This window comes from Callospermophilus lateralis, chromosome 5, assembly GCF_048772815.1.
Source record: "Callospermophilus lateralis isolate mCalLat2 chromosome 5, mCalLat2.hap1, whole genome shotgun sequence".
In the NCBI taxonomy this organism is placed as follows: domain Eukaryota; kingdom Metazoa; phylum Chordata; class Mammalia; order Rodentia; family Sciuridae; genus Callospermophilus; species Callospermophilus lateralis.
In genome coordinates, this window is record NC_135309.1 from 42,864,551 (window position 1) to 43,150,911 (window position 286,361).

At 42.7% G+C, this 286,361-nt stretch overlaps 8 protein-coding genes, 1 non-coding gene and 3 pseudogenes across 19 annotated transcripts in view; 6 read left to right on the forward strand and 6 right to left on the reverse strand.

Annotated features, from left to right (window-relative positions):
• Positions 1-1,876: 1,876 nt before the first annotated feature.
• On the forward strand, positions 1,877-13,610 carry Fgfr4 (fibroblast growth factor receptor 4). Its single transcript, XM_076855841.1, has 18 exons — positions 1,877-2,046; positions 4,678-4,821; positions 5,469-5,732; positions 5,822-5,902; positions 6,017-6,183; positions 6,691-6,814; positions 7,525-7,715; positions 7,820-7,958; positions 8,379-8,572; positions 8,657-8,802; positions 8,883-9,004; positions 10,261-10,371; positions 10,636-10,826; positions 11,231-11,353; positions 11,446-11,516; positions 12,803-12,940; positions 13,200-13,305; positions 13,432-13,610. The coding sequence occupies exons 2-18, from the start codon at positions 4,731-4,733 to the stop codon at positions 13,576-13,578; spliced, it is 2,406 nt and encodes an 801-aa protein (XP_076711956.1). The 5' UTR covers positions 1,877-2,046; positions 4,678-4,730; the 3' UTR covers positions 13,579-13,610.
• Positions 13,611-29,049: 15,439 nt separating this feature from the next.
• LOC143400525 (U6 spliceosomal RNA) lies at positions 29,050-29,151 on the reverse strand. The gene has a single exon (XR_013091453.1). It is a non-coding gene; the product is annotated as a U6 spliceosomal RNA (small nuclear RNA).
• Positions 29,152-42,397: 13,246 nt separating this feature from the next.
• Positions 42,398-183,122, forward strand: Nsd1 (nuclear receptor binding SET domain protein 1). Of its 8 annotated transcripts, XM_076856598.2 has the most exons (24): positions 43,167-43,306; positions 44,446-45,383; positions 87,489-87,624; positions 98,340-98,512; positions 101,016-103,581; positions 119,230-119,351; positions 121,826-122,096; positions 124,187-124,296; positions 132,012-132,087; positions 134,715-134,833; positions 135,829-135,972; positions 139,709-139,832; positions 149,784-149,984; positions 150,721-150,900; positions 157,426-157,582; positions 159,392-159,597; positions 162,354-162,466; positions 166,400-166,669; positions 168,817-168,933; positions 170,053-170,194; positions 177,297-177,403; positions 179,228-179,432; positions 181,023-181,060; positions 181,199-181,241. In XM_076856598.2, exons 2-23 carry the CDS (start codon positions 44,463-44,465, stop codon positions 181,052-181,054), a joined length of 6,492 nt encoding a protein of 2,163 aa, XP_076712713.2. In that variant the 5' UTR covers positions 43,167-43,306; positions 44,446-44,462; the 3' UTR covers positions 181,055-181,060; positions 181,199-181,241. The 8 variants fall into 8 exon arrangements, with proteins under 8 accessions (XP_076712706.2, XP_076712708.2, XP_076712709.2 ...); XM_076856591.2 differs by lacking the exons at positions 43,167-43,306; positions 181,023-181,060 and adding an exon at positions 42,398-42,477 and having other exon boundaries at positions 181,199-183,122; XM_076856593.2 differs by lacking the exons at positions 43,167-43,306; positions 181,023-181,060 and adding an exon at positions 42,881-42,956 and having other exon boundaries at positions 181,199-183,122.
• On the reverse strand, positions 84,369-84,466 carry LOC143400531 (U6 spliceosomal RNA; annotated as a pseudogene).
• Positions 170,335-171,955, forward strand: LOC143399973 (NADH-ubiquinone oxidoreductase chain 2 pseudogene; annotated as a pseudogene).
• Positions 183,123-188,905: 5,783 nt separating the features above from the next.
• Positions 188,906-191,130, reverse strand: Rab24 (RAB24, member RAS oncogene family). 2 transcript variants are annotated; one of them, XM_076856602.1, is made up of 8 exons: positions 190,650-191,130; positions 190,498-190,566; positions 190,193-190,271; positions 190,022-190,089; positions 189,841-189,940; positions 189,575-189,621; positions 189,374-189,436; positions 188,906-189,260 (listed from the first exon to the last, which is right to left on the reverse strand). In XM_076856602.1, the coding sequence occupies exons 1-7, from the start codon at positions 190,764-190,766 to the stop codon at positions 189,380-189,382; spliced, it is 537 nt and encodes a 178-aa protein (XP_076712717.1). In that variant the 5' UTR covers positions 190,767-191,130; the 3' UTR covers positions 188,906-189,260; positions 189,374-189,379. The 2 variants fall into 2 exon arrangements, with proteins under 2 accessions (XP_076712717.1, XP_076712715.1); XM_076856600.1 differs by having other exon boundaries at positions 189,571-189,621.
• Positions 191,131-191,178: 48 nt separating this feature from the next.
• On the forward strand, positions 191,179-194,762 carry Prelid1 (PRELI domain containing 1). The gene is made up of 5 exons (XM_076856599.1): positions 191,179-191,469; positions 191,997-192,222; positions 193,675-193,788; positions 193,894-193,972; positions 194,224-194,762. The coding sequence occupies exons 1-5, from the start codon at positions 191,378-191,380 to the stop codon at positions 194,373-194,375; spliced, it is 663 nt and encodes a 220-aa protein (XP_076712714.1). The 5' UTR covers positions 191,179-191,377; the 3' UTR covers positions 194,376-194,762.
• A 199-nt stretch (positions 194,763-194,961) lies between these two features.
• Positions 194,962-199,338, reverse strand: Mxd3 (MAX dimerization protein 3). 3 transcript variants are annotated; one of them, XM_076856605.1, is made up of 6 exons: positions 199,193-199,338; positions 198,832-198,937; positions 198,144-198,173; positions 197,901-198,015; positions 195,577-195,749; positions 194,962-195,004 (listed from the first exon to the last, which is right to left on the reverse strand). In XM_076856605.1, exons 1-6 carry the CDS (start codon positions 199,260-199,262, stop codon positions 194,962-194,964), a joined length of 537 nt encoding a protein of 178 aa, XP_076712720.1. In that variant the 5' UTR covers positions 199,263-199,338. The 3 variants fall into 3 exon arrangements, with proteins under 3 accessions (XP_076712720.1, XP_076712718.1, XP_076712719.1); XM_076856603.2 differs by lacking the exon at positions 194,962-195,004 and adding an exon at positions 195,102-195,498 and having other exon boundaries at positions 195,575-195,749; XM_076856604.2 differs by lacking the exons at positions 194,962-195,004; positions 198,144-198,173 and adding an exon at positions 195,102-195,498 and having other exon boundaries at positions 195,575-195,749.
• A 20,432-nt stretch (positions 199,339-219,770) lies between these two features.
• Positions 219,771-240,831, reverse strand: Lman2 (lectin, mannose binding 2). The gene is made up of 8 exons (XM_076856622.2): positions 240,446-240,831; positions 240,156-240,274; positions 230,533-230,650; positions 229,749-229,828; positions 229,405-229,566; positions 229,180-229,294; positions 225,570-225,689; positions 219,771-223,526 (listed from the first exon to the last, which is right to left on the reverse strand). The coding sequence occupies exons 1-8, from the start codon at positions 240,639-240,641 to the stop codon at positions 223,366-223,368; spliced, it is 1,071 nt and encodes a 356-aa protein (XP_076712737.1). The 5' UTR covers positions 240,642-240,831; the 3' UTR covers positions 219,771-223,365.
• Positions 240,832-245,912: 5,081 nt separating this feature from the next.
• Rgs14 (regulator of G protein signaling 14) lies at positions 245,913-261,028 on the forward strand. The gene is made up of 15 exons (XM_076855842.2): positions 245,913-246,009; positions 253,831-253,852; positions 254,041-254,219; positions 254,583-254,675; positions 254,768-254,911; positions 255,333-255,476; positions 255,607-255,718; positions 256,112-256,224; positions 256,683-256,886; positions 259,120-259,196; positions 259,435-259,561; positions 259,649-259,730; positions 259,838-259,884; positions 259,965-260,079; positions 260,352-261,028. The coding sequence occupies exons 1-15, from the start codon at positions 245,965-245,967 to the stop codon at positions 260,552-260,554; spliced, it is 1,707 nt and encodes a 568-aa protein (XP_076711957.1). The 5' UTR covers positions 245,913-245,964; the 3' UTR covers positions 260,555-261,028.
• On the reverse strand, positions 250,962-251,477 carry LOC143399974 (transmembrane protein 126A pseudogene; annotated as a pseudogene).
• Positions 261,029-274,991: 13,963 nt separating the features above from the next.
• Slc34a1 (solute carrier family 34 member 1) overlaps positions 274,992-286,361 on the forward strand; it is a 12,008-nt gene continuing 638 nt past the window's right edge. Inside the window, exons 1-11 of the mRNA XM_076855843.1 lie at positions 274,992-275,100; positions 275,234-275,383; positions 275,470-275,598; positions 275,672-275,815; positions 277,069-277,180; positions 277,339-277,534; positions 277,615-277,710; positions 282,793-282,862; positions 283,102-283,269; positions 285,270-285,386; positions 285,486-285,610. Coding sequence (XP_076711958.1) covers positions 274,992-275,100; positions 275,234-275,383; positions 275,470-275,598; positions 275,672-275,815; positions 277,069-277,180; positions 277,339-277,534; positions 277,615-277,710; positions 282,793-282,862; positions 283,102-283,269; positions 285,270-285,386; positions 285,486-285,610 — 1,416 coding nt within the window. The remainder of the gene's footprint in view (positions 275,101-275,233; positions 275,384-275,469; positions 275,599-275,671; positions 275,816-277,068; positions 277,181-277,338; positions 277,535-277,614; positions 277,711-282,792; positions 282,863-283,101; positions 283,270-285,269; positions 285,387-285,485; positions 285,611-286,361) is intronic.

Sequence of the window (286,361 nt, forward strand, 5' to 3'; positions counted from 1 at the left end):
AAAGTTAACCAGTGATTTTCTGATTTATCTCCAGGTGGAAACCATTCTTTTGTTTGGAAAGAAAAGGAAAAAAAAAGTTATTGTTGTTGTTTTTAAATCGGCCTTTTAGTTATGCAAAGAAATGCCACCACCCTTTTAAGTGTGAGAGTGCAGAGATACCTCTGCATAACAAAGGGAGAGAAGGGTCTAAAGGTGTAGCTCAGTGGTAGATCACTTGTCTAGCATGCGCAAGGCCCTGGGTTTGAGCCCCAGCACTGCAAACACACACACACACACACACACACACACACACACACACACACACACCGGAAAGGAAGGTGTTTCATAGGCAGGGTCTCCACCCACCAAAGACCATAACCAGGAGCAGAGCCTGAGAGGCCATAATCAGGAACTGAGCCTGGGATTGATCCATGCTGAGAGCTTTTTTCCCAAGGAGACTTTGGAAGAACAGAGGACTCAGGTAAGGAGTTGAAGGGGTGAGAGTTGGGCAGAGGCTTAACCCTAATCTAGGTGCTCAAGAGAGAAGAGTTTGCAGGTGAGGCAGGCCTGAGCTAGGTGGGGGTGAAACTATCAGGAGGGCACCTACTGTGTGCCAGGCACTTGAGATATTAGGGTTAGGTCTGCCGGCACAGTTCCTGCCTTTCAGGAACTTTAACATTTCCCAACTGTTCACATAATTAGCTTTCCAGTTACAATTCTGGCAAGTGTGATGAAGAAATAATGAGCTGGGAGCAGTGGCCCACACCTGGAATCCCAGCGGCTCTGAAGGCTGACACAGGAGGATCGATCGGGAGTTCAGAGCCAGCCTCAGCAAAAAGTGAGGCGCTAAGCAACTCAGTGAGACTCTGTCTCTAAATAAAATTCAAAATAGGGCTGGGGATGTGTCTGAGTGGTTGAGTGCCCCTGAGTTCAAACCCCAGTGTGGAAAAGAAAGGGAGGGAGGGAGGGAGGGAGGGAGGGAAGGAAGGAAGGAAGGAAGGAAAAGAAAGAATCGTTTCCAAATAATCATAGCTCACATACTAACATATGAACTCTACTTTTTGCAACAACCTCTTGGACACAGTACTATCATGTATGCATTTTACTGAGGAAAAAAATGAGGACACAGATGGAGTAAGCTGCCTTGTGTGATGGTGCTAAGATTTGAACCATGAGGGGACCCCTGCAATCTGCACCAGGAGCCACTTCACACTCTGTTTTTCTATTTTCATAAGAAAAAAAAAAAAAAAAGCATGGAAAAGGAGACCTGGCAAGTCCAGGGGACTTCAGGGAAGAAATCAGCTGAGACCTAAAAATGAGATAGAATTAAGCAGACCAAGAGGGGAAAGGGCATTCCAGGAAACGGAAATGTCATGAGCAAAAGCCAAGAGATAGGATGAGAGTAAGGGAATGAAGATTCCAGCTGTAGATGTGGACAGGGACCAAGTCATGTCGAAATCAACATAAAGAGCTATGAGAAATTATTAAGAAATTCAAGGGGTTAATACAGGCCGATTTGTATTTGGATATCACTCTGAAGGTTGTTTAGAGAACTAATGAAGTGAATTGATGATGGTGATTACACAGAGGAATCAGCTGGGTCAAGGTCTCCTTCCCTGAATGGTGAAGAGTAGGGAATAGAGCAGGTAGCGCACTAGATCTCAGAAGCCTGGCCAGGAACCTTAAAGGCGCAAATGAGGTGGAATCTGAGGAGGTGCTTGGTAGGCTGGAGGGGTCCCAAGATTGGGTGACCTTGTCCTTCTAGGATTCGGGGGCGGGGCTCCAGATGGGCGGGATCTGGGCCGTCCGGGACCCCGCCTCTGAGGATAGAGCTGGTCCAGGCAGGGCGGGGCTCGGGGCGGGCTGGCCAGGAGGTAGGCACCCGCGGCCACGCCGCGCTAGCGGGTACATTCCTGGCTCTCCCGCCTGGGGCGGAGGAGCTCGCGCGCTGAGTCTTCGGACCCCGCCAGGCGCGGGGGTCGTGGACGGCCCGAGCTGGGAGCAGGAAGGCGAAGGAGTCAAGTGAACCGGGACCCTGTGCCGGGAACTGAGCCACACAGTATCTAGGTGAGCTGAGCTCCCGGGCTGCGCTCCCAGCCGCCAGGGGGCGAGACGCGGCGGGGCTCGGGCGACTGCCCCCTCCCAGCACAGGGGACCTGGGAGTCCACTCGGCTGGGGTGGGTGGTGGACGGGGCGGTAAATCAGTAACCCGCAGGGCACACAGGGCCTTTTGTCCGTTTCCGTCCAAAGAGCACCCTGGCCGCGGAGCTGGTTACTTATTGCTCACCGGGGCGGGGGCGGGCCAGCTGTCTCCACTGCTGCAGATGGGGACCCGCTGACTTGCACCTCCCCCCGAGGCTGACCAGGTGTGGGAGGGCGGGGGTGAGAGCGCGCTCGTCCTTGAGCCTCTGACCGTCTGCGCACTGGGCGGAGAGATGAGGAAACCAACGCTCCTAGAGGTGCAGTTATTTACCCAGGCGCCTCCAGCGCCGGAGTGCGAGGCTGAGGGAAAACCCAGAACCGCCTTCCTGCCAGAGTCCTGTCACCCAGCTGCACGTGCCGGGCAATGGGTCAGAGGCCCGCAACCCCGGTGACCCGGCTAAGGACTCTGAGGTTGTAAGGTCAGAGCAGTCTTGAGAGTGGGAATAAAGCCCAAGGAGCAACCCTACCCGACTCCGAGCCGTAGCTTGGGACCGGGACAACTACTTTGCCTGGTTATCAGAGTGTGGTGGCGCAGGGTGTACAGAGGAGGGAGAAACTGAACTTGGGGGTGGGCTGGGCTCCTCGCATCTGAGACAGTTGGCCAAGAAGAATCAGAGGCATAAAGATATAAGCAAGACAGCAAATGTCTCCAGTTCTGAAAGCACCTGAAGGGGCTGAAGGGATAGATAGTGGAACAAAAAGGTGGACAAGGACAGAGAAGGAGGCCTAGGATGCTGGGTGAACAGTGTGGACTGGATCTGCTGGACACAGGTAGCTCCTTAAGAGCTTATAAGCTTCAGAGATGACATGATTGATTTGTATTTGTTTAAATCCCTGCTTGAGGGTGAAGGCTGAAGAACCCAGGAAGAATATTTGTGAAGTCCGGAAGCTACAAACACCATGACCAGCTGTGGATAGGGAGTAAGGGACTTGGGATAGACTGGAGAGGGATTGCAAAGGCAGAATGGACTAGAAGTATAGTAGCAGTGGTTAAGGAGAAGCCAGTGTGATGGGCTTCCTGGACAGGTTCCCAGTTGAGAACAGTGTGGAAGGCATCTAAGAATCATGCTCAGGCCAGGAACAGTGAGACGCATCTGTGTCCCAGCTCCTCCAGAGGCTAAAGCAGAAGGATTCAAGTTTGAGGTCAGCCTTGGCAACTTAGTGAGACCATCTCAAAATAAAAAAGCTGGTGATGTCACTCAGGGTAGAGCACTTGCCTATCAAGTCTGAGTTCCTCAGTTCAATCTCCAGCACCACAAAAATGTAAAAAAAAAAAATAAATAAATAGAATTATGCTCTGCTACAGAAACCCTAGTGCCACCTGGGTGTTATCCATCCCCAGGAAGCAGCCAATAAATAGGTCCCTGAAACTACACTGGTCACCACATCCCCCGATCAAGCTGAGACTCAGTTCTGAGTCTTATTTTTGGTAGATAGAGATGTCTTCTGTAGCATTTGGAAGAGGTTAACAAGATGGGGTGAATGTGTATATCACACCTGACAGGAGGAGTTTCAGAACCAGACAAGACTGGCTGAGGCAGACCTACAGTGATGGATGAACATTCCTAGGGAGAGGAATGGGGAGAACATTGCATGCACATTCTGTGTGCCCGATCCCTACATACATTATCTCTTTTATCTTCAGACCAGGCCTGTGAGGATTGTGGCTCAGAGAGGGACAAAGACAGGGACTTACAAATTGGCAAAAATCAGGATTACAGCTTGGCATTGTCTGACACCTAAAGTCTACCTTCTTTACAAAACCAGGCTGGAGATGTAGCTCAGTGGTAAAATACTTGTTTAGCATTCACGAGGCCCTGGGTTCCATCCCCAGCACAACCACCACCACCACCACAACAACAAAAAAACTATGTTGCCTCAGATAGAGTTGTGGGGCCCAAAAGCAGAAGTATCCCTAAAATGCATTTCTGGTTCAGCATGAGCAAGAATGTCCTGCTTGACCTGGAATGTGCTGCCTTGTTAGTTATGAGCGCCCAGCCATTGGAGGGTTCCAAAGCTGGATGTGGCTCTGTCAATCATGCTATTAGGAGTAAGTCAGATTAGATAGCATCCACATGCTGAAGTTTGCCCTTGTGTTATATTTTACTTCCCCCCACTTTGGCTTTTCAGCAATAAATTCCTTTATTCAGCAAAAAAGAAAAAATAGATAATGGATGCTGAGAGCAAGCATAAGATATGTCTCCATCTCTGCTTCCCTCCAAGCAAAGAATTCCCAAACTGTTCTTTCTGTGAATTTATGCCAGCGTCTCAGCAGGACCCAAGGAGAGCAGGAAGCCCAGCTCTGCCCCCCTGCAGAACTTCTTGGACTCTGGCAATGACAGAACTTTTCCCCCTCTCTGCCCTGCTCCCCAAGCCTGACTGGGGACTTGAATGAGTCTGTGGACCATTTTCTGTCTCAGTTTCCTCATCTGCAAAATAAGGGAATTGTGCCAACAAAGTCTGATGGAGTAACAGCTCTTTTTCCTCCTGTTTTAGGAAGACAGTTGGTGGAAAGTCTAGCCTAGGTCCCTGAGAGCAGCAGGAAGGAGATGCAGCTGCTGTTGGCCCTGTTTGGAGTCCTGCTGGGGGCACCCAGGGCTCCAGCCTTGTCCCTAGAGGCCTCTGAGGAAACGGAGCTGGGTATGACCTCTAAAGTGGGTGAGGGTGGCAGGATGCGTGGGCAATAGGAGGGGACTGCTGACTGAGTAAAGCTGGAGAGGATCCTGGCCCTGGCCCTGAAAAGGTGGTGCAGGGCAGGGCTCAACTACTGAGACTCAGAGTCTGGCTCCCAGCAAGCATCCATCTATCTCTGTCTCCAAGAGAGGACTGGCCTTGCTGGGCTACAGAGCCAGTGGTGAGCCCCTTGGCTGTGTGTGTGTATGTGTGTTTTCTGTGTACTTGGGTATGGCTTGGAACATACAGTCAGCATGTGTGCTGTATGCTCTGAGTGTGATATGCTCCAGAAGTGTGATGTGTGTGTGCCCTGTATATGGCACCTATAGCATGTGCCCAGTGTGTGTGTGTCTTGTACAGTGGCATATGTAGCATGTGTGCCAAGTACTTTGTATATGACATGCCCTAGAAATGTGGCATTTACTCTGTGCATAGCATCTGTAGCATGTGGTCGTGTGTGTGTGTGTGTGTGTGTGTGTGTGTGTGTAGAGGCAGCAGCTTGACCAGCATGTATCCAAGGTGCTTTTGTCCCGGGTGTGCAGCGTGTTCTTCATATGCAGGGGCTGCCTAGGGTGGCACTGTGGGGCTCACTGGCTTTTACCCTCTGCCTTTAGAGCCCTGCTTGGCCCCCAGCCTGGAGCAGAAAGAGCAGGAGCTGACGGTGGCACTTGGGCACCCTCTGAGGCTGTGCTGTGGGAGGGCCGAGCGTGGTGGCCACTGGTATAAGGAGGGTAGTCGCCTGGCACCTGCTGGCCGAGTACGGGGCTGGAGGGGCCGCCTGGAGATTGCCAGCTTTCTACCAGAGGATGCTGGCCACTACCTCTGCCTAGCACGTGGCTCTATGACTGTCCTGCACAATCTCACCTTGGTTGCGGATGGTAAGAGGGTCTGGCAGGGGTTATAAGGTACATGGGGACTAAAACCTCCCTTCTTGGATCTCAGAAGACTTCCTCTGTCCATGATATAGACTCCTTGACCTCCAGCAATGATGACAAGGACCCCACGGCCCACAGGGACTCCTCGAATGTGCACATTTACCACCAGCAAGGTTGGTATGAGTCCTTAAGGATTCATGTCCCCACTGTGGCCCATTCCTTACTGTGTGGGCGCTAGTGATCATCACAGGGGCACAAACTACTACCTCCCTCCCTTTCTCCTCCAGCACCCTACTGGACACACCCCCAACGCATGGAGAAGAAACTGCATGCAGTGCCTGCTGGGAACACAGTCAAGTTCCGCTGTCCAGCTGCAGGCAACCCCATGCCCACCATCCGCTGGCTCAAGGATGGACAGGACTTCCATGGGGAAAATCGCATAGGAGGCATTCGAGTGAGTCTTCTGGCTTCCAAGGCCATCTGCTCCCCCATTTTCATCATCCCTCATGTATAAATAAATCTCACAGGGAAGTTCAAGTTCCTACTCTGCTATTGTCTGCCAAGTGATTTGACCTTTTAGCCTTAGCAACTCCATCTGTAAAGTGGGAAGACTCGTTGACCAGTAGGTATCAATAAGCCTTAGCATCTCAATCTCAGGATGAGACCATCCAGAGTCACCTCTGTGCTCTGATAGGAAGCTGAGACTCCCATCAGGCAAAGACTGGCACCGGGTAGGAGAGGTTGAGAAAGGTAGAGCTAAAAACTCAAAAAGATTAAAACCCAGGGCTCCGATACTTCTCAGACTCTCTTTCTTCCAAGGGTCCCTGACCTTGGCTTGACTCTCTTCAGGGCCTAGGTAGCTCAAGAACAGCCCTGTGGACAGGATTAGCTTTCTCCTGCCCTGGCCCTCCAAGGTAGATATTGTTTAACCGTCCCATATGAGTATTTCCTTTGCCCTCAGCTGCGCCACCAGCACTGGAGCCTGGTGATGGAAAGTGTGGTGCCCTCAGACCGTGGCACATACACTTGCCTCGTAGAGAACTCTCTGGGCAGCATCCGCTACAGCTATTTGCTGGATGTGCTGGGTGAGTGACTGGGCTGGGAAGGTGTGTGTTGAGAAGGGGTATTGACTGCCTTAGGTTCAGTCCTGTCCTTGGGGAAACCCAGGCTAGCAGACAAATTGGCTCAGTCTTAGATGAGTCAAGTAGCTCAAAGTGACTGATGGGACAGAGAGAAGCACAAGGGTTATGCAGGCCTGACTTGCCTAGAGGAAAAGTGAGAAAGACATTCAGGGAGAGGGCATGTGCTGAGGGGTGCAGTGGTGCATGCCTATAATCTCGGCAGTCTGAGAGGATGAGACAGGAGGATCACAGAGTTCAAAGCCAGCCTCAGCAATGGCAAGGTGCTAAGCAACTCAGTGAGACCCTGTCTCTAAATAAAATACAAAATAGGGCTGGGGATATGTGGCTTAGTAGTTGAGTGCCCCTGAGTTCAGTCCCCAGTACCCTAAAAAAAAAAGGGCCTGAGTGCCAACAAGGCAGTGCCTTGTGGGGAAGTCTATCTCTGGGGTATAGTATTGCATAGGGAGGCAGATTAGAAGGTTCTCAAAGTTAGGCTGAGAAGTTATCCTGGACCCAAAGGAAAAAGGAAACCATGGAAGGTTTCAGGAGATAGACCAGGTCTAAGCTGCATGTCAGGAAGGTTGTCCTCTTAAGCTCTGGGAAGGATTGAGGAAGATAAACAGGGTGATTCTAGGTGCCACTGGTCAGGGTTGACGTCCCGGCCTGGCCCCCAGAGCGGTCCCCGCACCGGCCCATCCTGCAGGCGGGGCTCCCAGCCAACACCACAGCTGTGGCGGGCAGTGACGTGGAGCTGTTGTGCAAGGTGTACAGCGATGCCCAGCCCCACATCCAGTGGCTGAAGCACATCGTCATCAATGGCAGCAGCTTCGGAGCTGACGGCTTCCCCTATGTGCAAGTCCTCAAGGTGCAATTCCTACCAGTATCTGGACCCTGTCCTCCTAGTTGCCCTTTCAGTTACAGTGTGGGCCCAGGCCTGCTGTGACCCCTGATTGTGTCTCCTGACCCCAGACAGCAGACATTAACAGCTCAGAGGTGGAGGTCCTTTACCTCCGGAATGTGTCAGCTGAGGACGCAGGCGAGTACACCTGCTTGGCAGGCAACTCCATTGGCCTCTCCTACCAGTCAGCCTGGCTCACAGTGCTGCCAGGTAAGCTCCTGAGGGAGCTGGGAGTTCCTGCAGAATCCCACTGTGATCCCAGAGTGGGCTCTGGACTTTTGGGTGGGCTGTCTGTCTTGGTTTGTGGGGTCTGGGCTTGGGATGCGGTGTGCGGATTTCTGTTTGCTTGCAGTGTTGGGGATGGACCCCAGAGCCTTGTATATGCTAGGCAGGCGCTCTACCACTAAGCCACACCCAGAGCCAAGATTTGTGTGTTTAATTTTACTGCATATGACTATGTGGCCCTCGGGGGTTTGGGTCACATATACCTACACCTGATGTAACTGCAGCTTTCTCAGTATATCCCTATATGTATTGGCAGCCATGAGGACCTGAGTTGGGATCAGGGTTTGGTCAGTCTGACTACTGACCAGTCATTTTCTCTCTGTGTTTGTCCATCTGCGAGGGTAGAAGAGGACCTCACGTGGACAGCAACAGTGCCAGAGGCCAGGTATACAGACATCATCCTGTATGCATCAGGCTCCCTGGCTTTAGCTGTGCTCCTGCTGCTGGCCGGGCTGTATCGCGGGCAGGCACTCCACAGCCAGCACTCCCGCCAGCCTGCCACCGTGCAAAAGCTGTCCCGTTTCCCTTTGGGCCGACAGGTACCATTGCCCGTCCCCCATTCCCATTCTCCTAAGGCTCTCAGCCTGACCCCAGGAAACAGGGCCAAGTCTCCCACTTTGCAGTTCTCCCTGGAGTCGGGCTCCTCAGGCAAATCAAGCTCATCCCTGGTGCGAGGCGTCCGGCTCTCCTCCAGCGGCCCTCCCTTGCTCGCTGGCCTCGTGAATCTAGACCTTCCTCTTGATCCACTGTGGGAGTTCCCCCGGGACAGGTACATAAGTAGAGTGAGGATGGGGGTGTAAGCTCCAGAGTGACACCCAGGGTCTGAGGCTGGGCTTTCTTGATCTCTAGGCTGGTGCTCGGGAAGCCCCTAGGTGAGGGCTGCTTCGGGCAGGTGGTGCGCGCAGAAGCCTTCGGCATGGACCCTGCCCAGCCTGACCAAACCAGCACTGTGGCTGTCAAGATGCTCAAAGGTACACGTGCGTGGCAGCCTGTCGGGGGGAGGCACTATGGTGCTGGGACTAACAGAAGGAGCTCACAGTGCTGCCTGTGAGTACTGGGGCCCCTGGGATCCTGGTATCCAAGTGACTCTGGCAAGTCATTTCCCCCTAGTGTTACATTGGGTTACATGATAGTTCCTACCCTTAGGTTCATGGAAAAGTGCCTGCAACACAGTCAGGTCTCAGTAAATCTTAACCACTGGAGTGAGAGAGGCTTGATATCCCCCTTGAGCTCTGACCTGTGTCAGTCATCCTTGACCTCATATCTCATTTCCCATGGGTCCCCTAAAAATACCCTTAGTACCCCCAGACTATTTCTAGGTCTGTCTCCTTTAGGACAGGAGAATAGCTTCTCTGCTTAAAAGTCCCGGACCTCAAGTAGGAGCCTTAGATGTTTTGCAGGGCCCACTTGGAACTTGCCCACTCAGGCCTTTTCCTGCTGTCTCCTAATTCCCTCTGCAAGAATGACCCAAATCACTCACTGCTGCTCTCTCCTCCTCTCTGCACAGCTGGGGCCACCTGGTACTTTCTGGGAGGCAGAGATTGAGAAATATGTCTTATGATATTGTTGTGTATGTTGTTGGAAGGAGTGTCATGTCATTGTCGCAGGGCCACAGGTCAGCCTGGGGCTCAGGCCCTGGTCCTCAGCCTCCTTAAGAAAAGCTGGAACAGCCTTCTTCCCAGCTTTCCCTAGCTGCATCCTGCCAGCAGTTCCCTGAATTCCCAGACCAGATGAACACTAGGTCCTGGTCAGACAGACCTCAGGGCGCCAGCCTGCTTCCCACCCCCAGGAGCTCTCACCCTGTTTAGGGATCAGTGCCAACCCCTCCAGACACAGCTTCCTTCCTGTTTGGCGCTTTCCCCACTCTCTCCCATTTCCTGGGTCTGCTCACTAGAAAGCCTGCCTCTTTCAAATCCTTGATCTTGCATCCTCGAAACTACTGTGAGAGGTGGGGTGTGATCTATTCTTCTGTTTCATACAAGACAAACCTGACATTCAGAGTGGTTCTTGGGATTGAACCCAGGCCATGCACATGCTAGGCAAGTGCTCAATGAATGTGTTACGTCCCCAACCTGGGAGACTTGGTCAAGGCCATGCAGCCTAGTGGGGATTCAGGCCCAGATCCCACCTGAGCTCTGGTCCACTGCTCCTTGACCTGTCCCCAGCCCAGTAGCCTCACTTGCATAGTGGCAGGGTACCTGCCTCACCCCAACTGTTGCCCTTGCAGACAATGCCTCCGACAAGGACTTGGCGGACCTGGTCTCTGAGATGGAAGTGATGAAGCTGATCGGCCGACACAAGAACATCATAAATCTGCTGGGTGTCTGCACCCAGGAAGGTGGGGCAGGGGCCAGGCAAGTTCGAGACCAGCCTGGGCAATTAGTGAGACCCTGTCCCAAAATACAAAATAAAATGGACTGGAGACATAGCTCAGTGGTAGAGTACTTTGCATAGCACATGTGAGGCCCTGGGTTCCATCCCCAGTTCTGCAGGGAAAAAACCAACCTGCCGGAGTCTGTGCCCAGGAGGGTGGGGCATTTGGGAAACGCAGCCATAGCCTTTGCAGCCCTTCTGTCCCCTTACCATTTGCCTTTCCTCGCAGGTCCCCTATATGTGATCGTAGAGTGTGCTGCCAAAGGAAACCTTCGGGAGTTCCTCCGGGCCCGCCGCCCCCCAGGCCCTGACCTCAGCCCTGATGGGCCCCGGAGCAGTGAGGGGCCTCTCTCCTTCCCAGCTCTGGTCTCCTGCGCCTATCAGGTGGCCCGAGGCATGCAGTATTTGGAGTCTCGGAAGGTGCGAGCTACAATCAGAGCCCTGGACCCCTCTAACTTCACCCCCACTCTCTCATGCTGCTGACATTAAATGTCCCCAACTTCCAACTACTTCCTCCTTCTCATGACCCTGTCTAAATGACTGCAAGTCCTTCACAACCTTCCCCCTTCATATACAGTTGCCCTGCAGGCCCACATTCATTCCTCCCTCACCTGTTCCCTATCCTACAGGTGAGGGAGGGAAGCAGTGATGCAGAGAGAAGGTGTGGCCCTGAGTTGGATGCTTTAGGTTCCCTTCCTTGAATTTTGACTTCTTTCTCTATAAAATGGGTGGGCAAGCCCAGCCCCAGGTTTACTGTAAGATGGCACATGCACAGTTTCCAGCCGTTCATCCTGATAAAGCTAAGTCCCCTGTCCTGTCCCCAGTGCATCCACCGGGACCTAGCTGCCCGTAATGTTCTGGTAACTGAGGACAATGTGATGAAGATCGCCGACTTTGGGCTAGCCCGTGGTGTGCACCACATTGACTACTATAAGAAAACCAGCAACGTAAGGAAGGCTGGGGTGGGAGGGGCTTGAGCCTGGTGGCAAGCATAGGGACCCATGGTACTTACACCATACTTTCCTCCTTTCCCCTCCAGGGCCGCCTGCCAGTAAAGTGGATGGCACCAGAGGCCTTATTTGACCGAGTATACACGCACCAGAGTGATGTGTGAGTTCTAGAAGCTGGGTGGGTCCCAGATATCTAACAGTGATCTCTGTCCTACCCCATAATCAGGGCAAGGTTCCAGGCGTGGTAGCACATGCCTATAATCCCAGCAACTTCACAAGACCCTCTCTCAAAAAATAAAAGGAGGGCCAGGTGCCTGTAATCCCAGCAGCTCGGGAGGCCAAGACAGGAGAATCGTGAGTTCGAAGCCAGCCTCAGCAACAGCAAAGTGCTTAGCAGCTCAGTGAGACTCTTGTCTCTAAATAAAATACAAAATGGGGCTGGGGATGTGGCTCAGTAGCCAAGTTCCCCATAGTTCAATCCCAGAACAAAAAAAGGAGGGGGGCTGGAGTTGTGGCTCAGAGGTAGAGCACTTGCCTCACACATGAGAGACCCTAGGTTCAGTCCTCAGCACCACACATCAAAAAAATAAAGTTATTATGTCCAACTAAAAATTTTTTAATACTTATTTTATAGTTGGACACAATACCTTTATTTCACTCATTTATTTTTTACATGGTGCTGAGAATCGAGCTCAGGGTCCCACACGTGAGAGACTAGCGCTCTACCGCTGAGCCACAACCCTAGCCCCTAAAAATTTTTAAAAATAAATAAACAGAAAAAATAAAAGGGACTGGGGATATAGCTCAGTGGTAGTGTGCTTCTCTAGTACACATGAGTTGTTGGGTTCCATCCCCAGCACTATATACACACACATATACACACAAATGGATAAGGCACTTGTCAAAGTCGGTCAGAAGACCTTGGATGTCCTATACTCAAGAATTTCTTCTGATCGGACCTGGGAACTGAGTGGGACCAGACTCCAAAAGAAGCCTACTCCAGGGCTGGGGATGTGGCTCAAGCGGTAGCGCGCTCGCCTGGCATGCGTGCGGCCCAGGTTCGATCCTCAGCACCACATACAAAGATGTTGTGTACGCCGATAACTAAAAAATAAATATTAAACAAAAAAAAAAAAAGAAGAAGAAGCCTACTCCAACTGGGCACAGTGACACATATCTATAATCCCAGTAACTCAGGAGGCTAAGGCAGAAGGATCATAAGTTTGATGCCAATATTGGCTATTTTATGAGACCCTCTCTCCAAATAAAAAATAAAAAGGGCTGTGGGTGTAGCTCATTGGTAGAGCACCCCTGGATTCAATCCTCAGCACAAAAATAATAAAGCCCAGAATCCAATTCCCACCCTGAGTGGTGCGTCATTCCCAACCCAGTTTCCATGAACAGTAAGGAAAGCTGTGCCCCACTGAGCCCTGGTCCTTCCTCCAGGTGGTCATTTGGGATCCTTCTGTGGGAGATCTTCACACTTGGAGGCTCCCCATATCCTGGTATCCCTGTGGAAGAATTGTTCTCGTTGCTACGGGAAGGACATCGAATGGACCGGCCCCCAAACTGCCCCCCAGAGCTGTGAGACCTGGCACTGCCCTTCCCCACTTTGCAGTCCTCATCCTCCCTGACCCTGGCCAAGAGGGCAGCATGGACTCTTATGGCTGCTGTTGCCTCCTCTCCCTCCCTGACTCCTTAGCCTGATTGGGACCCCGGGCCTGGATTCTGTACCCTCCCACTGAATAGCTCTACCTACCCTGCATTCACCCCAGGAGCCCTATAGTTCTCCCCTCCCTGGGATGTGGGCTTCTCTGACCCTCTCTGTACCCACCTCTTCCAGGTATGGACTGATGCGTGAGTGCTGGCACGCAGCACCTTCTCAGAGGCCCACTTTCAAGCAGCTGGTGGAAGCACTGGATAAGGTCCTGCTGGCCGTCTCTGAGGAGGTACCGCTCCTATCCTGTCTTGTCTTGTGATCTCCCTCTGCACGCTCCCCTCTGGGCCTCACCCACATGAATACATGGGCGGGTGTTCCCAGTGGCTATGGGACTGACTAGCTCTGTTCCCCACAGTACCTAGACCTTCGTCTGACCTTTGGACCCTACTCCCCCTCCAGTGCGGACACCAGCAGCACCTGCTCCTCCAATGACTCTGTTTTCAGCCACGAACCCCTGCCACTGGAGCCCAGCCCCTTCTCCTTCCCTGGAGTGCAGACATGAACAATGGCCCAGGACCCCCTGGCTTAGCCACAATCAGACACAGCTTTTGACTTTGGCTATCCCAGTCCCCTTACTTTAGGGTGATGTCCCAGATCTCTAGTTCCATTTTGGGAAGGTCCATCTGGTCCTGGGGTTCCTGTTTAAGGCTTTCTGCTCTGCCTTGGTCTCCCAGTCCAGAGTTCAACCCTAGTCTCAGGTCCTGTCCTTGCCCTTAGAGTATGACGCCACTATCCTAATGGCCTGAGTGTCAGGATTCTGCTGAGCCTCCTGGGCCTTGGCACTCAGTTCCTGTCTCTAGGTTGGCTGTGCCTGGCTACAAAGCTGTTGTCACACCTCCCTCCTCCCCGGCAACAACTGAGAGATTAGATGCCTCTGAACCCCATTTCCCCAAGTACCCCCACCCCCTGCTGCTTGTCCCAGCATCTTGGTGGAAGTATTGGCTTCAGTGCCCCCGAGAGACTGAGAGCCTGCCAAAAACAGGAGCAAATGTCCTTTTATAAATTATTTTTTGAAATAAACCTCTGTGTGCCTGATGTCTCCCCTGAGGGTATGAACAGGGAATAGGGTGGAGGGGGTCCCCCAAGCTGGGAGTTCTGCCTAAGGGAAGCAGACTGAGAGCTCTGTGCCAGGGCTTGGATTTGCATCCACTTCTGCCCCGGGAGCCCAGGTGTGCCTCTGTCTTTGGGTGTCCTCTGAGCACCATCTTGTGTATACAATGGTGTGAACAAGCATTCATGAGCAAAGGAGCCTGACTGCCTCATCCATAGGGCGGGTCCCTTGTACCCTCTGCACACACACATATGCCTGCATGCATCATGGCTATCCCCCAGGAAGCTGGCATGCTCCCTCCCATTTGCTCCCCTCCCTCATCTGCTCCCCTCCCTCATCTGCTCAACATTAACCAAGCTGACCGTTAACACAGCATGAAAACCTGAAACCAAGCTCCAGCCGCTGCCTGCTCCCACGCTTTTCTGGCTCAGGCTTAGGGCTTGCGGGGGCTGTGCCCACCCCACCTCACCCTGGCCAGTCTCAGGGGAAGCAGCTGGTTGCTGCCCGACTGGATTGCAGCTGTCCCTGCCTGCATCATCCTTCATAAGGAAGGCTGTCATAACCCTGCTCTCAGACCCCCTTCTCAGAGGGATCGACTTACCAGACCTCTAAGCCTAGAATCTTCCTTGGCTTCACTCTGACAGTTACTGTTGCTCCCCAGCCCCTGAAGCTCAAGGAGGGCTATGGGGAGGCCAGAGACAGTGCCTGATGGAGTGGGTGGTGCTCTCCTGCCCTGTTCCTGCAGGCTCAGGCCTGGGACAATACTGCCCAACTAAGACACCCTTTATGGAGCCTGCCTGGATTGCTCCCGGGGTTCTCAGGAAATGTAGCTGAAAATACACTTAGTTTCTTTCTTTTTTTTTTTTTTTTTTAAGAGAGAGAGAGAATTTTTTTTATTTTTTTTTTTTAAGAGAGAGTGAGAGAGGGAGAGAGAGAGAGAGAGAGAGAGAATTTTAATATTTATTTTTTAGTATTTGGCGGACACAACATCTCTGTTTGTATGTGGTGCTGAGGATCGAACCCGGGCCGCACGCATGGCAGGCGAGCGCGCTACCGCTTGAGCCACATCCCCAGCCCAACACTTAGTTTCTAAGGAATTGAATATACGATTTTGGGGCTGCCCTGGAAGACTGAGCAACAGTTCATGAAGGGAGCAGCTTTTCTTGCTGTTCGGGATTTCCCCCCTACCCTCTCTGGCTCACCATGTCCCAAACTGCACTACCCATCTTCCCCTGAAAACTCTTTTCTCCTCCAGGGTACCCCATCTCACAGATGACACCAGCCCAGAAAACAGGAAGTCACCTTAACCACCTTCCTTCCTCCAGGAATTGTATTCCCTAACAGGATGTAAAGACACTGGACTTGGAGCCAGGATGATGAAATCCTGCCACTTCAAGCACCCACTTGTGGTATTTAGGCCAGCACTGTTACTCATCTGATGGCCACTTTTTTTATCCAGAATAGTGGGCAGCTCCTGTCCTGCCTATCTCTAGGGATTGGGTTTCAGATGAAACATGGATGGATATACTTATGCTTGGGGACAGTCCCCATAGGTATTTCATTGGAAACTGGCTTTATGTCCCTGAGCATCCCTCTCCCTAAATGAAGGTCTCCGGGATTCCTTTTGTTCACCATTTCCCTGCTGGTGGCCCCAGGGGCAGCATCCCAAAGCAGCACTTGGTTTATGCTCCTCCCTGCACTGGCTCCCTGGACCTCCCACACTTTCTGACTGAGCCCTACTCCCAGACTTTGAATCTCTCTTTGGAGGCTCTTGGTCAGTATCTATGTCCTTCACTAACCCAGCCCCTCCCAGTGCAGGAGAAGCTCGTTCCTCGGACTTGCCTGGGGAAGGAAAGGGTGGGGAGGTTAGAATGGGACAAGAGGATGTGGATAGAGTGGCCCATTATTCATTGCACTGTCAGACTCAGCTACACCCTGTTCTCCCTAACCACAGCCCCGTCAGATAAAGATTATTCTTCCAATTAATGGTGGTGGCATTGAAGGATATGCCTGCTGTGGTGGCACACCTCTGGTCCTGGCTACTCAAGAGGCTGAGGAAGGAGAATTGCTTAAGCTCAGGAGTCAGAGTGAGACCCCCTTACAACAAAACAAACAAACAAAAACAACAAAAAAACAAACTTTGGGGTTGGGGTCATAACTCAGTGATAGAACACCCGAATAGCATGTACACGCACAAAGCCCTCATTGCAATCCTCAACACTGAAGAACAACAACAACAAAAAGAATAGGTCTCGATAAAGAAGCTGGGCCAACACCTTTGGTTCCCAGCAGGCTCTGTGTACATTGGAGACCAGACCAGGTCACTCAGAGTGACAGGGGCAGCTGCTGCCTGGTAGTTCCTAGAGGCCAGGAGGGACCCAGCTGCCTACTCTGTGCCCCCTCCCTGCCAGCCTCCCTGGCAGGCACACACTCTGGGACTCTTCCACATTCCTGACATCCCATGTCAGGAGACAGATGCTGCTAATTCCCTGGTGCAAGCTTTGCTCCTCCATCTCGCCTGCCCTCCCCAGCCTCTCTGGGCAGCATGGCTACAGCTGGGGCCTGGCCCCCTTGGTCTGCCTGAGTTCTGAGTGGCTTCCAAGCCAGTGAAAAGCACTGGGCCTCCTTCCAGATTCTGATACTTGCTGGCTGCTTGTATCTGTCAGGGCTCTGAGGAGAACAAGAGAGAGACAGTCACCCTTATGTGGATAGCCCCTGCCAAGGGACAGGAGACAGCTGGCTGGTGAATGGGCACCTGGGAGGAAGGGTCAGATTGTGCATGGGGTGAGAGGAATGATACTGTGACAGAAGTTACCCTCCCTGAGCCTCCATTTTCCTACCCAAAACACAGGAGTGAATAACGACACCCGCTCGGAGTGCTTGTAAGTGCTTAGTAAACAACAGCTGTTATTGCACGGAGATTAGGAGGGAATGGCCTCTAGGACCCTGCGGCTGGCTGTGCAGAGCTGGTGATCTCATTCCCTTCTCATGGCAGCCCTTCCAGAAAGGCATGGTTGTTCCCATTTCCCAGATGAGGACACTGAGGCTTAAAAGGAGGAAGTAACTAGCTGAAGGACACATAGCAAGGGGAGTAGGAGGATTGGTGCTCAGGGCCAGGGGCTTTCTTCCACTGCAAAGCTCATTCCAACACCCTGGGTAGGTACAAAACAGGGGAGGTCTATTTGCAGGATGTCCACACAGGGGGTACATGGACAGTCCAAATGCTCAAGCACATATGTGCCTAGCCCTATGACCTTCAGCCCCTGTCATCTCAGAGCCCTCACAAAGGCTTTTTTTTTTTTTTCCCCTGGGGACACTTTTCCTCTTAACACCAAGCCTACTCTTTCCAGAGCTCATTCAAACCTCAGTCCTCAGGGCAGCCTCCTCGGGTCTTCCCCCCATTCCAGATCAGCTTCTAGACTGAGTCTCCCTCACTCAGGGGCTCTTATCAGTGTAATGAAAGCATCACCCAAGGGGCTGGGGTTGTGGCTCAGTGGTATAGCACTAGCCTAGCACATGTGAGGCCCTGGGTTCGATCCTGAGCACCACATAAGAATAAATAAAATAAAGGTATTGTCTAACTACAACTAAAAAATAAATATTAAAAAAAGAAAAGGATTCCCCAAATTGCACCTACCAGGAAGCAAGCACTGTTCAGACAGAGGATGTGCGTTTTTTGTGTGGTGCTAAGAAACCCTGGGCCTCACACATGCTTATCTTCTGCTCTACTACAGACCTAAAGCCCAGCCACTAGATAGTGCTGTTGTTCTTTTTTTTTTTAATATTTATTCTTAAGTTTTAGGTGAACACAATATCTTTATTTTACATTTATGTGGTGCTGAGGATGGAATCCAGTGCCTCGTGCATGCTAGGCAAGCACTGTATCATGAGCCACAACCCCAGCCTGGTGATTTTTTTTTTTTTTTTTCAAGCATTCATTCTGAAACTGTAGCATATATCTTAATGACCCAGAGAGCCCCACCTCACAAGTTTATATATAGTACCTCTGGAGAGAAGTTTAGGAATTTGTACTTCTAACCAGTTCCTGAGAGATAGAGATGTTACTGGAGACATGGGGGCTTTGCACTTTGGAAACAAGTTGGATTTCAAGCACCAAAATTAATTAATTAATTAAAAATTTTAAAGTAAGTCGGGTGCAGTGGTGTACACCTGTAATCCCAGCAACTTGGAGAACTGAGGCAGGAGGATTGCAAGTTCAAAGCCAGCCTCAACAACTTAGCAAGGCCCTGATCAACTTAACAAAAAAAGGACTGAGACTGTGCTCAGGGGTTATGTGCCCCTGGGTTCAATCCCCAGTGCAAAAAAAAAAAAGAAGAAGAAGAAGAGTTTTGAAGTAAAAATAAAAAAGAATTCATTGTCCAAAAATGTTTTCAATGAAGAGCAGGATGCAGTTCAGTGGGTAGAGCACTTGCCTGGCATGCATGAAGGCCCTGGGTTTGATCCCCAGCACTAGGAAAATAAAAATGTTCTCAATGAAAATAAACCCAAACCCTTGCTCCTCCTCTCTTCCTTCCCCAAGAGAAACTCTCTCCATTTTCTCAGTCTTCCTGCCAGGTTCCTCCTCTAAACCTCAGTGTCCTCATCTGGAAATGGGGGACAAAAATGCCTTCCTATAAGGACAGCCATGAGAAGAACATGAAATCTCATCCAGTTTAGTTGTCACTGTCCTTGCCCACCCACCCCCAGACCCTCATCCAGGTATGTGGTAGCACACACCTGTAATCCCAGTGACTTGGGAGGCTGAGGCAGGAGGATCACAAACTCTAGACCAGCCTCAGCAACTTAGCAAGACCCTCTACCACTGAGCTATAAAAAAAATAAAAAGGGTTGGGGATGGTGCTTCTTTGGTTTAGTGCCCTGAATTCAATCCCCAGTACCCAAAAAAGAGTGTCTGTTGACAAAAGGGATGAAGGTGACCTATTCCCAGGTCCAGGCACAGTTAGAAGCCTATACATACTTGGCCTGGGGTTGTAACTCAGTGGTAGAGCCTTGCCTAGCATGTGTGAGGCATTGGGTTTAATCTTCTGCACCACATAAAAATAAATAAATAAAACATACAAATAAACAAAGGTACTGTGTCCATCTACCAAAAAAAAAAAGACTATACATACTCGACCCCCAATTGCCCACTGCTTCCCACACTCCCAGGACCCTAACCGGGAGGCTCTCCCACCCCTCCACCTGCTGTAGGATTTGGCCTAATCCTGGAGTATGTGTGGGAGGCAACTGCAGCTCTCTCAGGGGGAGAGGGCTCTCCCCTCCAGAGGAAATCTCCTTTTTATTCCCTTGCTACCGAAATCTGACCTTCATCAGCACCTGGGCCCCCCGCCCAGGGCCTGGCCTCAAGAAATGACTGAGGAGAGGGCATGAAATTGCCAGCAGCTGAACTCTTCCAACCCTCCCCACATCCTCTCCAGCTCCATCTCTGTTCACATTCCACAGCACAATTCTTATTGGGTCCCCTGTGCCAGGCTCCCGCTGGTACTCTTGACAGCCTGGCTTGGCTTTCCTGACCTCACCACTCGGCCCTAAGTGGGATGGCTGTGGGTCTCTTGCAGGACTCAGCTCAGTTGTCCCTTCTCCAAGAAGCCCACCCTATCTAACCTCACAGCTCAATGTAGGCATTACACTTCTATGCACCCATTATTGTCTCTGTCCCACCTAGGGTAGGGGTCTCAGGGGACCCACCTCTTGAGAACTCAGCTCAGGGCAGAGTGGGCCACCTTGAGACCTGTCAAATGACCAAATGATTTGGCCAGGGGGATGATGAGGCTCCTGCCAGGGAAGTACTTTGGGGAGGCTCTGCCCTTAATAGCTGAGACTTCCAGGAAATCGGGGGTCCCAGTCCTCCTTCCTGAGGGGAAGAGGAGAAGGGCTGGCTGGCAGAAAGATAAAAAGATTTTTTTTTCCTAAGAAGAGAAAAGCTGGGTGTGGTGGAGCACTCTTGTAATCCCAGCTGAGGCAGGAGGATCAAGAGTTCAAAGCCAGCCTCAGCAACAGCGAGGCACTAAGCAACTCAGTGAGATGAGACCTTGTCTCTAGTAAAATACAAAATAGGTCTGGGGATGTGGCTCAGTGTTCAAGTGGCCCTGAGTTCAATCCCTGGCATAAATATATACATGGAGAGAGAGAGAGAGAGAGAGAGAGAGAGAGAGAGAGAGAGAGAGAGAGAGAGAGAAGAAGAAGAAGAAGAAGAAGAAGAAGAAGAAGAAGAAGAAGAAGAAGAAGAAGAAGAAGAAGAAGAAGAAGAAGAAGAGAGGAGGAGGAGGAGGAATAATTAGGGAAAACAAATAGCTCCTCTGGGTCTACAACAAAACTCTCCAGCCTAAACCTTAGAGCACCCCAAGTTTCAGAAACTTCAGGACACAGTACCCTACAAAGCAGCCACATGCTGAGGCTAAACTGTCCTCCTGTCTACTTCACACACCAACCAGCATGAACCTGCTCCTACTGGCTGCAGCCTGACCAGGCCCCTAACCACTAACCAACACTCTGCTTGCCTTTCACCCATCTAGTCTCCAGCCCCTGTGACCTTCTTTCTGTTTTTTCATCACCCCAAACTCACTTCTACCTCAGGGCCTTTACACTTGTGGGTCCCTTGGACGATAATGCTGTGCAGATTCTTCTGGCTGGCTCTCAGAACAAAGGTCACCTCCTAAGGGTGGCCTCTCCTGATCACCCTGGCTAAAGTTCTGCCTCTGTATTCCGTATTTTATCCCCTTGTTTGTTTTCTGGGCCAATTGCCTTATTTGTTCACTCTTTATTGGCTGACACCTCACTAGAAGGTGACTTCTGAGAAGCCAAGGACTTGTCCACAGGTGTACCTTAAGTGTCCACAACCAGAGTAGTAGTTTGGTGATAATGCCTGTGCTTAGCAAGATCCAGAGTTCAATCCTTGGCACAAAAGGGGGAGGAAGTGTTTATAAGTGGGCTCTGGTATATAGTAAGTACTCATAGATGTTCATGGAATTAATAGATGTTGAATGAATTTCCCAAATTCAAAATTCAAATCTCAGGCTGGAGAGCTGATCTCCAAGAGGCTCCAAAAACCTTTGAGAGCTTAAATAGGCCTCCTGAAATATACATATTATGTGCTAGAGGACCACAATGATAAGCCTTGGACTCCCAACCCCCTGCCCATCTTCTGACCCTGGGTCCCCACTGTAATATGGGGCTGGGGACCCTGAGATGGCTCAGCCTTTGAAGGAACCTCTAGGTTGAAGGCTTCTGCTTGTAGACCAGGATTTCTTCAATCTGTGTTGAGGCTGGTATAAGGGATAAGGGACCAATATCTAAGGTACTCTTGAAAAGTCCCAAGGAAAAGATACCTCAAAATGATACAAACGCAGGGTAGAAACAGACAACTGACTGATGAGGAAACCCAGAGGCTAACAAGTACATGAGAAGATCCTGAAACTTCACAATACTCAGATGCTCTCGTTTGTACCTATTAAACCAGCAAAAATCAGAAAGCTGGAGAATGACAGTTGCCTTCAGAAGGCTATGAGGGTCTTCCTGGGCTATGCCTAAACTATTCCAGAGCTGTCTACAAACACTCAGCTAAAACACACACACACACACACACACACACACACACACACACACACACCCTAGTATTTGGCAATTTGGCCCAGAACTTAGAACCCCTCCCCCACCCCAAAATATTCTCACACATGACCTTCCAGGGAAGATGGGGAAAAGGTTAGAGGCAATCTGAAGTCCCTTACTTGGAGGTTTATCAATAAAATATGCAGAGGGGCTGGGGATGTGGCTCAGTGGTAGAGCACATGCCTATCATGCACAGGGCCCTGGGTTTCATTCCCAGCACCACACACTTACACACACACACACACACACACACACACACACACACAAAGTGAAAAGGATCCAACAGTATGCACAGCCACATGGAGGGACCTCAGCAATCTAGTGCTGACTGGAATAGGTAAGAAACAGAATGATGACTGGAGGTGTATGTCAGTGGTAGAGAACTTGCACAAGGCCCTCCTGGGTTCCATCCATACCATAGGGGAAAAAAAACTTGTAGATGGAAAAGGATAAAGGTGAACAGGTAGACAGAGTCCACATTAGTGTTCCAGGGGCCTGAGGATGCAGTGCAGAACAAATAATGGTGAAAATGGGAGTCAAACTCAAACACGATGTTGCTTGATCCTAAGGAAAAATAACAGGGAACCAAAACCATCCAAATTCCCCAAGCATCCCCAGTCCTGTCAGGTCTATCCCCTGGCCCCTTCCTCTCCTTTCCTCACCCACCTTTTTCCTCTCTGGCCTCTATCCCTTGAGGGTTCTCCCAGCACAGAGTTCATGGAGACACACTGTGGTGTTGGTGCCACCTCCTGGCATCCATGGGAAGTGCAGCACTCCACTTCGACCTGGTGTGGAGTGGAGGTTTTAAGTTGGGGACCCAGTGAAGTGACATCTTCCCCTGTGCTGGTGCCTACAGGTCACTTTCCTTTCTTTCTTTTTTTTTTTTAATGTATTTTTAAAATTTTATTTTTAATTGTAGTTGGACACAATACCTTTATTTCATTTATTTATTTTTATGTGGTGCTAAGGATGGAACCCAGGGTCTCGCATGTGGGAGGAGAGCACTCTACAGCTGAGCCACAATCCCTATTTTTGTATCAGGGCCTAAACCCAGGGGTGCTTAGCCACTGAACTGCATCCCCAGAACTTTTTTATATTTTCTTTAGAGACAGGGTCTTGCTGAGTTGCTTAGGGCCTCACTCATTTGCTGAGGCTGGCCTTGAACTTGTGATCCTCCTACCTCAGCCTCCCAAGTCATTGGAATTATAGCCATGTGCCACTATTTTCAGCTTCCTACAGGTCATTCTTGGAGGACTGTTCAGTTCTGGGTGCTATACTTTTCAGAATGGTGCTGATAAGCCACTCTCTACCTTACTTGGAGAAACACTAAAGGGCAAAACTGTTATTATGCCTGCTCATAGTTTCCACTGACCTCAGGATTGTATCCAAGTTCCTTAACACAGAAGGCCTTCAGGACTCTGCTTCCTTCTCATTCATTTCAGTCTCCCTTCTGGGCCCGCTCTACTGCATGGGCACTTCCTCCCATCAGTTGTTTCCTCTTTCGCAATACTATCTCCCTCCCTATTGATTCTCCAATCTCTCTCTCTCTCTCTCTCTCTCTCTCTGGTATTGGAGATTGAACTCAGGAGCACTCAAACAGTGAGCCACATCTCCAGCCCTATTTTTGTATTTAGAGTCAGGGTCTCACTGAGTAGCTTAGCACCTCACTGTTGCTAAGGCTGGCTTTGTACTCACAATACTCCTCCTCAGTCTCCCCAGCTGCTGGGATTACAGGCGTACGCCACTGTGCCCAGTGTATTCTCCAAACTCTTATTCCTCCTTCAGGTCTCAATTTCCTCACTCCCAGGAGAACTTCCAGTACCACTGCATTAACCAACAGAAGGAAAGAATGTCTCAGACAATGGGAACAGCATGTGCAAAGGCTCAATGTGCCTTCAAGGAGATAAAAGAAGGCCAAAGACCAGAGGTGGGTGTTGGAGCAGGCGGGTTGCTGCAACAGATTTCATGGGCCCTGGCTGGTGTTCAATCTCTGGTGAACAGAGGAAGGTCAAGGTTTTCAGCAGCAAAGGACTCAATCAGATGTGTGTTTGAAAGGCTCACATAAGTTGTCAAGTGATGAATTTCAGGGTAGGTTTGGACTACCTCACCTCTGGCCCAGAGCAATGGAGTTGGCCTTCTGTGGACTGAGACCTCTAAAACCATGAGTACCAAATATATTTTCCTCCTCTTAAAAAAAAAAATAGTGGGTTAGAAAGAATAGGCAAGGGGCTGCTTAGGAGAGCAACAATGAGGTTTGGTCACTTCAGCCCCTACTTCATGCTGGTCAGATGCTAAATTGGGTTCCCAGTCCTTGACCCTATCTTTCTGAACAGGGGACAGACCTATAGGATGCCAGACCAATGCTTCTGCCTGACCTCACTGAGGGGGTCCTAGCTTACCCTAGTGTGCCCTCACTAGCTCTGGCTAATTTCTGTGACACCCTCCCTCTGTGTTAGGCCCCCAAATACCACCTGCCCCTCCCAGTCAGTACCTCTGGCCTATGGGAGCTGCCATCCCATTTCACATAAGAGGAAGCTTGGGCTCAAAGTTGAAAAGTAAATTGTGGCTGGGGATGTGGCTCAAGCGGTAGCGTGCTCGCCTGGCATGCATGCAGCCCGGGTTCGATCCTCAGCACCACATACAAACAAAGATGTTGTGTCCGCCAAAAACTAAAAAATAAATATTAAAAAAAATTATCTCTCTCCTGTCTCTCTCTCTTTCTTTCAAAAAAAAAAAGAAAGAAAAAGAAAAGTAAATTGTGATCCAGCTGCAGTGGTGCCTGTAATCCCAGGAACTCAGGATGCTGGGGCAAGAGGATCTCAAGTTTGAGGCCAGCCTGAGCAAATCTGTAAGACCCTATCTCAAAATTTAACATTTTTTAAAAGACTGAGAATATAACTCTGGGTAAATAGCCCCTGGATTCAATCCCCAGGAAAGGGGAAAATAAAAAAAGAAAGTCAGTTGTGAGCAACACAGATAGGATTTGAATGGGAGTCTGTCTGCCTTTCTCATCATACTAGGTAGCCCACCTGTTAGGGGGCCTAACACGGAGAGGGGTGTTACTGCGATGACTGCTTGATTTTGGGTGGGCAGTTTTATCTTTCTCTGACTCAGTGTACTTTTCTGCAAAATGGGGGCAATCATAATAACCTGCCTAAGAGAGACTGTGAAGAGCATGTGGAATGAATGTCCTTAAAGACCCTGCATAGCACACAGCAAACGCTCAAAAAAATGGTTGCCATTTCCATCACTACAGGAACTTAACATGCTCACTAGGGAAATGTGTTTTGGGCCCCTAAATTAGGGGAAGAAGGAGCTTCAGGAAAGCCAAGAAATAAGGAGAGAGCAGAGTGAACTGCATGGCAGCTCTGGAGCGAAGTCATGCTGAGTTCCAAGCACAGAGCAGGTATTAAGGGCACCCACTATAAATCAGAAATCACCAAAGGCTCTAGAGTCTTAGATAGTACAGCCAGTGCCCTGTGACCAGAAGTGGAATGGCTTCCCCCAAATATGACAGACAGTACTGGGTTTAGAGACTTGAGGGACTCTAGTGGAGAAGGGCACTAGCATCAGGCAGCCCATTTGCAGTTGTCCAGCTAACTTTCTGAGCAACAACCCCACTATGTAATTCCTCTGCCAATCACACAGTGGCGTTAGTACACCATGAAAGCTCTGCCTTCCTGTCTTTTGCAGCCAAAAGTACCAGTCACTTCTAAGATATTTGAGCAGAATCTTTACAACATCCTTAATGAGGTAGAGTCCATTCATATCCCCAAATTACAGGTGGAAATAATAGTTCAGAGATGTCAAATAGTAGCCCAACATCACCCAATCAGAATTTGAATTTGTTGTTGTTGTTGATGATTGAACCTGGGGCCTTGCACATGTTTGGAAAGCACTCTACCAACTACACTACATCCCCAGCCCACACAACCAAGATTTGAACCCTGGTCAGTATATACATCCCAGCCTGGCTGCAGCAGCTGCCAGTTCTAGGCTAATGTCCTGATGCAGCCTCCTGCCCCCATCTGGGGGCTGTCTTGGCTGAGTTGATGGATCTGAGGTTTGCCCTGGCATAAGAATGTTAGAAAAAACTAAGAACATTTTTACTTTTGCATTCTCTCCCTCTCTCTCCAAAGCTTTTAGGTCACTGATGTAGCTTTTGCAATGGGGATGAGGTGATTGGACAGTTCCTAACTCTGGGATAGAGTGGCTGGTCTAAGGGATAAGGCCTCCCTCCCTCCCCACCCCCCATACCAGCCTAGGCTCCAGAGACTGAATTCCCAGGCCCTCTTAGCTTCCAAAGAGGAAGGGAGCTAAATTTGATTGAGCACTTCCTCTGTACCAGGCACTATGCCAGACATTCCTTATATATGCATTTAACACCCTTTTGGTGCTGGTCATGAGAGGAACAGTATTTCAAGTGCTTGGCAATATCAATAAATAAATATTGATATATTGATATAAAAATATACATTAGGCTGTAATCCCAGCGGCTCAGGAGGCTAAGGCAGGAATTCAAAAATATACGTTAGGGGCTGGAGATATAGTGCACGGGCATGCACAAGGCCCCAGGTTCAATCACCAGTACGAAAACAAACAAACAAACAAACAAACCTGCACCAAAATGAATGAATGAATAAATAAATAAATAAATAAATGGAAAGAAAGAAAATATATATACTTTAAAGCTAGCTGTGGTGATTCAAGCCTATGAGCCCAGCTATTCAGGAAGCAAAGGCAAGTTAAAGGTCAGTCTTAGCATTTTAGCAACTCTGTCTAAAAATTTTAAAAAGTGCCCCCCATTTTTTTTTTAAGTAAAGAAGTCTGGGAATATAGCTCAGTGGCAAATTGCCCCTGGAGTCAATCCCCAGTATGTGGCAGAAGGGGGATATATTTCTCTCCAAACCTACTCTTGCCCTTCCCACTTATACATACATACATGTTTTAAATATAATTTAATTATAAATAAGCACACAGTTTAATGCTTCCCTGCTCCCCCTCTCCCCCAGTGCTGGGGATGGAACCCAAGGCCGACAGGATACTAGGCTAGCACTCTGCCTCTTGAGTTCCACTCCCAACTCCCATACATATTTACTGAATAAAGGACTATGATAAGCTTGTGGTATCTATGAGGTAGTGAACTTGGAGCTCTGGAACAAATCTGGGTTAGAGACTGAGGTTCAGGTATTGCTGGCATTCAGGGGATGTAGGCCATGAGTAGATCAGATCCCTCAGGGAGATGGCTTAAATGATAAGCAAACTGTACCTGGATGGGGCACTGGGACAGCTGTTTGCTGGGCCAGAGAAGGAAAGGCATGTCCGTGACGTGGAAGCATAAAGAATAGCTTGTCACAAAGCTTAGGAGGGGACCAGGAAATATGAGGATACCCTGGAAACACTGCTGGTTTCAAAGAGATAAATAGGCAAATGCTGCCAGAATTGAAGCAGAAAAGATTGTGAAATGCCAACAGACTTGCTATAGAGGCGCTGTTAGGGATCTGAAGCCAGACTGCAGTGGGATGAGGGAAATGAGGGCAGCAGAGGTTCGGAGATGCAGTCAAGCGGGAGAGAAACTTGAGACTTCTCTTAAAAAAGGAGAGAGACTGATGCTACCCACTTTTTTGGGCTTCCGGGAAGGAGTAAGAAGACAGTGAAAGGTTGAAGTTTTGGAGGAAGAAGAGGAAAAAGAGGCACAAAATCCCGAAGAAGCATCACGGTGGCACTTAGAGCCCCGAGGGAGATTGGAGAACCAGCTCAGTCCTCCTCATCTATTTCTCGGTGGCAAATTCAGTTAAATGGGCACCAAGCGCCAGCTGGACTTGGTGCACGCTAGCTGTTAATAGGATCTGGCGACACTGTCCCGGCGTGGCCCAGGGCACAAAGAACTCCTGTCAGAGAGTCCACCACTCCGGAGCAGATCCCAGGGCTCACGTCACGGGCCGCCGCTAATTGGCCCGTGGAGGCCACCTGACCTAACTAGCCAATCAGAGGCTGTCTCCTTGGAATGCTGGCCCCTGTGTGGCCCAGAGCGGAAACCCGCCGGCCCAGAGGCGCTTCAGGCCACGTGCGCCTGCTTGTTAAGGCCAGCGCTGGAGCTGGAAGCTGAGGCTCTGTCTCCCACGGCCCTCTTCTGCTGGCTAGAGGAGGATGACCCAGCCCACGCCGAGAGCCCACACACCGTGTCCTCTTGCAAAATCATTGTTTTCTCTCTGTTTTCTGTGGCTGTGTCCCCATCCTTCTCTCTTCCCTGATCCAAAATAGTATTTTATTTATTTTTTTTTACAATGCTGGGGACTGAATCCAGGTGCCTCACGTTCTGCAAGCGCTCTACTATTAGGTTATATCCTCAGCCCAGTCAAAGGAGTTTTGTAGAAGATTCAAAGGTGAAAAACCAACTTGAAGTCACTCGCTAGGGCAGTTACTAGCTTTGTGTGTGTGTGTGTGTGTGTGTGTGTGTGTGTGTGTGTTTTGTACCAAGGATTTCAACACGGGAGCTAGAACCACAGAGCCACATCCCCAGCCCTTTTTTATTTTTTACTTTTAGACAAACTCTCACTAAGTTCCTCAGAGCCACGCTGAATTGCCAAGAGTGACCTCAAATTTGTGATCCTCCTGCCTCTGGGATTACAGGCAGGAGCCATTGTGCCGAGCATGAATTAACTTTCCAGAAGTGAACTAAGGCCAGGCAGGGTGGCATACTGGGTTCAATCCCCAGTTTCAAACAGGGAAAAAGAGAGAAAGACATGAACTCAGCCAGGTGCAATGGGGCTCACCTGTAATTCCAGCCATGAAGTAGGAGGGTGAGAGTTTCGGGCCAGCCTGGACCACTTAGGGGAGACTCTTGTCTCAAAATAAAAAATAATTTTTAATAAGGGTTTGGGGGTGTAATTCAGTGGTAAACCACCCCTGAGCTTAATCCAGGTACAGCCAAAAAAAGCGGGGGTGGGGGGGGTGTTTGGATTTATAGCTAGGGGTAGAGCTTGACCATGTACCAGCCGTGTGGTGGAATGCCTAGTTCCACCCCCTCCCCCCAAAAAAAGAGAGAGAGAGAGAGGGAGAGAACTCCTGAGCTAAATCGATCATCTTCATATCAGCCTCCAGATGCTCAGCTTCAATTCCTTGCCTAAAATATATTACACTTTGCTTTGTAGTGGAGCTGATTCTTCATACCTTCATTTAAAATGTCTCTAGTCTGGACTCAAACAAACCATCTAGATAGAAATATGTAAACAGCAGTTTTAAAAAAAGATAAAACTGGTCCAGACAAGTTGGAGTCCATTTCAACTTCTGAAAAATATGGAATACTTCATAAATTTTCATGTCATCTTTGTGAAGGGATCATACTAATCTCTGTATTGTTCCAGTTTTAGTAATGTGCTGATGAAGTGAGCACTTATTTTATATATATAGTATTTATACATAAAATGTTAATTTTATATTTAAATATATAAGTATTTAACATTTAAATGTTTTATATAAAATAATGCATATGGTATGTAAACAATAAATATTATATATAAATAATATGTAAATATGTATAAAATAAAATAATATATTCAATTCATGGTTCAATCCCTAGTACCCAAAACAAATATACATATAGATATATATTAAACTATTAAACCCAGGGTCACTTTATTGCTAAACCTCATTCCCCCCCACCAGACTTTTTTTTTTTTTTTTTTTAGTTGTAGATGGACACAATACCTTTATTTTGTTTATTTATTTTTATTTGGTGCTGAGGCTGGAACCCAGTGCCTTACATGTGCTAGGCAATCCCAGCCACCCTCCCAGGCCCTTTTTATTTTATATTTTGACATAGGGTCTTGCTAAACTGCTGAGGCTAACCTTGAATTTGAGATCCTCCTGCCTCCCAAGACTCTTGAGATTACAGATGATCAGATGATCACCACCTAGCTCAGTTTGGAATTTTTTTTTTTTTCCCTACAGGGATTGAACCCAGGGGCACTTAACCACTGAACCACATCTCCACTTCTTTTTATTTTTTGTAGCTCAGTGGTAGAGGGTCTTGCTAAATTACTTAGGCCCTTGCTAAATTGCTGAGGTTGGCCTTGAACTTGCAGCACTCCTGTCTCAGCCACCCAGTCATTGGGATTACAGGTGTGTACCACCATATCCAGCGCTTGGAAATAAATCTTGTTAGAAGGCAGCCATGTGAGTAGCGCGCTCGCCTGGCATGCGTGTGGCCTGGGTTCCTGGGTTCGATCCTCAGCACCACATACAAACAAAGATGTTGTGTCAGCTGAAAAACTAAAAAAAAAAATAAATATTAAAAAAAAAAAAAAGAAGAAGAAGAAGGCAGCCATGTACCAGCTCTGTGAGCTCAGACAGATCTTGACCTCCTTGACTCTTACTAATAACCACAACTACAACCATTGTAGGGTTTACCAGGCACTATGCTAAACTCATATCACCTCTCAGCAACTCCACATTACAGAGAAAGCACAGAGGTACCAAGAGGTTCTATTGCTTGCCTGATATTACACAGCGTGTGTGTGTGTGTGTGTGTGTGTGTGTGTGTGTGTTGGTGGAGATTGAACTCATGGCCTTGTGTATGCAAGGCAAGCATTCTACCAACTGAGCTATATCTCCAGCCTCCCCAGCTCTTAAGTGGAAGAAACTAAGGGTTCAATTTAGGTTTTCTGGGTCAGATTAAGTGATCAGAACCTCACCATGCGGTGTCTCTCTAACACTGGCATAGGTAATCAGCACACTGAAGACCCATCACTCAGAACTCAGGAGAAGGCCAGGCTAACAAATTTTTGTGACCCTGGACCAAAGGAGGCCAGTGTGGCTGGAGGGTGGAGAGTGAGAGGGTACTTGATAGGGGTTGAGCCTGATTGTATAGGTAGGAACAGATGCTCCAGGTCTCCTAGGCCACAATGAGGCAATGGGGATGGATTCATGCACCTGGGTATTCCAGGAGCTATCATAGTCCTAAACTCCCTGACTGACTTTTGAACTCTCTCCCTGGGGCAGGGCTAAAAAGTCATCACCCCAATACCTGGTCTCATCCTTTGCCTCAGGTTTATTAACACAAGTAATTAGACAAGACCCTGTCTCAAAATTTAAAATAAATAAATAAATTATATATATATATATATATATATATATATATATATATATATATTCCATTTCCTGTACTTTCAGTTTTGATTTTGGAGATGTCCTGTTATTTAAGGTCTGCACCAAGGTGCTTGTTATGAACTGTAGATACACCAACTGATTATTCAAGTTGGGGGCCCTGGATTCTTCAAGGGAGGGAAAAGAAAGCAGGGCTTTGCTGCAGTCTGGCTGGGAACAAATCACGAGCCCACTCAAGCAGGAACAAACTTTATTTCCGAACTCACTCGAACGCGGGCCTTCCAGGAACTCCACACCAACTGGAACTCTCTCCACCAGAACTTTTCCAACCAACGGGAACTCTCCAGGAATCTCCGCAAGAGCTCAATGGAAACTCAAGGGGAACTCCGGGAGAACTCAAAAGTAGTGGGCGCCTGAGGCAGCAGGAGCCGCCCTATAGCCGGGCAGCAGGGGTCTAATACAATTGAATACACAGCCTGTTTCAATCCAGCATCATCCAGTCATAGCAATTATACACAGCTTAACTTAATTATCATCATCTTAATGGCTCCCAGGAGTCACCTCTCAACCACTCCTTTTGGCAGAATGCTAGGCGCCATCCCGACTAGGCTGTGGCTCTCAACAGGGCTTTTTGTAGGCTTCTGAGGGCTCAGGTGGTCATGTGGATGTCCAACCACTGACCCATCTGGAAATGCCCATCACCTGAGTTTTTATCATCTTTCCTCTGCAAAGGCTTCAGGTCCCTTCTCCTCTATGACACTTGTGGGACTCTTTCTCCCATGGTTCTTTTTCCAGATTTTTATTTTTTTATTTTGCAGGGCCTTCCATATGGTAGGCAAGTGCTCTATCTCTGAACTACATTCTTTTTCCGGATTTTCAAATCACATGTATGTTCAACCACTAGTATGTCTGTCCTGAATTTTCCTCAAGGCCTCTCCAAGCCTAACATGCAGAATACAATCACCTGCCTTGCATAAGAAGCATCTTTCCAAAAACTTTCATCCAAATCTAATGAAGCCCCTAATCTAATGTCCATTTTACAGGAAAAGCAGGGCAGAAGGAGAGGTTAAATGACAGCACAAGGAAGCATCAGCTGGCTATAGTACATGGGACATTCTCAGGATAACTGACCTAATCACTTTAGAAGTCAAAAGGTGCTGGGTGTGGTGACACATGCCTATAATTCCAGGGAGTCAGGAGACTGAGGCAGGAGGAACACAGATTTGAGGCCAGCATCAACAATTAGTGAGGCCTAAACAACTTAGCATGACCCTGTCTCAAAATTTAAAATAAATAAATAAACAAAATAAATAAATAAACTAGGGATGTAGCTCAGGAGTAAAGCATCCATGGATTTATCTCTTATTTATTTATTTATTTTAAAGAGAGAGAGGGGGAATTTTTTAATATTTATTTATTAGTTTTCGGCAGACACAACATCTTTGTTTTGTATGTGGTGCTGGGGATCGAACCCAAGCCGCACGCATACCAGGCGAGCGCGCTACCGCTTGAGCCACATCCCCAGCCCCGCATCCATGGATTTAATCCCCAGTACCAAAAAATAAATAAAAGCTTTGTGTGTGTGTGTGTGTGTGTGTGTGTGTGTGGTGTCGGGGATCATATCCAGGACCTGGATGTTAGGTAAATGCTGTACCACTGAGCTAAAGACATAGCTAAAACTTTCATATTTCAAGTGACACTATTAAAATAGTGAAAAGGTAGCACACAGAATAGGAGAAAACACTTGTAAATTTAGTTCTTTTATTAGGTAATAGGGACTGAATCCAAGGGAAATTTACCACTGAGCAACATTATTAGGGATTAAGCTCAGGGGCACTTTACCACTGAGTTCCATCCTCAGCTTTTTATTTTTATTTTACTTTTGAGTTTTTAGTTTTGAGGCAGGTTCTTGCTAAGTTGCCCAGGCTGGCCTCAAATTTGTGATTCTCCTGCTCCAGCCTCCAAAGTTTTTGTGATTACAGGCATGTGCCACCATGGCTGGTAAGAGAACACATTAAATACAGAGTTACAATATGACCCAGCAGTTCTTCTCCTGGGTATATGGCTAAGAGAATGGGAAACCTGTCCAGATTAAAAATTTGTACATGAATGGTCATAGCATCATTGGTTATAATAGCCCCAAATGAAGCAGCTCAAATATCCACAAACTGATGTGTGAATAGATCAAATGTGTTATATCCATACACATACACATCACAATATTATTCAGCCATTAAAAAAATGAAGTACTGTGGGGCATGGTAGCACCTGCCTGCAATCTCAGCAACACTGGAGGCTGAGATAGGTGTTAGGTCGGTGGCAGCGACCTGGTGGTGACTTAGTGACAACTTAGAACAAAGCAGTCCGGGCTGCTTTGAACATCAATCAGATGCCGGCAGAAACGCCTGTCAATCAGCCAGATCTCCTGACTAACGCCTATCAATCAACAGGACCCCCTGGCCAATTCTGGAGTTCAGCCAACTCCCCTGACCAACTCCAAGGGGGCAAGGGACCCTAGAGACACCTTTTCCTATCCCAAGCCCTTCCCTTCCTGCTGTAAGCCCCATAAAAGTCCAGTCCGGTCGAGCTTCCACTCGGTCTCTCCTCAGACCCTTCCCCTGTCCCCTCTGTGGGTCTGATCGAGTTCCGCCCGGGAGTGATATCTCAATAAAGCCTGTTCAGCGGCCCTTTTAAATCTGCCAACTTTGGTTGCTGCCTGCCCAGCCTGATCTGACAGAAAGAAGTAGAGAGTGATTCCTAGAAAAGAAATAGAGAGTGTGGGGTTTCCTATTTGTTCTTCTAGCACCAGACATTGAACCCAGTGGCACCTTCTCACTGAGCTATATCCTCATCCCCTTTTATTTTGAGACAGGTCTCAAGGCTACCATATGTGCAGTTTCTTTTCCAGGTGATGTGATTATACTAAAACCCCCTGGAGCCAGGCATGGTAGTACACACCTATAATACCAGCTACTCCCTAGGCTGAGGCAGGAGGAACAGCAGTTAATTCCAGCCTGAGTAATTTAGTGAGACCCTGTCTTAAAAAATAAACTAAAAGGGGCTGGGGTGTAGCTCAGTGTTAGAGTGCTTTCCTAGCATGTACCAAGACTCTGGGTTTAACCCCACTACCTGAAACAAAACACCCAAACCCCAAACAACAACAACCTCCACACAAAACAACAACAACAACAAAACCCTACTGGATTATACACTTTAGAAGGGTGAATTTTATGATAGGTGAATTATAGATCACTAGGAAGTTTTGTTTTGTTTTGGTACTGGGGATTGAACTCAGGGGCACTTGGCCACTGAACCACATCCCCAGCCTTATTTTGTATTTTATTTAGAGACAGGGTCTCTCTGAGTTGCTTAGCACCAAGCTTTTGCTGAGGCTGGCTTTAAACCCACAATCCTCCTGTCTCAGCCTCCTGAGCCACCTAGCACCCTCACTAAGAAGATATTAAATAGGGGGGGCTGGGAGTATATCTCAGTGGTAGGATGCTTACTTAGCATGAACAAGGTCCTGAGTTCAATCTCCAGTACCACACACACACACACACACACAAAATAGTAATAATAAAAGTAGGAAAATAAACAGATAATTTCAGAGAGTGGTAAGAATTATAAGGCAATATTTAAGGAAGATGTGACAGTGATCCAGGTTGGAATAGGGACCTGAAAAGTGAAGGAGGGGCAGGCCTCCCTGCCCAGTATCCTGGAGCTGATTGACAAGCTTACCCAGGCCCAGGCACAGGGGCCACATACCTATAATCCCAGCTACTTGGAGTGTAAAGATGGAGGATGCCAAGTTTGAGGCCAGCCTGGGCCACAAAGCAAGATCCTATTTCAAGGTAGTATAAAATAAAAAGGGCTGAGTATGTAGATAGGGGTAGAGAACTAGCCCAGCTTGCTTGAGGCCCTACATTCAATACCTGCCACTCCCAGCAAAAGAAAGAATGGGGAGGAATCCTCAGAGATCTGGTGGGTACAGCGGACACATGCCCTGAGGCGAAACTATTTGCATAACACTGAGCCTCTTCTGTCTTTAAAAATGCCTTCTCTCAGCCTAGCAGGTGGTGTTGGAGAAGCTGAGGCTGGGTCTTTCAAGTTCAAGGCCAGCTTTAGCAATTTAACAAGACCTTGACTCAAAAAAAAAAAAAAAAAAGAGAGAGAGAGAGAGAGGACTATAGATGTTGTGTAGTGGCAGGACATTGCCTAGTGAGGCCCTGGGTTCAAACCCCAATACTATACACACACAAGCCCTTCTAGGTCATTAGCCCCTTCTTGGGGGACTCCTGTCTTTGTTGTGCACAGCCATCTTTCTCAATTCTTGTTTTTGCCATGCAGATTTTCCAGATATTTCTGAGCATGACTGGTGTTAAGAGACCAAATTCCCAGACAGACACCTGGCACATGACTGTAATCCCAGGGATTTGGGGGGATGAGACAGGAAGATCGAAAGTTTGAGGTCAGCCTCAACAACTAGGGAGAAATTGTCTCAAAATAAAAAGATAAAAAGGACTGGGGATATAGTTCATTGGTTGCCAGTGCCCCTGGTTTCAATCCCCAGTACAAAAGAGAGAGAGAAACAAGTTCAGAGACCTTCAACTTTCATATGACCTCCTTGGGTCAGGCAGGAGGATCTGAGTTCAATTCCCAGTACTGCCAAAAAAGATGCTTCTCCTGGGATCCTCTTTCTGGTGACTTCCTATTCAGATAAACTAGCTGGGTGTGGTGGTGCATGCTTGTAATGCCAGTGACTCAGAAGACTGAGGCTTGAGGATCCCAAGTATGAGGCCAACCTCAACAACAGGAGACCCTGCCTTGAAATAAAATTAAAACAGGACTGGGGGTTTGGCTTAGTGGTAAGCCTCTGGTAAAGGCCTCTGAAAAAGCTGGAGTGTGGTGGTATATACCTGTAATCCCCATGAGGCAGGAGGATCACAAATTCAAAGCCAGCTTCGAAATTTAGAGAGGCCTTAGGTCACCATCAATTTAGTGAGACCCTGTCACAAAATAACATATAAGAGGAGCTGGGGAAGTGACTAGTGGTTACGTGCCCCTGGGATTCAATCCCTGGAACCAAAAAAAGAAAAATAGAAAGTGTGAGAGTGAGAAAGAAGGAGGGTGGTGGGAGGGAAGGAGAGAGATGATAAAGAAATGATAGAGGGATGATAGAAAAGCTACAGTTAGGGGGCTGGGGATGTGGCTCCAGCGGTAGCACGCTCGCCTGGCATGCGTGCGACCCAGGTTCAATCCTCAGCACCACATACAAACAAATATGTTATGTCCGCCGAGAACTAAAAAATAAATATTAAAAAAATTCTCTCTCTCTCTCTTTAAAAAAAAAAAAAAGAAAGAAAGAAAAGCTACAGTTTGCCCAAATGAAACTCCCTAGAATGGGGGAGGGGTACCTCAGGAGGGAGGGTTCTAGAAGACCCAGGTGTTATCTCAGCAAACTCATGGAAGGCTCTGGCCTTGTCTTTCTATGTCAGAGTTAGAATCTGGCAGAGGAATGGTCATCATGGGAATGTATATTAACATATTAATATGCTGGGTTTGTTAATTTTTTTTCCAAATTTTTAGTTGTAGATGGACACAGTACTTTTATTTTATTTACCTATGTGTTGCTGAGGATCGAACCCAGTGCTCCACACATGAAAGGCAAGGACGCTACCACTGAGCCACAACCCCAGCCTTTGCTGTTAATTTTTGTAGTGTCCTGCAAAAAAAAAAAAAAAAAAAAAAAAAAAAGCAAAAACCTAGGACCTCAAACATATTAGTCAAGTGTTCTATCATTGAGCCCCACTCCCAGTCCTCTTTATTCTTCACCTTGGTTTTTTTTTTTGTTTTTGTTTTTTTACTTTCATCCACTATAGCCTAAAACAGCAATGTCTAGCAATCCACCAAACTCTACCCAGAGTCATATAGCATTTATTGAATAACTACTGAGTATAAACTACCATTCCACCATTTTCTAGAGCAGGACTTTCCACAAGCTGCTTCTCAGCCTGTTTTCATCTGTCAAACAGGATTGTATCCTCCCTTGTAAGGAAGACAATGGATGGGTGTGTTGTAAAATGGCAATCCTATGCTGATGGAAAGGACAGTCACTTTCTTGACTGCTGGCTGCAGACTCCTTTCTCTGACCTGATCCTTTCCCCACTGCCAGAGCCCAGCATTTGCCCACTTTCCCCTCCTCTCCTTGAAAACCTATGTCAGAAGATAGGACACTAGGGGTGCATCCAACAAAATAAGATGTCCAGAGAAGGAGCAGATTGGGGGAAAAGAAGGGATAATAGATACGTTGGTTTGAACAGCCTGGTGACAATCCTGAAGGAGGTGTCCAGAGGGAAGCTGCTCTGCGTTGAACCCATAGCCAGGCTGTGCCTACTTCTTTTTCTTTTTTTGTACCAGTGATTGAACCAAGGAGTGCTTAATTCCTGAGCCACATCCCCAGCCCCTTTTATTTTTTATTTTGAGACAGGGTCTTGCTAAATTGCTTAGGGCCTAAGTTGCTGAGGGTGGCTTTGAACTTATGATCCTCCTGCCTCAAACTTCCAAGTGGATGATGGGATTACAGGCATGTGCCACCATGCCCCACTTTCTCCACATTTTTAAAAAATTTTTTTAGTTGTAGTTGGACACAATAGGAGGTTTTAAGTTTTGCACAACTCATTTGGCCCATAAATGGAACCACAATTTTTTTGATTTGTGGAGATACAGACTTGGAGAGGACAAGAAGGGATAGATCCCATATTAGGAGCATTTCCTAGTTCTAGATCACTCACTTAATTTGTGAAGGTCAGATAAGTGAGTGTATGCCCTAGGCCTTGCTATAAGGAGGCTATTCAATTGGCTGGGACCAATGGTTATTATAGAGGTTGACTATGTGTGTGGGAGTGGGTTGGGATTAGGGAAGACTTCCAAGAGGATGAAAAAGAGTCTGGCTGATAGAAAGGAAAAAGCACAGGGACTACTGCATACAGCTTGGACAGACTATGACCTGTCCTAGAACTGGACAACTGGGAGAAGTGATAAGGGAAGACAGACAAAAATTAGTGGCCTTAACACAGGGGTTTTGGAAAGAGAGTGTTTGAGAAGAAAACATGAAGGTGGGGGCTTAAGTCCTTGAAGTTAGAAATGGGACTGAGACTCAGGTTAATAGACAGAAGCCTGGTAGTTGGGGGCAGGAAGGAAGCTTTGCTGGAGGCCTGTCTGGCCTCAGATGTGGTCAGGCCTTCCTTGATCTTAAACTAAAGTCTGATTCAGTTCTGGGGGAATCCCTGGGTGAGAGAGGAAGGAAGTAACTCCTAGGTTCATGAGAAGGGACTGTTATGGTGTTCACCAACTACATTTGGGATTAATTACCAAAGGCCTCAATGCCTTCCCCAAGCCTTGACTGTTGAATCAGAAAGCAGATAAGCAGATGCTGTTCTGTCCAGAGGCAACAGGCAGCTTGAAAAGGGAGTTGGGGGTTGGGACTTGGCTCTGGGCAAATCAGGCTTCCTCTCTAGAACATGGGAATAACAACAGTATCCATCTCAGAGGGAGCATTCTGGAGAGTAGCTGGCACAGAGGAGGATAAGCCCCATCTATTATTGGAACAAAACTATGCTGGCACATTCCAGAAGCAGGGTGCTCAATAGGGTTGTGTTTCTAGGGGAGGAACTAATTTCTTTTGGACACTACTGGCAGGGTGCATGTTCTACTGCACAGATGCGATCAAGTCTGTGCAATCAAGTTCTTATCCTATTCCTTGACCGTCTGTCGATCCCTACTACCTTCCAGTTAAAGCCTAAATTCTTTCTCTTTTTAAATATGTTTTAGTTGTAGATGGACACAATATCTTTATTTATTTATCTTTATGTGGTGCTGGGGATCAAACCCAGTGCCTCACCCATGCTAGGTGTGTGCTCTACCACTGAGCCACAACCCCAGCCCAAAAGCCTAAATTCTTTAACTTGATCAACAAGGCCCTACATAATTAGGCCTCTGTGGTCTTTCCTATCTTTTTTCTTTTCTTTTTGGTACCAGGGATTAAACCCAGGTGTGCTTTACTCCTGAGCCAAGTCCCCAGCCCTTTCTATTTTTTTATTTTGAGACAAGATCTCACCAAGTTGCTTAGAGCCTAAGTTGCTGCGGCTGGCTTTGAACTTGCAATCCTCCTGCCTCAGCCTCCTGTATCACTGGGATTACAGGTGTGAGCCACTGTGCCCAGCTTGAGCCTGTTATTGCACTTACCACCTCCTCTGGACCTACTTCCTCTGGACATAACTTTCTCAAGGACTACCCTCTAAGCTGGCTGTAGGGGCCTTCCCAATTCTTCCAGCACTTTCAGCTTCTCTCTTACCACTAGGTTCTGTATCTTGTTGCCGTTCCCGCAAGGCTCTGAAAGGGAGCTCAGTATTTATGGAATTAATGAATATAAGGGGAGCAGTTCTAATAAAAAAGGAGGTCATTGTACATTGGCTAAATATCCCAAAAGGTATTTATTTTAGCAGAGTAGGAATGATCAGGGACCATGATTTTCACAGTTTTATAGCAAAGGAATGGAGGTCAGTCACACCAGATGGGAACCTAGAGACTCAGACCTTGCATGAAAGGCTTAACTTTTGGACCTCAATTCTTCATAAGGCTGGTGAAGGTTAAAGGAACAAATGTGTGTCAAGTGCCCAGCACAGTGTCCAGTACGCAACATAGACTTAGCAAATATGTATTGATTCTTATCTCTGTCTTAAGATGGAGGCACATGCCCAGAAAAGTTCCCTGAGTTGAGACAACAGACCAGAGAAGAGCTGGGTCTATACTCCAGGGCCCCACCTTACAGAGACACAGCCCTATTCCTTCTTCTCCCACTTTGGAAGTCAGTGTCCTTGGGTGAATATATTGCCCTGTGGAAATCCTCACCTCTGCACACACAGAATGCTTGGCCTGGGTCTGGTGAATGGGAAGCTGTATGGGCTACATGGCTGCCGTGGTTGAAAACTCTGTATCCAAGTTCCACTATAAGACGCAGGTAGGAAATTTAGATGACATTCAGGCATCTGAGAAATTTTCCCTGGGATTCTAGTCTTCTCCCCCAAACCTGTCAGTAACCAGTTCATCTTCAGCTGTCAATCCCTTTTAGCCTCTACTCTTTTTCCAGGGAGGCTAGGAAAGGGTTTCTGCAGGGCAATGATGTGCAAAGTTTAGCTAACCTCTCTTCACACCTTAACACCTTTATTTAACTGCCTTTTCCTGAGGCCAGGGGTTTTCTGACACAAGCATCTCATCCTTTGCTTTCCTGGTGACCAGCATACTACTTAGAATGCAGAAAATGGTAGTTGAAGGAAGCAATGAATTAACATTTCTGCCTTTCTCAAGTGCTTAGTCTGTAACTAAGTGTAAGCGTAGACGGCTAGCACTTACTTTACCTTATAGGATCACTGCTGCTCTGTGCTTTGGAAACCATAGATGAGGACACTGAAGCTTGGCGCTGTTAAGGGACCAGTTCAAAGTCATACAGTGGCCTTGTGTGGCTAAGCACTGGAAGGGACCCTGATGAATTGGGGTAATAGGCAGAGGAGGTAACTTTCAGTCAGAAATGATTGATTTAAACAAATTATTAGGTGTGAAGTAATGTTAGAGCTTCCTTGCTCAATTGTCTAGATGGGGTTTCCAGGAATGGCTTCCCAACTGAACTAAAGGCTGGTGGTCCCTGTGGAGCAGAACCCTGAGGGTGCAGTCCCAACTCTTCTCTGGCTGTTTCTAGTACACAGAAAACTGTCTGACTTGACTTTATACCTGGGAATCTTCAGATACTCCAGTCTCTTCAACAGGAGTCCCTCTTCTCGGGCACTCAGATCAGAGGGTGCTCAGTCACTGTGGTCCCAGGGACTGCTTTCCCTTGAACAAAGTTGGCTTGTTTTCTTGGCAGGGCTGGCATCCCAGCACTCGAGGAGAGGAGTGCTAACGGACTGCTTATCTCTGAGCCTCCATTATTGGATTGTGGGTCTTGAACAGCAAAAGGTTGGGTGCCCCAGACTACTTGAGAGCTGTGGCTGGTCACTGGGTGAAGGCCAGGTAAGGATGGAATTTAGCTAACCCAACACTAACACCACTCAGGGCAATCCCAAAAGTGGCCTTTCTCCCTGACGGATTCTCATTCAGAGAGGGCCCAGGGTAACCACTCCACTGGGGCAATAACTATGCACACTTACTAAGCCCTAAGGAAGAATGGTAGTCACGTGGCCCTTGAGGGCGGTGCCTTCAGCTTTGAGATGGCATGAATTGTAAATCTAATCATAGAAGACTTTCTGGAGGAGGCGGAAAATTTGATGGCGGTCCATGTGACTTTCTCTGAAGAGCAAGGATGAACTTCATGCTCTAGAGACCAAGTTGCTCTTGAGGTGAGCTTCGTGCTGGGCTAGGGGAGCCCGGGAGATGATGGGGTCCCGGGACCGGAAGAGCCTGTTTGGGTTGGAGTTGCGGGATCAGGCCCTGCTTGGGTTCCCCCAACCTGCCTTTGATCTGTCTTTAAAGAATGGGTGTGCTACGACTGTGCTAGGTCGGTGCTGCGGGGTCCCAGTGCTGGGCGCAGGCCTGGAGGGGGGGTTGTCTGAGCGCGGGGGGCGGGGCAGAGTGTTGGTGGCCGGGGTTGCGGCTGAAGGCTTGGCGGGGCCAGTCAGCCTGTCTTCCCTCGCGGTGCAGTTCCGCTGGGGTCCTGATGCCTGGCCCGCAGGGGCGAGGCGCGCGCTCCTCGGGGAGCCCGGCTGCGGTGGCACGAGAGGGCCATCTGCCTGGGTGCAGAGAACTGCAGCGTCTGTGGTGCGAGGCGAGGCCCCTCCCGGCCCCCAGGCCCGCGCACACGCACCTACTCACGCCCGCCAGCACCCGCGGCCCGAGCCCCTGTGCCAGGCCCAGACCCAGACAAGGCGCGGGAGGCGGTGCAGGGATTAGTGGACCCCTCCCCCAGCGCTCCCCTCGCCCCGCCCGAGGCAGTGAGGACCCCTGGGCCCGAGGGTGGCAAGGGAGCTTCGTCCTGGCGGTGCCCAGGCTGGGGACTCGGCCTCACTGGGCGGGGGCCGCACCGCTGCAGGCCGAGGTGCGGGCGTCCTGTCAGGCTGCAGCCCGGCCCTGGTGCGGGGGGTGGGCTTAGCTTTGGGGTCGCACGGCCTCATCTCTCCGCTGAGGCCACGGCCGAGCGGGCAGTGCCCGAGCGGGTAACCCGACCCGGCTCCCCGGAGCCGCTCACCCCGCACGGCCGGGCAGGGGGAGGGAGAGACTAGGGGGGAGGGGAAAGAGAAAGGGTGGTGGGTGAGGGGCTGTGTAGACCGCAGGGCCGAGTTCCCGGGCCATCTGCACTGCTCTAGGGCGGCTGTCCGCGGCGCCTCGGAAGACACAGCCCTCTGCCTCGCGGGCGTCGAGCCTGCAGCAGGAGTGAGCCCTGGGGCTGCAAAGGCTTGGCTCAGGGAGGCAGACCCGAGCTGCTGCCTCCATTTTGTTTCCTGCTCAGCTTGGTCTGTGGTGGTGGTGGTGGTGTGGGTTTGGGGTGCGGCCGAGCAGGGGGTTCACCTGCGGCCGCGCCTGCTCGGGGCCTGAGGCCTCGAAGACCCCAGCCCAAACCCCCAGGTGAGCCCTGCGTCAGGAGGGGGGGTTCCTTGGCCTTGGGCCGAAAGGAGGCGGCTGAGGGCAGGTGCCCAGTGGATGGGGAGCCCGGGCTGTAACCTAAGATGGAGGCCGGGACTAACGCGGGCCCGAGCCGGGCTGCCTGGGCTGTTGGACAGGCCTCAGCCGGGCCAGGTGCCGCCGGGATTGGGGTTCGAGACGGGTAGGTACTGTAGCCGTGTGCAGCCCCGTGCCGGCGCAGCGCCCTGAGGTAGGTGAGGGGATCGGAATGCCACCCACGACGCCCGCAGGCCCCGACACTCCCGGGAGGCGCGCGAGGCCCCTAGAGAGCCTGCCTCAGGCCCCGCCCGGGCTGCGGGGCCGGCCCGTAGGCCCGGGCGGCGAGCGGGAGCGCAGGGGGAGGGGAGGGGGCGGCAGCGGCAGCTCTGCTGATTGGGCAGCGCACTCGCGAGCCCGACTTCACCCGCCCTGAACCCCGAAGAGTGAGGCGTGGGAGCGCGCGCGGTGGGGGAAGGGGTGCGCGCGCACCTGGGGCCTCAGTCGCACGCGGGCCGGCGCGAGGCGCTCGGTGGCGCGAGGCGCTCGGTGGCACGAGCCGCCGCGGGGGCGCGCGTGGTGGGGGTGTGAGGAGGAGGAGGAGGAGGAGGCGGCGGCGGCGGCGGCGGCGGCGGAATAGGCCGGGGCAGGTCGCGCTCGCTGCCTTCCCTGAAGAGACGCGGGGGGAGGGGGGTGCGGCGAGCGGCTCCTCTCTCTCCCCACCGCTCCGCTCGCGCCCAGTGTAATGAGGGTCACCCCCTCCCCCCAGCTGGCCCGGGAGGGGGCGCGGGGCACGGTAACTAGTGCGCTGGGGTGGGCGGCGGGCGGGCGGGCGCGAGGAGGGAGGAGACGACCGGGCGGGGAAGATGGTGGTGGCCGTGAGGTGAGGGGCTCTGGGGAGGGCCGGGTGCGGCGCGGGGTTGGTGGCCGACGGCTCTGCAGCTGCGGGCCCCCTCCCCCGCCTCCATCACTACCAGCCGGGCTCTGGCCTAGCTGGCCCGGCTGCCGCGAACTTCCTCCCCGCGCGGCCCATGTCCCGCCGGCCGCCCGGCCGCCCGCGCGCACCTCGGCCTACGCCTCCCACAGGTAGCCGGCTGGGGGGCGCGGGGGCGGCTGCCCTCCGGCAGCAAACTTTGCTTGCTGCTGAATATTGATGAGTATGGTCGGCGCTGTTGGGAGGTGCTGCCGCAGCTGCGGGAAGGAGCGCGGCCCGGGCAGGCGGTGTCGGCGTCGGCAGCAGCCATGTTTGTCAAGCTATAGCAGCTGCTGCTACCCTGACTTGGCTTCACCGGCCGCCTCGGTTTCTCTTTTTGCCGCGTCCTGGCCTATGGGCCCTGCAGATGTGGACAGGGCAGGCCTGCAGTCAGGAAGGCGAACTCCGGGGTGCACCCGCCTCGGCCGACTCGCCCGCGGCCTGTGCACTGCCGCTGCAAAGGCTCGGGCGCCGGCTAGGCGCAGGGTGCAGCGCTATTGTGACCGCTGCACCCGAGCGAGCCAGGAAGGAGGAGGGGTACCTTTTTGTGCAGGGTCCTGAAGCCCCTCTGGAATCCCGTAGCCCCCTCCCTTCAAGAGATCCGGCCGCTGGACCCCGGGCGGGGGAGGACGAGGACAATTCCTGTTTTGAGATTTTTAGCAATTTTGATCGCCAACGGGATTTTAATTTTAGTTTAATCCAAGTGTCCACCAGTCTGCAGTGCAGGAAAAAGGGACGGGCTGTTTCCATGTGGCAGGAGTTGCCCAGCTTCTAAAAGATGGAGTTTGCTGAGGCTCACTGAGGCCATTTTTCCACCTTCAGCCAGGAGAACTTTTTACACCCTTGGAAGTACAGCAGAAAAGCATAGAGGCCACTAGGCCTTGAGAAATGGCTGCCATTTTGAAGAGAAGAGTCAGATGGCCTTATTAACTCAGATTAATTACTGTGTTTTTGGATTCCAGGTTGATGCTGGCCCAGGATGGATCAGACCTGTGAACTATCTAGAAGAAATTGTCTGCTGCCCTTTTCCAATCCAGTGAATTTAGATGCCCCTGCAGACAAGGACAGCCCTTTCGGTAATGGTCAATCCAATTTTTCTGAGCCACTTAATGGGTGTACTATGCAGTTATCGGCTGCCAGTGGAACATCCCAAAATGCTTATGGACAAGATTCTCCATCTTGTTACATTCCACTGCGGAGACTACAGGATTTGGCCTCCATGATCAATGTAGAATATTTAAATGGGTCTGCTGATGGATCAGAATCCTTTCAAGACCCTGAGAAAAGTGATTCAAGAGCTCAGTCGCCAATTGTTTGCACTTCCTTGAGTCCTGGTGGTCCAACAGCACTTGCTATGAAACAGGAACCCTCTTGTAATAACTCCCCTGAACTCCAGTTAAAAGTAACAAAGACGATCAAGAATGGCTTTCTGCACTTTGAGAATTTTACTTGTGTGGACGATGTAGATTCTGAAATGGACCCAGAACAGCCAGTCACAGAGGATGAGAGTATAGAGGAGATCTTTGAGGAAACTCAGACCAATGCCACCTGCAATTATGAGCCTAAATCAGAGAATGGTGTAGAAATGGCCATGGGAAGTGAACAAGACAGCACAACAGAGAGTAGACACGGTGTAGTCAAATCGCCATTCTTGCCATTAGCTCCTCAAACTGAAACGCAGAAAAATAAGCAAAGAAGTGAAGTGGACGGCAGCAATGAAAAAACAGCCCTTCTCCCAGCCCCCTTTTCACTAGGAGATACAAACGTTACCATAGAAGAGCAATTAAACTCAATAAATTTATCTTTTCAGGATGATCCAGACTCCAGCACCAGTACATTAGGAAACATGCTAGAATTACCTGGAACTTCATCATCATCTACTTCACAGGAATTGCCATTTGTAAGCAGTTTTTGGTACAACTTAAATATATACATGAATGTATATACACAGGCCACTTAAAGGGAAGCTTAAAACTAATTTGTTTTTGGTTATCAGTTCACAGCTGAAAGCTAATGATAAGCTTTAATGGGGGAACTTTTACTTTGATTTTAAAATTTATCTGTCTTATGAGTGGTTCCTTTTAGCTTTTCCTAATAAATCTCCATTGAGGATTGGCTAAATGTTAAATTTATAAGGGCATTTGATTGAGTTCAAATTTAAGTTTTCAAGATGTAGGTATACTTTTTATTATCTCTTAGAAAAAACAAAAACTTGGTATTGCTAGTATCATGAATATAGGTGAACCAGTTCCTTACTTCAGAGTCCTGTTTCCGCATAAGGCATGGCTTGTTTTTTTCAGTTAGTGGGTGATTTGCTGTAGGTTGAAGTACATTTTGAGTACAGATTGAAAATGGCTAAGATGAAAAAGGTTTCCTGGATATCAGTCAATTTAAATGAGGTTAATTTTTCTGAACTACTTGTGAAGGTCTAGAATGTCTTAGGCTTTTGATGGTTGCCACCATTAGGTTAGACTCTTTAATCTTTCATAATTTTAAAATTTGAAGCATATTTATATGTGTGTGTATGTGTAAGGAAATGGAGAAGAACTCACTTGAGGTTTTTTCAGTATTTTAATACTGTTAAAGGGTGGTAAATGATAAGGTTATTATTTATTAGAACTTTATGTAAAATTTCTTGACCTCTTTATTTAACTAAGTGATCAGTTGACTTCTCTTAGCCTTGGTTTCATCACTTCTAAAATCCAAAAGTACTTTGATTTCTAAGATTCCTGCTTCTTTCAGCTTTAAATATGATTTAGTTTCTCTCTAAATATCACATTGTCGTGGTCAGAGGTAGTGTCACCAAGAAGATATTTTTTCTTAATTTTTTTTTTTTTTTGGCTAACAAATCCCTCATACTATGAAGATTTTATAAGAAGGATTTTAATAATATGTAATAATTGTTTTGAGTGCCTTAAACATTCACTGTAGCATACATCCCTGCTGTTCTTCATAGTTTCAGAGGGAGAATGTGGGTATGTTGAGTTTGTTTCCGTTGATTCATATCTTAAACTTATTTAAATATACTTTAATAATCTGGTTTTTTAAGTTTGGCAGTTGCAGAATTAAAAAATATTGCTGTGGTGGTTATCATGAGTTTGTATTGTTCCAGACACATTGAGGTGGATAGGCTGTTTTGAAAACCTTCCAGTGGGGGTTGATGGTGGTGGCAGCACAGGCCTGTAATCCCAGCAGCCCAGGAGGCTGAGGCAGGAGGATCTCAAGTTTGAAAACACTCTGAGCAACTCAGCAAGGCCCTGTCTCAACAATAGAAAAAGTTGGGGAAAAAAGCCCAGTGGAAAAATAGCCCTGGGTTCAATCCCCGATATAAACAAACAAACAAAACAAAACAAAACAAAACTCTGACAGATGATGAGACAGATTTTTTTTTTTTGTTTTGTTACCAAGGATTGAACTCAGGGATGCTTAACCACTGAGCCACATCCCCAGCTTATTTTATTTTTATTTTAAATTTTATTTGAACTTGTGATCCTCCTGCCTCAGCCTCTAGAGTGGCTGGGATTACAGGCCTGTACCACCATTTCTGGAGAGACAAATCTTTTTCTTGGGTTCATGTTGAAATTTATTGTAGGCTGGGCACAGTGGCACATGCCTGTAATCCCAGTTATTTGGTAGACCGAGGCAAGAGGATTGAAAGCTGAGCCACAACCCCAGCCATTTTTGTTTTGAGACAGAGTTTCACTAAGTTTCTTAGATCCTCGCTAAGTTACTGAAGCTGGCTTTGTTGTGATCCTCCTGCCTCAGCCTCCAAGTTACTGGGGTTATGCCCAATTGTCACCATATGCTACTGACATTTGTATTCACATTTTTTTTTTTTTTTTTTTTTTTTGTTGTCTGGGGATTGAACCCATGGATTTATGTATTCAAGTTAAGTACTCTACCAACTCAGCTATATTCCCAGCCCCCTGTACTGTTCACATTTGAAGTTCATTCAGGTATGGAGCCTATGCTCAGGGATAGGAATTTTGAAAATCCTTAGCAATATTGTCTTTTATTCTGTTTGTAATATTATAAGATTCTTTCTCTAGACAGTGGGAAGGAGTAGTTATTATGGTTGTAAACCCAGTCTACAATTAGAAAAAGATACATAAATCAAGAAAATCTGTAAGGATGCTGTTTGCATCCTGTCACAAAGGAGCAGCCTCTTCACTTTACTCTCTGGTGTTGTTCAAGTTTTGTTTGGTGGTGCTAGGGATTAGACCCAAGGTCTTGTGCATGTCAGGCAGACTCTCTATCACTGCATTATATGCCTCCTGATCCTCTTCATTTATTTTCTGTGTACAGTGATATAAAATGATTATCATTCCAATTTATTTTATTTTGGGGTACCAGGGATTGAACTCAGGGGTACTCGACCACTGAGCCACATCCTCAGCCTCATTTTGTACTTTATTTAGAGACAGTTTCTCATTGAGTTGCTTAGTGCCTCGCTTTCCTGAGGCTGGCTTTGAATTTGTGTTTCTCCTGCCTTAGCCTCCTGAGCTGCTGGGATTATAGGCGCGTGCCACTGTATCTGGCTGTCATTACAGTTTATAATCCTGACCTTGTTCTTATATTTAATCTTCTAATTCCTCCCAGTGTACAAAGGCTTTGTACATAGTATGTGTAGATAATATATTGAAGAAGAATTGACCCCAGAGCTACAGCTTCTTGTTTATTAACTACTGTGGTCTATATTGTTTCATTGGGTCTTTATAATCTTGTGTGTGTCATAAGGTAGGCAGAATGGTGCACACCTGCAATCCCAGCAGTGCAGGAGGCTGAGGTAGGAGGATGGCAAGTTTTTATTTTTTTTTGGTATCTATGATTGAACTCAGGGTTACTTAACCACTGAGCCACATCCCCAGCCCTTTTTTTTTTTTTTGTATTTTATTTAGAGATAGGGTCTTGCTAAGTTATTTGGGGACAGCTTGGAAGGCCTTGCTAAATTGAGGATGGCTTTGAACTTTCAGTCCTCCTGCCTGAGCCTCTCAAGTCTCTGGGATTACAGGTGTGCGCCATGCCAACCCCATCTTTCTTTTCTGAGAAGAAAATTGATCTCTCTGTTGATCTGCTTTCTGACACTTTTTTTAAAAAAATTTGTTTTATAATTACTCTTTTCCTCTAGGATCTATGTTCTCAGTCTCTCCATTATGTTACCGTTTCCTGGGAAAACAAGGAACATTTAAAGGAATCTTACCCTGTCTTATAACTCCTGAAGTTATTGTGCCCATTTATAGGTGATGTTCTCAAAACAGGCATCTATTTTATTTCTCCCTAATGTTCTAGTTTTGCTTTTGTATCCACTTTGCTGAAACTGTTTTTAATAAATTACAAATGACATCATTCTCATATTTGCTGTACTAGATTTGCAGCAGTTTGACTACTTCTTTTCTTTTTCTTCCTCTTTCTCTGTAGTCTTACCTACTTTGATTCATTTACTTTGCTGTTACTCTTTTATTTATTTATTTATTTTGGTACCAGGAATTGAACCCAGGAGCACTGAAGCACTGAGCTATGTCCCCAACCCCCACCTTTTTTTTTTTTAAAGAGAGAGGGAGAGAGAGAGAGCGGTAGAGAGAGAATTTTTATTTTTATTTATTTTTATTTTTTTATTTTTTTATTTTTTTTAGTTTTTTGCAGACACAACATCTTTCTTTGTATGTGGTGCTGAGGATCGAACCCGGGCCGCATGCATGCCAGGCGAGCGCGCTACCGCTTGAGCCACCTCGCCAGCCCCCCAACCCTTTTTTATATTTTATTTAGAGACAAGGTCTTGCTAAGTTTCTGAGGCTGGCTTTGAACTTGTGATCCTCTTGCCTCCAGCCTCTTGAGTCACTGGGATTACAGGAATGAGCCACCACACCCAGCTGTGAAATTTTTTCTTGTCTTTGAAGCTTCAGATCAAGAAATTCTTTTTTTTTTTTTTAATTTTATTTATTTATCGGTATGTGGTGCTGAGAATCGAACCCAGTGCCTCACACATGCTAGGCAAGTGCTCTACCACTGAGCCACAACCCCAGTCCCAGATCAAGAAATTCTAACCCTTCTCTTCAATCTTACGTCATATTCACTTAAAATGTAATATTAACAATTTGAACCCATCTGTTGTTGCCAAACCTGTGTTTCCTTTGTGTTAATAATTATATAATTTTCTGTTCATCTTCGGACTGGAAACCTTAGAGTCATTTATTTACATATGATTAAAACATATTTGAGGGCTGGTATTGTAGCTCAGTGGTAGAGCACTTGCCTAGCATGTGTGTGAAGTGCAGGCTTCAATTCTCAGAACTGCACATAAATAAATATTCATTGACAACTTAAACACATTTGAGCTAGGTGTGGCATGATGGTGCATGCCTGTAATTCCAGTGACTTGGAAGGCTGAGGCAGGAGGTTTGCAAGTTCAAGGCCAGCCTCAGGAACTGTTGAGACCATGTCTCAAAATTAAAAATGGTCTAGGGATATAACTCAGTGGTAAAGCGCCTCTGAATTTGATCCCTAGTAACAAATAAATAAATAAATAAATAAATGAACACAAACATACAAATAAAACATTTGAGTGCCTCCTTTTTGCCAGAAACTGCCAGCATCATAAAACAAAACAAAAACAAAAATAAACAAACAAAAAACACCAAAAGAGTATGTTTTTAAGTAATTTCTCTGTGATGAAGATAAATATAAAAAATGTCACTAAACATTGCTAAGTGATCTGGTAGGTATTATATAGATAGTACTTTGCAAGTATGGAGGAAGGCATGCCTGGAGTAATCAGTGAGAACTCCATAGAATAGTTATTTATCATTTGAGCAGATCCATGCCAGTAAGAGAGTAGACTATGGATATTGAACATTGTTTGATAGGTTTCTGGTAGGAATTGGGTCGTCAGAGATAAAGGTATAAAGATAAACCTCATGGCATACTACAAAATTGAATTCTTATGCTTTTTTGCTAAATATTATAAATCCCCTTAATCTTTCTTTATGCCCATTGTAGTGTCAGGTCTTTATTGCTGATCATCATTTAGTCATATTCATCAGTCTATATTATAGAAAATTATTTCCTGTCTCAAAAAAAAAGAAAGACTATCTTTAGACTCTTCATGTTTACAGCTGTGCCTTTACCTTCAGCACTGGTGGTGTACCACCACTGGTAGGGTAGAGTGCTTCTCTACCATGTGGGAGGGTCTTGGTTCCCTCCCTAGCACTGGGGGAGGGGGGAAAAAAGAGAGAGCTGTATCTTCTAATGTTTCACTCCTTTATCCTTTTTCCTAACAAAGCCCAAATTCAGTGCCCCACCTTTCTTTTTTGATACTGGGAATTGAATCCAGAATGCATGACTACAAAATACATTCCTAATCCTTTTTATTTTGAGACAGAGTCTCTTTAAGTTGCTCATGGCCTGACTGAGTTGTTGAGGCTGGCCTTGAACTTGCTATTCTGCAACCTCAACCTCCCAAGTTTCTGGGATTATAGGCATGAGCCACTGCACCTGGCCCATTTTTACTCTGCCCCCCCCCCTTTTTTTTGATACTGGCGATTGAATCCAGGGGTTCTTAAGCACTGAGCCACATCCCCAGCATTTTTTGTATTTTATTTAGCAACAGGGCCTTGCTAAGTTGCTTAGGGATTCGATAAATTGCTGAGGCTGGCTCTGAATTCAAAATTGTGCCTCAGCTTCCTGAGCTGCTGGCATTACAGGTATGAGCCACCACACCCAGCACATTTTTTACTCTTGATATTCTATTAGAAATGTTCTGGACTGGAGGTGAACCTTAGGGTAGACTACTTGCTTAACATGCAGGAGGTCCTGGATTCAGTTTCCAGTGCACCACATGCACAAAAGTTATGTAAGTGGAATTTAAAAAAAAGTTATATAAACCAGACACAGTGGTTCATTGTTGAAATCTCAGTGACTCAGGAGGATGAGGCAGGAGGATCACAAGTTGGAGGTGAACCTCAGTGATTTGGTGAGACTTGTCTCAAAAAAAAAAAAAATGTTGGGAAAGTAGTTCAGTGATAGAGTGGTGTGTGTGATACTCAGTACCAGAAAAAAAAAAATGCTGTGGCTAGGGATGTGGCTCAAGCGGTAGCGCGCTCGCCTGGCATGCGTGCAGCCCAGGTTCGATCCTCAGCACCACATACAAACAAAGATGTGTCTTCCGAGAACTAAAAAAAAAAAAAAAAAAAAAAAATTAAAAAATTCTCTCTTTTTCTCTCTCTCACTCTCTCTTTAAAAAAAAAAGCTATGAATATTAGTGTACAAGTTTTTGGGTGAACATAAGATTTTTTTTTAAAATACTGAGTATCCCCCACCCATATTACTGATATATTTAGGTGCTGGGAATTGAGCCCAGGGATGTGCTGTACCATGGAACCACATCCTCATCCTTTTTTATTTGGAAATAGGGTCTTGATAAATTGCTTAGGGCCTTGGTAATTTGCTCAGACTGGCTTTGACCTTGTGATCCTCCTGCCTTAGCCTCCCAAGCCACTGGGATTATAGGCATGTGTTGCTATAGCTAGCTCTACATTCTTTTTCTTCTTTTTTTTTAATAGTTTTATTAGTTGTTGATGGACCTTTATCTTATTTATAGGTGGTGCTGAGATTCGAACCCAGTGCCGTACATGTCCTAGGCAAGTGCTCTACCACTGAGCCACAACCCCAGCCCCTCTACATTCTTTTTTTTAAAAAATTTTTACTTTTTAGTTGTAGTTGGAATTAATTAATTAATTTATTTTTATGTGGTACTGAGGATCCAACCCAGGGCCTTGGCCATGTTAGGCAAGCGCTCTACCACTGAGACAATCCCAGCCCCCTACATTCTTTTTCATGGCTATATGTAAACTGTATTTTCAAATAATATTTTCATTTTTAGAAAATTTGTTAGAGGGGCTGGGGATGTGGCTCAAGCGGTAGCGCGCTCGCCTGGCATGCGTGAGGCCCGGGTTCGATCCTCAGCACCACATACAAACAAAGATGTTGTGTCCGACGAAAACTAGAAAATAAATATTAAAAAATTCTCTCTCTCTCTCTCTCTCTCTCTCTCTCAAAAAAAAAAAAAAAAAAGAAAATTTGTTCGAGCACCAGTAAAATAATACATATTGACTTACCCTCAAAAAATTGGAACAGATTTTAGTGTTTGTTGCTGTTATTAGGTGAAATTATTTTATTAAGGCCTCTAAAGTTCTTTTTATATCTCCAGTGACATTATATAAGATATTATAATACTCTTAAAGATGGCTAGAAGGATAAAATCTAATTTGGAGGGTGAACAATTATACTAACAAATTAGATTAAATTAAAAATAATTACTGGTTATGTGATATCCCCTCATATACCATGAAGAGTCTAACAGAAGTCTTTCTTTATAAATTATGAGGATGTATTCCCCTTGTCATCTATAATTTCTCTTGATGCTGTAATTGGAGCTGTTAGGGCTCCCTGGTGAAAGTAGGTGGTGTGAATGTTATGTCTGTACCCAGTGAAATTAATAGATATTAATACCACACTAATTATCATTGGAATTTTATATCCAAAAGCATTTCTTTTTTTTTTTTTTTTCCTTGCTGTATTGAGGTTTGAACCCAGGTCCTGGCACATAACTTGGCCAGCCCACTCCTGAACTCCATCCCTGGACATCTTTAAAAAAAAAAAAAAAAAAAAAAAATTACTGTAAATTGACAACAGATAGTTTTATATACTGAAGGCCTGCCTGCCTTTCATTCATTCATTCATTCTTTTCTTTCTTTTTTTTTTTTCGTATTGGGGATTGAACCCAGGGGAGCTTTATCACTGTGCCAAATCCTTAGCTCTTTTTATTTTTTATTTTGTACAGTGAGTGTCTCGCAAATCACTGAGGCTGGCCTTGAACTTGATATCCTTCTGCCTCAGCTTCCTGAATCAGTGGGATTACAGTTGTGTGCTACCATGCCTGGCAAGACCCAGTATCTTTTTTTTGGTGATGGGGATGGAACCCAGGACCTTGTGCATGCCATGCAGACATTCTACCACAGAGCCAGATCTCTTGCCTCAGTATTTTTTTTATGACACTTTCTCTTTGTAAAGCAGATGAAGGAGAATGCATAGTGCATATATACCATGATGCCTGTATCATTTGGGGCAATCTAGGATGCTGGTTACCACCTCCATTTCTAAACTTTTTAATTTATTTTTTTGGTACTGGTGATTGAACCCAGGCATGCTTAACCACTGAGCCACATCCACAGTCCTACTAACTTATTTTTAATTAAATGAGAAAGATTGATCAAAAGGTATTAAGTTGCAGTTAGGAATGTGAAGTTCTGATGTGCTATTGTATAGCAGGGTAACTATAGTTTACCAATAAAATGACCTTTGTACCGTGCCTGGTCAGAAAATACCTCCATTCTTTTTTTGTTGTTTGGGATTGAAGCCAGGGGTTCTTAATCCTTTTATTTTTTCAGACAGGGTCTTACTAAGTTGCTGAGGCTGGCCTCAAAGTTGGGATCCTACTGCTTCAGCTTCCTGAGTTGCTGGATTATAGGTATATGCCACTATATCCAACCAAAACCTCCATTTCTTATGCCTAATGCTTAACACTTTTTCAATGGCAAATTTTTGATACTGGGGATTGAACCCAGAGCTTCTTTCATGCTGGGCAGTTCCTCTACCACTGACTGAGCTATAACTCTTGCCCTAAAATGTTTCCATTTTAGAACATAGCTTTCTCATTCCTTTTTTTTTTTTTTTAATATTTATTTTTTAGTTGTAGTTGGACACAATATCTTTATTTATTTTTACAGGGTGCTGAGGATCAAACCCAGGGCCTCGCAAGTGCTAGGCAAACACTCTATTGCTAAGCCATAAGCCCAGCCCTCATTCCTTTTTTATACCTGTATAGTAGATAGCACTGTAGTATGTGAATGTACAAGTTTTCAGTGTACATGATCAATTTGAAACCAGGGATGCTCTACTATTGAGTTATATCCTAGCCTTTAAAAAAATTTTTTTTATGAGGTAGTCCCACTAAGTTACTGAGGCTGGCTTTGAACTTGGATCCTCCTGCCTCAGTCTCCTGATTGTCTGGGATCAGAAGCATATACCACTTCATATGGCAACAGTTTACCTTAATTTTTTTGTGTGCATGCTTGTGTTGGATTTTTTTTTTTTTTTTTTTTTTTTGGTGCCAGGAATTTTTAAACCCAGGGACACTTTACCACTGAGTCACATCCCAGCCCTTTTTATTTATTTATTTTTTTAATTTTTGAGGTAAGGTTTCACTAAATTGCCCTGGGCCTTGCTAAATTGCTGAGGTTTGCCCCAAACTTTTTTTTTTAAATAGGTAGAAATTCAATGTTTCATTCTTTTTTTTTTTTTTTAAGAGAGAGAGAGGGGGAGAGGGGGAATTTTATTATTTATTTTTTAGTTTTCGGCGGACACAACATCTTTGTTTGTATGTGGTGCTGAGGATCGAACCTGGGCCGCACGCATGCCCGGCAAGCGTGCTACCACTTGAGCCACATCCCCAGCCCCTGCCCCAAACTTTTGATCCTCCTCCCTCAGCCTCCTGAGTCACTGGGATTACAGGTGTACACCAGCACACCTGGCTTGTTTTTTTTTTTTTTTTTTTTACATTTTTTAAATGTACAAGATAGATCATCTTTGAATTAATCTTTAAACTGGTTTTACTTTTTCCTTTCTAATTCTCATGCCTTCAGATTTTTTTTTTAATATGCTGGAGATTGAACCCCCTGTATGCGTTTTATTTTGTCTTATCTAATTGACCTATTCAAAACTTTCAGGGTGATGTTGAATAGACCTAATGAGAATGGATATGCTTGTATTGTTTAGGGGAAAAGCATTGTTTTTCATCATTAAATATGAATTTATATGTGTTATGACTTTTATCAGGTTGAGAGAGTGTCTTTCTCAACTAAAATGTTGAGTATTTGAATATGAAGGAATGTTAAATTTTGTCACTTTTTTTTTTTTTTTTTTACCACGGAGTTGAGCTTAGGGTTTGTATTTCTTTTGTAGTGTTGAGGATTGATCCCATGGCCTTGCCCATGCTAGTCAATCGTCCTATCACTGGGCTGTGATTGTAGCTCATTGGTAGAGTACTTGCCTAGTATGTGTGAGACATTGGGTTTGATCCTCAATTTCACATTAAAAAAATTAAAATAAATATAAAAAAAACAAGGATAAATAAAATTAAATCTTTCTTTAAAAAAAGGCTCTACTGATGAGCTACATTCCACACTTAAAACCTCAGTTTGTTTCTTTGGTCTTTTCTTCCTTTCATTCTGGGGATTGAACTCAGGGCTTTCTACAGTCTTAACAACTATCTACTACAATTGAGGTATATCCCCAGCACTTTTTCCTTTGAGACCTGATGTCCTTATGTTGACCAGGCTGTCCTTGAACTTTCATTTGTCTTCCATCAGACTCTTCCATAGGTGGGATTAAAGACACTTAGCTCTCAGTACCCCCCTATCCCAGAGATGTGTATTGAGCTAAGTGTCTCCTGCATGCTAGGCAAATGCTCTGATGTACATCTCTAATCCAACTTCAGTTTTTTTTTTTTTTTGGTATCAGGGATTGAACTCTGGGACACTCTGCCACGGAGCCACATCTCCAGCCCTATTTTGTATTTTACTTGGAGACAGGGTTTCACTGAGTTGCTAAGCACTTGCCATTGCTGAGTCTGGCTCTGAACTGCTATCTTCTTGCCTCAGTCTCCCAAACTTCTGGGATTACAGGCACAGGCCACTGTGCCTAGAAGCTTCTTAAGAATACTCTACCACTGAGTTATAACCCCAGCTCTTTTCTATTTTAATTTTGAGACAGGGCCTAAATTGCACAAGCTAGACTCAAACTGCTACTGCCTCAGTCTCTTGAGTAGTTGGGATTACAGGTGTATGCCATTGCATCTTTACAAAGCCTGCTATTATGAGGATTTATTTGTGTGACCTCTAGCTGAGTTCTTTCTTTTTTTTTTTTTTTTAAAGAGAGTGAGACAGGGGGAGAGAGAGAGAGAGAGAGAGAGAATTTTAATATTTATTTATTTATTTATTTTTAGTTATCGGTGGACACAACATCTTTGTTTGTATGTGGTGCTGAGGATCAAACCTGGGCCGCACGCATGCCAGGCGAGCGCACTACTGCTTGAGCCACATCCCCAGCCCGAGTTATTTCTTTTTTATTTAAAAAAATTTTTTTTAGTTGTCAATAAACCTTTATTTTATTTATTGATACGTGGTGCTGAGAATTGAACCTGGTGCCCCATACGTGCTAGGCAGGCACTCTGCCACTGAGCCACAGCCCCACCCCTAGCCCTCTAGCTGAGTAATTAATAATCACAGCATTAAGTATATCTATGAAATAATGAAATGTTCTTTCATTTGCTTATGCAAATGAAAATTAATTAAAAAGTAATTACTTTGGGGATTAGACATTGTTTTAGAAATTGACATAGAAATTTAAGTAACTTAAAATTGACAATTCTAGACTTAAGTTTTTTTTTTTTAAATTGCTTTAGTACCAGGGGTTAAACCCTGGGGCACTTAACCACTGAGTCACATATCCCAGCTTTTTTTTTTTCTTTAGTTGTAGATGGGCACAATACCTTTATTTTATTTTTATTTTAATTATTTATTTTTATGTGGTGCTGAGGATTGAACCTAGTGTCTCACACGTGCTAGGCAAGCACTCTATCACTGAGCTACAATCCCAGCCCTCCCCAGCCTTTTAAAATATTTTATTTACAACAACTTGCTAATATGAAAACTTATGTTTTCATATTAATATGATCAGGAAGTTTCAGGGCCTACAGGGCCTAGCTAAGTTGCTGAGGCTGGCTTTGAATTTGTGATCCTCCTGCCTCAGCCTCCCAAAGGATGGGAATTCTAGCTTTTAAATTCTACGATTTGGTGGCATTTCTTATGTATACAGTGTTGTGTCACCATTAACACTAATTTCAGAAATTTTCGTCATTGGAGGAAAGAAGCTGGTATACATTGAGTCACTTCCTAAATGTTTTTTTTTTTTTTTGGTACTGGGTGTTGAACCCAGAGGCATATTGTCTCTAAGCTACATCCCAGCTCTTTTTTTTTTTTTTTTTAATATTTTTTTAGTTGTCAATGGACCTTTATTTATTTATATGCAATGCTGAGATTTGAACCCAGTGCCTCATACATGCTAGGCAAGTGCTCTAGCACTGAGCTACAGCCCCAGCCCCATAGATACTTTTTTTTTTAAAGAGAGAGAATATTTTAATATTTGCTTTCTAGTTTTCATCGGACACAACATCTTTGTTTGTATGTGGTGCTGAGGATCGAAACTGGGCATGCCAGGCGAGCGCGCTACCGCTTGAGCCACATCCCCAGCCCCTTTCCCAGCTCTTTTTATTTTTCATTTTGAATCAGGTTCTCAGTATGGTGCTGAGCCTGGCCTCAAATTTGAAATCCTCCCGTCCAGCCTCTCAAGTTGTTGGGGTTACAGGTATTTGACACTATTGCCTGGCTCCCTAACCTATAATACCTCTTTGTGAATAATCCTATTGTAGCTATTTCATACAGATGGAATCACTTACCACATTTTTAGGTTCATCCATGTTGGTGACCATAATTGTTTCATTATTATTAATTTTTTTTGGTATTAGGGATTGAACCCAGGGATGCTTAACACTGAGCCACATCCCCAGCCCTCTTTTATATTTTATTTTGAGATAGGGTCTCATTAAGATGCTTAGGGCTTCTTCGATAAGTTGCTGAGGTTGGCTTTGAAGTCATGGTACTTCTGCCTCAGCCTCTGGAGGAGCTGGCGTCCAGCGGTAAGTTTCATTAGGTTTTATGACTGAGTAATATACTTAATGATGAGATATACCATATTTTGTTTGTCCATTCATTAGTTGGTGGACATTATGTTTTCTTATTAATATGATCAGGAAGATTATGTCCAAGATTTTTTGTGGATGCATTTTTTTACTGCTGAGTATACACCTACTTTTAATCTACATTTAGTATTAGTTTTTAAAATAAATAGATAGGGCTGGGATTGTGGCTCAGCGGTAGAGTGCTCGCCTAGCACATGCGAGGCCCCTGGGGTCGATCTTCAGCACCACATAAAAAAATAAAGGTGGGGCTGGGTTGTGGCTCAGTGGCAGAGCACTTGCCTAGCATGTGTGAGGGACCTGGTTGGATCCTCAGCACCACATATCAATAAATAAAAAATAAAGATACATCAATAACTAAAAATAAAAGGTATTGATAACTACAACTAAAAAGTAAATATTAAAAAAATAATTAGATAATCACAACTGAAAAATATTTTTTGTAATATTTAATCAGTTCTATTGTATTATCCTCATAGTCTCTCTTGATAAAATGAGCTAAGCCAGGTATGCTGGCACATATCTCAAATCCCAGTGACTTGGGAGGCTGAGGTAAGAGGATGGGAAGTCTGGAGCCAACCTCAGCAATTTAGCAGGATCTTGTCTCAAAATAAAAAAATAAAAAGGGCTAGGGATGTATAGAATCTCATTGGGTTCAAAAAATCAAGATGAAATTCATGTAATAATAAATTAACCATTTTAAAGTATTGTTAATGCCATTTATATAGCCTGTAACAAGTTCCAAAGCATTTTATTACCTTAGATGAAAACTCTATACTCATAACAGTTGTTTCCTATACCTTCCTCTCTAGCTCCTGGTGGTGGTCATTCAACACTGTGTATTTTTCTATTTTGGATTTTTATAGAATGAAAGATAATTTTGTTTTTTTGTGTCTGACTTCTTAGCATGATGTTTTAAAGGTTCATCCAAATATCCTATATATTAGAGATTCTTTCCTCTTTATGATAATTAAATATATATACAAATATAAAAAAAAATTTTTTTGGATCCTGGGGATTGAACTCAGGGACACTTAATCTCTGAGCCACATCCTGTCTCAAAATAAAAAATAAAAAGAACTAGGATGTAGCTCAGAGTACCAGTACTACCTACCTCCTGCCCAGAAAAACAAGGAAAAGAAAAAGAAGAGTGGGGATTGGTAGTTCAGTCGTGTTGTGGTGTCCTTGCCTAGCATGTACAAAACCCTGGGTTCAATCCCAGGACCGCAAAAACAACAACAACAACAAAACAAAAACCAAAACCAATAATGAGTTTGAGGCCAGCTTGGATAATTAAGTGAGATTATATCTCAAAATTAAAAATAATGGGGCTGATATAATTCAATGGTGGAATGCCCTTAAGTTCAGGCCCTATTACTCTTTTTTTTTTTTGCAGTGGGCAGTGTTGGGGATTGAACCCAGGGCTTTGTGCATATGAGGCAAGCACTCTACCAACTGAACTATATCCCTAGCCTCACTCCCTATTGCTTTAAAAAAAAAAAAAAAATCTGAAGAAATAAATGCAAGTAGATAACAAAAAACTTATTTTTTTGGTACTAGGAATTCAACCCAGAGGCACTTGACCACTGAACTACATTCCCAGCCTTTTTTTATTTTGAGACGGGGTTTTGCTAATTTGCTTAGGACTTAAATTACTGAAGCTGGCTTTGAACTTGCAGTTCTCCTGAGCTGCTGAGATTATAGGTATTTGCTACCCTGCCCAGGCACTTGAATGGTTTCTTAAGGATGATAATGATCCATAGAAATTGTGTGGTTGTCAACACATTTCATAAGGACATCTAATAATTTTAACTTCTAATGAATGGAAGCAGTGATTGGTCGCAGTGGTGCTGGCCTATAATCCCAGCAACTCTGGAACCCGAGGCAAGGGAATTGTAAATTCAAGACCACCCACAGCATTTTAGTGACAACTTGCCTGAAAATTGAAAAATAAAAATGGACTGGGAATATAGCTCAGTGGTAAAACAACCCTGGGCTCAATGTCCAGTACCTAAATAAATAAATACTAATAAATTTCCAGAGAGACTTTTTTGGGTAATGGCAGGGAAGGTCTTTTTTTTTTTTTTTTTTTTTTTAAATATTTATTTTTTAGTTGTAGTTGGACACAATACCTTTATTTATTTATTTTTATGTGGTGCTGAGGATGAAACCCAGGGCCTTGCATGTGGTAGGCGAGCACTGTACCGCTGAGCCACAGTCCCAGGCCCAGGGAAGTTTTTTGTAATCTATTTTAATTTTTTTTTTTTTTTTTTTGGTACTGGGAATTGAACTTGGGGTTACGCAACCACATCCCCAGCCCTTTTTTGTATTTAGAGACAAGGTCTCACTGAGTTGCTTAGTGCTTCGCCATAGCTGAGGCTGGCTTTGAACTTGCAATCCTGTTGCCTCAGCCTTCCAAATTGCTGGGATTACAGGTGTGGGCCACCAGGCTGGTTCTTTCTGTACTCTATTTACAGTGTTATTTTGGTTAGCATTTCTTACTCTTTTTTTTTTTTTTTTTTTTTTTTAGTACTGGGGTTTGAATTCAGGGGTACTCAACCACTGAGCCAAATCCCCAGCCATATTTTGTTTTTTATTAAAGACAGGGTTCTCAGGGCTGGGGTTGTGGCTCAGTGGTAGTATGCTTGCCTAGCATGTGTTAGGCACTGGGTTCGATTCTCAGCACCACATACAAATAAATAAAATAAAGGTTCATCAAAAACTAATTAAAAAAAAAAGAAAGGGATCTCACTGGGTTCCTAAGGGTCTCACTGGGTTGCTAAGCACCCCACTTTTGCTGAGACTGGCTTTGAACTTTGAATCCTCCTGCCTCAGCCTCCTGAGCCACTGGGATTACAGGCTTGCGCCACTGTGCCAGGATCATTTCATACTCTTTTAACACTCTTCCTTGGCTTTCAGAAAAGAGTAAAAATTTCTTCATTGCTCCCATATCTATATAGTATTGTTGTTTAGCATATTTTGTAGTTTTGTATGATTATTTTTGTCTCTTGTATTCCTCACAAAGCTTACAACTTTGGGATTTTCTATTTTGTATCATTGGGGCCTAGAAGAGTTCCTGGTAAGTAGGTAAGCCATAAATATTTGCAGGAGGAATGAATGAATTCTGTGAAATAAGCAGACACCTGAGTCATTTTTCATTTGTTAGTTTTCCTTTAGAGACGGAAGTTTGATTTATATTTAAAAAAGTAAATTGTATTGTCATGACATGACATTTTGTGGCACATGATTGTAATTGCAGTTAAACTGAGGACTAGAAAGATATATAGGGAATTTGAGCATGCTTCCTAGGGAGACCTGATCTGATTTGGTGGTTAGGGAGGCCTCTGAAAGAAAATGAAATGGAGCTGGCATCCAAAGGTTGATAAAGAGTTAATGTGGGTATAAAGGTCTGGAAGGATGGCAGTGGTGGTGGGGGAGACAAATTGGAAGGGCATTTTTGGCAGAGGGACCACCCTGTGTAAGGGCCATAGGGAGATAGCATTGTTTTATTAACTTTGAGAATGTTGTGAACTTGTGGTTGAATCCTGGGAACCTGAGGTTTCAGGTTTCTCTCATTTACAATTCACCATTAGATTTTGTGTTTCCAGGGGGCCTAGGTTGTGGCTCTGTGGTAGACAGCTTGCCTAGCATGTGTGAGGCACTGGATTTGATCTTCAGCGCCACATAAAATAAGTAAAGGTATTGTGTACATCTACAACTAAAAATATATTTAAAAAAATAAAAAGATTATTTGTTTCCACCTGGGTGGGTAAGAAGAAATTCTTCACACCAACTAATGCCCAAATTCTCCTCTCTGCTCTGATTAGTCTGTCTCTCTAGATGCCTTTTTTATTTTTAGGGTATGCTAGAGGTCAAACACAGTCTTCCCCATGCACCAGCCATTTTTAAATTTTGAGATAGAGTCTGGTTGAATGATACAGGCCTCCTTCAGACTTGTGATTTTCCTGCCTTAGCCTCCCAGGTAATTGCAGGCACATGCTGCCAGAAGATTTTTTTGAGCATCTAGTAGGTGCTAGAGTTTAAAAAGTGAATAAGACAGCAGGGTGTGGTCGCACATGCCCAGTGCCATGTCTAGCACCTCCCAATAATTTGGGAGGCAGAGGAATGAGGGTTGCAAGTTTGAGGTCAGCTTCAGCAGCTTAGCCAGGCCCTAAACAACTATGTGAGACCCTGTGTCAAAATAAAAAAGGACTTGGATTTAGGACAGTAATAAAGTGCCTCTGAATTCAATCACCAGTATACACACACGCGCGTGTGCGCGCGCGCGCGCGCGCGCGCACACACACACACACACACACACACACACACAAAGAATAAAAAGTAAGGTTGTCTATTCAGTTCTGATATTAATGTCAATGTAATGTGTCAAGAGCAGTAACAAGGGTTTATGGTGAGTAATACAGAGAATTAAATAGAGGGAAGATAGACTCGCGGAGAGGCTTCTTGGAGCTGGATCTTTTTTTTTTTCTCCACATTTTTTTATTGATGCATTGAAGTTGTACATTCTGATGGGATTTGTTGTTACATGCAAACATACAACAATATAATTTGGCCAATATCACTCACTCTTTAGTACTTTCTCCCTCCCTTTCCACCTCCCACCCTCGGTCCCTTTCCTCTACTGATCTCTCTTGATTTTCATGAGCTATGCCTCCACCTTTATTTTCCTTTTTTCCTCTCTAGTTTCCACATATGAGAAAAAACATACCAGGCTCAACCACGTAACCTGCATTTGACTTAATTTTCTTAGCATGATGGTCTTTAGTTCCATCTGGTTTTTATTTGTGGCTGAATAAAACTCCATTTTTATTCAGCCACAAATTTCCTTTTTCCATTCATTAATTATGAACACCTAGGCTAGTTCCATAGTTTGGGTGTTGTGAATTGTGCTGCTATAAACTTGGGTATGCATGTATTACTGTGGTGTGATAACTTCAATTCTGGATAAATATGGAGGAGTGGTATAGCTGGGTCATGTGATGGTTCTATGCCTAGTCTTTTTTCTTTTTTTTTTTAGTTGTAGATGAACACAATACCTTCAATTATTTATTTTTATGTGGTGCTGAGTATCGAACCCAGTGCCTCACACATTCAAGGAAAGTACTCTACCACTGAGCCACAATCCACTGAGCCACAATCCCAGCCCCATGCCTAGTCTTTTAAGGAACCTCCATACTGATTTCTTTCTTTCTTTCTTTTTTTAAATTTATTTGTTTAATAATACCTTTATTTTATGAGGATTGAACCCAGTGCCCCACAGGTGCTAGGCAAGTGGTCTACCACTGAACCACAACCCCAGTCCCTCCATACTGATTTCCATAGTGGTGGTATTAATTTGCAATACCACCAACAGTGTAAAAGTAAGATATGCCTCCACCTTTATTTTTTTTCCCACATCCTCTTCTGCATTTATTATTATTTGTATTATTATTATTTTTTGGTACTGGGGATTGAACTCAGGCACTCAACCACTGAATCATATCCCAAGCCTTATTTTGTATTAGAGACAGGGTCTCACTGAGTTGCTTAGTGCCTTTGCAGTTGCTGAGGCTGGCTTTTGAACTCATCATTCTTCTGTCTCAGCTTCCCAAGTTGCTGGGATTACAGACGTGTGTCACTGAGCCCGGCTATTTGTATTCTGACTGGTGTGAGATGAAATATCAGTGTTTTTTTTTTTTGGGGGGGTGGGTGGGTGGGTACCAGGGATTGAACCCAGGGACACTTCATCACTGAGCCACATCCCAAGCCCTTTATAATTTTTATTTTGGAACAGGGTCTTGCTAAGTTGCTTAGGGTCTCACTAAATTGTTGAGGTAGGCCTCCAACTTGAAATCCTCATCCTGCCTCAGTTTCCTGAGTCACTTGGATTATAGCATGCACCACCATGCCTGGCTCAGTGTAGTTTGAATTGCATTTTCCTAATTACTAATGATATTGAACATTTTTTCATGTGTTTATTGGCTATCTGTATTTTTTTTTTGAGAATTGTCTGTTTAGTTTATTTGCCCATTTATTAATTGTATTGTTTGATTTATTATTATTTTTTCCTCTTTTTTTTATTTCTACTTAGTTGTACATGACAGCAAAATGCATTTCAATACATCATACACAAATGGAGCGCAACATTTCCATTCTCTAGTTGTACACAATGTAGAAATGCACCATTCATGCAATCATACATGTTATCTAGGGTAATAATAGATGCCATATCATTATCTAGGGTAATGATAGATATCTTTTTTTTTTTTTTTTTAGTATTTTTTAATATTTATTTTTTAGTTTTCGGCAGACACAACATCTTTGTTTTTTGTATATGGTGCTGAGGATCGAACCCGGGCCACACGTATCCCAGGCGAGCGCACTTCTGCTTGAGCCACATCCCCAGCCCCAATGATAGATATCTTAATGTTAGATACGTCTTTCCTACCCCCATGTGTTATTCGATTTTTTTTTTATGTGTGTGTGTGTGTAAAGTTTGAGTTATTCATATATTCTCTATTAATTTTCTGTCAGAAAAAGCTAGCAAAGATTGTGTCCCATTATGTAGGTTCTGTTTTCAGATTCCTAATTGTTTCCTTTACTGTGCAGAAGCTTTTTTTGTGGTACCAGAGATTGAACTCGGCGTCACTCCACTACTGAGCCACATTCCCAGCCCTATTTTGTATTGTATTTAGAGACAGGGTCTCACTGAGTTGCTTAGTGCCTCACTTTTGCTGAGGCTGGCTTTGAATTTTCCTATCTCAGCCTCTGGAGTTGCAGGGATTATAGGCGGGTGCAGCTTTTTTAATTTGATGCCATCCCACTTAAAAACTTTTGGCATTATTTCCTGAGCTTCTAGGGGTCCTTATTAAGAAAGTTGTTCCCTATGCCTAAAAGCTAAAGTATTGACCCTACATTTTCTTCTAAAATTGCAGTTTCTTGATCTTTGATCCATTTTTAGTTGATTTCTGTGCAGGTTGAGAGAGAAAGATCTAGTTTTTTTTCTTCTACATATGCATAACCAGGATAACTAGTTGTCAAGCACCATTTATTAAAAAGGTTATCTTTTCTCCAATGTATGGTTTTGTTTACTTCTTAATTTTTATTTTATATTTATATTATTTTTTTTTTTAGTACTGGGGTTAAGTAGCACTTAACCCACTCATCCATATCCATAGCCCTTTTTTATTATTTATTTTGCGATAGCAACTTGCTAAGTTAACCAAGTTTCTGAGCCTGGTTTTGAACTTAAGATCCTCCTGCCTCAGCCTCCCGAGTTGCTAGGATTACAGGTGTGCCCCACTGTGCCTGGCTAGATGTTTTGGTTTGTCTCTGTGTTTTCTATTCTGGGCTAGATGTTTTGGTTTGTCTCTGTCTTCTGTTCTGTAATATTGGTCTGTTTCTGTTTTTATGCCAGTACAATGCCATTTTTGTTACTCTAACTCTTTAGTATAATTTGAAGTCAAGTATTGTGATGGCTCCAGCATTCTTTTTTTAGCTTAGAATTGCTTTGGCTATTCTGGGTTTTTTATTCTTCCAAATGAACTCTAGGATTTTTTTTTTTTTTTTCCCTAGTTCTGTGAAGACTATCATTGGTATTTTATTGCATTGAATCTGTATATTGCTTTTGGTGTAGTATGGCCATTTTAACTATTAAATTCTGCCTACCCAAAAACATGGAAGGTCTTTCTTCTGAGATTTTCTTCAGTTTCTTTCTTCATTGTTGTATAGTTTTCATTGTAGAGGTCTTGCACTTCCTTCGTTAGATTTATTCCTAGATTTTATTTTATGTTTTAAAAATTCGTAATATATGTGTTTTTTTTTAATTGTAGATGGACACAATACTATTTATTTTTATGTGGTGCTGAGGATTGAACCCAGTGCCTCACAGATAATGCTAGGAAACTGCTGTAACACTGAGCTACAACCCCAGCCCCAGATTTTTTTTTTTTTAAAGAAGTTTTTCAAAGATAGTTTTTAATTGTTGGATCTTTATTTTATTTATTTGTATGTGGTGCTGAGAATCGAACCCAGTGCCGCACCCATACAAGGCAAGCACTTTTCCACTGAGCCATAACCCCAGCCCCAGATTTTTTTTTTTTTTTTTAGGGTACTGTGAATGGAATTGTTTTCCTGATTTCATTCTCAGAAAATTATTGTTATATAGGAAACTTGATTTTTGTATGTTGATTTGATAACCTCCTGCTTTGCTGGATTTGTTTTATTAGTTGTAGCAGTTTCCTGAGTTGTTGGGGTTACAGGCATTTGCTACCATGTATCACCATGCCTGCCTATGTTGTTATTTTTTTTTTTTTTCTCCTGGTGCTGGGAATTAAACCTAGGACCTTGTGCGGGCAAGGCAAGCACTCTACCAACTGAGCTGAATCCCCAGGACTATAGTATTTTTTTAAATAAGTTGTCAATGGACTTTTATTTTATTTATTGATACGTGGTGCTGAGATTTGAACCTGGTGCCTCACACATGCTAGGCAAGTGCTCTGCTACTGTGCCACAATCCCAGCCCTATAGTGTTATTCTTGATCATGCTTTTAACCAGAGATGTTATTATGAAGGATGTGGGTAATTGTGGTTTTTATAATATCTTTGGGTGATCAACATTGTAAGTTGTATTTTCAATCATAAGTTATATTGTTAATTGAGGGTAAACAGATTACTTCCATTTGAGGAAATGCTTTGGAATAGTTTTAACTCCTTAGAAAGCTTTATTCTAGCTACTTGGGAGACTGAGGCAGGAGGATCACAAGTTTGAGGCCAGTTTCAACCACTTAGCGATGCCCTAAGCAACTTAGTGAGACCCTGTCTCAAAATAAAAAATATAAAGGGCAGGGTATGTGGCTCAGCAGTTAAGTACCCTTGGGTTAAATCCATTGTACCAAAAAAAAAAAAAAAAAAAAAAAAAAAAATTGGTTTTATTCTGATATTTGCTTATAGCACTTCTGACACTATTTAACCAGGACCTAATAATGATAGCGGATTGGTATATCCATTTTATAAATAAACTCAAAGGGAATTAACTGTGATGGACACCCGCCCCCCCCCCCCTTTTTGTGGTACTGGGGATTTAACCTAGGTATCCTCTACCACATCTGTGGCCCTTTTATTTTTTATTAATTTTATTTTTGGTACTAGGGATTGAACCTAGGGGTGTTTAACCACAGAGCCACATCCCCAGTTCTTTTTTATTCTGAGGTAAGGTCTCACCAAGTTGCTTATGGCCTTGCTAAGTTGCTAAGGCTGACTTTGAACTTGTGGTCTTTCTGCCTCAGCCTCCCAAGTCATTGGCATTATAGGTGTTCGCCAATGTATCCAGCTTTATTTTTATTTTGAGATAGGGTTTCATTAAGTTAGGAATGCTGGCCTTGAACTTTCGATTCCCTTGACTCAGCCTCCCTAGTCTCTGGAATTATAGGCATGGGCCACCATGCCCTGTTGATCACATATTCTTTTTTTCCTTTTTTCTTTTTTTTTTTTTGAAGAGAGAGAGGGAGGGGAGAGAGAGAGAATTTTTTTTAGTTTTTGTGGGACACAACATCTTTGTTTGCATGTGGTGCTGAGGATCAAACCCGGTCCGCATGCATGCCAGGCGAGCGAGCTACCTCTTGAGCCACATCCCCAGCCCTGGACATTTATTTTTAATCCTCACATTATTTCCATTTTTCAAGTGAAGGATGGATTTGGAAGTTCGGAGAAGTTAAGTAACTTATCTGAATTTCCTATCACCAAGTACTAGAATTAGGGTAAGGATTAATTCATGTGTAATTCTGTACAAAATTACAGCATGCATTAAAATTCTTGCAACCCGAGCTCTTCCGTTGTATGAGAGTGTTGGGGGAATATAATATTAAGACAGGGGAGAGAGCATGGCTTCAGGAAAAGGCATTAACATAGAAGCACAGATTTTTTTTTTTCTTTTGTTTTGAAGAAATCACTTAGTTGTGTCAGTCTCATTTTTTAAAAAAGCCAGATTTGAAAGGTTAATATGAGGGCTGGCGCTGTGGCTCAGCGGTAGAGCACTTGCCTAGAGGCACTGGGTTTGAATCCTCAGCACCACATAAATAAATAGAATAAATATTATGTCCAACTACAACTATAAATAAATGGTTAATATGAGCAAAGGTTGCTGCTTTCTTTTTCTTTCCTTTTTATTTTTTGGTAGTACTGTAAATTGAACCCTGGGCCCTCTGCATGCTTTTTGAGTGCTCTGCTACTTAGTTACCCCCAGTCTTGTGTCTTTATTTTACGCATAAGCTAACTCTGGACTCCAGTTTAATATTATCCTTTGATTAAAAAAAGAAAAAAAGAAAACAAACAAGAATAATACATGAATACATCGATGACCTGCTTTTTTTTTTTTTTTTTTTTTTTGATACCAGGGCTTGAACTCGGGGACACTTGACCACTGAGCTACATCCCCAGCCCTATTTTGTATTGTATTTAGAGACAGGGTCTCACTGAATTGCTTTGTGCCTCACTTTTGCTGAGGCTGGCTTTGAACTCGCAATCCTCTGCCTCTGCATTCTGAGCTGCTGGGATTACAGGTGTGTGCCATCATGCCTGGCATGACCTGCCTTTTAACAACATTGTTCTCAGGTAAAGAAGTAGGGTGGGAACAGAAGCTTATGATGTGTTTATTTTGGAGGGACCAGGGATACCTGATGTTTTTTGATTAGTAGTGTAAAGGTGTTTCAACATTTGCCTGTTGAAAGTATGTAGGCAGAATTCCTTGTTTAATAAATATATTGTGTCAAAGTTAATTGATATTAGTGAAATTAAAGTTTGAAATAGACTGCTGTTTTTTTCTTTCTGTTTTATGATCTAGTGAAAAGCATAGGCATTAGTTGACCCAAGAGCCCTATTCAGCATTTAGCTGGCTCACTTCCTATTTCTTTTCTTTCTTTCTTTTTTTTTTTTTAATATTTTACCTTTATTTTGTTTAAATTTTTTTTATAATATAAAATATAATTTTTTTTATAATATAAGGTCTAAATTAGAACTTCTTTTTTTTGAGAGAGAGAGAGAGAAGAGAGAATTTTTTAATATTTATTTTTCAGTTTTCAGTGGACACAACATCTTTATTTTATGTGGTGCTGAGGATCAAACCCAGTGCTCTGTGCATGCCAGGTGAGCGCATTACTGCTTGAACCACATCCCCAATCCCTGTTTAAATTTTTTTTTTTTAATTGTGTTGCTGGGGATAACCCAGTGCCTCATGTGTGCTAGGCAAGCACTCTACCATTGCCACAATCCCAGCCCTCACTTCCCATTTCTCAGCATTAGATTCTGCATCTGTGACAATGGGATAGCAATTGTCCTTCATTGTCACAGGAAGCAGTTTTTTGAAGTTAGCTATCTAATAAATGCTTCCTTTTTTTTGTCCTGTGAGTTAAACAACTTTGAAATTATATATAGTAAGTTACCACTTGCTGTGTTGAGGATCCTGCCTCTTGTTAGATTGTCCCCTAAATATACAGTTCTTTACCCCAAATAAACCCAGTGCTGTAATTTCTTTTTCTTTTTTAAAATACGTTTGTACGTGGTGCTGAGCATCGAACCCAGTGCCTCCCACACTCAATGCCTCACATGTACGAGGAAAGCACTCTACCGTTGAGCTATAACCGCAGCCCCTAGTGCTGTAATTTATGTTTAACATTGACTGTTCTTTTTTTTTTTTTTGTGGTACTGGGAATTGATCTCGGGGCACTCAAACACTGAGCCACATCCCCAGTCCAATTTTGTATTTTATTTAGAGACAGGGTCTCACTGAGTTGCTTATCGCCTCTCTAAGTTGCTGAGGCTGACTTTGAACTTGGGATCATCCTGCCTTGCCTCCTGAACAACTGGGATTAAAAGCATGAGCCACCTCGCCCTGTCTTGACTGTTCTTATAGCGCATCCATGGAGCTTTTTAAACTTTACCTAATTTACAAACTATCCCTTTCCAGATGTAGTGACTCTGAATTTCCAGTTTGGTCGGTGGGGCAAGGGAGATAATTGGGCATCTATTAACATTTGTTATTTTATGAAATTTCTCAGATGATTCTGTTGTTTAGTCAGGGTTGAAAATCATTGATCTACTTTTTCTAGCACATAGAAACAAATTCATATAAGGCACAGAATAAATCAGAACTCAGGAAGAATATACCTGTGCTTTAGCTAGCAATTTCAGAACAGTGAAAGGTTATGTGAGAATTATTTGGAGCATAGAAGGTTCTCAGACTTTGAGGAAAAAAAATATGGGCAGGAAGGAAGAGTGTGCAGAATAAAAGTGATTTGTGTCAGAATTATTTCCTTTTTTTTTTTTTTTTGTACTTGTGATTGAACCAGATGTTTTACCACTGAGCTACATCCCCAGCCCTTTTCATTTTGAGAAGGGTCTCCCTGAGTTGCTGAGGCTGGACTCAAACTTGGGCACCTCCTGATAATTGGGATTGCATGTGTGTACCACTGTACTCAACTCATCAGGAATATTTGGTATTTAATTTTTTATTGTAGACAAAATGCCTGTGGTCAGTGTTAGGAAATGTCCCACAGATTAGAGTCTAAGGAGGTCCCTGAACTATCGTTTGAGTCATTCATTTTCAGTGTAACATAAAAGTACAATTGCATAACGCAATTTCTTTTATTGCCTCAAGCCCAGAAGAGAGAGTTCTTCCTATCTTTTAACTTTCCTGAGAGGTTATGGTATAGGTCTGTCCTCTGCACTGTTAACAAACCTATTTTATTTATGGAATGAGGATTTATAAGATGTAAGCCAGAGACCTGGACTAGCAGGAATGTCTTGGCTTGGATGTGCCTGTTCTGTCTCCGAGTATGTTGCCTAATCCATCATACTCTAGGCTGGGCCTCCTTCCCCCCATTTTTTAGGGCATTATAGTTATACATAATAGTTCATTTTGAAAAAATCATGCATGCATGGAATTTAATTTGCTCCATTTTATTTCCCATTTCCCTCCCCCAGCGTCATGTAGCCTGAGCCTTACCATGTGGTCCTAGCATCTTCTCTGTTCCCGATTTTCACTGGTTCACTTCCCTGCTTTTCTTTTGTCCTTCTCCAAGTCTGTTGTGATATCCTTTGATTTATTGTCCAGGCTTTCTCTTTGATCTGGTGTTCCTGGAATCTCACCAATAATCAAGGGGCATTTCTTATTCATCCAGTACCAATAAACTTTTACTCAATTATGTTTAGTCCTTACATTGCTGCGAGCTAAAATTGTAACAATCAGAGATCATCATGTATTTAACCACTCTTGCTAGAATTTGAGTAACTGGATTCCTAGGTCGTCCTTCTCTCTGTAAATGGTAATTGAACTTTATGCAGTTTAACAGGTAGACAGGGCTTGTGGGATTTAGCTCATTTCCTTTGTTATCTGGTTGGAATGGTAAATTAGAAGTTTAAATGCCTGCTTCTAATCTGTGCTTTTTGCTAAAGGGCCTCAAATCTCTGACAAGGTTATTCTCAACTGCTTTCCTCATCTGTGAAGATCCAATCAGGGCTGGGATCGAGGCCCAGTGGTAGAGTGCTCGCCTAGCCTGGGTGGGGCCCTTGTTAGATCCCCAGCACCACATAAAAATAAAGGCATTGTGTTGTGTTCATCTACACCTAAAAAATAAATATGAAAAAAAAAAAACAGATCAGAAAAAAATCTGTGTTGCCTACCTCACATGGTTGTTGTTTGTTCGTTGTTTTTATTGTTTTGTGGTACTGGGTATAGAATCTAGGTGCTCTCTACCACTAAGGTACATCCCCAGCCCTTTTTTAAGTTTTGAGACAGGGTTTTGCTGAGTTGTTCAGGCTGACCTCAAAGATTCTTCTGCCTCAGCCTCTCACATTGCTGGGATTATAGGCATGCATCACCACACTTAGGTTACCTGTTTTTTTTTTTTTTTGAGCTCCAGGTGATGTAATGACTGTTAAAGGAGCATTGACAATTAGAAACATATATAGCTAGGAATGGTGGCACATGCCTGAAATCCTAGCTACTCAGGAGGCTGAACCAGGAGAATTATATGTTCAAAGCTAGGGTGGGCAACTTGGCAAAACCCTGTCTCAAAGTAAAAATCTAAGATGACAGGGAATGTAGATCAGTGGTAAAGCACCTCTGGGTTTGAATCCCCAGTACCATAAATGAGAAAGAAGTAAGACATGTTTATTAGATTATGTGGTTATGAGCAAAATAGGAGAGTAATAAGTTTTTTTGTAGTAAGTAGTAGTTTTCTTTATTATATCTTAAATTTGAAAATTTCCTTTGCAATTTTGAGTTGAACTGAAATAACAATTCTTGTATAAGAATTATTGTAATTACCAGCTGAAAACACTACTTTTCATATTAGGTTATGAATAATCTTAGAGTATATTTACCATTTGTCAATACAGATTTTAATACAAAGCAATATTGTCCTGTTTTTACAGGTAAAGCACAATCTTAGGTGAAGTAACTTTTTCCAAAATTTCACAGATGCTTAAGGGCAGAGTAGGAATTTAACCTGTGAATTTTCTGTACATCACAGAGATTCTGTTCAAACTCATATAGAAAGTATGCTCTAGTATGTAGTTCCTCATTTAATTTAAGCAAATGTAATGGGACAAATTAAAAAAGGACTGATGATTTATAAATGTATGGTAGTAGGTAGATATTTATCTGATTGTCCCACTGACTTAGACAAGTTATTATCTTTGCCTCATATTCTTGAGAAGTTACCCTCAGGGATGAAATTTTTCTTTGATAAGTTATAATGTAAATCTTTTTGGGTTTAAGCTGCTCTTAAAAGGAAGCTGGGCGTGGTGTTGCACGCCTATGATCCTAGTGGCTTGGGAGGCTGAAGCAGGAGGATTGGGAGTTCAAAGCCATCCTCAGCAATGGTGAGGCAGTAAAGCAACTCAGTGAAACCTTGTCTCTAAATAAAAATACAAAATAGGGCTGGGACATGGCTCAGTGGTCGAGAGCCCCTGTGTTCATTCTTTCTCGCACCTCCCCAACCCCTCAAAAAGGAGATGATCTGCATCCATATTTTGGGCTTGATAATTTAATTTTTAATTAATTTAATTTTTAAATTAATTTATTTAGATACTGTGCATATCTTTTTTTTTTTTTTTAATACTAGGGTTTGAACTCTAGGGTGCTTAACCACTGCCCCACATCTCCAGTGTGTTTTTGTTCATTTACTTTTTGAGACAGAATCTTGCTAAGTTACTCAGGGCCTCACTGAGTTGCAGAGGCTGGCTTTGAACTTACTATCCTCTTGCCTCAGCCTTCTGAACTGCTGGGATAGTAGGCATGTGCCACCGTTCCTGGCTGTGCCTATTCTTAATATTTGTTGTAGTAGTTTCCTAAATAAAAATGATCTTTAATAGTAGGAGCAAGAGGTATCATCTCTGTTGTAGTAGTTTCCTAAATAAAAATGATATTTAATAGTAGGAACAAGAGGTATTTTCATTAACATGAAAAATAGCAAATCACTGTCAGAAGGGCAAGATGGCTATGGTTGAGATAGTTTGAAAAAGAAAGAGTCTGTTTAACCCATTTCTAGAAGGAAAGATGGAGAAATATTTAGACACGGTATGATGAATGCATAGGGTAAACAAGAGAAATGGAATATGAAAGGATATGCATTGTAAATTATACTCTGATCAGATTTTAATATGCATAAATGAAGTATGTGGGAAATTACCTGAGGGCCAGTTTATAAAGGGCCTTGAATGTTGCTTGTATAAGTGGTATATACTTGTTTCATTAGACAGTAGGATGGTATCTGAAACAGGAGAATTGCAAGTTTGAGACAAAGAGCTGCTTAGGTAGGATCCTCCTATGTTCAATCTCAGTAATGCAAAAATATACATATACATACATGCATAAATAAAAGGGATTAGGGATATATTTTAGTGGTAGTTTGCTTGAAGTGCTGGGTTTAATCCCTTGTACTATGAAAAAACTTTAAATGAAAGCAGTAGTATTGGAATTGTGATAATTTAGGATGAATTGAGACCTTAGAATGGATGTGTGTTTGGGGCTCTCACTAGGACTTAAATTATTTCAGAGTAAGAATAAGAGGTGAGTTGTTATTACTATTTTTGTGTAGTGCTAGAGATCAAACTTGTAGCCTCATGTATGCCAGGTGAGCACTATCCCACTAAAACATATCTCTAGATCTTGTAAATTTAAAAAATTTTGCTGTTGGAAATAGATGTGTTTTTGTTGGACCCATTGTTTGAACCCTTAACCACTGAGCCACATTCCTTTTCCTCTTTTTTTATTTTTTATTTTGAGACAGGTTCTCATGAAGTTATCTAGGGCCTCGCTAAGTTGTTGAAGCTGAACTCAGTCTTGTGATTGAGGTCCTCCTGCCACGGCCTTCTCAGTAGCTGGGATTACAGGTGTGTGCCCCCATGTCTGGCAGAAGTAGATGTTTGACAGTTGGTCCTGTGACTGTGATAACCATAAAGTAGATGGACAATGAAGTGTCCACTTGAATCACTTTATTTAAAAATTACTTTTAGTCAGGTGTGGTGGTGCAGGCCTGTTATCCCAGTTACACAGGAGGCTGAGGCAAGAGGATGGACTCAAGGCCTGCCTTAACAATGAAGTGAGGCTCTAAGCAATTTAGTGAGACCCTCTCTTGAAAAAAAATGGTCCAGCACTCCACTCTAAAAATTATTTTTAGGTTGATTACTTAGAATTTCAAGTATTTTTCTTTAAACAGTGATAAATGGTAGTTAAATGTTTATACTGTTGTGAAATGGTTTTTGTTGTGTGTTTTTTTGTTTTGTTTTTATAAGAGAATCTTGGGCTGAGATTGTAGTTCAGTGGTAGGGTGCTTGCCTACCATGTGTGAGGCACTGGAAATGTGTAATATATCAGTTCTCAGTACTGCATGTAAATAAAAAAATAAAGGTTAGTCAACAACCAAAAAAAATAGATTAAAAGAAAGAAAGAAAAAAAGAGAGAGTCTTGCTCTGTTGCCTATTCTGGTCTGGAATGCCGGGGCTCAAGCATTCCTCTTGTCTCAGCTTCCTGAATGGCTGAGATTACTGGTGTAAGCCGCCATCATCACTGGCTTCTTTTTTCCTCCTATCTTGTTCTTATTGTAATTGAAGTAATGTACAGTTGCCAACAAATATAGTGGACAATCATATTAGAGCAGCTGTTATTTTTGAGTTATTACTATGTGTCAGGCCTTTTTTTAACAGTTGTGAAGTGTGATTCCAGAGAGCCTATGCTTTTAACTTAAACAATATTGTACCACAAAATAGTGGCTTAATACTAATGGTTAAGATCAAAGTGAAATGGAACATTTGAATGTTGCTCCTTTGGGCTGAATAAGGCTTGAGTAGAGAGGAGGAAGAGAGATGCTTCTAATTTCAGGTTTTGAGTGAAATAGATGCAAGCTAACACTATGGTACTTAACACTTTACCAGCTATTGGCACTTTAAGTACTAAGGTGTTTGCGAATTAACTCATCAACACTTCCAATATCTGATTAACTCATCAGTACTTCCAATATCACTGAGAAGTAGGTCCTACTTCATTATCCTCATTTTATAGATGATATAAATGGATATAGAGACATTTTCAGATTTTTTGAAGATAATTTGGAGGATGATAGTGCTGATTTGTTTGCATTTTATGAACTATTTGTAGGAAATTTTGCCCTGTTGGATTTCTCTGCATACATTTTGGCCTTTGGAGCTAGTATGTGTTTAATTTACTTAGAAATCTTATGCAGTATTCATTTATGAAAAACTCCATTAATTCAGACACTTTAAATTGTTAAAAGGGTGAATTTTATGTTATGAATTTTTTGTCAGTATGAAAATGGACTTGAAACATAAGTGTGTTCAGTGTAGGAAAATTACAAAGTCTAGACAAGCCAAAAATTTATTTGATAAACCAGGCTTGCTTGCAGCATGTCTGTAATCCCAGATGGAGGCAGAAGAATCCAAAGTTCAAGTCTAGATTGGGCAACTTAGTGACACCCTGTTTACAAGTAAAATTTTAAAATAAAATGTTGGCCTAGTCTATACCAGGTCCTGGATTCAATATCAGTCAGTTCTGTACCGATTAAAAAAAGTTTTATGACAACATTCATAGATTCAGTTATTGTTGTGAATTTTATCCTTCTAGAGTTTTCTGTATGTAAATTCATATGTGAAAATGTATGTCTTGGGGCTGGGGTTGTGGCTCAGGGTTCACATAAAAATAAATGAATAAAATAAAGGTATTGTGTCCAACTACGACTAAAAAAAAAATTAAAAAAAAAAAGAAAATGTATGTCTTTATACAATTTGGGTTCATAGTATATATGTATATTTTTTTTGTACCAGGGAACTCGACCACTGAGCCACATCCCCAGCCCTATTTTGTATTGTTTAGAGACAGGGTCTCACTGAGTTGCTTAGTGCCTCACTAAGTTGCTGAGGCTGCTTTGAACTTGTCTCAATCTCCCAAGCAGCTGAGATTACAGGTGTGTGCCACTGCACCAGGCTACAGTATCTTTTTTGTAAACTTTTTTCTATTTTGTGTATATGTGTGTTGTATAAAATTTGAGTGTAAATTCGTACATCCTTATGTGTTGATATTATATAATTTATTTAGCCAAGTCCCTCTTCAACATCCAGATCATTTCCTGGCTTTTAAAAATGAGATGAAAGGTCTGAGAGTATAGTTCAATGTTTGTGAGACTCTGGGTTCCATTCCCAGCACTGCACCTCCCTCATGCCTGGCAAAAGTGGTGAGAAGTAGGCATACTTAAAAGTATTGCTTTTTTGAACTATGCCAGTTAGGTCATTGTTTCTGTTACTTCAGTCAGTGCCTTCCTCTTGGGCTCAAGAAAAGTTTGCTGGCAAACCAGCATTGTATTGACAACTCTAGAGAACAGCATTAGTGACTTCATGTGAATAGACTTTTTAAGCTTTAGTTAGTTCTTCTTCACAATGGGAATATTTGAATTTCCAATAAGTTTGGGGAGGTGGGAGTTAGTTTAAATATTGTAGAATTTTTTTTTGTAAAATAAAGATAGAATTCTTTTTATTTACTTATTCTGATTATTTATACATGACAATAGAATGCACTTCAATTCATAGTACACAAATGGAGCACAATTTTTCACTTCTGGTTGTATGCGAAATAGTCACATCATTTGTGCAATCATTTGTGCAACCTGGGGGTGATGATGCCTGTTTCATTTCACCATCTTTTCTAACCCCATGCCACCCACCCCCTTGCCCAATCTGAAGTTCCTCCATTCATGCTTCCCACCCCATTATGGATCAGCATCCACTTATTAGAGAAAACATTCAGCTTTAGGTTTTTTGGGATTGACTTACTTTGCTTAGAATGATATTCTCCAACTCTGTCCATTTACCTGCAAATGCCATAATTTTATTCTTTTTAAATGCTGAGTAATATTTCATCGTGTGTGTACACACACACCACAGTTTCTTTGAAGGACATCTAGATTGGTTCCATAGCTGTTGTGAATTGTGCTGCTGTAAACATTGATTGGGGTGTGTCACTGTAGTATTCTGTTTTTAAGTCTTTTGGGTATAGACCCAGGAGTGGGATAGCTGGGTCAAATGATGGTTCCATTCCAAGTTTTCTAAGGAATCTCCATACTGCTTTCCAGATTGTTTACACCAATTTGCAGTCCCATCAGCAATGTAAGAGTGTGTCTTTTCCCTCACAATCTCGCCAACACCTGCCATTTTAACTGGTATGAGATGAAATCTTAGAGTAGTTTTGATTTGCATTTCTCTAATTACTAGAGATGTTGAACATTTTTTCATATATTTGTTGATCGATCATATATCTTCTGCTAATAAGTGTCTGTTCAGTTCCTTAGTCCATTTATTGATTGGGTTATATATATATATATTTTTGATGTTAAGTTTTTTGAGTGCTTTATGTATCCTGGAGATTAGTGCTCTATCTGATGTGAGTGTGGTAAAAATTTGCTCCCATTCTGTAGGCTCTCTCTTCACCTCATTGATTTGTTTCTTTTGCTGAGAAGAAGCTTTTAGTTTGAATCCGTCCCATTTGTTGATTCTTGATTTTATTACTTGTGCTTTAGGAGTCTTTTTAAGGAAGTTGGGGCCTAATCTGATATGAAATTTTGGGCCCACTTTTTCTTCTATTAGACACAGGGTCTCTGGTCTAATTCCTATGTCCTTGATCTACTTTGAGTTGAGTTTTGTGCATGATGAGAAAAGGGGGTTAATTTCATTTTGCTGCATATGGATTTCTAATTTTAGAATTCTGGGGCTGGGATTTCTAATTTTAGAAAATTCTGGGGCTGGGATTGTAACTCAGTGGTGGAGTGCTGGCTTAGCATGTGTGTGAGGCACTGGGTTTGATTTTCAGCACCACACATAAATAAATAAGTAAAATAAAGGTCCATCAACAACTAAAAATAGATTTTTTTTTTTTTTTTTTTATTAAAGGAAACTCTAATTTAGCAGATCTGAAAGTGTATATTCTGGGAATTAGATTGGTACAACCGTGAAAAACATTTTTAGTAGAGTCTGGTTTGAACTGTGACTTTTGGTGTTTTGGTACTCTTATTGTGAATCAGAGGAGAGCAAATTAATTTTTGTCTTAATTTTCTTATCTACAGAATAGAAAAGATTGCCTTCCTAGCCCTATACTCAGAAACTGCTGTGAGGTCATATCTGCTTTTTATTGTGCCCAAATGTAGCTTGCTAAATCACTGTACTTAGTGTAGTTATTTTACTTAGCTCAATGTGTGATTTGATTGAGATGAACATTTTTGATTTTAGTGAAATATTGTATGTTGTTATTTTGTTTTTTTTTCTTTGTTTTTATGGAGAAATCTATGAGAGTTGAAGACTCTAGAATGATTTTAAAGCATTTAACACCTGCTTAATGAATGCTCATGTTAAAAATTGCTGGAAATGTCAACAGTCACAAACCATTAGAAGTGGGTTTGTTTTTATCTGTGCTTGGAAAGATTGAAATTAAAGCCAACAGAGGTTTAAGAGAGTTTTGTTTTTTGGTTTTTTGGTAGTGCTGGAGAATTGAGCCCATGGTTTCACGTGTGTGAAGCAAGTGCTCTGCCACTGACTGCATTCCCAGCTTGATTAGTGAGCTTTCTATAATGTAGGGTTACTTCCAACTTGATAGTATACTTGGGTGACTGAACTATATTTCCTGCCCCCATGATGAATAATTGTTTGGGAAAGAAACACTTTTATTGTACAGTAGTGACATATTTGTTTTGAATGGTGAGAGTTCTACCATCAGGGTGTCTAGGAGAATAATTCTTAATCTGAAGGATGCATAGTGAAGTGCAGTTAAATAGCCTTTGAGTTAAATTTTTTTTTTTTTTTTTTTTTTTTGCAGTCCTAAGGATTAAATTCAGGGGTACTGTACCACTGGACTATATCCCAGCTCTTTTTATTTTGAGACTGTGTCACTAAGTTGCCAAGTCTGACCACAAACTTGGGATCCTCCTATTTTAGCTTTAGTTGCTTGGATTTTAGACAGGTGCCACCACATCTGACTTGTGACTGAATTTTGATGTTCTGTCTCCATCTGTTAGCCATCTTAGAAGTCAAGACATTTATTGTGAATGTATTTAATGTCTCGTTTATCTTTTTAAAGACAAGAGTTTTGTGGACGAAAGTCCTTACACTTTTTGATAGATGTTTCAGTGGATATAGTAAGTCTTCTAATTCTCCTTTAGGAAATGATTCATTGTTGTTTATTTTGGTTCATTTAGGTGGTATTTTATTGGACACAATATTTTGTTTTAGAAAATGGTCCCATTTCTAAAAGCAATTGATACTTTGTCCTTGTAGTTTAGAGATTGGTGGAATAGATGAATAGATAATTCAGGGTAATGATGAGGTAAGAGGCATTGAGTAAGCCAGCTTGGTTGCACATGTTTTGATGCCACCAATTTGGGAGGCTGAGGCAGGAGGATTGCTAGCCAAGCAAGCTTAGAAAAACTCTCTTGGGGTTGGGGATATAGCTCAGTTGGTAGAGTGCTTGCATGCACAAGGCCTTGGTTCAATCCCTAGCACCACACACACTGCTCCCCCCCCCAAAAAAAAAAAAGTGTAGAGTATAGGGAAGAGGCAGTTATCAAAGAAATGATGAGAAGGCTTCTCTAAGGGCACCGGGGAGTAATAAAGGAATGCTAAGTGGAGAGGGTATGGAAAAATAAGAACTGCAACCTATAAGAGGGAGCTGTGGACAGTGTAGTATAAATCTTTTGTGGTAGAGAATGGTGAAATACAAGATTGAAAAGAGAAATAGTACCTAGGACTAGTCTCTTTCATTTTTTTTTTTTTGCAAAGCAGGCAAATAATTTTTTTCTCTATTTTTTCGGGGGTGGGTGGATGGGGCAGGTGGTACTGGGTAGGCAAGAGTTCTACCACTGATCTACATCTTCAGCCTTGTGGGCGGGGGGCAGGGCAGGGATGGTTCTCACCAAGTAGTCCAAGCTGGCCTTCAACTTTTCCTTCTTCTGCCTGAGCCTCCAGAGTAATTGGGATTACAGGTGAATGCCACTTTGCCTGATGCCTTTTTGTGGTGCTAGGAATTGAGCTTAAGGCCTCTTACATTCTAAGCATATGCTCTACTGCTGCGATGCATCTCAATCTGCTGAGCTTTGCTTGACTGTTATTATCTTTTAAAGACTGTCCTGAGAAATTCGTTACTAATGATAAAGCTAGTCGGTTTCCTTCCCCAAGAATCGTTCCACTTTCACCTTAGCAATTATAGTATCTTCTTTGTTTTTCTCTTCCATTAGTTCCTTGAGGACATGTTTGTTCCAGCCTCTGTTAGTTCTGTACCTCTCTGCATGTTTATAAAATGCTTTGAATATAAAGGAAAGCATTTTCCGTGAAAATAAATGCTTAGTATATATAAAAAATTAGTGCATTTTCTATAAATGTCCTCCGTAAGAATAATTATTGTTTTCCACCTAGCAAACAGCATATATTTGAGTGAAAGTGTGATCTGATTACTATTGTTAATCTAGTCAGCAAATTTTACCATAGCATATAGTGTATTACTACTATATGACACTCTAGGGTGGCATTGGTAAGATAATGGTCTCTACTGTCAATTGACAGTAAGGTTCTGTGGTATTGTTAATACATTGTACCCTAATCATGGTGACTTGGCAGGCTGGGCAGGAATATTGGAGGCCATCCTAGGCAACTTAGTGGGACTCTATTTCAAATGAAAAATATAAAAATGGATTGGAGGTGTAGCTCAGTGGTAGACCCCTCTGGGTTTAGTTCCTAGTGTGGAAAAATAAATCAAAAGAAAAAACATCACATCCTTAAGTTGACTAGAGGTGCAGCAGGCAAAATTTAAAAACCTGTTTGGCAAGTGTGTGTGTGTGTGTGTGTGTGTGTGTGTGTGTGTCTCTCTCTCTCTCTCTCTATTATCATGGTGCTTGGGGTGGAACCATGGTCTATTCATGGATAGGTAAACACTCTACCATAAAGAAAGTTTTGAAAGAAGGAAAAAAATCATGACCCCAACATTTTTTTTTTTTCCGAATGATACTGGGGATGGAACCTAGGACCTTGTACATACTAGGCATGTTCTGTGTCCCTGACCTACATACATTCTCAATCCTTATTACTTTATTTTGAGACAAGTTCTTACTAAGTTGCTTAGGCTGGCCCGGAACTTGTCATCCTCCTGCCTCAGTCTCCTGAGTTAAAGGTTTGGTTTTTTTTTTTTCCCCTTAATTTCTGGCTTCTCTTAATAGTTTTTTTTTTTTTTTTTTTTTCCCTTGCACTATTGGCTGGGGATTGAACCTAGATGCACTCTACCACTGAGTAATGTTGCCAGCCTTTTTATTTTGTGACAGGGTCTCCTTATTTGCAGAGGCTGACCTGAAACTTGGGATGCTCCTGCCTCAGCCTCTCCTAAGTTGCCCAGCTTCTCATCATAGTTTTTAATGACAATTGGTATATACCAGCATGTTGTTCTAACTTTATTTAGCCATATTTCTGTTATTTCAACTTTGTTGTTGTTGTTCTGGGGATTGAATCAGGGGCACTTTACTACTGAACCACATCCTCAGCCCTTTTTATTTTTTATGTTGAGATAGGGTTACATTAAGTGGCTTAGGATTTTGTCAAGTTGCTAAGGCTGGATTTGAATTTGTGATCCTCTTGCCTCGGCCACCCAAGCTGCTGGTATTACAGGTGTGGGCCACTGCACCTGGTGACAATTTTTTTTTTTTTTTTAAACTGGGGATGGAACTGAGGGGTGCTCTACCACCAAGCTATGTTTTTAGGATACAGGGTCTCATAAATTGCTAAGGCCAGCCTCCAACTTGTGATCCACTTGCCTCAGTCTCCCAAGTTGCTGAGGTTACAGCACAATCTACTGGACAATTTAGAATATCTTGGTCCTCCCTAAACATTTGTAGGTTTTACAATACTTTAGCCCATTTAACCCTTTCCAATGTGGAGCATGGTGATTTTTAATTCTTTCTTGTTATAAATTGTAATAGAACCTTATTAATTTTTTTTCGGGGGGTGGTAACCACAACTTTAACTCAGGGACTTTTAATCACTGAACCAAATCCCCAGACCTTTTTTTACATTTTATTTTTAGACAGAGTTTTGCTAAGTTGCTAAGGATGGCTTTGAACTTGAGGTCCTCCTGCCTCAGCGCCCCCAAGCCTCTGTGATTACAGGTGTGAACTACTGCACCTGATCTGAAGCACATCTTTTAGAAGTTTTCTTTATGATTGTCTCTTGGTGGATAGCTCCTAGTTTTGTTGTCTGAAACCATATTTAGCCCTGTTTCTTTGTATTTTTGCAGGGTAAAGAATTTTATGTTAGAATGTGTATTTAAAATCGATTCTACCTAATCTCTGCCTTTTATTTAAGTTGGGGATTGAATCCAGGGGCACTTTACCACTGAGGTACGTCCCCAGTCTTTTTTTTAATATATATATATTTTTTGGTTGTCAATGGACCTTTATTTATTTATATCCAGTGCTGAGAATCGAATCCATTGCCTCACATATCAGGCAAGTGTTCTGCCACTGAGCTAGAACCCCAGCCCCTGCCCCCAATCCTTTTTATTTTTTATTTTGAGGCAGGGTCTTCTGAGCTGCTGAGCGTCTCACTAAATTGCCAAGGCTGGCCTCAAACTCTGTGATCCTCCTGTATCATTTTCCTAAATTGCTGGGATTATAGGTGTTCCCTACTACACCCATCAAATCTGTATACATTTTGAATAACTAGTGTAGTGATAAGGTAGGATTGATGTCTCCCACTTTGCTGTGTTTAGTATATATTTTAGGGATTCTTTTTTTGTTTGAAGCTGAGAATTAAATCTGTCATGGTATATTCTGGGCAAGTGGTCTACAACCAAGCTACATCCCCAGACTCTGAAGTTATTCTTAGGTAGTTTCAACTAGTTTTTAAAATTATAGCTCAGTGGCACACACCTGTAATCCCAGGCATAACTTGGGACTCTGAGACTCTGAGCCAGGCGGCTTGCAAGTTCAAGGTTGGCCCTAAGCAATTTAGGGAGACGCTGTCGGGGGGCGAAAAAAAAAAAAAGGACTGGAAATTTGACACAGTGGTAAAATCTTTTTTCATTAAATCCCCCAGTACCCAAAACAACAGAAGCTGTCTAAAAGATATGTTTTTTTCTTTATTGCTTTTGTCTTTTTATGAGGACTTAATTTTATGGGTATTCTTAGTAACTTAAATGAGACTCTAGTCCATGTATTTGCAAGAAGTTCTAACTGTTAGCTAAGACTCTAGTGCTTCCCCCGACTCCCCAAGTCTTATATCACTATATATATTTAGAAGGGTTTTTCAAATGTTTCACATATTTATTACCAAGCCAACCAAAACTAGCACTACAATACCTTTTTGTAACTAAAGAAAGCTAATATTCCCAGTTAAATATTTTCAACTGTTCAGATAGTTGTGACATTTTCATCTTGATGCCACAAGATGATCACAACCTTGATACAGCATAAATGTGTGAAAAATATGGAGCTCTGCACAAATTGGTATGTCATCCTTTTGCAGGGGTCTTTTCTGTATAGTTCCAGTTTTAGTATATGTGCTGCTGAATTGAGCACAAGAAAGTTTTTTAAAAGACAGTGTATTGGGCTATGATCAGCTGTTTTTAAATATTGAGCTTTTAAGTAAGTTTCCATTATGTCCCATAGCAAGTTAGTACTCAAGAACTAACCACTCACTGTGTGTTAACATTCAATTAATATTAACATAGAAGCCAGTTAAATGGCTCAGGCTTGGAATTCCAGAGATCAGGAGGCTGAGGCAGGAGTATCATGAATTCAAAGCCAGCCTCAGCAATTTAGTGAGGCCTTGTCTCTAAATAAAATATAGGAAGGGCTGGGAATGTGGTTCAGTGGTTAAGCACCCTTGGGTTCAATCCCTGGTACCAGAAGAAAAAAAAAAAAAGAAAGATATTTCCACAGAGTTGATTCCTTTTGAGGAGTGATTGTGCATTTGTTTTGTACTTTTGCCTTCATGTCTTACTGTCTTAGTTAAGCTTCTTTGGCTTGTGTGCTGTACTCCCTTTATCTTTACCTCACCTTCGGGCTATGCTTGCCTGTCATTGTTTCAAAGTTTTCCTTGCTTATAAGGACACAGTTATATTGGATTAGAGTCTCCCTTAAGGATCTTTATCTTGATCATCCAGAAAGACTGAGTTTCCAAATAAGTTCCCATTCACAAGCATGGGAGTGGGGATCAAACATAGTGCTATTTCATTTGGTCATTGTGGTATTGTTAATGTGGAATGACAAAAAAAATCAGTATTTCAGGTTTGTGAAAATCTTTATCTATGGAATCACCAATTTAATGAAGCAGTATTTTGTTCCTGTTTCTCAATGGCTTTATTATTATAATTTTGGTACCAGGGATTGAACCCAGGAGTACCTAAACACTGAGCGACATCCCCAGCCAGTTTTTATTTTTTGAGACAGTGTCTCCCTAAGTTGCTTAGGGCCTTGCTAAACTGCTGAGGCTAGCCTTGAATTTAGGATTCTCCTGCTTACCCTCCCAAGTCACTGGGATAACTGGTATACAGCACTCTGCCTGTTTTTTCGATAATTATTATAGCTTCCATAGTAGTTTCTAAATATAGAGCCACATAAAAATATAAATTTTGTATGTAACTTTATATTACATTTTCAGTGTCATGAGTTCATCTGTACTTTACATATTGTAGTTTTCATATCAGACCACTTTAAGTATTTTTTTCAACTGTTCTTTTATTTTGAGTTAAAATACTAGGCGTTGAACTGTTATTTTCATTTCATGGTTCATGGTAGATGAAATTTCCCATTTTTATGGCATAGCAAACTGAAGCTGAATTAAACCGATTTATTTAAGGTGGCATAATTTGTGATGAAGTCAGAAGAAAACATTCATTGCTCCTTTGTCTGATTGTGTGATTTTGGCTACTGGCTTGACCAGATAACCACTCATAGTTTTTCTTCTCTATTGGACACATGTGTTTTATGGCTGTACTTCTAATTATATAGTGTAATACTTTGATAAGTAAGGCTTTGAGCTGTGGAATTGAACTGGCCAAAGTTGAATCCAGGGACTGCCACTAAATAAATGTTATAATAGGGAATATGGTTAATTGGGTAATAATATTCTTTACCTGTAAAGATGAACTGGGTGCTTGACACAATAAATATCAATAAGTTTTAGTTAACTTTAAGTCATTTAGGACTTGAGTAAACAAGTTCCATATTGTTCAGTAACTGAAAATTATATTTAACCACACATCAAATTATGTCAGAAATTCATAGGGACCTAGTCAGGTAGTAGGTTTTTTGTTTTTTTATTTTTTTAGTTGCATTTGGACACAGTACCTTTATTTTATTCATTTATTTTTATGTGTTGCTGAGAATTGAACCCAATGCTTTTGCACGTGGTAGGCTGAGCCACAACCCCAGCCCCCCCATAGTAGTTTTTATTATAGGCAAATAAAATATTTGTTTTCCCATTTAGTATCTCCCCCATTTATTCTTAATTTTAAGGTTTTAAGTCAATAAGTTTTTTTTTTGTTTTTTTTTTTTTTAGTTGTAGCTGGACAGAATACCTTTATTTTTACATGGTGTTTAAGGATTGAGCTTAGTCAGTGCCTCATGTGCTAGGCAGTCCTCTACCACTGAGCTACAACCCCAGCACCAAGTCAAGAAGTTTTGAAGTTATATTTTTCTGAACTGATAATGTTAACAAATGGACCTTTAATTTTTTCCCCCGTATTCCAGGTTGAACTTAAGCATGATTTATCACTGAGCTACATCCCCAGTTCTTTTTTATTTAATTTATAAGCCTCCTGCCTCAGCCTCCTGAGTTGTTGGGATTACAGGATCACGCCATTGCCCAGGGCTTCCTCAGAACTTTTTAAAAGAAAATGAGATGTAATTTCTGTGGGGCATAATGGGACATTCCTATATTTCCAGTGATTTGGGATACCATGGCAGGAGGATTCAAAGTTTGGGGCCAGCCTGGCAATTTAGAGACTGCCTCATAATAAAAGGGCTGGGGGTGTAACTCAGTGGTAAAATACCTTTGGTTTCAACAGCTAGTACTGCCAATAGAAAAAAAGTAGTTCCTATCAAGTTTTCTTGTACTTCTGTAGTACAGGCAGAACTAATCATAGTATTTCCAATGAGATTTAACTTCTATGAGTATTTAGAAGCATCCTAAAACATTCTATGCGATTTTGTAGAGTCTTAGCTTTTATTTATTTATTTAAGATACTGGGGATTGAACCCTGGGGCACTTAACCACTTAGTAAGACACATCCTCAGCCCTTCCCCTCCCTCCCCAAGCCACTGTGCCTGGCTATTTCAGTTTTTTGTTCCAAATCAAAACAGCTTACTTTTAAGTCTGTAAATAGAGTTGTTTAGTAAACCAAATATAAATTGAGAATTTGACTGTGAATAAATATGGCAAAGTAAGTTAGTTTTATTTTGTCATTGTTTCCTGGCCAAGGGGGTTTCGTCTGAATTTTTTTAGGTGTTGCCTATTTTGAAGGTTAATTGTAAGTTGATAATACTGTCTCAGAAGGTTTTGATTTTTACTGATGATCTATGTTTTGTCTATTTAAAGTGTCAACCCAAGAAAAAGTCTACACCACTGAAGTATGAAGTTGGAGATCTCATTTGGGCAAAATTCAAGAGACGCCCATGGTGGCCCTGCAGGATTTGTTCTGATCCATTGATTAACACACACTCAAAAATGAAAGGTAATAACGTAGTTGATCTATAGGGTAATATACATGATGGAATTATGAGTTGCAATTGCCTTTATTATAACCCAGTTTTTGTTATCTTTAGCAAGACTCCACTTATTCTTTTTGAGAATTTTATGAATTAATTGTTATTAATTTATTTTATCTTGTTAAAAGTTTGTTTTATTAAAAGTTTGTTTTTCAAGGCTGAATGTTCTCTCTGATATACAGATGCTAATACAGTAAGGGGCGAGATGGGAAGAATAGAAATTCCTTGGATTAGATGAAGGGAATGGGAAAAAATGGTAGAATGAATTGGATATAACTTTCCAATGTTCATATATGAATACATAACCAGAATAAATCCATATCATGTACATCCAAAAGAATGGGAAGTTATACTTTATATAATGTATAATATGTCAAAATACATTCTATTCTATTTTAGTTATACATGACAATGTATAAAAAGAACAAATTAAAACTAGAAAAAAATTGCTAAAGGGAAAACCTGAGTTTGTAAAGAATTTGAAAGTAAACATTTAAGTATAAAGAGGTAATTTTGAGATATACCATGTGGTGGGAGTTTTGGTGACATTTTTTTCTTTTTAATTTTTTGTACTATGAACATGTACTTAACAAAGTTTGTTAAACTAATCTAATAATTATTATACTTAAAGTGTGCCTTAAATATAGACTTCAATAAACCAGTTTGTTTTGCTGCAAGATTTAAAAATCCTCATTCTATCTATAGATACTAGTGAAATGCTAAGAGTATTTACCTACAATTTACATTGTCAAGAATAATTTTTCAGGGTTGGGGTTGTGGCTTAGGGGTAGAGTGCTCTCCTAGCATGTGCCGCCCTGGGTTCCATCCTTAGCCCCACATAAAAATAAATAAATAAGTAAATAAATAAAGATATTGTGTCCAACTACAAGTTAGAAAAATCATTCCTTTTTTTTTTAATGTTTCAATTTTGGTTTTCAATTTTGATAATTTCAAAGCTGAAACTATTATAAATAATGTTTATAAGATGTTGTAAAGTTTAAAAATTGGAGTAGTTCCTTTAATTACTGTACATTGTTTTATTTACTTGGCTCCTCTACTTGAATTTGAGGTACTTTAATCTTTAAATTGCTGTAAAGATCGGGGTTGAAACTTTGATTTTTTTTTTTTTTTTTTTTTTTTTTTGTGGGGTATACTGGGGATTTTTGGTGTACTTGGGGGCACTCAAACCATGAGCCACAGCCCTATCCAGATTTTGTATTTTATTTAGAGACTGGGTCTCATTTAATTGCTTAGTGCCTCACTTTTGCTGAGGCTGGGTTTTTGTTTATTTTAAAATTTTTTTTTTGTAGTTGTAAATGCCTCTATTTTTTTTTATTTGTTTATTTTTATGTTGTGCTAAGATTGAACCCAGTGCCTCACACGTGCTAGACAAGCACTCTGCCACTGGGCTACAGCCCTAGTCCCTGAGGCTGATTTTGAACTCATGATCCTCCTGCCTTAGCCTCCCGAACTGCTGGGATTATAAGAGTAGGTCACTGTGTCTGGCTATTGAAACTCAATCTTAAGGCCTTTTTTTTTCTGTTAAGATTATTTGTGATTTTATTTTATTTTTAAAATAATGTTATTATATTTTTCTATTCCTTTATTTATTTTTATGTGGTACTGAGGATCAAACCCAGTGCCTCACACATGCTAGGCAAATGTTCTACAAACCCAGCCCCGATTTTATTGTTTTTAATATATGAATTTAGGGATTGAGGTTGTAGCTCAGTGGTAGAGCTTTTGCCTAGCATGTGTGTGGCATTAGATTATCAGCACCACATTTAAATAAATAAAATAAAGGTCCATCAACAACTAAAAAATTTTAAAAATATGAACTTAAGGGGATGGAGTTGTAGCTCAGTGGTAGAGCACTTGCCTCACAAGTGTGAGGCTCTAGGTTCAATCCTAGCACTACATAAAAACAAATAAAGGCATTGAGTCCATATACAACTAAAGAAGTTTAAAAAAATGAACTTAGATTAATTAATTTTTTATTTTGATAACAGTGTCTTGCTATGTTGCTTGCTATCCTCAGTAAGTTGCTGAGGCTGGTTTTGAACATGTAATCCTCCTGCCTCAGACTCCCCAAGTCTTTGGGATTATAAGAGTGCATCACTGTGCCCACCTAAAATTCAGCTTTTGAATAGGTGTTATGTTAAAACAAAAGAAAACAAAACACAACTCATTTTCTCCTTTGCTGTGATGTACCCCATTCTTTCTTTGTATGGGTAACCAGTTACTAGTAGTCTACCTTTTCCCAGTTTGTGACTAATTCCCTCTTGATTATGTTCAGGTTATTTTTACAAATATAATTAAATGAAAGACTTTATATTGTTACAAAGACAATTCATATACACATGTATACACATTGTCCAAGGTAAGATTGCTGAATTTGGTTTTTAAGTTGAAAAAAATTTTTTTTGAATGCATTGAGGATCAAAACAAAGTCTTAAAAAAAAAAAAATCAAAGCCTTACACATGTTAAGCTATAATACAGTCACACTCCCCACTCTTATATTTTGAATACTGAATATTGAGTTTCCCCAGTTCAGTGTTTTAAAAACTGATCTTGGGGCTGGATCAGTAGAGTGCTTGCTTGCCTAGTATGTATGAGGTTGTGGGTTTGATCTGTGCCACTGCAAATAAACAAAATCTGATACCTTATTCTTTAGCCTGTTTGGACATTTCATTTCTACCAATAGAAAATTCTTTCAGTCCTCCTTTTCTTCTAACCTCCTTGTCGTTTCTTATTTATTGTGTTGTTCTTGTCTTCCCTCATTCCCAGTATACTTTATACATACTAGTTCAGTCCATGCTATTTATATGGTATTGGTTGAATGCTGTGTTAGGTGGTAGGATCCAGTAATTCGTGAAACACATCAATCCTGATTGCCCTCATGGGAAATTAGAGTCCATTATAAAAGGAACAAGGAACTAGATAATAATAAAATATATAATTACTTAACTGAGAATTGTGTCCAAGGAATAATTTTGGTGTGTAATCAATGATACAGCAGGGGCACTTAACCAGGACTCTTGGTCTGGAAGTATTCTAAGGTAGTTTTGCTAGTAACATCTTTTTTTGTGTGTCTTTTGGTGTCAAGATTGAATCTCATACCTTGCTTATGCTAGGCAAGCACAGTAATGATATCTTTGATCTGAGACTCAAACGAGTAAGATTTAACTAGTGTATAGAGGAGGAAAAGACTATACAGGAACAGAATATAATGAGTTCTGTGGCCCTTAGAGATCTGCAGCCCACAAAGTAATGAACCATGGCAATATATGAGGGTAGAAGCCCAACATGCAGTGCTTGTAGAGCTTTCAAACATTACATAATTTATTTTAAGAAGAATGGGATACCACACAGGGCTATGAGCATGGATTGACCTCTAATTTGTGCTTTTTAAAGTTCACTCTGACTGCAATGTGGAAAATGAATTGGAAGGGATATAAGTAAAGAGGGACAGTTGAAAGCATTAGTCATTACAATGATTATGGGAGGTGGGAAGTTTTGAATGGCAAAGGATTATTTAGGAGATAAAATTTATCTTTGTAATAGATTGAATAATGGGGAGTGAAGGAGCATGAAGTCTCAAGATTTCTAGTTCTCATGTTTCATGTTTCTATATTTCAGGATATTTTCCAAGTTTTTAACTTCAGCATTGAATGATAGAACATCTATAACTCAGAAGAATTGTTCCTATTGGTTGGAGCCATGGCAAAGCTTGGTTGAGATTGCCTTCATACAAAATATGCATTGACAAAAAGGGTGGCTTTGAGGCAGCTAACAGTTGAGGTCTATTATGGAGGAGACTGACCATGCAAAAGAAATGAAAAAGACTCAGGCTCAGTGCCATGGTGCACACCTGTAATCCCCATTCTTGGTACAGTTCAAGGCAGGAAGATTGCAAATTCAAGTTCAGCCTAGGCAATTTAGCAAGACACTGTCTCAAAGTAAAATAAAAAGGGCTGATGATGTTGCTAAGTCATAGAGTACCCTTGGGTTCAATCCCCAGTATCCCCATTATCCCCTCAAACATTAAAAAAAAAAAAAAAAGACTCACGTAGAACACCTGGAGAATGTGGTATATGGTGACTAGAATCATTTTAAGAAAGAAATTGTCCCATTTGTTGAACATTGCCTAGAAATAAAATGTCCAATTTTTATAAGGAGGTGGACATTGCAAACAAAACTTTTGGTGGTTCAGTTGTGACAGAAATCGAATCGAACTAGTTTGAGAAATGTAGATAGAGGTAGAGAAGAGATGATGTTACAACTAAAGAGCTATAGGAGATCCAGATGGAGTTTTTAAAATGGAATTCTTGGGCTGGGACTGTAGCTCAGTGGCAGAACACTTGCCTATCATGTGTGCGGCAGTGGGTTTGATCCTTAGCATCACATATAAACAAATAAAGGCATGCTGTTCATCTTCAACTACAAAAAAGATAAAAACAAATAAATAAAATGCAGATCCCTGGGTCCTTCCTCACTCAGACCTGCTGTCCAATTCTTAAAAAAAAAAAAAGGAATTCTTTGGGTCTGGCTATATAACTCAGCAGTAGAGTGCTTGCTAAATATGCAGAAGGCCTTGGGTTTATCTCCACTACTGTAAAGGAAAGAAAAGAAATAGTGTCTATTATGCAGTTAGTGCTGCGCTGCTGAGAAGTGCTAACTATTCTGGAAGTAGATTGAGACTGAACATATGGGATCATACCACAAGAATTCTGAGAAGGAATACAGAAGGGATATATATGGAAGTGAGGGTTTGGCCTCAGTGGGAGGAAGAGCACCCTTCTAATGTTAACATTAGGAGGTGACTGAGGGTGCTGATGATTGTAAGTCTAATATAGGATTTGAGTACTCCTATTTGGTCTGTTCCTGTAAGTAAAAGAATGTGTGGGCTGGGAATGTGGCTCAAGCGGTAGCGCGCTTGCCTGGCATGCGTGCGGCCCGGGTTCGATCCTCAGCACCACATACGAACAAAGATGTTGTGTCCGCCGAAAGCTAAAAAATAAATATTAAAAAATTCTCCCTCTCTCTCTCTCTCTCTCTCTCTCTCTTTTTTTTTTTTTTTTTAAAGAATGTGGTCACACCAAGAGCAAGTGCTATTGCTGGCAGGAAGATACCATTTTTGGGGATCTATAAAAGATTAAAATTATTTTTTAAAATTGAAAGAGCTTCCCAGAAGAGTTGACTTTAAATAGCTCCCTACTTGGGAAATAGTAAAACTTTTTTTTTAATGTTTGTTTTTTAATTGTAGGTGGACATAATACCTTTATTTTGTTTTTATGTAGCACTGAGGATCGAACCCAGTGCCTCAACTGTGCTAGGTGAGTGCTCTACCTCTGAGCCACAATTCCAGCCCTCTTTGTTTTTTAGATTAAAGAATTAATGTATCTCTTTATGGAATGGAGGGAACTAATATTTGAATATACTTAGTGTCCTAAAAACCCTACCCATAGCCAGGTGTGGTGGTTACACGTACATGTCTGTAATACCAGTGGCTTGGGAGGCTGGGACAGGAGGATCACGAGTTCAGAGCCTGCTTCAGCAACTTGAGGTGCTAAGCAACTCAGTGAGACCCTGCCTGTACATAAAAATACAAAATAGGGCTGGGGATGTGGCTCAGTGGTTGAGTGCCCCTGAGTTCAATCCCTGGTTAAAAACAGCAACAACAACAACCACCACCCCCAAAAGACCAAAGCAAAACAACATCCCTATTCATGACACTTTATTTTCCTTCACATGGAAAACTGTCATCCTTCATAACTGCTTATAGGAAACATTGATTTATACCACTTTTTTTTATTACCATTTGTTTCTGAACTCACTGAAGTCTATAGTCCTCTTCATTCTCTAAGCAGAGCCATTAGTGATGTGGTAATCCAGTGGATACTCATTCTTTTTTTTTCTTTTAAACTAAGTATTGTAAACTCTCTCCTCTTTCCTTTTAGTTAACTGTCTACCTCCTCCTTGTCTCATGTTATCTTTATAGTAGTCACCCCCTCATAACCTCCCTAATTAGGGGCTGAACCCACTGCCTTGAGCATGCTAGACAAGTGTTGTATCACTGAGTAATATCCTCACCCTTTTTATTTATTTTATTTTGAGCAGGTATCTCACTAAGTTTCTAAGGCTGACCTTGTACTTAGCATTGGTAGTCCTTCTGTTTCAGCCTCCCAAATTACAGAAATTACAGGCATGTATCATCATTGCAAATAGCCCTTACTTTAATCTTTATGTTGTCTTTTGCTTGATCCTTTTCTACTTACCTTTAAAAGTTTTTTTTTTTTTTTTTTCCCCTTCAAATGTTTGCCCTTGTTTCTGCTTAGTCTGCTATAACCAAATGCCTTAGACTGGGGGACTTAAACAGTTTATTTATTTTGGGGGGGCGGGCAGGGCGGTTCCTGGAGCTTGACCACTGAGCCACATCTCCGGCACTATTTTGTATTCTATTTAGATACAGGGTATCACTGAATTCCTTAGTGCCTTGCTTTTGCTTAGGCTGGCTTTGGATTTGTAGTCCTCCTGCCTCAGCTTCCTGCGCCTCTAGAATTACAGGCTGGTGTAACTGTGTCTGGAGTCTAAACTGTTTATTTCTTATAGCTCTAGAGTCTGGGAAGTCCAAGATCAAGTTTCCAGCTTGTTGTTCTCTCTCACAGGCTTTCTTCCTGGCTTATAGCCAGCCAGCTTCTTTCTGTGTGTGAACATGGCAGAGATATAGAGAATGGCAAGTACAGGCTTACTCAGGCATTTACATACATACTTAAATAAATAAATGCCTGAATAAGCTTGCATTTATTCGTTTAAGTATCTGGGCTGGGGTTGTGGCTCAGTGGTAGAGTGCTTGCCTAGCACATGTGAGGCCCTGGGTTCTATCTTCAGCACCACATAAAAACAAACAAATAAATAAAAGGTATTGTGACCAACTATTTCTAAAATATGTTAAAAAATATGTATGTGGGTATGTATTTATTCATACTGGGGATTGAACCCAGGAGCTTTCTACCACTGAGCTTTATCTCTTGCCTCCCCCACTCCCACATTTTTTGTTTGTTTTGAGACAGGGTCACAGCCTTGAACTTGAGATTCTCTTGCCTCTAGCCTCCCTAGTTACTGTGAGTTACAGTCAGGTGCCACCATTTCCCGGGCAGAGTTTCATTCTTTTAGTAGATTGGATAATTTTTCATTTTAGATCACATTTTGTTTAGCTATTTGCCCACCAATGAACATTTAGGTTGTTTTTACCTTTTAGCTATTGTGACAAGTGATTCTATAAAGGTTGTCTAAGTACCTATTTTATCTGATTTATTGAATATATGTCAAATGCTTTAAATTTTTTTTTTAAATATATATTTTTTTTAGTTTTCGGCGGACACAACATGTTTGTTTGTATGTGGTACTGAGGATCGAACACGGGCCACACGCATGCCAGGCGAGCGCACTACCGCTTGAGCCACATCCCCAGCCCCATAAATTTTAAAAAAATCCTTTGAATGGGGTTCTTTCCATTACCACTGCCCTAGATTAGATACTAGTATACTCATCTTTACTCTTTTTGGTGAGCTTTGGTCTACTGAGACTCCTGTTTCCCCTTAATGTGTTACATAGAGGTCAAAGAAGTTTATTTAAGATGTGAAACTGAGCCTGTTGTTCTTCAGTGTTTTTTTTTTTTTTTTTTAGAATTTTAATATTTATTTTTTAGTTATCGGCAGACACAACATCTTTGTTTGTATGTGGTGTTGAGGATCGAACCCGGGCTGCACGCATGCCAGGCGAGCGCGCTACTGCTTGAGCCACATCCCCAGCCCTGTTGTTCTTCAGTTTAAAAGAGACTTCGTATTGCCAACAGGATAATGACCAAACTTTTAACCTGCAATGCAAGTTCTTTTAGCTCTGCCTTGTGCCTAACCTTGCTTAGTTTCTTTCCTTTTACTTTATTATTTAGTGTTTTGAGAACTACTTGTGGGTTTTTGTTTTTTAGTACTAGAGATTTAACCCAGCTTAACCATTGAGCTACATTCCCAGCCCTTTTAATTTAATTTAATTTTGAGACTATAAGTCACTAAGTTGCTAAGGCTGGCTTTGAACTTGCAGTCCTCCTATTTTAGTCTCCCAAGTTGTTGAGGTTACAGGCATACATCGCCATCCTCAACTACTTGTGGTTTTAATTTTTTTTTTTTTCATTCATGTATGCTATTGACCTTATAGTGGTATGCTCTCCCTCACAATCTGTTTGCCTTCAAAAATTGTTCAGGCATGGCTGACTTTTGAACTTGGAATCTTCCTATCTCAGCCTCTGAGATTACAGGTATGTTCCACAATGTCTAGTATGTATATACTTTTGAAATTGGTATTTATGCCAGGTACTGTGGCACATGCCTGTAAACTCAGGGTCTCTACAAGCTGAGGCAAGACTTTTTAAGTTCAAGGCCACATTGGGGAAGTTAGTGAGACCATCTCAAAATAAAAAATAAAGGGCTGGAGACGTTTGTTGCTCAATGGTAGGGTACTTCTTGCTTCGATTCTCATTACTGCAGTGAATTAAATAGGTTAATGTAAAGCATCTTTAGTTCAATCCATAGTACTGAAAGATAGGAAGGAAGGAATTAGAAACAAAGAGAAAGAGAGAAAGAAAATAACTATTAAAAGACAGACTGCTGTTGAAATACCTTGATGTTTACTATTCTTTAGTTACTGCAAAAAATAGGCATTTTGAAATCTCTTTATACTTTTTCCATGTTCACTTTTAAATCTCTCTTTCTTTTTCTCTTTCATTCATTCTGAAGAAAGTTTCCCTAATGTTTTAGAGACATCTAGATTCTTTTTGTGTTTTTAACCGGATTATGACTGTATGTGGTTGCATATACTGTAATTCCATGCCGCAATAGTACTAGAGAGACTGAAGGAGGAGGCTTGAAGTTTGAGGCCAAGTTGGGCAATTTAGCAAGACCCAGTCTCAAAATAAAATAGTAAAAAGGACTGGGGATATAGCTTAGTAGTAGAACACCCCTGAATTTAATCTCTAGTGCTGCAAAAAAAAAAAAAAAAAAAAAAAAAAAAACAAAAAACCAAATAGGATATGGATTATAGTAAGGGAACTAGATTCAAGTTAAAGTTAATTTTTACATATAATGATTATCCATATAAGTTGTAGTTGGACACAGTACCTTTATTTTATTTATTTATTTTTTTAATATGGTGCTGAGGATCGAACCCAGTGCCTCACATGTTAGGCAAGTGCTCTACCACTAAGCCACAAACTCTGCTGTAACCTTTTTTTTTTTTTTTTAATTTTTTTTAATATTTATTTTTTAGGTGTAGTTGGATACAATATTTTTTATTTTTACGTGGTGCTGAAGATCAAACCCAGGGTCTCACACATGCTAGATGAGCACTCTACCACTGAGCCACAACCCTAGCCCTGTAACCTTTTTTTTTAAAAAAATAGAAAGATGCTAAAATGCTAAACTTGTGTGAGATATATACTAGATGAATTCAAATATCTTTTCTTAGCATACAGTTTTTAATTTATCTTGGTGATTGTACACATAGAACTTAGGAAATGAAGAAACTATGGACTCCCTGGATTTCATTTCTTTTCTTTTCTTTTTTGCTGTTTAGATTTCCAAAGCAGGTATTTGACTACAAGTTTGCTGTCTGAATAACTTTAAACTTAGTGTGTCTATATAATTGGGATCATACTACTTATTTCTAGGGAAAAAGGACCTCGTATAGTATCTGGCCCAGAAAACTACTACATTAATGTTAATGCATTATATCACGTTTCTTGCCTTACATATTTTACTGTAGTGTTTCTAGTGTTCTTAGTCATTTGTTCTTTTTTTGTTTGTTTGTATTGCTGCAACTTACTTTATGTGCGTTATTTTTTGACAATGAAGCTATAGTACCCCCCCACTCCTTTTTTTTTGGGTTTGGAACCAGGGATTGATCTCAGGAGTACTCAACCACTGAGCCTCATCCCCAGCCCTATTTTGTGTTTTATTTAGAGACAAGGTCTCACTGAGTTGTCTGGTGCCTAGCTGTTGCTGAGGCTTTCTTTGAACTTGTGATTCTCTTGTTTTAGCGTTCTGAGCCACCGGGACTACAGGCTTGCACCACTGTGTCTGGCGAGGCTGTCGAACATTATAAGCTGATGATGAATTTTGTTGACTACTCCCTTAGTTTGCTTTGCTATTAACTAATTAACCAGTTTGTTTGAGGTTTTGGTACTGGAAATTGAACCCAGGGGCACTCTATGATTGAACTGTGTCTCCTGTCCTTTGTATTTTGAGACAGAGTCTCAGTCTCACTAGGTTGGTGAGGCCACCTTGGACTAGAGATTTCTCCAGCATTAGTCTCCTGAGTAGCTGGGATTACAGGCATGTGCCTCCATGATCTAACTGATCCTTAACATAGACTAAACTATGGTCTAACTGATCCCTAACATATACTTAGACTAAACTACTGATATTTTCAAAAACTTTCATGCATTTTCTTGCCATATAAATTGAATATAATTTTTCTTCTATGTGATCTACTCCCAATTGTCTGGTTCTGTTGATATTTTATCATGTTTATTGATTTTCACTAGAGACTAAGCATCTTTGGCAGTAGGGGTAAGGCTATTCTCTAGATGATGAAGTAGTGACACTGATTTTTATCCTTATCTAGTTGCCAATCGGAGACCATATCGGGAATATTACGTGGAGGCTTTTGGAGACCCTTCTGAAAGAGCCTGGGTGGCTGGAAAAGCAATCGTCATGTTTGAAGGCAGGCATCAATTTGAAGAACTACCTGTTCTTAGGAAAAGAGGAAAGCAGAAAGAAAAAGGATATAGGCATAAGGTAAAAATAAAATCTCAATAAGGGGCTTCTTAAAAATTATCTACTTGTAGATTGGCAGAAAGGAGAAGCATTGTTCTTGAAATATAAGCCATTTTCTTTGTTAGTAGGGTATCTTTGAGAAAATAGCTAGTAAGCAGGTTTTTTGCAGGGATGAGGGTGAAGTAAGCTTTTGAAATACTTTACATTGTTTTTGAAGAAATGACTTTAGATACTTCTACCTTGTCTCTAAGAGAAGCCACAATACAATACCACCTGACCAGTCTTTTTTGATTATTTCTTAGGCAAGAGGAAAGTGATCATTAAAATGAAATATCCTACTTCTCATCCTCTGGACTAATTATTTCTCTTAAAAATCAGAATAATCAGCTTTTTAACATTTTTTTTTTTAATGTTTTATCAGTGTTGAATTCATTCTTTCAAAACCTGGATATATTTTAATCATGAACGTTTATTTCTTTTGCTTGATGTTAATGTTGGCTGAGAAAAATTTTCTTTTAATTTTTCCCTCCAATTTTGTTGTTAAAATACACATAGCATCAAATTAATCATTTTAACCATACTTTAGTTACAATTTATGATGTAAAATTATCTATGTAAAATATATATGTTGGTGGTATTGGGTATCAAACTCAGGGTTTCATGCATTGTAGGAAAACACTACCACTGAGCTATGTTCCTGGGTCTCTTAATTCTTTTCATTTGCTAAAACTGAAACTTTGTCTCCATTAAATAGTAACTTACTATTTCTTTTTTCCCCTAGCTCCTAACAATCACTATTCTTTCTCAGTATGATTTAATTTTTTTTATAGTCATTTCTTTTTTTTTAGAGAATTTTTTAATATTTATTTTTTAGTTTTTCGGCGGACACAACATCTTTGTATGTGGTGCTGAGGATCGAACCCGGGCCGCACGCATGCCAGGCGAGCACACTACCGCTTGAGCCACATCCCCAGCTCAATAGTCAATTCTTTTGCTTTTTTGTTTTGTTTTGGTATCAGGGATTGTACTCAGGGGCACTCTGAACCACATCCCCAGTCCTATTTTGTTTTTATTTAGAGACAAGGTCTCGCTGAATTGCTTAGCGCCTCACCGTTGCTGAGGCTGGCTTTGAACTCACGATCCTCCTGTCTTAGCCTTCCAAGCACTGGGATTACAAGCGTGCCCCTCCGTACTCAGCACCAGTTCTTTTATAGTCACTTTAAAAGAAGAAATAATTCTTAGTTTGCTTCTTATTTCACTGTGTATATATAATATGTATAAACAAGTACTTTTAGATTTTTTGAAAAAAATTATGATTAGGATAATTTTAAATTAGTATACAGGGTCTATCACTTTTATAAGTTCTTTTAGACTCATCTTTATCTCTAAAACTGTCTAATAACATACCTTGTAGAACTGTTCTGATTAGAAGTATGTATAAAATACCCTGTTATAAGTTTGATAATATGAAAACTATTAGTATATGTTGTTAGGACGAAGGAGTTTAACTTGCTATTATTTTGGATGGTTAGTGGTAGGAAGTTGTCAGAATTTTTATTTTATGCTTTTAGCTAGGTAGATTTATTACCCTTCTTTTCATAGGATTTATCTAGTACTTTCTTGTTCTGGAACATTGATTTACTTTAGTCAGAGACATGAGCATTAGTGGGTATATTTGCATATAAAAGAGACCACATAGTTTAGTGCCTCTTTAGTGACAGTTTTACATTCTTAGCAGAACATCTTTTTCACAAGTATTAAAATTAATTGTGAACACTTAGAGTTAACAATGTTAATACTTGACTAGTATCTATTATATGGAGCCAAGGAAGGAAAGAGCCTAGAAAATTAGATACGTTTCACAGAGCCTCAAATCTCCTCATGCTGTGAAGATCCTAGAAAAGAACACATGTATTTTGTTATACCCAAGTGTCTCTGTACTACATAATCATGCCTCAGAGATAAATAGGACATAATCCACTTTGTATGTACTTAGCTAGATGCCCTAGTGATAGGTAGAATTTAAAAATTCAGGTTTCCTAGAATTAGATCTGATCTCTTCATTCCTCCCTGCCTGTATTTTCATATTCATCCTTAAACTTTTTCTTTCTTTTGCATCTGAGCATGTGCATGCCCTTCATAAGTCAGGAAGAAAATAAATCCTTATTCTAAGTTATAGAGGAGTAAGTAAGGAAGGTCTGATTTAGAAATGTAATATTTTCAGTTGTAGTCTGAGTAATGGCTACTTCTTTTTGTTTATAAATCCAAGAAGGGCAGAGAATTTATGACACCAATTCTCCTCTAATGATGAGTCTTATTGACCGAAGTATTGTTGGGGAATCCCTTTTAGGTAAACTGAGGGTAAATCAACATGATAATTTCCTGACAAGTCTCATAATAAGACCTTGAAGAAGTGCAAAAAGTTTAGATAAGCTTCTGATTTGAAAGATGTTTATTCATTTTCTTCCAGTGTCGCCTCACATTTCTCTGATAAGTGTTGTGCTTTTTCTCGTTTACATTTAAGGTTCCTCAGAAAATTTTGAGTAAATGGGAAGCCAGTGTTGGTCTTGCTGAACAATATGATGTTCCTAAAGGGTCAAAGAACCGAAAATGTGTCACTGGTTCAGGCAAGTTGGACAGTGAGGAGGATATGCCATTTGAGGACTGTACAAATGATCCTGAATCAGAACATGATCTGTTGCTTAATGGCTGCTTGAAATCTCTGGCTTTTGATTCTGAGCATTCTGCAGATGAGAAGGAAAAGCCCTCTGCTAAGTCTCGAGCCAGAAAGAGCTCTGATAATCCAAAAAGGACTAGTGTGAAAAAAAGCGTCATGCAATTTGAAGCACATAAGGAAGAACGGAGGGGTAAGATTCCAGAGAACCTTGGCCTAAACTTTATCTCTGGGGATGTATCTGATAAGCAGGCCTCTAATGAACTTTCAAGGATAGCAAACAGCCTCACAGCGTCCAGCACTGCGCCTGGAAGTTTCCTGTTTTCTTCGTGTGGCAAAAACAGTGCAAAGAAAGAATTTGAGACTTCAAATTGTGATTCTTTATTGGGCTTGTCTGAGGGTGCCTTGATCTCTAAACATTCTGGGGAGAAAAAGAAACTTCAGCGAGGTCTGGTGTGTAGTTCAAAAGTACAGCTCTGTTATATTGGAGCTGGTGATGAGGAAAAGCGAAGTGATTCCATCAGTATCTGTACCACTTCTGATGATGGAAGTAGTGATCTGGATCCTGTAGAACACAGCTCAGAGTCTGATAACAGTGTCCTTGAAATTACAGATACATTTGATAGAAGAGAGAACATGTTATCCATGCAGAAAAATGAAAAGATGAAGTATTCTAGGTATCCTGCTACAAACACTAGGGTGAAAGCAAAACAGAAATCTCTCATTAACTCACATACAGACCACTTACTAGATTGTACAAAGACAGTAGATCCTGGAACTGAGACATCTCAGGTTAATCTCACTGATATTAAAGTGTCCACTCTCGTCCACAAAACCCAATCGGAGTTTAGAAATGATGGTCTCTCTCCAAAATTTAACACACCATCAAGCATTTCCAGTGAAAACACACTGATAAAGAGTGGTACTACAAATCAAGCTCTGTTACATTCGAAAAGCAAACAGCCCAAGTTCCGAAGTATAAAGTGTAAACATAAAGAAAATCCAGTTATAGTAGAACCCCAAGGTACAAATGAGGACTGTGGTTTGAAATGCTGCTCTTCTGATACCAAAGGCTCTCCTTTGGCCAGCATTTCTAAAACTGGAAAGGTGGATGGGCTAAAACTACTGAACAACATGCATGAGAAAACCAGGGATTCAAGTGACATAGAAACAGCAGTAGTTAAACATGTTCTATCTGAATTGAAGGAACTCTCTTACAGATCCTTAGGTGATGATGTCAGTGACTCTGGAACATCAAAGCCCTCAAAACCATTACTTTTTTCTTCTGCTTCTAGTCAGAATCATATACCTATTGAACCAGACTACAAATTTAGTACATTGCTAATGATGTTGAAAGATATGCATGATAGTAAGACCAAGGAGCAAAGGTTGATGACTGCTCAGAATCTGGTCTCTTATCGAAGTCCTGTTCGTGGCGACTGTTCTACTACCAGTAGTCCTGTGGCAGCATCTAAGGTTTTGGTTTCAGGAGGCTCCACCCACAATTCAGAAAAAAATGGAGAGGGCACTCAGGACTCAGCCCATCCTAACTCTAGTGGTGACTCTGTGCTCTCTGGGGAGTTGTCTGCCTCCTTGCCTGGCATAGTGTCTGACAGAGGAGACCTTCCTGCTTCTGGCAAAAGTCGTCCCAACTGTGTTACCAGGCGCAACTGTGCCCGATCAAAACCATCCTCCAAATTTAGAGATGTTTTTTCAGCCCAGGTGGCAAAGAATACAGTGAACCGGAAAGCCTTAAAGACAGAGCGCAAAAGAAAACTGAACCAGAACCGGCTTTCAGCTGTGACTCTGGAAACTGCACTGCAGGGAGACAAAGAGAGTGGATGCTCTGTGAATGGCCCATCCAAGGGTGGGGTAGAAGATCTTGGTAAAGAAGAAACTCTTCAATTAACAGGACATTTAAAAAGTGAAGATGCTCAGTTTTCCGTTGTACATTTTGATAAACAGTCTGAACCTGATAAAATTCTTGAAAAGGGTTCCCCCTTTGAGAACAGAAAAGGCCCAGAGCTGGACTCTGAAATGAATAGTGAGAATGATGAACTAAATGGGGTAAATCAAGTGGTGCCTAAAAAGCGGTGGCAGCGTTTAAACCAAAGGCGCACAAAACCTGGAAAGCGCACTAACAGGTTTAAGGAGAAAGAGAACTCTGAGGGTGCCTTTGGGGTCTTGCTTCCTAGTGACCCTGTTCAGAAGGGTCGGGATGATTTCCCAGAGAATAGAACTCCAACTTCTACAAACATACTAGAGGACTCACTGACAGATCCAAATCATGCTAGCCACTTAGATTCAGTTGGTCCACCCTTGAATGTTTGTGATAAATCCAGTGCAAGCGTGGAAGATATGGAAAAGGAGCCAGTAATTCCCAGTTTGACACCCCAGGCTGAGCTCCCTGAACCAGGTAAGGACTTCTGACTGTGGTGAAAGGGGTTGGAAAAAGTGCCTATGATGTTCCTCTTCTGAAGTTGATGTGTTTTAATGGAAAGTTCATTTGTAAACTGGGAAGGGAAGGATCATCTAAAAGAAAAGGCTTTATCTAGAAGATACGAAATTTTGAAAATCACATTTCTATATATATTTTCAGACATTTTTACCAAAACCTTTTCCTCACTTTTTCCTTTTAGTAAGTCTCAGCAATATTTTTGTTCTTGTTCCTTATTCCTACCTTTAAAAATCTATTAGCTTTGGGGACTCAATGTGTTATTGCAGGTAATTGAGAAACTTTGGGCTTGAAATTTAAATTCCTTTGTTCACAGCTTATGATAGATCTATCTATTCTGTAAGCAAAAGGAATATTCTGGGAGAAAAAAATGAAACTGTTCTGTAGTACTTATGGGAAGGTCTTAAGTGTATTAAATCCATTTTGGAAGATTTATAAGTAGATAAAAATACCAGGGGTATCTTACCTTAGCAGTATGAGGGAAACAGTAAAAATCTGTCAGGATATTAACGTACAGTGTAGTCACTGAGGATAAAATTAAGTATCCTTAAATGTGAGAGTCCTGAAATTACTTACCATAGTACATTTTCCCTTCTCAGCTTTATTGAAGTATAATTCACACATCATAAAATTTATAGTACAATTTGTGGTTTTTAGTATTTTTCACAGAGTATGCAAAAGTCCACATGATCAAATGTGGAACATTTGTTTACCCCAATCTATTGCCAGTCTTCCTTCAATTTTCCCCAATCTATTGCCAGTTCCATATAATTCTTAGAAATAGAATCAGATAATGTGTGACCCTGGCTTCTTTAACTTTGTATATTGTTTTCAAGATCCATCCGTGATGTAGGAACTCTTTCTTTTTCCACTTGTATTGATTGAACCCAGGCCCTGGCACATGGTGGGAAGGTGCTCTATCACTGAACTATATCCTCAGCTTTCCTTTTTTTTTTTTTTTTAAATCCCCTTCAATGTGGTGTTGGGTATCAGACCCAGGGCTTCTTGCATGCTAAGCAGCTAAGCACATGCTCTGCCATTGATCTGTACCACAGCACCCCCTCCTCATTTTGTCCCTGTTTTCTGAGATGCTGGGATTACAGGCATGCACTACTACAAATGGCACCCTTCTTTTTTTCCTTATTCATTTATTAGTCTGTGGACATTTAGGTTGCTTCCACATCTTGTCTTGTGAATAATAAATGCAGCAGTGAATGTGGATGTGCTCTTTGAGATCGATTTTCAGTTATTTTTTATATAAATCCAAAAGTGAAATTGCTAGGTTACATAGTAATTTTTAAATATATATATATATATATATATATATATATATTTAGTTATAGGTGGACACAACATCTTCATTTTATTGTTTTGTGGTGCTGGGGATCAAACCCAGTCCCCCATGCCTGGTAGGCGAGCTCTCTACTTCTGAGCCACAACCCCAATCCCACATAGTAATGTTTAATATTTATTTTTAAGTTGGACACAGTATTTTATTTACTTTTATGTGGTGCTGGGGATTGAACCCTGGGCCTCACATGTGCTAGGCAAGTACTCTACCACTGAGCCACAACCCCAGCCCTGTAATTTTTTATTTTATGTGGTTCTAGAATTGAACACAGTGCCTCACACATGCTAGGCTTTACAGCCCCAGCCCCTGTAATTTTAATAGGAATTTTACTTGTAAGTTTTTGAGGAACTTCCATATTCTCCATAGTTGATGCACCATTTTAAATTCCACTGATTGTGCAAAAGGGCTCTTAGCTCTTCCTATCCTTGTTAACAACTTATTTTCTGTTTCTTGTTAACAACTTATTTTCTGTTTCTCTGAGCATAGCCATACTAATGGGGGTGAGGTGATAGCCCATTATGGTTTTGATTTGCATTTCTCTGGTGTTGAACATCTTTTCAGGGGTTTATTGGCCATTTGTATATTTTCTTTGGAGAACAGTCTGTTCAAGTCCTTTGCCCATATTTTAACCTGGTTATTATTAGTTGTGACAGTTCTGTATGTATTGTAAATATTAACCACTGTATCTGATACATAATTTGTGGATATTTTCTCCTATTCCATAAGTTGTCTTTTCACTCTGTGGGTTTTTGACTGTCTTTCCACATTGTGAATAATATTGCCACCCTTGTTGAACTACTTGACTGGGTATGTGATGCTTTATTTATTTCAGAGCTCTCTATTCTGTTAGTCTTCATATCTATGTTTATGCTGGTACCATATTGTTTAATTGCTGTAGCTTTGGATATGTTTGGAAATTAGGGTAAGGACTCCAGCTTTTCCCTAAAGATTGTTTTGTTTAATTAGGGATTCTCTTGAAATCCCATATGAATTTTAAAGAGTTTTTCTCTATTTCTACAACATGTTCCATATTGGTGTTTTTGTTTTGTTTCTTTGTTTTTTGGAAACAGGGTCTTGTTGTACCCAGGCTAGCCGTGAACTTGAGATCAAGTAATCTTCCTGCTGATGCTACAGGTGCACACCATTGTGTCTGGCTGTTTTTGGAATTTTGATAGGAATTGCAGTGAATGTGAAGTTTGCTTTGGTAGTATGGATATCTTCTAGTGTTGTTTTTTTTTTTTGTACTGGGTCTTGAACTGAGGGGCACTCAACAACTGATCCACATCCCCAACCCTGTTTTGTTTTTTACTTAGAGATTGAGTCTCACTGAGTTGCTTAGCGCCTCACTGCTGCTGAGGCTAGCTTTGAACTTTGGTAGAGATTTTGCTCTCTCAGCCTCTATCTCAGGCTCCGAGCCATTGGGATTACAGGTGTGAGCTACTGCGCCCTGCTGGAAATGCAAGATTTTTTAGTGTTAATTTTGTCTTCTACAGCTTTGCTGAATTTGTTCTACCACATTTTTAATGTAATATTTAGGATTTTCTACATATAAGATTGTGTTTTTGCAGAAAATTTTGCTTCTTACTTTCCAGTTTGAATGCTTTTTCTTGTCCAGTTACTTTGTTTGAGCTTTCAGTACTGTTTTGAAGGCATCTGTAGAGTGGGTATATTTTCAGTTTTTCACCATTGAATTTAATGTTAGCTGGGATCTTTGCATATATCATCTTTATTGTGTTTATGGGATTTTCCTGGTTTGTTGACTTACTGAGTGGTGGTTGAATTTTGTCAGATGCTTTCTGTGCATCAATTGAAATGATCATATGATTTTGGGGGGTTTATTTATCCTGTTAATATGGTCTATTTAATAATTATTTTCTTTCTTTCTTTTTTTTTTTAACAACCATCCCAGAATTAAATCACTTTGGTCATGAGTGTGATTCCTAACAATTTACTGTTGAGTTTGGTTTGTTAGTATTTTGTGAAGAGTTTTGCATCAGTAGTAACAAGCATATTGGTCTATAACATTCTTGCAGTATCTTTTGTCTGGCTTTCCTTGTCAGAGTTAGTCCTTGGCTTCCAGTGATCCTGGATTTTTCTTTGTTGGAAGGTTGTCTGCTGGATTTTCTATTTCTTCATGAGTCATTTCATTTAGTCTTGATAGATTATATATTTCTAGGGATGTATCTGTTTCTCCTTGGTGATTCAAGTTATTTCTGATTTTAATTGATTCTCTTTCTCTCAAAGACTTTAAACTTACTTTTATTGATTGATTGATTGTTCTTTTCAAAAAAGCAACTGGAGTAGTCAAGTTTTTTCTTTTGGCATTACCATGGCTTTGCACACATCAGCCCTGCTTTTTTGTATTATTTTCTATTCTTTATTTATTTTTCCCCCTCCCCTCCCCTTTCTTTCTTTCAAGAGAATTTTTCAATATTTATTTTTTAGCTTTGGGCAGACACAACATCTTTATTTGTATGTGGTGTTGAGGATCCAACCCAGCGCCGCGCGCATGCCAGGCAAGCACGCTACTGCTTTAGCCACATCCCCAGCCCCCCCATAACTTATTAAGACTTATTTTGCGACAAAGTGATTTATTTTGGAGAATGTTCCCTGTGCACATATAGAAGAATATGTATTTTGTTACTGTCAAGTGGTTTTTTCTTTCTTTCTTCCTTTTTTTAACATTTATTTTTTAGGTATAGATGGACACAACACAATGCCTTTATTTTTATGAGGTTCGAACCCGGGTCCCACCAGTGCTAGGCGAGTGCTCTATTGCTGAGCCACAATCCCAGCCCCACAACTGGTGTTTTCTGTATATGTCTATTAAGTTCAGTTCATCTGTAGTGTTGTTGAATTCTTGTTTCCTTATTTATCTTCTGTATGGCTGCATTTGCCATTATTGTGAGTAGTGTAATAAAATCTCTTCATGGAATTATTTCTTCCTTTAATTCTGTCAATGTTTGCTTCATTTTTGGGTCTTCTGATATTATATATTCCAGGTGAATTGATTGTTTTTTTATAGTGACTTTTTAGTTGTAGTTGGACACAGTACCTTTATTTCACTTATTTATTTTTATGTGGTATTGAGTATAGCACGTGCGAGGCGAGCGCTCTACCTCTGAGAACAACCCCAGCCCTAACTTTTTTAAAAAATTATTTATTTATTTGTTTTTAGTTATAGGTGGACTTGATAACCTTTAATTTTTTTAAAATGTGGTACTGAGGATTGAACTCAGTGCCTCACACATGCTAGGCAAACGCTCTGAGCCACAACCTCAGCTCCTCCATCCTTTAACTTTCAACCTATATATGTCCTTAAATTTTAAGGTGAATCTTTTGTAGATAATGTATAATTACATCATATTTAATCTATTCAGCCATGCTATCTTTTTATTAGAACCTTTAAGCCATTTACATTTAAAATAAGGAAGGAGTTACTATTGCCAGTTTTTTTTTAATTGTTTTAGTTGTAGATGGATACGATACCATTATTTTTTTTCATTTATTTTTATGCGGTGCCGAGGAATCAAATCCAGCGCCTGACATGTACAAGGCAAGCGCTCTACCACTGAGCCCCAGCCCTATTATTGCCAGTTTTAAAATTATAGTTTGTGTGTCTTGTATCTGGTTGTTCCTTTTCCTACCTTGCTTCCTTTGTGTGTATTTTATATTGACATGCTTTTTTCCCTTTTCATTTCATTTTGTGTCTTCTATAGGCAATTTTATTTGGTTACCATCAGACATACATGAAACACGATAATCTTTACACTGTGAACAGCTTAAATTGTTCATAAAAAAACTTATCCCTTTTTGGGTGTGTGTGTGTGTGTGTGTGTGTGTGTTACTGAGCATTGAGCCTAGGGGCACTTTACCACTGACCTACATCTCCAGTCCTTTTTTTTCTTTATGGGTACTAGGAATTGAACTCAGGGACACTCAACCACTGAGCCATACCCCCAGCCCTATTTTTTTTTTTTTTTGTATTTTATTTAGAGACAGGGTCTCACTGAATTGCTTAATGCCTTGCCTTTGCTGAGGCTGACTTTGAACTTGTAATCCTCCTGTCTCAGCCTCCTGAGCTGCTGGGATTACAGGTGTGCACCACCATGCCCGGCTATCCCCAATCCTTTCTAATTTTTTTGTTCTGAGACAGGGTCTAAGTTGTTTAGGGCCTTGCTGATATGATGAGACTGGCTTCTTAACTTGTCATCTTTCTGCCTCACTCTTCCCAAGTTCCTGGGATTATAAGCATGTGGTTGGCAAAATACCACTGTTTTACATATTCCCATTTCCACTTTGTTTCTCCCCCACCCTTTGTCTTTTATATTGTAAGTTATATCTATCTATGTTGTGTATACATTAACAGTTTAATAGTTATAGTTATTTTTACGCTTTTGTTTGCTAAATTCTATACCTGATTTAGTTGTGTTTTATGCAACAGCATTACAGTATTTAGTATTTGTATACGCAGATTAGTCTTTACCGACAAGCTTTTAATTTTTTATTGTGGCTGTCTTTGTGCTCATCTATGGTATTGCAACCTCTTTTTTTTTTTTTTTTTTAACAGAGAGGGAGAGAGAGAGAGAGAATTTTAATATTTTTAGTATTTGGCTGTCACAACATCTTTGTATGTATGTGGTGCTGAGGATCGAACCCGGGCCGCACGCATGCCAGGCGAGCGCGCTACCGCTTGAGCCACATCCCCAGCCCCATATTGCAACCTCTTTTTTTTTTTTTTTTTAATATTTTATTTCTTAGTTTTTGGCAGACACAACATCTTTGTTTGTATGCGGTGCTGAGGATCAAACCTGGGCCGCACGCATGCCAGACGGGCACGCTACCGCTTGAGTCACATCCCCAGCCCATATCGCAACCTCTTAATAAAGGGTTTTCTACTATGTATTGTTGTTAAATCAACATCTCTCTGGGGAGACAAGACTTGTGACTTCCTCTTGCCATCTTGTTGATGTCCCTCTTATGTCTTTTTCATGCTGAATAATATTCCGTATGAACCATACTTTATTTGTCCATTCATCAGTTGGTTGATATTGAGGTTCTTTCCATTTTTTGCCTTTTACAAATGAAGGTATTTTGTATGTATTCAAGACATATGTCCATTAGATTTGCTGTATAAGTGTTGTCCTGTTTTTTGGTTGTCTCTTACTTTCTTGACCATATACTTTGAAGCACAAAATTTAAAAAAAATAATTTTTTTTTCCCCATTAAATTTGTTCGTTTTTTGGTGTCCCCTCAGAACCTTTGTGTAACCTTTGGTCTTGAAGATTTATATATTTTTTTTCTAGTGCCTTTGATCTGTTTTGTTTTTAATGGTGTCAGGGGTCCAACTATTTTTGTGAATGTTGGTATTGATTTTTCTCAGCACCATTGATTGGAAAAGAATATTTAGTCCTTATTGCATGGTTTGTCATTAGTGTTGAAAACAAATCAACTGTAAATATGTAAGGAATAAATGCTAAATTCTCAATTTTTTTCTGTTACTCTATAGGAAAGGGACAGTTCTCTGAATATCCAAAATATTAGATTCTTGATCTATTTTATTTACTTATCCTTTGAGAGAACATCTTGGTGTGTTGCTCATGCTTACCTTGAACTCATTTTTCTGTGGCCTTAGCCTCCAAAATTACTGTAATTATAGGCATGTGCCACCTCTTCCAGCTTTAGCTGTGGTTTTAGTAGGTTAACTTTTATGGTGAGAAACTTCCTTTTTAGTCCTACTTTTGTCATTTATATTTTTGTACCTATTGAGACTACCCCCAGATTATTGTATGAATATGATATAATTCACTGATTGATTTTTGTGTGTGTGTGTTTGTGCTGAGGATTGAACTCAGGGCCTGTGTATGCAAGGCAAGCACTCTACCAACTGAGCTATATCTTCAGTCCATTGATTTTTGTATTTTTAACTTGCAGCCTTATAGTGAATCCTATTTGGTCCATGGCATTTTTTACATTGCTGGATTTTGATTTGCTTGTAAGGAATGATTTTCTGCAGGGTTTTTTTTTTTTTTTTTTTTGGTGTGTGTGTGTGTATGTACACACACACATGTGTGATATCTTTTGTCTAATTTTAATTTTAAAATTTTGAGGAGTGCCAGGGATTGAACTAGGGGGCACTCAACCACTGAGCCATATCCCCATCCCTATTTTATATTTTATTTAGAGACAGGGTCTCACTGAGTTGCCTAATACCTACCCATTGCTGAGGCTGGCTTTGAACTTGCAATTCTCCTGTCTCAGCTTCCTGAGCTACTGGATTACAGATGAGTACCACCATTGTCTAGTTTTTGTATCAGGATACTAGTGGCCTGATAAGATGTATTGTGACATAGGGTAGGGATTTTCTTTGTCTTTTGTTTTTGTTGTGCTTGGAATGCAAACCTGGGAATCATGCATGCTGAGCATGTGCTGTACTGCTGAGCCACACCCTGGTTGATTCTTAAATTAATACTTTGCTATAACCCTGTTGTGGCCTTCCTAATTTATTTGTTTTTTTAGGAAAACTTTACCAATATCATTGTTCTGGGTTATTTAGTTGGCTTTTAGTTGAAATATTTAGTGTGTGTCAGACTGGGAAAAAATTCTTTGGTGTGAAGATGTGTCCTTGACTTTTCAGGTATGGAGGTTTTTTTTGCCCCTGATTTCTCATAGTTTAAGATTACGGAATTTATGTCCTTGTTTTTGCTGGAGATAGAGCCCATAGCCTCAGGCATGCTAGGCAAATGCTCTGTCATTCAACTGTACCCCCATCCCTGGTCTTGCTTTATTGTGGTTCTTGTTTTCCCAGTAGGCACCAAAATCCAGGCCAAATTATTCTTGGTTCAGGGTTATTATTGTTCAAAGTAGGGTGTCTCTAAAACTTTTACTGTTCTCCTTTAAGGGAAGGTAAGCTCAGACACTGAGACTAAAATATTTAGAACATTTTTAGCAGTTTAATTTTATGCCTTTTGGGTCTAGCAGTTAAAAATCAGGCACTTTTTGTTTTTCTGTTCTGTTTCATTTTTTTCCATTAATTCAAAAGGTGATTTGAAAACTCTTGGTTTCGGACATTGACTTCCCATTGTTGGCTATAGTTTTAGTTTCCCTTGGCAAGGGAAGATTTTTTTTTCTATGTGAAACCAGAATTATAACTCCCCCTCTTCCATTTTGATCTCTCATCCGCATGTGTGTGTGCGCGTGCGCTCATTTTTACTGAAAAGTGTTACGTGTGACAGAATTATTTAGTCCTGTTAAGAGAGTAGGATGATGAAACATAAAATGTTATGCTCTATGGGAGATATTTGAAAGTAGCTTCTAAAGAAGGTAGTGGTATAGATGAAGCAAGATTGGCCATGAATTTGTAATTGTTGACTCTAAATGATATGTACATGGGTTTGAAATTCTTTATTTAAAAAAAGAGCACGGAAAATGGTAAATATTTGGGTAACTGTAAATAATAATGACTGAAGAAAATAATGCTTTAAGGAATTAAATACATATATTATATATATATATTACCAGCACATGCTGGTAATCCAGCTACTCAGTAGGCTGAAGCAGGAGGATCACAAGTTTAAGTCCATCCTCTTCAGTCTCAAGAGAATCTGCCTAAAGTAAAAAGTAAAAAATAAAATGGGTTGTAGCTCTGTAATAGAACACTCCTGGGTTCCACTCCTAGTACACTATAAAAACAAAAAAGAATGTAAATACATATAAAACCGTGATATACAACAGTGTATATAATTCGGGATAGAGGCAGTGGAAGTTATTTCTGTTTACTCTCTGGGAGGATAACCACACTCATTACTTTGAGTTAGAAATTTGAATTTTTAAATTGACCCAAGGGGGTGCGATTGCGGCTCAATGGTGGAGGCCTAACCTAGTACATGCGAGTCCCTGGGTTCGATCCTCAGCACCACATTTAAAAAAAATAAATAAAGGTATTTTGTCCAACTACAACTAAAAAATAAATTTAAAAAACATTGACCCAAAACAGAAAGCAAAGTCCCTCTGTGGTGTTTTGTTGGAAGATTTGTCCCATAGACTTTTCCCATAGTCTACATTGTATGGTTTGTATCCGTGGTATATAGTTTAACATATTTCTCTGATTTCTGTATCAGTTTGAGATTTTGACTTGAATATATTAATGTTTGAGTTCTTCTTTATCCTCTGCCCTTTTATCAAGAGGCTTACATCTTCAGCTTACAAGTTCTCTGACACTAGCAGCCACTGGTAAATAAGGTTATAGTGCTGCTTTGGGGAAAACAAATAAGTTAAGCAGGATAGTCAATGCTGGAGTGTTTCAATTTTAAATACAGCGACCAGTCAAGGTAGACATGGCCATGGTGTGGATATTGGAGCAGAATTCAAAGAAGAACTCAAACATTGAGTTTAAACTTTTGCCCCTTTCACTTTAATAGGATTGCCCATAGCCCTCAGGCCAAATCAGTTTTAGTGGTCTATTTCTATGCGTTTTTACTTTCTCTTAGTTTTTGTTTTACATAGTTTTTTTTTTTTTTTTTAATTCTCGGTGCTTTGATTCCTTTAAGAGGATTTTAAAAACACATTATACATCATTTTTATTTGATGTCGTCAACAGATGTGAGATGCGCAATATAGCTTATTCATGATTAGGCTGTTCTTTGGGGGTTTGTTTGTTAAGAAAATAATGTTCTGTCTCTAAGGTTTCAGAGTTGATGAAGTAGAGGTGGCTATGAGAGGACTGATGTTGATAAGTAGTATTCTAGTCCTATGGGGAAGTTTGCCATTTTCATAAAAAGGAGAGACCTGCAATTTAGCTGTGATGAAAGGGACTTTATTGTTTTAAAATTAATTTTCTTCAAGGTAATTATTTATATAATAAAATTTGCATACACTATATGAACAATTAAATGATTTTTAAAGTAAATTTATTGAGTTATGCAGTCATTCCCATAAACCAGTTGTAGAACATTTCTGTCAGGGCCAAAAGAGCACCATTAGCTTGTGTGTAATATTCTTTCTTTTTTTAATTTTCTTTTTTTAATTTCAAGGAATTGAAACCAGGGTGCTTTACCGTTGAGCCACATCCCAAGCCTTTTTTAATTATTTTATTTAGATATAGGGTCTTGCTTTGTTTCTTAGGGCTTGTTAAATTGCTGAGGCCTGCTTTGAATTCGAGATCCTCTTGCCTCAAACTACACCACCAGGCCAGGCTATAGTTAATTCGTGTTTTTACCTTCAACACCGGATAACCACTAATCTGTTCTCTGTACTTTTAGAGGTGCTTTTTCTGGACATTGTATAGTGTGGTCTCTTGTGCTTTGCATTTTTCACTTGACTTAATGTTTTTGCAGTGTATCCATATCAAAGCCCTTTTCACTAGTTCTGTTTTATTATCACGAGATGTTCAGTATAGTGATATGCCACGTTTTATTCATCCATTCATTAGCTGATTAACATTAAGGTTATTTCACTTTTTTGGATATTTAATTAGCCCAATAAGATGTGTTTGTAAGAGTCTAAAAAGCTAGTGCTTGATTTGCTCAGTGTGAGCAATTTATTTACATTCTTATAATATTTCTTATTCTTAAATATCTCATATTTCTTTTCTTAAAATTTTGTAGTTTTAGAGTAGTCATGAGGTCGTGGCCCTGTGTTAGGAATTGGGGTATGTTTGCCCACAACCCCATGGTGAACAGTGCTTTGACTCCTGCTCTGTTGTGTGTTTACTGTATATTTCTTTTTTTTTTTTCTATTAAACTTAAAGGATTTAGTACTCTTCTCACTGGCTTATGTAATTTTTTGACTTTTAATTATTTCCCTTCAGTATTCAAAAGGTCATTCCTCTTTTGTTTCTAACTTATTCTTTAATTTAGCTTGCCATATCACTTCATTTTGGCCTCACTTTGCCCATTTATAGTAGGAGGAGTTGAATTAAGTGATTCCTCTAGTTTTCCAATTCACAAGTGCTAAATAAACTATTAGGAGAACATAAAGGGATGTTCTTTAAAGGATAATTTTGCAGTGAGTAATGTATGTGACTTTGTAGGGCCCTAAAAGGTGTGTCAGATATAATTAGACATTTTTTTCACTTTAATTTCCACTTTGGGGGTGTGTGTGCATTGTATTGGGCATTGAATTCAGAGGCACTCTACCTCTGTGCAAGTCCTTTTAGCTTTTATTTTCAGACAGGGTGTTGCTAAATTGCCTAGGCTGGTCTCGAACTTGCTATCCTCTGCCTTAACTTCTGGAGCAGCTGAGACTATAAGGGTGTGCTACAATCCCCAGCTTAATTTCCAGTCTTTTGTGCCCTTTGCTGGTTTCCTTGTTGTTTCTCTCTCTCTCCCTCCTTCCCTCCCTCCCCCCCCCCTTGAGCTCTCTCTCCCCCCTCCCCCTCCCCCTCTCCCCCTCTCCATCTCCCCCTACCCCTCTCTCCCCCCTCCCTCTCTCTCTCCCTCTCTCTCCTCTCTCTCCTCTCTGTCTCCCTCTCTCTTTCTGGTACTGAGGATTAAACCCAGGGCGCTCAACCACTGAGCCTCATCCCCAGCCCTTTTTTAAATGTTATTTAGAGACAGGGTCTTGCTGAGATGCTAAGTGCCTCAGTAAGTTACTGAGGCTGGCTTTGAACTCACAATCCTCCTGCCTCTGCCTCCTGAGCTGCTGGGATTACAGGCGTGCTCCATTGTTCCTGGCTCCTTGCTGTTTTCAAGGAAATAGAGAACTGGAGGACTGAAGCCTATACTAAGTAGTTATTTTTTATGAGGTATAAACCCCAAGCTAGAGTGAGACTGTTTGGGAATGAGATCCAATCTGTGTGATATAGGTGGTGTGGGAGATGCTGCTGCAATAGCATAGGGACTTGTTTAGGAAGAAGAACCCAAGGACTTTAGAATTTTGATAGATTTTGTTTGGAATCAAGGTCTTGCCACCTCAGTAATTGACTCCCCCTTTATTATGACTAACTTCATGTTTTTGTTTGTTTTTAAAATTGGCTTCCCTTTTTGAGCCCCATTATATTATTTATAAAGTTATGGGTATCATGTGGGTGTGGTCATGCACATATATGATCCCAGCTACTTGGGAGACTGAGGCAGGAGGATCCCAAGTCATTAATAAATAAGGAAGGAGAACAAGGAAGCAAACAAGCGAATGAGTGAGGAAGCAGGCAGATGGGAGATGTAGCTCACTGGTATATGGTTTGCCTGGATTCAATCCCTAGTACCACCAAAAAAATAAAAAATAAAATAAAATGGATATTGTTTTCTGAGTTGCAAATTGAAGTGATTATTGGAGATTCTTGGATGGCAGTTGGCTTAACTTACCTGGTACATAGTAACTCTCTTACTACCTCCTTTCATTTCTTTGGTCTTTTTTTTTCTATTAAAAATGTCACTGGTGTTTGAAAAACTTAGATGGATATATAATGGGAATTTATTGAAGCATAATCAACTTTCCTCTGAACATAAATTAATTGCCATTAACTCTCATAGGTATGAATGTGTGTATTCATTCCAAGATGTATTTTTTGCTTATTTCTTTTTTTAACCTAAATGGATTTTTCAAACATTTTTATTTGGGAGAAATAATTACTTGGCTTGTGGTTTTAATTTATTTTGAAATAATTGCTTGGGAAAAATCTCTCCACTTCAGGTCAATTAGAGATTTATTGCATACCATGGAAAAGTTAGGAAAATTCCAGTGATTTTCATGTTGTAACTAGCCCCATAATTTTATTAAGAGCAATGTAGGTATACAATTTTAATAACTATTTCAGCCTTTATTATTACTTTTAAATAAAGTAAAAGGTATGTTGCTAGTATTTACTGCTATGAAATTACAACACTTACTAGTAGTACAAAGCAACTATCTGAAGCATCTTGCCCTAATAAAAGGTTTTATGGGGGTTTATTTCCATAAGTGCTAAGGAGAGGGAGTTTTTTGTGATACTAGTGCTTGCCTTTGACCCTTTCTTTTTCCTTTTTTTTTTAACATTTATTTTTTAGTTATAGGTGGACATCATACCTTTATTTTATTTTTATGTGGTGTTGGGGATCGAACTCAGTGCCTCACACATGTTAGGCAAGTGCTCAACCACTGAGCCACAACCCCAGCCCCACCTATTTCTTCTTGATTTCAACTTTTGGGGTGTTTTGTTGCTTTGGACTCCTCCTGGGCTTATTGCTTTCCTTTCATTGTAAGGATCAGTAATGCCACATTCACCTGAGGGCAGGAAACAGCTTCCAGTGAGGTCATCATAACTTTATGAAATGCCTTTTGCCTCCTGGGTAGACTGTGCCTTCCATTATGCATTAGCTGTGTTCCCAAAAAGGTTACCTACAGTGTGGTAAAATGGTTATAGTATCTGAAGTATATTAAACCTGGGACAAAGTGTGCTGGGAATGTAGGTCAGTGGTAGAGCACTTTCATGGCCCTGAGTTCACAATTGTCAGTATTAACAAAACAAATATTGCCACCACCAACACACACATATTTACTGGGGCAAGATTTTTTTTTTTTTAAAGTTGTAAGGTGGATACAACATCTGTATTTTATTTATTTTTATATGGTGCTGAGGATTGAACCCAGTACCTCACACATGCGAGGCAAACGCTTTACTACTGAGCTACAGCCACAGCCCTGGGACAAGGTTTTATAGGGAAATTTTAATAGACATTTGTTTCCACCGTTAATTCAAAGAAATAATGTTATGAAGTTGTTCTTCTGTGCTTTTGTCCAACTGTGATGAATCTGGATTCATCCTACTGTTGATCCTGCAACTCAGAAAGCCAAAGAGGAGGATTGCATGTTCGAAGCCAGCCTTGGAAACATAGACCCTGTCTCAAAATATAAATGTTTGAGGGGGCTGGGATTGTGGCTCAGCGGTAGAGTGCTCGCCTAGCGCGTGTGAGGCCCTGGGTTTGATCCTCAGCACCACATAAAGATAAATAAAGGTATTGTGTCCAACTACAAATAAAAAAATATAAATAAATAAATAAATAAATGTTTGAGGGTACAGCTCAGTGGTAGAGTGCTCCTGAGTTCAAACCTTAGTACTTCGGGGAGAAAAATTGCAAAATAGAAATTGCATATCTACTGAACATGTTCAGTATTGTTAAGTTGATAACAATTAACTATTTATATAAAATATGGGTTATGTTGGATATTTTAAGTAATGTGTAAATGATTTGAAACATAGGAGAGGATATGCATAGGTAATATGCAAATGTGATATTATTGTATATTAGGGATTTGAGCACCCAGTGATTTTGTTATCTGTGGGGATTCCTAGAACCAACACCCCACAAATACTGAAGGATAACTGTTTTACTCTCCTATCTTTTGTGTGTGTGTGTGTGTACGTGTATGTGTGTGTATGGGGATACCAGGGATTGAACTCAGGGGCACATCCCCAGCCCTATTTTATATTTTATATAGAGACAGGGTCTCAGTGAGTTGCTGAGGCTTGCTTTGAACTTGCAATCCTCCTTCTTCAGCCTCCCAAGCCGCTTGGATTACAAGGTGTGGACCACGATGCCTGGTTTACTCTCCTATCTTTTGCATGTATTTTTATGACATTGTGATATTGAAATACATTGAGATATTTATGTATTTTTATTATTCATATTTCTAAAGTGAAACTCACTGCAATCCTGGTGGAAAGTGCTTTTGAAACTAATCTGGTATGCTGATTAGGCAAATCTATCTCAGTGTCTATCTAATATTCTGTATATTCCAGAGAGATTTCATTCGTTCTTTTATTTATTTATTCATTCTTTGCACTGAGGATTGATCCAAGATGTTGAGTTATATCCCTATCCCTTTTTATTTTTTAATTTTGAGACAGGGTTTTGTCAAGTTGCCCAGGCTGGCCTTGTACTTGCCGTCCTTCTGCCTCAGGCTCCTCAGTAGTTTGGGATTACAGGAGTATGTGCCAGTGCACCTGGTTTAGAGAGATATTAGTTAAAACAATCCATCTACATTTTAATGCTAGGTTTATTTGGACTGGCTTTGTCACTACAGGATATTAGTTTAAATTTTCAACCTTTTCCTTAAGATTGGGTGGCTGTGTGTATGTGTAGTGTGTATGTGTAGTAATCACACTTAATCACACTTGTGATAAATCGTAGCAAATTGTTTGTGCCTTTCATAGTGTAAGCCCAAATCTTTTTTATGTGGTTTCCCATCTTGTTACTTTTGGGAGTGTGAATATGGTTTCAGGAAATCAGTGAATTCTCCTGCAGCTTTTTAGTTAGTATTGAACTTATTTCCTCTTTTAGCTGTGCGGTCAGAGAAGAAACGCCTCAGGAAGCCCAGCAAGTGGCTTCTGGAATATACAGAAGAATATGATCAGATATTTGCTCCTAAGAAAAAAAAGAAGGTACAGGAACAGGTACACAAGGTATGTGACAGTGGTTCAACAAACTTGGGCTTCTTATTTTGCCTTCAGCATTGTATTTTATCTTCATGAGGCAGTAAGCTCCTGAACTGGGATCTTGATCTTTCTTTCTTTGTTTTTTGATTTTTAAATCTTTAGCATCTAGCACAGTACTTTGCATTTATTAATTATGTAAGAATTATATCACTAATTCTTCATGTTGTATATCTGTCTATATATGTCCCTCCCACCTGTTTTTTTTAGTACTGGGTATCAAAACCAAGGTAGCTGGGCAGGGTGGTGGCCCATGCCTATAATCCCAGTGGTTCGGGAATCAGCAAGAAGCAGGAGGATCACCAATTCAGATCACTCAGCAACTCAGTGAGGTCCTAAACAACTTAGCGAGTTTTTGGCTCTAAATAAAATAACAAAAGAGGGCTGGAGATGTGGCTCAGAGGTTAAGTGTGTCTCTGTTCAGTCCCTGGTACCCAAAAGAAAACAAAAGAAAACCAGGGGCATGTTAGGTAAGCATTCTTAACACTGAGAATGCCTATCTGCCTGCCTTCCTTTCCTTGCTTTTCAAGATTCCCTTTTTGGGATTAAACCCAGTGGTGGGGCAGCAGGCAGGCAAAGGTGGGGTGGGTGCACTCTGCCATTGAGCTACATACCCAGCCTTTTTATTTTTCATTTTGAGACAGGGTCTTGTATTTTGCCAATGCTGGTCTCCAACATGTGATCCTACTACCTCAGCCTTCTGAATCCTGACTGAGATTACAGGTGTGTGCCACCACACCCTGCTCTGTGTATATATGTGTTTTTCCCTTCTTAGCTATTGAAGACTGTTTAATGACTTAGGAATATTGTTATCATATGGTGTTGAGTAGACTTTAAACTGAATTATTTTATTTTATTTTTTTTTCGTTTTGCAGCATAACATTTATTTTTATTAAAACATTCTTAAAATTCTTCAATTTGTGTACTTACTTTTATTCTAATTTGTTTCTTTTAAATCTTTAATATTATTGCTGTTTTGTGTAGTTTAAAATTATTTTCAGAATAATTCTCATTTTCCATTTTTTTTCCTGTGAAGCAGTAACTCCTCAACTTTTGCTCTACATCCTGGGATGTCTCCACTCCATGCACAGATATTCTTTTTTTTTTTTTTTTTTTAAATGTGTTTTAATTAGTTACACATGACAGTACAATGACCTTGACGTATTATACATTTGAAATAGATGGGATATAGTACCTCATTTTTCTGATTAAACTGAATTATTTTAAAGTCATTGAATGTATTTTATATTTTGTTTTGATTTTATGCCTCTAGGAATCAATCCCACAGCACTGCACATTGTAACCCATGCCCTCTACTACTTAACTACATCCCCATCTAGAGAGGCATTTTGACAGTATATCCCTAAATACTTTAATATGCATCTCTGAAAAATAATTTTCCTTTATAATCATTTTAAGAGTTTTATGTCTTGTAAGATCAGCTTAGCTAATATTGGCCTATGGATGTCTCCTTTCTAGATTTATGACTGCTTCCTCACAACCTTCACTTTTTTGTTTCTCAATTACCTATAGTCCCTTTAAGGGGAAGGTAGAATATTTAATTCATTGGTTATATTTTATATATTGCATGGCATTAGAAGGTATAAACCATTAACTTGTCCATTTTGGTGACTCATTCCTTTAAATTTTATTTATCCCTTTTGATCAAGAAGCAGAATGTGTATAATTACTTTGGTTCCAAAGAAATGTCCTATTCCTCATTACCCATTTCTCTTATGTTAAAACATAAAAATAAAAAAAAGTTGAAGATCCTTGGCTTTGTCAGTAATTTTGTTAGGGTTCACACAATGAAAACTTTGAGATTTTATAATTTCTTCTGCTTTTAACTAGCCATCCCTTTTATTATCTGAATCACTATTGTGCTTCTTTCTTTCCTTGTAATTACTAGTTACGATTAAGGAACTTGTTAGTAGTTGTGTTAACTGGTGCATTAGCAGAACATTTTTTCTTTTCTTTTTGGATTATTGTCATGCACTTTGGAGTTTTTGTAGCTTCTGTGTATCTCATTGAACTCCATTTTTTTTTAAATTGTAAAATAGATATACCACATTAACTAACTTCAGTGTACAATTATGTGACATTAAGTGTGGTCACATTGTAATACAACCATCATTACAAGCAAAGCATTTTTATATTCTCAAAATGAAACTGAGTACCCAGTAACCAATAGTTTCCTTTCCCCCTCAACCCCTGCAATTAAATTCTGCTTTTTGTCCATGAATTTTATTTTTCTACATATCTCAGGTTAGTTAAATCATGGAACACTTGAAATTTTGTCTTTGGCTTATTTCCTTTAGTATATCCTCTAGGATCATCCATCTTGTATGTGTCAGAATTTTATTCCTTTTTGAGTGCATTATTCTATTTGGCAAATTATAGCAATTTTGACTTGGAAATTCTAGTGTTTCTTTTTTTCCTCTTAGGTAAGTTCCCGCTGTGAAGAGGAAAACCTTGTAGCCCGATGTCGAACTAGTGCTCAGAACAAGCAGGTGGATGAGAATTCTTTGATTTCAACCAAAGAAGAGCCTCCAGTTCTTGAAAGGGAGGCTCCATTTTTGGAGGGTCCCTTGGCTCAGTCAGAACTTGGAGGTGGACATGCTGAGTTGCCACAGCTAACCTTGTCTGTTCCTGTGGCTCCAGAAGTCTCCCTACGACCTGCCCTTGAGTCTGAGGAATTGCTTGTTAAAACACCAGGTAAGGTGGGGTTGGAGTCTCAGTATATAAGTGGATATGATTGGACACAACATATATATATACTTTTTTTTTTTACTGTGTTTTGATATAAAGCTGACATTTAAACTACCCATTTTTGTCCTGGGATACGCCTAAAATAGTGGTTATTTTGATGTAGTTTCTGACCCTGAACTAATTTATGGTATATCTTCAAGAAGACATATTTTTAGAAGTTCCTCGCTTTCCCATCATTGTTTTTCATGGTTATTGATCAGCCACCATTTGAATAAACAGGGAGAGATAGCCACCAGACATTAGTGGAATAAGTGCTTGAAATCTATGCTGTGTTTACCAGCTCCACCAATTGCTGTGTTGCGTAGGAAATCTCTGAACTTGTTTTCATATGTATAAAATGAAGGTCATAATGTAATAAAAATGTATAATGTTATCATATTATATTCCTGAATATATAACATAGTAAGAAGTTAACTTAATTACTAGTTGCTTATCTTTTTATCACCCTTTCATACTAGGAATTTAATCCAGGGGTGCTCTACCACTAAGCTACATCTGTAGCCCTTTTTATTTTTCATTTTGAGACAGGGTTTTGGTAAGTTGCCCAAGCTGGCCTTGAACTTGAAATTTTCTGGCTTGTAGCCTTCCTAATAACAGGGATTACAGATGTGTGCTATTCTGTCTGGCTCATTTTGTCATTGTTAACACATGTTACCTAGGGGAGAGTTAGATATAAATGTATTATCTCATTTACCTTTTCACTATTGAATGTTTTAGTCAGCTCAGATATGTGAAGAATTCTCTTGTTTGCTTTTAAATTTTGGATAAATACTTTTTACATTCCCAATAGTAGCTTGTAAGGTTTTCTCCTTCAAATAAAGGGGGCAAAAAGAATCCTTATTGTGCTTATAAGGCAGAATCAAAGGATTTCAGTTTAATTTAATTTACAATTTTTTTTTAAAGCCAGTTTTTTGTTTGATTGTGCTAAGACACTCAGGCTCTTTTTTTCTTTTTAATATTTATTTTTCAATTTTCGGTGGACACAACATCTTTATTTTTATGTGGTGCTAAGGATCAAACCCAGTGCCCCATGCATGCCAGGTGAGCGCGTTACCGCTTGAGCCACATCCCCAGCCTGACACTCAGGCTTTGATCATGTCCTTGTGCAGTGTTGTGCTGGGGTTTTGAACCCAGCGCCTTGCACATGCTAGGCAAGTGCTATACTACTGAAATACATCTGTAGCCCCAAAAGTTTTCTTTTCTTTTTTTTTTTTTTTTGGTAGTACCAGAGATTGAACCCAGAAGGACTCTGCCATTTAGTTATAACCCCAACCCTTTTTATTTCATTTTTAGACAGAATCCTGCTAAGTTTCTGAGGGTGGCTTTGAACTTGTGATCTTACTGTTTCAGCCTTCTAAATTATTGGGATTATAGGTGTACACCATCACTCCTGGCCCCAAAAAAGATTTTTAAAAGAATTGGAAAAGTCCTTAACCCTTTTTTTTTTGTGCTAAACCTTATTACTATGCTCTTGTATATAATTCTTAGGAACACTCTCTTATTTATTTAGGTGCAGAGCAAAAATTAAAATTGTGGTGCATTTTAACCCACCCACAATCCAGATTTTATTTTACTTTTTTTCTCTTTTGTTCTTACCATTAAATAATTGCTGTAAATGCAGTTCAAGTCTTTGACATCTCCCTTAGTTTTTCTATGACTTTAGGAAAAAAATATCCACACACAAGTACATCCTCAAATGAGTTTGTGTCTTCATTGAGAGCTATTTGCTTGTTTATTTATTTATATATATATTTTTGGACACAATACGTTTATTTTATTTTTTTATGTGGTGCTGAGGATCGAACCCAAGGCCTCATGCATGCTAGGCGAACACTTTACCACTGAGCCACAACCCCAGCCCTTGCTTGTTTATTTTAAGTAGAATTTTATTATAAATAAATTCCCATCCTGCCCCTCCCCATAAGATGCTGAGAAAAACATGAACAGTGTTGTGATTCTGTTGTATACAGATTCTTTTCAAAATTAGCTTGTGTCCAGTTTCTAAATCATTTAATGAGAAAGTATGTGTATTTTAGGAAATTATGAAAGTAAGCGTCAAAGAAAACCAACAAAGAAACTTCTTGAATCCAATGATTTAGACCCTGGATTTATGCCCAAGAAGGGAGACCTTGGCTTTTCTAAAAAGGTATGTTATTTTTGTTAATGCTAAAAAGGTTTAAATCCAGAAAGTGTGGAATTTTAAAAAACAATCTTTTATTACTGTTAACATTGATATACATAATACAATAGCACCTTTTATTTGTGGTTTCAATTTCCACAGTTTGAGGTGACTGTGGTCAACTGTGTTTTGAAATACCAAATTGAAAATTCTAGGAATATACAATTCCTAAGTTTTAAATTGTTCAGGATTTTGAATAGCAAGATAAAATCTCACACCATTCCACTCTGTCTTATTCTGTTTATGAATCATCCATTTGTCCAGCATATTCACACTGTGTACTTTTCACCTGTGGATCACCTAGTAGCCATGTTACCTGATCAGCTATCATGGTATTGTAGTGTTTGTATTCAAGTAACTTTTGTTGTACTTAATAATGGTCCCAACATATAAAAATTGTGATGGTTGGCAGTTCCAAAATGCTGAAGAGAAGCTGTAAAGTGTTTCCTTTTAAGTGAAATGGTGACAGTTCTAGATTTAACAAGGAAAGAAAAAAAGCTTAAGTTCACATTGCTGAGATCTGTGGTAAGAATGAGTCCTCTATCTGTCAAATTATGAAGAAGAAAGAAGAAATTTATGCTAGTTTTGCTGTTATATCACATATTGTAGAAGTTACAGCCACATTGCATAAGTGCTTAGTTAAGATAGAAAAAGCATTAATTTTATGGGTGGAAGATTTGAAGAAAACTTGTTCTGATTGATGGCCAAGTGTTGTGCCAGAAAGCATTGAACCTAAACAAAGACTTGTTCCCCTGATATAAGTGATACCATACCATTTACTACCAGTAAAGGATGGTTACACAGATTTAGAAATAGTTTTGAAGTGAAAAATCTAAAAGTTAATAAGAGAGGACATGTCTGTGGATGAAGCAGCTGCTGCCACATTTCCAGCACAGTTGAAGAATCTGAATAGGGGGAAGGATACCATCAAAAGCAAGTCTTCAATTGCAATGGAAACAGCCTCTTCTGGAAAGAAATGTCTAATAGAACTTCCCTACATTCATAAAAGTGCAAAGGAGACAACAGGGCATAGAACATGGAGGGACAGATTATCTTTGGTGAGTCCAGTATTATAAGATATTTTGAGAGAGAGAGAGAGAGAGAGAGACACACACACACACACACACACACACACACATTCATAAAACTTTATTACAAAATGCTGTTGAAATCGATCTGTTTAATTTTTGTTATTTTTTTTCCTTGGCTGTCTGTACTGGGGATTGAACCCAGGGCTCTGCACATGCTAGGTAAGCGCTTTACTATGGAAACAGCCACTTTCCTAGCTCTTTTTGAGACAGCCTCTCCCTAAGTTGTTCAGGCCAGCCCTGAACTTGGAATCCTCCTACCTCAGCCTCCTAAGTAGCTGTGGTTACATGGGTACAGTACCACAGCAAGTGAATTTTACACTTTTTTAAAAAAATAATTATTGTTAAATCTTTTTCTATGCATAATTTATATATCATCAAACCTTATTATTGATATGTATATGTAGGAAATATATATACATAGTGTTCAGTAGTCTATACTTTGAAGCATCTATTGGAGGTCTTGTAAAAGTATCCCTTGTGAATAAGAAAAGAATAATGTAACAAGGAAATTAGGCAGTGTCAATAAGCGTATATGATCTGTTTGAGAAATCATGTGGCCATATATGTGCACTGGCTTCAGGTTTTCATTTTCACAAATGGGAGTATATTTGAAAAGCTTCTACAATTGAATAAAATTTACAATAATTTACAATAATTCCTTTTTTCTTCTCCCTGGGCTGAAAACATCTTTCTTGTGTATCACTTTTCTCTCTCAAGCTTCTCGACTACTCTTTTATCCTGCCTGTGTAATACCTATCTCTGTTATAATCCTGGTAGAAATGTTTGTATTTAAGTTTCTGGATTTGCAGAGTTTTGTTTTGTTTTGTTTGGGGGCGGGGGTGGTCCTGGTAATTGGACCCATTCATTTTATTATTTTTTTATTTTGAGACAGGATCTCGTTAAGTTGCTGAGGCCTCACTAAATTTACTGAGGCTGGCCTCGAACTTTTGATCCTCATTCCTCATCCTCCTGAACCCCTGGGATTACAGGCATGAGCCAAGGTGCCTGGCTTCAGAGTTGATTTTTAGTAGTCAAGAAAGCATTAGAAAGTGAGATAGAAGTAGAAAGATAATTAATTTTACAATAGATAATGACTGAATACTGGTTCCTTGAAAAACTTCTACTATTCCTATAATCCTATTTTAGTTCCCCTGTTTTTGTTAGGTATTTACCTATTTGATTTGGTGTTATGAAGCTTATTTGTTTTATACCTTTTTTTTTTTTCTTTTTAAAAGCATTCTGTCTTTTATTCTTCTCAGTCTTTTGACTTGGTCTTTTTAATTATTGTTAGGTGTATCTCCTGCCCTCTGAATTTTCTCTGCAGTTTGTACAACCTTTAGTGACAATTTCATCTCTTCAGCTCACTGTACTCGTTGAACCATATAGTCTAATAAGCCTGTGATGAATTTACTCCATGAGAATCATATGAATGTTTTTGAGGATGAATGTGACATTTGCAGTGAGATGATGTATTTAGTAGTATTGTACAAGGTGAGTCATGAGAGGTTATTATATTATTGCTGGAGATGAGATAATAGCAGATTTCACAGAAAGTAGCAGTTCAAGTTAGTTAAGTGAATCAATTAAAGAAATAAGGTCAATTTTTTAGTGGTTTTGAAGGTAGGTTTCTTAAAATGTCATGTTCATTTGTGCAACCTTGTTCTGTCAAATTAGTTTCTTTTTTTTTTTTTTAAAGAAAGAGAGGGGGAGAGAGAGAGAATTTTTTAACATTTATATTTTTTTTAGTACTTGGTGGACACAACATCTTCGTTTGTACGTGGCGCTGAGGATCGAACCCGGGCCACACGCATGCCAGGCGAGTGCGCTACCACTTGAGCCACATCCCCAGCACTCAAATTAGTTTCTGATGTAGGGGCTGGGGCTGTGGTTCAGTGGTAGCGCACTTGCCTGGCATATGTGAGGCACTGGATTCGATTCTCAGCACCATGTACAAATAAGTAAAATAAAGGTCTATCTACAGCTGGAAAAAAAAATTTTTAACAAGTTAGTTTCTTGGTGGCTGGGGTTGTGACTCAAGTAGTAGCGCACTGGCCTGGCATGTGCGAGGTTCTGGGTTCGATTCTCAGCACCACATAAAAATAAATAAAGATGATATGTTCACCTAAAACAAAAAGATAAATATTTAAAAAAAAAAAAGAAAAATGAAATTAGTTTCTGATGTAAAATATGACCAGTCATGTTTGTGGGTTAATATTGTTAAGGACATAGAATTATGGTATGATTTTTTAATTTATAATAGGCAAATGTATCCTACACCTGTTCTTTTTTGAGTGTGTGTGTGTGTGTGTGTATAATCGATGGGCATAATATCTTTATTTTATTCATTTTTATGTGGTGCTAAGGATCAAACCCAGTGCCTCACATGCTAGGCAAGCACTCTACCACTGAGCTACAACCCCAGCCCTACACCTTTTCTTTTTAAAAATTGAAATATCTTTTGCACTGCTAAAAATGTGTAGGTTTTAATTGGTCTGTTGGATGGCTTAAATAATCCTATACACCATGCAACAACCAACAAAGTATATATAATCTTCATTCATTACCCTAGAAGTTCATCTTGCGTTTGGGTGTGTTTGTGTGTTTGGCCCTGGGGATTACACCTAGGGCCTCATGACCTTTTGAGACAGGTTCTCTCTAAAGGGCCCAAGCTGACTTGGATTTTTCTTCTTCCTGCATCAGTCTCTCCAAAAGCTAGTATTACTTAAGTATACCACCACACTGAACTCCTGTGCTTCTCTTATCAGTCACTTCCCCACTCTTTTTTTTTTTTTTTTTTAAAGAGAGAGAGAGAGAGAGAGAGAATTTTTTGATATTTTTTATTTTTTAGTTATTGGTGGACACAACATCTTCGTTTGTACGTGGTGCTGAGAATCGAACCCGGGCCGCATGCATGCCAGGCCGAGCGCCACCACTTGAGCCACATCCCCAGCCCCACTTCCCCACTCTTATCCAAGATCTTTCTCTTTCTTATTTCCTTCTCTAAGATCTCACTCTTTTTTTTCCTCACTCTTTTTTTTCTTTTTAGTTTTGCTTATTTGTGGTTATCAGTATTACTTTGTTTTATGCCAGCTTCTTTTGTTCAACCTGTATTTTTAAGCTGCTTCCACAATGACATAATGTATTGCTTATTATTATTAAGTAGACTATCATTATAAAATTTGCTTTTCTGTTCTGGTGATGCACATTTGGGTCTTTTTTTTTTTTAATGTTTGAGTTATAAGATTACTGTAAGTTTTCCAAGTCTTTTGATGGACATATAGTTTTATTTGTCTTGATATTAATATGTAAAAATGGAATTGCTGGAATTGCATTTTAAATTACTTAAGAAATTGCCAAACAGTTCTCTTTATTTGTTGTGCCACTTTACACTCTACAGGTAGTGTACCAGAGTTAAAGATGTTTTACAACTTTATTAACATTTGATTATTTTTGTCATTTTAAATATTGCCATTTTCTTTTTTTTTAATATTTATTATTTAGTTTTCGGCGGACACAACATCTTTGTTTGTATGTGGTGCTGAGGATCGAACCCAGGCTGCACGCATGCCAGGCGAGCGTGCTACTGCTTGAGCCACATCCCCAGCCCTAAATATTGCCATTTTCATGGGTGTTGTCTTCATTTATATCTCATTATAGTTTTTATAGGGGTGGGTTACCAGGAATTTTACTCAGGGCACTCAACCACTGAGCCACACCCCCAGCCCTATTTTGTATTTTATTTAGATAAAGGACTTCACTGAGTTGCTTAGTGCCTCACTTTTGTTGAGGCTTGCTTTGAACTCTTGATCCTCCTATTTCAGCCTCCTGAACTGCTGCAATGACAGGCTTGGCCGATGGTGCCCACCAATATCTTATAGTTTTAATTTGTATTTCACTAATAATTAGTGATATTGAGCCCCTTTCTGGTCATTCCTACGTCTTTGCGAAGTGACTATTAAAGTTTACTTATATTTGATTAGATATTTTATCTTGTGTGTGTTTTTTTTTTTTTTTGACTTTTTGTTTTTGTTTATTCAGTAAAGGGAGTGCTTTATCTACTTGAGATATGCAGTCTTTGTCAGATATGTATACTGTAAATATTTTCCCCATTCTAATGCTCTTAATTGTTTATCTCCCCCCTCCCCATTTATGTTTGATACTTTTGTTTGGGGCAGGGGGCACCAGGGATTAAACCAAGGGACACTTTATCACTGAGCCACATTCGTAGCTCTTTTTGTATTTTGTTTAGAGAAAGGGTCTCACCGAGTTGCTTAGGGCCTCAGCTTCCCGAGCCGCTGGGATTATAGTCATACACCACCCCTCCTAGCTATATTTACTACTTTTTATGTCCTGTTTGAGAAATCTTTGCCTATGCAGTGGACTCAAATATGTTGTCCTTGTGTTTTTTGTTAGAAGCTTTATGATTCTGGGTTTCACATACAAGTCTTTGTTCTAACTTGAATTCACGCGACAGAGTTTCAAAGTTAATTTTCCTCCTATATTGATGTCAAATTTGTCAAGAGAATTCTAGGTATACCACGCTTCACTCACTCCTTATTGCTTGCTCAATTTTACTACAACCCCCTCTTTCCTTGTGTATGTTATTAGGGATGCACTCTACCATTGAGCCACAACCTCAACCCTTTTCATTATTTATTTTGAGACAGAGTCTTGCTTAGTCACCCGGGTTGAGCTCAAACTTGAAATCCTCTTGCCTCAGCCTCCTGAGTTGTTATAATTTTAGGTGTGCACCTCTTGTGCCTGGCTCCTTTCTCTCTCTCTCTCTCTCTTTCTGTGTCTGTCTCTCTCTGTCTCTCTGACTCTCTCTCCCTGTCTCTGTCTCTGTCTCTCTCTGTTTTCTTTTTGTGATGTTAAAGATTGAACCCAGGGCTTTGTGCATGCAAGGCAAGCACTCTCCCAACTGAGCTATATTCCCAGCCCCCTCATTTCTGTTTAAACTCTCTGTCACTGTTGAATTTTAGTTTCTCTGGCATGAAGATGGGCATTAGATTTTGACGTTGAACAAGGGGGTAGAATAAAAATTTTTTTTTTCCCTATGAGTACGTGTTGCCTTCTGACCTAGTCAGTTTCATTATTGAGATACTATTTGCTTTCAGACACATTATGTCATAAGGTTAAAGTCATGATTTAGTTTCATTTTAATGGCCATTTAGTGTGGCCACTTTTTCTGTAGATGGACTAATCAGTTGGTTGGGGAGAGGGTTTAATATGCTGAAGTAATGCATGGCTTAACACATATTTGCCCTAGACTCAGTGTATAAGTAAATTACTGACATCTTCCTCATATCATCTAAGGCACTTAGAATATTCTTTTGTCTTTTTCATTCTAAGAATAGATTTTTATTCATACATTTGTTTTTGTGTGTGTGTTATGTGTGTGTGTGTGTGTGCGTGCGCGCGCTTGTTCACTATTATTTCTATTTTTATAAAATTAATGAAGTTGGAAATGAGAATATTTTTCTTGTTCTTTTGACTATAGTTTGGAAATATTTTCTTTATTTTATTTTTAAAAATAATGTTATTGTATTTTTATATATATATTTTTTAATTATTTATATTTATTTGGTGCTGAGGATTGAACTTAGTGCTTCACATATGCTAGGCAAGCACTCTACCACTGAGCTGTAACCCCAGCCCAAACATTATGTTTATTTTGGTGCACAGCTTTTGGGTGAATGTTAAATGATTAACTAGAAATTTGTTATATAAATAATATATGGATGCTGATTTTCTTTAAATTGTGCAGGTCTGTTCTGTGGATTTGTCTAGGAGTCTTTGGTTTTATTTAACTGGATAACTAATATTTCCCCTCTCATTTTATTTGACTTGGTCAGAATTTGGTGTACATTGAACATTAGGAAGTTTGTGTTGTTATGATTTGTTTATTTTAATAAGTGTTCAGAAATTCACAGCTTCATTTTATCTTGTTTTATTCTCAATCTCTGGAAACTTCATAGCAAGAATAATATTGTATTGACTTTTTTAAAAAGATATATACATTTTTTTAGTTGTTGGTATATTTTTATTTTACTTATTTATATGCGGTACTGAGAAACAAACCCAGTGTCTCACACGTACTGGGCCAAGTGTGCTACAGCTGAATAAAGTGTAAATTCTTGGTTTTGAGTTTTATTGTTAATATAAATTAATCTGAATATTCTTAAGTTGCAAAGATATTTTATGTTTTAAGGCTATTCAATACTCAGAGTCGCTCTAATGCCTATAAATACTATTTTAGGAACATGAATTTAAAATATGGGGTGGAATAAATGAGCTTGATGAGTCTCTGGATACATATTTCTTTTCTACCATTTCATTCAGCAGCATTCTGTATTTGCTTTATGTATGGAAAGGTTTATAACCTTTATTTTCTTATCTTTTTTTTTTTTGAAAAGCCTTTCCCTGTGATGTTTCCTGTGCAACTCTTTACTATTACTATGGTATTCTTTACCAAAAACAGCTAGGATATGATATCAAGGACATGGGACAATTCAGATTTGGGATATAATATAAAGTGTTTATTTTGCATTCCTTGGTAAATCATGTTTCTTTTTTTATACTTATTTATAGTGTTATGATGCTGGTCACTTCGAGAATGGCATTACTAATTCATGTGCTGCATCTCATTTAAAAGAGTTTGTTGGAGGTGAGTATTTTTGAGATTTAGAAAATGTGGAAGTAAGATTGAAGCACTTTGTTTATTAGGGGGAAAAAAAAGTTCCAAATTTAAGTTTTGAAACTCCTATGCCCAAAATGTGCTTCTTGAAATTTTGCATGTGGACTGGGGTTGTAGCTCAGTGGTAGAGTGCTTGCCTAGCATGTGTGAGGCCCTGGGTCTGATCCTCAGCATCAAATAAAGATAAATAAATTTAAAAAAATAAAGATGTTGTGTCCATTTACAAGTAAATATAATAAAAGTAAAAAAAGAAGAAACTTGCGTGAAACTGTAAGATTCTGTAGTCATTTTCAGGCTTTTCACTCTTAACAATTAAGTTATATTTTGAGCAAGGAAATATTTGGAACAATGGAGAAAAATTTTCTCACTTTTTGGGGGCAGGGGATACCAGGCTCAGATACTGAGCCTGATACTTCGCCCTGTTTTGTAATTTATTTAAAGACAGGGTCTCTCTGAATTGCTTTGTACCTTGCTGTTGCTGAGGGTGGCTTTGAACTCATCATCCTCCTGCCTCAGCCTCCTGAGCCACTGGGATTAAAGGTGTGCACCACTGCACCCGGCTCCTTCATTTTCTAATAATCTATCTACCTTGAGTCATTAATTCTTGTCTTGGAGTTTTTTTTTTTCTTTCTTTCTTTAGGCATTAGACCCAGGGATGTTTTAATACTGAGTTATATGTCTAGATTGTTTTACATTTTTAGACAGTGTCTCACTAAATTGCACAGGCTTTCCTTGAACTTGTGATTCTCCTGCCTCAGTCTCTCAAATTACTGGGAGTACAGGTTTGTCATGCTGTGCCCGGTATATGAATCAGCTCATATTTGTGTAAATGAGAAGTGGAATCCAAGTTAAGTAGGAGAACACAAATCATCTGGGACAGTCTTTCACAAACTGTGTTTGTATTTTTAATCACATCTTTGAGCCAATTCTGTTGTTTTCTTTTATGAGCTTTGGGGTCTTCAGACCCTTTCCAAATGATATTAGTAGCTATCTTTTGGAACTTGTATTTGGGTGATCATGATTGTTTACCCAAGCTCTTCATACAGATAGCATGTTTATAAATTGAGCATGTACTGTCTGAATACCTTTGGTTAGACTCTTAATTCTAATTCGTTTAAACTATTACGAAGAGGATATTTTCTATATCATTTTTGTTTTAGTGATGAAACATTAAGATTAATCAGGTTGCAGGATTGGGAAACTAAATCCTGATCAAATTCATTAGGACACTATTATCTTTTTGTGCATTCCCGATTTTGTCAGTTCTTTCTATCATTTTGATCATTTGTATGCCTAAGCATTTTATGATTAATGTCATTCTCAAAATGTTATCCCAGATTTGAACATATATACCTCATTTGATCTGCCAGTAGAGTACCGTGAGATGATTTTATTTCATGTGGTCTTTGATATATCTTTTAATGTATCCCTTCACCATTAAATTCTTAACAAAGGAATCTATTCATTTTAATCATGTGGGTAATTATAATCCCATTGGTTGGTCACTTTTTTTTTTTTTTTGCTTTGTCTTAAGTGCTTTCCAATTGATATCTGTTGTTTTTCTCTATATTTCAGTTTTTTGTACAATGTGTAATGTGAAGTTTATCTTTTGTAAATTTTATGTAGGTATTCTATCTTGTAAGAATTTTGAGCCTAGGCCTGGGGGATATATACCTTAGTGGTAGTGCTTTTGCCTAGTGTGTTTGAGGCCCTGGGTTCTAACCCTGGCACTGCAAGAAGAAAAAAACATAAAGGAGTAATTTTTAGGCTGCATCATATTAATTCTTCTTTTAGTCTTGGGTAATTTGGAGCTCTGATAACAGCTTTTCCATCTCAATCAGCCAGTCAAAATAGATGACACTGAGGCAGTCTTTGAACCAAAGTCTAGCATTTACATTGATACCTTGCATAAATATTCTGGAACATCTTTAAAATACTATAGATTTCTTTTGGTGTTACAATGACACGGGGTTGAAATGTGTCTATTAGAAAATGAGGGAGGGACTAGCATTTCTTGTTCTAAATTTATGCCAGATGATATTGTGCATTCATTTTAAACTTTTAGATATTAAAGGTTATCCTAACACTGAGTAAAATATCTTTAAGTCACTAAATCTATTGAGGGATCTTTCCCTACCCTCTAAGCCAAAGCATATATATGTTGATCTTAATTTACTTAAATCATGTGTTGATAAAGTTTGTTGATTCCAATATTTTAGTCCAGGAAATTAATTTATTTTCCTAACTAGTAAATAAATATCTTTTCCATCTATGGGATGTGAAAATCCTTAGAGGGAAGTAGAAAGAGTAATTTTAATCTTGTAAAATGAAATTCCTTTAATAACCTGTACATTTATTATTTAATCTATGTAAGTCAGTACTTACATGTAGTTATTTCCCCAGCTAGTTGTGTAGTTGTAGATAATTCCATTTTCTTCTTTTCCCATGTTTTTCTCACCTCTGAATCTAGATCATTAAATGAGTTTTAAAGTTGGTTTTTACTCTAACTTACCATAATTGTCCGAGGTCTCTTTAAGGATTGCTGTTCTTGAATGTGTTTGATTAGCCATTAGGTAACACTTCTTTTCCTGTCTTAGGCACTACCAAGATATTTGATAAGCCAAGGAAGCGAAAACGACAGAGGCATGTTACAACTAAAGTGCAGTGTAAAAAAGTGAAAAATGATGACTCATCAAAAGGAATTCCAAACTCAGAGGTATTACTCAGTTCCTGATCTTTCGACATTGTGAAGAGAACCTACTTTTCACAGTAGAGGCCACATCCCTCTCCCTCAAGTTTATTTAACAGTAGTATTTTATTGAAATGGCTAATAGGCATAAGGAATTCTAAAGTGGAATGAGAGCCTGATCCTAGTAAAGTAAATTAAGGAGATGACCTTTTAGAAATATCACATCCTATGTTGTAGACATCAGATGAAATATATATATATATTTTTTTATTAAGTAAATCATTCTAAAACCAGAGAGGACAATATCAAGTAACCATATGATATGAGTGAACTTAGATAATGCCCTTTACAAGTTGAGACTGCTGCTATTAGGGGCACAGTTACTTATTTCTTGGCCATCAGTTGCTCAATTTGGGGATAATATTTAATAAAATTGCCTTTCAAGAAACAAAGATAGAGCTGAGGATATAGCTCAGTGGTAGAGTGCTTGCCCAGCATGCATGACACCTTGACTTCCATCTGCAGCACTCCAAAGAGACAAACAGATTTAAAACCTTTTTCTTGCAGAGCCTCTGTGCTAACTGACTTTCCAACTTAAGTTTAAAGAGAATTAGAATCAGTCAGGTCAGCATCACATATTATGATGCAGAGTGTTTCTTTCCAGACAATTTGAATAGAATGCCCAAGGTGGGCATTATTTAGGAAACACTGATCTTGGAAGGACAAATAAGTAATCAAATAAACTTAAGAATGTTTTCTCTCCCTTAGTGAAACCTTTAAATGGAACAGCTCAAAAAGTTCCAGTGGAACAGCCTCAGAGCAGTTAGTGGCAGGGCATGAGGCGCCCACTACCCGCCCAATCACAGCAGGGTTAGAACTAACATTGCATGCAGTCCGCCCGCGTGATTGGCTGAACATCTGTAAGTGCTTAATGGCTAGACAAATAGCAGCCCAGAGGGAGGGGGTCAGATGGAGGAGACATCAATAATACAGGTGTGGCATATTATTTTTTTCTCTGCAAGGGAGAACTGATGACTCACAGGACTGATGCAAGCCCCAAGGAGACTGTTGAGGAGGGTATAGAACATGACTCTGGAATGTCTGCATCTAAAAAAATGCAGGGTGAACGAGGTGGAGGAGCTGCACTCAAGGAGAATGTTTGTCAGGTAGAGAATGTTTGCCCACTTACATTTTCTTTGCATGATTATCTTAAGAGAAGGCCTCCCTATTTCTGAATGCCCTTATTTTGGTTACAAAAAATGAGTTTGAATGATTCCAGTGGAGTTACTTTAAGGCTATAACTCTTTTTTATTTGACAAAAAAAGGAAGGAAGAGAAATAATTTCCTGTTCATCACCTTTCCCTGTGACCCATGAGTGTATGTTCTTTAGCAGGTCTGAGATGAAGAATGTGAATCTGCAATTAATTTGTGAAACATAATTTTCTTAAGGTGCAACCTGTTATAGCATGGGTATCTTAGGGTTTTTAAGGAATTGTTCCAGGCGCTATTTTAGCTTATTTTCTTAAGTAGTGACTTTGAAAATATCACTATATTTTCCCATTTATTTAATAAATACTTTTACATTATTGACTATGTATCAAGTCTTATTCTGAAAACTTTATAAATATTTTATCATTTAGTAATATGACATAGTAATCTCATAAGATTGAGTTCTGTTATTAGCCCCTTGTTGCAGATTAGGAAACAAAACTACAGAGAGCCTAAACAGCTTGCCTGTAGTCCCACACTGAAGCAATCTAGGCAATCTAAGTTTAGAGGTCTAATAATTGTGCTGTATTTCCTCTCTGAGATGTGTCTACCTTATTGTTTAAGAGCCTTTTCTGACTTTTGGATTAATCCATTAAACATATGCTTTAGGTGTGCTATTGTTTTATAGACTTAATGATCCATTGATGCATATTCTTAAAATGTCTTATAAAATCTTAATATGAGATTTATTTATTTTTTCCTTCCTATACTGGGGATTGAATCCAAAGGCCCTCTGTAACTGACACAACCTCAGCCCCTTTTATTTCATCTTGAGACAGAGTCAGTGGGATTATAGGTGACAGCAACCATGCACTGCTCAAATACATACATATATAATTTGAATTGAAACAACTCAAATATAAACCCAGATTCAGTATAAGTTATTGTAGCCATTACAATTTTATGCAAGGTTTTTTTTTTTTTTTTTTTTTTTTTTGGCCTATTCACTTTCCCTATTATATAAAGAATGCTTCATTGTATTTGGACCAGCTCCCAAACAGTGTTAATCCTCAAGGACAGTTATCTTCATTATTTATTGGAGTAAGACAAGTCAAAGTGTAAATATGTTTTACAAAGATTATCAGAAATTAAATAAGTATCCAGGTGCTGTGGCGCACACTTGTAATCCTAGCAGCTCAGAAGGCTGAGACAGGAGGATCATGAGTTCAAAGCCAGTTTCAGCAAAAGTGAAGTGCTAAGCAAATTAGAGAAAATACGAAATAGGGCTGGAGATGTGACTCAGTGGCGGAATGTTCCTGAGTTCAATCCCCAGTACCAGAAAGTAAACAATCAAACAAATAAAAGTAGTGTGCCTATGTGGTCCTGAACTGTTTGGATCAGTGTGTAAATTGATGTTGTGATTTGGTAATTTACTATTCATCCCCTTTCAGTCTCAAATATCCCAGTATAAAAAGAAAAACTACATGGGTTAGTTATAACATTTAGTTAATTTTTAAAATGTATTATTTGGTTTATACTGTAATTGAAAATTTCTTATTTAAGCCGTTTGTTTAGAGAAAAAATTGTCATTGGAATTTTGTGTATATAAAGCAGAATGTGGTTTTGAATTTATGTGTGTGAATGAATTGTGGATAATTGGAGAGTCAAACATGTGAGAACAACCCACGTTACAGGTTGGTTAAGGCCCTAGGGACCCCTTTCAATCTCAAACTGCCTCTGTAGCCTTGCTTCCCAAAGCTTTCCTGTTCATTTGTTCCTGCTTTGATGTCCTTAAGTGGCCAGAAACATTTTGTTTTTGTTTTCCCCCCATTGTACTGGGGATTGAACTCGGTGGCGGTGTACCACTAAGTTATATATCCAGCCCTATTCATTGTTTATTATGAGATAGTCTCGCTAAGTTGTGGAAGCCAGTCTTGAATTTGGAATCCTTCTGCCTCCGCCTCTCAAGTATCTGGGATTATAGGTGCATGCTACCATGCCTGGCATCTTTTATTTGCTTAGTTACTTTTCCTCTTTCTTACTAACATAATTATAGTCAGCCAGTGGATGGAAAATATTTGGGGAATAAAAAATGTTATAGTGCTCCTGATATATACTGTATAGTTCACCCCATAATTATTGGGTCTGTACTGAGCATATATAGAATTTTTTTCTTGTCATTATTGCCTTAACTATACAAAGGAATATTTATATAGATATTATATATAATGTAAAATTTCAATAAAATATATGGGAAGAATGTGCATAGGTTATGTGCAAATTCTATATGCCATTTTATAAGGGTTTTTTTTTTTTTTTTAAGCCCCAGCCCAGTTTTGTTTTGCACTAGGGATTGAACCCACTGACCTACACCCCAGCCCTTTTTTATTTTTTATTTTGAGTTTTATTTTAAGTTTCCCAGGCTGGCCCTGAACTTTTGATCTTCCTGCCGTAGCTTCCTCAGTTGCTGGGGTTATATGCATGTGCCACCACACCTGGCTGTGTAAGGGTCTTGATCATCCACAGATTTTGGTATCTGTGGGTAGTCCTGATTGATTGTGTAAAGCTTTCTTATGTATTTATTTATTTATTACTTATCACTATGGAGATGTAAATCAGGGTTTTAATATGTTGAAAGTACTGAATGCTGGGAATTTGCAGTCTTCATAAATCTAACATTGTATTTGTAGTGACAGATGTGGGTCCTCATTTCCCACACCATTTCTTTTAAGTGACGACCTGCCTTAAGTGAGTTCCTTTCAGAATGTGATCTCTCTGAGGTGGTTCTAGATGTGTCTTAACAGGTTGCTCAGATCTTGCTAGAATCTATCTCAGTATCTCTTTCTCTCCCTCTCCTACCTTTTGGTATTGGGGATCGAACCCAGAGGTTCACACATGCCAGACCAACACTCTACCACTGAGCCTCATCCCCAGACCGCTAGTATCTCTATTTGTACAATGCATGACTCATGTCTAGCTGACCAGTATTGTTCACTTGCTTAAACTACTGCATTAGCCTTCTGGTTTCTCTCTTTGTTCTTACCTTTTTACTCTCTTTAATTCATTGTTCACATAACAACCAGAGGGATGTTTTTAAAAAATGAACACTTGATTTCAGGCTTTTCTTTGGTAGAGTTCTGCAGTGGTACACGTTCACAATAAGAATAAACTCTAATAAATTAAACAGGTCCTTGTCTTTCTTGCACCTTACTTCTGCCACTTGTAACATTTTTTCACTTTTTATCACTGACAGTGGCTTTCTTTGTAATTCCCAATATACCATGTTTTTTCTCTGTGGACTTGTATATTTGCTGTGGTCCTGGACCTTGCGTCAGATCTTCACATGACTGACTTGTCATTCATAGGCCAGTAGGAGAGGTCATCCCTAATCGACCAAAATAGATATTGGAATTTTCTATATAATACTAATCATTATCTTATATATTTCCCGTTTGTTTAAATTATTTCCTTGTTACCTTCTGTCCCCATAATATAAGATGTATATGAGATAGTAATCTGTAGTGCCTGGCACATAAGAGGTAATTATTAAATGATGATCAAATTAATGGTGAAATTTCCTATTGTTGTTTTTTTCCCCAAACTATTTCTTAACCTTTGGCCTCATGAGGGCCTTCCTTTAGGGGTTTTCTCAAACCTTTTCGTATAGACAGATCTGTTTTCTTTCCTTAACAGAACTGTGAGAAACTTGGTGAGCTGCTCTTATGTGAGGCTCAGTGCTGTGGGGCTTTCCATCTGGAGTGCCTTGGCTTAACTGAGATGCCAAGAGGAAAATTTATCTGCAATGAATGTCGCACAGGTAAATCAGATATAGAAGAGTATTTTTCTGAAGAATTTTTTCGGGGGAAATAAAATGTATCGGAGACACCATTTGGTGGCACAGGGCTGGGCATTACACATATATAAATATGTGCTTTGTTGCTCCCCTCAGTAAAGCATACCAGGTGAGGGCTGCGGTTGTAGCTCAGTGGCAGAATACTAGCTTAGTATGTGTGAGGCTCTGGGTTTGATCCTCAGCACCATATAAAAATAAATAAATAAAATAAGGGTATTGTGTTCATCTACAACTAAAAAGAAAAGCATACCAGGTGAATAGTAAGTGAAGAGTTTCATGCCTTACGGAAAGGTTTATAATTGAAATGTGTTTTAAATATGTTATGAACAAAGATGAGCTAAATCTACAGAAGAAGATATATAAGTGTAGTTTGGAGAGAGAAAGATTGCTGGGACCTGTGGTGTATGCCCATAATCTCAGCAACTTGAGAGCCTGAGCCAGGAGGATCACAAGTTCAAGCTATCCTTACCAACTTTTGAGGCCATCAGCAACTAGCAAGACCCTGTCTCAAAAAATAAAAGGGTTGGGGATGTAACTCAGTGGTTAAGTACCCCTGGGTTCAATTCTCAATACCAAAAAAATTAAAAAATAAATAAAGAGAGAAGAGAGAGAGAGAGAGAGAGAGAGAGAGAGAGAGAGAGAGAGAGAATGAAATTGTAGGGGAAAACAAAGGCACAATGTCTAGTATTGAAAGTGCCTGAAGTACTTGGGGAATTGGTGTATATGCATGTGTTTCTAAAGGTTACGTAAAATATTTTAGTTCAGAGATATAGTTCACTAGGAGTGTTTCTAGGTTACTAAAGATGTTTTTTATTTCTTAATCTGGGAGTTGATTGTGTAAACATTCACTTCATGGCAGTTCATCAATAGTACACTTAAGATGTGTTGTATAATAATAGAAATGTTTGTCAATAAAAGAAAAAGATTATTTGGAATAGTTATGTTGGTTTAGAAAATGGGAAATCAGCCTGTAAAATACTTCATAAGCTATGCTAAGGAAAGTTCTCTTTATTCAGCATGATATTTAGATATAGCATTTAAGCAGTGAAGGAATGAATATAGATTTTATATTTACAAACCATTGAAATCTCTGAAAGTCTCTCTGAATGATGCTGTTTAAAGTGAAAGCATCTGTGGAATGGGATAAGAACCAAGGAGAATCCCTGAGGATATAGAGCTATATCTATACTCTATAGCTGTTGGGAGTGTGAAGAGGTGCTAATCAGTATCTGCTAAACCACCAGAGTGGGGTGTCATTAATAGGGGTAGATTTAACAAAGATACCCAGGAGGTTTTGGAGTAGAAAGACACTTTTGTGGGCTCGGGTTGTGGCTCATCAGTAGAGCATTCTCCCTAACAAGAGCGAGGCCCTGGGTTCGATCCTGAGTACCACATAAAAATAAAAAAAGGTATTATGTCCAGCTGCAACTTAAAAAAAAAAAAAAATTAGAAAAAAGAGAAGGGGCTGGGGCTGGGGTTCAGTGGTAGAGCGCCTGCCGTGTACATGTGAGGTCCTGGGTTTGATCCTCAGCACCACATAAAAAAGAAATAAAGATATTGTGTCCAACTAAACTAAAAAAATATTTTTAAAAAAAGAAGCTTTTGCATTTGGCAGTGAGAAAAGTACTTGGCTTTCAAAGAGGCTGCCATGCTACACCATGTTGAAAGATCAATGAGTGACAGTTTATATTACTTCTTAAATAAGCTTGACTTCAATAATGACTTCAGTTGAAAGGAATGTAGTACCTGAAGGAAGGATATCACAGGGTCAAGGGAAGGGCCATCTTGTGTGTAGGGTGAGGGATCTAATGTAGTGTAGAAAAAAACACACAGGAAAGGAAATAAGGGTGAAGTACAGCCACAGAGAAAGGAAGGTAACAACAAAATTCAATTATGTCATGGAGTTGTGGGGCTCCAGGAGGAAGCTAAAGAAGTTATTTCTTGGCTTGGGGAGAATGATGGGAATAATTATTGTTTCTGACTTGAATGGTAGAGAAACTTTATAGTAACCCCAATGGGACACAATCAGCAATTTCATGTCTTTGTGTAGATAAGCTATGTCAAATTGAGGAGCCAGTCAGTTTGGGGCAGCTATTTCATTTTCTCACAGTCACTTTGATCAATGTTGGAGAAAAAGTTGGAAGACTTTGGGGACTTTCATCATTATGGGAAATAGTGTCATCCAGACCTATTAATTAAATTTTAAAGAAATTATTTATTTATATGTTTGCATACTTATCCTAATCTTAGTAAAGTCTTCTTGCTCTTCGTGTCTTATTATCTTTATCAACGTGTAATAGTCTCTGAACAGGTTGATTTAACATAATCTTGTTTATCTCTATTGAATTTCATCAAAGTGAAATGAAATGCTATAGTCATATCTGACTTAGCATAATAATACCTTTGAGACTCCTCTATGTTGTTGAATATGTCATTAGTTCATTCTCTCTTAAAGCAGTTCTATTGAGGTATAATTGATGTACAAAAAGATCATGTATTCAAAGTGTATGATTTGATTAGCTGTGATATGTGTATATATTTGCATGTGCCCCCGAAACATAACTCAGCATTATTATTTCGAGATTCCATAATATTGTGTATCTTGATAATCCATTCCTTTTTATTGCTGATTAGGATTTCATTGTGTGTATTTACTACAGTTTGTTGATCCATTCATTTATTTGATGGATATTTGAGTTGTTTAATATTTGGGCTATTACAAACTAAGCTGCCATGAACATTCAAGTCTTCCTGTGGACACATTTTCTTTTGTCCTGTATCAATACCAAAGAGTAGAATGGCTGAATCATATGACAGTGGAAACCTCAAATTGTTTTCCTAAGGGTTGCAGCATTTTATATTCTCATTAGCAGTTTATTTTAGCATTCCGAAGTATGTTTATACACCTTTGAGATTTTAATTTGTGTTCTTCTAAAGAATGAGATTATAGCTTTTATATATATATACTTTTTGTTGTAGATGGACACAATATCTTTATTTTATTTGTTTTTATTTTTATGTGGTGCCAGGGATTGAACCCAGTGCCTCACGCATGCTAGGTGGCCACTCTACCACTGAGCCACAAACCCGGCCCCTGTTGTAGCTTTTTTAATGTGCTTATTTGACATCCAGTTCTTTGATGGGGTATGATAGAGTTTGCCAAGCACACAGCAGACCCTTGGTTTAATCCCCCAAATTTTCTGACCACCATACCCCCCAGTTCAAAGAAATGAAGGGTTTAGTCAGATTTTTGGGGGAAGTTTCCTACTCTTTTGATTTCTAAGGATTTTTTTTTTAATTCTGATATATTATGGATATAAATCCTGTATCAGATACATACTTTTCCAAATAGTCTCCCAATCTGTAGATTACTTTTTAAAAAAATTTTCTTGGCAGTACTAGTGATTGAACTCTGGGCCTATCACATGCCAGGCAAGCACTCTCCCTTTGAGGTATATCCCCAGCCATATATATAAGTGTGTGTGTGTGTGTGTGTGTAAAATGATCAAGTCAGGATAATTGGCATATCTATCACCTTATATAGTCATCATTTCTTTGTAATAATATCATTTGAAATTCCTTCTTCTGGTTTTGTTGTTTAAATAAACTTCACCTTATTGTGAACTGTGGTTGTCACCCTTCTCTGTAAGAAAACATCAGATTTATTCCCTCCTATCTAATTATAAGTTTCTGGTTTTTGTTTGTTGTTGTTTTGTTACTATCTGTTTACTGACCTTTCCTCATCCTCTCCCTTTTAGGATGTCCCCTGTGGCTCTATTCTCTACTTTTTTAAGGGCAGCTTGATTAGATTTAATAGGAGTTGGTTGGCAATATTTGTCAATCATTGTCTGGATTGTTTACTTGATACAATGTCTTCCACTTCCATTCATGTGTCATTTTTCATGATATATGTCCATTCATTTGTTGATGGACATATAAGTTGATTCCATATTTTGAATATTAGATACAGCATGGCAATAATGGCACAGTGGCATATTTTGAATATTATATATAGCATGGCAATAATGGCACAATAATCCAAACAATTCGAGAGGCCAAGGCAGGAAGATCCAAATTCAAGGCAAGAGCCTTTCTCAAGGCTAGAGATGTAGCTCAGTGGTAGAGCGCTCCTAGGTCAGTCCCCATTTCCAAAACATTAAAAAAAAAAGAAAAGAAAAAAAAATAGTGCTCCTGTAAACACAGGAGGGCTGGCACCTCTTCACATACTGATTTTATTTCCTTTGGATATCTTACAGTGGAATTCTGGAATCATATTATAGTTCTGTTTAATCTTTAAAAAAAATTTTTTTTAGTTGTAAATGAACACAATAATTTTATTTTTTCTTGGTGCTGAGGACTGAACCCAGTGCCTCTCACATACTAGTCGAATGCTCTACCATTGATCCACAGCCCCTATATTTAATCTTTTGAGAAGCCTCCATAGTGTTTTTCGTCATGTTCTAGTTTACATTCCCATCAACAGTGTTTAAAGATATTTTTTTCCCCCACATCCTTGTCAATACTTATCTTTTGTCCCTTTTTCACCTCCTGTGCTGGAGATTGAACTCGGGACTTCATGTATTTTAGGCAAGCACTCTACCACTGAGCTATAATCTCAGCCTTTCCTTTTGTCTTACATAATAGCCATTCTAGGATGTGAAAAGATTTGTCGTTGTGGCTTTGATTTATACTTTCCTAAGGCTTAGGTCTATTGCCCTTTATAAATTTTTAAAATTTATTTTTTAAAACATGCTCTTTTTTAATATATATTTTTTAGTTGTAGTTGGACACAATATTTTATTTATTTTTCTGTGGTGCTGAGGATCGAACCCAAGACCTTGCAGTTGCTAGGCGAGCGCTCTACTGCTGAGCCACAAACTCGGCCCTATTTCCCCTTTTTAAAATGATATTTTTGTCTTTTCTATTGAATTGTTTCAATTCATTATATATTCTGGATAGTGACACTGTTAGAAATATGATTTGCAAATATTTTCTTCCATTCATTAGGTTGTTTTTTCACTCTGTTGACCATTTCCTTTGCTGAGCAGAAGCCTTTTAGTTTAATATAGTCTGATTTTGTATTTGTAGTTACCTGTGCTGTTGGGGTTATATTCAAAACATCCTTGCTCAGTCAGTCCAATGTCCATTTTCTTCTATGGTTTTAGATTTAATATATAAATTTTTAGTCCCCTTTGAACTGACTTGTATATGGTGAGTAATAGGGGTCCAGTTTCAACTTTTGACATGTGGGATATCTAATTTTTCAGCACCATCTATCAAAGATACTCTCCTTGATATGTGTTATTTGTATGTTTGTCAATATCAATTTGCTATAAATATATCATTTTATTTCTGGAATTTCTATTCTGTTTCATTTTTATGTGAATCTGTTTTTATGCCAATGTATTGCTGTTTTAGTTACTATAGCTTTATTGTACCATTTGAAGTCTAATTATAGTCTGTCTCCAGCTTTGTTCTTTTTGCTCAAGATTGCTTTGGCTATTGAGGGTCTTTTGTAGTTCCAAACACATTTTAGGATTATTTTTGCCATTCTGTTAATACTTTTTGTGTGTGTGTGTTGTGCTGGGGGTTGAACCCAGGGCCTTGTGCATTGCATGCAAGGCAATCACTCTACCAACTGAGCTATATCACCTAGCCCATGTCATTTCTGTTAAGAATGACATTGAATTACTTTCAGTAATGTGGTCATTTAGCAGTATTTATTATTGTGTGTGAAAACGGGTTATATTTCAATTTATTTGTGTTTGCTTCAGTTTCACTCATCAGTGTTTTTAGTAGAGAGATCTTTCACTACTTTAGTTAAATGTAATCCTAGGTATCTTGTTTTCTTATAATAATTATAAATGGAATTGATTTCTTGATTACCTTTTTGGATAATTCTCTATTAACATGAGAATTAATGATTATTTTATGTTGATTTTTTTTTTATCTGCAACTTTACTGATTTTGTTCATTCTAACAATTTTAAGGTGGAAACTTTAGGCTTTTCTATATGTAAGATCATGTGGTTGATAAATTGGCAGCTTGCCTTGGTGATTTATTGGGATGCCTTTTATTACTTAGAGCAGAAATTTTTAATTTTGATAATGTCCAATTTATTAATTTACTCATTTTATGGCCTGTTCTTTGGTATTATATCTAAGAAATCTTGCTTAATCAGTATCATAGTTCCCTTCATAATAGGGATTTTTATGCCACCGGCAGGAATTGCATTCAGATAATTCTACTTCTGAAGCTTAGAGTCTTTTTTTTTTTTTTTTTTAATTTTTAGTTGTAGATGGATATGATACCTTTATTTTATGTGGTGCTGGGGATCTAACCCAATGCCTCACACATGCAAGGTGAGTGCTCTGCCACTAAGCCACAACCCTAGCACCCTGGAGTCTTTCTTTACATTGCATCTAACATTGCTATGTTCCAGAGAGATTCGAGTCCTTCAAAAAACAACAAAACCTGCCTTTTATTATAGAAATCTTTAGACGGTCACATAATAGTCCTGGAAATCTTAAAATTATTGTTATTATTTATTATTATTAAGATTTTTTGTTTTGTTTTCTTTTTTCCCCAGTACTGTCAATTGAACAGAAAGTCACTCTACTATTGATATATACCTCAGACCCTTTTTTAAATTTTATTTTGAGATAGGGTTTAAGTTACCCAGGCTTGCCTCTAACTTGAGGTTGTCCTTACCTCAGCCTCTTCATTATCTGGAGAATTATAGAGATGCCTAGTGCACCCAGCAAGAGGCTTTATTTTATTTTATTTTTTTGGTACAGGGGTTTGAACCTAGGGGTGCCTTAACATTGAAGAACATCCCCAACACTTTTAATGTGTTATTTTGAGACAGGATTTTGCTGATGTGCTGAGACCAACCTTGAACTTGTGATCCTCCTGCTTTATCCTCCCTGGTCATTGCGATTACAGACCTGTTCCACCATGCCCCACAAAAGGCTGTTTTTGAGAATTGGAAGTTTTGCTCATTTTAGTAAAAATAATAGAGTAAGAAGAGAAAGTCACTTCTTTTTTAAAAAATATCTATTTTTTAGTTATTATTGGACACAATATCTTTATTTTATTTATTTATTTTTATATGGTGCTGAGGATTGAACCCAGGGCCTTGCACATGCTTGGCAAGCGCTCTGCCACTGAGCCACAACCCCAGCCCAAGAAAGTAATTTCTTATTGCTTATGGTTTACCCTAGTTTTTCTGCAATAGGGCAACCACGCTGTTATTATATAGATTGCTCTAATTTGTTAATAGCTGACACCTCTTTAGTGTCAGGCAATGGTATACTTGTTACAAATACATATTTAAAATGTTTTCCTAAAATTTTAATTAGCTGGGTGATCTCAGTTGTTTGTATATGAGATAGGTGATTTGAATAATCTCCTATTTATACCAGAAAATGCCAGTGGCAGGATCTGCATTCAGATTGTTCTGCTTCTTAAGCCTGGAGTCTTTCTTTACATTGATTGCATCTAACAATGATATGTTCTGGAGAGAGAAAATCCTTCAAAAAACAACAAAATCAACTTTTTATTATAGAAATCACATAAATAGAAAGAACACTATAAGAAATCTGAATGTATTCATTATTTAGTTTCAATAATCATCATCTTTCTGCCTCATTTTCCCCATATATTTTAGAAGATTTCTACCATATAGAACTAGAACTACATTTTTGCGGGGTGGGGTGGAGAGTACCAGGGATTGAACTCAGGGGCATTCCACCACTGAGCTACTATTTTTTTATTTGTTCTAGTTAGTTATACATGACATTAGAATGCATATTGACACGTCATACATAAATGGAGTAAAACTTTTTATTCGTCTGGTTGTCCATGATGTAGAAATACCCAGGTCGTGTAATCATATGCACATAGGGTGATAATGTCTGAGTCACTCTACTCTTATTCCTACCCTAATGCTCTTCACTCCCCTCTAGTTCAAAATACCACTACCCCCCACTCCTCCCCTTATTGTGGATTAGCACCTGAATATGAGAAAATATTTGGCCTTTGGTTCTTTGGGGTTGGCTTATTTCACTTAGCATAATGTTCTCCAGTTCCATCCATTTACCATTAAATGCCATAATTCCATTCTTCTCTAAGACTAAGTAATATTCCATTGTGTATATATACCACAGTCTCTTTATCCTTTCATCTGTTAGGTTGGTTCCACAGTTTAGGTATTGTGAATTGAGGTATGTTCCCCAACCCTATTTCGTTTTGTTTTGGTATTGGGGGTGGAACTGGGACACTCATCTACTGAGCCACATCACACCCTCCCCCCCTTTTTTAATTTTGATAACGTCCAATTTATTAATTTACTACTTTTATGGTCTATTCTTTGGTATTGTATCTAAGAAATCTTGTTTAATCAGTATCATAGTTCCCTCCATAATAGGGGATTTTTATGCCATTGCATTTTATTTAGAGACAAGAGTTTCACTGAGTTGTCATGGCAAGGATCAAACCCAGCACTTTTCGTATTCCAAGCAATCATTGTATCACTGAGCCACACCCTCAGATTTAGGGGGTTGAATTTTTTAAAGCAATGTGTCATTAGAGGATGCAATAATTATTATGAGTCATCTATACAGGTGTCTTTAGGATTTTATCCATTTGTCTCAAAGATGTCTATTTTGTTTCTTAAAGATGTCTTTCGGGGGCTGGGGTTGTGGCTCAGTGGTAGAGCGCTCACCTAGCATGTGCAAGGCACTGGGTTCGATCCTCGGCACCACAAAAACAAAATAATGTGTCTACCTAAAACTAAAAAATAAATAAATAAATAAATATCTTTTTTAAAAAGATGTCTTTCTATAGTGTTCAGAATGAAGATCTAAATTAGGTCCCTGCTTTTTTTTTTTTTTTTTTTTTTTTTAATGTTTCTCTCAACCACACTGCCTGACTCACCCTATTTTATTAATGCTATTTATTCATTGAAGTGATGGCCCTTTTTCCTGTCAAACTCTGTTTTCTCTACTGTTTTTGTGCATCGGGAGTAGAAGTACTCTGGATAGAACCCTGGGACACTTTTCCAGTGAGCTATATCCCCAATCCTTTTCATTTTTTATATTGAAACAGGATTTTGCTAAGTTCTCAGTCTGGCCTCAAATTTATGGTTTTCCTGCCTTAATGCTTTTGTCATAGATGGACATGTTACCTTCCTTTATTTAATTAATTTATTTTTATGTGGTTCTGAGGATCAGACCCAGTACCCCATACATTAGGCAAGCTCTCTACCACTGAGGCACAACCACAGCCTGCGTTAGCTTCTTGAGTTGCTGGGATTACAGGCTTGCCCCACTGTGCCCCAGTACTGTATTATCTATGCTCTAGTTTCATTAATTGCAATCTAGTGTGCTGGCTAGGTACTATGTCCCAGTGACTTGGGAGGCTGAGGACGGAAAACCACAAGTTTGAGGCCAACCTGGGCACATAAGTGAGACCTTGTCTCAAAATAAAAATATGAAGAGTTAAGGATTTCACTCAGTGATAAAATTCCCCTTTGTTCAATCTTAAGTACTCCAAACAAAATAAACAAAACATAAAATTTGGTTGGTTGCATCCTCTAGGTATCCCTTTAACTTCTATCTTCCTTATTTTCTATAAGCTTACTGTTGGATCTGTTGGCTAGATGAGACTTTAGTTGTGTGGTTTTACTTTTCTATTTTTTTTAAAAGAATGCTCTTTCAACTATTATACAACTGATTGAATCATGTCTGTTAACATATGTTGTCATATTGTCAGTTTATATTGATTTTTCATTGTATTCAATATTGTCAGCCTAATGAGTCTATTATGAAGTTTCTTACTAACTTTTGATCCTAATGGTTCATTATTGGGGTAAATTGTTTAATTAGTATTAGTTTTCTTCTTTTGACATCCCAGGAATCCATACCTGTTTTGTATGTAAGCAAAGTGGGGAAGATGTTAAAAGGTGCCTTTTGCCTTTGTGTGGAAAATTTTATCATGAAGAATGTGTCCAGAAATACCCACCAACTGTCATGCAGAACAAGGGCTTTCGGTGCTCCCTCCACATCTGTATAACCTGCCATGCTGCTAATCCAGCCAGTGTTTCTGCATCTAAAGGTATGGGTTTTTTATGAGGACCAGTCTAATTGTAATATCGCAGTCTCATTGGCAATGGATATTTTCAATTGCAATCTGAAATCTATCTGATATCTCTTTGTCAGTTAGGCAGAGTTAGAGAGAATAGAAGAGGAATAGGTTAGTTTCTCATCATCAGGTTGCGTTCTGTAGCCTTTGGCATTATATGGTAGTTTTATCTATTTGCATTGAATAAGAGATATAGTTCCCGACTGCATTCACTAGTTACTGCATTCAGTTATGTTTAACTGTCTTCTTTTCATTTGTTTTAATTGTGTAGATTGCATTTATTGATAGGTTTTAGTGGTTAAAGTATGTTACTGGATGTATTTCATTTGGAAGAGTTGGAGAGGAGTGCGTTTACTTAGAAGATTAACCACAGAGTACCCATGTAATCATTGCTGTCCTATCACTCTATCCCATTTATTTAATCTAAGGCAGATTCCAGGATTTCTAGAATTCAGGCAGTGGTTGGGTAGAGCTTTCTTTGGTGAGGTAGACTTGTTTACAGTTATGGGATCTGACTTCCTTCGATACAGCATTGAGGGTCCATCATAGTTTTTTTCATGGCTGATTGCACATTTAGGATTTATTGTCTTAGTGGGTCTTAATTTGCTTTCTGACATTTTTTCAATGGTAGTAAATAGACAGAATAATTCCCATTGTTCTTAGTATTTCATCTGTTTTTCTTTTGTTCTTCCCTGGTTTTCTTGTTTAGGTCGTCTGATGCGCTGTGTCCGCTGCCCTGTGGCATACCATGCTAATGATTTTTGTCTGGCTGCTGGGTCAAAGATCCTTGCATCTAATAGTATCATCTGTCCTAATCACTTTACCCCTAGGCGGGGCTGTCGAAATCATGAGCATGTTAATGTCAGCTGGTGTTTTGTATGCTCAGAAGGTAAGATGTTATGAGTGCTCTAAAAGTACCGGTATTAATCCTGTGTTTTAATTGGAACAAAAATAATTTCCCTCACATTGCCACTGGAAGAAATATTAGAAGACAATGCCCCAAATTAATGATAATAGCAGAACTTTAAAATCTTTGTGGTGTTGCCTAATAGGGAGAGATTTATTTATTTTTGTTTATTTACTAATTTGTTTTTAGTACTAGGGACTGAACTCAGAGGGACTTTACCACTGAACTACATCCCTAATCCCCCCCACTTTTTTGATTTTTTTTTTTTTTAAGTTTTAATTTGACACAATATCTTTATTTTATTATTATGTGGTGCTGAGGATCGAACCCAGCGCCCTGCATGTGCCAGGCAAGCTGTGTACCATTGAACCATAACCCCAGCCCCTCCCTGGCCCTTTTTATTATTTATTAATTTATTTTAATTTTTTAAAAGTTGTCAACTGACATATAAATGGTGCTGAGGATCAAACCCACAGCCTCACACATTCAGCAGGTGCTCTACACTAAGGTACAACCACAGCCCCCATTTAATTTGTTATTTTGAGATAGGAACTTACAAAGTTGCTTGGGGCCTCGATAATTTTCTGAGATGGGTTTGAAGTAGTGATCCTCCTGCCTCAGCCTTCCATATTAATGGCATCACAAGCGTCACCACACCCACTTTTATTTTTGTGTCAAGTCTCCTTAAATTGCTGAGGTTGGCCTCGAATTTGTGATTGTCTTTTCTCAGCCTCCCAGCTGCTGGGATTACAGGTGTGCGTATCACTGTGCATGGCTTAAAAGTTTTAATTTTTTATTTTGAATATTGTATGTTTTTGTTAATATGATGAGGCAGTAAGAAAAGTAGGGGGTAATCACCCCAGATCCTAACATGCACGGGGGGAGACCAACGTTGCTTACTGTTGAGTGGTATTGCTTTAGACATTTATGTGCATCAGTAGAAAGAAGGATAGATATCTTCACAGAAACAATTCCAGTTAATGGTATCATATAATTATTTTTTAAGTCAATTTCACTTGAATGTAAAGAAAAAAAACAGTGAAGGAATTTATGGTTTTCTTAGGTAAATATATCTTTATATTCTTAAAAGATCTTGTAAGGTGTAGATAAAATAAATCTTATAATTTTGGAAAACCCCACTGCCCCACACCAATTTTTAAAGTAATTCTCTTTTAGAGAGTTTATAATAGTCCTCTCACAATTTCTTTCCTGTTTATTTCTTTTCCATCCTTTGTCACCTAATTTTTGCTATTTTTATATTTAAAAATTTTTAAATTTAATTTTGATATGTTAACTGGTTTTTATAGGTCTGCATTTCACATTTTGATTTTTGTCTTGGTTGCCTGAACTTCTAAGAGGAATTTTCAAGAACACAGTGGTCTGCTTGAGATATTATTTACTTGTATCCTAGAATGATTATCTTGGGTTATTATAGAACACAAGATTTGGATATATTTGTAAACATTGCTGTACTATCTCTGGTTGTGGAAAACTCATATCTAGTTTTTTTCATTCATTTTCAAGTTGGCTGAATTTTGTTGGTTAGTTTTTTTAAAACAATTTCTCTAACTTTACTTTTTTGAATATCTGCTTATTGACTGTGAAAACTTTGCTGCTTAGGAATGTTCAGAGAGACTGATTTTAAAATGGTTCAACAGAAGCAATAAAATAAACAGTATACTTGGAATCTAAAAACCAAAGTTTGAATTCTGACTTTTCTCCTGGGGTCATATTGCTTTATGAAGACTTGGAATGACTGGGATTCCTGTTTATAAAATATAGTCCCCATTCCTTAGGAAATGGTCATATTATAATAGTATAGATTAAATGAAAACGTGGTTGTATCCCTTGGACAATGAGAAAATAAGTTTAAATGATCCCTGGTCTTATTTTAATTTTTTGCCTTCATTTTGGACTGACTTCTTTCTCAGTCTGCCTTACTGTTTGATTTTCTCCTAAAAACTTTCTTCATTGCTACTTAACCTTCTTTTTCCCAGATGTATATGCCCTCTAACCAAAGAACTAGAATCTAATTTTTTATGGAATTTCAAAGAATTCTATTACATTCAATGGAGAAGACATTATTATATCCCTTTTAAGAAATTTAGATATACTAAAGAGTGTTAAGGTCCTCCTTACCCCAAATAATTATACAACTGCTTTATTCTACCTGTTTGGGCATTTTTCTTTTTTCCCCCTTCCTGATCTTCCTCCTTCCCTCTGTTTTCTGTCCTTGAAATTTATGTAACCCGGTAGATAATTTAAGGAAAAAGAAACCTACAGAAAGGAGTTTCATCATGATAGTCATTTGTAGCCTCATACTGTGGTTCTAATGTGGAACAAATAAAATAGTGTTCAGTACGGTTATATTTGTATGAAATAAAATTTTGGTATAGGGTTTTTTTTAATATTTTATTTTCAACTGACATAATAACTGTATATTTATGGGGTAAATTTGGTATTTTTGTACATACATATGTGTGTATTGTGGAAATACAGGAATGAATATATATATATATATAAAATATGAATCTCTTAACATAAAAAGACAGTTGCACTGATTTTTTTTTAAAGATGCATTAGATTTGTGATTGTTACACATAAATTTTATGATATACTACATCCTTTTTTGTTTGACTAACAACCTATTCCTTGTAAACATACTCCTTATGAAATTGTCTTTTGATAAATGATGAAGTCTGTGTCATTTTACCACCTGTATTTCCTGGACATAGGAAGATGAAAATTTCAGCCTTAGACTCTTTTTAAATTTTTTTTTTTAGTAGTGGTTGGACATAATACCTTTATTTTATTTGTTTATTTTCATGTGGTGCTGGGCATTGAACCCAGTGCCTTCAACAAGTCTCAAGTGTAGTCCACAACAATATCAAGATTGCTACTTGCCTTTTGTACTTCATTTTACATTTGCACAGATAGTATAAACCAATGGTGGGTGAAATTGCTGGCATGTTGATAAATTTTCAAGATTTCCTTGATCATTAAGAAAAATTTTAAAATTCTATTAAATTCTGAACGTAAAATGAACATTGTTTTAGTGTTCTATGTGGTGGGATAGGAAGTATACATTAAGCAGTTCTGTGGCATAATGATAGTTGTCTTGAGTTAAAGCAATCATGTATCTCAATTTCAAGCTTTATTATCTTTTTGTGGCAAGGGAGCAGGATATTGAACCTAGGGACACTTTGTCACTGAACTACATACATAACTCTTTTTCTTTTTTATTTTGAGACAGGATCAAAGTTACTTTGGCCTCAATAAATTGCTGAGGCTATCCTCACACTTGCCATCCTCCAACTTGCCATCCTCCTGCCTCAGCTCCCAGTTGCTGGGATTTCACAAGTGTGCCACCACATCCAGCTTAATTATGTTTATTACTTATGAAACATCATTTTTAGTTTTAAGAATTACTGACAAAATTATCATGGGGCTGGGGTTGTGGCTCAGCAGTAGAGTGCTCGTCTAACATGTGCGAGGTGCTGGGTTCGATCCTCAGCACCACATAAAAATAAGTAAAATAAAGGCTTTGTGTCCAACTAAAAAATATATTTTAAAAAATTATCATCTACATCCTTGAACATCCTAGTACTTACTGATGAGATCATAGTGATACTAAAAAAAATGGAATACTTTAGTAATATATATGAAATAGGTCAACATTTAGAAGACATATATGACTTAACTAGTATTTTTCATGTAACCAACCCATGTATTAGAAGGCATACATAAATAGAAAATTCTTTCAAATTGTAAGATAGATCGATGAATTTTAGTGTAATAGCAACAAGAGACATTCAGATTCCAAGTCACAACTACCAAAATGCCTATGGTGTTTTAGTGTATTATCAAAGTAGTATTATCCACAATTGGTTTTTTTTTTTTTTTTGAGAGAGAGAGATGAGAGAGAGAGAGAGAATTTTTTAATATTTATTTATTTTAGTTCTCGGCGGACACAACATCTTTGTTTGTATATGGTGCTGAGGATCGAACCCGGGCCACACGCATGCCGGGCGAGCGCGCTACCGCTTGAGCCACATCCCCACCCCTATTATCCACAATTGTTGAATGGAATTGTTTTGAATGGAATCTGTTTGGACAGTAAAATACTCTAATTCAACTATATATCTCCAAGAAACCAAATTTTCTTCATGTACATCAACCAAACAATATATCCAACACAGTGCAGTTAAATATATTTGCAAAAAAAGTAAAATAATATTTTTCTCAGTATTTTTAATTTCAGAAAAAATGTTTTTATTTAAATGTTTTTCATAATATAATGGATTTGTTTAAAATAAGTTAATATTTAAAATATTTCTTAGTTTTAATTTTTACTTGGCAAATATCTCAATATGTATGTGTGTCTGTGTGTATCATCTTCATTGTCTCTCTCATAAACAAAATATCATGGCCTTCTATATAATTCAAGGGTGTAAAATCTGAGGCCCAAAAGCCTGAGAAATGATGATGCTGATGTTACAAATTATAAAATGAATAGTTTCAACATTCCCCATCACCCCTACCCCTTGTGCAAAGGAGAGAGCTGAAGGTGAGATGGTTATTCAGGAGTGTAAGGATAATAAATCTAAAAGAAAACAGACCTTAGAATTCAGCAGTTATGTTTAAACTTCATTTTCTCTCTTGACCTCTTCCATTAAATATCACTTTTCCCATATTTTGTTTGCTTTTGATAGTTCATAAGGTTTTTCTTGTTCTTTCTGCTTGTCTCTCTCCTCCCTCCGTCCCTCCCTCCTGTTTATCTCTTTCACTCCCACCAGATATACTTTCCTGCTGAGCTCCAATCCATCTGTTCACACTCATCCTGTTGGTTTCCTCCTTCAGGTTCTCTCTCAGCTCATCCTATTTTGTCCTTTTGTTCAAAACTTATGTGCTTTCCAGCATTTTCCCACATCTCTTGTCTGTTGCCATTATTCACTATTTTTTTTCCTTCACTTCAGATTTCTTTTCATATTATTTCCTCATTGGAAGACCTGGGACAAATTCCATTTTGTACATGATCTATAACAGTGTGATCTAGATAATTTAAAGAAATGATAAAGTTACCATGGCAAGAAATTATGTAGGGAAAGTGCCACAAAATCAAGTTTTTAGGAAGATTTTAATGATATCAAATGGCACAGTTAGAATGAATAAACTTGGTATATTCCTTGGCAAAGGTTTACCCCTCACTAACCCTTTAGGCTAAGAGTTTTATCTGGCAGGTATTACAATTGTTGTATTCCTTAAATATGAATCTTCCTGGACTAAGTGTAAATGGTTCAGTAGTAGAGCATTCACCTACCATGCCTGAGGCCCTGAGTTCTATCCACAGCATCACCCCCATCCCAATAATCTCCCTTCCCTGAAATATCTAATTTGTAATTCTCAAGCATGTGGATTTCAGAATCAAATACATACATTATGGAACATTTTTAGTACATAATCTTTAAAGAAGTAAATGTTATTACTACTAATATATATGAATAATTAGCCTGGTTTCTGAGAATTTTGATGGAGGGGTAAACAAACTGAAATTGAGACAGTAAACCACAATAGTACCTATGGTTTATTGTTACCAGCGAAATTTAAAGATACTATAGTGGCAGATGTCTGCATTTACAGATTACAGTCCTTATTATTTCATGATCTTATTTACATATTACACAAAATGTGTGTGTGTGTGTGTGTGTAAGATAATTTGTTTGATAATTCCATTTAATATAATAGATCTCCCTTTTATATATTAAAATTTACACATCTGTCACATACTGCTAGGTGATTTATTACCTGGTTTAGTTCTCAAACACATATGGTTTTTGTTTATTTTAGAAAATACCATTAAGGAAATTACAGCTCAGTAAACAAAGTGAATTCCCTTTTGTGCTGGGGTTATGGCTTAGTGGTAGAGTACTTGCTTAGCACTGTGAGGCAGTGGGTTCTAATCCTCAGTGCCACATTAAAAAATAAATTAATTAAATAAAGATATTCTGTTCATCTGCAACTAAATGTGTGTGTGTGTGTGTGTGTGTGTGTGTGTGTTAAGTAAATTGTCCAAGGTCATGTGGTCTTAAAGCTGGAAGTCCAGCCCCATTAAACTAGTATTTTTTTTTTTTAACATGATCATTGTGTGTGGTAGTATTTCCTTTATTTGATGTGTTGTCTTCTAGAGAGGGGAAAGAAAATTTGTATATATATATATAGCTACATATGACATTCATGTTTACCTTTAACCTCATGGCCAATAAGATCTCATGTTAATCTATTAATCTAACAACTTTGTTGCAAGGGGAGCTTAGGAATATTAGAATGGAAATATTCTTATAGAAAAGTGTTTCTGGGTCATTTATTAAATTATTAAGCCCTTGACTAGGCTGGTAAATAATTGATTACGAGCCAAGCAAAAGTTGTTTGAGCTGGGTATTTGTATTCAGCCTTGAAGATAAGTGCACGTTTTGGTTTTGATTTTTTTTTTTTTTTTAATTTCTATAGGAGGCAGCCTTCTGTGCTGTGATTCTTGCCCTGCTGCTTTTCATCGTGAATGCCTGAACATTGATATCCCTGAAGGAAACTGGTATTGCAATGACTGTAAGGCAGGCAAAAAGCCACACTACAGGGAGATCGTGTGGGTAAAAGTTGGGCGATACAGGTGAGTAAGCATAAAGGATAATGTCACTCAGTGATTTGGTTTGTTTGTTTTTGTTTTGTTTTTACTAACCTGTTTCTTGGGACCTCTCAGATATTTAAAAAATTATTTTCCTAATAAGACAATTCCCCCCTAAATTAATTTTTCTTTCTAAAAATGTTAAGTTATGATATACAGTTATAGGACTATATGCACTCTGTAGAAAGTTCACTAATAAAAACAAACCTATTATCTCACAAATAGGAGTTAATGGTTTAATATATTTACTTGTAGACATCAATACACAGCAGTGCTTCTTCTCACCAAATAATTATCCTTATAATTTATGCCCAGGTTTCCATTTTGCTCAATCTTTCTTACTTATTTCCTGCCTGCCTGCCTGCCTGCCTGCCTGCCTGCCTTCCTCCCTGCCTGTCTGCCTGCCTGCCTGCCTGCCTTCTCTCCCTCCCTCCCTCCCTCCTTCCTTCCTTCCCTCCTTCCCCCTCTGAGGATTGAATCCAGGGCTTCACACATGCCTGGCAAGTGCTCTACCACTGAGTCACAACCCCCAGTCCCTTGCTTTTTCTTTTTAAAATTATTTTATGGAACTTGAAATGCACAGGATATAACATGAATGATTTTAAAATATAATGAATGGGGACAGTAGGGTGAGTACAGTTCTTGTATGTCAATAAAAATTTTTATTAATAATAAAAAATAACAACAGGAGCACTTATTCTTTCTAAACAGTAAAGAATTAGAATTTTTTATTTCTTTACCTTGTTGTATAGGTTTGATACATGTCAAATGTTTTGTTTTACATGTTGTAAACTTTTATATAAAGGATCTCCTTCCCAACCCTGCCAGTTCTGGGGATTGACCCTCGGGTATTCTACCACTCAGGTTACCCCCTATACACAGCCTTTTTATTTTATATTGGAATAGAGGCTGGCCTCAAGCTTGTGATCTTCCTGCCTCAAATCTCCTGAGTAGTAGGGATTACAGGCATTCACCACTGTGTTGGGTTAAAAGAATTATTGTTGATGTATTTACTCTTTCATTTTTAGATCCCTGAGATTTACTGCAATTATTATTATACTCCAGTTTCCTCATGGTTCACTGTTCTACTGTATTCATTTTAGTGCTATTTCTTGATTTCCATGCACTGGAGCTTCTTGGGGCTTCTGGATTAAGTAGCTTGGTTGAGGTTTATAGCTTTTAATAGCTAATGCCAAATTGTCCCTCTATATTGGTAGTATTCATGTAAGGCTCCTTCCCCCCATTTTTTAATGTAATTATTCAGTATCCTGTTAATTATTGAAAAGTTACCCTTGTAAAGGTCATTGTATTTGGTATTATTGTCATTCCCTTGACTACTGTTGTCAGTCCCTTAAGCATTCAAGTTTTTTTCCTGTTTTTCATTCAGTGAATATTATAATCATAGACATTTGTTTGTTTCTCTGTATTCTTTCTTTTTTGGGTGTGTGTGTGTGCTGGGGATTGAACCTAGGGCCTTGTGCATGCAAGGCAAGCATTCAACCAACTGAGCTATATCTCCAATCCCTTTGTTTTCTCTCATAAACTCCTTCAAATCAAATAACTTGGGTCTAAGGAAGTTTATGAATATGAGTTGTAAGCATTTGTGTTCAGGCTTCCAGCACATAATAGTTGTTTGTGTTCTAATGATCTTGAGAGATTTCCAGGTGCTTGGATTTTAATATTGTCAAGCAGATGTTGTTTTCTTACTCCTGTCTTAAGCAGGACCTTATTTATTTATTTAAATATTACTTGCAGCTTTTTAGAGGTTTCTCCCCTTGTTTTCACCTTTCCCAGGTGGTGGCCAGCTGAGATCTGCCATCCTCGAGCTGTTCCTTCCAATATTGATAAGATGAGACATGATGTGGGAGAGTTCCCTGTGCTCTTCTTTGGGTCCAATGACTATCTGTGGACTCATCAGGCCCGAGTCTTTCCTTACATGGAGGGAGATGTGAGCAGCAAGGATAAGATGGGCAAAGGAGTGGATGGAACATATAAAAAAGGTAACTATCCTTTGTATTTCTCAGGCCAACAGAGAACCCTGTTGCCTGAACATCTGCTGTCTTTTAAAATTCACAAAACTCTTCTTTTTGCCAGCTTTCTATTGACCTCTGGGGTTTTATGGGGTTGTCACTGTAGGATTTGACAGGGAAAGTGACCCACATAACTCATTTTAACTAAACTTGCCTTACTGTAGTCCCTCAAGAAAGATTGTTTTCTCAACATATCAAGAAATGAAGTTCAGGTATGTTTTATAGAACAAACATTGCAGTTTGATTTGCAAAAACTTGGATCTCTTGCAAATCCCCAAATGGTTTTGTTTTCATTTCTTTTTCTTTTTTAGCTTTTTGAGAGGAAATAATATTCAATAGAAAATGTAAAAGGAATTAAAATTATAGAGCCATTTGATTTTTGTAAAGTAGCCTAGTATTGATGGCAGTGGGGGCAGTTATGACTAAAAGAGGTTCCTTAGTATAAGCAGTAGTCATTTTACCACTTATAAGATGCTTAAAACAACTGTGAGCCTTGGCATTCTCTTATGATATGAAGCGAAAATGTTGCTCTGATTACTCAGTGGATGATAAAAGTAAACCTGTAGGGCACTTAGTTGGTAATCACATCAGTGGTAATTATATTCTTTCTATAGCTGTCCTTTGAAAAGCCATGTATCTTTTGCTGTTTGAATATTAAATTTGAAGATTTTATCTGCAAACTGAGATGAATATGGCTGCAAGTGAAACTTCCTGGTGGGATGCAACAAGATTCTAAGCAGATGATACTTCATGGATAGGGAATGGGTGTAATGTGTACAGGGAATAAGTGTAATCAAGGTTCTGTTTGCCTCATGTTATTTTCAGTTATTTTAGTAGTTCCTCACCTGTTTGCCATGTCATTTCTGTCCTGAGGCATGGGCTATCCATATTCATTACTAATACAGTAAAGTGTATCAGTACTAATACTAATAGGAGCTTGAGTCTAGAGTCTTCCTATCTCAGATCATCAGTAACTTGTGACCAACATCATGGCCTTCACAGTGGTAGTCCTCACCAAGGATATGGGAGAAGGTATAACGTAAAGAAGGCTATGAGTTTGAGCCTGCTGCAGTTTTGAGATGTTGCTGTTGCTTTGCGTACCAGAGTCTGGCTATGTTTCTTATCTTCTAGAAATGTATGTTTTGTGGGGGAATCTGACATCGATACTGGCACTCAAACTACCGTTCAGTGATGGCTGTAGTAGATATATGTCTGATTGGCTGAGCAAGATGAGGCATGGCTAAGCCGGGTACTGGAGTTTTGAAGCCATGGATGATGGCTACTGTCCTAAGTGCTACTTTGCTTTTGGTCCTATGGCAACCCTGCAAAATATATACTATCCAGATTTTTGCGTATTTTGGAAACTGAGGCACCTGAAAGTTATATTATTGGCTTAAGGTCCCAGTGTCAGTAAGTGGTAGAAAAAGGTTTTTAATGCTAGCAGATGGAATCCAGAATCTAAATTCTTAATTTCTGCACTGACTGTGAGGAACGAAATGTCCTTAAATGTTGTATGATAGACAGCATATGTGAAAGTACACATTTAATTTACCCTGTTGGGTTAAGTATTTGGTATAGTTTTAGTACAGGGTTCCGAGAGCACTGTACTGGCTGCCTGAAAGGAAAGTTAAGTTGAATGGTGAGAGAGTTTTAAAAACTTCAGACTCTGATACAGAGTATGAGATTGTTAAAAGGTAAGGGATAGAGCTGGGGCTGTAGCTCAGTGGCAGAGCCATTGCCTAGCACATGTGAGGCACTGGATTTGATCCTTAGCACTGCAAAAAATAAATAAAGGCATTCTATCTATCTACAACTCTAAATAAATAAATATAATGGTGGGTGATTACAGCTAGGAAGATGAGTGAGGGTACTGTTTCTAGGCAGAAAAGATGAGACCATAACGGAATTGTTCATAGGATAGAGTGGATGATGTGTAACTGGGCAAATATTGTTGTAGACAAAGCAGGACATACTGAATAACAAAATGTGGAAGGATGAATTTTAGTATAATTAACAGACATCATGTAATACAAACGTACTGCTAGATGGTGACAGGGAAGAAGATATGAGTCAAAGAATTGACAGGGAAAGAAAGCTACAGAGAAAAAGGTAGGAAGAGTTGTAATTGTTGGAACTTTTTATCTGTACAAGGAATAATTAATCAATAGTGGAGAAAAATGAGAATCTCTTTTGTTGAGGTTTTCAGATACTTTTAAACACAAGGACAGAACTTGAAATTGAATGTAGATAAGATGTGAAGATCTGTCTATCATTAGAGTTGTAATGGATATTTACAGAAAGAGTATTAGAAGAGTAGGATGGGGCTGGGTATGGTTTCATATGCTTGTAATCCCAGGTATTTGGGAGGCACAGTGTTGAGACCCTGGGTTCAGTCTGCAGTATCATAAAAGCAATACAGAGAAAAGTTGGACAGGTACTTAGAAGAGAAGAACTTTGAATTACTTTGTTTTGTCCTAATGCCATGTCTGAATACCTCAGGGACTGTATAACCTATTTGGAAATAGTTGTGAGATATATATATATATATATATATATATATATATATATATATATATATATATATATATATATATATATTCTAGGTTTTCTGTATACGTAGTGTTGGTTGCATTTCGTCTAAAGTATAGATTTCTTCAAATTAACTGGGAAGCAAAATAAATAGCACCCAGGTATTGTTAACTGACTTGTACTATGTGTTTTCTCAGCTCTTCAGGAAGCTGCAGCAAGGTTTGAAGAGTTAAAAGCCCAGAAAGAGCTAAGACAGCTGCAGGAAGATCGAAAGAATGACAAAAAACCACCGCCTTATAAACACATCAAGGTGAGAAAAAAATCCTAGGAGACTACCTCCAGAAGACCCACTGTATAGCTTGCTTTATTCTTTATTTCTGTCTCGTCATGCTAAGAATTGAAAGCATAAGTATAGTTGTTATGAAACAGAGGCAGATTAAAAGAAGGAACAAGTACCAGAGTAACGTTTCTAGTACAATGTATGCACTTTTTTAAAAAATCAACTGTTTATTGAAGCAATCTTTTTTTTTCTTGGAAATTCTCACATACAAGTGGGAATAGATTATATTCACATATTCATCTGTGTTCAGAGGACCCTCTGTATTATTTAATAGACAACAATAACTCTGAAGAAGAAATATATTAGAGAGTCAGGCTTAATGGTGCACACCTATAATCCCAGGGGCTTGGAGACTGAGGCAACAGGATCACAAATTCAAAGTCAGCCTCAGTAACTTAGCAAGGCCCTTAATAACTCAGCAAAACCCTGTCTCATAAATAAAAATGTTTCATGTAAATATTTTTAGAAAGGGTTGGGGATATAGTGCCCCTGGGTTCAATCCCTGATACCAAAAAAGAAAGAAGTTTATTAGAAATTTTAGTATTTATGCTGGGCACAATGGTGTACACCTGTAATCCCAGTAACTGAGACAGGAGGGTCACAAGTTCATGGCCAGCCTCAGCAGCTTTTCAAGGCTCTCAGCCACTTTGGGAGACCCTGACTCAAAAAATTTAGAGGGCTGAGGATATGGCTCGGTGTTAAAGGGCCTCTGTGTTCAATACCATAGTGCCAAAAAAATTGTTTTAGTATTTTCTAAAATACTGTTTACAAATCTTTTTTTTTTTTTTTTAATCAGATAAGGACTTTAAAATACTCACACATCATAATACATGAAAGAATACTTTTTAACCATATTATCAAAATGAGTTCACCACCCAGGATATTTATTTCTGGATAAGGAACCTGTTTCTTTTCCTTTCTATTTTTTTTTTCCTTAGTTACAGATGGACACAGTGTCTTTATTTTTATGTGGTACTGAGGATCGAACCCAGTGCCTCACACGTGTGACGCAGGTGCCCTACCACTGAGCTACAGCCCCAGCCCATAGAACCCTGTATCTTGTTTGTCCATAGAAAAGTATCATTTGCATGTCTTTTCTTTTTTTTTTTTTAACTTTTATTTTTTAAGTTTCCAAAGTATTGTAATCTCTTTATAGAGTCCAGTGTGTTTATGTATGTCCAAAATATTTTGTAGGACTTAAAGAACTATTTATTATTTATCAAAATTCAAATTTAACTTAATGTCCTGGATTTTTATTTGCTAAGTCTGGCAACCCTTTTTTAGTGGATTATAGAGATAGCACTTCTTTTTTTTTTTTTTTTTTTAATAGTTCTTGAAAGAAGATGTAGTAAAACGAGTATTTTCTTTCTGAACTTTGAAGAACCTATTTTAAGGAGTAAAAATCATAAAATGTCAATCCTGGCAAATAATTAAAACTACTTAAGAAACTTAAAACTTATAAATGTCTCATAATAGATCCTGGAAATACACCAAGAGTTCAGTGGAATCACTGTATGTGAAAAAATAACACAAGTGTGGTTAGGCCTCAGAAAAAGGAAAGTCATTGGTAATCCTGTTCACACAGTTCTAGGCATTTCAGAGTAGTACATGTATTATATTAAGCCTGGATATTGAGGAAGGAACTTTCTTTGAGTGATCTCACCCTAGAATTTAGAGACCAGTTCCTTCTTTCTGCTCTTTAAAATTTAAACAGACACATTTTCAGCAAAAAAGTATAGAGCAGGTGTTAGCAAATCCCTTGGTAGTTCAAATCTGATCTACTGCCTATGTATTATTTAATGCCAATGATCTAGCCAGAATTTTGAAATTTTTTAATGGTTGAAGGAAAAATAAATGTAATATTTCATGACACACAAGGATTATATTCAACTTTCAATGTTTATGAATTAAAGTTTTATTGTATCGCAGCTGTCTTTGTTCATTTCATGGCTGTTTTTGTACTACAGTGACAAAGAGTTGAGCTTTGTGTCAGAGACCTGTGGCCTACTCACAATACCTAAAATATATTTATATCAGTGTGTAAATCTTTGAAAGTGGTGATGGTGCGGCATCAGATAAAGATTACAAGTAAATGTTCATATACCCTATTTATGGACTTGTGGTTTGGTTGGCTGACCTTGGATATGGCAAAGATGTATGTCCTTTTTAATTTTCATACAGATAGTTTGAGGAGAATATATTTCTTGACAGACTTTAGTTTTTATAATAGTGTAAAGAATAAGAGATAAACTTGTGGAAGTGACAGCATTTTGGAATTTAGAGGACAGAAGTAGATTTTTAAGTAATAGAAACCATTTATTTGCTTACTCGATGATTGTTCGATTGATACTGGGGCATTTAACCATTGAGCTACTTCCCTAATACTATTTATTTATTTGTTTGTGTGCAAGAGAGGGAGGGGGGGAGAGGGAGAGAGAGAGAAAGAGAGAGAGAGAGAGAGAGAGAGAGAGTGTGTGTGTGTGTGTGTGTGTGTGTGTGTGTGTGAGAGAGAGAGAGAGAGACAGACAGACAGACAGAGACAAAGACAGGGTCTTATTTAGTTGCCTTGGTCTCACTAGGTTTCTGGGGCTGGCTTTGAACTTGTGATCTTCCTCCTCATTCTCCCTCGTTGCTGGGATTACAGGCATGAACCACTATGCCTGACTATAATAACTTTATTTTTAAAGATATTTATTTTTGGTGGTTCTAGGGAAATGCTCTACCACTGACATATGTCCTCAGCCCCAGTAATAATTTAGATTAACTGGAGTTAGTAATCTAGAATAATTGGTATTGCAGATATCATAAAAGACATCAAGAAGGAAGAGAATTATAATATTTGCCTTGTTTAAGAGGCTGCTGGGCTGTGTCCTGATCTTATTCTCAAAATAGTCTCATAGGCAAAGTAATTTATAAAACCATACAACTCCTGACTAGTCAAATTTTATGTATGGGCTCTCTTTGAAGACTCAATTTGATTATTCCCACTGAAGTAATAGCAACTAGGGGAGACTTCTAGTGCACAAATTCATCTCTTTTGAAATATCTGGTTTTTTCTCAGTATTGTTAATGCTGTTAACTATAAAAACTCATGAATGGCTTTGATATCACAGCAGCTCTTTGATCTTGATGTTTTTTCTCATCTTTAATGTAATTTTCAGTACTAGAACAAGTACTATACATGAAAAAATGAATAACAGTGCTGTTTTCCTTTTAAAAAATTTCAAATTACAATAGTAAATATTAAACTACTTCTTCATGTGTAAGAAACCAAATTACTCAAAAATGTTTTCATACCAAAAGTTTTACATTTAAGAATAGTGGGTATTTTTATGTAGTAGTTATATATGGTAGCCACATGCAGTAGCAGAAATTTGGTTTCCAATTCATTTGGCCTTTCAGCTTTGAAGTTGATTTTTATATAATTTTAAAAAAAATTTTTGTGAGAGTCACGTTTTATATATCAATTTTGACACTTTATATCAAACTGCTTAAATAAATCTTGATTGTTTAAAATGATGTAGCTGGGCTCATTGCGCACACCTGTCATCACAGTCCTAGCAGCTAGGTAGGCTGAATCGGGAAGATCACAAGTTCAAAGCCAGCCTCAGCAACTTAGCAAGGTTCTAAGCAACTTAGCAAGACCCTGTTTCAAGGTAAAAATCACAAAAACAGGCTGGAATAGTGCTCAGGATTAAGTGTCCCTGGTAACAAATAAAAAAAATCAGTAAAATTATGTAAAATGTGGTGCACAACTTCAAGAAGAAAAAATTTCCAGTGTTGCCATTATGTACAACCATAATGTACCAATAATAAATATGGGGGGAGTGGAAATTTACCTTAAACAGGTCTTCTGTTGTTTTATGTTCTCTTGCCTGATAATACTATGTGCTGCTTCTCCAGGTTAACCGTCCTATTGGCAGGGTACAGATCTTCACTGCAGACTTGTCGGAAATTCCCCGTTGCAACTGTAAAGCTACTGATGAGAACCCCTGTGGGATAGACTCTGAGTGCATCAACCGCATGCTACTTTATGAGTGTCACCCTACAGTATGTCCTGCTGGAGGGCGTTGTCAAAATCAGTGCTTCAGCAAGCGCCAGTATCCAGAGGTTGAAATTTTCCGCACATTACAGAGGGGCTGGGGACTTCGGACAAAAACAGATATTAAAAAGGTGCAGAAATCTCTCTCTCTCTCTTTTTTTTTTTTAATATTTATTTTTTAGTTAACGGCGGACACAACATCTTTGTTTTGTATGTGGTGCTGAGGATCGAACCCGGGCCGCACGCATGCCAGGCGAGCATACTACCGCTTAAGCCACATCCCCAGCCCAAGAAATCTCTTCTTAATGATCAGCTTTTTCTTTTCTTTTTTGTTGCTTGATTAAAATTCTCACATTCATATGATATTCTTATCATAGTAAAATAACATAGGTTATAGTTTGAGGATTAACTTTATTATTGCTAACTCCTAGAATTTAGAGGCTTGAAGATGGATAATATCCTCTAGTCTTCTGAAATTTTTTCCCCTCCCTTTTGGTTTTGGAAATTGGACCCCAGGGTGTATTTAACCATTCAACTATATCCCCAGCCTTTTTTTTTTTTTTTTTTGGCCTCAGTGTCTCACTATGTTGCTGAAACTAGTCTTGAACTGAGATCCTTCTTCATGAGCCTGCTGAGTTGCTGAGATTACTGGCATGTGCCACTGCGCCCTGCTTAAAGTCCTATGTTGATCATGTTCACTAAGTAGCAGAATGTGAGAAAAAAGAAGGAAATTCATAGGATCCTTAAGTGAAGGAAGGAGAATGAGCACATGATACAGAGATATTTAATCACCTTTTTTTGTTGTTGTTGATACTGGGGATTGAACCAAGAGTGTTTTACCTCTGAGCTATATCCTTAGCCCTTCTTCGTTTTTATATTGAGGCAGGGTCTCACTAATTTTATGAGGCTGGCCTTGAATTTATAATCTTTCTGCCCCCGTCTCCTGAGTTGCTAGGATTGCAGTCCTGTTCCACCACACCAGGCTAATCACCTTTTAATAAAATACAGTATTTTGTTGGAAGGCAGAATAGTAGCTTCATAAAACATGAAGCAGAATCCCAGCAGAGTGACACAGCCTATAATCCCAGCAGCTAAGGAGGCTGAGGCAGGAGGAGCACAAGTTCAAAGCCAACCTCAGCAACTCAGCAAGGCCCTAAGCAATTTAGTGAGACCTTACCTCTAAATAAAATATAAAAAAACGGGGCGATGGTTCAGTGCTAAAGCACCCCTGGATTCAATTCCTAGTACTAAAACAAGAATAACAACCAAAAAAACCATGAAGCAAAGGATTTGACCTTTTCTAAATGAAAAAGAGTAACATCTTCCACTTGAAGCTTGGAGGGATCTGCAAATTTCTTTTTTTGATGGTATTGGGATTGAACCCAGTGGAGTTCTACCATTGAGTTTTATCCCTAGCCCTTTTCATTTTTTTAATTTCAAGTTAGGGTCTTCCTAAATTGGCTGAGGCAGTTATTGAACTTGTCGTCCTCCTGTGTCACTGGGATTACAGGTATGCACATCTGTGCCTGGCAAGATCCACAATTTCCTAATGAACAGATAATATTTTATAGGCTTGCTATAAAATAAAATGTATATGACATTAGGAAAGTAAGCCTTTTTCTGGTTATAGTTTCTGAATAATTTTATTGATGTTTCTAAGAATGACAGTAAATATACATTGGTGTATTTCATCATTACTCATATCTACTGTTGTCAGATCCTTTTGTGATATGATAATAAATAGGGAAACATGGTCTGTTTAATATGAAAAACAGGATTCTAGAGACTTATAACAGAAGACATGAAACTAACTTGTCTCAGAAACTTGGAAGATGAGTAATTGTTGGTTAGCATTAAAGACCTGCAAGTAAGTTGACATCATGAGTGAAAACCAGTATGATTATAGTATAGGGAGGACAGTATTGTAAAGTATGGAGAGATAGTAGGCATTGTGAGCTCCAAGGAACAGGAACATAATTTAGGGAAACTGACTTTCAGGCTCTGGCATATAAAGGGATTTTTCCTTTCTTTCTTTCTTTTTTTTTTTTAACTGATAGATCTTTGATGTTCATTGTATCCTAATCCTACTGCTGGTAGCAGTAGTGGGAATGAGAATCAAATAGTTGAAAAATCACAAAGTAACTAATTATATGCATATAATATTATGCACAAAATCTGTATTGGATATTCTGGTACTTCCTTAATTTTTAAATGTTATGCCTTCATGTGAATACTGGCATACTTTTGCTGTTAAGTCAGAAACTGTTTCTTGTTGTAGGGTGAATTTGTGAATGAATATGTGGGTGAACTAATAGATGAAGAAGAGTGCAGAGCTCGAATACGTTATGCCCAAGAACATGATATCACTAATTTTTATATGCTTACCCTAGACAAAGTAAGTAGTAGAACAAAGTAAGTACTGATGAATGAAATTTGGGTTATCTTAACTCGTGTTTGTAGATACAATATGCATGTATGACATGGATCAATGTCAAGTGTTTCTCCACATGGGCTCTGCAGTAGATAAGATTGCAAATTTCTGGTGTACAGTTTCTTTTTGGTACCAGGGTTTGAGCCCAGGAGTACTTAACCACTGAATCATATTCTAGCCTTTTTTATTTTTTTTGTTTTTGAGACAGGGTCTCACTAGGTTGCTTACAGTCTCACTAAGTTCCTAAGGTTTTGCACTGCCATCCCCCTGTCTTAGCCTCTGGAGCTGCTGGGATTATAGATGTTTGCCACCATGCCCCAGCTAGTGTATATTTTTGACCAAAGGCAATGAAACTGGTTTTTGTTTGTTTGTTTGTTTGTTTATTTTGAATGATATGTTACTATAGGAGAAATATTTCAAGACAAAAATAATAATTTTTTACCTTTTATTTTACAAATTAAGTAATTTGTTAATATTTAGTTACCATATTGACAAGTTTCATTTTATTGGTATATGGAATTTTATTTTTTAATTTATTCCTAATTTTATTACCCTTGTATGTTTATTTTCTGTGTTTCTGCAGTTCCTCTTTGTAGCTGAATATTAGGTTTCACTAACTTTCTTTTCCCTCTCCCCGCTTTTATAACATCGTTTTCTGGTACTTATAAGTTTAGTTTGTGAGATCCTCACCTCCAGATATTCTGATTATACTTGAAGGTGTGCAGTTCACATATGTTTTAAATATCAGTAGGTGATTTGACATGTGCACATGGTTTGAAAACTTCATAATTAGGGAGTGGAAAACCTGCTTCTTGGGTAGTGGTCCTCAACTCTCAGTATATATCAATAATTCCCTGGTAGGCTTGTTATAGTACAGATAGTTGATCCCTCACTCCAGAGTCCAGATTATGATTTCTAATAACTCTCAGGTAGAGTTGGTGCTGCTGATCAATGGGCTGTACTTTCAGAACCACTGCTATAGGAGTTTCAGATTTCAAAAATAACAACAGATTATTTAGAATAATTTTAGATTATTGTAGAGGTCTCAGGAAGTCTGACAAGCAGCTTTTCTTGGAATTCTAGGACCGAATCATTGATGCTGGTCCCAAAGGAAACTATGCTCGCTTCATGAATCATTGCTGCCAGCCTAACTGTGAAACACAGAAGTGGTCTGTGAATGGTGATACCCGTGTTGGACTTTTTGCCCTGAGTGACATTAAAGCAGGTAAGGGTCATTTGGGGATTCTAGAGTTAAGTCCTAAATTTCAAGTTTTATCATCTAAAAATCTCACATCAGGAATTTCTAAATAAACTTTCCAAGTTTCTGAGGATAATAGCTGAAGACTTTCCTGATGGTACTTGGCCATGGTTGTGTTGTGCTTTGTTCACGAACCCTGGGCCTTGCGCATGCTAGGTAAATGGTCTACCAGTTAGCTACATTCCCCACATTCTTTATAGCTGAATACACCAACATCATCATAATAAACGCATTAACAGTAACCCTTTTCATGGGAGCACTACTCAACCCCGCTTTCCCTGAAACTTTTACACTAAACTTCACCCTAAAAACACTCATCTTAACTTCCGCTTTTTTATGAATCCGAGCATCCTACCCTCGATTCCATTATGACCAACTTACGCACCTTTTATGAAAAAACTTCCTACCCCTAACTCTAGCCCTGTGCATATAACATAACTCCCTTCCAATTATTACTGCATCTGTACCACCCCAAATCTAAGAAATATGTCTGATAAAAGAGTTACTTTGATACAGAGTAAATTATAGAGGTTTAAATCCTCTTATTTCTAGAACTATAGGACTTGAACCTAATCCTAAGAATTCAAAATTCTTCATGCTACCTTTTACACCACGTTCTAAATAGTAAGGTTGACTAAATAAGCTATCGGGCCCATACCCCGAAAATGTTGGTTTGTATCCTTCCCGTTAATTAACCCCCTAACTTCCTCCGCAATCTACTTCACTCTCTTTTCTGGAACTATAATTACACTTTTTAGTTCACGTTGACTTCTGACTTGTAGGTCTAGAAATAAGTATCCTAGCAATTACCCCTATCCTAATTGATAAAGGAAATCCTCGCTCCACAGAAGCTGCATGCAAATATTTTCTTATTCAAGCCACCGCATTAATGATCTTAATAATAGGCACAATAATTAATTTCATAGGCTGAGGTCAATGAACCCTATCCAACTCATATAATCAAATTTCATCATTTATATTTACAATTGCACTTTCAATAAAAATAGGACTTGCCCCATTTCATCTATGAGTACCAGAAGTTACCCAAGGAATCCCACTTAAATCAGGCCTTATCATGCTAACATGACAAAAAATTGCCCCAATCTCTATTGTATACCAAATTGCATCTTCCATAGACCCCACCCTCATATTATTTATAGGAACCCTATCAATCATATTAGGAGGCTGAGGAGGACTTAACCAAACCCAACTACGAAAGATCTTAGCATATTCATCAATCGCTCTTATAGGATGAATAATAGCAATTGTCACGTACAACCCAACCTTAACAATATTTAACCTAATCATTTATATTATACTTACCATTAATATATTTATACTTCTACACTACCATAAAAAAACTACTACCCTTTCCCTATCAAATTTATGAAATAAATTTCCCCTTCTAACACCTACAATTTTAATTGAACTAATGTCACTAGGAGGACTGCCCCCTTTAACAGGGTTCGCACTGAAATGAATTATTCTCAAAGAACTTATTTCAAACAATAACATTATTTTCTCTACACTAATAGCAATACTAGCACTAAATCTATATTTCTACACACAACTATTTACTCTACATCTCTAACCCTATTTCCATCATTTAATAATACCAAAATAAAGTGACAATTTGAAAATATAAAACTAATCCCCTTTCTATGAAATTTTATTATTATTTTCACTCTCTCCCTTCCATTAATACCCCTCCTTTTATACCTGAACTAGGAATTTAGGTTAATTAAGACCAAGGGCCTTCAAAGCCCTAAGCAAGTGCCCAACACTTAATTCCTGCACTAAGGACTGCAAGACTTTATCTTACATCAATTGAATGCAGACCAATCACTTTAATTAAGCTAAGCCCTTTCTTCCTAGACTAATGGGATTTAAACCCATAAAACTTTAGTTAACAGCTAAATGCCTTACTCAACTGGCTTCAATCTACTTCTCCTGCCATAAGTAAAAAAGGCGGGAGAAGCCCCTGACAGAGTTGAAGCTGCTCCTTTGAATTTGCAATTCAATATGACTATTCACCTCAGGGCTTGGTAAAAAGAGGATTCAACCTCTGTCTTTAGATATATAGTCTAATGCTTACTCAGCCATTTTACCACCTACCTATGTTCATCAACCTTTGATTCTTCTCAACTAATCATAAAGATATTGGTACACTTTACCTTCTATTTGGCGCTTGAGCTGGTATAGTAGGAACAGCGCTTAGCCTACTAATCCGGGCTGAATTAGGTCAACCTGGAGCTCTATTAGGTGATGATCAAATCTACAGTGTCAGTGTCATCGCACATGCATTTGTTATAATTTTCTTTATAGTTATGCCCATCATAATTGGCGAATTTGGAAACTGACTAGTACCCCTTATAATTGGAACCCCTGATATAGCATTTCCACGTATAAATAATATAAGCTTCTGACTTCTCCCCGCTTCCTTCCTCCTCTTGCTCACTTCTGTAGTTGAAGCAGGTGCAGGAACAGGTTGAACCGTACCCTCCACTAGCTGGAAATCTTACTCATGCAGGAGCCTCAGTAGACCTTACCATCTTCTCCCTTCTCTAAGCAGGGGTATCATCAATTCTGGAGGCAATTAATTTTATTACAACAATTATTAATATAAAACCACCTGCCATATCTCAATATCAAACCCCTCTGTTCGTGTGATCTGTGCTAATTACAGCAGTATTACTTCTCCTGTCTCTTCCAGTTCTTAATGTATTAAGTATACTCACATTCTCATACAACTATCACCACCATCCACTTTGAGAACTCTTTAGTCTTCCCCAACTGAAACACTTTTTCTGTTCTGTTCTCTCCCCACAACCCCTGGCAACCACCATTCTATCTCTGAATTGGACGTCTCTAGGAATTTCATGTAAATGAAACCACACAGTACTTGTCCTATTGTGACTCAGTGGTTTCACCTACCATGTCTTTAAGGGTGAGCCTGGATGGTTTTATTAAAGAAATAAATTCCCAGACTTTAACTTTGATGTGAACTCCCTGCAAATGAGTCTTGGAAACTCCAGCTCTCCAGGTCTTTTTTTAACCTTCTCTTCCACAGTTGCCATTTTCCCATGATTCAAACCAAATATTTACCTTTCATCCACCCGAATCTGTGAGTTATAAATAAATGTCTCCCCGCCTTCTTCCCCCTTTTTTTTTTTAAATTTTTATTTTTTATTGGTTATTCAAAACATTACAAAGATTGCAGAATCACATCGGTTACACATCCACATTTTTACATAAAACCATAATAGTAACTGTTGTATTCTGCTACCTTTCCTATCCTCTACTATCCTCCCTCCCCTCCCCTCCCATCTTCTCTCTCTACCCCATCTACTGTAAATCATTTCTCTCCTGATTTTTTTTTTTTTCTGGTGCTGGGGATGACAGAAGTGTCTCAAACATTGGAAAGCAAACACTCTACCACTGAGCTACATTTTTAGCCCCTGTCCCTAAGGTTTTTTAAAGCAGACTTATCAGGCTGCAATGGTGGTTCAGTGGCAGAGTGCCCGCCTAGTATGTGTGAGGCCCTGGGTTCAATCCTCAGCACCACATAAAAATAAATAAATAAAATAAAGGTATTGTGTCCATTTACAACTAAAAAATATTTTTAAAAACAGACCTGTCATGTTTGAATGCATAAGTGAGATAGTTATAATTGTGACAATTATGAATATATTTATTTGATTTTTTTTGTTGTTGTTGTTGTTTGGTTTTTGAGGTGCTGGGATTGAAACAGGGCCTTGTGCATGCGAGACAGGCACTCTACCAACTGAGATATATTCCCAGCCTTAACACCTTTATTTGAATTGAGAGTAAATCTGATAATAGCTAAATTGTTATATAAAAAAGTTATATTTTCCTTAAATTAGAAGAACCTAACCTATGCTTCAAGGTTTTGATGGTTTAAAAAATAAAGTGACCTATGCATATGATACCCTTCAAATTGGATAGTTTTTAAAATATTTGAACATAGTGTTTTGTGAATTTGTAATATATAAGATTTCATGCATTTTTTTTTCCAAATGAATTTTTCATAGGAATAGAAGTAAGATAGTTGAAGATCTCTGTCTTATACTCAAACTGAGATGGGACTCACCTAGGCATTTTATAATTGACAGTAGTATAGTCCAGCAGAAATCCCATGAGTATCATGGAGCAATAGTTGGGACTCCCTTTGCCAATTGTTAAAGACCTCAGTCAAGAAGCATTGATCAGGACTGGGGCTGTAGCTGATGGTAGAATGCTTGCCTAGCATATGTGAGGCACTGGGTTTGATATCCAGCACCATATAAATAAAAGCAAATGAAATATGTAAAAAATACAATAATATTACAAAAAAAGAGAAGCATTCATCAAGATAAAAGAATTAAAAAGCCATTTGATCAGCTCTTGTTCTGTGTTTTGAGGTTTTTGTATTTGTTCTTTTTAGATATATATGACAGTAGAATATATTTTGACATATATACATGGAGTATAAATAATTCTAATTAGGATTCCATTCTTTTGGTTGAATGTAGTGTGGAGTTACACTGTTCATTTAGGAAAATATGTTTTATTGATTTTTAAATCTTTTGGACTTCCCTTTTCTCACTCTTTACAGATAGAAACATGCATTCTTTCTTATACTTTTTAGAATTTGAATAGTTCTCACAGTTTTCAGATTTTATATATATATATATATATATATATATATATATACACACATATATATATATATATATATTTTTTTTTTTTTAGTTGTAGATGGACACCGTGTCTTTGAACCCAGTGTCTCATACTTGTAATGCAAGTGCTCTACCACTGAGCTACAGCTTCAACCCCCAGTTTTCAGATTTTAAGATTTGAGGGGTTTGCCTTGTAATTCAGTAGTGGAGTGCTTTCCTAGCACATGTGAGGCACTGGTTTCATCCTTAGCACCACCTAAAAATAAAGAAAATGAAGGGATAAGAAAGAAAATTTAGGGGCTGAGTCTCATTAAGTTTATTTTGACATTGCTTGTTATCCTCCCTTCTCAATCTCCTGAGTAGCTGAGATTTTACCCCAAAACTGTTATTACTGTGTTGTTTGCCAGTATGGTTTGTTCCCTCTAAAACTCATGTTTTAATTTAATACCCATTATGATGAAGTATTAGAGGGTAGATGACTTAATCCAAATATGATACCTTGGATGGTGTTTAGATTTAAATGTGTTTATCAGGGTGGAGCGGACATAATTGAATACTGGTGTCTTTTTATAAGAAGAAGGAAAGCACCAGAAGATTTATAGCTATTATCCCTGTCTCTTACTATGTGATATCCTGCAATGCCTCGGACTCTGCCAGTAAGTAAGGTTGTCATATGCTGAGCCTCAATCTTGCATCAGAACTCTGAACCCAAGTCAGCCTCCCTTCTGTATAACTTATAGTCTGCGGTATAGTTATTGGCACCAGAAAGCAGACTTAGATTCTTGGATATGATCCCTCTCCCCACAAATCCTTTTTCTTTCTCTTTTTGTCTACCCTATTCACTCTGTTCAAGGGGATGACCTTGTCTACTGTGTCTAGCTACAAATTTTTCCACGTTCTCTCTGCATAGATATATTGTTCCTATCCTCTTGGATCTAGTCTGCACAGATTAAATAGGGAAAATTAGACCTAATGTGATAGGTTTGAGGCTAAGGGTGTGTCAGAGCTGAGAACTGGGTAGACATAGTCAGGACTTCTCATCCAACTTTTCAGACCCTTCATGGATCTGTATTTTACTCTGTTTTTTCATGTATGCCATCTTTATTTCTCTCCCCTGGTACCCTTTGCCAGATCCTTCAAAGGTTATTCAATATTGGATTCCTTGCTATAGTTATATCAGTGTTTCCTTTGTGACTTTTGATACCTTCTGATTTAGTTTCTTTGATTTTGTGTGATTGGTTACACGGTGTATGTTCAGTGAGCTGCAAGTTGTGCCTAATATCCTGCTATCTTACACTTGTCTAAAAGGTGGAATTGCCTCATAAACACATCAGATCTGCAAAAGATCCATTATAGAATCTAGATGAGTGTGGCTTAGTGGTAGAGTGTTTGCCTAACATGCACGAGAACCTGGGTTTGATTCTCTAGCACTGCAAAAAAATTTTCTCCCTCTGATTAATTTTTCACTAGTAGTTTAAGTAAATCACCCAACATTTAGTCCAGTAAGTTCATAAGCAGACCTGAGATGGAAAACCATCCCTGTTGTGACTGTGATGATTAAGCCGTGACCCACACACAGATGATTGTATTATTTCTACTATATGGCCCCTAAATACGAGTCAAGTGGTTTATATTTTGCCCAACTCAATAAAGAAACAATTTGCCTGGTGTTATGGCACATGCTTATAATCCATCTAACCAGAGGCTAAGGCAGGAGGGATGAAAGTTCTATGTCACCCTGGGCAGTTTAGCAAGACCCTGCCTCAAGGGGAGAAAAATTCTTATTTTTTAGGCCTAATCCTAACTTGCTTTCATTAAGTGCTTAGACTGTATTTGAATGTTTTATTTGCCTTCTAATTCCTAGCATATCCAAAAAAGAGAGGGGTAGCTACTCGGGGTTCAGATGACCCAGCCTGGTTTTGGCATAACTGGAATGTACAGCCAGTCTTTACTGTGTACTAAAGTGCCTCGCCTGTGAGTTACAATTACCAGGGCACATACTAGCAGGCATTTTTTTTATACTTATAATCCCAGTGTCTGGCATATCAGTACAGAATTAAGTTGTTTTTCTTGTATTTGGTTTTGGTATTGAGTTAAAAATTTTGTTATCTGAGTAGTTGGCAAAACAAGAGAAAGAGAAAAACTTGAGATAATTAATACTTCTCTAGTAAAGGTGATTTTCAGTATTTGTTAAGCTACTAAAGTTTTCCCCTTCTATAATGTATTTACTAATAATGTTATATTATTAAAATGTATTAATGTAGTGAGTTAGTTAATTCTTTTTAAAATCCTGTTCATGATCTCTTGAAAGTTAATGTCTTTTGTAATTAATAAGAAATAATTAAAACCATAGATATTAATCATTAATATTTTAATGGTCTTCTATGCAGGCACTGAACTTACCTTCAATTACAACTTAGAATGTCTTGGGAACGGAAAGACTGTTTGCAAATGTGGAGCCCCAAACTGCAGTGGCTTCTTGGGTGTCAGACCAAAGGTACCACCTCCAGATTAAGTTATTACTTCAATTCTCTGGTATAACTCTCTCTCTTTCTTAGTAAAGACACCAAAGAATCTGTAGTGGAATTTTAAGATTATATTACAAAACAGTAGAATAGGTAAAAGTAGTAGACTTAACCTTGCCATTTTAACTAAGTATAAAAACATTATTGTGCTGTATGTAGATGATGCAACCTATAAGCCCAGCTGCTCAGGAGGCTGAGGCAGGAGGATCAAGAGTTAAAAGCCTGCCTCAGCAAAAACGATGCATTAAGCAATTCAGTGAGACCCTGTCTCTAAATAAAATACAAAATAGGGTTGGGGTATGGCTCGGTGGTTGAGTGCCCCTGAGTTCAACCCGCGCACCCCAGTTCCATCCTTAAAAAAAACATTCTTTTGTGGTCACTTCCTGTTTTGTTTTTTTTTTTTTTTTTTTTGGAAATTACAATTCTCTAACCATTAAGGATTATTTAAAAGTCTTTATCCTCTTTTCTTAAATGCTATTTTCAAATTTTCCTTTTTGTTACATAGTCTTCTTAATGATCATTTATAGTCATTAATTTTTTATATAATGGACTGATCATAATAGGTGAACATGTGGATGCTTCAGGATTTCTCTATCCTAAGTAACAATGTAGTGAAAATGATGTTTAATTTTGATGCAAAGCTGACTATATGGTTACTCCAATTGGGTAATTCCCATTATGTATTTTCTAGTTCTTATAAAGAAACCCATTATTAGGATGAAAAAATGTATATTAGCATAGAAAACAATAAGAATGTAAATCATTTTGATCAATTACAGGATAAGGAAGATCCGTGAATATTCTTTTTTTTTTAATATTTATTTTTTAGTTGGACACAATATCTTTATTTATTTATTTTTACGTGGTGCTGAGGATCAAACCCAGGGCCTCACATGTGCTAGGCGAGCACTCTACCGCTGAGCCACAACCCCAGCCCCAAATATTCTGTCTTATTAAATAAGGAAAATCATCTCTATATTGTATTGGGTTTCATTTTGGGTTTTGGTTAATTTGTTCCTTAGGTAGTACTGTTTTTAAAATGTCAGCTGTTTTGTGTCCCATAAATTAAGGTAGTAATTCATTTTATTTCACAGTAAACACTATCAAGTTTCTATATCTTCAAGGTCTCTGTAAGAGAGCATTTCAGTTGTAAACCAGTGAGAGACATGCCAGAGCACAAGATGAGAAATGGGAATCACTGTGGGCTATTTAATACATAGAATAGAGTGGACCTTGATTAAGCCTTGTTGATTGGTCCTGTATGTTTCTAGACTAAGATGAATTATGTGATGACAGCCCTGACTCCAGGGAACAAACAGGAAAACTGCTAGTTGTTGGGGAGTTGTAGGCATTAACCCAATTTGACTTAACCTTGATGAGGGCAAAGATCATAATTAGTTTTCTGTGCCTTCTTGACATAATGTTCAGTGATTTGTTAAATAAGTTTAGCAATGTGTATGAACTCACAGAGAGAAGTCTTTAGCTTTGAAATTAGACAAGCATAGAAATGACACATTAGACTGGGGTCTTATATGTTAACATAAAGAAGCACATTTTTCTCTTATTTCATTCAAGTGAAAAGAGTTGGTGATAACAAAAGTAGAAATTAATACTACCCAATATCTTGTATCTGATGTGCCAGTTGCCTTTCCTGCATTTTCTCTAATCTTTGAAACAGTTTTTGAGAACCATCTTCCCAGAGTAGAGACTGAGGCTCAGAGTATATAGTTAACCTATTCACGATGATATAACCAAGTTATTGACAGAATGCTGATTGTTCATTCTCTGATCTCTAGAATCAACCTATTGCTACAGAAGAAAAATCAAAGAAATTCAAGAAGAAGCAACAGGGGAAGCGCAGGAGCCAGGGTGAAATCACTAAGGAACGAGAAGATGAATGTTTCAGCTGTGGGGATGCTGGTCAGCTCGTCTCCTGCAAGAAACCAGGCTGTCCAAAAGTTTACCATGCAGACTGTCTTAATCTGACCAAGAGACCAGCAGGTTGGTACAAGAGTCCATTCGTAGTTTTGTTTGTTCTCTGCTAGAATTCTCAGAGTTTGATGCCAGTTGCTTTAATGTACAACAAAGTGCCATTTGGTTTGTTTGTGTAAAGTGCTTAGGTTTGTGGTCCATGTTCTCATTCTGGAAATATGTGACAACAAAGTCTTAGAATCCTAGGCTATAGAGAAGGGAACAGAATGTGGCTATGGGTCAAATACTTTACTTCCATTTACAGTTGGTTTTCTTCTCATAATGAGCATGATGAAACAGATTTACATTTGGTGAGATGACATGTTTCAAATAATGAAGGCGGGCTGGGAGTATGGTTCAATAGAAGAGCTCTTACCTAGCACATACAAGCCCCTGACTTGATCCCCAGCACCAACAAAGAAAAGAAAGTTAGGGATGAAGGAGCTGAGTGGAAAGGCAGGTTTTCTGACTTCAAAGCCACTAAGTCATATAATCTTTCCAGAAAAAGAAAGATTAAGACAAAGTAGAGCCTTTGTGTTGTTGCACTCAATGAGATGACATGACATCCTTTTAGCCAGTTTATGCCCCACTCACCCTTACTAGGGTCCTTCTTCCTTATGAAAAAGACTTTTTCCTTGAAAAAAATTTTGATTAACAGTTAATGTGATAAAGCTGCTCAGGCAAATGCCTTACCCAGGAATTTATGGTTGGAGAAGTTAATAACCTTTGGGCAGTGATTTGGTGTTTGAGAATTTAAGGGATTTAGACATGTTGACTATTTTAAAGGTCCAAAGAGAGAGACCAGTAGAGAGCCATTCTATGATGAAGCAGTTATACATGACTATTGGCTTGCTTCCAAGAAGTACGAGAAAAGTAGAGAACTTTGGGGTGGAAGCGAGAGGAGCAAACTCCTGAATTGGCTTTCCTTTAATATATATTTGCCAGGGGTAATAATAGAAACTGAGGTAGTATGCGGGCAAGGCCATAGCATTGACCTATTAGTGTTAGGACATGGAAATGGGGAATTGTTTCAGAGTCAGTTACTCACGGTGGTAACAGCACAGGCTGTGATAGAACTGATTTTGCCTGTGTGCTAACAGTGAAGTCTAGTAGCACAGTTTATTTGGGGGCTGGAACACTGTCCATAGTCAAGTCTCTCAGGTTTCATGAAATGGGGATAAGTATAGATGGAAGCTCAGGTTAGCTTTGAATCTTTTCTACTTGCCATTAAGACAACACAGACCTAAGTTTTGTGTTAGTTTCAAGACTTAGATTTAACAAAGGTAAGTGTACTTCCATTTTTTTTTTTTTTTTTTTGCATCTGTATATCTTTTTCCTATTTCTGTTAAATAAGCAGGAATATAAATAGCTGTGATGTTCCTCTTGGAGTTGAATATTTTTAAGCTGTTTAGACATGTGGATTTTGCAAAACAATGAAAGTAATATCTAAACACAATGTCTAAGAAGAGCTTTGGGGTTTGGTTGGGTTTTTTTATTTTTTCTTTTTCTCCTTGTTGGAAATAGTCTTAGAGATATGGATTTACTCCTGCTTGTATTTAGTTGCTGCTTAGTTGCTCAACCTTGATACATTGCTGTTATTTTATGTATTGTTTTGTGCAGAAGAGGAAGCTGAAATTCTGGGGAAGGAGTGATGGCAGGTGAGTGGCATGAATTCCCTGAAGAGCTGGCAGTTTGAAGGAGGCTTTGCAGTCACTCCTGTGTACCAGTCCCGGGGCCACAGCCCATCTCACATGCATCTCTTTTCCCTAAGCTTTTGTTCACTCCTGTGTTTTCAGGGAAGTGGGAGTGCCCTTGGCACCAATGTGACGTCTGTGGGAAAGAAGCAGCCTCCTTCTGTGAGATGTGCCCCAGCTCTTTTTGCAAGCAGCATCGGGAAGGGATGCTCTTCATTTCCAAACTTGATGGGCGTCTGTCTTGTACTGAACATGACCCCTGTGGGCCCAACCCTCTGGAACCTGGGGAGATCCGTGAGTATGTGCCTCCCCCAGTGCCGATGCCTCCAAGCCCCAGCTCACGCCTGGCAGAGCAATCATCAGAAATGGCTGCTCAGGGGCCCAAGATGTCAGATAAGCCACCTGCTGATGCCCATCAGACGCTGCCACTCTCCAAAAAAGCTTTGGCAGGGACTTGTCAGAGGCCAGTGCTATCTGAAAGACCTCTGGAGAGAACTGACTCCAGCTCCCAGCTTTTAGATAGGGTCAGAGACCTTGCTGGATCAGGGACCAAATCCCAGTCCTTGGTATCCAGCCAGAGACCACTGGACAGACCACCAGCAGTGGAAGGACCAAGATCTCTGCTATCTGACAAACCCTCTCCAGTGACCAGCCCAAGCTCCTCACCCTCAGTCAGGTCCCAACCTCTGGAAAGACCTCTGGGAACAGCTGACCCAAGGCTGGATAAATCCATAGGTGCTGCCAGCCCAAGGCCCCATTCACTGGAGAAAGCCCCAGCCCCAGCTGGCCTGAGACTTCCACCGACAGACAGACTGCTAGTCACCAGTAGTCCTAAACCCCCAACTTTCGACAGGCCCCCAGACAAATCCCATGCCTCTTTGTCCCAGAGACTTCCACCTCCTGAGAAAGTACTATCGGCTGTGGTGCAGACCCTGGTAGCTAAAGAAAAAGCACTGAGGCCTGTGGACCAGAATACTCAGTCAAAAAACAGAGCTGCTTTAGTGATGGATCTCATAGACTTAACTCCTCGCCAGAAGGAGCGGGCTACTTCTCCTCATGAGATCACACCACAGGCTGAGGAGAAGGTGCCTGCATTGGAGTCCAGCTCATGGTCTGCCAGCAAAGGTCTGGGGCATATGCCTCGAGCTCTGGATAAAGGCAGTGTGTCAGACCCTCTTCTCCAACCATCTGGGAAAACAGCACTCCCTTCAGAGCACCCCTGGCAAGCTGTTAAATCACTCACCCAGGCCAGACTTCTTTCTCAGCCTCCTGCCAAGGCTTTTTTATATGAGCCAGCAACTCAGGCCTCAGGAAGAGTTCCTGCAGGGGCTGAGCAGACCCCAGGGCCTCCCAGTCAAGCACCAGGCCTGGTGAAACAGATGGCCGGAGGTCAGCAACTACCTGGATTTGCTGCCAAGAGTGGGCAGTCCTTCAGGTCTCTTGGGAAGGCCCTAGCCTCCCTCCCCACTGAGGAGAAGAAGTTGGCAACCACAGAACAGAGTCCTTGGTCCCTGGGAAAAACTTCATCAGGGGCAGGGCTCTGGCCCATAGTGGCTGGACAGACGTTGGCGCAGTCTTGCTGGTCTGCTGGAAGCACACAGACATTGGCACAGACTTGCTGGTCCCTTGGAAGAGGGCAAGACCCCAAACCAGAGCAAAATACACTTCCAGCTCTTAATCAGGCTCCTTCCAATCACAAGTGTGCAGAGTCAGAACAGAAATAATACCAGTAAATGTTATATGACCTTACAAGCTGCCCCCAGGGTACCATTTGGAGAGGGGAATCTTTGTTTCTTCTTTTTGCCCCTTGAAAAACAGACCTACCCAACACTTTTCCACTGTTATTCTTTCCTTATATCCCAACACTCAGAACTCTTGTGACATTAGCCAGTGGGGGCTTATGGTTATGTGAACCATGTATGGAAATCCAGTTGGCTCCAGCCAAGGAGACAGACAGACTTGAGTCTCTTGGCCCCCAACTTTTACACATGGTCAACTTAAAATAAAAAGTCCACTTTGGAGTCAAGCATGGAATTCAATTCCGCTGGTCAAGTTGGAAAGTTTAATGGGCTCTTGGAGCTATTCCCCAGCCCAACAGAGCTCTGTGGAAGATACCCTTAGAACCCGTGGGAGGAACTGATGTTCATTCAAATCAGTGGCCACACCCTGAGCATTCATATGTGCTAGGCCAGGGCTAGTCACTGATGAGTGATACAGAGATACATAAGACTTGATCCATGAGAGCCTAACTTTGTCTGCCTGGGTTTCCAGGCTGCTTTCAAGAACTTTTGACCAGGAAACAGTAGGAAATACTGAGGGGCCCTGGGTTTCCATGCTCATTTTTAAATGTTCTTTGTGGCTATGGTGAGCAAGTATCTCCTGGTTGGGACATGCATGCATGTATGTACATGCATGTATCTTCAAAGCTCTCCTCTATAGGCAGAAGGTTACTGTATCAAGGCCAAAGAGGACTGTTGGCTGGCACATCTATGCTGCTTCTGTCTACATTGTGCAAAGTCTGAAGACTTGTACTTGGAGCAGCAGCTAGCTAGTAGAGGGAGCTTGACTATGAGAATGTAGCTTTCCAGCAGTGGAATTAGGCAATTGGCAAGCTTACCTTTCTTTCTACCAGTTTTTCTCCTTTTACATAAACCCACCCTATTCCCATTTCCTCAAACACTCAGGTGCTTTCAGATTTCAGTCTCGGGCAGTGGACATAGGGAATTTCTGGCAAGCTCTTGTCTAGACATACCAGCTTTAGGAAGGGTGCCAGATGCTGATGGAAAATTATTTCTCTCCTGGTCCTTTGCCCACCTAACTGAATTGAGGGAGCTAGTTCTTCACCTCCCTGAGAATTGCTGTGCTCTCTATTGAGATCACCTGCCTGCTGACTTAGCTCAAGGCAAGCCAGAATCCTTCCCTAAGACTGGAGAGATGTGTTGTGTGGAGCAATGTCCAGTCTAAGAGATGACTCCTCATAACTGCTGATTATCTGTTACTGCTGCCCTGAGCTGGGGCCCAAGGGCTGGGAAATCTGTTGGTGCTACCCTGCCCTATCATTCACCCAGCTCACTGACTGCCAACAGGAAATGCTGTTTGGCTAGTTTCCTCTCAATCACCCACCCCACCTTTGTCCCTAGACCAAACATGTTTACCTCTCTGCTTTGCCAACTCAGCCAGCAGCTTTAGCCAACAGGCCATCTTCTGGCCCAAATGTCTCCCAGCCTTTCTGTCTCAGTTAATGACTTTTACACTCTGAACAGGATTCTGTATTTTGTCCCAGTTTCCTTCTCCTAAGTTCTTACTGAATTCCCATCACTTCCAAGGGGAAGGAATAATAGTTATAGAAGCATTTGCGCTTTATATAAAGATTGAAAATAGAATCTACTTTTATTTCCCAAAGTCTGTCTCTGGGATTGAGACACTTGAACTCAGGCAGAGGGATGCGGCCGGGCAGGGCTGTCCCAAATTTAGGGGCCTATCCCTGCACTTCACTGAGACCTCAGAATCTCCTCTGAATTCCACCTGCCTAGTTCTCCCCTTTCATCCTCTCTTCCCACATCATCAAAGAGGAAAATCTTTGTTCAAAAGGAAGAGAAAACGTAAAGCATATTATTATTTTCTTTGAAATAATTTTAAACCATGAAAAAGATATTTTTAACAAAATTCACCCAGAACATTACAGTTCGCTATATTAAGTATTTATCATGTGTGAGAATAATAAATATATAACTGCAGCTAGTAGGCCCCTTTCCTAATCTCTTAGATTGTGTGAATAGGTTTGCTTGGTGCCAGTCCTGTGCCTGTTGCTCTCCTGTCATCTGTAGTTGTGATCAGAAAAAGATATCTGCACTGCACTGTCAAAAAAAATCCTTTCACTATGTTATGTGTTCAATTACCATAGCTCTCTGTTTCATGAAATAAACTGTGAATTTGGGCGGGTGGGGGGCTTGCAGGCTATGTAAAAAATTTAAGTGGAGAAGTTTGATCCCAAACTAGCTTCTCTGAAGTAGGCTTTGGTAGGTAATTGACTGACAGCTGTCTAGAAATGTCTCACATGACAGGAGGAAGTGAGAGATAAGGGGCTGTGCCACTTTTGGCTACTTTCTGGTTTTGTTTTGGTTCTTTCCATTCTCCACTATTCACTGGAGGCTTGGTTCTAGAGCTGCCTGGGAAAACAACTTGAGCTATGCACTTGGTTGGAGGGGACAGTTCTTGATGGATAGCCAGGCCTTTGCCCAGGGCTACTGAAAAGACTAAGGTTGTTGAATAGAAACTAGAAATTTGAGCCTTTGGGCCCACAGATAATGTATGTGATAGTGGAGAGTTGAAATCATGGAAGCACTCACTATCCAATAGAAGCAGAGTCAACAAAACTGCTCGAAAATGACTCATTATGAAGGTGGGAAAGGATGACCCTACACCCATTTTTGGCTTCAGGAAGTCTGCAATGAGACCTTTCTTCAAGGGAGTTTGAATTGGCAGTTAAAAGGAACTCTTTTATCTTAGAAACTTCTGATCCTTGTGCAGGATGGTATTTTGGTGTTTGTTATTTGGCTAAGTGCTTGGAAACTAGGAGCTCAAGAGAGTCTACCTGTGAGTAAGCTCCCCAGCCAGGAAGTATTTTCAAGGGGCAAGCCAAAGGTGGAAATGCTCCATAGGTAGCTAGAAAACTAATACCTCTCCTAGCCCTGTTACGTCAGGAAAAAAAAAAATTATGGAAACTGTTGAAATTTGCATTCAAAGCCTCATTTGCTCCGCATGTCGGAGCCAACCCCCCTTCTAAAAGAAAATAGGTATTATTGCTACAAAAGCATCCATATTTTTAGAAATATGCTTTCCTCTAAAGTTATTTAGTTCAACATTAACTTAAATCACTGTGTCAGTCCTCTGCTAAACCAAATCCACATTTCTGACATTAATGGTAAGATTTTATTCTTCACATCCTCCACCCCACACTATCGTCAGGGCATGAATTGTAGTAGCAACTCTCCCTGGCTGGGCACTGTCTGCTCACTGGAGCTGGACTCCTGGTTGTATTCTAACATTGCCTGGTGAAAGCAAAGGGCAGAAAGGAGGTTTGGTTCTGGCAGCGTCTCTGTGAAAAGCAATCGGAAAAACACTAAACTTGATGGGTTTTACCCATAGCTCCTATAAAAGTGGGTTTTCTCTTAAGGCTTTTCTTGGGATATTGTCATCCTTATGGGATTTGTCATCAGGTCAGGGGGCCCAGTGTCCTAACTTCTGAGATCACAGTAGGAAAGGAGCTGCCTCAAGCGCTTTTCCTGTTGAGTAACATTTGAGCTGTTTGTGTATGTTAGACATTCCAGGTCATTTAGAGCTAGGTATCTGCTACAGGAACTTTGGCTGTAGCCAGTTCGCTCTCAGCTGACTTCCTAGGCCAGTGCAGCAGGGCCAGAGATTGCTGTAGTGTAAATTGAAGTATGAATAGATAAATGCTTTGTACACAAAAATGTAATGATGGTGCTAATTTCATGGTATAAATAAGCACTGCCAAGGGTTGAAGGACTGGTAACTTGAGAAATCCAAACAGGTTCCTGTTTGAAAGAAAGAGATTTCACATAGCAAGATTTCTTGGAGGCCCTGTGAGGGGAGGGGAGAAGGCAGTGTCTCATTAAAGCCTGCACCCAGCCCTGGAGTGGTCCAGCACAATCCAGAGGTGGAAGAGATCCTGTATCCAGATGAAGGTGGCCATTGAGTTTCTCAGGGCTGGGGTCACCTTGTCCATAGCCTCCGTCCACACTGCCTGGAACACGTTGGTAGAGAGCTCTGGGTGTGGGGTCTCCCTCCATTACCTTCTGCCCCTCTACCTCTTCCACTCTTATGGGAACACCTCTATTGCTTATGAAGATTAAGGGTATTATTTCTTAAGGAAGTGGAAAGAGTTTATTTTAATTAGAAATCCACAACCTCAGAAGAAATGTTTCCTATCAACATAAGCAAAGCAACACATGTTAAACTCTTCTGTGCTCCTTTCCCTAGGGCTACCTTCCCAGGAGTTTCAGAACATTGGGCTACTGAGGGGCTCTAGGGATAGCACTTGGGATTTCAGCACAGCCTCATGGACAGGGGCAAAAACAGGGAGCAGAATAGAGTCCTGGTGTGTTAGGTTTCCATGGCGGGCAGAACAAGCAGTCTTAAGGACGAGGTGGTGCTGCCTGTGTGTGCATGTAGGTGAATGTGGAAGGTGGATGAATGCAGCACACAGAAGCTCATGGAAGAGCAGCTTTCTAGGTCTTGGCAAAGAAACAAGCTGACAAGAGATCTTTATATTTTTAAGAAGAGGGGGCAGGGGGTTCAGCCAAGGTCCATCTCTGTTTTCCCCACTCCCCCACAGATTGTCAGCTGGAAGTGAACTCCTAGTGAAAAAGAGGGGAGCCCTGTGCTAGGAGTCCCCATAAACATGTACTGTAATTCTTTGTATATAGAAAAAAAAAATACTGTAAAGTAAAGTTTAACTTTACTCTTATGGCCCTTGCCCTGTGTTTTGTTTTATTGTCCGTGGGGAGACACAGCCCGACAAAGGATTGGTTTTGGGTGAGAGCAGGAGCCAATCCCAGAGATGGTTCCCTGGTGGGAAGGGGCATGGCAGAGGGGAGCCCTTCCTCCTGGCACTTCATGGGAGTGGTCTGGATTTCCTCCCAGGTGCCACTGCTTGACTAAGCATCTTTCCCTTTTGTTGGGAGTGTCTGGTATTAGTTTCAGTCCCCTCAACAGGAAGTCTCCATCACTGAAGAAGGAAGGGTATTTTGAGGAATTGGTTTTAAAAAGAGAAGTGAAACTAAAGCACTTTCTGAGTATGAGTTTGAGCATGTTAATTATAAACTCTTCAGAGACAGGTATTGGGCACTGCAAGGTCTCAGCCAAGGCCTAAAGGCAGGAAAGCAAGGGCAAAGAATGAGCTGGAAGGCAAAGCCCCTACACTCTTCTCACCTCCAATACCTAATAGGCCACAGTACATGCCTCCTGTTTACACTAATACATGACACTTCAGAAATATTTGGACCTCCAAAACCCAATACTTTTGGGAACCTTTGGGAGTTTGCCTCTCCTTCCCTAGCCCTAAATTCTCTGTTCTTCCACTAAAACCTTCAGGGAAAAAATTGGGAAACATTCAGTACTAGAATACTCCTCACTTAGGATTGTCACACTGTTGAGGTAGCAGTCATTTCATTTTACAGATGAAAAACTCAAACTGAAGAATTAAGTTGCTTTTCTGCACTAGCAGCTGAATTGGATCTGAATCTGGATCCATAAAACCTTTCTGTCTTTCAGACCATTATTTTTCCTACCAGTAAATCTCACTGTAGGGTGTCATTGGGAAACCCAGGATCTGAGTCATAGGCCTAACCCACACACCCAGACGTGACAGATGCAGTAGAGGTAGCCTCTATCTTGAGGTAAGAGTGCCTGACCCTTCTCTCTCTGGACACAACTTAAGTGCTATCTTTGTTCCTCTTGGCACCCAGAAAGAACTGTGAGTTTGCATGACCCATCCCCTGCCTCTAACCTTGTTTGCCCCAACAAAAGGAAAGAGCAGGGGACACAGCTTATTGGTAGAGCCCTTGCCTACCATGCACAAAGCCCTGAGTTCAGTCCCCAGTACAAAAGAGGGTAAAGGGAGCTCCAATAGCTCAGTGAAAACCCTGGGCAAAAGTTACTTGGTTTCTCAAGGAAAATAAGAATTTGGAGGAGCCTTAACAGGAAGTGAGGCCAGCCAGGTGGCACCAGAAGGAACTAGGTGTCTTGACACCCAGTCCACACAGCAGGGAAAAGGGCTGAGTGTGATTCACAGTGCATTGATTTTATTTACAGATCAGAAGCCACTTAAAATATATCTGTAGACACAAGTGCTGTCCAGGGCAGAAGTCTGGGATCCAAATCAGCCCTTAGCCCTCTTATGCCCACAGTCAGCCCAATGCTGCCTCCATTCCATGGGCCAGCACAGGCAGGTGCCACCTCTGCTGCCGTGGGGACCAAGGGTAGCTAAGACATTGGACCACCCAAGCCCTTACAAGAGCTGGGTCTAGGGCCTCTAGGGAATTCCTTTTATTCCCCCAGGCCAGGTGAGTGGTGACTCAATGATGACAACAGCTGTAGAAGTAGGGATTTGCCTTCTGGCCCAGATCCACGCCCTTGTCCTCTGCCAAAGAGAGAGGTGGCATTTCAGCACCATTCTGGTGGGGGGATCCCGCAACTCAAGAAGAGGGATAGAGGCCTAGAGGAAGTCTCCATAAAGGCTGGGAAAGCACACACCTGTCATCACCTGGAAGGCTGCCACACTGACGTAATCCTCTGCCACTTTCTGGAAGAGCTCGTCTGGCAGGAAAATGATGATTGGTGAGGGCCTGATGCCAGCATCCCTGGGATCTCCCAGTGACCCAGCCCTCTGGGTTCTATTCTGCTTCCTCTGGTAAACCATCCTATTCTTGAGGCCCCAGGACAGCACTCACCCACACTCTGACCTGTCTTGCTGGATGTTTCAAAGAGCTGGGCTTTGATATCTGCAAAGAGAAATGACTAAGGGTTGGCACCTGAGAATTAGGTCAACATAAACAAGGAGAAGGCTAGCAGTTCATGGTGTCTCCTAGACTCCACAGGTTCGAGGAAGGCAAAAAGCCCTCCTACTGCACCTTGCTAAGGCAGACAAATCCCTGTTCCCTATAACCCACAAAAACAGCCCCCCACCCCCACCCCGATCCCAAGGGCTGAGGAGCAGCTACTGTCTGCATAGTCCTGGACATCATGGAAGTCCACACGGCGGCGGCGCCGGTCTTCCTCCAGCAGGTCACTCTTGGTGCCACACAGGTAGATTTGACAGCCCTGGAGCAGAAGACAAAACCAGGATCACTCCCACGGACAGAGTCTCAGCCCCTGGCCTTTTGCTGAGGTCTGGCCACATACCTCCTCTAGGCTGCGCAGCTCTTTCACCCAGAACTTTGCTCTTTCAAAACTGCTGCTGTCAGTGAGGTCTTGGTATGGAGCATGCAGGAAACACAAGCACGGATCAAGGGATGTTCTGAGGCCAGCTTGTCATCCAACCCTTGCATAAAGAAGAGCCCAGAACCCCCATACCGTAGCAGACGATGGCAGCCTTAGCCCCGCGATAGTAGATTCTGCTCATGGCCTCATAGCGCTCAGAGCCTGCTGTGTCCTGAAAGGCAGAGGAAGGCCCAGCCCTGGCCGGAGTTACTTAACTGGGCTACTTCACAAGATTGAAAACTAAGTCTGTGTCCTCCAGATCCCCATTTTCTTGGTGAGGAAATTGGGGTCTGAAGAAAAGAAATGGCCTCTATGAGGCCTCCAGCTAGCCAGATAGATCAGGACCCAGGCCGCCTCAGCAGTGGTTTTCCCCAATAGCAGATATCCACAGGACTTACCCAAATACCCAAAGTCACCGTCCGGTCTCCAACCGACATCACTTTGGCCACGAATGCAGCCCCGATAGTCTGCAATTAAGGGGAAGAGATCAGGGCCGCAGGTGCAGGCTGGCTGCCTCCTACTCGTGCCGGGCTGGGAGGGTTGCACTCACGTTCTGATAGGGCCCCACCAGGAAGCGGTCGTGCACGTATCGTTCCACCAAGCTTGTCTTGCCCACGTACTCCTTGCCCAACATCACCACCTTGACGTCCACGCGCTGCCCGCTCATGCTCCCCTGGCAGCCTCACCCACGTAAGGGTCCGCTCTGCCCAGCCTCAGACCCCGACCCCAAGCGCCTCGCACCTCGACAGCGCCCGTGAATGGCCCGGCCAAACCGGCCCCGGGCGCCGAGTGTTCCTCCAAGACACCCCAGAGCCGTGGCGGCCTGGGAGCGCGCGGGCAGCGCCCTCCACGGCGCCGCACGCCGTGGTGCAGCTCTCGCTCTTCACTCCTTAGCCCTCCTCGCTTGCTCGCTCGCCTGCCCGAGCGGCACTGCTGCCCAGGCTTCGATTCCGCCCAGATTCACAGCCGAACTTGGGGTCTCCCACAACCCTGTTCCAATCCGCAGCACCGCGTCTCCCGCGGGAGGGGCGGGAGGGGGCGGGGTCGCCAGGTCACGTGGCACGTACCGGAAGCAGCGAGACTGAGCAGCGGCGCCGGAAGTGGTGCGCGGCTGTACAATCCCTCATGGCGGCAGTAGCAGCGATTTGGGTGCGGCGCAGTGGTGACTGACTTGCGAGCCTGGCGGGCGTGCGCCGAGCCCCGGCCCGGCCTCCGCGTGCCCCCCGGGCTCTGCACCCCTGATGCTGCGCGGGTGCTGAGCCCGCCCCGGCCGGGACGATGGTGAAGTATTTCCTGGGCCAGAGCGTGCTCCGAAGTTCCTGGGACCAAGTGTTCGCTGCCTTCTGGCAGCGGTACCCGAATCCCTATAGGTACGTGAGCCAGGGAAAAGCAGACCTCCTTCTCGCCTTGCTATTTGGAGATCGAAGTGTGGGCAGCCCGAGTCTTGACATGAGGGATCTGCGGAACCGTGGCGGTCCTTAGGGTACGGAGGAGACCTTATCCGGGAAGCGGCCAGGCCGCGCCTGCAGATCCTGGAAGGAGGCTGGTTCTGGGTGATGATTTATTTGAGGCTGTAGTCTGAGGTTCTTTCTTAAGGTGCTAAGGCTAGGAACAGGCGGCGGCACAGTAGTTGGGAGAGAACTTGGGTTGGAAATCCGGGCATTTGCCAGACCTGAAGCCACCCCCATTGCAAGGCCCAGGAATTCACCTCAGGGAGGAGGCGGGAGTTGGAATTTGCCCTGGGATAGGTTCAAGGTACTTTTAGTTCTGAATTACAGCACAAATCACTCTGCAAGATTGCAGGAAGATAAGGAGAGAGGCTCCCAACAGGAACCCCAATAGATGGTCTGTTGGGAGGGGCAGTTTTCTAAGGGTTCCCGTTCACTGACACCTGCAGCAAACATGTCTTAACGGAAGACATAGTACACCGGGAGGTGACCCCTGACCAGAAGCTCCTGTCCCGGAGACTCCTTACCAAGACCAACAGGATGCCCCGCTGGGCAGAGCGACTGTTTCCTGCCAATGTTGCTCACTCGGTGTACATCCTGGAGGACTCTGTTGTGGACCCACAGAATCAGACCATGACCACCTTCACCTGGAACATCAACCATGCCCGGCTGATGGTGAGACTGCTCTTGATCCCCACAAAAGTAGACTGCTCCTCAGGTACATGGCTAGAGTCGTGAGAGACTGGGGGATGATTGGGTTACTGTGGAGCAATGGCAACAGGGTACAACCTCAGATTATCTCTTTATTTCAGCTGGTCAGCCTCTCTGGACCTGTCCTTTGACTCGTTCATGGGGGAGGGAAGTGCTCATTTTACAGAGTTGTTGTAGGTACTAAACACAAACATTTATGTCATGTGTGACACACTCCGGTTGGGCCCACAGAAGTGATGCTGAGGGAGGAAGGTAGCAGTTTTCACATAGGAGTCCATTAAGCCCAAAGGTGCCCTGGATGTGCTTCAGCAGTTTACATTCTAAGCCCTTTACCTCGCTTTGACTGGAGACATTCCACATTTATCTCTCATAAAGGGATCTCTGCCTGAGATTTGGGGCAGTGGAGTTCCACATACCTCTTTAAAAGCTTGAAAACCGGGGCTGGGACTGTAGCTCAGTGGCAGAGCGCTTGCCTAGCATACGTGAGGCACTGGATTCAAGCCTCAGCACCACATAAAAATTTATTATAAAATAAAGGCATTCTGTCCATACAATTACAAAAAATAAAATAAATAAATAAAAGCTTGAAAATCCATAGTTATGGTTAAAGGAACCATTCCACTGCACCTTTTCACATGTGAATACTCTGCAAACTTTCAGAAAATTATTCTTCTCAGCTTACTTTCATGATACCCTTGAGAGGTACATATTACTCATTTATGCCAAGATGAAAGGTTCAGAGAAGGGACGTGTCCTACAGTGTCACAAAGTGAGTGACTACCTTCCTCTGCCCAGTGCAAGTCATCTCACATGAGTGCATGAGGGTACTACTTGATAATGACCAAAACAGCAAAAACAGCAATCCATTCATGAAAAGTGTCATTAAGTATTATTCCGGAAGTAGCAATCCACTTTCTCCTTTCTGTTAATGAAAGCTGTGATGACTGTCAGACATCTATTTGTATTTGGTCTGTCAGAAAGCTCAAGAACTGCAGTGGGTGGAAATTTGAGTGAAAAACACCACATGTACCTAGATATAAAGGCCCCAAATAGTCCAGGGTCCCAGGATAGAAAGCCCTCTGCTGCTCCCAAGAGACCTCATGCCTTCTAGTGTTCTTAAGGGTCAGGAAAGGGGTTTACAGGGTAAAATGGTGTTGGGGATGCAATAACAGGAAGGAATGGATTTTCATTTCATGGCTTCTTTTTGTGAAAAGAGGCAGGGCTTCAGCTAAGTGTGGTGGCACATGCTTTTAGTTCCAGCTATTCAAGAGGCCAAAGTGGGAGGATCACTGGAGCCCAAGAGTTCAGGGCCGACCTGGGCAATAATATAACAAAGAAGTGGGGGATCAAGTCTGTGTGTAGGTTGGTAAAGCAAAAGATGTCCTTGCAATGTGAGTGGTCTACCTTTCCACACAGGTGGTGGAGGAACGATGTGTTTACCGTGTGAACTCTGACAACAGTGGCTGGACCGAAATCCGCCGGGAAGCCTGGGTCTCCTCTAGTTTATTTGGTGTCTCTAGAGCTGTCCAGGTAAGCAATGTTGTGGGGTTTTTTAGGGCCTGAGGCTGTTGGCATGGAGGCTGGGCAGAAGTTAGTGGGCAGTTACCAGTCCTTCCCACCTCAATCTTTTGCCAGGAATTTGGTCTCGCCCGGTTCAAAAGCAATGTGACCAAGACTATGAAGGGTTTTGAATACATCTTGGCCAAGTTGCAAGGTGAGAATTCTGGGTGCTGTTCGGGGGGCTCATCAGGAGAGGCTCGGTCAGATCCTAGCTCAGCCTGACTTTCATAGACCCTGGACCAGTCATTACCCTGCTCTGAGCCTGGGACTTAATCTATACAAGGTAGCAAATGTCACCTTTCCAAAGGGATCAGGCCTCTACTAGGCAACTGGCATGGCTGGGGAATGTAATTAGGTGGGGCCTCTCAGCACCATATGAAGCTAGCCTCCTGCCCTTTATTCTAGGTGAGGCCCCTTCCAAAACACTTGTTGAGACAGCCAAGGAAGCCAAGGAGAAGGCAAAGGAGACAGCACTGGCAGCTACAGAGAAAGCCAAGGACCTTGCCAGCAAGGCTGCCACCAAGCAGCAGCAGCAGCAGCAGCAGCAGTTTGTGTAGCCAGGCTGGGCCCCTGCCACTGCCACAGCCCACCAGCCGGCTGTGGGCTCCCTCCGCACCCTTTCATTGTACTTGATTATTAAAAATCAACTTCTAGCCCTCTCTGCTGTCTGGGTGGTGGGTTGGGGCGGGTGTCCTGTTCAGCATCTGCAGTACCAGGCACATATCCGAGCCCAGCCTGCTTATCTTCCCATTGGGCAGCTGATGACAGGCAGAGGTATGAGGGACTTGCTCAAGGTCATAGGCAGTATGCAGGAGGGTTGTTGATAAACAATAGACTGTAAGCTCCAAGAGGGCAGGGCTCTTTGTTTTGTTCTGATGTGTCCCAAATACCTGGAAAAATATCTAGCACATAATAGGCACTCAATAAATATATGTTGAATTCAATCAGCCCCAGCTCTGGAGTCAGAAAGCTTTAGTATGGATCTTGACTCCACTGTTTCCTGGCTTTGGAACTCAGGCAAGTCACACCACCAGGCCTCAGTCCTACCACCCTTAAAGCCCAGACAGGACAGCCTCCAGGTTGTGAGGATCAAGTGCACCACTCAGGATGGTGGTGGCAGCTGCTGATCTTATTTCCTCTTTTCTAGTTGTGGTTGTGACTTCCTCCATTTTTATCAGGCAAGACCATGGACGGGAAATTATGAAAGATACTTTTAATGAAAATACTGTACAGTATATGTAGGGCAAAGGCCAGAGGCCTTATTCAGGAATAAGAGGGTCCAAGAGGCTTCCTGCCCCTGCTGGAGCAGCAGAGCCAAGTGCTACAAAAACGCCTGGAAAGGCAGCCCAGGCCCAAGCTGCCTGCCCTGCAGAGCTCTGGGGTGGTCTGGGTGCCTCCTCCCAACCGGTGGGGACTGCCTGGCAGCCAGTAGCAGGTTACGGGGAGTACCTGTTCCCACACGAGGGTCCTTTTAGTCCATTCCAACTGATGCCTCTGAATAGCCATCTGGGGTGCCTGGTGGGCTCAGCCCAGTGTGAGTAGAAGGCATTCAGAGTAGTGAGCATCATAGCCAGTCACAGGTGCTGTGCGAGTAGCTGTGCTCCTGGCCTGTGCTGAAGCCCCGCAGCAGCTCGGCCTCACCCCCAAACACCAGGCTCTCCACATCCACCTCCAGCTCCTCTGCACAAGGAGGGTTCCAGTCAAAAGCCCTGGCCCACCCACACTGCCCAGGGCCCCTAGGCTTCAAGCCACTCACCTTGGTCGGAGTCCGAGCGCTCAGAAGAGAGGCCTGAAGAGTCCAGGCTATCCGCTCGCAACCTCTCACCTACTGGCAGCCCCCGGAGCTGCTCCAGCTGCCTCTGCAGGCTCCGCTGTTTGCTGCGCAGCTTCTCCTTGAGCCGCCGAGCCCTCAGCTCCTGTTCCTCTAGCTTCTGTAGAGATGGTAGGAGCAGGGGCTGGGGTCAGCATCCCAAAACGTGAACTTTGCCCATGTGCCACTTGGCAGTGGGCTACAGCCACATGTACCTCTCCCTACTCCAAACAGGCAGGCACATAAACCTGGGCCCCAGAGGGTTGTTGAATGTCCTCAGAAAGCAGCTCTCTCCTGTGTGTCACCCATCTGTGCTCTGGTCTAGATGGGCATGGCGTGGGAGACGCTAATCCCAAACACACTTGTGGGCTGGCAAGCGCACATTCACTCGAGGAGGCAGCCACCTCCAGGTTCCAGCCCATTGCTGCCACATGGCAACAGGCCCAGCACTGCCAGATCTCCCCATTTCTTTAAGAGAAGCTGGAAAGCCAGATTTTTCATGTCAAATGCCCTTTGAAATGTTGCCAACTAATTTAAATTGTGAGAAAACTTCAGACTAAACAAATGCTATCAGTTTGTAATTCCTGGTCAGGATCCTCCTGGGGCCCTAAGGCTCCAGCATTAACCTCCTCCCCTCATCCCTACATGAGTTTTGTCAGCCCTAATGTTCAGAATCTGGAAGTCCCAAGGGCCCAATCCTCAGTGGGCAGAGGACTGGATTTAGTCATTTAACAATAAGGGGAAATGGACTGGGGCTATGGCTCAGTGGTAGAGCACTTGCCTAGCATGTGTGAGGCCCTGGGTTCGATCCTCAGCACCACATATGAATAAACAAAGTGAAAAACCCATTGGCAACTAAAAAAAAAAAAAACAAAACAAAAAACCCAATAAGGGACAGGGTATAGAAGGATGAGTAGGAGCTACCCAAAGATGGGGGTAGGGAAACACCATGGCAGAGGAGCCTGGCAAGCATGGAAAGTGTGGCTTTTTCTTTGGGGGATTGGGGAGAGACCAGTCCAAAAAAGCAGTCATGATAAGGCTTGGGTTGGAGAGGGCCTTGAGAATCATAAGTAAGGAACTGAGGCTTTGTTTGTTGGGATCCATGTCAAGGTTTTCAGCTGGAGATGGGCCTGGCACATCTGTGTATGGCCAAGATCATTCTAAGGCAAAGAAAAAGACAGTCTGGTAGAGGCCATATAGGAAAGAGGGAGTGAAGAGGTTTGCATAAATTAGTCCAGAAGAGGGGTGATGAGGCTTCAAGGATGGAATGATTCCCAGGATCTGCCCATGGACATATCATCTACCAAGAAACTAGGCCAGGAAAGCACCATGTGGTAAACGGGGACTCATTAGCCAACCAGAGTATTACTCAGCCACAGTGAAGGTGATAAGAGGCACTTATGGGGCAGTGTGAATACTTCTTATATCTGGGATTTATTTGCTGGATGGCACTTGGATCTGTCTGCCAGAGTGTCCAGTGCCTACAATAGGGCCTGGAACAGCAGATGCTCAATAAATATCTGTTGAAGGAAAGAATGCAAATGAGGGGGCCTGGGCCTGGATCTGTCTTTCCTCAGCACATAACTTTGCTATGCCTCCTTCTCTTCACCTGTCAAAAGAGCTAGGACAGGAAAAATCCTCTATTGTTTCCAAGGCTGCTTCTAATATGGGCATCCCTGGGGCTGCTTGGGCCTTGGCACCTGCACACTAACTCCTGTCCACTAGGGGGCAGGCAGCTCAGCCCAGGCAGTAGCAAGGGCCCTGGGAAGCCCAATGATTAGCTCCCTTAATCCCTTCTCCCTTCTGAATTCTGGAGTAGATGCCTCACAGGATGGCATTTGGATAGATGATAGCCTAGAACAGCAGGTCTTGAAAGATAGGAACAGGGGAGAGTGGAAACCAACCCTCTGCAATCTAAGGGACCATTACATATGATTTATCATAGAAATTTTTTCAACAGCAATTCCCTCCCCATCAGAGGAGGAAGCAGAAGTCCAGACATAAGCCAAGTGACTCGCTCAAGGTCTCCATGCTGGGATCTAAGTAGTAATAGCTGTAACAACAATGAACATTTACAGGGTGAATTCACTGAAGCCTCAGAACAACCCTCTGAACTATTTTTTGCTTTCTTTCCCATTTAATAGATTAGAAAACTAAAAGCACAGAGAACTGTCCCCAGTCACATAGTTGGACTATGTTTGGCCCTTTTCCCTAGTTCCACTCAGGCCTCCCATGTCACACCTGGGGACACAGGGTGCCCCCCGCCACTTACCTGAATGTGCATCCTGGCTCTACGCAGCAGGTTCAATGTGGTGTATCGGGCACAGTCAGTCCCCAGGGGCATCTGCTGCTTCAGCTGCTCCAGGCATCGCTTCAGCTGGGCCCTCCTGTGGGGGAAGGGGTCTGGAGGGCAGTACCAGCCCCACCTCACCAGCCAGAAGGACAGCAGGGAAGGCAAGGCCAGACAGAGGTAGTTCCTGGGACCTGGTGCTGTCAGGGCTGGGGTGGGACTCACCTACGCTTCTCCAGCTCGTTGTGCACAGACCTGTCAATGCCAGGGAGGATGAGGTGAGGGGCTGTCAACTACAGCCCACTAGCCCAGGGCCCCCTGTGACTCAAAAATCTACTACAAATGTCTGCCTCAGTCAACCCTCTTGTGGGGACCTTGGTCTGGTCTTGGGCACCAGAGCCCCCAGGTAGGGGTGAGAGGAATCAGAGATACACAGACAAATGCTGTGAGAAGCCTGCCAGGTGGTTGTCCAAATGAGGCTGTCCTGCCAGCCTGGCAAGAAAGGTTTCCTAGACAGAGATGACAGGTGAACTGAGCACAAAACAGAGTTTCCCACACAGGGCAATGGAGGGAAAGGCATTCGAACCGGACGAAGCAGTGTATGCAGACTGTTGAAGTACAACAGTAAAGAAATAAGCCTGTGGAGAAGAGAGTGGTTTGATGTGTGAGTGGAAACAGGACCCAGAACTGTCTTGTTCACAGTTCCTGTCACATCAAAGGTCCTGAAGTAGTCCTTGAATTCACAAAAAGGTATATGGGGAGGGGACAGATGGCAGGAGAGCTTTGAATGCTTCCCGGATCGGGGTACCTAATCTATAAGATGCAAACGAGAAAATGAGCAGAGGAAAGACCAAAGAAGGACAGTGCCCATCCACCCTCCCTACACCACCCCCGACTCCTGCACCCTCCTTACCGCCCACTGTCCAGAGCTCCGGGAGCTTGCTGGTGTTGCTTCCTCCTCCTGTGGATGGGGCCCGGACTGCGATGCGGGCACAGGGACGCGTAGCCATGCTCTGCCTCTGCCAGAAAGAGGCAGAGCCCGCCCGTGTCAAGCTAGGACTGGAAGGGGCCCCTGGCACATCAGGGTCAAGGAAGGGCTTCTGGCGCCGAGACCATCTCCCCAACCCTTCCCTACCCGACCGCCCGCGAACTCCTCTGAGTTGAGGGTGGATTTTTGCCCTAATTGCCGTGCATCGTTCAAGTTGCATGCCAAGTCGTCCAGGCCCATGTCAGTGAGGTCTCCTTCAGGAGTCTGGCCCAGAGTTCTTCCTCACCTCTCTCACGGCGCTCCAGGAACTCAGCCGCCTGCAGCAGGACCTGGATGTTGCTAGCCACAGGTTCCATGTCGGCGACAGCTGATGGCGGGCGGGCCTAGGGTGCTGGCCAGAGCGGCGGCCCCACCACTTTTGTTACAATGTAACTGACACAGGGCAACAAACAGAGGCGCTCGGCCCCGCCCCCGGGATGCCCCGCCCTTGGGAACGCCCAGTCATTGGGACCGCCTCCTTGGAGAACTCCCACCCCTCTGCGAATCCGCCCGCCCACAAGTGGCCAGGGACGCTCGCAGGGCTGGAGTTAGCGCCGGCTCCAGTCCTGGTCCTTGGGTGGACTCCTGGGCCAGTGTCCTGCGTCTTGTTCTCTTATCTCAGCGACCCCGCGGATCCTTGGCGTTACCAGCCCCATGCAGGCAGAGAGCCTTCACACAGAATACGGTGCTGCAGGGCCAATCGCTCCCCAGGAGGCCCGGGCTCTGGCGCTGCACGTGGGCGCCGCGGGGGCTGGGCCAGCCAGCAACCGCTAGTCCATTCGCTGGTTTCTGGCCTAGGCTTGCTGTCGTCACCTTCTGAGACACGATTGGCTGTCGCGTGGCCCCGCCCTCTCCCGCTGCTGGTTTACACGATCGGGCGGGAAAAGAAGCAGGTTTCAAATTTGAAAACCCAGGCGATGGGGCGGGGTTGAGCAGCAACAAGGCGGCGATGCGCAGGCGCTGGCGGAGGCGGGGCGAACCCGGCTCCTGTGCTTGGTTAAGTGGTCCTACGCCTGCCTGTGGTCTGGCCCCCTGGTCCCGGTGGGGCCTCAGCTTCCTATCGTGTCGAATGGGAATAATCTCCCAGTTCCCCCACCTCGACTGCAGGGAAGCTATGTTGCCACGAAAAGTCTGGAGGATGAAAGCGTCCCAAGCCAGGCTATATCCTGGAAACATGCCGTCTGGCTTTTTAGGGAACCCTGAGTTCTGGAATCGGCGGGATAGGGCTCCTCTCCTGTCACTGCTGACTTAGTTGTGTGTGACACGAAGGCCCTGCAACAGAGGTTGTGGAGGATCAGAGCCAATGCCTATACAGTGCCAAGTATGAAGCAGCCACCGCTTTCTAAGACCACTTCTTCCTCTCTGGTTGCCTTTCTCAGAGTCAGTCCCCCACCCCTTTGGTGTGGTCTGGAAAGTGATAGGCAAGCCCTCTACCAGTCAACTATGTCCCCATCCATCGCCTGGATCTTGCTAAATTGCCAAGGCTGACCTCAAATTTGCCATTCTCCTGCCTCAGCCTCCTGAGTATCTGGGAATATAGGCTGAGAATATAGGCATATGCATCCTCAGGGCTTATGAACCCTTCTGGAAAGTGACTTTAACCTTCTGGAGTTTTTGCTATGCCTCTTAGGCCACTACCAGCTCGGGTGTAGCCATACCTATGGGACAGGAAGGTGAGAGCAGCTCTAAACAGGGTGGGGCATTACTGTCAAGCATGAGCAAACAGAAAAGGAGGAGGGTAATTACTCCAAAAAGACATATCCCTAGGTAAACACAGGCACCTGTGAGTCAAGCCTCAGTTTCTTGGAGGTTCTCTAGAGTCACTACCAGGAATCTCCAATTGCTCAAGTCAAGAACTGCTGCCTGGGACCATCCATCTACACATCCATGGTCCATTCACTCTCAAATATTTGCTGAGTAGTTAAATGACACCAGACACTGTCCTGGGGTGGCACAGTGGTTGGGCGAACACAACAGTGGGCTTTTGTAGAGTTCATAGGCTTGACAGGAAGAGAGACCAATTTACTCATAAAGGCAGGGTTCCAACTTAAACAGGTCTTCTCAGGAAAAGACAATGCTGGAGACATGCCTACGGAGCACTTTTTACCTAATCCAGGAGGTTAGAGAAGGTTTTCCTGGAGAAATGAAGGAATAGGTGTTATCTGTATACAGGAGAGATGAAAGAGAATACCAGACAGAAGAGCATGTGCAAAAGGCTGAAAAGAATGTGGCAGTTGGCAGACTGAGACAAGGCCTGTGTGGCTACACAGAGCAAAGAATGTGGCGCAGGCCAACACTTGGATAGGCTGATTGTGCCCAGAGAGGGTTGATGGGTTCCTTAAACCCGTGTCTGCAATCAGTCATATCTGAAGAAAGCAGTCACAAGGCTTGTGAATGAGTTACCAGTTTTATTTCACTAAAGAAACCATCCTGGGGCTGGGGCTGGGGCTCAGTGATAGAGCACTTGCCTGGCACGTGTGAGGCACTGGGTTTGATCCTTAGCATCACATAAAAGTTAATACATACAATAAAGGTGCTGTGTCCATCTACAACTAAAAATATAAAAACAAAAAAAAAATCATCTCCACGGTGCAGTTACAAAACTTCTAGTCAGACATCTGGCACCCAGGAGGCCCCACTTGGAGTCTGGGCAGAACTGGGGCAAGGAGGTTCTCAGAGGAAAGTTCCCAGCACACTCAGGGAAAGAAAAAGGCAAGGGAAGCAAGGCAGGGGCTGTAAAGGGACATGTTGAAGAGTTTCAGCTTTCATCCTAGAAGCCCTGGGGAAGAGTCAAGTTAGGGAACAGCATGCAAGCTGAGGTCAGCCTAGCCTCAGGCCTCCCATGAATATGGGTCTAGGGCACCCAGGAGCAATACCTTCCTGGGAGAATGACAGGGGCAGGGATGGGGCTTGGATCAACAGATCTCCTGCCGCAAGCCCTCCAATGCCCTTCTGGTCCACTTTGAGAAAATGCTAGAGAGCTAGTGCCTTCTGGACCCAGGACCAACAGAGGAGGCCTATGCTCCTGCCCCTCAGGAGTCCTAGAACCTCTGTCCTAGATCCCCAGCATCCTGTACTACCTCTGGCGCTCAGCAGTGCAGCAAGAACAGTGGGAAACTCAAGTCCCCTGCCCTGTGTCTTCCCACCCACAGCCTTGCCTGCCTGTCATAGTCAACACTACTGGATTGCCTGGAGGGAAGAAGGAGACCCCCCCCCCCCCCGCTCTTGGTCCAGTCAGTTCCCCCTGAAGAGGGCAGCCTGCTCCACCTTTACCATCCTCTCACACTCTTACCAACAGGATACAGAGACTTGTCCTGCTGTCCCTCCAGAGAGTAGCTTGGGAACAGGGAACTTGTGGGCCTGGCCTGCCCATTCTCCCTGAGCTGCCTAACCCCGTCTCTCCCACATTACTCATCCTCTCTTCTTCTCAAACAGCAATATTTCTTAGTCATGGAGTTACCCAGGCTAGGCCCCTGTTGAAAGCCTAGTAATGGCTTCCCATAACCCTCAGGACAAAGTTCAAGCTGGCGGAACTACTTCTCCTGCCATGCCATGGGACAGGCTATGCCCTTGCCCATCTCCCTGCCTCTGCCAACTGAGCTTAAAAGTCACTTCTAGAAAGTGCCAGGCCTTCCTATTTCTGTACATCCTCTTAAACAATAGTGATTGCTGGGCACGGTACCTCCCATCTACCCAGAGGCGGGGGCAGGAGCATCCTAAGTTCAAGGCTAGTCTGGGAGATTTAGAAGACCCTGTTTCAAAATACAAGAAAGGCTTGGGATGCAGCTCAGTGGTAGAGTGCGTGCCTAGCAGGTGTGAGGCTCTGGGTTTGATCCCCAGCATCACAAAAAATAAATAAAAATAAACAGAAGAGGCCCTAACGCAATTTCCCAGTACTTTGAATTATCAATATCAGAGTTATAACCTGCCAGTGTTATACCGTCTTGCAGTATGGCAGTAGATGTATCCTGAAAAATAAGAATCAAAAAGTGCTGGCACATTACAGGGTCCCCTCAGTCATTAAGTGAGTCCAATCCATCATCATATTGTCTAACTAAAATGTGTCCTGAAGTGAGGCCACTCTGGCTTGCAGGCCTCTGTTCATATGTTTCATGTCCCCAAAATAAGAGAGGTCTTACCAACACATGGATTCACTCAAGTATCTGGTCAGAGCTATGAGACAACATCATCTCTTGCTCTAAGCATCTTTCAAGGTATTATTGTAATACTGAATTTCCCTTATTGTATAATCCATTTCCTTTACCCTCAACATCTATTCCTCCTCTTCATTTGTACCCACACTTTTCCACCTTTGGAAGGGATACTAGTTCAGCCACTGTCTGGCCCAGGTTGCTAGTAGTAATGTTCATCTAGCAAGTACTTCCCTCTCAATCCATCCTGTTTGAATAGGGTAAAGTCTCCAGGGACATAGCTAGCAGGTTGCCTTCAGCACAAGGCAACCAACACATGCACTCACTATTGACCCAATTTTGGCAGATGGGGTGAAGGCCCAACTATCAGGCCCTCAGAGATTCTGACATAAAGGGTTAAAGGTGTGCACTCTTATACGTAGGGATCATCATTACTTCTGGCACCTGCGGTTGCAACACTGTTCCCCTGTCCCCTAAATCAGATAAGACAAAAGAAGGTGAGGCAATATGCCAGAAAAAGAAAAAGAAAAAAAAAAGTATCATCATGCCAGCATTATTCCCATTCCTTCTTTCCTAGATCCTCCAGAAAAGCTGAGGAATCCATCAGGGAGCCTCCAGAGCCCCTTCGTGTTGAGTGTGAGCACACATTCATGAAGCCACATAACCAGTCCTTCAGGGCTTCAGCTCCCCTTATTTGACTAAAATAGGTGTTTCCATCACCTATTCCAGTTCTTCATCAAACCGTTATTTTGAGGATACCTCTGCACCCATGGTTGGACATCATGGGCTGTAGAATATGTTCCTGGGTCTGAAGAAACTTGACCTGGCGGTTCAGTATCTTCCGTTCTGGGCCCTTAACACTGGCATCTTCCAGGGGTAAGCCAAGCCTGGTGCACAGGGACTGTCTATTCTTGCCAGAACCTCTGGGGCCAAGGCATTGGTCTGGCTTGCCAGCTGTGCGCAGGGTCTTCCCCCAGAGCCTGCCCACAGCCACCTGCAGTCTGCCTCTCTTGTTGCAGACACAGTTCCTACTGGCATGCTGTGCTTCGGAGAGTGTAAGAAGAACATCCTGGACACAGTCCCCGTCTGCATTGCTGTAGCACCCACACCGTGTCTGCTCCTTTAATGGGCCCTGTGTGAGTTCCGTGGAACATCCACTCCCTGGTTCTGAACACCTTCCAATCCTGGAATGTGGTTCTTCTGTGGCGTCTGCAAGACCTCCTTTGATGTACCCCCAGATTCCTATAGCGATTTCCATGGAGCCAGTGCTCCACTCAGGCATCCCCCAAATAGATCCTTTTCCCACTGCCCTGAGTTGGTGGAAACCCAAACATGAGGCAAGCAGCATGCAGTGATGCTTCCCAGGTCGGTTTATTTCTGCTTTCCTCAGTGAGAGTGGCAGCCTTCCAGAGAGAAAACTGTCCTCTCACCCTGAAACATCCATCCATGAGCCAAGAGGCTCCTTGTTATTCAATAAAAGTTGTTCATAGGGCACTTCCCAAGTGGGCCAAATGGCCACAGAATCCAGAAATTTCTCAGGTGATTCCAAAGGCAGCCTCAGGGAAAAAGACCTCAGGCCTGCCTCCTTGCTCTCCCTGGGCATCTTTCTGTGTAAACTGTTTCCATTTTATTATGGACTCATCCAGGCAGGCGCCACCTTCATCTGAGCATTTTCTAACATCATCTGAGACATAATGGGTCTTTCAGATTTCTTTAAGTCATAGTGGCAATCTCAAAATCACTTTGTCTCTAAAATCACTTTGTCTCTAAAATGACAATGTTTTAGTCTAAAAAAAATCCCACAAATTGCCACTAGGTGACACTCACAGGCTTTTACCTGTACTCCACACAGGGCTTTTTTTTTTCCTTTTCCCCATTTTGTACTGGAGATTTAACCCAGGGTGCTGTATCACTGAGCTACATCTCCAGCAGCACCACCACAACCCTTTTGTTTTAAATATATTTTTGGTTGTAGATGGATATAACACCTTTATTTATTTTAATATGGTGCTGAGGATCAAACCCAATACCTCCCAGGTGCTAGGCAAGTGCTCTACCACTGAGCTACAGCCCCAGCCCATCCCCCACCCTTTTAATATTTTATTTAGAGACAGGGTCTCACTAAGTTGCTTAGGGCCTGGCTAAGTTGCTGATGCTGGCCTCTAACTTGCAATCCTCCTGCCTCAACCTCCTGAGCCACTGGAATTAAGGTGTGCACCACTATGCCCAGCTTTTGTTTGTTTTTTTTTTGCAGTTCCTGGGGATTAAATCCAGGGTTTATTTCATGCCAGGCAGGCACTCTGCCACTGAGCTCATCTAATCGCCAGCCTCACACAGCGTTCTTGAAAAGCAAATTAATGACCTGCATGAGCTTGAGCAATCTTACTGACTCCCATCCAGTGTGTTCAAACAGTGTTGGCAGATAGGCAGATTTATATGCCTTTTATTTTACCAGGTTAGCTAGGGGAGATTTCCCCAGGCCAACCCACATCTGTCTCCAGAATACCTCCAGGTAAAAAACATGCAACCACTGTACATAGTCTGTCAGGCTTTCCAATTTCCATTCCATCAACTGCTGCATTCCTGGATTCTCTGATCTCTCACTCCCGTTAGGACTTCACAGATAGGTTATGGAATCACTGGGTATGGGAGTCCAATATAAGGAATCCCAGAAAAGTCTCTTCTGTAGTCCCTAATCATTTTATCTTCTCATGCCCATATGGCCTTGGGTCTCCAGAAGGGGTAGTCATTATTATTATTATTTTTAGTAATGGAATTGAATCCAGGGGCACTTAACCATTGAGCCACAGGCCCAGCCCTTTTTGTATTTTATTTAGAGACACGGCCATGCTAAATTGCTTAGGGCCTCCATAAGTCGCTGAGGCTGGCTTTGAACTCACAATCTTCCTGCCTCAGCCTCCCGAGCCGCTGGGGTGACAGGTATGCACCATCATGACAGGTGTGCACCACCATGCCCGGCAGTGGTCATTATCTTAATGACATTATGGGACCAGTGCTCCAGGAGACTTCAAGTCAACTTTTTCCGAGCATATAAAATTTTTAATTTGCCTCCAAGCTTTTTAATTCCTCCAAAACGGGGAGAACAAGGCAGACGTGTTTGGGGCCTTTAATCCTGCCTCCCGCCAGCCCCCCTATCTTCCAGGAGTGCTGGTGTTGAACCTCAGTTTTGAGCCCCTCAGCGTCTGCTCTGTACATCCCATTTCTTAAGAGCCACTGAAAGATGTCCACGCTGCTGGGTGGGCCTCATGAAGGTTGTATCATTTATAAAATCCATTACGAACTTCTGCCTCAGTGACTGAGGATGGCACAGCTACACTCCCCTGCCATGGGGAGGCCGTGGCTCTCCAGGAATCCGAGGTTCATCCTGTCCCAGCCTGTCGTCCAGTTCCTACAGGTAGGAAGTGACTCACCTGAGGGCCTGCCGTTCATATCCAAAGCAAGGAGTCCAAGGCCTGTAGTTCTAACCGTGGACTTTGTTGGGGCCCTTCCACTCTATTCCCTGCCCTGATCTCTCCAGGGCCAGAAACCAGAAAACTAGGGGACCCCCACCCCACACAGCCCACTGAAACTATTCAAACTAGGTAATCCTAAACCTGCCCACCCTGGCCCACCGGTTCCTTCCTGAGAAAACCACAGAAAAATCTCTCGCCCACCCTTTCCCCCTCCTGCCTTCTGGCCAATCCTGGTGCTGCTGCATGTTGGCCATGTTGTCACACCACAGTGAACCAAGTAAAAACTTCCTCCAGGAGGGCCATTTTTATGTCTGGTGTCCCAGCATGTCTGATGGAAACAAATCCGAGGGACCCTTAGAGCAACTGGCACTGTGAGCCAGTCAACCACTTGGATTGACTCCAGGTGGAGGTGACACAGCCTTAAGCTGCTCTTGGCCACCTGGGCTGTAAGGGACCCCGCAGGTCAGCAGCCATATCCTGGGAAGGCACCATTGACTGTTAGGGTCCCTGACCCTTAATGGCTGCTGTATTGTGTTGTTGTCACCAGGTGTTGCTATGGATTCCCAACATATAGATTACAGCTTGAAAATCTGAGCCACCCCCACCCAGAGCTGCTCTATAATGATCAGCGTTGAGTGTTTGGGACTCAGCACCTGGAGCCCTAGACATCTTCCTCCACATTGGTGGACAGGGGCCAGGACAGAGCACCTGGGAATGTATAGGTGATTGTCTACATCAGTTTCTTTTCTCTCTCTCTCTCTCTCTGGTACCAGGGGTTGAACCCAAGGATGTTTAACCACTGACCCACAACCCCAACCCTTTATTATATTTTATTTAGAGACAGGGTCTTGCTGAGTTGCTTGGGGCCTTGCTAAGTTGATGAGGCTCACCTTGAACTCACCATCCTCATCCCTCAGCCTCCCCTGCCATTGGGATTATAGGCATGTGCCACCATGCCCAGCTACATCAATTTCTTAAAAAGGTCCTTCTGAAAGGGACAAGGAGTGACTGCCCTCCTAGGAACATGGAGGAGTCTAACCTACTGATCAGGAGGCATCGACAAGTAGTGGGGCCAACTGAGTCATTTATATGAGAGTGTTCAGTGTCTGCGACATTAGAGCTCCTGGGGCACCTGATAAACCACTTCCCCTTTTTTTTCTGAATCTTGCTGAGTCAGAAATTTCAGCCTGCCTATAATCCCAGCCCCTCAAGAGGCTGAGGCAGGAAGACAGCAAGCTCAAGGTCAGCCTTAGCAATTTAGCAAGGCCCTAAGCAACTTAGTGAGACCCTGTCCCAAAATAAAGAAATAAAAAGAGCTGGGGATGTAGCTCAGTGGTAAAGGTTGAGTTAAATCCCCAGTCTAAAAAAAAAATTCAGCCTCTTCTGTGGAGTGTGGCAGTGCTCCACTCAGACACCTGCTTATGTGTCAAAGTCGGGATCAATGTGAGGGCATCCTTTTAAGGGGAAGCTGGCACTTGGTGAATGTAGTTGTTCAGGTTGCAAACTCCTTTGCTGATGTCTCTATACTGTTACTGAAATTTGTCCCCTGAACCAGTCAGGAGTAGGAGGCCCCACCTCTGAGACCAGGGGCTCAATGTTCAATAAAAAGGAGGAAAAGAGCCTTCTGTAGCCAGCACGCATGGCCTGAGTGGCTACAGGTTCTCTGCATCCACTGGGGACAGAGCAGTTGGGCTGGACTGCAGGGCAAGGGGCCTGCTGTACTGTAACTGAGCTTGTGCCAAAGAGCTCTTCCTGGACAGAATAGAGAAGATCAGAGCAAAGGTGAGCTTCATGAAGTCAGTCCACTTGTGAGACGCATGGAAAAGTTCTTCACTGAAAAGGGTCGACCTGGTTTTCTGTCATGGCCAACTCGCACTGTCTGTGTTGGCAATGGGGGACTGTAAAGTACATCTACTATCTTTGCACAGACTGAGGTTGCTGACTCTGACAACTTGGTAAAAGAAAAACATCGCAGCGCTCATCATAGAACGGGACTTTGGAGAGTTAGTTGTCCGAAACCTGAAGGTACGTTGGGCACTCGACACTTGGGAACTCTATTTGAAAATGCCAGCGCGTTGGAATGTTTCTCTCCTGGACGCTGTCAGACCTGCAGTGGGACGCATCCATCTGTCCCCCAGTGGAGGATCTCGGAAGATCTTCAAGGAAAAGACGGAATAGAAGGAGGGAGTCCCAGAGACTCTGCCCATGGGATAAAACCTCCCTTCCATTCTCTTCTTTTGGGAAATGAAAACCTAAAGTTTAATTAAATAATAACAAATAATGAAAACAGAAATTTGGGGGAAAAAAAGAGGAAAGGAAAGAAACATCTGGTCTCGTAGAGTCGCTTAGGGCCTTGCTAAGTAGCTGAGGCTGGCTTTGAACTCGCGGTCCTCCTGCCTCTGCCTCCCGAGCCCCTGGGATTTCAGGCATGCACCTGATTTCAGGCGTGCCTGGCTTCTTACTCTTATTTTTTAAATAATTTTTTTTTTTTAGTTGTTGATAGACCTTTATTTATTTATGGGTGGTGCTGAGAATCGATCCTAGTGCCTCACACATGCCAGGCAAGTGCGCTACTGCTGAGCCCAGTCCAGTCCTTTCTTCTTACTCTTTTTTAAAGAAAGAGTTTCTGACTTGATACTGGGCCTGGGTAGAATCAGAAGACCTACCCACTGGACCTCAGGTGACTATGCAGCTTGAATTTTCCATGACAAACTGGGTTTTGCTTTCCTCATCCATAAAGTCACATGCATTAGGGACCGGGCTCCTATGGATACAAGGAGGTGTCTCCGATTCTCTCCCTTCCAGCTCCTGTTGCAGTACTTTGTCTCCTGCAATCCACTCCTACATCCTGTTGAGAGTTGTGACTGAGAAAGAAAAAAATTTGAGCCTGGTTTACAGATGGGTCTGTGTGATGTGCTGTTTCCAACCCAGTGCCCAGCTGTGACACTATAACCTCAGTCAGGGTGACCCTGAAGACCAGTGGTGAAGAGAAATCCCATGAGCAGCACATTTGCTGAGACTGAGCAGTGCCAGAAGACTAGGTGTACACAGACCCAGGGCAAATGGGTTGGATTGTCAGGGGCTTAAAAGGAAAAAGATTGGGGGCTGGGGTTGTAGCTCAGTGGTAGAACATTTGCCTAACACATGTGAAGTCCCGGATTCAATCCTCAGCACATCATAAAAACAAATAAAATACAGGTATTGTGTCCATCTACAACTTAAAAAGGCATAAGATTGGATTGCTGGGTATGGTGTTACTATTACTACTCAGCTACTCGGGAGGCTAAGGCAGGAGGATCACAATTTCCAGGCCAATCTGGGCTCTTAGCAAGACCCAGTCTCAAAGTAAAATAAAATGAGGGGGGAAGATAGAAAAGACTGAAGGTTTTTATTTTGATTTTTAAATAAATAAAAAAATACAATACAATAAACCACGCACAGTGGCGCACACCTGTAATCCCAGCAGCTTGGGAGGCTGAGGAAGGAGGATTAAGAGTTCCAAGCCAGCCTCAGCAATGGCAAAGCACTAAACAACTCATTGAGATCCTGATTCTGAATAAAATACAAAAAAAGGGCTAGGAATATAGCTCAATGGGCAACATCCTCCAAGTTCAATCCCTGGTACCAAAGGAAAAAAAAAAAAAGAATAAAATACAAGGCTGGTGACGTAGCTCAGTGGTAGAGTGCTTCCTAACATGTGTGAGGCCCTGGTTCCATCCCCATCGGGTAACTCCTCCAAACTCCTGTTCTACCATGAGCGCTGCGATGTTTTTCTTTTGCCAACTTGTCAGAGTCAGCAACCTCAGTCTGTGAAAAGATAGTAGATGTACTTTACAGTCCCCCATTGCCGATACAGACAGTGCGAGTTGGCCATGACAGAAAACCAGGCCGACTCTTTTCAGTGAAGAACTTTTCCATGCGTCTCACAAATGGACTGATTTCATTTCAGGCGTCCCCAGTGCAATGTTGCAATGTTCTACCATTTTGGTCTGGAGTGGTCATGGCCTGGAACTTCCACTTACCCTTCCCTTCCAAAGGGGCCAGAGAATCTACGTGAGTGTTCTTCCCGTTGCTGAGTGTGTCTACTGTAATTATACATTCAAGGATTGAAGCACTGGAGATGTAGCTCCATGGTAGAGCACTCGCCTAACATGTGTGAGGCCCTGGGTTCAATTCCCAGCACCACCAAAAAAAAAAAAAAAAAAAAAAAAAAAAATGAAGAACTATCAGTTGATCTTTAACAGGGTTACCAAGAAAATTCAGTGGTAAAGGAATAGTCTTTCTGCTGGGTACAGTGGTATCATACCTGTGGTTTCAACTACTGAGGTGAAAGAATCTTTTGAGCCAGAAATTCAAGACCAGCCAGGGCAACATAGTGAGATTCCCCCCCATCTCAAAAACAAAAAAGGACAGTCTCTCCACAGTTGGATATACACATGCAAAAGAATGAAGGGAGGGCTGGGGACATAGCTCAGCTGGTAGAGTTCTTGCCTCCCATGCACAAGGTCCTGGGTTCAATCCCCAGCACCACCACCAAAAAAAAAAAAAAAGAAAAAATGAAGGGAGCCAGACACAAACCTATAATTCCAGTGACTCAAGGGGCTAAGACAAGAGGATTAGAAGTTCAGGGTCAGACTGGGCCACTTAGAACATTCTGCCTCAAAGAAAGGTAAAAATTAGATGTAGCTCATCTAATTGCTCATCATCATTGTGGATGTAGCTCATTGGTTAAGTGTCCCGGGCCCCTGGGTTCAATCCCCAGTATCAAAAAAAGGATCGAACCCAGTGCCTCACAAGTGCTAGGCGAGTGCTCTACCACTTGAGCCACAACCCCAGCCAGGCTATCTTTTCTTCAATATATGTTTATGGCAACTTTGTCTGAATGAGATATTTATGTGGATTTGTCTGTGTGTCTTAGATTCTGTTCCACTGGTCTTCATATCTGTTTTTGTGCCAATCAATACCATGCTGTTTTTGTTACTGTAGTATAATTTAATTGTATAATTTAAGGTCTGGTATTGTGATGCCTCCTGCTTCACTTTTCTCAGTAAGGATTGTGTTGTCTATTCTGCTCCTCTTATTTTTAAAAATAAATTTCCTAATTGTTTTTTCTATTTCTATGAAGAATGTCATTGGAATTTTAATAGGAATTGCATTAAATCTGTATAGCACTTTTGGTATTAAGACCATTCTGCCTATCTAAAAATGAGAGATATTTTTCCATCTTCTAAGGTCTTCTTCAGTTTCTTTCTTTAGTGTTCAGTAATTTTCCTTGTAGCGATCTTTCACCTCTTTTGTTAGATTGATGTCCAAGTTTTTTTGTTTGTTTGTTTTGTTTTGTACCAGGGATTGAACTCAAGGGCACTCAACCACTGACCCACATTCCCAGCCCTATTTTGTATTTCATTTAGAGACAGGGTCTCCCTGAGTTGATTAGCATCTCACTTTTGCTGAGACTGGTTTGAACTTGCGATCTTCCTGCCTCAGCCTCCCCAGCTACTGGAATTGCAAGCCTGCACCACCATGCCCGGCTGATTCCCAAGTATTTTTTTCTGAGGCTGTTGTGATGGGATAGTTTTCCTCATTTCTCTTTCAGCTGATTCATCATCAGTGTATAGGAATGCAATTGATTTATGGGTGTTAATTTTATATCCTGCTACTTTGCTGAATTCATTTTTACCCAGATCTTGGGAGCCATTATTTAGCCTACCACATACACAATCTAGTAAACACAGAAAGCTAGCAATTAGTCTCCAGGCACATGGTGCACACCTGTAGTTCCAGCTACTCCGGAGGCCCAGGCAGGAGGATAACTTGATCCCAGGAGTTCGAGGTCAGCCTGGGCAACACAGTGAGACTCTGTCTTAAAAAACAAACAAACAAACAACCACAAAAATTAAAACACTGTCCTAAAAAATTAATACAATGTATGTAGATTAGCCCCATTTATGTTTAAAATAAACCCCACTAAATATTGAATCTTAAGAGTCTTTCTATGTCCTAGGTCAAGTTTCTTGACAGATACCTCTTGTGAATATCATCTTGCAATCTAGCTTTTCAGATTCTCGTGTTTTTTTTTTTTTAATTTGTTTATTTGTTTTGTTTTTGGTACCATGAATTGAACCCAGGAATGTTTTTCCACTGACATATATCCTACATCCTCAGTTTTTAATTTTTTTTTTTAGTTGTTGTTGATCATATTCCTTTATTTTGTTTATTTTTATGTGGTGCTGAGGATCGAACCCAACACCTCGCACGTGCTAGGCAAACAGTCTACCACTGAGCCACAACCCCAGCCCCAGTTTTTTAAAATTTTATTTTGAGACAGAGTCTTACTAAGTTGCTGAGGCTGGTTTTGAACTTGCAATCCTCCTGTCTCAGCCTCCTGAGTTTGCTGGATGACAGTCCTGCACCACCACACCCTGTTGGCTTTTCACATTCTTAATCTGTTTGGAAAAGTGGAAGAGTAGAAGAATTCATTTGATGATGTCCAATTTGTCAATTTTTTAATAGCTGATGCTTTACGTCTCAAGAAATCATTGCCTTTCCCACAGTCACAAATATTTTTTTTCATATTCTTTCTTGAAGCTATAGTTTTAGCTTTGATGTTGAATAAATGCTCCATTTTAAGTTACTACTGTGTTTGAAGTGAGATAAGGATAGAGAACCATTTTATTTATTTACTTACTTAACCCAGGAGGATCACTTGAGTCCAAGTTCTTGGCCAGCCCAGGAAATATAGTGACCCTGCTATATATAAAAAACAACCGCCACCAAACAAATAAATATATGATGTTGCAAATTTGATATTAAGAAAAAGTGACACAGGCATATCATTTAGAAATACAAAAATAACTACTAGAAGAAAAGAAAGGAAAATTATTGCCCTGGAGAACAGACCTGGAGATCATTGTGAAGCTGCAATTTTGTTTTTATGGGTCTTTGATATATTTGATATTTCAATTATTATATATATTATTGATATATTTAAATAAAAGCACAGAATTGATATTACTTGTAAATTATTTCAATTAACCCTCAGACTTAATTGTTTTTAGCAAGGTTTTTTTTCTTTCCCTGGTGAAAAATTAAGTTCTTAATGTACTGATAAATTCCTACTTTGAGAGATTCTCATTCTCTTTCAGAGTCATAAACATTTATAAGGTATAATTCTCTCAGATCTGTTGGGAGAAAATACCTTCTTACTGAAATGGTGAGCTGGTGTATTTAAGGAAACTAACTGCTGTGCATACTCTGGGTGATATTAAATTCATTCTTAAGTGATATAAAGGTATAAACAGAAACCTAAGCAATTCAACTACTGGCTGAGTTCCTCTTATCTGAAATACTTGGAACCAGAAGTGTTTTGTTTTGTTTTGGTACCAGAAATTTAACCCAGGGGCGATTAACCACTGAACCACATCCCCAGCCCTTTTTAATATTTTATTTAAAGACAGGGTCTCGCTGAGTTGCTTAGGGCCTTGTTAAGTTGCTGAGGCTGGCTTTGAACTCGTGATCCTCCAGCCTCAGCCTTCTGTGCTGCTGGAGTTATAGTTGTGCCCCACCGTGCCTGGCACCAGAAGAGTTTTGGCTTCAGATTTCTTTAGATTTTGGGTTATTTTCACATGAATAATGAGATATCTTGTGAATGGGTTCCAAGTCTAAACACAGAATTCCTTCACACTTCACATACACGTTATACACATAGACGGGTGGCAATTTTATATAATATTTTAGTAATTTTGTGCATAAAGCAAAGTTTCATGATGTGGGATTTTCCACAGTATCATGTTGGCACTTAAAGCTTCAGATTCTGAGGCATTTTGGATTTCATTTCAGATTAGGGATGCTCTACCTGTAAAGAATTAGACTGCGTTCCAAAAATGCTTATTTTGGCATTCCAGGGTTAAGTTTCCCTCCTTCCCTCCCCTCCCCTCCCCTTTCCTTTTCAGTACTGGGGATTGTACCCAGGGCACTCTACCACTGAGCTATGTTCCCAGCTTTTTTAAATTTAATTTAATTTTATTATTTTGGGACACGGTCTTGCTAAATTGCTCAGGCTGGTCTTGAACTAGCGATCCTCCTACCTCAGCCTCCCAAGTAAATGGGATTCCAATTCAAGTTTAAATTTCTACAAGCAGATCTCCTGAATCAGATAGCTCAAGCTACTAAAAAAAAAAAAAAAAAAAAAAAAAAATATATATATATATATATATATATATATATATATATATATATATATATATATATATATATGGCTTTTAAAATTTAGCTCTGATCCACAACTCTGGAACTTTAAAACCTGCTAAAGAAAAATAGGTAGGCTAATTTTGGTTCTTATTTTAGAAACCAAAAGAACTTTGAGTCTGGGTATTGAAACAGAGTATGAGAATAGTTTTAGCTGGATTCTGTCCTGAGTCTGGGAATTTTCTGAAGACGGTTCTAATTTGACTTTGGTGTGTTATCAAGGATGAGCCACTAAAAAGCATTCTTTGGGGCTGATGTGACCTTGCTTCCTGGGCTAATCCTGAAATGGAGCTCTGCTCAAGAGCTGAATGTCTGGGGCTCTTGTTTCGTATCTGACCACTCCCAGGTGGACTTTGTGTTCAAGATGATGACCACCATCGCCCCTTAGATGCTCAAATCCCTTGTCAATGGTGTAGCATTTGTATAAAACATACACACACCACCCACATCCTTTCAATCATCTTTAGATGACTTATAATACCTAATACAATGTGAAAGTGATGTAAATAGTTGTATTGTTTAGGAAATAATGACCAGGAAAAAAATCTCCAAGTGTCTTGATGCAGATGCAACCATAGTAGGCCTAACTACCCAGAACATGATCTACGGTTGGTTGAATCCACAGAGGTTGAACCCAGGATACCAAGGGTCAACTGTATTGAAATCTCCCCAATTTCATTTCAGAACAGATAAGACAATATTTTCATTGAATCACTTTATTATTACTGTAGGTGTTCAAATATGAGCTGTAGTGGGTTTGTATGTGCCACTAGAGTGCTCTCCCACACACAGTGTCTGACCCAGCAGGCCTCCACCCTCAGCGCATGTACAGGAATTACTTCCTTAATGAGAAATGCAGATTTCATATTTCACACCCAGCAATTTTGCTTAGTTCACTTGGCAGCTCTCAGGCTCCACTATGAGAAATGTGGCCTGACTTGGTCCAGTCATCTGGAGGTTTGCATCCAACCTTCCCAAGACTGGAAAGGGGAACACTCAGGTTTCTCAAAGATGAGAATTTTGGCCAGGTATAATGGTGCATGTCTGTAATCCCAGCGGCTCAGGAGGCTGAGGCAAGAGGATCATGAGTTCAAAGCCAACCCTAGTGACTTAGCAAGGCCAGTCAGTGTCTCAGCAACCTTGTGAGACACTGACTCTAAATAAAATATTAAAAAGGGCTGGGGATGTGGCTCAGTGGTTAAGTGCCCCTGAGTTCAATCCTAGATACAAAAAAAAAAAAAAAAAACGGTTAGAATTTTGGCACCCAATGCCCTGAGGAGTTTCTCTGGTAATTACCTGCACATTGAGTTTGTTGTACATTCACAGAGAAGAGAACGATAAGTGCATTTATCCTGACTACGGCAAGTCTTTCATCCTGCCTTGTGCAGGGGCTGCCCTTCCCTGCCTGCTGGCACAGAAAGAGGTGGGAAGAGGTGAGTGGCTGTCATGTCATGAAGGATCAGTTAATAGAAGAGTTCCACAAGGTCTGAAAAAGACAGGCCCTCAATCAAAGGACATGACTCTTGACTGTAAAGTCAATATGAGGTGTTGGTGGAAGACTCACATGTGCAGGGTGAGATGCCTGATTTCGTGGCCTGGGCCATCTGTGGTTTTGATCTTAGGGTCACATGGTGGTTGGAAAACAGACTCCAACAGAAATATAGGGGAGAACCAGGAGATGGTGAAGAAGGGCAGGGATGTATATGGTTCCTTTGTCCACGGCTACACAAAGCTACCCAGAGGTCCACAGTGGAAAACAGTGATACTTTCCTTTTCATGCTCATGGATTCTGCATGTTGGGAATTTCAGGGACTTAGGTGGCACGGTGGGTGGTCTCCTCTGCCTGCTGCGTACTGCCGGGGGCTTCTACTGGAAGGCATTAATCGTGGATACGGGGACCAGATGGTTCCTTCCCTCACACATCTGGTGCCTAAGCCTAGATGGCTGGAAAACAGGGTCAGATGGACAAGTGCAGCCTTACCAGGGGCTCAAGGCCACGGGGGTTATGGAGGCTCAGAAGAAGTGCCTGGCCTTTATTACCCAGCGCTAAAAGCTGCAGAGTGTCACTTGTGCCACAGTCTACCAAGAAGCAATCACACCATCTGCCAACCGCGAGGACAGGGGGCACGAACTGACATCACCTCTCCGTGGAGAAGCATCAAAAAACTTGGGTGTAGGTCATCAAAAAAGGAAATAATAATAACAGAATAAAAACTGCCCTAGCTGAAACTGAAAGAGGGTTCCCAAATGGCAGGGAGGAAAAACAAGAAAAAAGAAAAAGATTTAAACCTGGATACATCTTGATGTTTCACATCACCAAAGATAACTAATCTCAAAATTTCCATAAATAAAAAGATTTACCCCAAAGAAACAACAATCAGATGACATCGGATTTTTAGTTAGCAATAGTAAACACATGTTATAAAAGCCAAATAACATATTTTCAGGTCAGGTGAGTTCAGAATAACTCCCGAGTTAGTCAACTTTTTATCACTGTGACAAGATCCCGAGGTAAGTAGGAAAAGTTGATTTTGGCTCATGGATTTCTCTCTGGTCAATTGGCCCGGCTGCTTTGGTACCTCATGGTGGGGAGTCCACAGTGGAGGAGGTGTGCTCACTTTAGGATGGCTGGAAAGCTGAGAGAGAGAAGGGATCACGGGTCCCAATAGTTCCTTCAAGGGCACATGCCCAGTGACCTAATTGCCCACTTTGCCCAACCTCTGATTGATAGGTCCCACCACTTCCGAGGCACCACGGGCTAGGAACCAAGTCTTCAACACATGGAACTTTGGGAGATGACTACCATAGTTTCCCTACTTTACAATGGTATGAAAATAATGTGCATTTGATAGAAACCAAATTTTGAATTTGAATCTGTCAGACTGGTTATATAGCTCAGTTAGTAGAATGCTTGCCTCACATGCATAAGGCCCTGGGTTCAATCCCCAGCACCACAAAAAAATAAAATAAAATAAGGAATTTGAATTTCTTCTTAGGCTCACAATAAGCGGTCCAACCCTCTCTCACAATGCTGGGTAGCAGCATAAACCCCAGCTCCCAGTCCTATGATCAGGAGGGGAAACAACCAGTACCACTCCGTGTTGCCTAAAATAGGATGTTTGGCAGCTAAGACACATTAAATGCATTTCTGATGTATATTTTCAGGTAGGTAGGTTTACTGGGACATAACTCCATCATAAGTCAGAGAACATCTATTTACCAAAAAATGCAGAAGGAAGACACTGGATACAAAAATCAGAGAAGAAAGAGACCAATGAAGCAAGTAACTGCTTTTTATTTTTTATTTTTGGCTCAGGGGATTGAATCCAGGGCCTTGTGCATGCAAAGTACACACTCTACCACTGAGCTAAACTCCCAGCCCCTATAACTGCATATTTTTAAAATTTCAGTAGAAATTTTAAAATTTCTAAACAATTTCTTCTGATTTACCATCCCACCCTGCAAGAGGATGGTGAGTGCAGGCTCCTTATAATGGTCCCCGTAAACTGAAGAGAATCCTGATTCAGGATTCCAGATTTCTGGGGTTTTCCACCCAGCAGTGCTGCCTAAGGAGTAGATCAGCTGAGAACATGAAGATGTGCCATGACATGGGCACATGATCCAAAGCCACCTGTTTGTGTCAGTCATCCTTATCTCCTAACTGCACACAACTGATTGTAGGGCTTACCTTGCTCTCTCCTAACGCAGCTCTCCGCGAAATCCAGTCCCTCTTAAAATTCTTTCTGACATTTCACCTCAATTTGCTAAACCATTTAATGTTTTTAAGCAATAGATTCTCCCTCTGATTCTGATTTCCCACTCGTATGAGTTGGGATTAGGTGAGTAAAAGAAAACACAAAACAATGCGCACACATCAACAGATTTCTCCCGTGTAAACATCTGCAGCAGCAGGCCAGGGACTATGGTGCTCCCTGCTGCAGGTGCCCATGTGCCCGGCAGCCTGAAGGTGCACGTGTGAGGCCCACAGATTACATGGCCACTGTCTCTGAGCCTAAACCCATCTTTTCACACTCTGGTGCTGGAAGATCTGGAACTCGGAGAACTACATTTTCCCGGCTCTTTAGACAGCTGCTTCCTCCTGGGTTCTCCCAATGGGAAGTGCTAGATGGAGATAGGAAGGACCTTACTTCCTTTTTACCCAAGAAGCAGGGGCAGCCAGATACCTACAGTACCTCCAGGTTCTGCACTCGCAGCAGCAGGAACCCCTGCCCCCTCACATGAACCCCTGACAGCTGAAGCACCAGCTGAACCAGCTCCCTCCTGACAGGCCAAGCCGCTGAGCCTCCTGGGCACTAGGCCTCCTTTGGAAGTCCAAGTCCCTGCCAGATAAACCTACCTACCTGAAAATATACATCAGAAATATATCCATGGGGCACACTCCAGGTTCTAGTCTACCCTTGCTTGCTCCCCTCTGCAACGTACCTGCTTCCTACGTTGCGTTTCTGTGCTATTTCTGTGGCCCTTTTTCCTTCCTACACCTCTGCAACCAATTTTCTAATGTGGTGCTGGGCTTGAACCCAGGCTTTTACACATGGCAGGCAAGCACTCTACGACAGTGTCTTACATTCAAACCCCTGTGTTTGGACTTAAGAGTGGTATGCTTTGTTCCAGACTGGGTCCTCCTACTGAGTTGGTAGTACTTGTTACCACATTCCCAAGACACAAATACAAGCATTCTCTAATATACTCTATATTTTGTTTATATCACCTGATTTTTTCAGTAGACTATAAGCTCCATGGGGGGAAAATTGTTTGTCCCTTTTGTTCTCTGTAGTATCCCCAGTGCCTAAAATAGTGAGTGGCACAGAACAGGCATGTGCTTTATCAGCCACAGTCCAGAGCAAACCCATGTGTCAGAAAACAACATATGCACAGGGAGACAGAAACAGGGCTGTTTTTAGTCACAAATAACAGAAAACACAACTCACAGTAGTTTGAACAAATAGGAATTTATTTTTTAAAAATTTTTTCACATAAAACCCCAGCAGTTGGCAGTCTAGGGCTGGGGCAGCATCTCAACCAAATCAAGAACCCACTTTCTACCAGCTCCACGAGCTTCACCTCTGCCCTCATGGTTATAGGCACCCTCAGGGGTCTCCTCCGCATTCCAGGCAAGATGAGTGGGACAAATGGCCACACCAGCTGCTTTTTTTTTTTTTTTTTTTTTTTGTACCAGGGATTGAACTCAGGGGCACTTGGCTACTGAGCCACTTCCCCAGCCCTTTTTTTTGTATTTGATTTAGAGACAAGGTCTCATTGAGTTGCTTAGCACCTCACCATTGCTGAGGCTGGCTTTGAACTCTTGATCCTCCTGTCTCAGCCTCCCAAGCTGCTGGGATTATGGCACAGACCACCATACCAAGCACACCAGTTTCTTCTTTTTTTCTTTTCTTTTTTTAAACAAAAGCAATCTGAGACTCTCCTCAGGAGACTTCCACCAGCTTGTCATTAGCCACAGCATTCACATGGCCACCACAGCTGGAAGTCAGCTGAATACTTAGCCTTCCAGCCACCAAACAAGAGGAGAGTGAGGGATGGTGTTAGAAGTGGGTGCTCTGGGAGCCAGCTGAGTGTCTGCCATAGGTGTTAGGGGAGGATTAGTGAATCAATAAATGCTGGGACAAGTGGCTGAAGACAGTGAGGAAAATGGAATCCCTGCCTCACACCATACACAAAAATGAATTCCAAGTAAACTGTTAAGTTTGAAAAGCAAAATTTAACTTTTGGGAAAAACAGTTTGGGGAGAAAGATTAGAAATCCTAGACAATCAAAAGCAGACTATACATCAAATGACATCATTAGAAAAGCAAAAACCAAGCATACCAGAAATGTATTTCTGCAAAGCCTATTACCAGAGAGAGGATCATAACCAGAGAATTCCTATGTATCAAAAGGGGTCAAAAAGAAAAAACGTGTCAAAATTAAAGCACCACACAGAAGAAATACACATGACCAAAAAGCCTCTACAAGACTGCCAAAAACTGAAAACTGACATCAAAAGCTAAGAGGTCAGCAGAGGGCATCTCAGCTGTCACCCATCTCAGCAGGAAGAGAAAGGACACAACCCATTTTGGAGAGCAATGTGGCCTGTCTAGTTAAATTGAAAATGTACAGGAACTACAACTAGCAATTCTTGTATACTTATGGAGGAGGAAACATTCAAGAACATTTGAAGCAACATTGTGTTTAAAAGCAAAAACCTGGAAACCACTTATGTTTATTGACTGCAGAAGGGAGAAACTGGATCCATCCATACCACACAGGACAGTGATGCAGCTGCATTTTGAGCTATGTGTGATCCAAAGGTTCACCAGCACCACTGAGTTTTAAAAGTTGAGGCATATATCCATTTGCCACTTAAAGAGTTTTTAAAAAATGCAAAACAATACAATGTATTTAAAGATACATTATCTTCATGGTAACATTTTTAGAAACAGTAGCAATCAGTTCTGCCAGGAGGAAACAAAGAGGGCTCCAAGTGTGCTGGCCCTCTATTCTCATATTGTACAGCAAATACATCGATGTTTACCTTGTGTATAATGAAATAATTTGATTTTTTAAAGCACATGGCATCACACTACTCTGTATGAAAATGCAGATGTGAGAACACATGTCAAACTTTCTAAGAACAAACTTTAGATATGAATTTTGCAACAATTAACTTCACAGATACAAACAAAGCTTTGCTCCAGTGGAAAAGTGTGCCCACCCAGCAGACCAGCACTACTTTCATATCTGCTCTCAAATCACCAAACACCTGCTGGTGGCTGAGACTAGACACTCTAGAACCACCCAAATGTGTTTTTAACCTTATCTCTGTCTCACTCCACAACTTTCTGAGCCAGAACTGGAGAATGAGCCAGGTTCCAGGTGGCTCTAAAAGCCACCATATAGTACCAATTTGCCTAAAATTTCAGGAATAGCAGAACCAAAAATTTAAAGTCAAGCACAATGAGGATGGTGCTAATGATGTAGTTGTAGCAGCTAGGAAGTTCCAGACCTCAGGTCTATATCATGGACATGTCCACCCGGATGCATCAGAGTGGACACACCCCCTGCCTGATCTGATGCATTCCCAGTGTCCACATAGTGTCGTGGAGTGAAATGAATTAATTAATAGACATCACCCACTTAGAAAAATGATATCTAGTAAGCACTCAATGTTTGCTACTTTTTCAAGTAAAGAAACTTGTTTGGAGAAAAGTGCTCAATAAAATATTTTAATACAGGGGATCATGACTACTATTCTTAATTAAGGCTTTGTGATGAGGCTCCTAAACCTGTGAAGGAAACAAAGTGGAATCTCCCAGTCACTGTGAGCCATCTCTGAACACCTACCCTGTGGAAATAGGAGTTTACCACTCAGGAAACGGCAAGGACATGGCTCTAGTCAATTCTCTGCTCTGGAGAATGGGTTCATTGGCTTCTTTACTATCTGTATTTTTTGTAATAAGAACCTACTTGACAATGTTAACTACGAAAAGCCAGACTGTGACAGGAAGACAGGGTTTTTGTTTTGTGAGATTGAAGACCCAAATGTTACAGAACTGTGTGGGAAGAGAGAGAACTGGCAAGGTCTCTCTGGGGTCAGATTTGGACTGGGCAGGGACGCACTGCAGCAGGCCGTGACCTGGGTGGAGATGACCTGAAAGCTGACACATGGTGATGCTCTCCCTTCAGCAGTTGGCTTCCTTCCTCTGTTATCATCTTTGTTCCCTTAAGGAAACCAAAGGAATATGACTGCTGTCCCCAACCTGTCCTCCTGACCCTCCAGGTCAACCCAACCCCCCTAGATTGTCACTGTACCCTCCTACCACTGTCTTGGCCTAGCCTTGAGCCTGGACTGAGGTCACACCCTCTGCATAGGACCCCAAGTCTTCCCTAATCCATTTTTTCATGGGGACCCTGGAGCACAGGGAGATGGCAAAGGCTGAAAGCTGCAATGCAGTAGCCAGTTGGAAGTTATCAGAAGAAAAAGAAAAGCAAGCCCCTGAGGGCGTCACACGGCTGAGGTTGGCTATTCCACTTTATTTAGCAAATAGTCACACTCTGGGCCCCACAGAGCAGCTCCTCCAGCATCACCTGAGTCTGCCTTGAGAAGCACAGGGAACAGGAAGGCTCATGTTCCCCACCTGGGCCTTGTCTGCCACCACACACAACACACACCTTAGGACAACACCACTGCTCTGGGTCCTCAGGAGCCACCCCAATGTGGTCTGGGGGGCCCTCCAGTGTTCAACGGCCACCCGTAGGGCCTCAGCTCCTCCCCAGGTACAGAAGCCCCTACTCCTGAGATGCCACCCCAGGGCAAGAGGCTCGTCTCCAGCTGTGGAGTTGCTACACCCCAATCCTGGGCCTGCCACCTGTCCCTGCTGGGCAAGAAGCAAAATGTACGAAAATACTTTTAATCATTTCTTTGAAACAGTTAAGAAATAAGGTTGTCTTATTTTCTTTTACAATCCGAGTAAAAAAAACAGTTCACATTAGCGCCTGGGCCAACATCAGCTTCTTCCCGCCACGCCAGGCGCTCAGTAGAAACGCTTGTTCCGCTCCTGGCGCTTCTGGAACACCACAGCACCCACCACGGCACAGACGATGATGCCCAGGAGCGCACACAGCAGCAGCAGGAACACCCTCCACCCTGTCAGGGGCCCGCTGCGGAAGTTCCCCGTAGGGTCGTCCACGTTATCTAAGGAAGAAGAGGGGGGGGGGTGAAGAGGCAAAGGGGCAGGGCTGCTGGCTGGGATCCAGGAAAGAGACTCACAGGACCACACAGCAGGCCCAGCATAGGGCCACCACACCCACCCTACCCAGGACCTCAGTGAAAACCAGAGACTCCTGGGCTCCCTCTGAAAAGGAGGTACGAGGAGAGGCCCAGGAATCTATATGACAAGCCCCAACTCCCCCATCTTGCAGTGAGAATCCCCCTCCCCACCGGGAGAAACGGCTCTGACCAAAGGCTGCCCCTACCTGCAGCTCTCAGCGACCTCCCTGGCTGGCTCACAGGTCCTGAGCTACCACCCACACGCTGCAACCCTCTCTAGCCACACCACTCTTCTGCCTGCCAACTGTCAACGGACCCTACTGGGTGCCACACCCTGTCACACGTGGGATCTCAGATTCTGACCACCCTGGAAGGTGGCACCTTTTCAAAACTGAGAGAAGATGAGGACTTGTCTGTGACTACGGGCCATGAGTGGAGGGACTGGGATCAGGATGAGCCTTATGTCTGCCGTTTGGCCTCCACACTGTGGCCCTCCACTTGACACTGGGGTCTGCACAGGCCTTTCTCAACCAGGACCGGGCTCAAGTCAGGCCTTTCTGCTGTGCTGTGTTTATGCTGCTCATTTGACAGAATGCCAGCTACGAGTCAACCTACAGCCTCCTTCCTGCACAGCCTAACCCTAGGCTGGCCTGCTGACCCCAGCCTCTTTGTCCCTGCACAGTGACAACAATGAACCGAACTAGGGGAGCCTGAGAGATGTTGCTTTCCTGACAAGCTCCTCAACCCCGGGGCTCCCAGTCCTCCCTGGTGCCTTCTCTGCCTCGGGTGCTAACTGAGCCCAGGGGCAGGGCCTGCTTGATACAGCTGGGCACAGAAGGAAGCTTTGAAACAGCTGCCAAAGGAACAAGTGCATCAACTTCTGAAAACAAGTTAATCCCTGCTTTGCTGGTCACTTGGGGAGGAAAGTACTCAGTAGCCAGTATGATTTTCCTCTAACCAAATGATGGTCCACAGATGGATTTGTTCCATCTCCAAAATATTTAAAACAATGTGAATCTTTAAAAAATGAGATGTTGGTGGGGTGTAGTGGTAGACACCTATAATCCCAATGACTAGGGAGGCTGAGGCAGGAAGATCACAAGTTTGAGGCCAGCCTAGGCAATTCAGTGAGATCCTGTTCCAAAAAATATACCTTATTCCTCCAACTGTGACATTCACTCTATGAAGCAGAATTCGTGCCATGAGAATAACCCAGGGTTTGGAGTTTTGTAAAAACCCAAGTTCAAATCTTGCCTTACCTCTTTCTGGCTGAGGAAACATGAGGGTTTCAGCCCCTTCAGCCAGCCATAGACTCAATCTCCAAAGTGCTCACAGACTAACAGGCATGCCAAGAGTACTGACACACTTCCTTCAGGCAACAAATTGCCTCTTGACTTTTTTTTTTTGTGTGTGTGTGTGGGGGGGGACTTGGGATTGAATTCAGGGGCTCTCGAACACTGAGTCACATCCTCAGTCCCATTTTGTATTTTATTTAGAGACAGGGTCTCACTGAGTTGCTTAGTGCCTCACTGTTGCTAAGGCTGGCTCTGAACTCAAAATCTTCCTGCCTCAGCCTCCAAAGCCACTGGGATTACAGATGTGTGCCACTGCTCCCAGCATACCCCCTTGACTTAATGACCATTGTCCCTAGGCCCCAACACAGAAGGGAGCAGACACAGTGCTCTGGGTGTCCTGATTGGCTGCTGCTGCCTCAATAGAAACCACATGGCGTAGAGGATATCCTCACAGATGGACTGGCTTTCCTGCCTCAATCATTTCCTTAAAGACTCACCAGAGCTGACTGGACCCAAGCTTCTGGCCTCTTAGGAACTTCAGGCAGGACCAGGAGCACAACTCATAAAGGACAGGGCTGATACAAGAGCCCAAACACAGCCAGAACTGGATCAGGAAGGGCTGAGAGCTCCAAACTCACCTGAGGCCTAGCAGGGACAGTCGGGGTGCACATACCTTTAGGTGACTTGAGGAAGTTGACACCAGGCTCTATTTTGGTCCAGTCGATGTTTTCCTCATCAGGTGTGTGCTCTACCATCAGCTGGAACAGCTTGATAGAGATGATGTCATGATTATCTGCAGGATCAAAAATGAGCCTGTGATGGCATGGAGCCAGCCTCAGGGCCATGGCTCACGGACCCCTCAAAGAGAAGCTGATGTTCCTGATATGGAGAGTGCTGCTACTGCCCATGGCTGGGCCTGTTTTCTTCCTAGTTACCTTCAATCCTGGAGGGAGGCAGTATTCTAGGGGCTGGGTGTGTTAAGCAAGTACAAGGCCCTTGTTTCAATCCCCAGCACCAAAAAAAATGAAGAGAAACCAAGGAAAAAGGAGGGATGGACAGAAAAGAGCATGGGCTTTATTTTCAAAATCACATGGGTCTAAACTGCAGGCCTGAGGCCCTCTCTGAGGCTCATTTTCCTCTTCTGTAAGACAGGAGTGATAATCTCCATCATGGGTGTGGTCACCATGGCAAGTAAATGAGCACACATAGATCAGACTGGAAGAGACAATGTGAGGCAGAGGGACCAGATCAGGGCTGGCCGAGAAGCCTGATCCTCCCAAGGGCAGGCAGCCAACAGATGCTCGTATCAGAGATCTGTGAAGGATGCAAATGAGAAAGTCAGCATCCAGATAGGAGCCCAGCCCAACACACAGTTAGCAACTGCACCTGAGGAAACTCAGCAAAGACATGGGCCAATCAGCATGGGCAGGAAAGGACCACCACTCGACACTAACAGCTCTCCCATTTTCGGGGGGTGGGGGCTTGAGTCTCAGAGCCACAATATGACATCCAGCCTGCCTAACTAATTGTAAGCTCAACAGGCTACAATCTGAGGAAAGGCCTTTTATTTAGAGGGGTGGGTACAGTACTGGGTATTGAGTTCAGGGGCTCTCTACCACTGAATAACATCCCAACACACACACATACACCCTCCTTTTTTTTTTTTTTTTCCTTGAGACAAGGTCATGCTAAGTTGCTGTGACTGACCTTGAACTTATGATCCTCTGGCCTCAGCCTCCCAACTTGATGAGATTCATGGTAATACACCACTGCACCCAGCTAAAAAAGGCCTTTTTTAGAGGGAGAATCTCTGGAGCCATGAGAAGGGAGAACCTATGTAGAGCAAGGCCCTGGCAGACAGGTCAGGCAGGGTTGAGTGGCATCTGATAGTCAAGCATGCACGGTCCCTGGAGGTAGCAAGTGGCCAAGGAAAGAAAGTAGTTTGGGAGTCAGACTCTAGTTCCCACCTGAGCTCTGCCCCTTCCCATTTCCCATTTGCAATTTTTGGGAAATCCCTCAACTCTGAAATTCCCAGGGTGTTGGCTGAAAAAAAGTGAAAAGACAATTTCCTACTAAAGACTATATCCCAGGATTGCCCACAGGATGCCAAATATCAACAACCCTCCAACTAATGGCCAGACACTATCACTTTTGGAGCCATCTCCACCACTCTTTACCGAGCTCCTCCAAACAGCCTTGGAGAGCATCCATCTGCCACAGATCTGGTTCTGTTCTCATCAAGAACCACCTGCAAAGTGAGTGCAGACCTACAATTCCAGCTACTTGGGAGGCTGAGGCAGGAGAATCACAAGTTCAAGGTCAGTCTAGGCAACTTAGTAAATCCTATTTCAAATAAATGGATGGGGATGTAGTTTAGTGGCCGAGCACTTGTCTAGCATGTGCAAGACCCTGGGTTTGATCCCCAGATACACACACACACACACACACACACACACACACACACACAAAACCCAAAACCTCTGCAGACCCATGCAGAAACACTATAAGACAAAATTTCAGGTAACCCAGGGGAGATGGGGTAAAGGTTATGGTGGAGTCATCAATAAAACAAGACTGGTCCTAAGTTAGTAAGTACCAAAGCTGGAAGACAGGAACAGGGTGCTTATTAGATCAATCTCTCATCTTGGGGGTCTATACTGACACTGCCCTATTATTAAAGTCTAAAGCAGCAGGCCCGGTGGTACATGACTATAATCCCAGCCAACTGGGAGGCTGAGGCAAGAGGACTGCAAATTTGAGGCCAGCAAAAAGGCAACTTAGCAAGACCAAGGGCTTGGAGTGTAGTTTAGTGGTAGAGAGCTTGCCTAGCATACACAAGGCCCTGGGTCTGATCTCCAGTACCAGAAAAAATAAACAAAAACAAAAACATAACTTTAAAACAAAACAAAGGACATATTGGAATCAAGTGGACCCATGTAGTTCTCTGGGGTGGGGATGGGGGGTCTCGGGCCAGTGAACAGGTTACAGCCCTGAAAATGTTTATCCTGAAGATAAACTCTTTGTCAGGTCATCCATATCACATCCCAGTTCTGGTCAGCAGGAGTTAGCCCTGGGTTTTATGCCTTCTGAGCATTCTCAGGAGAAGACTGAGAGTCACAGCCAAGGGCCACCACTAAGTGTTACCAGGACCTGGTGACTTGGCAAAGTCCATACAGGCCAGAGGAGTCCATGCTTACTGAGTACCCAATGCAGGCCAAACGAGACATATCCCTGACTTCATGGGGAGGTGGGGTGTGTGTCTGGGGTGGGGAGCACAATAAAGTAGATGATATGGCTGACTCAAAGATAGTAAATGCTAGGAAAAAAGGTTAGCTAGGAGTGTTGGGCACTGGAGGAGCAGGTGCAAATTCTAGTAAGGGAATTGGGGAAGGCCCCACCAAGTAGGTGACATTAAAGATAGACTCTAAGAAGATGAAGGTCAAACAGCAAGTCAAAAGGCCAGAAGCAGGATGACACTGGTGTGTCCAAGGAACACCTTAAGCTGAGTAAGAAGCAAGCCCTGAATCAGATGTTGCAGGGGTGGGGAGGGGTAGGTAGACTATGTTGCGATGGTGCCTTGCTGTGAATTCACCAGTGCACTGGAGGTGGCATGGAGAGGAAAAAGAAAAGTACAGGATGACATCAGGGTTTTTTAGCCTGAGCAACTAGAAAGTCAGAGGAGCCATTTACACCTTGCTAGGCAAAGTATGGTCTTGAGTAGTGGCATATTAGGGCTCAGATGGGCAGCTGAGTGGACACTGGCTACTGCTTATGTAGTAGTATCTGCAAGTATACAGGGTCTAGATTCAAAGTCAATCTCCTAAAGATAAAGGAAGATTGCTAATGGATTGCTCAAAGAGTAAGTTATGGGCACACCAGCATTTACAGACAATGGGAAGAGGAGGAAGATGGTGAGCGTGGAAATCAAAAGAAGGTGATCAACTATGTCAAAAGGTTCCAACAGAATGAATTACAGTACAGGGGGTAGAGAGAGAAGAGGAGAGGGGAGGGGGGGAGGGGGGATAGTAGATGATAGGAAAGGCAGCAGAATACAACAGAACTAGTATGGCAATATGTAAATCAATGGATGTGTAACTGATGTGATTCTGCAATCTGTATACGGGGTAAAAATGGGAGTTCATATCCCACTTGAATCAAAGTGTGAAATATGATATATCAAGAACTATGTAATGTTTTGAACAACCAACAATTAAAAAAAAAAAAAAAAAAAAAGGTTCCAACAGACCAGGGAAGGCTCGGGCTAAGAATGGTGGACTTCTCACCAGACAGGTCTCCAGTGCCAGCCGAGGCTCCAAAATAGTAGCCGGTGGGTAGGCGTACTCCCGTGATATCAATGCAGTTTTTCCACTCATTCTTGTCCTCCAAGTCAGTCATCACCTGTGGCCAGCCAACATGTCAAATACACCTGCAGGCCCAAGCTTGCCATTTCCCCAGCCTCTAGAGAACCAGCAAAGGCCCAGCCAGCCTCCTCCCTCACACCTGCTCACCGTCAGACGGCCCCGGGAATAGCGCACAGCCAGGAAGGTATCATGGTCCCGGTTGCGAAAATCGGCCGTGCAACCTGCCAGCTCAGTCCAGCGTCCATCTTTGCTATGGTCATAGGAGAGGGAGCCATTGTTCACCATCACTGAGATGTACGGGAATACACGCTGGAACCAAGACACCAGTTAGTTCGCTACTATCCCTTCTTCAGGAGGAAGCAGGCACGCCCACCATCCCAACCCCTGGAGGCTGCTTTTGTGCCAGGACCAGAGAGAAATCCCAGTCCCCACCCTCTAGCCAGCTGTCTAGTCCTTGCTTTCCTGCTCCACAGGAGAGAACAGGGCCTTACCTCAGTGGTCTCATCATTGGGATATGTGTCCAGAAAGATGGCTAAGCCGTGAAAGTTGTCTTTGCTTCCAAACACAGGTCCTGGAATCATAAGGAGACACTCACACAATGGGAAAAACTGGAGATGTCCCCATGGGTAGCTCAAAGGCAATATGTGTAAGGGGTGGGACAGCCCAACTCTGGTCATTCATGCAGGAGATAAGGGATTTCCTAAGGATGAAGCTGAGGTAGGGGGCAAGGAGAGATTCAAGTGTAACAGAGAGGACTCAAGTTTGGAGCCTGAACTATAAGGGGACAGCCACCTGGCCATGTGCTGTGAGGTGTCAAGGGGTTACCCAGTCTAGGAAAAATGGGAGAAGCCACAAAAGATCCTCTCAAACCAGGGTAGCACATTTTCTATAATGGGTCACACAGGAAACCTTTACAGTCCTGAGGTCTATATACAGTCTCTGCTGGATGGCCTTCATATTCTAGCACTTAAAAAAAAAATAACAATAATCCTTTAAAATGGGAGAATGGTTAAAACAGGTCACAAGGGGTATAGCACTAAGCTACAGGACTAGCTGTTCCTCCTCTTCCCTAAGGGGCCCTCCTTCTAGGAGAGTAGGGCTTTATCTTCAAGTGGGAGCAGACTCCTATCAGGGCAGTGCAGGGTAGAAGATCCTTGGCCCCAGAAACCCAGGCAACTTCCTGCCTTGCCCACCCTGACCTCCCTAGTGGGCCAGCAGCCATGGGGCACCCACCCTCCAGGATCCAGTGGGACCACCTGAGCAACACTGCCCTACCTGGTACAAGGCGGTCCCGAGTGTACCACAAGGCGATGCCATCTCCATGGAGATTCTTCTTCCCTGTGCCATGGACTTTGAAGTGGACGTGCATCTCCCAGTCTTTGAGGAAGCAAGGCTGGATGGGGGGTGGGAGACAGATAGCACTGCTCAAGAGATCCCCAGGATGTTTGAACAAGTTAGAGGCAACCCTGGCACAAACACTGCCCCACAGAACTATCTTCTTGCATCTACCAAGACTTGGTACTTACTCATAAGCACAGAGCTAGGTGGCAGGATCACAAGTGTCACTGACCCTGGATTCCCAAGCATTTTCAGCAGGAAGGAAAGGGATTGCTGGGCCCCTACATGAGAAGAGGTAGGCCATGCAGTGTCCCAAGGCTGCCAGAGGCCCTCCTCTGCCTTGTCAGGCCTGTTCTCATCCTGGCCTCAACACAAGCCAAATCCCCTAGTCTGTTCTACCTCCATTCCCACTGTTCCTGCCCTGGGATCTTGAAAAAGGGTTATTACCCCTATCTGAGGTATGTATTTTAAATAAACAAAAATGTGTTTTGGGGCAAAACAACTCATACTCAACAGATGTGAGGACAGTCTTGATACATACCCAGCTCTATTTGACCCCAAAACTTCTGCTGTCTTCTATACTTCCTACAGCCTTCAGACCTTTAACATAAACAGCTACTTTCTGCCACCCCCTCACCCCCACCCGACTCTTCTGTTCTAACCAACCTTCCAAAGTGAAGAAAATCAGGCTGAGTGAGTGCCCAAAGGACTCGAACCTAAGTCTGACTACAAAGCCCAACTCCTGGCCAGGACACCTGCCAACCAGGCCCAGCTTAAATGAGGTACCAGTATCACTGCTGAAGCCTGATTAGGGAGGTGCTCTGGGTCCTTTTAGCCATCATATGAGAAGCAAATACTCTTTGACAGTCATGGACATCAAGAACAGAGCTGAGCACTGCCTACAGCAAGGGGAACAGCCTGCCAAGAAGCTGCTCATGAAAACTAAGGTGTCAACAACTACTATGAGAAGGAAAAACTTCGCAGAAGTCAGAGATGTGTATATAAGCACATGATTTAAAAAACAAACAAACAAACAAAACAGAAAGGCAAACCCAAAAAAAGATATGGTTAACCTATCAGATTGGCAGCTATTAAAAACATTATTATATAATGCAGATGAGGATGCAGAGAAACACACACTCTCAAGCAACAGGTGTGACTGTAAATGTAAATGGTCCCGTCTTCTTAGCAGCAATTTGGCTACAGCTTTTTAACAGAACAAGGGAGACCCCAGTAGTACTTACTACCTAATGATATCAATGATACTAAAAAAGAGGCTGGGAATGTAGCTCAGTGGTAGAGTGCCTGCCAAGCATGCATGAGGCCCAAAGTTCCTGCAAACAATATCAATGATCTGCTCCCATTTGGGGGTGGGGGGTTAAGAAAAAATGTAAAGCACTAACTGATATTAATGACAGGTAATTCTGAGAACTGTGGGGAATGTTTACTTTATGTGTGTGTGTGTGTATATATATATATATATATATATATATATATATATATTAGGTATAGATGGACACAACACAATGCCTTTATTTTTATATGGTGCTGAGGATTGAACCCAGGTCCCACCGGTGCTAAGCAAGCACTCTACCGCTGAGCCACAATCCTAGCCCTAGGGAATGTTTACTTTCTATCTTTGAATATCATACAAATGAATATTGCTTCTGTAACCAGAAAAAAACTCAAATCAAAAATAAAAAACAGGCCGGGCACAGTGGTGTACACCTGTAATCCCGGCATCTCGAGAGGCTGAGGCAGGAGGATTGTAAGTTCAAAGCCAGCCTTAGCAAAAGCAAGGGCCTAAGCAACTCAGTGAGACCCTGTAGTCTAAGTAAAATACAAAATAGGACTAAGGATGTGGCTAATCCCTGGTACCCAAATAAATAGTTAAAGGAGGAATTTGTGAACTCAAGGTCATTTAATAAAAATATCCAGAATGAGGGCTGGGGCTATAACTCAGTGGCAGAACACTTGCCTAGCATGTGTGAGGCACTGGGTTGGGTCCTCAGCACCACATAAAAAAATAAATTAATTAAATAAATGCATGCCGTCCATCTACAACTATAAAAAAGATTAATATATATATATATATGTGTGTGTGTGAGTGTGTGTTTGTATGTTTTAGTTGTGGATGAACCTTTATTTATTTTTATACGGTGCTAAGAATCAAACCCAATGCCTCACACATGCGAGGCAAGCGCGCGTGCGCGCGCGCACACACACACACAAACAAATCTATAAACCAAAGGAGATGAAAGAAAACCATATGCTATGTTTTGGATAACATTTGACTGTATCTCCCAAAGACCCATGTATTAGCAGCTTGGTCTTCAGTATGGTGATCATTAAGAGGTGGTAGGATCTTTAAGTTGGTCCTTGGTAGGTTATTACTGGCTTCTCCATGTCTCTGCACGTCATCTCATCCTTTCATAGGTACTCCATCAGTGATGCTATTTGTCATGAGTTGATGTAGCCAGCATCAGCATCATGCTATCTGGACTTGCAGGCTCTTGAACATCAAACTAAATAAACCTATTTTTCTTTATGAAAATTATCCAGCCCCAGGTATTTCATTATAGTAACAGACAACAGATTAACACACCATACCTACACAAACACACACAGAGAGAGAAAGAGTGAGAGAGAAGAGAAAAAAAAAAATTAAAACGAAGGGAGGGGGCTGGGGTTGTGGCTCAGCGGTAGATTGCTCGCCTAGCACGTGCAAGGTCTTGGGTTTAATCCTCAGCACCACATAAAAATAAATAAAGGTATTGTGTTCATCTACAACTAAAAGAATGAAAGGAAAATTAAGACATTTTCAGACAAAACAAAAACAAATTAAAAGAATTCATTATTAGTGGACACAATTACTACCTTTCATTCTTTGTGAAGATGAAAAATGATCAAAATATAAGAGTTCAGGAATGAAGAACAAAGAAAAAATATGAAGGTAAAAAATCTACATAAATATTTGAGTAAAACAACTTAAAACAGAAAGCATTAAAATAAATGACAGCAATAGGGTAAAGAGAGTTTAAAGTATCTTAAGAACCTTGCATTATTCAAGAAGGTGGTTAAAGTATACATTATCCTTAAGTCTTTGGTAAACATGGACACAGAACAATAAAAATTAATCCCAAGGAAATCAAGACCAGGGAGAATAATGAACAGTGTTCAAGTAAAACAAATAGAAGGTAAACTGTAACAGCCAAATTATATTGTTATTTTGTGTGCGTGAATAAATATGTAACAAAAAAATCGCAACATTATGTATAACTACAATGCACCAGTTTAAAAAAAAATGGAGAGGGGCTGGGTTTGTGGCACAGACTCAGAGTTAGAGTGCTTGCCACGGGGTTGGATTCTCAGCACCACATAAAAATAAACAAACAAAATAAAGGTATTATGTCCACCTATGACTAAATATATATATTAAAAATGGGGGGAAAAAGAAAGGTAAATAGACAGGAGATCAAACTCAAGTGTGCAAGTAATTATATGTATATGAACTAAATGTTAGATTAAAAAACAAAACATAAGGGCCCCTAGGACCTTTCTATATTATTTCTTACAATGGTACATGAATCTACAACTAATTCAAAATTAAAGGTTAAACTTAAAAATTAAATAAAGGTATTGTGTCATTCTAAAACTAAAAATAAAAAAAAATTTAAAGTAACTAAATGATCAAATATGATCAAATATCTAAATTTAAGAGTTAGCCAGATATAGTAGTGCATGCCTGTAATCCCAACAACTTGGGTAAGGTGAGGCAGGAGGACCACAGACAAGTTTGAGATCATCCTGAGGAATTCATCAAGACCCTCAGCAACTCAGTGAGACCCTGTTTCAAAATTTTAAATTTTAAACAGGGCTGGGGATGTAGCTTAGTGGTAAATTATCCCCGGGTTCAATATCCAGGATTTTTTAAAAAGATAAAATCAGAATTACCATACAACCTGCTATTTCTACTTCTTTTTCTTCTTCTTCTTCTTCTTCTTTTTTTTTTTTTTTTTTTGTGGTGCTGGGGATTGAACCCAGGACATTATGCATGTGAGGCAAGCACTCTACCAATTGAGCTATATACCCACTCCTAATTCTATTTCTTATGTTTATACCCAAAAGAATCCAGAAGAGGGACTCAGATGTCAGTTCATCAATATTCACAGCAGTATTCACAAGAGTCAAAAAGAGGGAAGAATCCAGTGTCCATCAACAGATGAATGGATTAACAAAATGTGGTTCACATACATAGAAATATTACTCAGCCACAAGAAAAAATGCATACTAAAATACAAAGGAAACTTGAAAAAAATTATGGTAAGTTAAATAAACCAGATATAGAAGGATTAAAAACTGGACAAGAAACTTTAAAAGGAGACACCCCCCACCTCTCTCTCTCTCTCTCTATATATATATATATGTATTAGTCACAGTTGGACAAAATACTTTTTTTTTACTTATTTTTATGTGGTGCTGAGGATCGAACCCAGTGCCTTGCACATGCTAGGTGAGAGTGCTCTACCACTGAGTCACAACCCTAGAAGGGGACTCTTTTTTTTTTAATTTGTTATTTTTAGTTGTAGATGGACACAATACCTTTGGTTTTATTTATTTATTTATTTTTATGTGGTGCTGAGTTTTGAACCCAGTGCCTCAAGCATGAAAGGCAAGCACTCTACCACTGAGCCACAACCCCAGCCCTAAAAGGGGACTCTTAATGATAAAGATATTATTTAATCAAAGATAGAAAAAATTTGTTTCTATATATGCCTAATTTGGTCTCAAAATATATACAACAGAAACTGACAGAATCATTGCTAATAGAATATTAATACGGGACTTTGTATTTTCATGTCATTCCCTACACAGAATTTTAATATAATATATTCACTGCTTGAAAATCTCTTATTTGTTAATTTATCACAGTACTCGGCAACTTTTTTAAAACCTCCCTTAGTAACTGGTAAAAATGAACTAATAAAATGTCAAGAAGGATATAAAAGATTTGAACTCAATCAGCAAACGTGATTTACAGGACCTAAACCACATGCTACATTCTGTAAGTAGAGAATCCACACTCTTTGCAAGCATGCACAAAACATTTCCCAAAACTCTAACTACTTGAGGGACCATGCCCAAGTCTTAACAGACTTTCAAGGGACTGAAATTCTTGACTGCAATGCAATTACATTAGATATTAATTTAAAAATTTTAAAAATTACCAAAATAACCCTCATTTATTTGGAAAAAAATTAAACCATATCACACATATACAAAAGTCAATCTAGATACCACATTTCAATGATCTGGGCCTAGCACTAAAGAAAGAGCCCAGCTTGGTGTGAGGTGTGTACTGGAATAAAAGAGCAAACTGAGAAAGGGAAAAGGGAAAGGAAAATCTATATTCCTGTTCCAGGTATGCTGGCAAGAAGGTCAGCTTCAGGTAAACTCACATATGGAAGCGGAGAACCTGGAAACTGATTCTGACAAGACTATGCAAGCCTTAGAAAGTCTCCATAAACCCCAGATTAAAAACTACAGGGGCTGGGGTTGTAGCTCAGTGGTAGAGTGCTTGCCTCGCATGCGTGGGGCACTGAGTTCGATCATCAACATAACACCACATAAAGCAAAATAAAGACATGTGTCCACCTATAACTAAAAAATAAACATTTGAAAAAAGACTACAGAGGAGGAAAATTTATATATATGATATACATATAGATGTATAAGAAGTTCAACATATGAAAAATATATACTATATATATATGAATGTGATATAAACAACATAAGCCTCTGAAGAATTTGAAGGAGGTAAGGTACAGATTTAGAAGCTGCTTTGGGGGCACAGTTCTCAACCATGACTACAGAGCAGCCACCTGAAGAGATCAGAATTTTTTTTTTTTTTTTTTTTTTGGTACCAGGAATTGAACCCAAGGGTACTTAACCACTTGAGCCACACCCCCAGCCTTTTCATTTTTTATTTAGAGGCAGGGTCTCACTAAGTTGCTGAGGCTGGCTTTGATTTTGCAATTCTCCTGTCTTAGCCTTTCAAGTTTCTAGGATTGTAGGCATGCGCCACAATGTAGCCCATTTCTTTCACCCAGCTGAAAGCTCAGAAATTTTAATGAAAATATTTCAATATAAGACAATTTTTTAATAACAAATTTTAATGAAACCAGAATCACCTGGCAGGAACAGATCATTTTACAGTCAGGCAGTTTCCTTATCTTTGCTTGGAACAAGGTGAAAGGCAGATATAATCTAATAATCAGATGATACATCATTAATAGTTCTGATAGAAGATCACTCACAACATGATTTGGGGTTTAAAAACTAAAGGAAGTTCAAAATATTGAGTGGTCCTGCTATATCAATACTCCAACTCCATCTACAATTTAAGTGAACAATTTCTCAGAATTCACATTAAAAAATAAAAAGCAGATGTGACACTGAAGCCCATATCATTTTGCCTCTAGTATTTTGTCCATATGGTGAGGCTAGGGAGACAACATCTCATTGACATGCATTTCAATAAATTACCACTTTTTTATAATAGATATTCAAAATTTGTGTAATGTATCCAGGCATGGTGGTGCACACTTGCAGGCCCAGATACTGTGGAGGCTAGGCCAGTAGAATCCTTCAGCCCAGTAATTTGAGGTCAGCCTGGGCAACACAGTGAGACTCCATAATAAAATAAAAATAAAAAATTCTGTACTGCACTATTTTGATCAATTATGAACCAATAATCCCAAAGAAAATATTAAAACCTAAATATTAAATCCTGACAAAGTTAAAAAGTTTAAATCACAACACTTATTATGAAGCTGCAAAGAACTATGATAGGTTAAGAAATAAGGGATTTTCAAGTAGTAAATATATTGTATGAAGATAAAGTCCTGTGTGGGGAATGACATGAAAATACAAGTTCAATTTAAACAGACTGAAGTACAATATAAGTTTATTTATATTGCTTAAAAGAAAAGTGGATATCCAAGAAGCAATATTTAGATACCATTAAATATTTAAGAGTACTGAATAGTTTTACTGAAAACTACATCCTTTGCTTTTGGGATCCAAATCCAGGGCTTCTAGGCAAGCACTGAGCAACACCACTGCAGCTACACTGAAAATATTTCAAGATAATTTTTTAATAACAAATTTTAAAGGGGATGTATAATTTCAGATTGGGATGTCAGAGGGGAAAAATAAAAGTTTAAAGGCCACTGCTGTAGCCTCCACATAAGAATTCCTCAGGATGGCGCCTGGGCAACCTCTTTAGCTTCCCCATATCCTGTGTTCCAGATAACAGGCACTTGGAGTTCTAGTCATCTCTGAGCCACACCATAGTTCAGAAGGCAGTTCAGGGAGTGTATGCTAATTTAGTACCTTTCCCAGATGGAGTGTGAAGGTGACAAAGAGAAAATACTGAACACAAAATTCTAAACAATTTCTTTCAGGAAATTTGGGAATCATCCCAAACATTCATGGAATATCAGAAGGGCCTAACAGGAAATTTCCCTGGACCTGAACAGGAAAGTGAGGGAAGAAAGGCAAGGTAATATTTAGACTGAAAATTTAATTAAAGGTAAGTGCAGGGCTGGGGTTGTAGCTCAGTGGTACAGCACCTGCCTAGCACATGTGAGGCACTGGGTTCGATCCTCAGCACCACATAATTAATTAATTAATAGAAATGTGTCCATCTACAACTGGGAAAAAAAAAAAGGTAAGTGCAGAATGCTCAGTCCTGTAATATCTCCAAACCACTGATAATGCCAACCATCAGCTACCTACACCGGTAATTTAAGCCACTATTTTGGATGTGTCCATTCTTTGTGGCTAAACCTAATTTCTATTAGTTCTAGTGCTATTTGTACCTCACTTAAAAAAAAAAAAATAAAAACTTAATGCTATGTAGAATTCATTTCTATAAAAAACATAAGGCTACATTATCATTTTTAAATATTAACCAGTCTAGAGGTGTAACAGTGGCAGAGTGCTTGTTTGGCGTGAGTAAGACCCTAGGTCTGATCCTCAGCATCATTAAAAAAAAAAAAAAAAAAAAAAATCTGAAAATCTGCAAGCCCTAAGACAGAATAATAAGACAAAATGTTATTTGGGGGAGATAAGGTGGTTAATGAAGTACTCTGAGTGGGTGGCACTCGAACTGAGACTTAACAGATGAAAAGAAATCAAGCAGGCACGAAGAACCAGTAGGCAGTGTCCTAGACAGGGGGAACAATAAGTGCAAAGGTCCTGAGGCTTGAAGGCAGCCAGAGGCTGGAACAAAATCAATAGAGAATGAGTGGAGATGCCAGGCACCAGGAGCCAGACTGTACAGACATAATGCACAGTTATCCTTCAAAGGAGACTCCAGGCTCTGAGGATCAGAGCAAAAACTGAAGAAAGTAACCCCAGATGCCTCCAATAGCAATTTAGTGACATGGAACAGGAAGAGAGGAGGCAATGAGAGGACAGGCAGATGAAGCAACACAAGGACAATGTGGGCTCCCAGAAAGCAATGAGAAAGTCAATCAGGACAAAAGAGCAGGGTGACAAAGAAAACTAGGACTCTGGCCAACAGTGTGGGTTGTAGGAAGGGTTGGATCAGGCAGGCTAGGGCAGGAGCAGGTTGCTTCCCAAGCTGATACCCAGCTCAAAATTACTCCCTTTTCCCCAACTTAAATTTACTCAATGTAGAGTCTATGATGATCTTAGCCACTGCTCATATATGACATGCCAGTGACACCTCAGCCTCCCTGACCTCCAGGATAAAGGTCACAGAAATTAAAACTGCCCACAAATCCAGATCCTCCCTCCTCCTCAAGTAGTGGCTTGAACAGTATGTCGCCTCTTGAGAACCACTCACCTGGTGGTTCCAAATAGAGCCCTCTAATGATAACAAGACCCTTAGCCAAGTACTGGGGGAGGGGTCTAGGCCTTTAAGAATGTCAGAGAGATTCACCCACTGTCCAGAAGAAAGGGGGTCACGTGTACAAGTGTACTCCTGGGCTCAGAGAACAAACATATCAATTTAAATGCGGTTTCTGCCATTTAGTGGCTGCATTATCTATGCATAAAGACATGCAAACCATCTATTTCAAACAGCTTGCTTGAGAATTAAATGCAATCAGGTATGACAAGGTCAGTGCCTAACACACAGCTAAATACCCAATAATGATCCAGGTTGTTTCATTCTTCCCACGATAGAAGGGGGTAAATTCAGACAATCTGACAGTTCCACCATTTTCTGACTATGAGCACTTTCAACTCTAAGACTTATTTTTTTTAGTCAGTAAAATGGAGATTACATCTCTTACTGGGCATGGCTTTTGAAGAAATTAAATAAGAAAAGTGTGAAGTGTCAAGCACAGCTCCTGACACATAACTACTCAATATCCATTATTTATTATTAGTGAGTGTAACCAAGATGGAGAAGAAATGAGCGAGGAAGGAGCAGGGCACGCCTATAAACGAAGCTCAGGTCTTGGCTTCTTGGAGAGGCAAGGAGTAGTGGCTTGAACGGTATGTTTCGCCTCTTGGGAACCACTCACCTGGTGGTTCCAAATAGAGCCCTCTTTGCTGCGCTCATCGGGGGTCAGACGCACGTACTGGCTCGTAAGCATTGTGCTGCCTTGGAAGTCCCAGAGAGGCATGGAGCTGGAACCAACCCCTGTAGGCAGAGAGACGGACATAAACAGGTGCGTGAGAGGCCATGCCAGGACTGATATTGAGAAGGGCAGGAAACCCACAGAGCTGCTCTCCTCGAGAGAAAGGGCACGCCCTCCCCCAACCCAGCTCAGCCTTGCCCTCACCCTTCACTCAATTCCTTCCCGGGCCTCACCTTGGTAGGGCTTGATAAGCGAATGCTCCCGCTTGAGGTGTTCACTGTTGCCGTCAGTTATATCCGCAGCCACTGACGCCAGCAACAGAAGAAGATGTAGAAGGGTAACGGGGCCAGGGCCGGGGCCAGGAAGCCCAGGTCTCCCTGGGCATCGCCGGCCCCAGCCCCAGCGCCAAAACCAGCCCTCCTCCGCCATTCTCCTTTCCTCTCGGCCACTTCCGCCCTAGGACTTCCGCCTTCCGGATGTCCTATCTAATGGCCTCCGGCCGGAAACCCTCCAACCGGGAAGTTAAAAAACAAAGCCTCTCAGCCGAGGAGGTGGCAGCTTTACTAGATGGGCAGCCCCCGGTCCTGGTTGAGGGTCGTTCCATCACCTTGTAGGTTCCAGGCACCTGCCAGCCGGACTCAGCAATGGATTCTTAGGCGCCACAGAGTTTCAGCCAATCACAGAGCAGCACGTTAGGTTTGTAAGCCAATGAGCAGAGCAATGGTCTGAGCCGCGGGGAATGCGAGCGCTGTCCTCCGAGCAGAGCACCGCGGAACTTGTAGTTTTTATCGGCTGCTTGCGTGGACTGGATGCGCAGGACTACAACGCCCTTCTCCTCTGGCCTCTGGTCTGGTCTCTAAAAAGATCTTTCCCAATTTGAGGTGGGGCCTGTGAGCTCTAAATTGAAGTAGCAGGCTTGATGACTTCGACTCACTGAGTAGCCTCCGCCCCAGCTAGTTCGAGGCGTTTGGGGACGTAAAATTCCCCGCTATTTGAGGGCCTCCACTGCCCGCAACTCCGCAGGTCCAATCGGATTGAAGCAGGAGGAGCAGACCCAGGTCTTAGCCTGGGACCCTAGTGAGGATCGGAACCAAACCATGACGGTGCCCTGTCTTGGAAGAAGCATCCATGAAAAGTTCGGCAAAGATGTCTATGGATAAGAGATTGAAACTAGTTCAATAAATGATTTAATTACCAATACTTTTAAGTCAGAGTACTTAAATTCACATCGTAAATCCCGATTGCCACTTTAAAAAAAAAAAAAAAATTGGAAAATCTAGACCCACATTCCTGCAAGAGGACTGAAAACTGGGGCTGATGGGGACTGCCTCTACAAAGGCAGCCCTCTTCCAACCTAGCCTCCCGCTGGCCACTGATGTACATCAATTGTCTCAATTAATGATTCCTGTTATAGACACAGGATATGATGTTGATTGGTCGCTCCTTTATTTTAAGAACCTGCCCTCTTAAATGAATGAACTTATAAAGCGTTTAGTACTGAAACCTCTTTTCTGGGTCATTTGTTTTATTTTTCTGGTAATAGGAATTGGACTAAGGAGCACTCTACCACTGAGCTACATCCTATTCCTTAAAAAAAAAAAAAAATTAAGGCTAACCTTGAACTTTCAATTCTGCTTCAACTCCCAAGTAGCTGGGATTATAGTCATGCACCCCCATGCCCAGCTCTGAGTCATATATTTTAAATTATTATTTTGTATTAAAGCAACACATTATTATGGTGTGCTTGATATAAGGCGCGCTGGCTCCAGGGAACCCTCCCAGTATCAAAATCTGAGGATGCTTGAGTCTCATATAAAATGGCATAGAGGCTGGGTGTTGTAGCAAAGGCCTATAATTCCAGTGACTTGAGAGGCTGAGGTAGGCAGATCACAAGTTTGAGGCCACCTTCAGAAACTTAGCAGGGTCCTAAGCAACTTAGTGAGACTCTGGCTCCAAAAATAAAAAGGCTGGGGATGTAGCTCAGTGGTAAAGCACCTATGCACATTCTCTCTTATATTCTTTAAATCATCTTTAGGTTACTTATATCTAATACAATGTAAATGAAATGAAAATGGTTGTTACATTGCATTATTTAGAGAATAATGACAAGAAAAGTTTGTATATATTCAGTACAGATACGAAAATTTTCCCTAATATTTCCCATCCACAGTTGGTTGAATTGGTGAATGTGGATCCTGCAGATACAGAGACAGCTGTATATATGTATTTGTATATATACATATATATAGAGAGAGGGAGGGACAAAAATCACAAACATATGTACAGCAAAAGTCTTCTGCCTCCCCTCCCAATGGGTCTATACTTCTGGAGATTAACCTCTACCTGTGCAAACAAGGACATGTACATTCCACTGGACTCCCATCAGGGCTGGGATTTTTGTCAACTGCAGTCACTACTGAATCCTAGCATCTAGATTAGTGCACATAAGAGGTGGTTAGTCGGTGAAAGAATGACTATTTGTTCTGGAATTGGGTCATGAAGAATGAGTAGGAATTTACCAGGGAGGGAAATGGAATTCTCAGTAGAGACAACCTGAGATACAAAGTCAAGGAGGATGGTGCCTGGAAACGTTAGGAATACAACAATTTGGAACAGATAGGAAGAATATGACTGAAGATGGGGAGTGGGTGAGACCAAAATTCAAAGAGTCTTCATTTCCCCACCAAGGAGCCATTTTGCAGAACTCAATGAGATGGTTTTAAGTACAGCAGTGACTGATGTGTGCATTTCTCTAGTGGGAGTGAGAAGAGACTGGAGGGGAGTCTGTTAGGAAAACTGAATTCATTATGACCCCAAATAAGGGTAAGACCTAAGCCAAGGATGCCTCCACAGTGAAGGAGGATCAAAAGTCTCATCAGAAACTAGGTTCTAGTAACTGTTCTGCTGTGGGAAACCAGAGCGAGGGAAGTTGAGGTCACTGTTCTGTGGGGTGAAAGTATTCCATGGAGTGGAGAAGACTAGATGAGGGCTAAGAGATAAGAAATCCCAGGGTTAGCTGGGGCCCCCTGTGGGCAGAGTTAGAACTGGCATCCCTGTTGGAGGGTTGGGGAGAGGCATTTCAGCAGCAGCAGGAATGGACAAACTTGACTGGGCCTTTGACAGGAGGAAGATGAACTATTTGCTCGTGGGCTGGTGGAGGTTCAAGCCCAGGTCCCAGCACCCAGGGTGCATTTGCCATTTAGCAAGTCTCTAACATGATATATACAGTCTTGGACAACTCACTTCTCTCTGAGCCTCAGTTTCCTGATCTATAAAATAGGAATAATGAATACTACTCACAAAATGGTTGTGAGGATCAATTGAAGTTCTGTCAAAAGACACTATAAACTATAAAACACCCTATGAGCTTAGGCTTGGATCTATAGCACAGCAAATAGGCAGGCTTCATTTATGGCATACATCCTGAACCCCCTCATAGGTACCACCATTGAGAAGACCACCATTGAGCTGAGGTTGTGGCTCAGTTAAAGAGCACTTCCCTAGCATGCATGAGGCCCTGTTTCTGTCCCCAGTACTACATGAATGAATGAATGAATGAATGAATGAGTAAATAAACTCATCTTTTAAAAAAAACCACGCCATTGACAATGACCTATGTCTGAAAGCAACCCCACCCACTACACAAACCAAGTCTGACTGAATCCCTCTGTCTGGATGAACTGAAGCAAGATGTTTGGAGAGAATCAAGTGTATTAACTAGGGTCACGCTAGTTGCTATAACAAACATACCCTAATGTGTACAATGGCTCAAGGAAGTTTGTTTCTAGAGAGCTGTCATGGCTGTCCAGAACTGATATTCCAGGTCGATGGATGGCATCCTTCATGAGCTAATGCACAGACATAATTTCTTCCTTCTATGAATCCCCAATCCCCTAGAGCCTCATTGTCTATATACAGCCAGTTAAAAAATAAAGAGTATGGAGGGCACACACCTACTTCTTCAAAGCCTGGCCCAGAAATGGCACATGTCATTCCATTCCCTTAATTGATGAGAATTGGTCATATGGTCAGAAGTACCTGTAAGGGGTCCTGAGAAGTTGAGATTAGCCAGGGAGGAACAGGACATGAATGTGTAGTGAGAAGTGACTCAAGTTTCTGCCACTGCAGAGTTCAGGTGACAGCCCTAGAAGGGGACAGGGGGGCAGAGATAGATTATGGAGCGGGGAATATTGCCTTGTCTCTATAAAAGAAATATCCCAAATCAGAGTGGTGAGTGACTTGAGGTCTCTAAGTTAGCTCACACTTAGAGTAAAATATAAGTTCAAGCAATGGGGACATGCATGTGTAAGTAGGAGGCAAACTGAGGACTCTGGTTAAAGCACCTGAATCCATCTGGCGCTGGTTCAGGGCTGAGGGTAGGGGTCACCTTCAGCCACCAGTACTTGGTGTGAACTGAATGTTTGTGTCTCCCCACCCCCGCAATATTCATATGTTGAAACAATAACCTCCAGGGCAGTGATATTTGGAGATGTTGGAAATGAGGGCTTGGGAAGTAACTAGGCTGTGAGTAGGAATCCCTTATGATGGTGTTAGCACCCCTGTAAAAAGACACAGCAGGGAACGTGCTTCCTCTTCTCTGTTCTTTTACTCGAGGACATAATAAAAAGACGGCCATCTGCAAACCAGGAAAGGGGACTTCATCAGACACCAAATCTGCCAGCATCTTGACTATCCCAACCTCCAGCATTGTGAGAAATGAGTGTTTGTTGTTTAAGTCACACAGCCCATGGTATTTTTCTTACAGAAACCTGAGCTGAGACAGTCCTACAACCAAGACAGGATTTCTATGCGAATGAAAATGAATGCACATGGCCTTCAGCATAGATGTACCTGATCTGTTCTCTTACCCAGGTAGGTGAGATGCACCTGGTTACCTATGTCACTGGCTATATATAGGCCTATATACAGGTATGCCTGTCCCATGTGCCTGTCCAAGGAACAGTGAGTGCCTATGACTGAACACCCAGGTGCCATTTATGAGGGAAAGCCCAAGTGTTCATAATATGTACACCTGTGTGGTCTGTGTGTGGCAAGACCATGAACACAAGATGTCTACTGTCTGCACAACTGGGCCCATGCATGAGATGAGAGCCTGTAGGTGTCTGGGATGAGGGGTGGTAAATCTGCATGTGCACATAGCGGGGCAGAGATACTGTGCATGCACACTGCTGGCACACAGTAGGTATGATACACGGGTGTGCTGAGCAAAGTACACACGTGGATATGCAGGACCCAGGGCACATGTAAGCATGTCCACAGGAACCCCTGCCAGGTACACAGGTGCCAAATGTGTGACCATGCACTCTGTGTGCTCACACAGAATCTTGGAGCTCCCAGGGCTGAGCCAGACCAGGCGGGGCTCTTCCTTGGGTTCCGGACTGGGAGGCCTCTGCTGTGTATTGGTGCCTGCGTAGGGTGCTGCCAAGGGTATGTTGGCGACATGTGTGTGTGTGCATGAATGTGTGTGTGTGTGAGTGTGTGTGTGTGTGTGTGTAGGAAGAGGCGTTCGCTCTCTTAGACCTTGCTTCTCTCTGTGGTTTGGTTTCTATAGAGACACTTCCTGTGGCAGAAAAAAGAGGTAGTGAGCTGGTGTTTCAGGATGTGAGGGCCCGCAGGAACAGAGCCGGGCTCTCTCTGACGCCTGCCTGCCACTGTGCAAGCTCTGGCCGGCGCTGCCCACAGTCCCCATGGTGGGCGGCCCCCGCAGCAGGGACCTGTGATCAGCAGCGGCATGCCAGGGAAGCCCAAGCACCTGGGCGTCCCCAACGGGCGCATGGTGAGTGCCGGTTATGGGCCAGGGCCACAAGGAGGGGGTGGGCACACCCAGGGTGGAGCCCAGGAGGCACACCCAATAGGGCCAAGTAAGAGCCCATGGGCTACCAGCAGGTGGGAGAAGCTGGGACAAACAGTTGCAGGCAGTGGACCTGGTGCCCTTGCTCCGGGACCCTTCTAGATGGCCCTGCTAGGAGCCTGGTATAACCCTGAGGGTGAGACCAGGATAGGGTGGGCAAAGGCTTCTGGTCCAGCATGCAGGTCAGCGTGCTGCTCCCTTACCTGCTACTGGTGTGGCCCCACCTGGCGCAGCTTGCACCCCAGGCTAGCAGGGAAACCTGACATGCCCCTGGCCACTGCCCACCTCTACTGTGGCCCCCACATCTCACTCAGTCCCTGCCCTCCCCTCCTCACTCCATGCCCAGGTACCCAAAGTCAGGTTAGGGGCAGCCACTACTGGGTCACTGCTCTCTAACTTCCCCTGCTCTGAAAGCTTTCTGCCCAAACTAGTCTTCTTTGGGCATCCTCGGATGGGTCTGCAAGGTCAGGCCAGGATGGACAGCTTCTGCCTGTCCTGTTCCAGGGCTTCCAGGAAGGGTGGGGGTGGCTGAGGATTAGGATGCCTCTGGCTGCAGCTGCCCCATCCCTTATACCCTCTATCAAGCTGCTCACCCCATCAGAATTGCCTTCAAAGGTTCTGGCTCTTTTCATTCATTCAGCAGAGGGGGAAGGCTGCTTTGAACCTCCTTTTCTCCCCTGATTCTGGCTCACTTAAAAGAGTCCTACCCCCAACAACTCAGAGAAGGCCAGATAGTGTGTAGCACTCCCAAAGTGAACCCTAGTTTAGTACCACAGGACAAATTCAGTATATCTGGAATGACCTGGGTTTCAGTTTTAGCTCTGTTGCCCCTTACTGGCAGGGATCCTCTCTGACCCTCAGTTTCCTTATCTGTAAAATGAGGAGCCTGAAATGTATCACAGTCTTGTTGATATGACTAAGTAGAATTATGAACATGAGGTCCTTGATCCATTGCAAGAGCGGGGCAAATGTCAGTCCAATGCTCCCTACATTTTTAGCCCCTCTTCAAGGCTCTCCTGCCTCATCAAGAAGCTGAACCACCTCCCAAGCTCCACCCCTGCCTCCAGTTTCTAAGATCTGTCTCCATCTCTCCTTCCGGCATCCCTTTTTTGTTTATCTCCAGGCTAGCTGGGTGGGAGACAGAAAAAATCCTCCAAAGCTAGCTCGACTGCACTTCACTATCTTTACCACCACCCAAACTTTGTGAGAGTTCAAGGACCATGGGGCCTTGCACTTCCAGCCCAGGGGCATGATGCTTTGCTCAACCTTCCCCCAATGTCCAGGCTACAAAACCACAGAGGAGCAGTTCCAGGCCCAGCTCAGAAGGGCAGCTGGATTGATGTTTTGGAACAGTGCCCAGAACTGCAGGGCAACACGTGGGGCCTGAGGATAGAACCAGCCTCTGTCCCTCCAGTGCCATGCATGGCTGCTCTACCCAAAAGTCATTCAGAATAGGGAGGTGTCCCCAAGCTCTGTCCCCAGTCCAGTCAATGTCCTGGCTCTTTGCAGAGGCTGTCGCCCACAGGGTACCTTCACCCTTCCTGAACTCCCTCTGTCAGCTCTTGGAATCCCCAGGGTCACAGATTGGCTGCTGGCTGGCCACTGGGCAACTTTTTGAGGCTGTGCTTGCCTGGGGGAGGGAGGGGTGGACAGGCCTGGGCAACTGGGCAGGGATGGGGATGGAGAGGCACCTGTTGGCCAGGCGTCTGGTTCCCTCCAGAAGTTACCTCCCAAGGGAAGCTCAGAGGAATGAATAATGTGCCCAGGTCAACTGTCGAGTAGAAGGGTCAGATCTGGACCCGTCCCCTCAGCATTGCCTGGCTCTGATCCTCCCCTCTGCCTGCCACCACCCCCATCCTTCGTCATCCCCTGCTGATGCAGCTTCAGCTCTCAGCCTCGTCTTTCTGTCACTCAGCTTGTCAGGGAGTTGCAATGAAACTGTCACTTAGAGATGGCTCTCAGCCCCCTCCCAGGAATATCTCCATGCACCCCAGCTGCCACTTCAGTTGGGAACTCTTGCTCACTCAACCTTCCTCTGGGTCTGCTGTGTGCTGCCCCTTCTGCGAGGTACTTAAGACTGGAGCCAAGGGTCCTTGTTCTGCCCCAAACATCTCTCAGTCTGGCAAGGCACCAAGACATGGGTAAATAAATACTGAAATAAAATTCAGCTTTGAGTTCTAGCTGCAGGTCAGGGATAGGGAAAGGCTGAGGGGGACCTGGCAGGAAGAACTGAACTTCTCCACTAACTTCATGCCATAGAGAAGACGGTCCCCAAAGCCAGATGGAGAAATGGCATAGAGAGAAGCCTGCATGCGGGCAAACAGAGTGGGCGTAGATGGACATGGACCAAGGGGAGGCTTCAGGTGAAGCCTGGCAAGGGGCAGTTATCACATTCTGTCACATCAGGGGGACCTGGTTAGTGTTCCCCTCCTGCCAAGGAGATTTACCTCATAAATCCCGTGCAACTCTTTCTGTGTTCCTGGTGTCCAGCCTAAGGACAAGTGCTCCAGTGCAGGATGGCCGTACAGAGGGGCCAATGCTGGGGGTCAGCTACACAGGGTTGGCTTAGGACGAAGGGACCAAGCAACCAGGGTTGTGTGTAGACATCCCCGGAAAGACTCTCAGAGCATCCATTTTCTCAAGGATGAAATGAGACCATGGTAGAGGTGTTTAGGACAGAAGATGTCAGTACATCACCCTCCCTTTTAGATCTGACCCCTTCACAGGTCACACACAGTTCAAGAGGAACCACTGGGCCCTTTACCCCTCCTGAGCCTCCCAGCACCCCTGTTCACAGAGGGAAGCAGTGTAGGAAAGAACTCAGGTTCCAGAGGTAGACAACTTGGGATCTAATATCAGCTCTGTCTCTTCCCACCTCTGATTTCTTTGGTCCTCAGTTTCTTCATCTTTAAAATGGGGGCAACAATACCTGCTGCAGAGATGAATTTACACATTCTTACATGAGAGGAGTGAGAACACAGGTGTGAACTGCCAAAGAGTGCCTGTCATACAGTTGGAGCTCAGGAAATTTGGAACCTCATCCTCACTTTAGTATCCCTCAGGTGCCATCCGGTCCCTGAGGCCTGCTTCCTAAGATCAAAGCATGGCGAACTGCAGCCCAACTGTGGTCAAGGGTGTCACTGGTCACCACACCCTTCCTCACCCTGTCTTCCCCTTTTCTTCCATTCACTCACCACTTCTCCTCAAGCAGGCAGAGGCCAGTGAACGGTGAGGGAGTCCAGCCCTGCTCAACAAGACTTCCCCAGGCCTGCTAGCCTGTGCAGGTCAAAGCACTGGCCTGGAGGAATCTGCACCCCACTTTGCCACGGGATGCAGCTTTACCAAAACACACCTGTTGATTTCACATCCAGGGCCTCATTTAACCTTCACAGCAGCCTGGGGATGTTGGGAATACCAAGCCCCCTGCTACCCAGGAGGAAACTGAGGGTTAGGCAAGAGAAGTTACTTGCCCCACCATGGCAAAGCTGGAATTGAACTCTGTCCCTACTCCATCCCAGCTCTAGATTTCTGTCCCTATACCTGCTCAGTCCCAACTGTGCTGTCAACAACTAGTGAGGCAAAAGGGGCTCCAGATGAAGAACTTCAGGGGGCAGAGGCAGATGCTGGGGCTTCCAGTGACTGGCATGAAGTGGGATGAAGGAAATGCCTGGGCCACAGCCCTAAGGGCTGCTTGGGACTCTTGTCAAAGAGGGTGCCTTTGGAGAGGAGGGTTCAGATGGGTTCCCTCTCCTTAACCAGGCCCACCCCCCAGGAGCTATCAGATGCACAGGGAAGAGAGACCCACACCTGGGGACAGGGGCCCAAGGCCAGGCCAGAAGGTCAGTTCTGAGGAACTGGTATTTAATGATGACTGAGGTCAATGGGCAGGGATCTGGGAACATTTGGGGGTGTGTGGAGAAGCAGCTACTCAGAGAAAACAGCAAAGTAGGAAGCAGGAGTGGGTAGGGGTGTGGAGAAAATAGAAAAGTTTGATCAAGTGTAGGGTGGAGGTGAGGGGGAGGGAAACAGGGAGGCTGGAGAGTTCTTAGTCAGGCCCAGGTAGGGTTTTAACTGTACCTTGGCACCTGTTGCAAGACTTAGGAGGGTCAGGGTGGGTGGGGTCCCAGAATGGGACCATGGGGAGGGGCGGGGCCTGGAGAGCTCCACTTAAGGGCACAGACAGTCTATTGAATTTAATATAGCAATGAAACCTCTGAGAGCCGAGCCCCAGGGAGCGTGGGCTGCTCTGGACTCGCACCTTTTGCCCCTTTTGCTGAGTCTGTGATTCCTGGCCCTTGCAAAGGGGAGGGCTCCTCGCAAAGGAGAGGCTGAGAAGTTGGGGAGCAGGATAGAGGCTGCGGGTGTCGAGAAGCGCAAGACCAGGCAGCCCCGGTGGAGTGGAGTGGGAGGGCGATGACTCCAGGAGGACTGGAGGAGGATCGGCCTCCCCGGGGAGGAAGAGGGAAGGCAGGTGCGGGATGTTGAAGCGGCCAGAAAGGCAAAAAGCAGGCTGGAAAGGGACCTCGGGTGGGCAAGCACTTCCACGTGTCCCTGATGTCACCTGCCTTCTGTCCTCAGGAGTTAGAGCTTTCTCCTCTAACTGTAGGTAGCGCTGACATTCTTTAGGGGAGATGACTCTGACGATGCGGGTCACCTGGGGGAGTGGAGAGGCAGGGTACGCTAGGGCGGGGCTGGGGAGGGTTGCAGGGCGTGGTGTGCCCAGGAGCGCATCCCACGCTCTGTGCAAACTTTGTCTCCTGCTCAGCGACTTCTTCTTCTCTTTTCTTTCTTTTTTTACTCTTTACAATTTCATTTTTGTATGCACATTTGCTTAAAATCAGTGGATTTCTAGGTGAAGTCCAGGTACTGAAGGGCCTTTATCTAGAATCAAGGTATGCTGCAAACATAGTCTGAAGTAAAATGGGAAATAACATCTTTCTGAAGACAGGCTTAGAAGTTTTAATCCAGTAAATTAAGGTGTTTCCTTTCTCTGGTAGCAAGGCTGATTGATACCTGGCTGCTGGGCCACCATTTACAGGTATAGCCAAGAAAACAGGGTACAGACCTCCTAAAAAACAAACCAACAAGCCCACCCCGAGTCTCGGTACAGGTTTCACAATTCAAATCACAAAACCTTTGAAAGATGCATTCCCTGCCCAAACTGGGAGCACTGCCATTGGTAAACCAGCTGCTATTCGGTCCTGTGTTCCATGTAAGTCCTGTCAAAAAAGTCTGTCTTGCTATTAGCCACAGGCAGCAGCATTAAGTCCAACATATGGAGATCCATGTTCAGGTAGATTCCTTTCTGCTTCTGGTAGTTGTTCAATTTTGCTGGCTATGATATCAAAACTTGAGTTTCCCTTGGGAGTATCATGTGGTTTATGGTTTTCCATCTTAACCCCGTTGCTCTCCTTCAACAGCAGGTGCTTTTCCAGTTCTTCCTCTAACTCGCTGGGGCTTAAGCTACAACCTTTACTCTGTTCCTCCCAGTGCAGCCATCTTTGGCTGACACCAGCAAGTTCTTACTCCAAGCATCAGATGGGAGAGGGGGCTCAGGAGGAATTCAAAGTCGTAAAACTAGAAAAGGGCAGCATCAGGTATCAACAATAATTGTAATTTTCTTTGAACATTTATTACCTTCCAGATAATCTGTTGAGCTCTTTATGTTTATTTAACTTATTAAATGGAAACAACCGTTTAAAGTCACCCCATTTTTAGAGAGGAAGAAAATAAGGCACAGAGAGGTTTATTATTATTATTATTTTAATATTTATTTTTCAGTTTTCGGTGGACACAACATCTTTATTTTATTTTATGTGGTGCTGAGGATCGAACCCAGTGCCCCGTGCATGCCAGGCAAGCACACCACCACTTGAGCCACATCCCCAGCCCAATTTATTATTTTTAACAAGGTTACAGAGCATACATTTGAATTCAGGTTGACTGGGGCAATGCCTACCTTCCATTGCTTTCGAAGCAATGTAGATGTATCACACTGGCCCAAAGCCTCTGAGTGCTGTGAGTTCCTTCTAGGGAAGATGGTGGCAGCTCAATGCCAGTCAGAGTTGCTGTGCTGGGAAGAAACTCGGAACACCTGGCACATCACAGTCTTAAGATAGAAAGTTGGGTTTGTACATAAAATCTCTCAATTTTTAAGTGTGAGAAAATCCTTTAGACTTAGAAAGAAAGTTCTGGGAACAGTATAATAATAAGATTTGGCTTACAGATGGCTACTCGGTGACCTGGGTGTTACTGTGGTGGAAGCCAGGAATAAAGGAAACAGGGCAGGGGAGACTTCCTGGGGGAAATGTCCCCAGGTCTGTTTCCAATGGGAATGGAAAGAAGAAATAGGTGATGGAAGCTCTTGTGACAGGTCCTAATAAAAATGTAGGAGGTGAGAGGGAGGGAGGAATTAGGGATGACTCAGGTGATGGGAAGAAAGACAGGGAATGTAGGGAAGCTGATTCAGTACTTTGTTTTGGTGGAAGCAGGGGGCTTCCATTTGGGATTGGCTGAGTTTGAATGGCTCACTCGGTAGAAATGTTAGCAGGAAGTTAGCTACATATGGTTGGAGCTGGAGATTTGGGAGAAGGGTGGGGTGGCCAAAGAGCCAGGACAGAGCTAGAGAAGGGTAGAGGCCACCCTATATGGGTAGGAGATCATGAGGAATCCAGGGAGCTGATAGGAAGGTAGGAAAGGAACCTAAAGAAACTCAACAGTGGGGCTGGGATTGTGGCTAAGCAGTAGAGCGCTCGCCTAGCATGGGCGGGACCCGGGTTCGATCCTCAGCACCACATAAAAATAAAAGGCATTGTGTTGTGTCCATCTACACCTAAAAATAAATAAATAAATATTAAAAAAAAGAAACTTAACAGTTTTGAGAGGAAGATTTTTTCTGTTTCACTAATGATTAGGATTCCCAGAGATGTCAGTTCATGTGTGTTGTGGGGGATGGTGGAGTGGCCTGTACAGCAGTGCTAGCCATAGTGTGACCCAGTGGCATTACCATTATCCGGGAGCTAATTAGAAATGGAGAGCCTCAGGCCCCCACCCTGGATCTACTGAACTTCTGACAGCGGGTCCCTCCTGGACATTCTATGCTAAAGTTTAAGATCCAATGTTCTAATCTATAAAAATAGCACCCCATGCCTTGCCCAAGGTGGGATGGGACCTGTGGTAGACCCTGCACCTCAAGAGGAAACAGTTGTAATAACAGATCATTGACTAGAGAGACCTCTCCTTCCTCCAAGACAACAGCAAGCATTGTTAAAGCCTTCACCATGTGCTTGCCACTAGTGGTTCTATATGCCATAAATATATTAAACTGATTCAGATGCTCACAACAGCCCCAGGAAGGAAGTTACTATTCTTAGCATCATCCCTTATTTACAGATAGAGGCCAACAAGTGAATTGATTCACCCAAAGTCACACAGCTAGTAAGTGGCAGAGACAGGATTAAAGTTGCTATGCACACTTGGGCTCATCCATCAAGGGCTGGGAGAAGAGAGAACCAGGGGCCACCAAAAATTAACTGGCATAAGTCCCAGCACACAGTGTTTGGCACATGATAGAAAATAAACCTGGGCAGACTGAACAAAACCCTGACCAAGCAGTGACTGGCTGGAGACACCCAGCACGGCTCTCCAGGTAGTGGAAAACGCAGTTCTAGCTCCCAGGAGGTCGGAACTGTCCTTGGAATTCCTCATTGGGCTCTGTTCTGATTTTCTACCTTGGGTCTCTTCTAGGTTCTGGCTGTTTCAGATGGAGGTAAGTGCAGACTGTGGAGACCTGGAGAGGGAGCAGAGGGGAGGGAGGTGGAAGTGAGTGGGGATACTCTGCCACTTGAGATTTTTCCAAGAAGGTATCTGTTGAGTAGATGCCTACCTGGAGGTGGGGTGGGGCCTGGGACCAGGGAAGGAAGCCGGGCTTACCCCAACTTGTCCATCCCCCTGCAGAGCTGAGCAGCACAGCGGGGTCCCAGGGACAGGGTGAGGGCAGAGGCAGCTCCCTCAGCATCCACAGCCTCCCCAGTGGCCCAAGCAGCCCCTTCCCCACTGAGGAGCAGCCTGTGGCCAGCTGGGCCCTATCCTTCGAGCGGCTGCTGCAAGACCCACTGGGCCTGGCTTACTTCACAGTAAGTTCTGGGATGGGGTGAGATGGGAAGGGCAGATGGCAGATACTTCTGCAGGAGGAGGGGCAGGAATCGTGGGAGAGGGCATGGATGGAACTTCAGGTTGGTTAGAGTGGGGCTCCTCTCTCTCCTCTCCACCATCTAGCCTTTCTTTGGCACCCTCCCTCCTCTCCCAGCTGGGAATTCTTCTTTCTTCTATCTGTTTTCATCTCTGCTTCTTATTTTCTCTGTGTGCCTCCGGATCTGCAGCCATCTGTCTGTCTGGCCCTATCTGTCTGGCTAGTCTCTTGGCCCCGTGTCTGTCCTAGTCACTTTGCACATCTCCCAGTCTGTGCCTGACTGCCTCCCCCTTTCTCCTCCTCCCAGGAGTTCCTGAAGAAGGAGTTCAGCGCGGAGAACGTGACTTTCTGGAAGGCCTGCGAGCGCTTCCAGCAGATCCCAGCCAGCGACACCCAGCAGGTGGGCTGGGGGAACAGGGAGCTGGGTCAGAAGGGTGGGGCCCGGATCTGGGCCATGTCCCCTGAACTTCTTTCCCTGTCCTCCTCCCCCAGCTAGCCCAGGAAGCCCGCAACATCTACCAGGAGTTTCTATCCAGCCAGGCATTGAGTCCCGTGAATATCGACCGGCAGGCCTGGCTCGGCGAGGAGGTGCTGGCCCAACCCCGGCCGGATATGTTTCGGGCACAGCAGCTTCAGGTGAGCGGTGTCAAGGGGCGCGGCCTGCGCTGAGAGGGCGTGGCCTTGGAAGGAGACAAATGGGGAGGGGCGAGGTCAGATGCAGGGGAGGAGCCTAAGCCGCGGTGTGGAGGGGGCAAACTTGGATGCGGAGCCAGAGCCAAAAGCAGGGGTCTGCGAGAGGTACCGAAGGACCGGCTGAGGGCGGAGCCTACCTGAGTTGGGGAGGGGGGGGCCCAGACCCTGGAGGTGGACACCTGGAACTGAGAAGCTGGGAAGAGTTAATGGGTGTACCTGTCTGAGTGCCCAGAAGCTTGGGTGTGCATACCTCTGTTCCTCGGTTGGGGGCGGAGCCTGCCCGAGAGCGGGACCTGGGACCAGGAGGGGCGTGGAGACCCACCTACCCAGCCCCCTGCTTACTTTCGGCACGTTTGTCTGGTAGATCTTCAACTTGATGAAGTTCGACAGCTACGCCCGCTTTGTCAAATCTCCGCTGTACCGCGAGTGCCTCCTGGCCGAGGCGGAGGGGCGCCCCCTGCGGGAACCTGGCTCCTCGCGCCTCGGCAGCCCTGACACCACAAGGAAGGTGAGGGTGAGGGGCGGTGGGAGGCTGGGTTCCCAGCGGACTCTCTTCAAGAGGGAACACCGCTGAGTGCAGATCTGCGCGTGTGAGCCCTTGAATTGGATGCGCGCTGGGGCCTTCCCTGTACCCGCAGAAGCCGAAATTGAAACCTGGGAAGTCGCTGCCTTTGGGCGTGGAGGAGCTGGGGCACCTGCCACTAGCTGAGGGTCCTGGTGGCCGCCCGCTCCGCAAGTCTTTCCGTAAAGGTGAGAGCAGGAGCGGGCCCTAGAGAAGGGGTGGGGAAGTTTGGGCAAGTTTTGGGAATGTCCTCTTCCTCCTTCTTGGCCCACTAACAATCAGTAAGTCAGAAACAAAGAAACAAAACAACAATTAAAAAAAAAAAAGAAAAGAAAAAGAAAGAAAGAAAAGAAAGAAAAAGAAAGAGATATAGGTCCCCGAGACCACCTCATTCCCCGGGTGGTTTGTTCCCATACTAATCCCCAGAAGTTAGGGAGACCTTCATAGTAGCAATACTTCCAGCGACCCACACCACGTTGGGCAAGATAGCTCCAAACAAGGTCCTCAAATGGGGAAGCGGCTTCAGCAGAGGAATGGATGAAGGGAAGGGCTATTCCAGCTTATCGCTCCAATTCCCCTAGAGCTATCTGGAGGGGTCGCAAACTCAGCCTTACGCCGAGAGTCTCAGGGCTCCCTCAATTCCTCTGCCAGTCTGGATCTCGGTTTCCTTGCCTTCGTCAGCAGCAAATCTGAGGTAAGTTGACTGCCGGGGGAAGTGGGGTGCGGTACAGGTTAGGACCATTATGCAGAGGTCCTTTATGTGATTCCTGTCTTCCCAGTTAATGTTCCCACTTCCATTCCTGACTTGCCCTGCATAGCTAACCCCTCCTACTCCTTCATTTCTCCCTGTCCTCACGGCAGAGGTCTTCATGGTCCCCATTCTTGTCATGGGTGCATATCCTCAGCTGGCAGATGTGTGTGCATGTGTGGGTGCCCAGGTGAACACAGCATATATTTGTGTTAATGGACGTACCTGTCTTTGAGTGCCCACAAGCTTGGGTGTGCATACCTCTGTTCTTTTAGGAGGAAGCCTCTTAGCTGCCTCCAGGTGTGTCCTGGCTTGTGTGTATGCCCCGGTGAGCTTACCTGTCTCTGTGTCTGCATAACTTGCATGTGTACAAACAACTTTCCCCAACTCCTGCCCACAATCAGAGCCATCGGAAGAGCCTTGGGAGCACCGAGGGAGACAGTGAAAGCCGGCCAGGGAAGTACTGCTGTGTGTACCTGCCTGATGGCACAGCATCCTTGGCCTTGGCCCGACCTGGCCTCACTATCCGCGACATGCTGGCAGGCATCTGTGAGAAACGAGGCCTCTCTCTACCTGACATCAAGGTCTACCTGGTGGGCAACGAGCAGGTGCGAACCTCATCTGGCCTGACCCCAACTCAATTCCCAATTCACTAAACCAAACCCTAATTCTAACCCCATTCCCTATCACCACCCCCTTTCTAACTCCATCCTGTACCACAACCCTACCTATCCCATGCCAACTCCAAATTGACCCCAGTACCAATATTTCACTTAAACTTGAACATCCACCCATGTTCCACAAAAAGCCTATCTCCCTCCATGTCATCCTGGTTCCAGCTCTATCCATCAACCTACTGTGATGGGTCAGGGAGGTAAAGCCCAGAGAAGTCACTGCTAGATCTGAGATCCCCTGGCTTGACTCCCACCATTCAGACTGTCATTCACACAGGCCCACCTCTGAAATTGCCAGTTGGGGAGAAGCCTCACCTCCTCTGCCACTCGGGGTATCCAATTGCACCTAACATCTGAACAACTTTCCTTCTTTTTTGAATATTAATTTTTTAGTTATGGTTGGACACAATACCTTTATTTTACTTATTCATTTTTATGTGGTGCTGAGGATCGAACCCAGGGCCTCACACGTGCTAGGCACGCACTCTACCGCTGAGCCACAACCCCAGCCCTGAACAACTTTCCTTTAAATGCAAACTAGCATTAAGCTTTAAAGAGGAGCCTAGGGGAAATTTTGCTTTAAACAAAACCACCCAGGTTTGGCTTGGTAGTGCATGCCTGTAATCCCAGCAGCTCCGGAAGCTAAGGCAGGAGGATCTCAAGTTCAAAGCCAGCCTCAGCAAAAGCAAGGCCCTAAGTAACTCAATGAGACCCTGTCTCTAAATAAATTACAATAAAGCACTTTGGATGTGGTTCAGTGGTCAAATGCCAGGGGGTCAAATCCCTGCCTGGAACCAAAAACAAAACAAAAGCAAAAAACCATCCAGTGAGGGAGGAGAAGGAACAATGCTGCATTCCAGGGGACAATCAAGATTTCATTTACCTAGTAGCCAAGTCCCAAAGCCCTGGTAAGATAGAGGAGCTGAGGGACCCAAACCCAGGTTCTGCCCTCCAGGCTCATAGGCAGGAGGTGAGCCAGATCAGAGATGACTAGGAGGAGGAATCAAACCTCCAGAGGGAGTCTCTTGGGGGCAAGTAGGTATTTCTAGCCAGGGTCTGGGAGGCTTCATGGAAGAGGCAGCAATTGATGAGGATGGGGAAGAGTTTGCCTGACAGCTGTGAGGGATGACCTTCCAGGCAGATGAAAGAACTTAAGTAAAGGTCTGGAGGTCTGTACTTGCGGGACAGGTTCAGGGACCTGGAGTGCAGGGCTCTGAGGGCAACAGTAGGAGGCACTCTGCCCACTCTCTCAGGCCACCAGAGCAGCTGCCAGTAGCCCAGATGGGTTTTCATGTCGGCTAAATATAACTTTGCCACCCACACTCCACCTGTCCCTGCCACACAGCACAGGCCTACTGTCTGGGAGAGGCTGTCCCCCTCCCTCCCATACTACCCACCCCTGGGCTGGCATAAGCAATGGGGCCTCTGGGGGCTGTAATCACTAGAGTTACTGTTTATATACCTATTGTGTGCTAGGCACTGTGCCAGATACTTTACATCTTTGGTCTCATAGCAGTTTTGGGAGATAGGGGGGTTTTGTTTGTTTGTTTGTGAGGAGGCAAGAACCATCCTTAGTATTTTTGTTTTGTGATACTAGGGATCAAACCCAGGGCCCCACACATGCTGGCCTATCACTCTACCACTGATCTTTATCCCCAGCCCAAGAAGTACCCTTAGTAAGGAGGGAATGGAGACAAGCAAACATTGTTTAAAAGGGGACAAAGCTGACCAAAGGTGTGTGGTGAGGGATGAAAGGTATCCTGCTGTTCTGGTTGACTTTTGCATGACAAGGGGGCAGCTGTCCAAGGGGCAGATCCTGTCCTGCCCTAGCAATGGCAGACTAGTGATCCAGGACCTGTCTGCCTCTTACCAAAGCATCTTGGTTATTATTTAATGTCCACAGCACCCCTGTTTCCCATAACCTTTCTGAGCATCCTCCAGAATACTTGCCACTCTTCTCCTTGGCCTTGACCTTATCAGGCTCCAGCTCCAGCCTGTCCAAGTTACTCCATCTGCCTCCTTATAGTTCTGTTACCTATGGGCCCTTCTCTCTTATCGTTCGGGAGCCACAGTGAGGTCAGAGGAGGAAATAAAGGTGGTTCCCCAAAACCCCGGGGATGGCTCAGGGTTGGGGGAGGGACCCTTAGAACCTGCCTGGCATCTGCAGAAGGCCCTCGTCCTGGATCAGGATTGCACTGTGCTGGCGGACCAGGAAGTGCGGCTGGAGAACAGGATCACTTTCGAGTGAGTGTCCAGCCCCCAGGCCAGGTCTCTGGTCCTAACATTGTTTCAAGCCTGGTTCTGGTCTATTGGTCTCCCTGTCTTCTCTTGGGCTCCGCCCCTTGTGATAGAAGCCCCGCCCCTGTCTAAAGCCCCACCCCAAGCCAGTTTTGCCCTGACCATTCAAAGAGGCCAGTTGCGGGAGGGCTGCGGGAGAGAGGGGTTGGCTGCCCAGCCCTCTGCAGCCAAGGGTCCTGTGCAGGCTTGAGCTGGCGGCACTAGAGCGAGTGGTGCGAATCTCGGCCAAGCCCACCAAGCGACTGGAGGAGGCGCTGCACCCCATCCTGGCTAAGCACGGCCTGAGCCTAGAACAGGTGGAGCTGCACCGGGTGAGCAGTGGGGCCTGTGACCCGGGTGGGGGCAGTACTGTGGGGAGCGAGTTTCCTGTCCCTGGAGCTGCTGACCTCTCCCCACAGGCAGGAGAGAAGCAGCTGCTGGATCTGGGGAAGCTAGTGAGCTCAGTGGCGGCCCAGAGACTGGTTTTGGATGCTCCTCCAGGTAAGGGGACCAAGGCCCTGGGGCTTGATGAACTGGTATGGCTCCGGCCTAAAAGGAAGAGGGTCTAGTAGAGATGCAAACTCCAACAGTGGCTCTCACTGTCACAGGTGGAAAGATCCGTGAAACCCGAAACACATCCCCCTGCCACAGCCAGGTGAGCAAACACCCAGGGTGCCATCTTCCATCTGCTACTTTTTGTCTCCAAGTTGTGGCTCTGACCTCACATTTTTGTAGGGATGTCCTCCTAGAGCCCAGGAAAAGGCTTCTCATCCGTCTCCAACGTCCCCCAGTTCACTGGCAGAGGCACCTAGTAGTTCCACTGGGAAACGGCAAACTTGTGATATTGAAGGTACTTTGGGGGGATCGTGGAAACTGGAGACCAGAGGGACTAGAGAAGTAGGGCTAGGGACTATTGAGGGTGGCATCAGAGAGGACTGAGCTAAGACAGGGGACTGAGTACCACTGAGGTTGAAGCAGGAGGGCTGGGGGCCTGGGAGTTGGGACCAGCAGGGCCATTGGTGCTGGTTAGGGAGACTGTGGCCATAGTGAGACAGCAGGACTGAGGTGGGTTCGCATAAGCAGCTCTGTGAAAGAGGGCCTGCTGACTGTGGCTGCTCCCAGGCCTGGTGGAACTGCTGAACCGGGTGCAGAGCAGCGGGGCCCATGACCAGAGGGGCCTTCTTCGAAAAGAGGACCTAGTGCTTCCAGAATTTCTGCAGCTGCCTGTTCAAGGGCCCAGCTCCCAGAAGGCCCCACCACAAACTGAATCATCTGTCCAGCCCAAGGAGGGGCCCTCAGACTCTTCTGTCCCCCCAGCCCTCTGACACCTGTGTAAGAGTCCAGGCTGGCTGCATGGCGCCTGGCGGGCCAAGCATGTTATGAGTCCGCTTTGCATGCCCTGTCTGTGCCATGGGTGTCCCTGGCTCCTTCCTGCTATGGGCAGGCCCAAGCAAGAAGAGCCAGGAGTGGATAGAAAGGAGACTCAGAGGAGCCATACCCACAGCTGCCATTACCTGGTCTCTCACAGGCTCATTCAACCATCTTTTGCAGCCAGGTCACTGGGGGGAAGGTGGGGATGGCCCCTTGGTGTGGTTGTGCCCAACACAGAGGGACGGCGTTGGCAGTGCCAGCCTCCCCAGCCTGTGCCAAGTTTCAGCAGTGGGAAAAGGAGGGGCTGGCCCCTTCTTAAGGAGTTGGTATAAGTGAGGCCTGGGGGTGCAGGTGGGCAGCCCCTTCCTCCACCTGCGTAGACTCTACTGTACATATGGATTTTGCAGTTGGCTTGGGGCAGCTGGGTTTGTCCTGGATGTATGATATTGTTATTATAATAATAATTATTATTATTCTACCATGAGGTGTGTTCCTTATGTGCCAGTCTGCCTTATGCACACACACCCCACCACCACCCCCAACAAACCACAATGCCTCTGTTACCAAGGTCAGTGCCAGGAAGTTCTTGGGGACTCAGGATGTACCTCCTGACTTCCTGTTTTCAGAATCTCTCTTCCTGACTGCAAATAATATGGGGGTGGGGGTGCATGTGTGTGTGTGAGAGGGAGAAATAAAAGAGAGATCCCTCCCTCCACAGCTGTGATTCGACCATCATCCAGCTGTTCCATGGTCTCTGTGGATCTGAATATGTCATTCTGGTTGCTGTTCTCTGCTTCAATTTGGGACACAATGTATCTCTACACACACACCTGGGGGCTCCCTCAAGTGCACCAAAGGCCTATCTTGGGGTCATTGGCTATGGGGAGGCAGAATCTCACCTTTGCCTGCTTTGGCTGGGTGGTCTTCTCTGTTTCCCTCCTGGAAATAGGGAGGACCTCCCGGAGAGGGGGCCCCCAGCTTGCAGGGAGAGAATTGAGACTTGGTCCCAGATGAGAGAGGTAAGTGCTTCCACAGGGGAAGCAAGGAGACTTGAGGGAGCCTCTCCTGAGGGGTGAGGGGAATCCTTCCTGACTCAAACAGGTCAGGCTGCATTTACTGTCTCTGCCAGGAACTTCCTCTATATTCTCCCTTCTCATCTAACTGGTTCCTCTTCATCCTTAAAAATTATGGGACAGATCACGGGCTTTACTGGACCACCCTGACTTCCTCTGGGGACTTCAGTCCTCTGCCCTCTCAGTCCATTTTATCTAGCTGGTTTAACTAGGTCCCCAGACTGCTGGGAGGGGCTGATGATCAGGCCTGGCCAGTCAGACACTCCATTTCCCTGGCCAATCAGAGTTTGTTGAGGGGTGGTTCCTTAACCACGGTGTTCCAGTCAGAATTCCAACCTGGGTCATTTTCTACCATCCCCTGGGGATTTGTAGGAAGGACCTACAGGAAGAGATTCTGCATGCAATTGAAGCCGACACTGGAGAGCAGGAGAAAAGATGGGAGGAGAGTCCTGACAAAGTTCACAACAACGTTCACTATGCCTGAAATCAATCAACCACCCCTAGACTTTCTCCTTAGAAACCAAATGTGTGTGTGTGTGTGTGTGTGTGTGTGTGTGTGTACTAGAGATTGAACCCAGGGGTGCTTAACCACTGAGCTATATCCCAAGCTCTTTTTTATATTTTATTTTGAGACAGGGTCTTACTAAGTTGCTTAGGCCCTTGCTCAGTTGCTGAGGCTGGCTTTGAACTCTCGATCCTCCCGCCTCAGCCTCCTGAGCCACTGGGACTACAGGTGTACGCCATTGCAACAGCTGTGAATTGGGTTTCTAAGACCTGCAACCACAAAAACGCTACTTCATTGACAATCCCAGCAATCTCATTCTCAGCAAAGTGTGCAGGGACAACAGGGCATGTGGGATTCTGGCAGGGGATTGTAAAGCACTAGGGTCACTATGTGAGGACAGGGATGGGAGTAAGGAGACAAAGTCCTATCCATTCCCCAACCAGCCACAGACCTTCTGCCAAACTTCCTGCGATGTGGATCTTTTCCTGCGTGGAAGGAGACACCCTTCTTTGTATAGCTAGATGGGGGTACCAGGTAATTGATAGGCTATCTCTCCAAAGTTGGCAGACCTTGCAGGTCAAGCCCACCCTTCACCCAATCCTAAACCTCTGCAGATGCAACCATGGTGCCTGTTACTCTTTAGGGACCAATGGGATTGCCCCATGGGAAAGCGGTCATGGGTCAGGTAGAAGATTCCCCCATAGAAGTTAACTTCTCTGGGGGTGTGATAGTGCACACCTATAATCTTAGCAACTTGGGAGGTTAAGGCAGAAGGATCCCAAGTTCAAAGCCAGCCTCAGCAACTAAGGGAAGCCTTGAGCAACTTACTGAGACCCTGTCTTTTTTTTCTTTTTCTTTTTCTTTTTTTAGTTGGATACAATATCATCTTTATTTTATTTATTTTTATGTGGTGCTGAAGATCGAACCTAGGGCCTTACATGTGCTAGGTGAGTGCTCTACTGCTGAGCCACAACCCCAGCAAGATCCTGTCTTAAAATAAAACACAAAAAGGGCTGAGGATATGCTTCAGTGGTTAAGCACCCTTGGGTTCAATCCCTGGCACCATCCCCCAAAAGTTAGCCCCTGCAGGAGAGGAGCGCCCAGTTACTGAGGTCCCCAAGTTAGATATATTCCATCATTTTTATCTTCACAACAAATAATGCAGGAGGGGAGTGACTAGCCCAGGATGCTGCAAAGAATTGTCACTGGTGCTTCACTAGCACTCAGGCTGCCTGATGCAGGGACATATGCCAGGGAGGGCTTGGGCCATGTAGAAGCCCTTGGTGAGGAGCCAGGGCCCTTTGTGGGGAGGTACATTGGTACAGCTACTCTGGGCAGTGATTTGGGAGTTTCTGCTAAGAATTTAAAACAGCATGTGACTCCTAGCAATGTCACTAGAGAATCACTCTGGCCATGAGCAGGCCAGATCCTGCAGGGTTACCTGTGACCCAAAATTTGGCAAACAACCAAATGTTGGTGAGATGTAGGGATAATAAAACACACTGTGGCATAGTCATGCTCCACAATACCACACAGCAGGTAAAGAATTAGGTACAGTACGTCCTAATGTGGAAAACTCTCTAAGACATTTTATTGTTCCATGAAATAAAGCAGAACAACGAATATGGCAAGATACCTGTCTTAATCTATTTTCTATTCCTATAAGTTAATACCACAGACTGGGTAATTTATAAAGAATAGAGGTATATTGGGTTGGGAGTATGACTCAGTGGTAGAACATGTGCATATGCTGATTTCAATTCTCCACACCAGAAAATTAATTGATTAAAACAAATTAAAATAGAGGTATATTTAGCTCACTGTTCTAGAAGCCAGGAATTCTAGAAGCATGGTGCTGGCATCTGGTGAGGGTCTTCTTGCTGAATCATAACATGGTGAAGTACATCACATGGTGAGACAGGGAAAGCTAGCCTAAGAGCTGGCTTTCATAACAAAACCATTCCCCAAATAACACAGTAATCCATTAATTCATGAGTGGATTAATCCACTAATGAAGGCAGGTCCTTTATGACCTAATTACCTTCCAAGGGTCCCGCTTCTCAGCACTGCTGCACTGGAGTCCAAGCTCCCAACACATGAGCTTCTAGGGGACACATTTAAACCATAGTAATGCCTTTACGTAAACCACAGACAAGAACCAACCTACAAGTGTACAGAAAGGAGAGTGGATGTTCTAGATGTATATACACCAAATTAACAAGGAGATAGAGAGGAGACGAGGATTGGTCAAAGGAGACTTTCACCTTAGATTTAATTTTTTTAAAGGATGCATTTAACAAATAAATTTAATACTGTGAAGAACTCCCTAAGGAGCCTTCTTTGTCACTGCTAGCCCAGGGTTGCAGCAGTGGGCTGGTGCTCCACGGGGCAGCCATCCTTACCCACAAGGGTGAGGACACATTGCACTTGAAGGGATCTGGCCTGGTAGTCAGTTGACTCTGGATCCTGAGGGTTGTGGGAGCTGGAGTTCATTTCCACAGGAAACAGAGGCCCAGGTGGGGAGGCTGGCTTCTGGTGGGTTACATTGAATCAGATGGAGCCCTGGACAGACACAGGGCCAGAGCCACGGAACTCCAGGGGGTGCTGTTCACATTCCTGATAGTCCTGGTGGGGACAGGAAATTCTGGGAACATGAATGTACAGATGTGTCCCAGGATACCAGTATCTGTGTCCTGAGAACTGGCTTGAGGGTAGAGCAGAGACAAAAAGCAAAAGGAACACTGTAGAACCACTATCCAAGCCAGCCTAGAGTGCCGGCTGGCAGGTTTTAGTTGTGGCTGGTGAAGATGAGTGGATGGGAATAACCCCAGTGGGATTTGCCAAGTTCCTACCAGATGGCTGAGGACTGAAGGATCCCAGACCCATACCAAAACCTGGAGCCCAGAATATAAAATTGGATCTTAGAACTTGGAGCCTAAAGCCTGAAACTGGGGCATGGAGCCCAGAACCCAGAACCAGGAGCTGAGGGCCTGAAGTCTAGAACCTGGAGTCAGCAATCTGGAATTGGAGACTGGAGCCCAGAACCTGGAGCCCAGGGCCTAGAACCAGAACCCCAACTTGACATCCAAAGCTTGACACTAGAACTAGCAGACTGGAACTCAGATCCCAAAGCCCAGAACCCAAAGCTTGGACCTAAAAATTCAGAACTCAGAGCCTAGAGCTCCACTCCGGAAGTAGAATTAGAGTGGGTTTCAGAATGTGGAGCTAAGCTCCAGGCCAAACACATAGAACCCAGGACCTGAAGTCCAAAGCCAGACCTCAGAGCTTTAGGTCTGGAACCTAACTACCAGAGTATGGGACTATCATCTGATTGCATGCTGTCTGTGCTGACCATCCTGTCCAGAACCTCACTCTCTGGCCTGAACCCTGAGGTCAGCATGAAGGATATAAGGTTGGAGCCACATGAGGAAGGGAGCCACAGGGAAAAGGTGAGTTCTGAGAAAAGTTCAAAGCAGCCTCAGCTTTTTTGGCCACAGACTTTGACCTTGTCCATAAATAAGTGACCAAGGCCTTGGCCAACAGGGTTAATAATTATACAGGGTGCTTATCCCCTAAACAGGAATGGGGCACCCTAAGGTCAGCAATCCCAGCCCTGGGCCCAGGAGGAGCCTTGGTCTCCACAACTGGAAAACAGAAAATGTCTCAGGGCCCTGCCTGCTCTGGGTTGGCATTGGGAAGCTCAAATTGAAATCTAGGTTCTCCTAGAGAGGACAAAGTCCAGAATGCCAGAGGAGGGACTGCTGTGTTCCCCAGAGAGAGAAGGCAGATGGTCCCTCTCTTTTATCAGCCAGCCTGCTGGTGAGAACTGTCGCCTGGACCACAGATATGGAAGGAATGTGTCCATGGCATAAGCAATGCTCACTCACAACGGTATACATGTGCATCGCGGTGGTCTTAATCCTGGGATGAAGTGACCACTGCCCTCTTCCCATGTACAGCAAGCACTGTGTTACCCAAAGTAGGACTCAGATTTTTTTTTTTTTTTTTTTAGTTGTTGATAGATCTTTATTTTCTTTATATGTGGTGCTGAGGATAGAACCCAGTACCTTACACATGCCAGGCAAGTGCGCTCCAGCTGAGCCCCAGCCCTAGCCCCAGGGCTTGGATGTTTATTGAATTAATGCTCGTGAGAAGAGGCAGGAATTCTCAAACTATGTCAATGGAGAACCCTGTTGTGAGACTAGCGAGACAGAATGTTCTCGAATGTTGATTTTTCTTCCCTAGATTGTCCTCAAACTTTAGATCCTGCAGGAAACTCATATGCCACAAACTGTGAATATTTAAGGAGCAAATTGATCTTAACAGAGAATTGCAGAATCACTGGTCGTGCCAACTTCCACAGCCTGCTCTGTTCCTGGACGCGCACACTTGTTCTTGGGACTGTTCTCTGCCTCTGTTTCATGCCATTCCTGGGAAAATCGTTTTCATTGGCGGGATGAAATTCAATATGTGTGTCAACCTCTCACATTCGCGCTGGCCATGCTGTTGTCATTCGCTCACACCTGTTCCTACCCAAACCATGGCAGCTAGCTCCTCCCCTAGGATGGCTCTCTTAGGTCAGATGGGCCCCTGGTTGCTAAATCCACTCTGTTCTCAGATTACCTGAAGTCTCAGCAGCATTTGACCCAGCTGAGCGCGCTCTCTCTCAAAACACGTCAACACTGGCATTTGGGGATCTGCTCTTCTGCTCTTCTAATTGCTAGTCGTCCTCTTAGTCTCCTTTACTGGTTTCTCTAACTCCCTTAAATATAAGTGCACCTCTAGCCTCAGGCCTGGGCTCCTGCTGTCCTCTCTATACACATTCTCTCTGGGTGTGAGTTCCTGGGCACAGCCTGAGGCCGACAAGGTGGTCAGGAAGCCAAGTCACACTGCTCCTCCTGGGCTTTGACAAGATGCTGGGTGTTTTTTATTATTTATTTATAATTTTTTATACCTTTATTTTATTTATTGATCTTTATGTGGTGCTTAGCATCGAACCCTGGGCCTTGCACATGCTAGGTGAGCGCTGTACCACTGAGCCACAACTCCAGCCCCTATTTCTTATTTTTTGGTACCAGGGATTGAACCCAAGGGTGTTCAATCACTGAGCCACATCCCAGCCCTTTCTATTTTTTATTTTGATACAGGGTCTCACTAAGTTGCTCAGGGTCTTGCTAAATTGCTGAGTATGGCTTTGAACTTCTAATCCTCCTGCTTCAGTTTGCTGAGCTGCTGGGATTACAGGCATGTGCACTATGCCTGGGTAACATGCTAGTTTTTATGCTAAGCATTTGTCAGGGGCAGGTGTTGTTTTTTTTTTTTTTTTTTTAAGTTATGGTTTTTTAAAAAATATTTATTTTTTAGTTGTAAGTAGACACCTTCATTTTATTTTAATGTAGTGCTGAAGATGGAACCCAGTGCCTCACGTGCACTAGGTGCGCTAGGCGAGCACTCTACCACTGAGCCAGAGCCCCCAGGGGCAGGTTTTTAAAAGGAAAGCATGTGGCATGATTAACTTTGGATTTTTGAAAGGTCACTGGAGGCTTTTTTTAGAGAAAGAATTGAGGGGCAGCCAGGGCAGATGCAGGCAGAACATTTGGGAGGGCATTGTAATCCCTCAGGGAAGATGACGGTGGCTCAGTCCAGGGAGGTCACCACAGAGATGTCCAACAGTGAGAGGATCGGGAAGCTCCTAGAAAAGTAAAATTGGGAGAATAAGAGGAAGGATTGGAGGCCAAGAGGAGGAGGAGGAGAAGCAAGCATCGAGGATGCCTTCCTGGTGTCTGGCTTCCATAGATGGGCCGAGTGCTGCACATGAAGATGGGGAACGCAAAAGAGGCCCAGGACGGGGTGAGGTGCTCAGTGCTCTCAGACCCGCAGAGCCAAGTGCTCCTGCCAGAGGCCCTTCCAACACAGCCTGTACAGTTGCATCTTGGCATCTTCTCCTCAAAATGGCTCCCCCTAGGTACCTCTTCCCAATGTGAGACATCCCCAGTCAGCCAGGATCTGAGCCCAAAGAGGCTCTTGGGAGGCTGTGGCCAGAGTCCTGGTGCACAGACAGAGTGGGAGCTACCATCAAAGGAATACACAGACTCTGTCACCAACCATGGGGGACTCAGGCAGCAGGGACAGAGGGACTGAGATGAGATGCTTCAGGGCTGGATTGGAGCCACTTTCTCTGCTGATTTCAGGAGTTCTGAAAGCCACTCTGGTCAGTTCCAAAGTTCCATTGCTTTCTCTAGGGCTAAAGCAGCCCTAGGAAAATGTCTTTGGAAGTGGTGGCTGGATGTGTTCACAGCATTTGGGAATTATATCTCTTAGGATACATTTAATCAATAATTGTCTGCCCCACTAAGCCCCAAGCTCCATGATGACTGGGAACGTAGACTTCAAAATGTAAAAAATAATAACCTTATTATTTTTTTTTTTAGAGAGAGAATTGTTAGTATTTATTTTTTAGTTTTTGGCGGACACAACATCTTTGTTTGTATGTGGTGCTGAGGATCGAACCCAGGCCTCTCGCAAGCCAGGCGAGCGTGCTACCGCTTGAGCCATATCCCCAGCCCCCCATAACCTTATTTTAACAAGAAGGGGAAGAACTGTAGTTCATCAGGAGCATTTTGGATGTGACTGCTCCTGCTCAGAGTTTGACCCAAGCAGGACAAGGGAGAACAGGTCATGTGAACAAGGGTCACTGGTTTTGCCACGCAGGGCTTCTCAGGCCCAGAGAGCCTTCAGAACCATGCTTATATAGACTTTGAGCCCAAGGATGGTGTTTGGATCTTAAATATCCTCCCATCACTAGCCTGTGGAGCTGTTGGGGTGGTAGCTACCTCAGTAGGAAGGGCCTAAAGGAAGGAATTAGGTTACTGGGGGTGGGGTATGCCGCTGAGAGGGATATTGGAATCACAGCCCCTTCCCATTGGTTTCTTTTCTTCCTAGCTGCTGTGAGTTTGAACAGACCTCCTCTATCATGTACTCCCACCATGATGACCAGTACCACCTAGGAACAAAGAGCAACAGGGCCAAGTGACCACAAACTAAAATCTCTGAAACCATGAATTAAAATAAATCTTTCCTCCTTTTCAGTTGTTTAGCTCAGGTATTTGTCCCGGACACAGAAAACCCACAGTTGGAGAGGTAATACTGCAAGAGCTCAGTAACAAATGTATCTCAACATGATTCAGGAATGATTATGTCCGACTTGACACCCCTCCCACTTGCACACGAACCCCAACCTTACCCAAATCACGCCCTCCAGCCTGAAAAAGTGCTACAACACACAAAATTTTACTAAGTAAATCATAGTTCGTGATGAAATGTGAAATAATCATTAAAAATAACATCTGGCCAGGCATGCTGGTGTGTGCCTATAGTCCCAGCTACTCAGTTGACTGAGGCAGGAGGATCACTGGAGCCCAGGAGTTCAGGGCCAATCTGGGCAACATATCCAGATCCTTTCTAAAAAAAAAAAAAAAAAAGAAAGAAAAGAAAAAGAAAGAAAGAAAGAAATTATACAGGAAAGAGCTGATCTAATAGTAAATGAGAAAAGAGTAAGACATAGTCTTATAGAAAACACGCCTGTGATCCCAATAGCTCCCAGAGGCTGAGGCAGAAGGATCATGTGAGTTCAAGGCCAGCCTCTGCAATTTTGTGAGGCTCTGAGCAATTTAGCAAAACCCTGTCTCAAAATAAAAAATAAAGGGGCTGGGGTTGTGGCTCAGCGGTGGAGCACTTGCCTAGCACGTGCGAGGCCCTGGGTTCGATCTTCAGAACCACATAAAAATGAAGAAAAATAAAGACCCAGCTACAACTAAAAAATAAATATTAAAAAAAAAATAAAAAGGGCTGAGATGTGGTTCAGTGGTTAAGCACTCCCAGGTACCCCCCCCCCAAAAAAAAAAAAGACAGGAAAAAAAAGGATGAAAAGTAATATTCCAAAACGTTAAGGTGCTGAGAAGTAGGATTGTTTTCCTTTTTGCTATTTTGAGAATTGAAAACAAAATTTTCTGGGCTGGGGATGTGGCTCAAGCGGTAGTGTGCTTGCCTGGCATGCGTGCGGCCTGGGTTCGATCCTCAGCACCACATACAAAGAAAGATGTTGTGTCCACCGAGAACTAAAATAAATATTAAAAAAATTCTCTCTCTGAAAACAAAATTTTCCCAGTACTGGAGATTGAACCCAAGGGCATTCTACCACTGAACTACAACCCAATTCTTTTCTATTTTCTTTCTTTCTTTTATTTATTTATTTTTTCTTAAGTGTTGAGGCAGGATCTCACTAAGTTGCCCAGACTGGCCTCAAACATTTTATCCTCCTGCCTCAGCCTCCTCAGTAGCTGTAATAAGAGGTGTCCACTACTGTTCCTGGCTAACCTGAAGACTTCATAGTTAGCACTTCCATTCCCCAGAATCCCCCACAAACAGGCTGACTAGATGGTTTGCTGTCCAAACCAGGACACTTTCCAAAGTGAAATAGGCCCCTGGGTCAGCAGCAATAAACCAGAACATAGGCAAGTAAATCAGGCTTGCAGTCATTGTGCCCCAAACCAATTCCAGCAGAGTGGGCTGGGGTGTGGCTCCGTGGCAAGGCACTTGCTAGCATTGTGCAAGGCCTGGGTTCAATTGTCTGTCAGCACTGAAAAAAAAAAAAAAAATCCAATCCCAGCAGCACCTCCACCTCCCCTACCCTCTGCCCCTGTGCATTCTGTGTCCTAAACTGTCATTTTGTGGTCGAGAACAGATCCAAATCTGGGCTGGCTTGTTCTCTGCTCCTGGTCACTTCACAGAAAGTTAGTGGATGACTGCTGTGCTCAGACTATCAATTAAATATTGACTAGTTAACCTAATTATCAAATGTGCAGAAATGTTCATCCTCCTTGATGGAAAAAGCCTGGGTCTGCCTTACCCTGAAGATGTTAAGTGGGACTGCCGCTCAAGGGACCCTGAGAAATCAAAGGACAGCTGGTAAGTCATGAAGAGTTGCTGGCGTGACATAGGGCAGGGCCATCCCTGTGGCTGGGGCATCTCAGTATCCTGCAGACCCAGAGAAAGGACATGAAAGGATGAAGAAGACAACTGAAGGGGCTGTCCTAGGGGCTGTCCTAGACACTGGGATGGGTCGTGGGTCTCAACTTGCAGAAGAAACATTGCTAATTAATTGCCATTTTATAGGTGAAAAAAGTAGAGAGGTGAAGTGACCTGCCTTTGAATCCTAAGCTGAGTCAGATATTGCTTAGATCAGAGGAGAAGCTGGCTTTGCCAGTCTTGGCCCATCATGGAGTAGGAACTCAACTGATGGCTGAGGAGTGGATGGACAGACACATCCCTCACGGACCGGCTGGGGAGTGAGGGGGATGGATTGGTGGTGAATGGATGAGCCACAAGGAGGATGGATTGATGATGTTAGGCAGGTTACTCAGTTCCTAAGCTAGCTCTTGAGTAGAATTCACAATTGCTTGTCTTTTCGTATCTTTAATCTCATCCAAAAGCTACTTTCTTATTACTTTGTGAATCTAGGCCCCAATTCAGGCTCCACAGTCCCATAAAAGGGAAATAAGCTTCTCAAATGTTCCCTAAGACTCCTCTGTATCTCCAGAATTCCACGTAGTCCATGTACCATCATCAGACTCCCAATCCTATCATATTTTTTTCTCTTCTTCCTGCCCCCCATTATCGGTTCTACTGCCCAAGTATCTCTAGGATGCGTCCTCTCCTCTCTATATTTTCTGTTTCCACCTTAGTGCAGCCTCACATCTCTTCCCTGGACCTTTTAACTGGTCTCTCTGTTTCTAGATCTCCTCCATTTATATTATTCTGGAGGGTACTGAGGATTGAAGGGGTGCTTTACCACTGAGCCACATCCCCAGCCCTTTTTAATATTTTATTTAAAGACAGGGTCTCCCTGAGTTGCTTGGGGCCTCTCTAAGTTGCTGAGGCTGGCTTTGAACTCACGATGCTCCTGCTTCAGCCTCCCAAACTGCTGCAATTACAGGCGTACACCACTGCATCCAGTTTAGATCCCCTCCTTTTTGACACGTCACAACCCCATCCCAGAGAAATCAATCTAAACTGCAGATAAAGTACTTCCCAGTCTGGCCAGTGGCTTCACATTCTCACAGTCTTGAAGGAGGGGCCTATCACTGACCTAACCAACTCCATTTTGTCCTTCTTTGATTCCTTTTGCATTTTTAACACCCCTCTGCCTCTGAGTCACTTTCTTCTGCAGTTATCTTGCATTCCAGGAACAACAGGCATTGTTGATAAGCATCTTTATGACATGGGACCCAAACTACCCCCAAGCAACAGTGAGTCTCTCAGAACAGATCATTCTATGATGAGATTGCCCCTTTAAGCGGCAGCAATGACCCCATGACAAAACCAGAACTGCCCCCCTAAGTGGGAGCCCCATTGCCTGCTCAAGCATTGATGTCCTTCTCAAAGCTTCACAGAACCAGTCTGAGATAATGATCAACCAGGCCTGACCAAGATGACCTACCCTGCCAGCTATGCAACCACCATCCCCCTCACCCCACCATGCAAGCCCCCAACCCTTCCCTTTGTTTCTTGTGTTTTGTTTTTGTTTTTGTTTTTGTTTGTTTGTTTATTTTTTACAAAGCTGAAAGTTTCTGTCAATTCCTTGAAGACAGATCTTTGGTTCCTGTGTTCTTGTCTCTGTTCTTCCTGGCATGGCCACACTGATTAAAGCTCTTTTCCTGCCCTTCACGGCCAATCCTCTCTTTGATTGGCATATTGGGATGTGTGGCAGAGCCTGGGACCACTGGGGCTGGGGTCTTCTCCCAAGGACTCTGGTAACAGTTTCTCATCTTGGATCCATGGTCAGGCACCTGAGACCTCCACAAGTCAACACCCAGCCTCTCTGGATTTATCTCCTGGTGCTTCCTCCCTCCCATATTCCTTCTCTCAGACATCACAGACGTCCCAGAGATAGTCCCACAAACTCCCCAGACGCATAAAAAGGCCACAGGAGGTTCACTTTCTGGAGTGCCACTCTCTGGGGAGTCCAGTGAGGACAGGAAGGAAGGGAAGGAGCGGGAGCTACCTAATCTCTCTCAGGACCTTGAGAACAAGGTGTATAGGGGCGTCAGTATCTGTGTGTGGGAGCAGGCACCCTGTCTGGGTGAGTGTCTGTGTGGAGGAGGGACAGCCTGACCACAGACTCCCCCTGCAGAGTTGACGATTAGCAATTAACTGGGAGGAATCTAAGGGGTGAGGTTAATCGGGGAACAGAGGGAGGGTAGCTAGGATTCTAGGGACTTTGCCCTTGACCCAAAGGTATAAAGAAGAGGGTCCCAGCTCCTCCTTAGGCCCCTGCAGGCTTCTCAGAGCTGGAACAGGAACTGGAACAAAGAACCTCAAGGTGAGTCTAGGAGCCCTACATCCTACTCCTACTACCCCCTCCCCAACTCTTAGTAGGAAATAACCATCACTCAGCCCTGTCTCTGTTCTCTCTGTGATCCCATTTCCTGCTTCCAGTAACATCCCAGTCCCAGCCCAGCCGGCCTCACTCCCCCAAAGTAAAAAAAAACTCATGCTCTTCCTGGGTTTGATTTGTTTTCTTTTGTTCAGGGAGCTATAGTTCCCAGCTCTCTTCTGGGTTTTGAAATTCAGCTCTGCACCCTACCCTGCTTGGATAGTCAAGGGCCTGGGAACAATGGGGCGAGATGCTGAGGCAAGCTGAGGTACCCCACCCCGGTAGCCAGGAGCTCCTGGGACAGTGCAGGGGGTACCTTAGAGAGCTCCTGGTCTGAGCCTCATTTGTGGAAAAGACTCTCAGTAGTTGTTCATTGCCACTTGGGGGACAGATGTGCATGGGTAAGGGGAATCCAGGACTTTGGGATCCAGGACAGGGAACCACAGACTCAAGAGTGTGCACTTCTGATCCCATGAGCCTGTAGGTATCCATGGTTTGTCCTTGTTCTTAGGATGGAAAAATATCTTGCATGGCCCCGCCCTGGCCCACACAGGCAGCCTCTGCTGACACTTCTTGTTCCCTGGCTCTCTCTAGCTTGTGTATGGCCACCATCCCAGTTCCTGGGCTCCTTCCCCATGCACACCTGCCCTTCTTCCTCTGCGTCCAGTTATCTCAGCTTGATTGTTTCTTTGTTCCCCCATGAGCCCACACCTGCTGCGGGTACTCTAATCTTATCTATCAAAACACCCCTTGCCATTTTCTATCCACTGAGAGATTAATTCATTAATGTCTGCTTCCCCACTAGACTTTAAGCTTTCTGAGGGCAGAGGCTGTTTCTGTATTGAATCACCACTGTACCCCAGCATTTAGCTCACAGCCTGGATAGAGTAGATGCTCAAAAATATCTGCTGGACCTTGGGAGACTAAGGCAAGAGGATTAAAAGTTTGAAGCTAACCTGGGCAATTGAGCAAGACCTTGTTTCAAAATAAAAAGGGTTAGGGACACCATTTAATCATAAAACACCCTCGAGTTCATCCCCAGTACGATTGTCATCATCATCATCATCAACATCAATAATAATTCTTCCTGGGGTTAAGGATGCACCTCAGTGGTAAGAGCATATGCCTAGCGTGTGTGAGGCCCTGGGTTCAACCCCCAATAACACATACACAATATAAAACTTGCTGAATGAATGAACAGATGCCCATATTGGTGCTGAGCTCCTAAGGTGCATCTCTGGCTTTGTCCAGGAGGAGGTTGGGTGGGACCACACACCATGGATGTTCGTGCATGTACATCTACATGTAAGTGGATGTGAGTATCCAGGACACAGAAATTGTCCCTGACATCACTGCTCCCTGATATGCAGGTATCCAGGATGATGTCCTATGGAGACAGGCTGGGGGCCCCTGCCGTCTCCCCACTTCCAGTCCGCGCAGGGCACATGGTACATGGTGCAGCCTTTGCCTATGTGCCCAGCCCACAGGGTGAGTGCTGTTCCCACACCCTGGACCCCGCTTGCCCACAGTTGCCCACATCCTGGGTGAGGTCCCTAACCTTCTACCTGCTCTTTCCGTCCCTGGGCTGCTGGGGCCTCTGGTAACTTCTGACCAACCTCAGTCCTGCACAGGATCCCAGGGACATCTGCCTATGCCTTCCCCAGCCTGAGCCCAGTGGCCCTCACAGAGCACAGCTGCCCTTATGGGGAGGTCCTGGAGTGCCCTGACCCACTACCTGCCAAGCTGTCCCTGGAGGAGGAGCAGAAGCCAGGTGGGCCAGGTGGGGGGATGGCAAGGGCATGGGCAGTCACTGCCTTGGTCCCCGGTCCACTTTGCTCATGCCTGGCCCACCTCCAGAGCCTGGGCTGGCCCAGAAGCTGCGCCAGGCTGGTGTGATGCTCTTCAAGGTGCCGCTGATGCTGGCCTTCCTCTACCTCTTTGTCTGCTCCCTGGACGTGCTCAGCTCAGCTTTCCAACTGGCTGGAGGTAGGGCCTGGGTAGATAGGGTTGGGGAAGGGCATTGGAAGGACCTCAGACAATGCTGGCTTGTGCTTCCTAGGGAAGGTGGCTGGTGACATCTTCAAGGACAATGCCATCCTGTCTAACCCCGTGGCGGGACTGGTGGTAGGGATTCTGGTGACCGTGTTGGTGCAGAGCTCCAGCACGTCCACATCCATCATTGTCAGCATGGTCTCCTCTGGCTGTGAGTTGGCCCAGCAGGGCTAGGAAAAGATCCTGGGCTCCGGGTGGCCTGGGCAGGGGCTAGGGAAGCATGTCATGGCTGAGGGATGGGGGCAGGAGCAGGGAACTGAGGACAAAGGGCAGGGTTCCAGCATCTCCCACTCTGTCCTCTAAAATATGGCCAAGAATCTGAGCCAGAAGGGGTACCCCGGGAAGCTGGGGAGGGGAGCAAATGGAGAGCTCATCTTCATATGGCCACATAGTCATGCACTGCATCAGTGAGAGAAACCAGACCTATAGGATATATATGTATATATAATTTATTGCAAAGAATTGGCTTACATAATTGTGAGGCTAGCTGGTCAGGTCTGAAAACCACAGGCAGGCCATCTGGAAGGTCAAACTAGAATTCTTAGGCAGAAGCCAATGCTATAGTCCACAGGTAGGAGTTCTTCCTTGGGGAAGCCTCAGTTTGTGTCTTCAGGCCTTTCATCCCATTGGATGAGATCACCTAGATTATCAAGAATGATTGTCTGAGGCTGGGGTTGTGGCTCAGCGGTAGAGCATTCACCTAGCATGTGCGAGGCCCTGGGTTTGATCTTCAGCACCACATAAAAATAAATAAAATAAAGGTATGGCATCCAACTTCAATTAAAAAATAAATATTTTTAAAAATAAAAGGATGATTTTCTTTACTTAAAGTCAGCTGATTGTAGGGCTGGGGATGTGGCTCAAGCCTTAGCACACTCGCCTGGCATGTGTGCTGCCCGGGTTCGATCCTCAGCACCACGTACAAACAAAGATGTTGTGTCTGCTGAAAACTAAAAAAAAAAAAAAAAAAAAAAAAAAATTTTTAAAAAAGTCAGCTGATTGTAGATGAGAATCACAGCTATGAAATAGCTCTACACCCAGATTAATGCTAGACTGAATAAATGGGTACTATAGACTAGCCAGATTGACATAAAGCCAGCCATCACTCCATGTGTCTGTGCATACACAAGCACAAATATATATTTGCATATGGCACATGAGTCCTCATAATACACTCTCACACATGCACCCATTCGCCTCTAGTCACACGAGTGCAAGACACACACTTGGGAATACACAACACGTGCCCATATGGACCTGTGGCCTTCCGATTTGGCAATCAAGAGTATGGCAGGAAAGGCTGTTTGGGGCTGGGACATGGGTCATGGGTCTGGCAGGAGCTCCTGTGGGTGTGAAGCTAGGTGGCACCCACCCGGTTGGCTAAGAGGTTCCTGATTCTCCCAGTGCTGGAGGTGAGCTCTGCTATCCCTATCATCATGGGCTCCAACATTGGTACCTCTGTCACCAACACCATCGTGGCTTTGATGCAGGCAGGAGACAGAACTGACTTCCGGCGGTGAGGCGGGGGTGGGGTGGGGGTGGGGGGTGGGGGGGACTAGGATGGAGGCTTAGGCTTGTGGTGGCGGTGGGGGGCAGACAGCCCTGCATGCCCAGAGCCCCAGCACAAGCACACCCAGGCTCCAGGCTGCCCTGTAACGTAGCCTCCCTGTCCAGGGCCTTCGCGGGGGCCACAGTGCACGACTGCTTTAACTGGCTGTCCGTTCTGGTCCTGCTGCCCCTTGAGGCTGCCACAGGCTACCTGCACCATGTCACTGGACTCGTGGTCGCCTCCTTCAACATCCGTGGTGGCCGTGATGCCCCTGACCTTCTCAAGATCATCACGGAGCCCTTCACAAAGCTCATTATCCAGGTGGGGGCCAGTGCTTGACATGGGGTGGAGGATAATAAGGGCCATCACCCTCACTCCCTCTGCCCTCATCTTGCCCACAGCTGGACAAGTCTGTGATCACCAGCATTGCCACAGGGGATGAGTCCCTGAGGAACCACAGTCTCATCCGAATCTGGTGCAACCCAGAACCTTTGGAGGTAAGTCTCAGACTTGGTCTATTGGTTTCAATAGACCTTGGGGATCATTTAGCCAGGACAGAGTATATATGTGGCACTTTTTTCTGTGACACTCTGCCCATGGCAGACATCGCGAATCCCCCCAAGCCTCACACACTGCTTCAGGCAGACATCACCAGTCAATTAGAGTTGGCATGTAATTGATCTAGCCCAGTGATTCTCAAAGTATTTTCTCTGGACCAGCAGCATCAATACCACTGGGGAACATATTGGAGATGCAAAGTAGATGCAAATCAGGTGCATCTGATATACACCCTACGCTGGACCTACTGAATCAGAAAAACTCAGGGTGGGGCCCAGCAGTCTATGCTTCAACAAACCCTCTGGGTCTGCTCCATACTCAAGTCTGAGAACCACTGATCCAGTTCAACCCTCTGGTTTCACAGGTAGAGACACAGGCTCAGAGAGGCTATGAAATTTGCCAGAACTTGTCCTACTCTGTCAGAACCCAGAGTGTACCAGTGGGGTTAGTGACTCAGCTCTACCATGTTTTGGGGCCCAGGAAATGTGGGGAGGGAGTGGGAAGAGTAAGATGAACAGGAATTTGGCTCAGGAGCAGGCCAGGTGAGCTGTTGCATGGAGACTACCTTGGGGACACAGTAGCCACTTTTGCTGGCATAGGGGCTCCTTCTGGAGACTGTCACAGGTATGAGTCCCTTATGCCTTTGCACAGTTTGTGCTGCCTGGAATAAAAACACTGATCAGATTGTTTGGACACTCATGGACCAGCCATTATACCAGGCTAACAGGATACAAGCACACTTTCTTACTCAGCCATAAAAAGGAAAATGCTTCATCCAAACCATGATCTCCCAAATTTGCCTCTGAATTGCTGCATATAAGGAGTGACGCCATTTAGAACAAGCTACGAGGAAATCTGAAGCACACAATACAAGCCCTTTGCCCTCATTCTCTCCACTTACTACTTGATGTTACTGGACCTTTATCCCAGCGTGAACAGAAAGCACTCAATCGAGTGGCCCTACAGAGTTCCTTTGCATCTGAAGTGGCACACAGCTCCAGCTCAGGCCTTCTGAGAGTTCAAGGCAGCTTGACATCAAAAAGCCCTTGCAGACAGCTTTTAAGCTTGGTTTGTGACCTCTTTAACATGTCAGCCAAGAGCTCTCTGAGCACTCTGTAAGCTCTCTGGAATACCACCGCCTCTCTACTTCCAGTGCAAAAGCCGAAAGAGAGAGAATCACACCTTTTGATCTTCACACACACCCACAAAAAAAACAAGCCATGGAAAAGAGCTTCATTCCTCAAGCCTCGATTCCGCTGAGAGGCCCACTGTCCACCTGCTGCAGCATTGAGCAGTATTGAGGTCCCGTTTGCAGGGTGTGCCTCCTCGCCCAGGATAATCCTGCAGTGCTGACAAAGAGGATGGCAGGACCCCATTTTACACTAAAGGGAACTAAAGCTCAGTGATGTGGATGACTATCCAAGTTCACCTGGCTGGGACTGTCCTCAGGTTCTTCTCTTCCACCCCAGCTGTCAATTGCCAAAGCACTGGTTTCATGTTCCCACTCCATCAGGAAACCTATCCCTGAAGAGCAGGTTGGATTTTCTTGGCTTGGAAAGTAGCTGGGGGCGGGGGATCTGAGATCCCTGCTCTCAGCCTCCCTCTGGGACTGTCCCTATGGGAATGGGATTCATGCAGCATTGTGTGTGCTCTTGTGATAAGCGTTGGTGACTCCTCCTGTACCAAAGACTGCACCCAAGTTTTTCCTTTGACCACGAAGTTCCCCTATACTTCCAGCCACTTCTCATTGCCTCCAGTTTTCACCATGTGAGACCTCAACCAAACCGTTCTCCAGGAAACCTATGTCACCAAGGAAAGAATAGGAGTCTGGAGAAAGAAAAAAAAAAAAGAGGCTGATTTTTCAAACATTTCTGGAGGTTCCAAGAACCTTGGCACTACCCTAGGAATTACCTTCTTGTGTGATTACATTGAGGATTGCCAACCATACCTGCCTGATTTAAACAAGCATCTTTTGAGGACTTGCAACATGGGACGCAAGCATTTATAGCCTTGGAGAGGCACAGTGGTTTGCTTTAATTCATGTAATTGAGATGGGGCGCAAGTCCTGGTAGAATCCTGACTCCTCATCTCGCTACCTTTCCCAGATTCCAGCCTGGGGTTCCACTATGTGTGTTCATTTCCCATTCCACCCCTAGGCTTGAATGCCACAGAGTAACTTGAGAATGCCACAGGCCACTCTGAGAGACATTCCAAGGTGGGAAATGGGTGTCGTTCTCAAGAATTCTCCTCATAGCCACCAGATGGCGCTGCTGGTCCGGAGTTGTCCGGCCTTCGGAGGAACAAAGATCTGGAGCTCCCCTTCCTCCAGGGGGAAAACTATTTCACTGGCACACACCCTGTGTGTGTCTCCCCTGGGAAAGGATTCTTGGAGCCCAACAGTCCTCTGTGAGCTTAATAACCTCCTTCCGTTCCCAGAAGCGTCTCCTTAATTGGGCGTGTCCCCCAGGCATTAAAATCCCAACTCCCTCTTCTAAGATCCTTCCAATCAAGCTCCTGGGGAAAGTCGCACAGCATTGTAGACCTCAGGTCCTACAGGAGGCGATGGAGGCCAGAGGCTTAAGTGTGTGGTCCGGTGTCCCACAGCTGGAAATGGCTCAGCTATGGGGGGAGCCCAGGGGTATGGAAGGCCCATTCACTCTGTTCCACCCTGGGCCGAGACCAGGGACGAGACCAGGGAAGGTTAGTGTTAGTGGGGACCGGATGGGCAGGCACTCAATTGTCTCAGGGAGTCATCTGCTTTCTAGGCCTCCAGGCTGGGCACCCCCAGGAAGGTCACCAAGCTCCTCCCCACAGGGTCAGGATCCTTGGGCACGTCTGCCAGAGCCATTGGTCCTGACCTAGGAATTCAACCACATTCCACATGTCCCTGAATGGGTCCAGGGAGGGAAATCATCTATTGATTATTTGGAGACACAATTTACTGAAAACTTGTCATGAACCAAGATTATCCTGCTTTATTTTCTTTCTTTCTTTCTTTGATGCTGAGGATTGAACCCAGTGCCTCACATGTGCTAGGCAAGTGCTCTACCACTGAGCCATAACCCCAGTTACTATCCTGCTTTTAAAAAAACCGACTCATAGAGGTGGCTTGACTGATCCGAGTAGTTGGTATGAGAAGTAGGATTTGGCCTGCTGTGGTGGCACATGACTGTAATCCCAGCAATTTGGAAAGCTGAGGCAGGAGGATCACAAATTCAGCCAGCCTGGGTAATTTGGTGAGACTCTGTCTCAAGATAAAAAGTTAAAAGTTCTAGGGAGGTAGCTCAGTGGTGAAATGCCCCTGGATTCAACCCCCAGTACTAAAAGAGAAAAAAAAAAAAAAAGAATTTGAACTCAAATCTGCCCAACAGCAAACACCTGGCTCTCTCTCTCTCCCTGGCACCTAGCTCTCTCCCTTGCTGACACAGTAGCTACCATCACTCCCCAGCCTGGTTTTCCATTCTAGCCATCAGAGATGATTTTTCTATTTCTTGGCCTGTAATTCAGGCCTCCAGGCTTGACGGTGCCCCAAGGGTCAGACACAGCAAACTGAGAAGGCAGATGAGCACATTGTCTCATTTGAGGGAACTCATCCCACTAAAATAAACCCTAATGTTAAAACCAGATACCTTAAACAGTTCTTATCTCCATCTTTTCCCCCCTGTGGTGCTGGGATCTAACCTAGGGCCTTTGCCTACTAGGTAAATGCTGCATTGCTGAGCTACATTCCCAGCCCGTCATACATTTTTTAAATGGCACACAGTTTGGAACAAAACCTAAGGCAACCATAAGCGTCAAGGTGCCAGTACCCCAGCTAATCCCAGATCTTCAGCAACAGAGGGGGTCGGAAGGTCCCTGACATAGAGCCCCTGAGGACTCATATCATCTCTCAACAGAGGCAGAATGAGAAAACAGGGAGAAGTTGTAGCTCTTGAATTTTGCTTAGAATCCTGGTGGCCCTTGCTGGTGTGTGGCCCTGGGAGTTATCCCTCTTTACTGAAGCCCAATTCTTCTTTTGTGAGATGGGCTTCTCCCCTTCAAGTCCACCCAACTACTCTGTTGTCTCTGGGCTCTTTGGAGAAAGGTAAGGAAACTCAGGCTGCATTTTGGATAATGCAATGGGGCTATCCAAGGAGGATACAAATAGGTGGTCCAGAGACCAGACGGGCTACTGCTTCTGCTGACCCTAGAATTGTGCTTCCTAGAATCATAACGTATATCTCAGGGTGGGTACAGCATTTATAGAGATTGGGAGACTTTATCTAAAAGTTCAAAATTGTTGTCTTTCTTGTAGAATTGGTTCATGATGGACTATGTCCCTGGATGGAGATAGTGGCCCAGATCTAAGTAGTTACTGTCCCTCCAGGCCCCATACATACTCTCTAGCCACTCCACGCGCTGTCTGGGCCTTGAGCTCAGGTTACTTGCCTAGCCCTGTGGCCCTCTGAATCTGGGTCTCCCTGGGAGACACCCTCATTTCACTGATAGTAGGTGGAGAAGGAAGAGATGTGGGGGCTGGACCCCAACACTTGTCCCCTTCTATGTGATCCCTTCAGGATAAGAAATTGAGCACAAAGAGAATGGAGCTGGCAAACTGTGCCTCTGGGGAAAGGGTGTCCTGGGGAAGAGGGAGGTACACCAAGAAAGAGACTGATAATGAGAAGGGAGAAGGGAGAGTTTTCAGGAAGGGGAATCATGGTCTATGGCACCCAATGCCACTGAGAGGGAAAGGAAAACAGATAAGATGCTTCTGGATTTGGCAATCAGGAAGCCCCTACTGGTCTCAGGAATAGCCAGGTCAGTGGCTTAATGGACAGAGTAAGCAGGGGACCTACTGCAGCCAGATGCTTGTGTGGCAAGTTTTCCATTCACATCTTTTCAGTGGAAGATTTGGGCTCAAAGAGGGCAAGAGACCTGTCCACAGTCACAAAGCCTGCAGACTTATCTCCAATTTTCCCATCTTAGCCCCCAACCTCAGGCTGTTTTCCTAGATGCTCTATTTCACTTTCTTCTTAATATAGGTTTCCACTTCCATGTCCAGGGCAGAGGCCAATGCTAGCCAGACCCTTAGAAATGCCACCATGGAGAAATGTAAGTACCTGCAACATGGGAGGTATCCTACATGGCAGGGGCAGCAACAGAGCCGTTTGCTGCCCAGCCACTGCGTCCTCCAGCCCCAGGAAAGACAGCTGTCCATCAGTCCAGCTCCTGGGCTTGGGTCAGGGCTGGTGACCCAAGAGGTGGGGCCTTAGGCTTACAGCCCAAGGGGTAGCAAATGTGGGAGCCAGGTGTGGGGGTCAACTCTCAGCGGTTGACACCACCTCCTGCAGGCAACCACATCTTCGTGGACACGGGGCTGCCTGACCTGGCCGTGGGACTCATCCTGCTGGCTGGCTCCCTGGTGCTCCTGTGTACCTGCCTCATCCTCCTCGTCAAGATGCTCAACTCCCTGCTCAAGGGCCAGGTGGCCAAGGTCATCCAGAAGGTCATCAACACTGGTGAGCCATGAGCAGTGGGTGGGAAGACTGCAGGACAGGGCTTTGGGCAGGGCTCCAAAATGGCTCCTTCCAGATCCTGCCAAGTCCTGCCACTGCCTAGATCTGGGCACACCCCTACCATCTGTGAGCCTCTTTCCCCGTGTGAACAAAGAAGGGTTTGGACTGGGTGATTCTGGAAATTCCTGAGGTACTGACAGCTGAGGAACTGGGGCTGCCTCTGGCTGTAATTCCATTCTAGCTGGTGGAGATTCCCAGAGGCCATCCTTTAATTCAGTCGACAAATAGATGTTAGTCTCCTTTTGCATGCCACAGGATAAGAGGGGTGAGGCAAGTAGAGATGGATCTTGATCTCAAGGGGCTCTCGGCCCAGAAGGGGAAAATGGGCAGTGCAAAATAAATGAATGAGGGGGATAAATTTGGAGAAAGGGCAAGGTAACTGCAAAGGGGAGAAAAAATTGGCAATGCGATAGAGTATGGAAAAGGTGCTTTTCAAGGGGCGGTCAGAGATCTCTGAAGGAGACCTTGAGCTGAGGCCTAAATGTAGCTCATACTAGAGCACTTGTCTAGCATGGGTGAGGCCCTGGGTTCAGTCTTCAGCAAGAAAAAAAAAAAAATGTGGAGAAGAACATTCCAGATGAAGAGAACAGCAAGTGCAAAGGCTCGGAAGCAGGACCCAGCTTGTCTGGTTTGTGGTACAAACAGAGGGTGATGGGAGCAGAAGGGCTCTGTCTCTAGGTAGAATGAGGTCAGGATGAGGAGGAAGCCAAATCTCAGGGCCTCTAGGCTCTGCTCCCAGCCTGGACTTTGCTGTAGGTAATGGGAAAGCACGCAGGCTTTGGGGCAGGGGAGTGACATCAGCTGATTTTCATTGTTCACTTCATTTTGAGCTTTGGGGATGCTGCTTGGTACTAGGAGAGGCTGAATGACATGTGTGAACAGGGAGCTCAGAGAAGGAAAAAGCAAAAAGGGTGGGCTATGGGGGGTGTCAGGGAGGGCTTCCTAGCAGGCGGGTGCTATCTGAGCTAATCCTGAAGCTAAAGACAGTTGACCCTCTGTATCTCTGGGATCTAAGTCTACAGATTCAATCAACCATGGATCACCAATATTCAGAAAAATAATGGCATGTGTCCTGAACATATGCAAACCTTTTTCTTATCATTATTCCATAAACAATACAATACAACAGATATTTGCATAGCCTTTCCATTCTATTAAATAATATAAGGAATCTAGAGATAAGTTAAAGTATATAGGAGGTTGTGTATAGGTTATATGTAAATACTACATAATTTTATTTTATTAAAGAGAGAGAAAGAGAATTTTTTTTAATATTTATTTTTTAGTTTTCGGCGGACACAACATCTTTGTTTGTATGTGGTGGTGAGGATCGAACCCGGGCTGCACGCATGCCAGGCGAGCGCGCTACCGCTTGAGCCACATCCCCAGCCCCTACATCATTTTAAATGTTTTTCTTTAATTTATTTTTATGTAGGTACCAGGGATTGAAGTCAGGGGCCACAACTCTTTTTTTTTTTTAATATTTTATTTTGAGATAGGGTCTCACTAAATTGTTTAGGGCCTAAGCTAAACTGCTGATGCTGGCCTCGAACTTGTGACAATCCTGCTTCAGCCTCCCTAGCTGCTGGGAATACAGGCATGCACCACCACACCTGGAAATTCTATACCACTTTATTGAAGGGACCAGAGCATCCACGGCTTTTGGTATCCACAGGCATTCTTGACCCAACCCTTATGGATGTTAAAGGATGACCATATTTAGATGCTGACTAGGATATTCTGGGCAGAGGGAACAACTGGGGCATGGTACCATGACGGCACCAAGCAAGAGAGGCCTCTAACGCAAGATCAAAGACGGGAAAGTGGAAGTCACTGAAGTTAAGCAGGGGACTGGCATCCAAGTACCTCGGGCCCAAAGAGGGTGCCTATTCTCCCAGTGCTCTCCCACTGACCCTGCCTGCTGGGATGGGATTTCCTTGCAGATTTGCCTGCCCCCTTCACCTGGGTCACAGGCTACTTTGCCATGGTGGTAGGCGCTGGCATGACCTTTGTTGTCCAGAGCAGTTCTGTGTTCACGTCGGCCATAACCCCACTCATTGGTAAGTGCCTGCGCTGAACAGCAGGGGAGGGGGGCAGGGAGGGGAAGGGCTGAAGGAGGAGGCTGGGGAGGCTCTGTATCCTCTCCCCCTGCCCGCCAGGACTGGGTGTGATCAGCATCGAGAGGGCCTACCCGCTCACGCTGGGCTCCAACATTGGCACCACGACCACAGCCATCCTGGCTGCACTGGCCAGCCCCAAGGAGAAGCTGTCCAGCTCCTTCCAGGTGCGTCAGGAGAACAGCTTAGCCTGTGGCTGGGGCTGGGGTGCAGGGCCTGACCATGGGCGTGGCCACATATAACAAATATTTTGGACTGCACACTGAGGCCACACAAAATGATCCCTGGAAAGCCATTATGGGAAAGTAGGCTTAATTCCCACCTCGAGACCTGGGCATTGGAAACACTGCTCAATAATCACACCAAAAGTAATACCAAGTTGGACTCGCACTATAAGAAGTGCTATGAGAAGGCAGGGTGTGGTGGCCCATGCCTGTTATTCTAGTGGCTCAGGAGACTGAGGCAGATGGATCCCAAGTTCAAAGCCAGCCTCAGCAACTTAGAGAGGTCCTAAGCAACTCAGCAAGACCCTGTCTCTAAATAAAATATTAAAAAGGGCTGGGGCTGGGGCTCAGTGGCTAAGTGCCCCTGGGCTTAATCCTCAGTACCAAAAAACAGTACTGTAAGAAGAGACCTGGCCCAGTCTGGGGGATCATGGATGAGTATAGTTGGGGGGAAGAGGCAGATGGCAAAGGGGAAATTGCTCTAGAAGCCACCCAAAAAGACACTGACCAATTAGGAGCCCAGAGTGGTGAGCCAGAAACTAGTATTTATCTTTTGGCCACTGGATTTTGGCAGTATTTGTTGGGGAATTCCTGAGAGAGGGGTCAGTAGGGACAAAAGTTCAGGGCAGTGGTTATTTACCAACTAGTCCAGAAGTATCTTAATATTTTAATAACCAGTGCAGCCACTCTGGCG

Bases quoted from the DNA above. Each gene is read 5' to 3' on its own strand.
- Fgfr4 (XM_076855841.1), top strand. From the start codon at position 4,731: ATGCAGCTGCTGTTGGCCCTGTTTGGAGTCCTGCTGGGGGCACCCAGG. The intron at 6,815-7,524 runs GTGAGTGACTGG...CCTGGCCCCCAG, and splicing joins CTATTTGCTGGATGTGCTGG to AGCGGTCCCCGCACCGGCCC. The intron at 10,827-11,230 runs GTGCGAGCTACA...TCCTGTCCCCAG, and splicing joins AGTATTTGGAGTCTCGGAAG to TGCATCCACCGGGACCTAGC.
- Nsd1 (XM_076856591.2), top strand. From the start codon at position 44,463: ATGGATCAGACCTGTGAACTATCTAGAAGAAATTGTCTGCTGCCCTTT. The intron at 170,195-177,296 runs GTAAGGGTCATT...TCTTCTATGCAG, and splicing joins CCTGAGTGACATTAAAGCAG to GCACTGAACTTACCTTCAAT. The intron at 179,433-181,198 runs GTTGGTACAAGA...CTGTGTTTTCAG, and splicing joins TCTGACCAAGAGACCAGCAG to GGAAGTGGGAGTGCCCTTGG.
- Rab24 (XM_076856600.1), bottom strand. From the start codon at position 190,766: ATGAGCGGGCAGCGCGTGGACGTCAAGGTGGTGATGTTGGGCAAGGAG. The intron at 190,090-190,192 runs GTATGGGGGTTC...CTCCATACCAAG, and splicing joins GGCTGCCATCGTCTGCTACG to ACCTCACTGACAGCAGCAGT. The intron at 189,622-189,840 runs GTAGCTGCTCCT...TTCTCTTTGCAG, and splicing joins TGTCCAGGACTATGCAGACA to ATATCAAAGCCCAGCTCTTT.
- Prelid1 (XM_076856599.1), top strand. From the start codon at position 191,378: ATGGTGAAGTATTTCCTGGGCCAGAGCGTGCTCCGAAGTTCCTGGGAC. The intron at 192,223-193,674 runs GTGAGACTGCTC...CTTTCCACACAG, and splicing joins TCAACCATGCCCGGCTGATG to GTGGTGGAGGAACGATGTGT. The intron at 193,789-193,893 runs GTAAGCAATGTT...ATCTTTTGCCAG, and splicing joins GTGTCTCTAGAGCTGTCCAG to GAATTTGGTCTCGCCCGGTT.
- Mxd3 (XM_076856603.2), bottom strand. From the start codon at position 199,262: ATGGAACCTGTGGCTAGCAACATCCAGGTCCTGCTGCAGGCGGCTGAG. The intron at 198,938-199,192 runs GTGAGGAAGAAC...TCTTTCTGGCAG, and splicing joins CCTGGAGCGCCGTGAGAGAG to AGGCAGAGCATGGCTACGCG. The intron at 195,499-195,574 runs GTGAGTGGCTTG...CTCCTTGTGCAG, and splicing joins GCGCTCGGACTCCGACCAAG to AGGAGCTGGAGGTGGATGTG.
- Lman2 (XM_076856622.2), bottom strand. From the start codon at position 240,641: ATGGCGGAGGAGGGCTGGTTTTGGCGCTGGGGCTGGGGCCGGCGATGC. The intron at 240,275-240,445 runs GTGAGGCCCGGG...CTCTGCCTACAG, and splicing joins GCTTATCAAGCCCTACCAAG to GGGTTGGTTCCAGCTCCATG. The intron at 229,829-230,532 runs GTAGGGCAGTGT...TTATGATTCCAG, and splicing joins TCGGGACCGCCTTGTACCAG to GACCTGTGTTTGGAAGCAAA.
- Rgs14 (XM_076855842.2), top strand. From the start codon at position 245,965: ATGCCAGGGAAGCCCAAGCACCTGGGCGTCCCCAACGGGCGCATG. The intron at 254,220-254,582 runs GTAAGTTCTGGG...TCCTCCTCCCAG, and splicing joins TGGGCCTGGCTTACTTCACA to GAGTTCCTGAAGAAGGAGTT. The intron at 259,885-259,964 runs GTGAGCAAACAC...ACATTTTTGTAG, and splicing joins CATCCCCCTGCCACAGCCAG to GGATGTCCTCCTAGAGCCCA.